General features: G+C 41.2%; 2 protein-coding genes across 12 annotated transcripts; both read right to left on the minus strand.

The window, feature by feature from the left end:
• Positions 1 to 13,379: 13,379 nt before the first annotated feature.
• LOC310894974 (sodium channel protein type 5 subunit alpha-like) lies at positions 13,380 to 222,718 on the minus strand. 5 transcript variants are annotated; one of them, XM_083825712.1, is made up of 28 exons: positions 222,519 to 222,718; positions 182,435 to 182,753; positions 180,663 to 180,773; positions 174,985 to 175,082; positions 171,425 to 171,553; positions 167,543 to 167,634; positions 158,809 to 159,039; positions 143,143 to 143,206; positions 130,418 to 130,559; positions 128,599 to 128,796; positions 124,584 to 124,763; positions 121,757 to 122,158; positions 113,707 to 113,839; positions 111,777 to 112,015; positions 106,849 to 107,022; positions 105,073 to 105,429; positions 84,660 to 85,130; positions 70,479 to 70,622; positions 63,939 to 64,059; positions 54,558 to 54,712; positions 50,877 to 51,050; positions 35,598 to 35,720; positions 29,663 to 29,944; positions 23,222 to 23,275; positions 21,195 to 21,336; positions 20,476 to 20,576; positions 19,722 to 19,992; positions 13,380 to 18,248 (listed from the first exon to the last, which is right to left on the minus strand). In XM_083825712.1, the coding sequence occupies exons 2-28, from the start codon at positions 182,699 to 182,701 to the stop codon at positions 17,014 to 17,016; spliced, it is 6,090 nt and encodes a 2,029-aa protein (XP_083681838.1). In that variant the 5' UTR covers positions 182,702 to 182,753; positions 222,519 to 222,718; the 3' UTR covers positions 13,380 to 17,013. The 5 variants fall into 5 exon arrangements, with proteins under 5 accessions (XP_083681838.1, XP_083681842.1, XP_083681840.1 ...); XM_083825716.1 differs by lacking the exon at positions 121,757 to 122,158 and adding an exon at positions 207,387 to 207,480 and having other exon boundaries at positions 222,519 to 222,701; XM_083825714.1 differs by lacking the exon at positions 121,757 to 122,158 and adding an exon at positions 207,387 to 207,480 and having other exon boundaries at positions 70,479 to 70,625; positions 222,519 to 222,701.
• Positions 222,719 to 239,564: 16,846 nt separating this feature from the next.
• Positions 239,565 to 267,948, minus strand: LOC310894975 (sodium channel protein type 5 subunit alpha-like). Of its 7 annotated transcripts, none has more exons than XM_083825720.1 (22): positions 267,792 to 267,948; positions 267,168 to 267,225; positions 266,355 to 266,496; positions 265,668 to 265,865; positions 264,531 to 264,710; positions 263,609 to 264,010; positions 262,939 to 263,068; positions 260,756 to 260,994; positions 260,216 to 260,416; positions 258,837 to 259,190; positions 256,584 to 257,018; positions 255,362 to 255,508; positions 254,092 to 254,212; positions 251,506 to 251,660; positions 250,701 to 250,874; positions 250,371 to 250,478; positions 248,456 to 248,734; positions 247,717 to 247,770; positions 245,763 to 245,900; positions 245,032 to 245,136; positions 244,358 to 244,628; positions 239,565 to 242,672 (listed from the first exon to the last, which is right to left on the minus strand). In XM_083825720.1, the coding sequence occupies exons 3-22, from the start codon at positions 266,388 to 266,390 to the stop codon at positions 241,477 to 241,479; spliced, it is 4,923 nt and encodes a 1,640-aa protein (XP_083681846.1). In that variant the 5' UTR covers positions 266,391 to 266,496; positions 267,168 to 267,225; positions 267,792 to 267,948; the 3' UTR covers positions 239,565 to 241,476. The 7 variants fall into 7 exon arrangements, with proteins under 7 accessions (XP_083681846.1, XP_083681844.1, XP_083681849.1 ...); XM_083825718.1 differs by having other exon boundaries at positions 262,939 to 263,065; positions 267,764 to 267,948; XM_083825723.1 differs by having other exon boundaries at positions 239,565 to 242,042; positions 267,764 to 267,948.
• Between the last annotated feature and the right edge of the window lie 20,410 nt (positions 267,949 to 288,358).

The raw sequence follows: 288,358 nt of genomic DNA on the forward strand, positions 1-288,358 counted from the left end.
TGTGCACAAGCACACGTGTGCACCGCATGCACAGATTCTGCACGCACGAAATCTGTGCACACAGGCACACCCATGTGCTTGTGCAAACAATCTCTTAAAGCAAGTAAAAACCACTGCATTAGTATCACGGGGGGGCAGAGGCGTCCGACTGCACCTCTTGGTTTCCAGTGCCTAAAGCTGCTGTAGTGGCAGCTTATCCTAGCAGGTTTCTGTGGCATCCTCGATTTTAGCGTTGCATGTTTCTTCACTGGTTTCAGCCAAGTTAATCCCGGCTGTCACTTGAGTGCAGTTAATGATGTTCTCCTCAGAGATTTGCAATTGTGTGTAAGTGGGCTAAAGCCCTTCCCTGCTGTCTTTGCACTGCTTTCAGAGACCTTCCGTTGGGCACGCGGGAGTCACCGAGCATTTTGCAAAGGAGTGACTGAAAATGAATTCTGCGGTCCTAAATGAGCTGCTTTATAATCCTTCTATCTGCCTCAGACTGTTTCAGATTAATACTACTTGCCAGTCACTCCCCCCCTCTAAAGAGGGAACGTATTTTTAGCCTCTCTACAGATCTGACACAGTGGAGTTTCCTCTGCATGTAATCATACTGTCACCATTTCTAAGTATTAAAAAAATGAAACAAACAATAATAATAATAATAATAATAATAATAAAAACAAAAACAGAAAGAAAGAAGGAAGGAAGGAAGGAAGGAAGGATGGAAGAAAAAGAAAAGAAAGAAAGAAAGAAAGAAAGAAAGAAAGAAAGAAAGAAAGAAAGAAAGAAAGAAAGAAAGAAAGAAAGAAAGAAAAAGGAAACCAAACCAAAAAACAACCCTTCTTACTTCTCAATGTAGTTCAGGGCTTTGTATTTAAGATCGGTAGCGCCTGTGCATGGATGCATGTTTTGAATATTTGCAAAAAAAAAAAAAAAAAAGGAGAAGGAGGAGGAGAGGAGAGGAGAGGAGAGGAGAGGAGAGGAGAGGAGAGGAGAGGAGAGGAGAGGAGAGGAGAGGAAAATTGGAAAGAGGGAAGGGAAGGGAAGGGAAGGGAAGGGAAGGGAAGGGAAGGCAAGGCAAGGCAAGGCAAGGCAAGGCAAGGCAAGGCAAGGCAAGGCAAGGCAAGGCAAGGCAAGGAAAAGGAAAGGTTGGTATAGTCACAGACAGGCTCTTATTAAAGAACAGCTCCGCTCTGCCTCTCGTGCGGTGGAATCAATGGCTCTCTCCTGCCCAGGGTTTTAAAGGGCTCTGTGCAGGCCAATTGCGGTTATATAATACCGGCTCTGAAGCAGATGCTGCTGTGTTCGGGCTGGGAGATTATAGCTGGAATGCACAACTAATGGAAGCTTTCTGACAAATGCAGCCTTCCCTGCCAGGCGGGGGATGGCAGCGGCTCAGCAGCCCCTGCCCCGCGCTGCCGCATCCCGGGGCACCCGCACCCGGAGCTGGCTCAGGATCTTGGGACTGTTGCTCTTGGGCAGCCTTCACCCCCCCAAAAAAAAATAAATAAAAATCAGATGAAGAAAAATATCAGCAAAAAATACTCTCCCGGAGGTGTGCTGGAGGTTTATAACTGATGGACTGTAACAGTTGTCAGGCACGGGGCTGTTGTTCGGAGGAAGATGATATACTGCGTCCGGGCTGGTTAGTGTGTTCATGTGGCTGAATATCTGATCGAATATTTCTTCCTGCTCCTTTGTGATTCACCACATGTTTGGCGTATCGAGTGTCTCATTACCTTTTTCAGCGCCGTGACTTGGCCTTGAGGCATGCGCCGCGCAGTGCCACCACCAAAATGGAACGGGCCTTTATCGCGGGGAGCTGGGTACAGCCCCGAGACAGGGTTTAGCACCTCAGTATCAAAAGGCTATCTTAACCATCCCAAATCTGCTCTGACTCTGCTTCAGGCGATCTCACGTGTTGGTCCTGCCCAGGCACAGCATGGCAGCCTGACCGTGGGGCTGTGCTGCAGCACTTTGGTGGCACCAGCTTATGCGAGGCAGGTATGAGACGGGAGGGAAGGAGAAGCAAAATCCTGAGCTGTCACTTCCTACAGTCCTTGACTTTCTGTGTAGTCGATACCAATCCCTGATGTCCCCAAATGTCTTGCGGTTCGACAGACACAGCGCTGCAGCCGGCTGCCTCCCAGCACATCCCTCCAAAACCCTGGATGGCTGTTTCGTGTTAAAGTGGTGGACGGGGAAGAGCTGCTTCTACGGATTCAACCCACTCATTGCTGGTGCTTAAAGGTTGCTTCACATCTGAATCCCATTGCAAAACCTCTGGTGGCCTTTTACTACCTTTACAGAGGAACAAGCCATACTAGAGATAGGATCCAGCTGGATCCTTTCCTTCCTGGAACCAAAAAATATATATATATAACATATATATATATGTTATATATATATGATTATATATATATATAAAGTACAGAAAAGAAATCAGCTGGACACCTCATGCTCATCTTCATTTTGACAATTTCCAGCTTTACCTCTTCTGCTTTCTACCGTCTAGCAAAACAGTTTTTTTGCTATGTCTGCCTGCATCTGAGGCTTACACCTTGAGACATCCCGCCTGTCAATACAGAGCATTGGGGGGAACTCCCAACTCACTTCCTAAATCCCCACTGAAAAGGGATATTTCTGATTAAAAATAAACAACAAAGGGTTTGTGTATGTGTGTGTGTCTGAAAATCTTGTGGGTGCCTTAACAGATATTAACTTCTAATTAAGAAACTTTAGTTAATCCTTTGCTTTCTGTTACACCCCTCTATGCACAAACCCTCCATCCATCCATTTAGCAGAAGGCAGGTAAAGCAGGCAGGTACCTCAAGGGGTTAAGCCACAACGTAACCCTTTGGTTGCACTTCTTGGATCTTCTTGGGATACAGCCCAGTGATACCTGAGCTTGCTCTAAGCCTGCTGGCTGGCAGCAGTCTAGCTAAAACATCACAGAGGTCAGCATGGGCTGCATCATTTACCCAAGAAAGACGATAAATCAGTTTATCGAGGGCTCTGTGCTCATGTCTGTGGTTACATTGCCACCAGCACCTGAGCTGTGCAAAGTCCATTCTGCAAAGGCACATCTACATGATGCTGCAGCTTCCAGCAGTGGAGTTACCAGAAAAAAATCTCGAGCTCCCACCACTGCCCAAACCACAAAGCCGCCCTTTCCTCAGTGAACAGCAGCTGCTTCTCTTCCCAGAAGTGACCACATTTCAGCGTTTGCTGTTGCAATGTGAATGTTTTCTAGCCCACCAGAAACATATGGGCAGAGTGAGGGTTTATGTTTTTAAAGCAAGAGGGAGCCCTTTATCCCTGGGTTGGTTTGTTCACGGGGAGCACAAGACCAAAAAGTCACAGATTTGCTGTTTCAGAGCAATACTGTCAGCTGAATTCAGCTACAAATGGCTCAGTCGGTTATTTATGCAAGAATATTGGAAGTGTTGAACCACAGGGGGAAGAGCAGTGATCCTTTTCATGAACCTAACTGTAGCAGAAGAGTACCTGGCCCTCCATGCGTTCGGGTACAGACAGTGATGCTGGCACCGGGCACCCCACGGCAGCTCTTGTGCTTCATTTAGAAAGCAACACGAAATGGGACAGCAAGTCCTGATGGCGCAGGCTCTGACAGTCCCACAGCCAAAGCAATATGCAGAGAGGCAATATGTCACTGTATATTTGGAAGGAAGCTGTGGAGGAGATTATAACTGTGGCCACTTCCACCAAAATCCTCTAGGACTGTGGTCATTTGCTTTGGCTTCTCTGGGGAAAGCAAAGATGATAGAGAGGACAACAAATGTTAAGCAAAAAAATTTGAGCAAAACAGGCTTCAGATAACAAATTTACATTGCTGCTTCTCAACAGGGTACTTCTTATCCCCTTTTTCATTTTTGCATGTGGTTGGACATAGCTAAGTTGTTAATAGCAGAGACATATTTCCATTCATTTGAAAAGATACTGGATGATCTTGATTCTTTACAGCATCAGCCACCTAGGGCGAAAAATATCTTTGTTCATGGCCAGGTCTGGGTTTGATGTACGGAGCCTAGCTGAGGAGTGGGCTGGCTCTGGGCAGAGCTGGGGCAGCCACACCAGCACAGTGCCACGCTGCAGCAGCTCACAGCCACAGTCAGCCATGTGGGGATGTTCTCAGGTGCTACAAAAACTCTGATGGGCAAGGGAGATTTCACCTCCAGGATATGATGCATCTTCAGGCTGGAGTGGTGCTAGAGAAAAAAGAAATTCTTTGACGTGTAACACCAAGAGTGGGACCAGGGGCGTCTTACACCAACTGGATTTCCAAGTCCGACCAAGGATGGAGATGCTTTTAGGCTGAACCTTAATGAAACAGAAAGCAAAAAAGGAAACAGTGTATGCAGAGAGAGAACTGGCAGAGTTCAATATTTAAGCATGATATTTCTGCGTGATGTCTTCAGCCAAAGCTACCCCTAATAAATATACATATAGTTTTGATTCAGTCAAAATGTTTAAAATAATGTTGATCAAAATGTTTGAATTTGGGACTTCGCTTGGCTAGTGAAAGAAAAACATCTTCTGGCTGCATTTCCCCCCCTGAAAGTCAGGGAAAGTCCTGGCAGAGCTCACGACTAAGTAGCGATGAGCTGATTACCTCCATGCAGAGACCTGGGGGAGGGAAAAAGGAAAGGAGCAGCAGCATTTCCAGAAAGCACATGACTGCTAACGTCTGTGAGCGACACGGGACAGACTGCATCCACCCCGTGGCTAGGGGGCATCAGTTGTCTGCTCCTCGGAAGGCATCTGTCACAGAAAAGGGGAATCCTTGACTTATTTTCCCCTCCCAGAGACCTGGGTCTTGCCGAGCATGCAATCTGTACAAAGTCCAAGCGTCAGCAGAAAGCTAGCTCCTGGAGCTTGCCCACACTTTCTCACTGTGATTTGTGGCAGATTACATTTGCTCTACATAAAAGCCTTTGCCTGTGCACGGCTGAATGATTAACCATTTTTAATGTGCTATGACAAGGACGGCTGGGTCTTGAACCTTTTGGCCCTGCTGCAAGATCACTTTTAGCCTGCAGTGTGGTTTGAGATTTCCTGCTGAGTGTGGCAGGAGACATACCAAGATTTCTTAGATGCCTCTGTGCTCTGAAGAGAGGGACAGCTGCTGTTACGAGAGATGCCCAGAGCATCCTTTATGGATCAGCAGTAGTCATGCTGCATGTGGGGGTAGGAGGAAAGCGAATTTACTGCTGAGTCAGATGCATTTGTCTCACTCCGGCCTTGGGTCCTGTGACAACATTGCCATCACTGGTGAGATGAGTTGTCTCCACCACAAGGAGCCTCCTGTCTCCCTCTGTGACCCCCTGTAAACAAACAGGAAGAGATTTAGCAAGCAGGAAGCAAAGAGGACTGCAAACCACACTCACATCATAGGCTGCCAGCTGCCTGGGGCAGTCTCCAGCCCAGCAGGTTGTCTCCCCAGGAGTGGGGACAGCAGTACCCAGACCGTGCTTTGCATTCCTTGTGGTCATCTTCTTGCGAGCCAGCAGACATTCGAACTCCACCAACATTAGATTTTGTGGTGAGCTTGTAATGTAAGTGTAACTGAGCCCTTTTGTGGTTTTGGCTTCACTAACGTTGCACTCGTTTTCAGAGGGTAAAATAGCCTTCCTTCTCCATCCTCTAAAAATGAAGAGCTTGCTTTGGCTCCAACAAATGTCTTCAGGAGCTCAGAATGGAGAAGTAGAGTCCTCTCTGAGTAAATCTCTCTCCAAAAATCCTCCTGCAGCTGTGTATTTCCACATACACATACGCAGACTTGCCTTTGTGTTTTTATTTTTTACAAGCTGATGAGATTGGTCAGCCTTGTGAAAAAAACATCAGACATCCATTTTTCAAAGCCCTCAGTTCCTAGGAGCTTGCAGGGAATATTCTCAAACCAGAATATATCACACTTTTTGGTGATTCGGCAGATCAGAGAGGTGTTTCATCAGGACTGAACAGACAGAGGAACAGCCTGACTGGGGAGCTCCCTGGGTTACTCCCCTGGCATGTGAGCCCTTTGTCAATATGATTATTCCCATACCACTAAACAAGACATGGGCAGGCACAGACCTCAGTGGGGGCACACCATCGTCTGGACCCCATAGCTGTCATCTTGCTCCTTGGGCACTTTCTAGTAGTGGAAGCAGCTCTGCTTGGGGGTTTCCCCAGATTATCCCTTGCCACCCACATTTAATCCCCCTATCTCCTCATATCTCTTCCCTTTTCTCATTGCTTCTCTCCCATTATCAGCTGCTTGTCTTCTTTATTTTTCTCTTACCAGAAGCTGTTTTCCTTCTTGGGAGGTCTCGAAGCTTTGCTGGAGGCTGGTCTAGCAGTCAGCCCTGAAGTCTGAACTGTGAAAGATCTCCAAGACACTTCTGATCTGGTAAATTTGCAACTCCCAAACATTTTCTTCAGGGTTCAGTCTGGCCAAGGACTGTTCCAGCTAAGCAGGTTGGAAGGTGAGACCCTGTTCAGAGGGATCAGAGTTTAGTCCTGCCATGCTATGTAGTCTCTAAACAAATGAACCACCTATGTCTCATTTTGGTTACCAGCATGAAGGTAAACTGTATGAGCTGGAAATACAGCACAAAAAGTGGTCCATGCAAGTAAAAACCTGCCTGACTCACTGCTCCAAAGCTACTGAGGTCTGAGGTTGACACCGCATTTTTATTGCACTCACCAAATTCCTACAGCCAAAGTAAAGAAATAACAATCAGAAATTAATGAGGTTCTTTGCGAGTGTATCCCTACGAATAGGGAAATAAGCAGAAAACTAGCACTTGGAGACAGCGCAGAGAGTCTCAAGCATTTTGGAGGGGTAGGGGAGCAAAGCCTGTTTCATGCTGGGTGTGAGGCATTGCCTTGGGCAGTGTGGTTTAGCAAGTGCTGTAAGCTAAGGAACTTTGGAGTCGTACTCAAGAGCCCACCTTCTCACAGCTCTTCTCAGTGACATGACACCCTTAAGAAAATCTGTGTCCTGCAGGCAGACCTGTCTGAGCCCATTAGCTGGGGAGGGAGATGAGTGTTTGTAATGGGAGCTCTCCTCCTCACTCTTTCAAAGACCAATAAGACGAAGCAGCAAGGTGCAGACATCAGAGTGACTCACAGCAGGCTGAGCTGAAATAGAGATGATATCGAAGCATTAGAATCTGCATCTTTGCACCACGGCATTTAGAAAGTCAACTTTAATTATGGCAAAGCACAGCAGAAAGCAGAGTTAAAGGATAAAGAAGCTGGTTGTGAGTGGGCATCACTGGAAATCTTCCTTCTTCGATAAAGGGAATTATTTGCTGAGTAGGCGATAACATCAAACTGACACCCCTGGAAAGACAGCATCCCAATTTAGGATAACATCACGAGTATGTTTTGCTAGTCGCTATGAAGGTATTTACATGCATTTAATCCATGCAGTCAGCTGGTGTGAGAGTCAAAGCTCTCAAATTAGAGCTGGGTAAGGACCTTAAGCTTCAGGCTTCAGGGGTTTGGACACAGCTCTGAGACCAGAACTGTCATACTTGCAACCATCAGCTACCTACACCAGGAATGCAGAGGATTACAAAAACTCAGATCACCAATTACAAACATCACCAGATAAAAAGATTCCTACAAGATCAAGTTCTAATCTCTCTCTCTCCACTTTTTTTTTTTTTTTTTTTTACTCTAGAGAGCCCTCACCAATTTTATTTGGAGTTTCCTCCAAGACAAATCCCTAAGGAGGATGTACCCAGGTTGCTTTCATGGAAGTGACAATATGGTTTTGCTGCAAGTACCCTTTTGCTGCAAATTCCCAATCTGCGTTGTGACACTGAACTGACTTGAGAGGTGTAAACCAGAGTCATCCCCCACACCCCATGTCACGTATAACCTTATAAAGCCCTACTACCCTTGTTAGATTTGGACAGGGGCCACATTTACCGCCTTCTGGAGCCTGGGTAGCCCTTCACCTTCCCCTTGTCAATGCCCAGGAGTGTTTCTATGCCAAGCACTCCAAGAATGCAAAGGCTGACTAATCTTCAGGCCGATCTTCCCACAGAGGCTGAGGTGTGAGGAGATCACAGCTGCTGGGTAGCAGGTTCACGCTCTGGCCCCTGAAGCTGTTAAGTCCTTGAGACCCTACCCAAAAATAAGCTCTGCAACCGTGGTGGCTTATGGTTCCCAGCACATGCACACCATGTGTGAAATTCAGGACCTTCTGGTGGAGTGCAAGAGCATGGGTGAATGGTGGGTGACAGATGGGGGCTTTATCCTCAGTGGTCACACCTGACTCCTGCACACCCATTTGGCTTCTTCTTGCACCATGCGTGCCTATTTTTGCAGTGGACAACTTATCTTCAGATGCACTAAGGCTCGCAATAGGGTCAGAAGTCCAGTTTTATCCTTCTGGTCAACCAGTAAAAGCTTGCAGCAAAATGAAGACCTCCCTCAAGCCTAGCAAGCCTCAGTCCGAGAGGAGTTAGGTGGTTTCGCTGCTGGCCTCCATTCTCTTCTCAGTAAAGTGGGATCATTCATTTAGCCCTGCTCTATTTCCAGTACTTTTAAAAGGAGCTGCATTTTTGGCAGGCACACACTCCTGGATAAAGAAGTTTCACCATGGTTTCAACAGCAACAAATTTAAGCTTTTAAAAAAATAATAATTAAAAATCATGGTTTTTTTTTCTTACCTTATACCAACATCCATCTTTTCATTGTGCCCTGTTCTTTGGAAAGGAGAGAAACTATGTGGCTTAAAACTGTGAATAAGGATAGCAGCACTTTGGCTGAATATTACAGGGTTTCGGAGGGGCTTTCCTCTGATAATGAGCAGGAAGAGGACTTGAATCCAAGTCCCAAACTCAACCTTGACTTTTAGAATTCAAATAATTAAAGGGGATCTTATCTTCTTTGCCCATATTTTCTAGTGCCTCACTTTTCTCTTTTGACCTACTGTATCTCAGTGCTGTGTTACACTTTCTGGGAGGTGAATCCAATTGCAGGAGCACATCCAGACCGCTGCCCTCTGTGCCTCCCTGCTGCCTGGACCCAGCGGTGCCAGGTGAGGACAATCAGGACAGCCTTCTGGGCAGTGAAGCCCTGAGGCTGGAGAGCCCGCCCAGCTAAAGCCTGCAGCTTTTCTCAGGGGATGAATGAATATGGGAGCACCATCTGTGCAGATAAGCAGTTATCTGTGCTGCACACACATAGAGTGTCCATTGTGGCATTGCACACAACCCTGAGCTACATCACTGCTGAGTATTGAGTTAAACATCTCCTGTTCGAAGGGATTTGTCCCAATGTCATTACTGCTGAGATGCCTCTTGGCTTACCCTCTCACCCATTCACTGCTCAATAGCTTCTCATACCAAAGCAAATCAAAATACCCGTGTACTCCCATCCCACACCTTTCTCGTGTTTTCTCAGTTCCTAAAGTATTTGATGAGAAAGTTCCCTTCACAGAAGTGCAGCAAGGGAGAGAGGCACACAGGCTGATCTTACTCCTAAGATGCATCCTCCCATCTCCTCATCAAAATGTACAGTAGGTTCTGTCCTGAACATCCTCCCACTCCATAGTAAAGTCAATCCAAAGAAATCTTGAGGCACCAGAACTGACAACATCTGATTTCCCATGCTTCTCGCCACGGAGTTGACGGTTGCTGGTGGTTAAGCAAGTGCAGATTAATTATTCCCCCTTCAGCTGAGGCAATTTTAAGATTTGTCATCTCTATTAAAATGTTTTGTTTTCCCTTGAGACCTGAACTCCTCACAACTTTCCCTGCTCCCAGAAGCCCCACAGTGGGTATCACCCCAGATGCTTATTTTCACAAAACTTGTAGGAATTCACTTACCTTTGAGTCTCCTTTCCTCCTTGGACATCATCAAGACAAGCCATGCCCACAGTTTCTTCCTAGTAGGACCCAGGCGGTGCTCAAAATAAATAAATACATAAATAAAATTTCCTTTCGATGCAATAAAGATGCAATCCACGATGTGACCAAGTCCACCAAGGGCTGGATTGCCCTATGTCACATCGGGACCCGTGACTCAAGGTTTGTGTCCTCTGTATGAATCCTCCTCACTTGCACAGCTTGTCCCTGAGCTAAAAATGAAAATTATTTGCTTTATGCTTGGTCTGCAGGTTTGAGGAGATTAAAAATTAAGACTAATGTGAACAACTGGGACAGTCTGTTTGAAAGAAAAAAAAAAAAATGGGGTTGCAAACCTGGCTGCCCTAAGGGCAAGTGCTAAATTCCCTTAGGCTTTAGTATGACCGATTTCACAGATAACACAGACTTTTTAAAACACAGGTATGCGCTTCAAGTCACCTTGTGGCATGGGAAAGGATTTTAACTCCTTGCAGGGACACTTTGCATGATTTTATCATAACTTCCTCAGTCTTTGCTGCTTTTGTCTTAAATCCTCGTGTGTGTGTTTTTGTTTGTTTCTAATATAGTTAGTAAAAAATAAATAAAATCTTGAAAACATGAGCACAGAATCGCAGCCTGGTGAGGCTGGCAGCACCTCGGGGTCCGTCGGACCCAGCCCCTGCCCCAGCAGGGCCACCCAGAGCAGGGTGCCCAGGCCCATGGCCAGGCGGCTTTTGGAGCTCTCCAAGGAGGAGACCCCACAGCCTCTGGGCAGCCTGGGGGTCAGGGGAACCTCCTGGGCTCCAGGCTGGGCCCACTGCCTCCTATCCTGGCACTGGGCACCACTGAAAGGAGCCTGGCTCCGGCCTTATTACACCCTCTCTTCAGGTGTTTACAGATGTCGATAAGGCCTCACTGAGCCTCCTCCTCTCCAGGCTGCACAGTGCCAGCACGGCACTCAGTACAGCTAATTTCCAGGGCACAAAGCCCCCCTAAGGCCATGGGCTTGCACAGTCTCGCGGCCCACCACCAGGCAGGGTGACTGCTGGGATCTAACCCTGGAAGCTGTCTCCAAAACTTTGCCATGGCATGAGCACACAGCCCAGGAGCCGCTCAGAGGCTTGTCAGCTTGCTAAAATAGCTCGAGTGGAGGTGCTGACAAAACCGGGCCCACACTGCGGTCCAACACCTCCGGCCCTCACGGGGTTATCGGTGACGTTTGACTCTGAAGCATTTTTTGCTTGCTGCCAATAGTTATTCCCCTTGGCCTATTTGCTTTCACATGCTTTCCCTTTGACACGGGTGCTATTTCTTTGCAATATGTAAACACTCAGAAGGATTTCCATGTTTGTTCTTCACCCAGTGAGGCCCATCTTTCACAGCTAGCTGGCAGAACTGACATGCAGAAGCAGCCCTATTCATTTACAGTTTTGTGGGCATTTTTTTCTTTTTGTTTCTATTCTTTCTTTCTTTCTTTTTCTTTCTTTCTTTCTTTCTTTCTTTCTTTCTTTCTTTCTTTCTTTCTTTCTTTCTTTCTTTCTTTCTTTCTTTCTTTCTTTCTTTCTTTCTCTTTCTTTCTTCTTTCTTTCTTTCTTTCTTTCTTTCTTTCTTTCTTTCTTTCTTTCTTTCTTTCTTTCTTTTTCTTTCTCTTCCCTTCTTCCTTTTTTTTTTTTTTTTTTGACCATGGTGCTGTCTTTTTTTCTCTTGTGTTAAACCCAGTTCTGTTCTTGTCTCAGCACCCCAGCATATAGAAGAAAAATTCATCTCTGTTGTCAGAAACGCAACGCTTGCTGTCATCCCACATGGGTGTCCTTTAATACCAGAACCCAGCACAAGCTTCTCACGGCACCACATTTCTTTTTACTTCTGCTTCTCATACAGCAGATTTTGGTTACTATAAAAACTATGTCTAAATCTAAAGCAAGCTGCTAATATGTGTGTATATCTGTATATATATATATTTTAAGTGCTTGAGTTTGCTTGCACTGCTCTTATTGTCTATGCAAACACAGACTTATTTCCAAAATGATCCTGGTATTTATGAGCTGATTTGCATCAGAAGTAGAAAGGAACTGAAACCACTGCAAAATCACAGGGTGAATCTGGGTGAATCTGGGGACTGAAGGGCCTGACTCTAATCTCAGAGACTGCAGACAGGTTTGATTGACTAGGATTGAGGATTTGTAAATTCAACACAATTTGATTTCAAAAAGCAAGCAAACAAACAAAAAACCTTTGTAAAAACTGGCATTAACTGAGAAGCCAGTCCTCTTGGTTCCCTCCTAGGGCTGGAAAAAAAAAAGAAATCCTTTTGAAAAAAATAGTCAATATATTTATGAAATTTCATCCTGAAATGGGAAATATCTAAACCTTTTAGAAATTTCCCCAAGTTCTGCATGAAAAGGAAGAGAGGCCCATAACCCAAAACAGCCCCAGCACAGTGATGGTAGCACACACATAGGAGTTAGGCAATTCTGGTAAAAATCTAGGCATAGAAGTCTTCACAGTAGGGATTATGACTAAATTTCCTTCCCATGGGAATTTTGCTGACAAATTCTAACAAAGAACATCCTTATTTAACCTGACATATCTCTGTAGAGAATTTTTTATTTCAATAAATGGCTCCTTCCAATCAAAAATACATTGCTGAAAAAATTTCAGCCAGATTTATTCCATATACATGAATACTCAGAAGTCATATGATTACAAGACACATTTTAGTAAATGCTTATTAAATATATATATATAAAAAAAAAAAGTCAGACTGCCCCAGGTTAATGTAAAAGTGATAATAATAATAAACTTATTTTATTAAACTAACTCGAAAGACTGATTGGACTCTTTGACTGTAGTTTAAACTGGCTCCGTTTTCTTCTGTTTTAATGTGATTAGAAACCTTTCCCTGTTTAACTAGAAATCAGAGCACTGAAAAAGAGTAACTAAATTGGTGCAAGCCTATGTGGAGATAAGGCTAATTCAGTCAATGCCGAGAAGAGTTAAGGGAAGAGCTCCAAGTGTGGTCATCCATCTCCATCCAGGATTATGGCATGGATGATTGTTTAGTGAGAATTTTAGCATATAATGAAAAAATAATAACAACCAAAAGGCAAATCTATGTAATTACACTTGAAAGTGTAAGAAAATATATTACGTTTCAGTTCTCTTAGTGGGATCTCGTATCTTCGGTAAAACTCCTACTCCTCCAACTAATTCTACCAGGCAGGATGGGTTGAAATAACAATGCAAGGCTCGTCCTATAAATTACTGTCTTTGAAGAAAAGCTTTTGAGTCTGCTTCAAATCCGGCTGAAGTACCCAGAAATTCTCCATCAATTTCAACAAGCTTTGGCTCAAGCCTTTAATGCCCAGTAGTTAGCCTTACAATGCAAGATGAACTGGAGGGGATTTCATTGACTGGCCTTCTAACAAAAGTCACTCAAACAAAGGTGGTGAACAAAGCCAGAGAAATCACATAAATGTTGGTAAAATAACAAATAATAATAATAATAATAATAATTGGCACAGGAAATATTTGTTATCCTTATTTATTTAATAAAGAAACATAATAAACTTGATTTTTTTTTTCCAGGTACAAACAGCTTAATATGTCCTATGATATCGGCTGATATTTTCCTTGCTTTTTTTTGTAGCTTGAGTGATTCATGTAGTAGCTTTTATTGAACAAATCAACAATAAAAATGGTAGCACTCACCATGCTTATAGACAGTGTGGGCCAACTATTGAGTCAGTATCTTTAACTAAATCACTACTGCACCGGGAGGTCATATCGTTGCTGGATTTGGATCAGCATCTCCATTAATAAAGATCTGCAACTGAGGATAGTTGAAGTTTTTGAGGGGAGTTCTGCATACCATACAAAGATACCATACTTTCTTTGGATCTAAAGAAATGTTCAACAAAATTGAAAACCCAATGGAAAACCAACCTTCCAATTACAAAGCCTTTGAAAGTAATTTACAATTCATTTTTTAGATAGTTGCACTGGAAACATCTATAGTTAAGATCCTCTTTCAGATTTTTTTTTTTGAATTAACATTTTTTTAACAGGTTTTGGGTAGAAAACACAATCAGTTGTATTGCATTAGTACTACAGGATCTCACAGCAAGGACAATAAAACCTTTAACGCAAGGGTGAAATGACCAGAGAAAGAGCTCTTCTCTAATATAATCATTGACCAGCTAATCTTCCCATTACATCCTATTCATCATTGGCCTCACTTTTATTAAGAATATCAGTTGAATATATTAAGAAGGCAAGTTCTAATATAAGTGGTAAATAATTAAAATATTTGTAAAACAGAGTGATCAACACAGCACAGCTGTGTGAAGGTTGTTATTTATTTTTTTAATATTTTTTTTTTGAACAGTTTATATTTTATGATAAAAATCAGATAAGAAATGCTTCTTTTTCTAAGTATTTTTCCTTTTTTTTTTTTCCTGAAGCTTTAAAAGGAAAATAATTTTACCAGTCATCAGCCAATAAATGCTTGTTCAGCAAGTAATTCATGTACTATTTCCTAATTAAACAGTTTCATTATAGGCAGCAGCTTGTTTCTAACGATCAATAAATCCCATTGAGAACAAAACATTTTAATCAGTAAGTTGTGTCCTCTGAGTGTCAGCCACTCTATAAACTCACAAGATACTTATATATGTATAGGTATATGTATGTGTGTATATATATATATATATGCATATAAATATAAAAATTGCATTCTCTTTCTGGGTGATATGTACAGTCAGAATAAGATTACAGCATAAATACACAGGGAATCTGTATAAAGTTTCTCTAATTTGAGAAGCCTTGAGCGATTTTCTTTTTTGGGGGAGGGGGGTGGGGACTGGGGGGAGGGTAGTGAGGAGGGAGGAAAGAATAAAGAGTGTTTTCACTTTAAGGAACAAAGAGTAGTTCCCTTAGGTTAGAATCTAATTACATACAAGATTTAAAGGCAACAAAATCTCCAGAGGAACAGCCCTATGTTATACACCATAGACATGGGGTTAAAAGGGCAAGAGAGCATGATTATAATAATACTTATATAGTACATTTCATTCCCTTATAGCACTTTGCAACCAGAAAGTCTTACAACACCCCTGTGAGGTAGGTAAGTATTATTATCCCCATTTTACAGATGGGTAAACTGAGGCACAGATAGGTTCAATTATTTGCCTAAAAATCATGTAGTAAGAATCAGGAATAGACCCCAGGAATCCTGATGGCAAATCCTCTGAATTAACCAATAGACCACTCTCAAGTGAATGCCTGAGACACCTCTCAATGAATGGAGAGAATATATTAGCCCATATTTACACAGATACATAGTCATCCTTTTGACATGTTGTCTTTACATATTTTGACTTGTTTAGAGGACAGATAACAATGGCCATAGACAAACTTCACTGTAACATGTTGCTTTAATTCTTGTTGCCAACCAACCCCATGTGGATTTTGACACCTTTACAACCTGGGATGTAACTAAATGTCAATCACAATACACCTTAAATACATTCTTGATATCTTTGCTTCTCCAAGGCGAAAAGCACAGTTACTCTTCCTTAAAGTGCAATGGCTCATTACAGAAATCTCAAGATTTTTCATCAAGTCCAACCAAACCCAAGTACAATCAGTCTGAAGGTGAAAAAGAAAGAACTTGTCTGCAATGACAGATTTCTCTCTACGTTCCATAAAGACTTTCTCACATTCTATCAAGGCTGAAAGTTTAATAATAAATAATAATCTATGTTAGCATGTAAAACCTCTAATACTTTTCTACAGCCACACATCCACCTTCCACTGTGTCGTCATTTCTTTGGCCTGAAGCTGATGGATACATCAGCTGTAAATATTCCTTTGCCTGCAGGAATGAGGATATTTGTATTTTTTAGGAGATTGTTATTATTGGTTCCTCTATTTCTTGTCTTTCCTCAGTACTCTGACTGTACTGTCTGATAAAATGAAGGATGGACACTGAGAAGACAGGTTTCTAAACATCAGAAGTTACATACAGATCCAGGGGCAATTCCCCTCCCACCTTCTTGATCACACTGTTGCAGGTGTTCCTCGTGACCCAATTGATGTTGTTATTATTAATAGTACTATTTTTTGGAGTAATGTCGATGCTCAGAGTTTCCAATAAGGCTGCTTAGCTCAGTGTTCTTGGGAAAATGTAACCTATCCCACGCCCTTAACAGAAATTTTGCCAGCATAGATGGTGCCTTGGAGCACTACACACAACGTGATGCACTACTTCTACGGTGAGTTTGATTGCAGTATTCAAAGCAGATTCTTGAAACATACTAAAAAAAGAGTGCTTTTATTAACAGTTTTACAAACAGAATCCATTACTGTCTAGTTTCCTGAAGGATAGAACAAGCCATTTCTCCTATTATTTTGACATCATTTCCTTCTCTGTTGTTGTTTTTGTTTGTTTGTTTTTGTTTGTTTTTTATTCCTGCTGATTAGCAGTTGCAAGTCCCAACGGGGAGGGCTTAATGTAATAAACAGTTAAATGTCGCTAATTTGATAGTTTACTTTGCAACAACTTTCCTCTTCAAACGATGGGGATCCCACAAGTTCCTATTACCTTGACTCAGAGTTCATCATGAAGAGTGTAAGGATCATTAATCTCCATGGAAAAAGAGACTTTTTTTTTAAGTAAAAAAATATCAAATATAATAAATTTATGAAAGACCATTCACAACATATACAGTAAGTGTTACATCTTGCTACAGCAGCTGTGATATATTTTTTTTTCTTTTTAGAATGCAAGGTCATACATCGCCATAAGTAAACACACTATTATGAGTAAGACCTTAAATGAATGTATACAGCCAGGCTTTATCTGTGGATAGATATACATTGTGTTTACTGTTTTACAGTTTAGCATATTTGTATTCACACCATTGATATAACAGCTATGACCCTGCCAAGATTCTTCCTGTGCATATATAAATATAAATATTGAGCCAAGTCAAAAAGAGCAGGGTCAAAGGTTATATGACTTATTAGACTCCTGTAGTTAAGGGTAAAAACTCCATTCTTTCTTTTGCAACTAATGTTTAATAAGAAGGCTGCTTCAGTCGTGGTGTAGTTACAGCATTACATTCTGTAAACAATATTTTAAAGCATTCTAAACAAACATTTAAACAATTGATTCTTTATCCCTGTCCGGCGAGAGCAGACAATCTATAGCCTCGTCGCTTTTGCTCGAGTCTGTCAGCTTCAGCTGGAGATTATCGCTTGTCCCTCTGGTGACGCTGTCGTAGGATGGAGGGAAGGACGTGGAGGACAGTGTTTCTGATTTGTCTATTGGCCTGCCGTAGTTTTCATTCATCATGAATGCAATGAGACCCTCCTTCTCGGGTGCATCGTCCTCAAGGATGCTGCCGTCACAAGTTCTGTGCCGGTACAAGTAAGACGCCTGCTTCATGGAGCGCCGAAACAAATGTCTCCTGTAGGCCCGCTGGATGACAATGGCGGAGACCTCTTCTTGTTTCCGTCTGAGAGTTGTTGTTATTGGTTCGTACGAGATCTTAGACGGATTCGCTGCCATGAACTTTTCTTCCATTTGTATTTTAAGGGCATCCATTTCTCCAGATTCTCCTAGCACCCTTTTTGTAAAAGCAAACAAAATATCCAGGCAATGGATCCTATCTCCACTGACCATGGGCAGGTCCATTGCTATGAGTTTGATTTTGTTTGGTTTCGCTATGCGCAAAGGTTCTGACAGTGCATCTGCAAAGTCTGAAAGTGCAGAATACTCAATAAACTGAGTGGCTTCAGGGTCAAACTTCTCCCAGATTTCATAAAACATATCAAAATCATCCTCACTTAGAGGCTCTGTACTTTCCTCAGTGGCTACACTGAAGTTCTCTAAAATAATGGCTATATACATGTTTACAACAATGAGAAATGATATAATGATATAAGTAACAAAGAATAAAATCCCTACGGCAGGACTTCCGCAGTCTCCCTTTGAACCATTTGCATTTGGAAGGTTTGGGTCACAATACGGTGGTCCGGTGTTCAAAATAGGATTGAGAAGACCATCCCAACCAGCTGACGTTGTGATTTGGAAGAGACAGAGCATACTGTTAGCAAAGGTTTGGAAGTTGAACATGTCATCAATCCCATATTCCTTCTTAACATAGGCAAAATTAGCCATTCCAAAAATGGCATAAATGAACATGACCAGAAACAGCAAGAGGCCAATGTTGAACAGAGCAGGTAAGGACATCATTAAGGCAAAAAGGAGAGTTCGAATTCCTTTGGCTCCCCGGATGAGTCTCAGGATCCGGCCAATCCGAGCCAAGCGAATGACTCTGAAGAGTGTAGGAGAGAAAAAATACTTCTGAATGATGTCAGAAAGTACGGTGCCTTGAAAAGAAAAGACAAACAGTGAGTTAGTACCTTGGAAATAACCCCTGATTCCCTTTAGAGAAATCAGTGAGGATTATGGACAAAATCAATGAAAAGTTCCACAAACTGGAAGACCCAAGATAAAGGGAATGGCATTCTCATTAGCATTTTCATGCCCATTTAATCCATGCAAATTTTGTTGAGACTATGAGCAAAGGTGTTGATGGTAGGGACAGTTTATTAAGGGAAAACTCAATTATTGGGAATGAGAAACCAGGATCAGTTCAGACAGGACACAGATATTTGCAGTTCTTGGTCATGACCCCCCTGAGCCATTTATCTGGAGTGCTGCTGGTCAGAATTTTTATGATTTGAAAATGTTTTTCTTTGCAAAATGTCAGCATTGTGTGCTGGGTCTGTTTTTATGAACTATCACCAAAATGGTGCAAATTCCTACTGGAAATCTGATTGGTTGCTTGCTTATTAATTTTTCCACTTTTCTAGATGGGTGCTAAGCTTGCATCCCTGTGGCTAAACTCTCTTCCCTGCAGAAATAGAGCAGTTTTGTCCAATGCCAACAGTCTCCAGACACAAGGAGCAATACCCAGCCCATGTCTCCCCACTCCCATGCTGGCAGGGGCTCTGTTGGATAGCCCAAGTCCCCCCTGTATCTGAAATCACCTGTTTGATGTGGGACAGTGCTATGGCCAATGTGACGGCTCTGGTTAACTGGCTGCTATGGACAGGTCCACAGCATCCAGCATCAAGGCTCTGATGACAGCTGTATGCCCGTGATGTTCCCTGGTGACCCAAATCTCTGAAATCTGTGTGGGCTTGGCTGATTCAGTGCCCCCAAAATGCAGGCTGATCTCTGGGCAGCAGGGATCTCCTGCATTGAGACTTTGCAGGTTTCCTGGTCCACCAGAGGGTTTAGAGCAACAGGAGCATCAGTCAATGAGGAGATAGTTCTGTTTTCCTAACAGGTCACCCTACATTCACCTATACGGGCTGACAGCAGCGAGACTCACTGCACCTGCCCACAGCTGACCTGAAGGACTTTTTCATGCTGTTGACCGAAAAAATAAATAACAAAACAATAGCAATTCACATGTGCTCTTTTCACGTGGCTTTTTCACTTCTCTGTCTTAGGCTGTTATCCAGAACACAGGTTAAGTGTATGGAGCCAAACCACATTTTATGGTCATGTACATTGGAAGCAGTACTAGGGTGTGATAGGATGATATTTGTTATCTTCATCACTACCATCAGAGTTTTGGCACTGAACAGATTTGGTTGTCTAATACATCCCATCATATCCATGATTAACACAAATTAGGCAGTGTTACATTGTATTATTTAAATATTAGGATCCAGTTCTCTAAGTGCACTTTATTCCACGAAGCCTTCAACTCTGTCTAATTAAGTTTATGTCGGTCTTTTTAACTTTGGAGTTTGGGTGAAAATGCTTCCCTGCCACTCAGATTCACCTACCTACAATAGACAGAATCACGACGACAAAGTCAAAGATGTTCCAGCCATTGGTGAAGTAGTAGTGTCGCAGAGCCAGCATTTTGATGATGCACTCCCCGGTGAAAATGGCAACAAAAAGCATGTTGATTTTGTGGAGGATGTTCACTTTTTCTTGACTTTGATCATCCGTTTCCACCATCATGGTAACCATGTTAAGGCAGATGAGAATCATGATGGAGACATCAAAGGCTTGTTTTGAGACAACGTCAAAAATAAAACCTTGGTATTTGTTCTGGAGGAAAGGAGAGGGTTGTTAGGAAATTTGAACTGTGTCAAAATGATGACATGATTGTCTCCTGATTCATCAGGAAGTAGAGGAAAATAAACTACATATGGTTTCTGATTAAAATTTCAGAAACAAGAAGATGATGACGGATAGTTGGATGATAGGGTTTTAAAACTCATTTACTCATTACAAACTACTGGAAAAAGACATTGGACTGGGGCCATGAATTCATTCAATGCAGACACATGGCCACTGGCATGGCTGCGTATGTAAATTGGACTGTTAATCAATACGGCAGAACAGTGGGAATTTTATACTACACTGTTCAGTAGGCTTGCAAATACTGGCCAAAATCAAAATATGTAAATTCAGAGTGGTTTTCGTCTGGGAACTATCACCTTTTCTACGCTGGGAAATTGAATTACATTTATTCTATTAAATAAACCTCCATCTATTATACATCGTTCAATTGAATTACGTCATTCTTACCAGTGGCCTTGGGATTGGCTTCTGAGGTTTCTTAGATCCCAGCTTTTTCATTGCGTTATAATACTTTTTCTGTTCTTCTGTCATAAAGATGTCTTGGCCACCTAAGTATAGGGTGAGAACAAAGTTGTTACTTTCGATGAAAAGAACTGTCTCCATCCAAAGTCCAGCGCTGCTGGATTTCTCTTTTCTTGTTTCTCTTTTCATGCAGCTTTCATCAAATATCTAACAAGGGTCTGAGAAGATGAAATGCTGGGAGCTGCTTATTGCATGGAAGCGAAGGGCAGGAGACAGAGCAGTGCAGACCACCGGGGGGAGCGAGGCTAGGCATCAGGTCCTGTCTGCACTGGAGATAAGTGTAGGGCCAGAGGGAAAACATAAGAACTTCAGCCCTCTGTTTAAAGCCTACAAAGCAGTCAGAAACACAGCTCTTGGGTCAGCCTGCTGTATGCCTGAGCATGCAGGATTTGCACCAGACCTCCCATCTGCCTGGAGATGCTTCACTGCTTTCCGCAAGAAGTATAATTGCCGTCAGTATTTTCAGGACACTTGTTCTATGGGGAGATTAAGGGCTGCTACAACTGTGCTTTTGTAAAAGTCCCGCAGGATAGTTGTGTTATTGTTAATCTCAAGGCTAACGTGGCAAAGCTGCTGCTTATAAATCTGTCCCTTGCCCTGGTCTCTGCAGTGCCTGCAAGGTGATATGCAGCATATGCAACTACTTATCTTTTTCTTCTGTTGGTTAAAATTGTCAATGATGACACCAATGAAGAGGTTCAGTGTGAAGAAAGATCCAAAGATGATGAAAATCACAAAGTACAGGTACATGTACAAATTACATTCCCATTCAGGCTGCTCCTCACACTGCAAAGGGAAAAGGGAAAACATGAAAATGACACAAGATCTGCACAGATCAAAACACTAATGCAGTTCAAAGAAAGCTGTCCATCAGCAACAAAGATTATCAAAGAAGAAAAACAGTGTAACTGCCACTAGCAGAGTCAGCACTCCACGGTCTCTGCTGAAGTTTACTACTGGTATCTGAAATGCCACGGTCAATTCAGCTACATTTCATAATACTGTCACAGCGATCACACTGCTTCAAAAAGTGCAACTTCAGAATAAATCCTATTAAATGTTCTCAGCCTGAACCCAGAAGGGGAAAAGAATCAGTCTTCTGCTTATCCCTAATTTTATACAAAGTGATAGTACTTTGAAAAAAACAAAAGTATGATCGCAGTATGATTAAATGTTACTGAAAAATCTCTGCACTGAGAATAAAGGTATTTAGAAGTACAATCCTTCTTTTATGATGAGTAGAAATGAACCGTCAGATGGCTGCTGTAGAATCGTAAGTGCCTTCTTAATAGAGACCTCAGTATGCAAAGCATTTTGATAGCAATATCCGCATCAGAAAGAACTTTTCTAAGGAGGAAATGGTATCCAAAAAACCTATGGCACAAACCTGGAGTCACAAATCTCTGGAGTCCTGGGCTTTCAACAGCTTATCTAGCTCAGAGAAAGGAACAAATCAGCCTCTTTCAAAAAGCCTGGTTGCACCAGGGGTGTCTCTGCCTTCCCAGATTCTCATCTGCTGCTTGTGTGGGCACATGCTTTTTTGGGGGGGTGCAAGAGCTGCAATGCCAGTGTTTGACTCTTACTGCTATCATTTTTTGCTCCCACAGTGTCAATATCTTTGAAAACTTGCACTAGGTAATGTCTTCAACCAGCAGCAAAGCTACCAGAGATCTCGCTGAAGTGCCGAGTGATGTGTTCTGATAACCTTAAACCACATTTACAGCAAAAATACTCAGGTTTGCCTTACCAGCTCCAGGTATCTGACCAAGATGCTTGTACTAGAAGCTCACTTTTCCCTAAGTGCCATATTTTCTCATGTGTAACCCTTGCGCTTCATTCAGCAGCAAGGAGGAGGTACATATACATCTGGAAGAAGACTAAATCAACACCACGACTATGCTGTAATAGAATCATAGAACACAGAATCATAGAATCACAGAGAGGTTTGGGTTGGAAAGGACCTTAAAGGTCTTCTAGTTCCACCCCCCTGACATGGGCAGGGACACCTCCCACCAGACCAGCTACTTCTCTGTCTTGTTGATGGCACGAGGATTTTCCACCATTTGTCCTTCCATTCAGGGCTCAACTCCCTGTTACTCAATTCACACTGTCAAAATCCCATTCATTCCCAGTAGCTACCTCAAAAATTAACAGTAAGAGTAATCTTGTGCCTTTAAAATTATTAAAAAAGAAAAAGGAGACATCTCCTTCTATTCAAGAAAACCAAACAAAAACCAAACAAAAAATAAACAAAATACAATAAAACACGCGCGCGCGCACACACACACAAAAACTTTTAAATAAGTTCCAGTAATCAGAAATTAGATCCATGAAAAATATGGTTATCAGTGGTAAGAGCAGGGGAAACACAGAAGACAATTTAGGTTTTTGGTAGACTCAGTCTCACTCTGGAGGTGTCATTCTGAGCTGGGAGTTTTGCAGTACAAATAGATAATAAATTGGTTGTATAGAACTGAGGGCTGCACTTGATTTAATCTCAGGGTCATGAGAATTCAGCACCAGCTGCAAAAAAATGAAGGTCTGCAATGGTCTCAAGCAAAGTAGGACAGGGACTGGCAACCTGCATGTATTTTTGTTGTTGTTGCTAAACATTGTGAATGCTGGAAAAGTCAATGGAAAAGGAAAAATTCCTTTCCTTGCAGTGACCTACCTCTCGTGAATCCACAGCTGCATACATAATATCCATCCAGCCTTTAAACGTGGCCTGAAAAGAAACCACATAATACATAATTAAGCATATTAAATAAGCCTATCTTGAAATGATATCATCACTGCGATGACTTTCCAAAACACAGTGTAGAGCATGTTCTTCACAACTAATCAATTGTTTCTCCTTTAAAGCAACATGTACCCATGGGTTTATGTTCATTTAGTCATTTAAAATTGTTCCATAATGGTTTTCTCCTGGAGACTTTTATGTTGTTCTCTGATTTTCCGCAATTGCAGGGATACAACAGAAGCTTTTAATAGAAATTGAAAACATGGCAATTAAATCTTGTGAAGTTTGAGTAGGAACTTCTTTTGACCAGGGGAGATGGAGCCCATCCGTAATGCTCGTTCAGACTGACAGCACTGGGTATGTTTTAGGGTTGCACAGAAGCTTGTATCCTGACCTCCTCTAAAACAGGATAAATCAAGGCAATGTCAAAGCTGGGGAGCTGCACAGATCATAGCTGACTTAAAAGGAGCAAAGACAAACAGCACCTGCTGTGAGACTGGCCAAGGAAACTCAGCCTGCTTCACTATTCAGATTTGCCTCTTTTTTTTTTTCTTTTTTTTCTTTAAATCAGGGTTTCTAATTATTTTTTTAAGTGTTTAAAAAAGGAGAGACTCCACAGAAATCGGTATCTATTACTGGAGCCTGCAAAGAAGAAAATGAAGAAAGGACAGTGCTATCAGCTCCTAGAGGAAACACAAAGAAGTGATTTTTGCTATTCCGTAGCAAAAGCCTGACTCTGCTCTCAATATATGCCTCTCATTAGACATGGTCTGGTACCAAACATACATGGCATTAGGTCCTGCTCTTGCCTAAGCCACATTACCTTCATAATAGTCTGCTGGTGATGTTTCTCATTTGACTTCTGACCCACTTAATCTTACCCTGGATTTAAAATCGGTGAGTAGATAATGAGGCATTTTTAGATGCATTGATTTAATCGGATTTGCACTAGCATGCATGAAAGACCCATGCCCAGTATTTTTTTTTTAATCCTACTGACAACTAGGTTGAATTTTCTCTGTGGTCTGTAGGCATGCAAGTCCAGATAATGCTAATGGGAATTTGGCCAGAGGTTCCCAGGAGAAAACCAGGCATTTGTGTTGAGCTGGGTACATCCAGTGGTTTTAGAAATGCTCCATTATATACTTTCTGTTATTAAATTAGCCCTGAAGGTAATGCAGCCGTTCGGTTTTCCTCTGAACACTACTGAGCCAAAGGAAAATGTTGTACCAGAGGTCAACCATATTTATTTCTCATGAATGTATATAAAAATAGTGTTTGAAAGGGTATATTTCTTAATCTACTGAGTAAAAGAGATTAACCCCCCATATCAGAACCCTCTGGAAAATCTATGCCATGGTACAGTGTATTAGAAAACACTTCAGATATAAAGTGTGTACAAAAATGATCAGCAGTTTTATTGAAACAACTAATTATTTAAACCTGTCACACCAAACCTCCTTAGCTCTTCTAATATTTTATTTTTTTGCTATTCTCTTTCTAATCTGCTGAAAGATTTACTGGTGTCATCACAGCCACTTGCAGCTCCCAGCTCAAACTGCTGTTCAGGAAGGTTGGACAGGATGAAACAAGAAACCCTTCTGCCTGTGTCACACAATGATATGATCTTAGCCTGTACTTTTCTCCCACTTGGGAGGAAATCTTTCCTCTGGAGTAGCTATTTTACCTCTCAGTGTGTACCACAGAAGCAAGAGACTCTACTGCAAGACAGTGGTTTGTAGTGATAACAGATGATGAAGTGTTCTGATGAAAATAAATACTAAGAGAATGAAGAACTGTGATTTTCTGCTTTTCCCAGTTGTCCAGAAGGAGGGGAATTAAAAATCCACCAGGCTTCTGGAAAGCTTCCCTAGACACTTCATCTGCAGAGAGTAAGAGATACTGAGAATGAAAGAAATATAACACTGGGGAAAGAAATTATTTATCTGGAATTAGTAACCACTTACACTCTGGATAAGGAAGTGACAAAATCTTCATGGGAGTGTTTGTGATATTATCCTGCCTGGAAGCTATCCAGAGAAACACCATTTTCTACTGAAACTGTCATGTGATGAGATTATCTACTGATAAAATCCTGGGATGGGATTACGTGCTGTTATTTGACTGGTGGTTAGAGCTGCAGTGCAGCAAATTAGTGGGGAGGATCGGTGGGCCAGCACTACATGCCCTCAAGCCATTTATTGTATAACCAAATGGTACCTTAAAATAAAACAAGCCTCTACATCTGCCTGAGGGAACTTTTTTTTTCTAGAAAAGGATTGCGATATTGACATAAAAATGACTGCTGTTGAAGACAGTAGTATTGGTCCCCACGTTTCTGAAATGCTTCTTCAAGCTTTGCTACTGTTGACAGAAATTTCTGAAAGCTAAGACAGAGTTGCCAACAGTACAGCCAAATTACTCATATTTAAGACGGCTGTCCTAACACCACTATCTGCTGGCTTTTCCGTTGATTTTTCCAGTTTGTTCAATTTCATTGTATTATCAATTTTATACCAAATATTCTTTTAATGATTATTTTGCTGGGGAGGGCATCACCGAGCACTGGACACACCAGAGCACCCCAGGTGCCTGCATAGCCACTGGGCTATGTGGGCTCCAAGGGCACTGCCTCCTGAACCACTGCTTGCTCCTGATCTTTGCACATACAGAGAAATAAGCTCTGGTGTACCAAAATATGGTTTGTTCAGAAACGTATTGATTTTCTGAACATTTTGCATCCATGGTGAAAGTAAAATGCAGTATATTGTTTAGTGGAGTGCAAGAGATCATGTCACTCAGTAACTTTAGACACACGCCACTGTCTCATGACCATTTTGTAGCTGATTTATGAGCTCAGTCGTGACTTCGCATCTGGCCTGAGGGGCTGATTTAACTCTACAGCTCCTGGTTGCTGCACTGGTCTAGGAGGGCTCCCGTTGTCTTTCCATTCCCTGTCTGGAGACCCAGAGTGACAAAGAGTTGTAGGATCGAATTGCTGTAAGTCTCTTCCCTGCTAAGGAGCTCTTTTCCAAGCAAACCAGATGCTGGGTGAGAAACGACTTGTTCTCTTGGTATTCTTCAATAGATTGCTGAAATTACAAGCAAAAAAATATGTGGAGGTGTTCATAATATGAAGGCAAGGATCCTGCATTGGAAATGAAGAATTCCTACTGGAAATTTAAGATATGTCTGTTGAGATCTGCAAAGCAATTCTGGGAATATAGAACAAGCATTACTGAAGCACTGGGTTGTAGTAATAATTTTTCCTAATAGATTAGGATGTTAAGGGATTAAATCCCCAGCAGAGTGAATCATCCTTCTTGTAAATTAGAAAGTCATGATAATAAAGATCTTCTCCTCTCCATGAATAAGGTATTCCCCTTGCTTGTAGAATGAGCGGAGTCTGCACCCTATTTTAGTAACCTGTTGTGAGACAGTCTTCTTGCGAGCCCGAGAAGCTTAAATCTGGAATCACCACTTCATAGGGACGTTTTCACAGACTCATTAATTCAAAGAGGTAGTAGCTAAGGCATCTTCAGAACAACATCACTGATCCTAAACGACGTAGAAAAAAAGCAAAGGCTATTTGGGAAAAGTTTCATGAGGTTTTCAGCTACGTTGTCAGAAAGTCTGCATCTGGATAGCTGTAAGCTTTAAAGGTGCTGTAGTAGCAACTTTTCATTTCTTTCAAAGACACTGTAGAAGTGAAGACAGAACATTAGGCAGACGGATTTGCTTTACACATTTCCATTTGGATTTTCAGATATATATCCCAGCATCTAAAGGTAATTCAGAGTCATTTAAAGAAGCTGAAAATGTCAACACTCAAAAGACAAGTCCCACTTAAAAGCTCATATTTTGCATCCCTGCGGGTTGTAACCAAAATGCTTATCTCATCATTGCTACATGCTGTCTCGGCATGCACAAAGATGCAGCAATGTGTCTGTCCTCTTAGGCGAGCTGAGCTGTTAACTGATCCCCTGCAATTCCTAAAGCAGCTTGCTCATGAAATGCGAGCCCATATGGAGCATATTTGGCAAGAAGTACCTGTAACCGACACTCCTCGGCTGGAGTCTGGCAAAAGAGATCCAGATGTTTGGGCTCCTTTTCTGTGGGTGTCATCTTTACATTTTATTGCCTAAGCCTGTTGTTAGCAGCAGACAGAAGAGCTCCAGGTGCAGGATGAAAGTCGAAATCAATCCCCTAATGGCATCTGGCTCCTGCTCTTCCTCCTGGAGGAAGGAGCCGGCACCTGCCCTAGAAGCTGAGCAAGGTTTTAGGACTCCTTCATTTCCAGTTATTTCCAGACCAGCTATGTTTTTGCTGCCATCACTGATCCCAAAATAAGGCAGTCCCACATGCTGAATGCAACCAGTATCACCAGTGCCAAGTGCCCAGCAACTGGTACTGCAGGCCAGCAGAAGAGAACACCTCAGGTTACTCCCTTGTCAGTGCTAATTTAGGGAAAATTGCAGAATTTCAGAAAGCTGGAGTTTGGGTTTTGTAAAAGAAATGGTGAAGGAATAACTCTACCCTTTCCATCAGCAGGACCCACAAACTCAGGCCTGTCTCCTTCCTTTTTAGATGATAAAGAGATCTCAGAAATGAAAACAACATAGGAATTCATTATCTGGAATTTCAGTGGCCATCTGGAAGAAGGCTGCTCAGGTCTGGGTTCGTAATATTTACTTAACTCAGAGGCAGGTCTCCATAACTTGACTAGAAGAGAAATTCTGATACCTTCCTAATTCCTGTGTTCTTTAGAAAAGCTTTGCTTGGTATACCCTCTGATGCATTTTTTGACCAAACAAATGAGGCATCTGGCATGCAGTCATGGAGGAGATAGAAGCTTCAGGTGAGGCGCAGTACTTTAAACCTGGAAAATTTTGCTCAGCTAGATTGGATGTTTAAGTAAAAGACAAAGAAAGCACTATATAGAATGGAAAATCTAATTAAAGCTGTTCAAAGTGAGTTAATCTACCCTTCATGGGTGAGCTGAATATCATAATTACATGCAAAAGATGAAAGCTCCTACTCTCAGTTCAGCTTTTTGACATGAAAAGAACCAAAAGGGGTTTTGCACATTCTAACCCTTCTGCTTTCCAGAGGCTATGAAAGCAAAGACTCCATGGACAGTATTCAAAAAAACCTCGAACTCCAATGTATATGTACCAAGACCAGAGTATAGAAGGCTAAAGGAGAGCTACTTCACAAAGATGGCTCATGTGCCTGTGAAAGATTAAAAATACATCTGGTGGAAAGCAAATTTGCATCAGGGGAAGCAGTAGGTGTGGAAGAGAGGATGGGGGACCTATGAGAGGCCCACGTCTGCTTGGAAGGACAGGTGGGGGCATGAGGCATTGCAAAGGGTACTGGATGCCTATGTACGACAACTGAACCAAGCACCCAGCACGCAAGATTTTATCTAAGTGATGATGCCATCACAGGCACTTCAAGACAGCAACCTCTCTGTCCAAGGATGTACCGAAGGATTTGTTTCACTCTGCCTACATAAAATCCAGCACAACCAACATTCCTAGCATGTGTCCATCCCTTGCCATCACCAGGCTTCAGAGCAAATTAGGAACAACAGAAAAAAGTATCACTGCTACCATTTTATATGAGGGCCCCATGGAACTGAAACACAAAGCAATTTGCCTTAAACCACTCTGCAGGCCAATGGCAGAGTCTGGACAGAGGATGGAGTCTTCTGTGGCTGTACCCATTAGGCTGTGCTGTCTTCCAGCACCTTCAATCTCTGTGTATACAACCCGTTTATCCATGTTTTACATTTCCTACTGAAAAAGGCCATAAAAGTGCCTCAATTCTGTCTTTATAGATCAAACACAGCAAAGGACTGTAAATCAAGATTCCTCCACAACTCCAGCTTTATACAATAACTTAGCTGAGCAGTTGAAGGTACTGTAACTTCATTTTTTTTTTTCCTGGCAGGGAACAATGATGTCCCAGTTGATTCAGGCAGGCCAGTGCACTCTGCACAAAAAGTCCTCCCCCTGCACCAGGACTTTTTGTTTCTGGATCTGAACTTCTCTTTGGATTACAACATTGAAAAAATAGTCTTAATTCACCTCAGTAGCTCAATCACCTCTAAGAAGACTACATTAGTGATGCACCGGAAGCTCAGAATAAAACCAGAAGCTGCCATAAATACCTCTAGGCCAAATGAATATGCCATATATGAGTCATTTTCACTTGAGGAAAGGCATTCCCCTAATGAGTATGGCTCAAAACAAAACAAAACAAAACAGAAAACTATAGAGGTTAACTCAATCCTATGATTCTGATCCATTTCAATGGGAATAAGCAACACTTGCCCATTAGAGTATACTTTCAGGTGGTCGCACTTACCACTTGTAGCAGAGCCAGGTACCCAGCCCCAACATTATCAAAGTTAACTTTAACTTTTGTCCAGTAAAATGTGCCAGAAACATTATAGAGTATGCAGTCACTCATGTTGTTAATTATTTTAGAGTCTAAAGGCATATCTCCTTCTGTCTTATTAATGCACTTCCCAAACTTCCCAGCAAACAGGTTCACTCCCATGATGCTAAAGATGAGCCAGAAGATGAGGCAGACAAGCAGAACATTCATGATGGAAGGGATGGCTCCCACGAGGGCATTGACCACCACCTTAGGTGAAAAGGGAGAGAGAAAAAAAAAAACCAGAATTATTAATGTTTTTTCCAGAGGGAAGATTTTTTTTTTTTCCAGAGGAATCTTTTAATTTAGGAGCGATCTGCAAAGTCATCATGACCTCCCAGCTCCTACTGGATAATACACTTCAGTCAGACAATCTCGAATAATCATGCAATTAATTGGAAATTACTGGGGCGCACCACTATCTCAAAATAGGCCAGAAAAGGTTTCTGAAATCTTTTACTGAATTCAAGCCTCCATAACGCTTAGGATGTGAACTCTAGCTGTGATTAATTCGGTTTGTTTAAATACTAATTTATTGAGATATACCATACTAAACCAAGTTCCTCTCCATGGTCAGTGCGCATGATTAAATCAGTGAAACCATTATAATTTAACAGAAACAAACAAGCAGATAACAAAAACAATAACAAAACACCCTTTAAGTTTTCCCATGACATGCTGTGAAGTTCCACCACACCAACCCAGGCAGGGCTGTAAACCCCTGTGTAAAACCATATATCAAAATGAAGTTCAGAAGGAGTTTTTAAGGTGTTGGCATGACAGCACGGCTAATGGACACCATTCTGAAGCCAGATGAAAGGCATAAAGGTCAGAACATCTACCGATGCTCTACAGCTGCCAGTTTTGAACACAGCTTTAAAATACCAGGGGATCAACCAGTCAGCATGCACTTTATTTAATGTCTCAAGTATTAAGAAGTTATGCGTGCCAGACGTCATGCTAAAGATGATTTCTGAGAGAAGAGCCCTATCTCAAAATGTAGTTCTTCCCCTTCCTCTGACCATAGTTTATAAGGTTTCTCCATACTCATAGCTTTTGGAGATCCTGCCATTGCACGGTCCAGGCAAAGCTGCCTGATAGCACTGCTGAAGACACCAGCCCCTCTGCATGGATTTGTCTCCATCTCTGTCTCATGCTTTAGAGATTTAAAATCTGGTAGGCAGACACTGAGCACTTCCCCTTCTATGTTTCTGAAAGCGAGACAAGGTGATATTGATCCATAAAAATTAAATTTTATTCAGTTGTGAATCTGATTATGGGAAATGTCAGCTCTTGTTTTCTCTTGTGTTACTGTCCAATTTTCTGACAAGCCAATAATGTAAAATTTGTTTCCCTGTCATTTTTTTTCAGTGTTGAGGAAGAAGAAAAACCGGAAGAGTAAAATGTGCATGTATAGCGGCAGCTTCATCTACAATATACAATACAAAATTATGTAAATCTTTCAAAACCCAGATTTGTATTTTGTGCATTTATGAATGAAGATAATTTTCACACAAGAAAAGCTGCTTGACCTTTTTTGTTGTTGTTGTTGTACAAGCTCATTCCTAATGACTTTTCATTTTTTCCCCCTAATTTTTTCTTTCAGTTTTGGATGTTTTTCAATTCCTAACCTAATTGTTTTAAGACTGAGTTTACTGTGATAATAAAAATGTGAAATAATTCCCAAATCAAGGGTTTTTTTGAAGACACTCTCACCCCTTGTCAAAATAGCTTTAATTTGCTTCTGTGTGTGGCAATGTTTTTGTTCAACTTTAATTGGTGCCAGCACAAAGCCACTGCACTTATGTCACATCTGCACCCACCTCCCATCCGTAACCCTGCCACAGGACACAGACATCCAGGTTTCAGCAGGGTGAGCCACGGCCGTGCCTGCATCCTGCTTTTTTCCGTCTGCCAAATTATGCTCAATAGCTCGTAGATAATGAAACATGACATGAAACTGGAGCAAATCCTACAACACCTCTCCAAATGAATTATTAACAGAGGATTTGATTCTTCTCTCCCTGCTGCTGCTCTTACACCAGCCTGATGCCATCTGGCCTCCTGGAAGCGCTCCTGAATTGCACTGGGACAAGCAAGAGGTCTTAAAAGACCTGGATATGTGAGGGCAAGTTATTATCATAAATTCACATTAAAAGTTTAGCTGCTAAACTTGCCATGGGAAGGGCTGAATTTCTGCTGCATCTTGAAACAGTGTCATATATAAGTACTTTTAAGAAAAGGTTTCATACCTCTTGGTTTCCATCAGTGCTTTTATAGGTGGAACCACCTTCCCAGTGACTTCTTGAGGGATAGCCTAGAAACCGAGCCACCCCATGCCCTAATTTTCAGTGGTCCAAATCTCTATCTTGTGTACTGAAGGACTGTAATAGTCACCTCGTTTGTCAGACCTGCCCAAAGGCCTGTGTCCTGCTGACCAGCAGTCCCAATCCCTAAGTCCCTCTTAGCTGCTGTTTTCCAAGAAATGTCCCCAGAGCGACCTACTTTCCTGCTCCCGCCGTGTATGATGTGTGTGGTTTTATTAAAATGCATGTTGCACAACTGATCTGGTTTTCGCTGTGATCCAGATCAGTCAGTATAATTCCCTTATCTGTAATATCACTTACTACCCCACTCACTTTGTGTCCTGTCAGCAAAGATTTTACATTTTCTTCTAGATGCTAAAGTCCAGATTAAGGACAGTTCTTACTGTGAAGAATCCCTCACCCTGGGACACTCATCACTGAATTTACAATGTCATCACTATTTACAATTAAAATTTTGAGATCCACCATCCATTTTAAGTTAATTTAAAGTATGTTTACTTGGCTTGGTACAAAGCTCATGCTTTTTATCACAACATCCCGTGGTATCAGATCCCTCTCTGAAATCTAAGGATATTATATCAGCACAGTTACCATCATCAGCATGATTTGTAATCAAATCAAAGGACCATATCAGTTTCACAAGGACTATTCCCATGAAATCATGCTAACTAGCATTAATTATGCTATTTCTTTCCTGCATGTATCTTGTAGCAGCCTCACCATGACTTTGCCTAGGATCAGTTTCACATTAAACAGTCTATCATCCACCCATTTATCTTTTGAAATACTGCAATAACCTTCCTTGCTGGGAAGAGCCTTGCAGAGAAGTGGAACCTCTGGAAATAATTCCCTGATGGGCAAGAGATGGGGAGACATGGAGACTCCATGACCTGGGGCAGGCAGACCTAAGCTAATTTACTGTGGGCATGGTTTGGAAAAAAGTGGTGGCTGATGGACAGTGGCGGCAAATGCACAACATGACTGGTCCTAAGGTATCTTTATATACCGAGTGTATTCACTAAAGTGTTGTTTCGGGGGGACAGAGGGGCAGGATGGCCTTCTGCCTTATTCTGCAGACCTCTCTGATGGGATGAGGGGTGCCAACACACACTTACTTCCAACACACAGGCCACTGGCCATCCATCAAAGTGCTACTCTGTGCCTTAGCCTCAGGACCAGTTGTTTCCAAAATTTAGGTACATGAACTAAGTCTTTTACTGCAGTAACAACTTTCTTGCTCCTGCTCTTGCCATGCAGAAATCCTTGAGTTATTCAAGAAACAGACTTTATACTAGAGCAAACTATTATTATTTCCTTACTGTCGGTGTTTGCTTCTCAACATTATCATGATTTAATCCATCACTGCGCTGGCAATTTTCCTGTGCATTCTGGAGCATATGAACTCCTAATAATAAAAGGTCTAACTGTCCCTAGTTGTGTTAAGTGTGGTTAGACACACCAAAAATAAAGTGGTTTGATTTTCCAATAGCACGTATTCTCAATTACACTTTATCATAGTTTACAAGCTAATTCACTACCTCTGGTAGCTAAGAAAGACTGAATACATTTCAGCTGCAGCAATGGTACAGGAAGGAAAAGTGACGTTGAGTCAGGCACCGGGGGGAGTGACAACTATGGATGTGTTTGTAAGGAAACTTGCTGGGCTGATGCAGCACCACGTGTCTACGCCATGTCGGATCTCCACCAAGCCAACCTCTTGCTGTTCTCAGAGAGCCTCTCAGAGATGCGCGCATTTTCACACTAGTTCTTTCCTATTTCAGTTTCTCACTCTTCCAATGCTTTGCTCTAGTCTGCCCACTGCTTTTAAGTTTGAATCCAATTTAATTAAGCTGACACAAAGTCACCAGAGAGCATTCTTATGTCAGCTTAGAGTATCTTAAAGGGGTTTCACTTGAGCTTGCAAATCCACCAGTAGAAGCTAAGCCTTCATAAGCCAAGTATAAATTGATTTGAGAGAGTCCATGCCCAAATCACTCTGGTAGTTAAACTACTACAGCTTTTGCAGAACCAACTTTTGTTCAACCATGTATGTTTCGTAAAGATGGAGTGAGGTCATCAGATGGCCTAAGACTGAGACCCTTATTAACGTCAGTAGTGCAACATCACTTTGTACCAGCTGAGGAACTGCAGTTTGCTTTTGTTCTGTTTTATGAAAAACCTTTACAATATTGCCTGTGTTTGTTGGAAGGGGTGTGGTGAACAAACAATGCAGGTCTGAGTGCCCAGATGAATAGATCCTTTTGAATCTTTTTGTTTTAATACTAACACAGATGAGAATGGTCTGTGGTTACATTTTTCCAATCTTCATCCACACAAATTATGTGATTTAGAGAATCACAAGTTCTGTGGAACAAAACCATAGATCCTTAACATTGGCTATCGACAGAACAGGCAAACTATGGATAACAGATTCTCACACATTGCCCTATTACCAGGTTTCCTGGGTTGTCTCACAGGTTAGGCTCTCCTAGCCTTCTGTCTGTCTTACTGCAATGGTATTGCAATGAGAACATTGAATTGCAAGGAATTCCACGCATGAACTACATGAACTACATTTAGTTACTGATGATTCAGACCAAAATTTTTGCCTATGCAAAATTTTGCCCTGAATTTTGCCTACGCAAAATTTTACCCTGAATATACCTCAGTATAAGAACTGAGGTTTCTTTGACCTAGTAGGGAGATGTGAGCTCTCCAGAGAGAATGTGTGTTGTCTTACGTGGAATTTTGTCACAGGTTGGCTTTATCTTGCTATGCAATCTGCAAGTAGCAATTAGCAGTAACCTCAGCTCGTACAGAAGATAGTTCTCATCTTTTGCAAGTTATGCATGGTGCAAAGAATTAAATAAACAAAGCACCCATCTAGACTGTGACTGATTAGTGCAGCAGGCTTACAAACAGAGAGGTATGCTATGCTGATACACCCATGCTGGCAAAGGAGGGAGAAAGGGAGAGAGATGGATCCCCAAGACAGAAAAACAAACACAAGATACACGGTTTTAATGTTAGTCCTGATATCACACATTAAAACTCTTATCTGTTCAAAGGAAAAACTTTGTGTATTTATTCATTTGCTTTCCATATCTTTGGCATTTTTAATTTTTGCTCTAATTATCAGTGAAAAAGTCCTTAAGAACTTTCCCAGTCAGTCTTATTTTAATACACGTCAAAAGCAGGGAGCAAACTTGTAGCTTGGTTATTCCCCTGGTATGCCTTATAATTGAGAGGTAATTGTTAGCCAGATGCTTCCTCAGCCAAAAAGCTGTTTTTTGAAGTGAAATGTGACAAGTTAGGCAGCAGGATTAGTTTATCATGAAATCCACCAGAGAATAAAGCTGTAACGATACAATTGTAATCAAGACAAAGGAGGGATTTCTGATTTTGTTGTTTTGATGCAGCATTATCCGTCATTTCCTTTGGTAGACAAAATGAAGACAAAACCAAGTGCAACAGGGCCCCGTTCCATGCTTGTTGTCATGCATCTCAGCTTTGATCGGTGCTTTATGTACTCTTACCCTCATCCCTTCAAATCGTGACAATGCTCTTAGTGGTCTCAGAGCTCGGAGGGTCCTGAGGGATTTGATGGGGCCCATCTCAGAGTATCCAAGCGTGTTGGCTATGAGGCTTATTAAGGAAACCTGAATGGAGACACAAAGCAAGAATCCAATCTATTAGTACGCTTCTGCCATTTTCTTTCTCTTCTGCATTTCCTTCCCGAAAAGAAACAGATGGTTAGTGAACAGTGGGAAAAAAAAAAACTTAAGTGGAAGCCATTAGATTAGATAAATATGCAAAAAAAAGGATGTTTTTACATCCATGCATATGAAGAACTCTTACCAACTCACCAAACCTTTGTTTCCAGTTTAACACAAACTTTATAGAAAGACATTTTCAAAGATGTCAGTTTTCTTTTAACTAAGCACACAGAAATCCTCTTAACATCAGCTTGCACGAAGTAGATGAGAAAAGAGATCACCATTACAAAACCAGCACTCTGTGACACCCATGCTGTAGTTTCCTGTATGCTTCCCAAGGTGTGTGTGCATCTCCCACTATTAAAGATATGATGAGTCATGTAAGTGCTATAATTTAGGGCTTTCCAGATGAAAGCACCTGTAAGATCTAACCATTTCCAGCAGTGATAAAAGATTTTAGCTTTACCATTCAATTATCCATCTTACACTTACTGATTAGAAAACAAGCCTGCTAGATTGCTGATAGATTTGATTTAATACCACAGGCTCTAAAAGAATTCTGTTCATGACTTTGATTCTGCACTTTTTCACTTTACTCTGGTTCCTGTGCAGCCTCTAAAGGAGAAGGAAACTCAACAGGTGCTCAGCATTAAGGTTCACTCCTCTCAAATACTATTTCTTTGAAATAAACTTTGAAATATTTCCAAATCTGGAGGAAGCACGGAAGGGTTTCAATGCTTTTCATGTTCTCAGAATTTCTTTCATAGTGTCCATCTGGTCAGATGTGGATGGTATCAGGCACGGGACTGGAGCCTGGATGAACCAAATGGTAGTTGAGATTATGAGTCAGATGAGCAGATACAGGGAGGAGCTGGGGTTTGTGTGTTCAAATCAGTGTTCACTGCCTGAATCCTTACCGAGCAGGGAGTGAGAAACAAACAGCTTTCCAACACCATCGGTGTTTTGCCAAATTTTATGTATTAGGAAAGGAACCAAAACAAATCCCCACATCTTATATTAAGTTCTTTTCCTAGAAGAAAGAGACCTATGCACACTGCTCATCACAGTTCCCTTACACCCATCTTATTTCAGCTATTTGCTCAGCCCTATCATGGTATCTGAGCATCTCACATTCAATAATGTGAGTGTGCAAGGCTTACCTGGAAGAAATGTGTTTTATCGCCATTTTAAAGATAGAAGCTAAGTCTAAGTCTGGGATACTTCTACCCTATATGAAAAATAGGTGCTTAATGTAACAAAAAAATCGGGGCTCCCTCTTGAATATGGCCAGTTCTGATGGGAAATCATCATATCTGTTTTAGGATGGGATTAATTTTTCTCTGAATCCCATGATGTTTGTGATAAGGCCAAAAGGTTTGTGATGTGTCCCATATGGAGCAGGCTTTCTCCTTAACACATATTCATTTATGTACAAGTGCTGTCTGCATAGCTAAGCATTTCTGTAAAATTGCTCAGTTTGTTATTTACCTATTGATGGCTTTATTGTGGCATGCGAGCAGCAAGCTTAAGGACAGAAGGTCTCAGAGACATCATGCCAGGGCTGGGTGCAACAGGCTGGATATCTGTTGGGACAAGACAGCCCAGTGCTGCGGAGGACGAAGAGGCACAGAGGCTGACTGTCACACTTCAGCATGTCCCCCTTTAACAAGGTGCGACACAAACTCACCTCCCGTGTACAGACCCAGCAGCTGATGCAGAAGGAAGGTCTTAATAGAACATTTTTGCATTTTAGGGGTGCATTTTAGTGCTGTAACACCACAGAAGACAGGCAGGCTGGATTCAAGGTCTGATTTTGTAAGACCCTTATACACTGGGGAGGTAATGTCACCAGTAAAGTCACAAAGTATCCTTTGCTTCCATGTCTCAGGAAGCAGACCTGAACCCATGATATGATGATGCCTAAGAAGTTATTTTACAGTAAGTTACATTATATTTTTCACATATTCATTAGTAATGCTTTAATTTCTCCTGAATCCTTCTCAGCCAACACTCACAGATAAATATGAAAATCTGAGTTTGACTTCACAAACCATTTCAAACACACCAACACTTCCAAACTGAGGCAGCACCCATATTCTGTCTTCTCTATTTCTTACCAGCCTTGATTACATCCAGTACTCCAAAGCTGCATTAATATACAGCCCAAAGCCTACTCCTTTTATTTACTCTCCCCATTGAGTTTAATGAGAACATTGCCTAAATAAGGAGAAAGGGCTGAAGGAGTTCTCTAATAGCAGTAAGCAAATGTTCAACACGCGTATAAACTAGAGCTGTTCAACTAAGGCCTCTTAAAATTGTAATATAATTGGTAGGATTGAGATATCATGCTAAGGGGGCAACTCAGTGACACATATGTCTGTCCTCGGTGGAGAGCTGAGTGCAGAAAATGGCTTTAACCCCACAAAACCCTGGAGCTCCTTATTCAGAAAGGGTAGAGGTAGAAGAAAAAAATGTTATGATCAGTGACAGAGCCAAGATCTGTACATTCATACATTACAAGGCGAGCTCATTCACTTTAAAAAGAATGTACAGATTTAAAATAAAATGAATCACTACAGAGCACTCAACACCCCTCTTTTTTTGCTAGCTTTACCCAGTGATTGAAAGTAGATCTTTTCAAGGTTTTCGAACTGCCCTGGTGTGTGAATCTGCACACCTCCTCCTTCCTCCCAGATTTATGTCCTGCAAATCTCCTTTTTCTCAAGAGGATTCCTGTTCAAATCCTGCAGGACCAGCCTTCAGGTCTGAGCAGGCTACCATTTTCTCTGGAGTGCCATAAATGTCACCCTGAAACACATCACAGGTGCTGTAGCCCTCCTGACACAGATTTACACAGCATTAGATATCTGTTCAGAGGATTACGCCATGAAGCTGTGTGATATTTGGCAAAGACTTACAAGGCTGGAGTCAGAACTGAGTTTGAGACAACTTGTTTAAATGCTCGTCTGTTTGTTTTGAAGGTATCCCTGTCAAATATTATTTATAGGAGAATCACTAGCACAGAGGCTTGCCCATTTGGACTTGATTAAAAGTGACCCAGAAGGCTATTTTTAGGGAAAAAAAAATCAAGCAGTTTTCAAAATTGGTGCTGACTGTCCCACATAATCATAGCAAAAGGTGCAGTCAGCGGTTTCTGTAACTTTTTTTTCTCCTGCTACAGGGCTGTGCAGCCCAGAGCTACTCTAAGTTTCTGCATTTGTCCTCTGCTCAGTATTAGAATGCTTCAGGCACCCAGAAAACACCTGCAGGGTCAACGTTACCTTCAGATTCATAATTCTGCATGTATTTCTAACGCTTCCAGTATCTGTTTGCAAGTGGGTTTGTATTTTTTTCAGGAAAAAATACCTCTGAAGACAGGTCAGCACAGTAACGTTATGGAACACAGGGGAATCCAAAGGAATTGTATTGCCTAGAAGTGTTTCCCATAAAACGCACAACCTGCTGTTGGGCTTGAACCTTCATCTTGCGTGGCACATATGTTAACAGGTAAGCTACAGAGTGTCTCACCCTCCTAAGTACCTCTTCTGACCTGAGATGTTTTATTATTGTTCTTATTTGCAGATGCTCTGCTTCTAGCATCTCCCTTGAGGGGTTTTCCCGATTGTGTTAGATTTTGCTAAGAAGCTTTCACCGTTTTCTCCCTAAACCTTCCTTCCCTTAACTTAATAGAGTAATAACACCCTCCGCTTCAGCTCTAGGCTGTTCCATATCCCTTTACTTGCTGTTTATTTGGTTCCTCTGAAATCCCCAAGATGATCCTTTCATTGGAATTTGCTACCCACTGTGAGCCCCTGTGCACAGCCTGGCCAGCAATGAGGGTCTGTAAGGCAGGGAAACGGCCCTCCTAAATCACTGTACGGGATCCTGCCTCTACAGACATTAATGGCATGGGTCCCATCAGTTCCATGGGCTGGGACCTCAGTCCCATGGCAGCTCTTCCCTTTTGTTTTCCTCAGGTCATCTCAGCACAGCCCAACAAGAACTCAGCTTCAATGCTCTAAGCACACTCCTAAAGATTATTCCACCCTCAAAGAGGGAAAGCCCTGAAAGAGGCAGTGCTTACCACCCAGCTCAATGGCACAGTTGAATTTCCCAGCAAATCCCAGGCTCCAGGCAAAGCACGGGTTGATGCTACCTACCCACCTTGGCTTCTTCTTGCCACTGTAGTAGGTGGTGTTTGAGTTCTCTCTTATCCTAACATGTAGGGAAATTTGTCAGCTCTCTTTCTCACTTTTTTCCCCCCATATATCGTTTCAATTATATATATATAAATATATCTAAAAACTAATCTATCTATATGCAATTTATTTAGATAGATTTCCTTTGCTGGGGAAAATGACAGACTTTGAAGGAGTTTGCATGGCAGCCTCCTGGAGCTGAGTAAAGGGAGAGATGAATGAACACCACATCTTTCATTTTTGCCATTTTCTGTGTTATGCTCAAGAAAATATGAGAGCTTTTAAATCTTGTGACCGCACTGAACACCAGAAACGACAGCCATGGGGATTACCAGGCCCGTGCATGGTGTTTTGAAAGCAAACCTGCTGTCATCTCTGTGGTTTAGCAGCATGGGCCTGGAGTACCCATTGTATGGCATTCACAGGTGTTTCCAGAGCAAAATCGAGAAGAATCAATGAATTTAGACCACTAGAATACAAGCAATGATCTCTAGAGAGATCTCAAGAGACTAGCCTCACTGGTAACTCTTCAAAGTTATTGCTAACATGCATCTAATGAGAATAATGCCTGAATTTCTTAGTCAGTTTGACAATGCACTACTAGATTGTATTTGACCAAAACAACGCCTTGTCCAGGAATCAGGGCATTTTTAAAGTAATGGTCACTCTTTCAGGTTTACCATTTTAATGAGATATTGTCATTCTTGAGATGAGAAACAAGACTCATCTGTTTGGAGCCAGGTGTGGCACATTTAGTGCTAGGCTCCCACTGTGCTCAGTGTTGTCCCCACAAACTGGCCAGGGTGTGCCCTGTGTCCCTCTGAGAGAAGCAAAGTGGTGGAGACAGCAGTGAGCTCTTCGGAAAATGCATCAGCTTCTTCCCAAGAGCTGGCTTTATGGTGTGCTTCTTTTAGCTATCAAATGTTTCAAGCTCCTTGAAGAACTCTACAGGGAGCACACTGGTGTTCACATAATTCATGAGTTAACATATATGCAGCATTTCTTGGACTATTGAAGTTACAAACACAGACGTAAAATTATTGAATAGGTATATATGTCTTCACTATCTGACGGTGACTTCAGAATTGTAACTCATGCAAACCCCAGTAAAGCTGTCAAAAGAGGATTTTAAGGTTAAAAAAAAAAAATCACAGAGTAGGAAGTGCCATAATGCAGCCTCCCTTCAGCAGACACAGGGGAAAGGGTCTTTAATCAAGGAGACAGACTCTTTTACCCACGGAGCTATTGCATTTATAACAGTCATGAGATTACTTCCCATACATGTAGACCTTAATAGCACATTAGGAGCATGCACACCCTACCCAGGCAATCTTGCTGGTGCCAGAGGGCACAGTCTTTGGGAGGAGCATTTCACCTGAGCCTGACAGAGTTTCCTATAGCAAGGAGGTGGGTTTGAGCTGCAGTAGGAGCCAGCCCTTTCCTTTTGGTGCTCCTTCTCACCAGCCTAAAAGCACATCCTTACAGATAACCAGTGAGCATCCCCTGCACCAAGATGGAAGGGGACCTAAGCAGTGCAATGCTGCCCAGCCATAGACTGCATCTTTGTATTGAGTCACATCACCCCCAAGATGAATTAATAGAAGAGACCAAGGAACAAATTGTTCTGTCTGGGCAGCAGTAAAAATACTCTTTGGCTGGTAATTTAAAGCCTAAAACCTATAACAACAAGAAGAACCCCTGATAACTACATGCCCTGTAAGCTGCTGTCTGGGAGAGGAGCACAGACCCCCATCCTGGTTAGGACCACAGCACAAGCTTTATGCAGCCTGGGGTTTCATCAAATTAACCTGCTTGCTCAAATGAGAGGGGAGGAAGCAGGAGGGAGAAGAGAAAAATAAAATAAAATAAAAAAAGGCTATCCAAAAGGGAACACAGCAGCTGAGCTGAAAGCTCTGGCCACTTATTTAAATAAGCAGTTTCAGCTAATGCAGGCCCCCAGTGCTTTCAAATAGCTCTTTACATGCCCCAGGAACACCTCTCTCTCTCTAATTGTGCTTAAAAAAAAAAAAAAAAAAAGCAAGATAGAAGAAAGAGAGCTTGGATTACTTCAGGTGCCTCTTCTTTTCCTCTTTTCCACCCAGGCTAGCTTCTCCTGCCTGTTGCTGCAAGGAATGCCCACAGAGCAGATCTTCAGATCCTCCCAGGTCAAGTGGCAGCTCAGTGTCTTTAAAGGCCAGGCCCATGGTTCCTAGCTGGCCCTTTTCGTGTGAAAAGGAACAAAGCAAAGTCTATACCCCAAATGCATACTGAGAGAGAAAACCACAGGGAAAGGGGAATTTGCAAAAACAGGTGAAATATCTGGGGCTTCTATTGCCTCTCTGAAATACCCTTGGGTGAAAACAGCTTGTAATGAAGTTGGTGTTCCCCCTACCACGTACCATTTCTGAGCAGAGGTTTATCATCCTCTTAATCTTTTCCCATATCTGTTTACCCTTTTGCTTGGGCATTGCATTTTCCGCCTCACAGCTGCTTAGCTGCATGACTGCACCTGTAGATCCAGGAACTGCATGGTATTAACGAAGGGCAAAAAGGTAAGGATCTTTAATTTAGGAGGCTAGAGAGACTAAGGTGCTCTGCACCAAATCCCCACCTCTGCTGCCTGCTTTCTTGAATCTTTGCTGCTTTTCTGAACCCTTGTGTTCAGGTGAGGACCATGGACTCCTGAGGGCAGCTCTGGAGCTGGTCCATGGCACAGAGATGAATGTGTCTGCAAATGAATTATCAGAGGGCTGCCCTCACCGGCAGCAGGCAGGTTACTGCTCTGGAGTGCTCTCACGTACGGTAATATGATGGGACACATGAGTGCTTAGGTTAATTATAAACAAGAAATTATCTCCTGGAAAGCCAGACACTACTTCTTATAACTCAGGTTAAAAGAGGCTTTCACATCATCCACTCAGGCTTTTTTTTTCTTTTTTTTTTTTTTTTCTACAAGGCATTTCCTCTTTTTAAAAAAAATGCTTTTCCCCATCTAAAGCTCAAACTAAGGCTGTGAAAGTCTATTAATATTCCATCTTCTCAGCTTGTTTCCTGCTCCTTGTGTCCGCGCTTTCTGAGGCAATGTTTCCCTTGCAGAGGGCAGCCTCGTTGCAAACAGCATGTGCCGCTCCTGTTGGCATAAATGCTTTTAAATAAATCATTCCTGCATCCTAATTGCTTCCTGGTGGTTTCCAGAAGAACCTCTTTATGTCTCGCTGTTCTCTTAATCTGTCACCTCCTTTACACCTGCTCAGGCTTTTCTAACAGCTCCCGTGAATTCCCAAGGCATATGGCTGCGAATCAAGAATTAAACCTCAGCTAATTTCCAAGGGTGAGCCAAACAACCCGCTGCTGTGTTCTTGCATCCAGCGAGATAGCAAAGGGCTTGGCTGCCCTTTGGGATTCGCAGTTTTCCCACCCCGGCCACTTGGAATGGGGTTTCAGGCTTTCTCAGTCCACCTTGACATTGCACCTTCGCCAGACTCCTGGGTCCCATTTACCAGCACTGGTAGGGCTAGCAGAAGAATTGCTGTGACTTTTGGGGACCGCAGGATGCCCCTCGATCGATCAGACCTTGTCCTGGAATCAAAACCTTCCTCCCTTTTACCGCAGCGGTGGCTGCGTGTGTGCAGCTGCTTGGGAAAGGCTGGCATTTCTACCGGGATTTGCAACAAAAGAATTTCTTCATTGTCAACTCCATTCTGCTTCTCATCCAGGCGCCGTGCAGAGACAGCCTTGATTTAGGGCAGCTGAGCAGGAATGATATTCTCCCCTTCAAAAGATCTGTGAAAACACCGCACGATGCATCCCTGGGTACCCTCTTGATGCTGACTGCTGTTGCCAGGTTGTGGACGGGGATGCGCTTGATTATTGTTTGCTATTTGAAGATAGCATTGTAATGCCAGGGGTGTGCATGGTGATTGCTGAGAGAACATTTCCCTGGGGTTCAGCCCCAACGGATGTGCTCCACTGCCATCGCAGCCGGTAGGAGCTGAGGTGCTGAGCTGAAGGGATGCTTATTTCTGGGCAGGATTAGGCTCAACCTTACTCAAATATGACACAACGCATAAGGAAAAGAGAAAAAAATCTGGGTGGGTTGGTTTCACAAGGTGCAATTCTGTATTTCCTTGTTTCCCTAAAGCATTTATTTAATCAGATGGTCCAAATCAATAGGGAAAATACCAAAACTGATGTGGCAAATACAACTTGAAAAACATCTCTGCATAGTTGAATTCTTGAACCTGACTTGGTCCTGATATTGTATTGACTAGGCTAGGATGGAGAGTGACCCTGACAAATTATAGAATCTCCAATTTCTGCCAAAAAGGACCCATTACAATGGTGCCATAGCACAAGTCAGAATCTTCATCTTCACCCTCCTCAGCGCAAAGCACCCCAAAGCCAGTTTCACAGCCATGCCACGGTGGGAGGCCAACCCAAAATCTCTACACCACTGGTGCACAACTTCCAAGTTTCCTCTGAATCCCTTTGATACCCCTCTGACTGCCACCAGCCTCTTTGGCAGCCCCTTCACCTCTAGCCTGGATGGAGCCTCAAGGGTGGTGATGGTCAGCAGCTGTTGGGGTTCTAAAGGTGCTGGTCACCGGGGAGGAGAACCATAGGACAAAGCTCCTCCAACCCTGTTGGACTGCTACATAAGGTCCAGGTTTCCCTCCCAGCACTGATCCTCCACCCAAGGGAGGAAATATATTCCTCTACAAGGAATTTGGCTGCTGTGCTCACAGCCATGGAAAGGGCCAGGCAGGCTGCACGCAAGGGCTCAAGGCTAAAATATCCATTATTTTATTTTTAAGGATGCTCCTCTGAAAAGGAACATTGAAATGTGTTCCATCTTTAAATAAATTCAAGAAGTAAAAATGGTTGGTAAATCTAGTTCAGCAAAATCTGAGCTGAGTTGGGCTTTTTACACCCCTTTCAAAAGCTGAAATTCTCCCTTAATAATGAATTCTTCATATTTTAACCATTTTGTAACAAGTAGGCAGGCAGTAAGCTAGGTTTGTTGCTGGACTTTTCTCCTCACCTTTGTTGACCGTCCCTTTTCCTGTGGCTGAAGCATTTTTTGCTGTGCTTTGCCTTGCCTGAAATCCAGCTTGCACTTCCACTTGGCAAAGCCGGGCTGCTCTCCTTTTAGCATCTATGTGGTAACTAACATGAGGTGCAAACCAAGATAAGAAAAGACATTTGGATGTTTTCACATGTGTTACGTTGAGATAAAGCGTGGGGAGGCAGAAGGGAGATTTACAGTGTCCGCTGACCTGCTAACACACATTAAAACCGCTTATCTCATCTTCATGTGGATTTTTTTTCACTTACCCTGAATTAGGCAACATGTAGTAAAACAGTTTTTTTTTTTCTTTTTTTTTTTTTTTTTCTTTCTTTGAAACAAGGCTCCCTGGCTTCTGGAGAGGGATTCTCTTTTCTCTTTAGTTAGCTGGGAGGTTTACGTCATTGGCAGAAGCCCAGAAGAATGTGCACTGAGACATCTTCAAAAATCCCACAAGAGCATTTGCTTTGAAGAACTGAAGAACTGGAAGGAAACCAGTCAAAAACCTGCTCTGAGGTAATAATGCTCCGCTGTAACCTGTGGATTTTCAACAGCTCATAGAGAGCACTAATAAATTCACTCATAAACTGGTTCTCCAAGTGACAGGCTGTATTATTTTTACTCTACCTTGGCTGTATTTTTGTCATTCTGTTCCTGTGTGCTTTTCCAAACAGAAACTAGATGAAATCCACATGCTTTTAAGATACTTTCCAAAGAATACAAATTGGATTTCAGTGCTGTTTGGGAGCAATTCATTACAGCAGATTGTGTAATTACTGGTAAGGCAAACAGAAATCACCTTGCTAATCAACAGGGAATACAGATGGAAAAAACAATTAAAGTAATCATAAGCCATCAATATTTACTTCACACAGCAAGTTTTTAATTGTCACTTAAAGACAATCCAACACAAGGGCATAATTTAATTCAATTCAATTTTCAGCTAGGGATAGAGACTGCTAAAATTGTTTGTCTCAAACCCAAAGATTATTAGCTGTTTTTTAACTCGTCTGGCAGTGAAGTATTCTAAGTAGAAATCTTAGAGCAAGTGCTTTCCAGGAAACTATCTTGGAAAACATAATGTCTGTATTTTTTAACCATTCAAAATGTGCGTTTAATGACTGAACATCCATGAGCAGTTCTCAAGCATGCAGACAGGAAATTTGGCAGCAAACGGGAAATTTGGAAAGGCGCTCAATGGGGAACACAGATCTCTTAAGTAAAACTCTGCAGTGCCAGGAAAAGACCAGAGACCTGTTCTGTTATAACCATTCACCAAAAGGGGCAACAAAACCCTACATCTTATTTTACTATCATAAAAGCGTCGACAAATCCTTTCCTCCTGGGCTTGCTGTATAACTCACTTGAGATGCCTGGCCTCAAAATCCACTGCTGAGCCTTGCTTGAATTATTTTGCAGACAGAAATGCTGCTTACAGCTGTTGTGACCTCAGCCTCCATGGCAATGGAGCAGGCTCATGGGGAAATGGGCTGAAAGGAGCAATCTCTCTGTGGTGGCTCAGCTGGAGAAAGAACTTGGTGAGGCATCAGGGCAGAGATTGGGACCTAGACAGCATCTTCCCCTCCCTGCTACAGGATGGAGCTCTACAGACCATCGCTGAAGAGGACTGGAAGGCAAGGAGGCTTTAAAAATCACCTTAGGAAATACCCTTTCAAATCTTGCAAGGTGTTATAATCTTATAAAGAACTTGTGGAGAAACTCTCACCTCCCCTCATTTCTGAAATCAGTAAACAACAATCAGTTGTGGGTTTTTTTAAGCCTCGATTAGGACTAACTTTTGGTCAATTAAATGGAACGCAAAAGCTGCAATGGAGACGATGGATTTGCGATAATGGACTTTTGTAGAGAAATGACATCGGTGCCCGCTTAAGAGGATTTTTCTGTGTATGCCACAGGCCATGAAACCTGCCTGTGATTTTTTTCCAAGCACTGTTGCTAATGAGTTAGGGCCCTTACATCCCCTTCCCGAGAGCTTTCCCATGACTGCTGCAGGGTAGCGGTCTCTCCCCTCTGCCTCCAGTGCATGATCAGCAAGCGAAGAAGCTGCTGACTGCAACACCTCCACCCTTTGAATGATGCTGAGCTCCAGACCGATGCCTTCCCTGAACTGACCACTGCAAAGGAATAATCTGCCTGCTGTCGGCAGAGGCTGGGGCATCGCTCAGAATTAATTGGCTGAAGCTCAAACTAGATAAGCTTGAGATAATATTTATAGGTCAGAGGAAACAATTGAAAGCAACATCAAACGTGATACCAGCAGGCACGACCGGAGGAGTTTATCTGCTCCCTGTTTTAAAACCCAACTGTCTCTGCCTGTCGCGGGACGCGCCTGGTTGAGAGCGGTTTTCATAAACATTTGTTCTGAATGCCATGCGCCTTCGTCTCTGGCCAAGTTTGTACTTCTTGTTTAATCTGCTGAGTACAAACAGGTTTTGATTGCACGAATGCTTGGGAAATATCAATTCTTTGTGAAAATATTTGCCTGTGCAGCCTAGCAAAGAGGCTTCTGCGTAAACACCATTCCTGATGGTGACGGTGATGCTGATGTCTGTCTACAGTTTGGATACGCTACAGACTCTGCTTTTTTCTCATTTTAAAATAGCTGTGACTTGCAGTCCCCATCACACAGTTTGTGTGCATAGCAAAACTACATTTACAGTGTAGAAGTGGGTTAATTATAAGAACATACATGTTATTTGCAGGGAGGTAATGTATGATTGATGCATTAATGCTTTTTGTTCAGTATATCCAAAATGTCTGCAGAAGTTTAAGGCATCTCTCCCAAGTGCCCTAGGTTGAAACAAGCCTCAGTTTTGTGGTTTGATTACTCCTTTCTCCCTTCCTCCCAAAGAAATCCATTGCAAAACTTTATTGTATTGCAATGTATTTAAAAGCACTCTCTTTTTGTTTAGCTACACTTGCACATTTCTTTGAGATGCAGAGGCCCATTATCAGAGATCATCCTTTAGGGATTCCACATCCAGCAAAAATAGCCCTCAGTTTGTGGATTACCGTGTATTTTGATGTTCAGGCTGTGCAAGACAGAACTTCTGTTAGTAATCCACAATCACGAGACAGAGCCTTTGCTGCTCCACAGGCCCAAATCAGTGTCAAAGGTCTTTCACTGAGCAGAGTAAGTATGGGGAAAAATAATAATTCTTCAGCAATGTGCTTATAACCCCTCTGGGTTCACTTCCCATTTAGAAATAGTGAATACTTGCAAATTTTAAGATGGTTTTATGAATTATTCACAGCAGAGAAAGAGTTCTAAGTTGCATTTGTACAATAAGAAAACACAGATGATAGATGGTTTCCCATGTCCAATGAAAAATCAACCATCGCAGCTTGAATTTTGAATACCAATACCAAACTGCTAATGAATAATTTGCAGATCAGGAATTTTTAAGTGAATAATTTTAAACAAATAAATTTGAGAAAATCAGACAAGTGGTTCATCTGCTTCTTTTCGAGCAGCTAATTCACCCATTCACTCCCTTCTGCGGCTCAGTTGCAGTGATTTGGTTCTCAAAGGACCAAAAGAAAATGTAAATTGAAGTAAAAAGTGTGCTGGAAAAATGACAGCATGTTACTCTGCCAATTCAGAGTGGCAGGGTGTGTGAGCAATAGGCTAGGAGAAGAGCATCTGTTAAACATGCTAAAAATATAGTACCGGTTCTCATAATCCGTGTTGGCAAATGACTGTGAAGGAAATAATCGGGCATGGGGAAAAGCTTTATTAATTGGGAACACAAAAGGACAATTTCCTAGAGTCAGTTAAGTAACCAAAACAACTCAAGGGTGGGACATCTTTTTGGCTAGCTTGGGGATCCTGCAAAAACAACATTTACATGTGGGTTCAGAAAATAAAGAAGTCTAGGCCAGTGGGTTTGCTAGGGACAGGGGCAGTCCTGGGGGGCTGTGGTCTGCCTGCCCCCATAGCACTGGTTAATGCCCTGAGTGCGCTGGAAGTGGCAAGGATGTGCAGCTCCTTTCCCCATCCCACCCAAGGCTCTCTCCGCTATCTGACGTTACATTCACAAACCCCATCATGAAAAGGCAAACATGAACCTTAAATTTTTGGGCTACGTACTGACTTTGCATTCTTGTATAGCTCCTATTTCAAGTGGGATTTTTGCATGGAGGACAGAATTTTGCTCCATTGCTGGTTTACTCTCTTTGGTATTAATTAAATAACATGCTTTATGTATACTTCTAATAAGGACAGAACTCATTGCAAACTGTTGGTACTACAGCAGAGCACCAAACTGCCTCAGTGAATTCACCATGCAAACTCTCGTCCCTGTCAGGAAGACCCCTACTTATAGTTGTGACAATATTCAGCTCTCATCTAGCTCTTCCAGAAGTTCATTATGAAGATTAGCTCCAACAACAAATTCCTGGAAACCCATATAATACTTTATCTGAGTCCTACTAGTCCCATTTTACAGATGGAGGAACCAAGGAAGAAAAGCTATGCCACTTGACCTAAACCGCAGTAAGCACAGTTTTCAGGTTTGGGCTGTAACTTAGGAGCTGGTGGTTTCCAATTTTGTGGTTAGATAATTAAACCAGGCCTTCCTTTTCTATTGAAACTAATCTGTGAAAAATAAGTGCCTTCCCTTTAAGAGGTTTCCAAGCATGTATGTGAAGAGGAATTTATGACCTACAATTTATGTAAAGAACTTCCTTTTCATAAATCAATTTATTAAAGCTCTGGAGAAGCTTCCAAAGGCTCTGATCCAGCAGGGCACTTAAACGTGTCCATAACTTCAAACAAGTAAATCGCCCCATTGAAGTGCTTTTCTGGGCTGGGGCCAAAGAAAGTGCAGCTCTCCCCCGAGTCAAGGTTCAGACGTAAAATGGGGGAAAAAAATAATTTATCAGAAGTTTAATAAGTTACAATCACGGCAGAACTCTGCTAGCCTGCCACATTAATACCCTGAGCTAATAAGAAATGGCCTCGGGGAGATAATTGCCTCCTTATTGATATGCTGTGATGAAACGTTAAACCTCATCTGGAGGATGCAGTGCTTCTGGCCTTTCTGGAATTCATCAGATCCCACATCCAGATATTGTGAAACTTTGGGTTTTATGTGCTCATACCTGCTGATCTTCTGCATGGGGGTCAGAAACAACTCTGGAGAGGGCATGGCTGGTTCTAGCAACACTCTTGGGGAACGAACTCCCTTTTATTTAACTATTTCTTGGTTTTAAATATTGTTCTCTCAGGAGAACTAAGCGCAGAGACATTTCAAGGATTTAGAGTATTTTGTATGGTTTTGTAGTAGTGAAATCACTTTAGGTAGGGCTATTCACACCTTCTTCTGGACTCCTCCACTTGTGAATACTTGGGAGACTGAGCATCCTGCGAGGTGCTGCTGGCAGCCTCACGGGGAAGCTCTGCCAAGGACGGCTTCTCTAATCTGCTGAGACTTGTGTGTCGAGGTCATGTACGGAGCACTCGGAGGTAACCGGACCTTGTGCTAGGCGGGAGTGTGGGACGAGACGTTAAATGCTAAGAGAAAGAGCGAGTTCCTGGAGACTAGAGGGGAACGTGACTCACATTAGCAGGGTAACACCTCTGCACAGCGACAGGGAGCCGTTTTCTCCACCCTGGCACGCTGTGTGCTGGGGATGCACAGTCGCAAAACGGCGTCTGGCAACCTCCTTCGAGGTTCACCAAAGGTTGTTACTCGGAGTCAGAGCGACAGCTGTCATTTTGCAGACGCAAAGCTGCCAGACTTAACAGCCTCTCCTTATGCACACCATAAAATCACAACACAAGCAGCATCGTAGCTCCCAAATGGTACTTACATCTACAATGAGGAAGTCAAGCCAGCACCAGGCGTTGGTGAAATACTTCTTGAAGCCATAAGCCACCCATTTCAAAAGCATTTCCAAGACAAAGATGTAAGTGAATATTTTGTCAGCGTATTCCAGCATGGTTTTTATGTTTTTTCGATCTTCAAGATAAATATCTTCAAAAGCCTGGAAGTGCAAAATATTGATTAAAAGCTTCTGGTGAACTATGTTGGAAAGCATCAGTGCTGCACGCAGTCTCATTTGACGGGACATCATGTACTGGCAGTGATTTCTGATATATTTTAATGTTACCATCAGAACGAGTGCACAGTCATAGATAGGACTGATCCTAACCTAATAGACAGAATCCGACCCTTACATCTAGTCAGACACGTCTTACTGCTAATGATGACAAATTGGGTTATTAACATGCTTACGCCCGTGTTACAGAGCACAGAGTTCCCTGGCTTCTGTTCAGCCATCACATTTCAGGTAGCTACAACTATCTGCCTCAAGAAATGCTCATTATTATTAACTTAACAGAGCAATTATGTTTTAAAGGTCAAGGTATCTATCTACCCATCTCATCTGTCTCCCTAACTAAGCTTGTGCAGGGCACCATCAAAAGACATTCAGCATCTGCATCAAGTACAAGCAACTTAATAACCCTTTTAAAATATTTACGATATAAAACAATGTGCCTACTAAAATAAAACATGTAAAGCTGTCCCATAATTTAGCTTTCACTTTATAATGCACGTCAAATAAAAATGCAGGATCCCGGTGTCAGGGCAGCAGATATATGGCTCGGCTGGGAGCTGCTAAGTCGAGCAGTGGCTTCAGCCTGCTTCCCAGCTGATCGTTATCCAGTCTGCCTCCGTGTCCCTCCCACTCGGAGGACCCAGGCTTTGATATATTTCTCTTGTCCCACTGCATGACCCAGAGCGCTTGGCAGCAAGAAAGCACGACGTTATTCGAGGGGGTCTGTGCTAATCGTCTTAATTATCTACATTTGAGTATTTCGAGATCTCTCGCTACTTTCTGAGGAACTTCCAAAAGTTAGAAAGCACCCAGTGCCTGCAGATATCAGAAGCGTGCTGCCTGTCACTCAGGCAGTCACACTGGTCTTTTGCCTGCCAGGAAACAGTAATTAAACTGACAAGACAGCTCTGCAGCCCGAGCCAAAGCTTGTCCATTTGTCCCCACACTTCAGGGTGACGTTTTCGCTGCGACCCAGTCTCCTATCTTGCCTTCAAAAATGATATTTCAAGGGTGTGAAAGAGCTGTTGGAGAAAGCCACAGAAAACAATACACAGACAGACTGGAGTTTATCGCTTCTGGTAGGGGCTCGCTCACTTTGTCAGATGACTTGCTGTACTTTGCAATTACTGCAAAAATAACAGCAAACTATTTAAAGTGGTTTCCTCCTCTCCCGCTGCCGTCGCTCTCCTTGTTTGCTACTAACTTGTCAGAAAGCACATTGTGTTTGCCCTACCAAGAGCAGACCGTGAGCCAGGAAGCAGCTTAACAAGGGGTGAAAAATGTGCTACCCGAATGCCCCAGGTGCACCGTGCTTCTGAGCAACCTATGGACATTACCCAAAAGATTAAACTAAATATTAAGGTTATTTCTTCTTAAAAAAAAAAAAAAAAGGAAAAAAAAAAAAAAAGGAATTAAACAGGATACCTGCAGCGTTATCCACATTTACTATTAAAACACAGACTTCCAGTTTGGGTGTTTGTGGCTTAAATGCACAAGAAAGGTTTTCAGACCTTTTGCAGTAAGCTGTAGACATACCATGATGGTTTAACCACCACATACGAATATAAATAGCTTTTTTAACTCCCTTAAAAACTTAGCACGTTGCAGGGGCATGGCCAAATGAGCTCAGTTTTTGGAAAAGCTCACTCCAGAATAACAGAGGGAAAAAAAAAGTGTGTGTTGCCTCCCACATGTCCAATCCCTATCCTGAAGAGCAGAGCCGATATGTTGAAGCACAGTGCGGGTACATGAGAAAGTGCAGCGAAATTTGCCCTTATACAGAATTGTACTGAGTAAACTGAAAATAAATTTTTAAAAAGGCAAATGAATGTATTCAATGAAAACTAAATGAGATTTATATCACAGTCTTCAGTATCTAAGGCACTTTTAATTACATATGTGAGGAAGTGCATTTGTCTAAAGTGTATTATAGCAAATGACATGCCCCCTTTAAAATGTGTTAAAAAATTAACATGCTGATCCCCAAGCTGGTGCAAAAACTGTCAGACTCCATTGATTTCAGCAAAGCTATGACAATTGTCAGCAGCCTACTATCTGTACAAGTTTTTCGGCCTTTTTCTTCTCATAATAAAAGAAAATCCCCTGGGCAAAATTCCAGTCCATCCCTAGTGGTCCTGGAGAATTGTCCATTCTGTTCATTTTGCAACAACATTTACGCATTGCCATCTTCTTGCCTCCCTGCAGAGACTTTCTTTAAACTACATAAGCCTAGTACTTCTGTGTTTTCCCCTTATTTTTTAGGCCACTGACAATGTGCATTGCCCTCTTCTGGAGTTTCTTCAATTAGCCCACGTCTTTCCCAAAGTGCAGTGCCCAGAGCTGAAGCCTTGTGCTCCAGCTGAGGCCTCCTTGATGCCAACTGGAGTGGAAGAACATGCTTATTTATACAGCCTAGTGGGGTGTTCGGCTTTTCTGCAGTGCTGTGATGTAGTTTCTTCTGTTCTGTTTGTTGCCTGTTCTCTCTCCAGCTCTTTTTAGTAAATCTGCTACCTTACCAGTCAGCCTGCATTTTGTCTTTTTGCCCTTGATTATCCCTGGTGAGGTGAAGCAGGCACCTTTCTAAGGTGACTTTCATTTAAATACTGAAGGCAGATTCATCCGCTAGGTAAAGTTAATCCTGAACTTCAGAAAAACACTGCTAACCTGTCCAAAGATGGTATTGCCTGTGAATTTAGTAGGTATATTTCTTAACCCCATCACTGAGGAGAAAATCAGTGATCACCAGACCAAAGTCCAGAGAACTTCCAATATGTCTCTTTGCCCTATGGCCAACTAAAACCCTGGGAGAAATCACATCAATTTCAGGGACATTCTTAACCATGTAAATGACCCATGCAAATGTATGTTCACTGGGAGCTTCAAGCAACAGCCTTAAACAGAGGTGCTTAAGTTTTCTAAGTGACCCTGGAGGAGACAGGAGGAGGGACAGAAAAGGCAAAGTTGAACAGCTAGAGCAGCAATCCTTGCTAAAAGCAGGCTGGATTTGGAGTAGAGTGAGCAAGCCAGCTTGCCAGCCCAAATTCTAGAAACTGCATGCTGGTTGCCACTGCCACAAAGAGCCCAGGGCTGGTAATACAGAGTGGATAATCCCAGCACCCTGTGGGATATCAGATGATCCCTTATCAGAGTCATGGGCAATGACCAATTGGCCTTCTTGTGTGTGCATTTACTCGGCTCCAAGCAGGAGGTATCTGAGCACAGAAAGGTATGTTGGGTTAAGCTAAGGTGCATTCAGAACATGATACTCATCCACCAGCTCCATTGGTAGCTCTCTGATTCACTGCTCACTGTGCTTTGCTTTGAGGAATGAACAATGAGGGTTCATAAAATCTTGGATGCACCTAACCTCAGGCCACCTTCTCTTAGATCCACATCTACTTACAAACAACGAGAAAACCCTGTCACACTTACCAGGGCTCCACTGCTCAGCAAGATCATGAATATGATGAAAGTTTCAAACCAGTTGTGTTCGACAATTCTGTAGCACGTTTTCCGGAGCCTCCACCAAATTTTGCCTGGAAATTTTGAGATGTCCACTGAACAGCATGGGAAGAATCGCACACAAACTGAAAAGGAGAAAAAAAAAACACAAAACAATTGTTAAAAAAAAGCCTGATTATTTCATAAATCTGCAACAAGTGCCTGCTAAACAAGGTTAATTCCAGCAGTAAGCTACTGAATGGAGTGTTTCCTACCTATCCTCCCTCGTTCTTCTCATCATCTCTTCTGCTTTGCCTTCTATTTCTCCATCTCACTCCTCTATTCAAAAATATTCAAAATCACTTTAAACCTGCCCCAGTGGTCTCTCCCAGTGATTTTTGTGGTACAGAATATTTTGGTCGTGAGTCACCAGTGCCCCAGGTTGATCACATTGTGTTAGCTAAGCTCAGGCAGCCCTGCTGATCCAGTCTAATGACTCCAGCAGGATATTACCAATAGTTTGCACATCCTTCTGAATGTAGGAAGGATATTTTCTTGGTATTATGGTACCATTCGAATTACTGATTAAAAGTGGCAACCTGATGAAAGGGAGACGAGGGGAGGTGGTGCAGCAATGCAGATGGGACCAATGTGCTGAAGAGACTCAGACAGGAAAAGCAGATTTTGATTTCTTGGTCTCTCATGAGCTTAAACAAGGCATCAGGTCAACTTTGCAAAGGTACTTTGGTGGATAAATCCCTTTTGACATCAGCAGAAATTCAGATATCCAGCCTCTGTCCACAGCAAGTTCCCTGCTGTCACTTACAGCACTTTCTGACCTTAGCGAGGTGTTGCAATGACAAATATGATAGCAAAATGCCATGGTGGTAATGGGGACCACAGAAGGATCTCTGCTGGCAAAACCTTGGCATTTTTAGTCTTCTTAGCAACATTAAATTGCTATAGCAAAAGAGTATTGTTGTTAGTAACAGATAGATTGGTCTTTCCCATTTAAAAAGCACCACGTCCATTACCTTGTGTTGGGTAGGAACCTAAAACTATGATGAGAGGACAACCTGGTAGCCAGGAGTTATTCTTTTCCAGGCTGGCCATTCAGCCTTACGTCAGATACTTCAACTCAAGTGTCAAAACATTTGCTGATGAGAATAACCCTTAGAAACTACTTTATTTCCAAAAAGCAAGCTTTTTACCCTGCATTTAATCCGTGTGTTGTATAGAAAGAGACATTGCTGTGGAGTTTTATAGTCCCATCATAAGATGATAAATCACAGGCCGGCTGCTTCCTTAGCTGAAAGGTGGCTGAGGTCACGGACACGTCTCGAAGCACACAACAACTGCTCAGAAGTGACAAGGGAGGAGATCTCACTCTGGTGATGTAATGCAATGCTATTGCAAGTAGAAATAATATTTAGGCAAGGCATGTGGGGAAGGAAAGAGGGTGAGTGCCAAGGTTACGCAGACAGCAGATCCTGTTAATTCAAGGTGGCATAACTGAGGCACTCAAGCTACATGTGATTTGCAAGGAGATCAAGTGCAAGTCCCAGGATGCCGGGATTCCCATGTAGCTGGAAGTGGGGATGTGCTGGCAGCTGGCTCTGCCAGGAGGGAGCAAGCTGCTAAGTCTGCCGTGCTCTTCCCGGCATTTTCTGTAAGTTTATATTAGCCCACATCCCTGCTACGGAGCAGCAGAGCTGTAGGGAGCTGTAGGTTGTCACTGTCATCGTTCATATATGAACCACTCCCAGAGCTGCCTTTTCTCCCCCATCTCTGAGATGTTTGGAAGGTGTAGGTTCTTGGCTGTATGAGGTTTTGGTATGGGACTAGCAGGACAGGAAACCCTTAATGCAAATGTAATGTGACAGTAATGCAAGTAACTATGTGTCGTCTAAATACTTCCATCACACAGACCTGTACTCCCACTGTATTCTGGAATTCAGAGAAATTCTGGGCTGAGCTGAAATACATTAAATCAATTGAATTGCTTGAGAAGAGCATAATGCTAGGAGAAGATGCGACTGTAAGGACCGGCTCTCTACCTCTTTGTGGGTCAGGTACTGCTCCAGCAAAGGAAAGTTTTATCCCTCTAAGCACTTTAATCCAAAAAAACAGAAAATTGTGGCAAAGGATATAAAGTTATCATGTTAGTCAGAACTTTTTCCTAAAAACAGTACAGAGATAGTAATGTGTGTGAGTTGGGTATTTTTTAGGAAGTAGCTCCACGGAACAGAGTTCGGGTACCAGATCTGTGGTGCCAGGATCCCTGAGCCCAACGTCCTCCCCTGGCAGCTCTGCTTGGAAATGCCCATGCAATATATTCCCACCAGCAGGACAGGACACTGGGGGCTATCAGCTGCATCTCTTAGCAGTGCTGCCAGAAACCTCTTACACCATTTCTCACCCCACAACCCATGTGGTCACTGCCACCTTGCAGACGTCTGGTCCACACTCCGTGCTGTTATGCAGGCTACCTCATGCTCAACTCAACTTGGCATCAGGTGGACCCAAGACTTGGACTCAGATCCCTCATTTATCAATTGAACAGCCTAATGAGCAGGGTGTTCACAACTTAAGTGTGGATTTCTCATGTTAAGCAGAAATCCCCCTTTGTACTAGAGATAACCACTGCTTCTAGCAAAAGAAACTTTCCACAAGACTACCTTGTTCTCATACATACTTCAGAATATTTTGAAAAATCTGGATTTTTCTGACTTAAGACTTTTGTCTAAAAACTCTTCTCTCTTTTCTCCTAAATTACTTCCAAGATTCATACTTGGTGTTTTAGACACTTAGGTAAAGGCCTCCGCTCAGCTAGCCATAGACTTCACAAGCAGGACTGGAATAGGTTAATGTCTTCCAGCAAGTGGTTCTTCCCCCCCGTAAGACAGTTGGATAAAACATTCCTGGGAGAAGTCTGCTTCTGTTCTTCAAGTACACAGTGAGCTAACATGATTACCTGAGCCCAGGCATAGCTAAAATCAGGGAATCATCTTCAAATGAAATACTAATGAGCAGGGCAGCATAAGACCTTAAGTTATTTCATTTGTGATGGAAAATAGTTTTTAAATGGTAAAAACAGGCTATTGCTGATATAGTCAGCTTTCATCTGATAATCTACAGGTACAGAGAGGTATATTTAAAGACAGAAAGGCAGCTAGGACCACTAATCTTTTTTTTTTTTTTTTTTAAATGCTCTTTGATGGCAATTTCATGCAATCCTGCTCTGAAAAAAGAAAAAAAAAAGTCCTAGTTACTGACAGTAATACCTTGAAAAATCCAAAATAGCCTCTCAGATGAGTCAGCCCAAAATCACAGCGCTATTAAATCCCATGCTTTTGATTGGGCCCAATTCAGAAATGTTTAGACCAGATTCTGATACAATTACTAATGTCAAGTAGCACTTCCGTGAATAATCATGCTGGTTGCAATTCAGATGAAATGCTATTTTTAACTACTCATAAATCAAACAGAAGAAAAGAAATCTGAAAGAAAAAGAAAACTGACCATAAATAGGTTTTTAATGAACAAAGTTCTATTTCCATTTTGAATTTTATATTTTCCCTCAGTGACTGCTCTTTAATACCTGTGCTTTCCTGGACTGTCTAGTAATGCTGGTAGCCTACTGTTCGGTGACCTTGACCCAAGCTTAAATGATGAATTGGAAGCTTTACATAACACGACAAAAAAGTTTACTTGGCCTTAGTCCATGTTCCAAGAGTTGTTGATGGTGGATTTCTGTTTGTTTGTTTGTTTGTTTTCACATTTCCATGAAATCAAAATATTAGAAACATTCCAGTGTGTTCTAGGCATGATCTGGTGAGGGTCTGAGCAATCATAACTCCAGCTGACTTCTACAAGGCAGGTGGTCAACAGACTCCAGCTCTGGGTCTAGAAAGCTATTTACTTGATCCATATGAAGAAGACTATTCATTAACACCTTTTAACACAGCAAGTGTCAAGACATGAATAAACCCTTTGGCATTTCTTATAACAGCATTACTCATGCTGCCTAGTCTAATAGATCTGTGCTATCCCCCTGAAATCAATGCTATTAGGGAACTATATAGGGTTGCACAGAAGAAGCTGAATACCTCATGATTTGGTCAGGACTTAGTTTTGCCGCCCTAATTCATAGTGGGCTACATGTTTTTGGAGAGCAAAATGATTCATTTCCATTACAGCATTTTGGATAGTATATGTCTGCTCAAGAGAAACACAGAACAGCAGAAAAAGTCCCCCTCAAAAGGTCAAGCTATTTGCTGGCAAATCAGTGAAACTGTACTGAGCTCCATTAGTGGTCACTTTGCCCAAGAACAGTGGTTGTTTTCAATTCTCATTTCAACATTACGTACCATTTCTCATGAAAAAGAGACCCATTTACCAAGAAACCTTTCTAAATGCATTGGTTACCATGATATTATTTATTTTTTGTTTGCTTCTCAAAACAAGGGAATTGTTCCCTTCGGTCAGTGGGGTGTCCTATGGCATGACCACAAACTGCAGATTAAAATGGGTCCTATACTGCATCTTCCACTGCAGGTGTGACAGAGAAAGCTCTTACGTAAGCATCTGTCACAACAATGACAAATTAAAAAAAAAAAAATTAATTTACGGTGTATTCTGTGTAAATATTCCTTTAGCTCTACACTCACATTTTCTAGCCTGCTGCATTATAATCATGGAGCTGTTAGACCTGATTGCATTACCTTGGTGCATTAGGAGAAAAATCTCCCTGTAAATGTGGGAGCTATGCTGCAATAACTTTCTCCTGCATGCACAATAGCCAGACTACTTATTTCAAGTTTATGAGCAAAGCCTCTACAAATCCACTGCTTGTTCATAAAGATATATACATTTAAATTTGCATTAAATTGTTAGATATGTTTTGGCTGGATTGGGCTCCATATTCTCTTCAGTAAACCTGGAAGACCAATTAATTTCTTGCACAGTGTGGAGCAGTAAGTCTGGTACCTTGTGTTTAAACTACAATAATTTCATAGCTACTGTTTCAGAGAAGATCCCAATTATTAGGGTATCCATTTTTAGAACAAAACAATATTTTGCTTAGCTTTGAATGTTGGTTATGATATTGCTTGGTTTGACACAAAGAAAATACAGCTTCCTTAGCATAAATTCAAGCAAGGAAGTACTCATAACTCAGTTTTAAGACACATATCTGTCAAGCTGGGTTTCTAATGACCAGCCTGACTAGCTGTGCATTGCTCAAGCAAGAAGGCAAGTCTGGCTTGGAGGGCACACGTATCTGCTGGCCCTCCTATCTGCTCCCTTTCTCATCCTCTGGCCCCACCAATCCTCTGGTGTGCATGTCTGGGTTTTATGCTGTGCAGCTCTAGGGCTAACACAAAAGAGATTTGCTATCACTGTCTCCAGCATTCGGGTGCCTGAGATACACGTGGAGATTTATGTCTTTCCTTGTGTACTACAACTGGGAGCTGCAACGACACAGCTTCTGACAAAACCACAGTCTGCCAGGTGTTTTCACTCTTCCAAAGTCTTTACAAGGATATGATTCTTGTTTATCCACTGCTACTCTCCTCAAAACATACCCTCCTGGAGGTCACTGCAACTAACAGTGTGATGCCTTGAAGCAAAGGCAGTGGGCAGCCTGGTCCACCAGTGCTGTGAGCCCTGCTCTGAGCAGCGGGTTGGACGAGTTGAATCTGGAGGTCCTGTCCACCCCGACTTACTCTTTTTCTGCACAAGTGATGGGACGATAAGTGTTTTCTGAGGTCTGAGAACTCTTTACAACAAAATACTAGCATGCCCTTCCTGACTGAAAAATACCCTGGATCTCAGGTATTACGGCTAGAGAAAAGAGACTTTCGAACTTAGGTTTGTTCCATATATATATATATATATATATATTTTTTTTTTCTAGGATGACACTTAACACGTTTTGCTGGGCTTTGTTTGGTTTTACTCAGCTTTCAAACCTCATCTGGTGGCACAGCCCACAGCTCAGTCTAGATGTGTTCAGTTTAGCGGTCTGTTGGAGCTCCTCTTGGCTTTTGCATTTCTGTACGGCTGCTAAGAGCTGCTGGGGAGGGCATGACGCAGACCCCACCATTAACCAGAATAACTTCAGCGCTTTCCAGCTGCGATAAATGCTCCTACACGGTCACATGAAAACCTGGTTGTGGGCGTCCTGGGCGTCACGAGTTGCGATCAACCGCGTGTTGATCAAGGTAGCTAATTCTCGCACAACCATCTGACCATATCCCTTTGCCAGCGGGCCGTGCCCGGGGAATTACGCTTGAGGGCTTCGTGAAAACTTTCTCCTATTAGGGTCTGGGAGAGAGGTGTATGCTGCGGCCAGGGGCTCTCTTTGGATGACCTTCTGCGGGACACAGAAGATAATGTCCAAACAGACAACAATTTTTGGTGCGGAATGCATACCAATGGAGGTAACAGCACTGGAGTGTTGCAAGGCATCTGGAGGGAAAAATACCCAAATAGCTGGCATTGCCTAGATGTTGCTTTCCCATCAACTGGCAACAAGAATGATCTCTCCATTTCTATCAGGTTTTTCCCAGCAATACTTGACCTTGAGCTGTGACCCTACCTTGACTCCACATTTCCTGACCCAACAATATTCCCAGTTCAGCCTAATCAAAGCTATTTTGAGATGATAACGAATTAACAAGTCTCCCCAAGAAAAACGACCTATGGCTAATCTGGGTCACCCAACTCCGGGAAAACTCTGACCTCAGCAAACTTTCAGCAACTATTTCCAGAACGTGTATTATCTTTGTGCCTTTGTTATCTGAAAAAGGGGGCTGAATCTGGAACATATTTGTCCAGGACACAGCCTATGCTGAATGTGTTTAGAAATGTTATAGTTTGCATTTAGATAGCTGGTGAGCTAACAAGGTAAGAACTTAACTCTCCCTCTCACCTCTCTTCATTTTACCTAATATTCTTTCACAAATATTAGCTGGCCATTCTTCCGAATATTCCAAATATTGTATCTCTTTATTAGAAGATGGCAAAGGCAACACTAGATAAAATAGCCCAGTGCTTGCCCTTCAATAATTCCATTTTAGTACTTTTATAACCTTGTCATGTCTTAGCTAAATAGACTGGTTTTGTTTTGCTTTGCTTCATTTTGTTTTTAACCAGACTGAAGTGATAGCTGCATTAGGCTTAATTGCGATGCTAACTTTGAGGGAAAATATTGGAAGGCATTTAATAAACAAAGATTATGGGAAAATACTGTGGTTTTCTCCATAAATACAAACGAGTCCTAATGTCATTGCAATAAAAGTAATTTGGACTTTCAGTTTATGTCCCTCTGACTTGAAGTTCAATGAGGGAACACTCACGTGCCAAGTTTACGCATTTTTGCCAAATCCATGAGCAATACAATCACATTTAGCCTACACAGTAGCCTCTGAAAAATCCGCATGGACGCATTTTGCGTGGAAAGCAGAGTAGATGTACTGGGGATGCCATTGCCTGCAACAGCTTCCCCAGTGCCCCCAGCCACCATGCACAGGATCAAGGGCTGGGAGCAGCTTCTGCTTCAGTTCCCCTTTTAGTGCCCAAGGCTCAGCTGGCCGTAGCCTGGGAGAAGAAGAGGACACCCTGATTTCAGCAGAGGCTGGTGAGGAACTAGGAGAGGAGAGGAATAAAAGGCAGCAGCAGCCGTGTTGTGCTCAGGGGGAAGGGATCAGGAGCCAGAAGGATGGATGTGATCAAGGGTAAGCCTGGGGTTCATCCCAAAGCTCAATTTCTACATTTCTCTGTGGTCAGGATGACAGGTGGGCTTCAAAACTAGGTTAATGCTTCCAATGATCCACCTCTTGCCACTGCTACCCCACGTCCCATTGACATTGGCTTCCAGAAAAATGTCTGGGTATTGGCGTGGGTCTGCACGATGGAGATTCGGGCAGTTCTGGTTATTTCAAGAAAGAGAAAATTACAGAATGCAGCTGTGATGGGAATGACCCAGGGCTGTGCACTGAATGAAGTGATGGGCTGAACGATCCAAGCCTTATTTGTTTTAAAAAATGGAAGGTGATCCTGGCCAACCACGGTTTCATCATTTGTAAACTGTCTGGCATGTGACTGGCACTGGTCTTATAATACTGGCTTGTTTGTGCAATTATATAACATAATTTCTCACTTTGCAGTGCACAACATAGATTGCTGCTCACTGGTCTCATTAAGAAATATATTATGAAAGAATGAAAACACCAGATCTAATCTCTAAATATTATTGTCTCGGCCAGAACAGTTACAGCACAGTACCATGCCTTCTTCAGTCAACTGCATTAATTTTTGGCTACTGCGTTTAAGCAAAGCTGCCAAAAAAATGTTTAGATCCTAGGGACATTTGTAAGCCCTGCAGGGCTCCCTTACCTCATTCAATCATCTTTCTCACACATATAGAGCTGCACATTTTTGCTGACTTCAGGGGCATTCGTACACCCAGTAAATCATTTCTGTCTGATCCCATCTGAGCAGCTCTGTTTTTATTTATAATAACCCTTGAATTTTCAAGGGAATATGCTAACATTCAGCTAACCCTATTTTTCCTAACCCAGATTTAAAGGAAAATGAGGAATCTTACTGAGATAATATTTTGAATCACTCAGAAGAAAAAAACTTACAATGTTATTTTCCTTTCAAACGTAGCTAAAATAGATCTTTTTGTGCAGCTGGGTTTCAAATCCGTTTTGGGGTAGCATGGTGTCAAAATTTAATAAAATACTGGCTTATTGGGTTATTAAAATAGTTATCTAAATATGAGTTGTTATCTGAAATAATTAAATAAAATGCCCCATGCATAGTACATCCCAGGTCAAATAAATGTTACTGGACATGATTATCTTCATGCCTTTTAAAATAAATGGAATAGAGTCCCTGGGACTCGTGAGCACTGCAGACAGTTTATATTAACTGCCTATATACACCTAAGCTATAGAAACATCCCGAACTCATTAGTTCTCTACCAAGTCTGACTATGCACATATTTTGGAAGACAAAAATTGTCATTGGCCAAATCAGAAATATCAACCTTATTATTATTATTATTATTATTATCATTATCATTATAAAACTCAATAGCACAAATTGTGATGAAAATAAGCCTAACATGTTAGAAGCTACACAGGAATTTTGAGCATGCATCTGTCTTATCTTGCCTTGGAAATCCAAAGACTAATGTTAACAAGTGATTCTGGACCATTACTGTATCTAAGAAATGGAGTGCATCCAGTGAAATACTATTGCAAGCGGCCAGAGCAACTTAGAGTGAACGTGGAGGCATGTTTGATAAGAGGACAGGAGGTTTCTCGCCTCAGCATTGCAGTGAAATATGCAGGCCCTTACCTTCGGGGAAGCAATCTTCAGGCTCCATCAGCTCCTCAGCAAACTCAGGGATCTGCTCCAGCAGTTCTGCGGGATTTGTCAAATCCACTGTGCTGCCTTCAGAAAGACTGATTTCATCAAGCTTGTTGTCAACAAGAGCAAAGATGAGGAAAACAAATTGATCAATTGCCCCGAAGGAAGTAGCTGAGTTTTTATTCCACTAACCAATATCCCAGCCAAAGCAGACATGACAGCAAGATTTCCATGCACTTCACACGGTGCCCACTCCTCAAGTGACAGCTCTGCCTATGCCGTGGTGAACTAATGGTTGACCCACCACCAACAAAAAAAGTAACAAACAATTCTTTCTTTAAAAAAAAAATAATAAAAAGGAACAACCTAAGAAATACAGTGAACAGCCACTGAATATTAATGGTAGGTGGAAGCTTGGAACAACTGAGCCACTCATTTTTTTTTATTTTTTTTTTTTAAGATTTCAAGGTTTGTATGTCCTACCCTCATATATGATGAAATCAAACAGGGGGACCAGAAGTGGAACCTAGCTCCTGAAATGCTGGAGGATGAAGGACCTGTGTTGGGTTCCTGTCTCTGGAACCTCATTCCCGAGGCTCCCCACCCACAGCTGGTGCATAAAAACTGCACCTTGTTGGTTAGGTCCATGTCCTGTTCCCTGCTGCCCCAGCTTCTCCTCTGAGATGAGCAGAAGTCCTTCTCTCACCATTGCATAAGCCACCCAAATATGAAATAGAAATTTCATAACATGTCTAGGCTTTCTTTTGACATAAAACATTTTCTTTAGAAGAAAACAAGATTTGTCTTCAAAATTTTATATAAGTAGCCAAAATAAAACATTTATTTTGTGTGAATCCAAAACTATATTTTTCTTGATTATTTAGTTTGGCCATTATAGTGGAAGGTATAATATTTACACAGCCCTGCATTTGTTTCTGACTGTGTAGGAGAGATATCTGGCACAAGCAGGCGACATCAAAGGTAGGATCTCCTATGGATCATGTCAATACAAAATGGCCTGACAAGAGTCAGGACAAGTAGCTTATTTGCAAACTCTCTTATTCTCTTTCCTGAGCACCTACTGAAACCTTTTTGTGCTTTATCTTGCAATACTATTCTCTCCATTTAAAAAATGAGGACAGTAATACTTACCCATGCTTTTAAACAACCTGTGTGATAGTTATACGAAAGATGGCATGTACACATAAATTATTATTTTCATGAAGATGGAGTTAGAGAATAGGTACAGCTTTATATATATTATTAATGTGAAAATGGACCCCTTGTTTTCCAGCATACAAAGGCAATGCAAAATTTATAGCTGAATTCAGAGAAATGCTGAACCTGGGGTAAAATGGGCAAGACTGAACATTCCAGCAATGCTTGTAAGAGGGGATGGAAGCTACTTCTTTGCAATTAGCTGCAGCATCCCAAAGGTCATAGTCTTGGCTAGGGTTTTTAATGCTCTACTCAGAAGGACTGCAAACAATTGAGAAGAGACCATTTAAAAAGAGAGTCAGAACAGAAAGCACAGGCCAATGGCATGGATAAAGCTTCTAAAAAATCCATATTCAGAATGCAGCTGTCATACAGAGAATAGCCTATTTTCTACAGCCTACAAACGGTATATGATGGTGGCAAAGATGTTGTACCAAGTTTTTTGCACAATCAGAACTTTCTGATACTGTTCATTAGGGAATGCATTTAGTCATTATTTGTTCTGTTATGAAGACGTCAAAACACACATCACTGAAATAATCCTAAATCATATACAGCTGCAGGATGTAGAAAATAGGAGTTCCAATGAAAAAAGAAGCCTCGTTGGATATAATTCTTACCAACAGAGAGAAATCAAAGAAAACTGTGAGAACAACGTCAGCTTGATAGCATTGTCAATGAGAGTGCTGTATTTAGCAGAGACAGGTTACGAAATTCAGAGAACACAATTGCAGAACACAGTGCAATTATATTAGACCACAGGGAAAACATCTTAAAGAATCAAGAATGCTCAAGAGTTATTTATCAGGAGGAGTTTTCAAAAAATATTAGAATCCATCAGTGTCAAAGGGAGATAGGGAACATGCAAGGCAAAACAGACAGGATTTCTTTTGAAAAGCCTTCAAGGAAGAAGAGGGAGTGAACATGGATTCAGAAAACACTAGACAAAGCTTTGAGGGTATGAATACGGACTAGAAAAAGAATGAACCACACATATGACAGAGGAGGGAAAGATTAGTAAAAGCTTGTAGGAAAAGAAGCAAAGGTTACTCTTTGCCATAAAGGTTAAAAGGATTAACGTTTTCATGAACTCGGTAATGGAAAGAAAAGAGCAAGAGACGTAATAGCAATTGATGAGGGAGATGTGACTAATCAAAATTCAGTTGCCTCAGAAAATAAACCCTTTTTAAAAGAATCCAACAAGGCGATCAATAAAAAGGGAGTGAGAGCTTGTTAGAACTAGAGGAAATGTAAGCAGAGAAATATCTAGAAAACCTGAAACAAACGCAAATCAGCAGATCCAGCCAACGCACATTGTAGGGCATACAGGGATCTGAAACACTAAGGTAACACACCATTAGCAATCAATACTTAATGATCATGGAAAACTGGAAAGAGCCCAGGAGAGCAGCAATAAGTAAACACAACACCGAGTTTAGAGAAGAGCAAAAGGGAATAATCATGGGAACCACAGATCACTAAACTCTTGCTGTAGTTTGTGATTAAAGTGAATTAAACAAACTCAGTGGAGAAAAGGCGAGTACTTTCTTGGAGGCCAGCTGAGCGAAAAGGCATGGAGCCATAAAGACACCGAGGCAGCTCTCCTGTCTGCCACGGGTGCCGTGCACAAACAGGGAACAAGGAGGCCAAAAGACAAAAAGGACGAATACAGAATGTACTCTTTCTTTCTTGGAATAAGTGAGTGGAGGAGATATGCCAGGCAGAGACAACATCAGGAGCCTCTTTGGGAGACCTCCCACTTGAGCGCAAATTCATGCTGCAGAGGGTAGTTTTTAATGTGTTTCTGAGTGGTCTGCTCTGTCTTAAGTAGCTGGACAGGGCTTTTGTCTCTTGTGTCAGACACCACTTGTGTCTCTAATAGTGGCAAATTGATCTGAATGCTCTTTTTTTTTTTTTTTTTTTTTCAAGAAGCCTGCAGCAGTGAGAAGCTGAAATCTCATTGAAAGTTGATGTTTGCTAAAGGTTTAACTCTCTTATCTTTCTCCCTCTCTCCCTTCCCTTTGAAGATCACAGCCTTAATCTACCAAACTGACAGACGATACATAAATCTTAATAAAATACCTATATTTCTATTATAGAAAAGCCTACTTTTGAAATAAAGTGTAATTGGCTCTGATTCACCCATTGCTGTATGGAGAAAAGCCATCCTAAGGACCCAAATGTAACAAAAACTTTGTCTTCAGAGGAAGATACATGTAAGGATTAGAGTCAGCATTATCTTCAATAAAGATACAGAAGAGATACTGACCAATATAATTCTTATATTGGCAGATAACATTAAATTGAAGAGAGTATTGAAACCAAGGAGAAAGGAAGTGAGAAGTGAAACATGGAGAGAATATAGCAAAATGAGAATTGACTCAAAACACTACAAAAGAAATAGTTCAGGAAAAAATTCAATGGAAATCGTGGAAACTTGCAACGACAAATCACCTGGGGTAATATTAAAAAAAATAGACATGATTTTGTCGTGGAATATAAAGATGCAGAAATCCTATATGAAAGTATTGTGTCTATATGCTGAGATAGTACTTCTCTTTATAGTTCTGTGGAAATTTCATTTGGAGTACTGTGTTTAGTTCTTGGTAAAACAATTCCAAAGAGGAAAAAATGAGGGAGTTGAAAAAAAAAAAAAAAAGGTAAAAGGAGGAACAATGGCATGTGACTTTAGGGAGTTAACGAAATGCAAAAGGAAGCTAATAACAGTCTATTAAATCAAGTGACATTAATTCATAAAAACAGAATGACAGATAAAATCAGTAAAAGAAAGTAATAAAATTGTATTTTAAAAGGAAAAGAAAATAGGCTGATTATTAAGGCAATACACCCAGCCATGAGATTTTTTTTTTCTAGCTGAGCAAACTGTTCCCTTTGATAAATGAAGAAGTCTAAGTTGCCTGATACGTTTAAAAGTAGATTCCACAAGGCTGTACAAAATATTTTATGGGGCAATGTTTTGGCAAAGAAATTAACTGGTATGTTCTCTGAGGTCTTATCCACCTGCGACACCAACAATTTTATTTCTATGGTGTCTTTCTGTTGATTTATATGGGATGAATTTTTAATCATATAATGTATCCTTTACTGCCATCAACAGTGTTTTATTCAGAACACATTCAGTGCTTCCTGTGAGCGACTGAATAACTCAAAGCCCTGTCTCTTGGGCATACCAAATCCGTTAAGTTACTTCCTTGCAGTTGCTGGCTTTATTTGGCTACTCCCGGGTTCTTGGGCATTCATCAAAAAGATTACCATGTCCTTTTGTGTCGGCAGAAAGATTACTTCTGAACAGAAGGACTGTAAGTATGTAATGTCCACACAAGATTTACCCTTCAAAAATAGCATCCTTTGGGCTTTGCTCTTTCATGTTGGTATTCATAGCCTCATGTGAACTTCCGTTTGATTTCAAGTCATCCCTGGATTATTGCCATATTCCTCCACCTCTCTTTAAGAAGCCACAAATAGAATCAATTATAGTCTGCTATAGAAAGGTGACATTTGTGTTCCAGGACCTTTTGAAAGTTGAGGGAGGAAATGGGGATTATTTCTTTATCACGATGTTGCTGAATATATCAGAGCTAGAATGTTCCCTTCTTATCATGACATTTCATTACAGCACTAAGAAAGGACATAGTTCTCAGGCCTTCATGCTAATATAACCGGATTTTTATATCTTACTAATATGGTTAAACATGAAGGATACCAAATCCCCTGTGAGAAAAAATTCCTGAGATGGTCTTCTAATCCCTACTTGTTGTAATTCATCTCATTATTTTAAAATCTAATGTTTCTTTTGGGTAAGTATATATATATATATGTATACATTTTTTTCCCCTGAGATTGGGAGATTGGGATATCAGATGCTTGAAGTCTCCTTCCTCTAAAGTACAGGACCTTTTCTTTCTGAAGATGAAGTTCAATATGCCAAGAAGTATTCTGGTGAGGATTGCCCCTGACAGAACCACTTCATGGCTAGAGAATTTCAGGTGAATATCAGTGGAGTTTAGGTCACCTAAGTGTAGATCTCCACAGCTCAGCTAGTTACCCTGGGCTCCCTTTATAGTCACTGGATAGAAACAGGTACTTTAAAATATGATTCATCTGACCTAATTTAAATGTTGATTTCAGGAGGAGATGAGACACTTTTACCTAACTATATTGGCTCCTGATCTTTGTTGACTATAAAAGGGGCCTCAGATGACACGTCTAGATGCAGATGTCTACAGTTAGTTCAGTAAATTCCACCCCATGTGACACTAAGAATCAGCAGGCCTGGATAAGGTGAGGTCTGGCTCTGCAGCAGCCCTGTTTCCATTGACCTGTCAAGATTTCTGCATGGGATTGCTCCTGCTGGGCACGAGTTCGTCAGCAGTTTTACAGTAGAACTGGGAAAGGAGTGATGATAATATTAAGTCATTCTTTCCCTTTCATTAATTCAAACTCCCCAGACTACCACTGGTTCCAGTCTCAAGCTGCTATGGACTTCCCCAAACTCCCAGGACATGGCTCAAAACCTCCAGTTTCTGATTTCAAAGATCACTCTCCAATAATAAATGCAACATTCTATCAATAAAAAACTAAATCCAAATGGGGAAAAAAATCTCAACAAGTCATCAAGTGGGATACAGGGAATTTAAAACCTGCAGTCACTCAGCGTAAAATACAAAATGATGCATTTTTGGTATTCATGTTTTTAAAGACAACATAATCCTAGAAATTGAAAATAAAAGTCAACGTAGTCTACATATTGAGAAACAAAGAGCGATCCACACTTTGGCCAACAATAACCGAATGATACCAAGGCTTGCCATATAATTAGTAATTTCATGTCAGCTACTTAAATTCTTGCACCTCTCTTGGGTCTACGGTGCTAACAGGAAAAGAAATGGTAATCTGCTACAGAGAACAGGTGCCCTCCAGTGAACTCCAGGTACAGATCTGCCAAGTCAGCAGACGCCATTCTTGGAGCTACTTTTCAAGGGCTAAGCACACGCACATTTTCTCCTAAAATAAGACAGTAACATTACAGATTTTTTTTTTCCAAAGCCTCATAAAATCCCATCTTAATTTGTAATGCACATTTTCCAAGCTTTCCAATTATTTTTATAACAACAAAATCCTTTCTCCTTTAATAAAACTGTAATACCTACTGTGTGCTTCTGCTTCCGTGCCAGTTGACAAACACATATTTTTCCAAGCCCCAACCCCCCACAAAAATTGGTGGCATGCACTATGGAGCTCGTGTGATGAATTGCATGCAGTATCAGGTAGGAAATTGGTTTCTGTTACCTCTTTTTGCCCTACTGGAGGTGGTGGCTCAGCCTTCAACTGCTTATCCATGTGCAACTCACTTAACTCTTCACAAATCTCAGAGTTCTGACTCCGGGCGCCTGGGCTTTGACATCGCTGCCCCCTCAGCTGCAGCTGCTTTTCCTGCTGGAAATAATCCTAGATGGGTTTATTTTCTTTTTCTTTGATAGCATGCTTATTTCTTATGGAGAACTCCCCAGCTAGAAGAGAAAATAGCCTGAACTATACTTGTCAGGGGATGACATCTTAAGGAAAAATGGCAAGCAACATGATTACACAAGCTTATGCTGTAATTTTTCAGGTTTAGCAACTGGATATGTCAAGATAACTGTCTGTAAAACCGGAAATTACAGATAGACCAGATTATTATTTTTGAGCTGTTGTTGTGGGAGGGTGGGAGGAAATTTCCTTGTGTTCTCCACTTTCCATCCAGTTTGGCGACACAGGTTCTTCCAGAGACCAGGGGCACAGAAGAGGGCTTGCAGTTCAGACAACGGGTTGTGCTTTGTTTTTGGTTTTGTGCAACTTGAGGGGTGTGCTCTGAAGCCAGGTGACTGGGCGATATTCAGCATCACAGATGGGAGAAAGGCACCAGTGCAACACCCAGCACCCTGCCATGGGGCTGCTCCAAACGGTGTAGAAAAAACTCACCCTAAGAAGACAAGCTACACGTGGAAGGGAAGGAAAATGCCAAGTTTGTAGGAAGAGATAAAAGGTATCTAAAAGTAGATGCGAAAAAAACCTGCAGGTAAACATGGAAACGCGTGCGGCGCCTATTCAGCAAAGCACTGCAGACTACTTTGCACCCACTGATATCAGCGGGACTTAACCGCAGGTTGAAAGGAGAGCACGTCCTTAAGTACTGCACTAAAGAGGGATGCGCTGCGGAATCAGAGCAATATTTTTTCCTGCAAACACGTCTGACTAGCTCCAGTGCCTGCCAGTACAAGCGGTGCCATTAAATCCAGCCACGCCGTCCTGGGGCGATGCTTATTGCCTCTGAGCTCTCCAGAAGGGCTGCCAGGACTAATGGCAGAGGAGAGCGTGTTTGCACGGTTGGCCCCTGCATCTGGAGCCCAGGTTCGCTGCTGGTGTAAATCAGTTCGGTTTTATTGATTCACCTGCAAGAGGGGTTGCTCTGAAAACTCCACAGCTCATCACAGCACTACCATCGTTCATGCCATTACTAATGCTGCTACTAAAATATTAATAAAACTCAAGCTGATTTCAAAGGGTTGTGCTGAATTGCTTAGAGAAGGACTTCCATGCTGAGAAAAAAATTACAAGCATAACAGGATTTCAACAGTAATTATTTAAACCTATTTATCTTTCACTTGTCCACCTTTTTTTTTTTCCCTCGGCTTGAGTGACATTCAACATTATTCAAGTATTAAGTGAGTTTCCCTTCCCCAGGGAGCCGCAGCCTACCTGCCTCAGTTCTAAAGCCACATCACCACAGGAAGTCCCTCAAGAGGTACCAGCAGCAGAAAAACACTTTATTCCAAATATAACTATCTGAGAGAACAGATGACACAAAGGAAGCAGTTGGTTAAGCAAATTGCTCTCTCTGTATAAATACTTTCGGACTGTCAGGTTTGTACCAATCCTTTCAAATGTTGTTCTGCGTTTCTAGCAAATTAATTCAAAATCAAATTACTTGTTTCCTGCTTCAGAGGGCATGTGGTCTAAAATATAATCTAGCTTTAATAAATTAAAGTATGCATGTGCAAGCCTGTACCCTCTGCATGAGAATGTATTACATGCAATTTCTAGGCACAGTTTAGCACCGATCTTCACAAGCTGGAGAGTATTCCGTAATCACTGAGCCCCTGCCAAAAAGTAGCACTTTTTAAAGAGCATCTTTGGAAATACTGTAATACTCAGGAGAGACGCTAGCATGGAAAGCACAGTACACTCAAATAAGGTGCTCAGCCATACAAAATTTGTGTTTTTTCTTCCTTTATGCAATGTGCATACAACTTAGTACCAAGTAATCTTAATGGCAGGGTATCAGTTATAGCACTAAAACAACAAGAACAATCGTGTCACGTTAAAAGTGCAAGGCAATCTGGGGTGACATCTCGAGCTCACTTATGCAGAAGGGTTGTGCACTCAGATTCATTAGAAACAAAGCTGCGTACGAGAACAGACTGTGTAACTCAGTTGATCTGACGAATATTCAAGTTGTTAAGCAAATTATTGCACTGAATAATTAAGCTAGCGTCAAATGCAAAGCTTACACCGTTTCTCTACTGACTAAACCTTCTGCGTGGCACCAAGATTTTAGGAACAATTTCCTAGAGACTAAACTCCAGGAAACATGGCCCCAGCTACTTCCCAGAAATCACACTTGCACCAAGCATCCAACTAGTTAATATTAATTAATACTGATGGAATATATCCTGGCAAATTATCCAGTAGGGTTAGGGAATTAACTGGGATTTTAAAAATGACTGATGCCAGCCCTGGCAAGCCAATGCCATGGGATGGAAGGGTCTCAGTTCCAGGACACAGAGCCCAAGGGTCAGCAGGAACCTGCCTGGGGCAGGGTGCATTCACTGGGGTTTGTTCAACTTTGGGCTGTTTGCTTTTGCTCTGCTTCCAGATGATTTGTTCTTCTGGCGGCAATGGCAGCAAGTTTATCTCCTGTAAAGCTCCCCACCGTGGGTGGTTTATATAATTTGTTTTTAATTTTTGTATCAAGTGCCATGTTGCCAAGGCAATACACATTATGGTAATATTTATTGATTGACTTGTTTTCACCGTTTATAAAGTAAAACTGTTCAGCAGTACGAAAACTTCGTGCCTGTAAATGGCCGGTTGGGAGCCTGGGACAGGGGGTTAGCTCCTTTAGAGGATAAACTACAAGTTTGCTCACCCCTGCTCGGCTCTGGAGCCTCCGTAGGAGGGCTTATTGCATGTAGGAGGATGGACCAAGCGTTGTCCCCTTGCACGCTGCAGGTCAGCTGCAGCACCACGAAAACAGCAACTGGATTGAAAACAGAGCACAATCTGGGTGACATCCCAAGCGTGCGTGTGCACGGACCCACATACTTGTTGGCTGGCACAAGTAAATACAAAGGCTCCACACCACGTCCTGCCTCTGAAAAGCACGGATCAGCTAATTGTTTCGGGCTCAGATGGGGATTAGTGCAAATGCCGCTCCTTTGGAAAGAAGACTTGCTGCTGGCAAAACAAGACAAATACCTGTCATCGGCGCGGATTCGCTTTATTCCTTCCCCATGGAAATATCACTTTTTTCCATCCTGTGCAAACAAATTTAGAAAGATGATCCCCGGGCCTGCCTCTCACATGGGGATCAGCTCGGATGGGCTCTCCTGACACTTCACTCACTACCTAGATCGTGACCCCGGCTTGGAGCATTTGTTCCCTGATTCCCTGGGCACGGCTGTCGTGGGAAAGAAGACGTGCAAAGCCTTTGATAGCAGGAAGCTTCCTCTCCCTGCGAGGAGGGGAGGTAAGGACTGGGCACTGGGATGGAGCCCTCCCCACTTGCAAATGTCACTGCTGATCCAGTGGGCACAGATGAAGGAGGTGCAGGATGAAGTTAATTCAACTTATTTTATGAGGTGGGCAGGGTAATCCCCTAAGGCTGCTGGGACAGAGCAAATACAAACTGCCCTTTACCCAGTCCATGGTGCAATGGGAAATATCCATCTTATGCATTTTCCCTGCTCCCCACCAGGCTCATGCATCCCTTTGGCACCCTGAAGGTGAGTTTTGGACATTGCCCATTGCGGGAAGCACCACCAGCAGTCAAGGATTCTGGGAACAGAGGCATCGCTGCCTTAGCCATTTGGAGATGACCGACACTATGACACCGAGCCTGCTCAAGAGATGCCACTCAATACAGCAACAATTAGTCCTTTAATAGCCAGAAACATATTTTAACCTGCAAACCTTCCTACGGCCAGTTTTGGGATATATAAAAAAAAATAATAGGAGCCTGAGGAGCTTTTCATGTAGAGCAAACCCAGCTCAGTGGCGTAACACGTGTAGTTACGAGAGGACTGTTTACTCTGGGAAGTAACTGTTGATGTTTATGTTCCTCCTTGCAGACAGCTATGGATTTCACAAAATTGCCGGGCCTGGTAGCTATTGGCATCCTTTCTGGGCAACAGTTTGCATCGAGTAACTGGCACCCTTCCTGCGTGGAGAAGCCAAGGAGTAAACGATTGTGAAAACCGAACTGTTTGCATCCTACCTCTGCACAAGGGGAGAAGCAAGCAGATTGCAGTGCTGCTGAAAAGCAGAGAGCTTGCCTTACTGCCAGGGCAGCACCTGTTTCGTGTGTAGAGTCAACAGGAGGCTACAGTCAGCAGAGCTGTCAAGCTGACAGCTCTCAGATATGCTGAATTCACTCTGCCTGAAAAGCCTTCAACAGTCTGGGCTAAAACGGGAGGGAAATAAATAGCCTCGATCCAGGGAAACAAATGGTGGGGTTTGCTACCATCATTTATGATCCTGGTTCTCCTCCCATGAATAAATGTAAATCCTTGTAGCACCAATAAAATCAGTGGATTTATCTTTCTGCACGTTCAGCATGCAAAGAAAAACCACCAAATACATCAGGAAAATCCCCTTGCTTCCTTAATACGAGATGGGGAAGATTAATATCACTTACTCTGCTAGGAAGAAAGGAGGGCTGGCACGCAGCTGCCTATTTTAAGCGTGTATGTTCAGGAATCTCTCTACCCCCATTTGAGGAATTACTTCTGCAAAGCAGGGTAGCTACTGCTCGGTTTAATGAGAAATCAGAGGAAAACCAGGATCAATATCAGAGCACAGCACTAGGGACAGGACTCATGTGGCACTTTAAAAGCACGTTTCATTAGCAGACACCAGCATTTGTGATGCTGATGTGAAGTGCCTGAAGTCCTACCTTGAGTTTGCAGCACAGGAAGCGTGTACAAAATTTAGGGGCTACAAATTCATCAGCAGGGGTGGATGGGTATGAAAGCAGGAAAGAGAACGTGTAAACCTGGTGATATGAGGGGGCATCCTTACTCCATCTTACACCACCAGCTCCATCACTCCAACAGCAACAACTACACATCAGACTAACTTAGCCTCTGATTTTTGCCCAGTTTTGCAGTCCTTATCTCCCCCTCCCAGTCTTTCCTCTCACCATTCACCTGTGCAAAAGCCAGTCACAATCTGATGCAAACTCAGTCATAAAATATCATCAGAATGAGAAAGTCCTGCTCATATTTCCCATGTAACTCCATCTATGTTTTTTGTTTGTTTTTGTTTTGTTTTTTTCTTCTTCTTGATGACACAGCTTTTACAGGAACCTCATTTATTAAAACCAAAACCACTACCAGAAGCGTGCAGAAGAACAATGCAGACAAAACAGGTTAGATACAGCAGTCTGAGAGATCAGAAATAACGCAAGCCTGTTGCCCAGCTCCCGGTGAATGTAACGGTAGATGAAATTATGCCCTTAATTTGGATGTTCACAGCTCCCAAGGGAATTTTCAATTGTGTTGTCATCTCTCAGAGTGAATGCCATTGTAGTTTGAACTTACATCTATGTAGCTAAACACAGGACTCCTGGAGGACCAGCAGCTTTATTCCCTGAAATTTGTAGGGTATTTGGAAGCAAAGATGAGAGCTTGTTTAGAAAAAAAAAAAAAAAGTATCTATGAATATGCAGCTGGATAAAAATACCAGAATCTGGGCCTTAAAATTGAGAGTGGCTAAGGCTGGCCAGAAACCACAGCTGCTGAGCAGAGAGTGTTAACAGCAAAAACTCCTCTGGTACCAACCCATCTTGGCATCTTGGCGTGTATATATATATATATATATATATATATATGTACACACACAGTCCAATATAATGCGTTTATATATATAATGTATGTGTATATATATATATGTATATATATATACACACACACACACATTGCCAGCCCCTCCTGGATTTTTTTTTTTTTAAATTTTGAATAAATGTGAACTTTTTCCCCTGACAAACATCGTGCAGCTACCAACTGCTGCTCTCTGCACCAACCCTGGGTGCTTTGCCAAATGCCTTCCCCTGAAGAAGAAAAGGGCACTTTCGCAGTGGTCCTTCTCAGATTGATCCAGAACATTTTAAGTGTTTTAACTCTGGCCCTGGAGGAGCAGGGCACGTTATTTCTAATGGTGTGGTCCTTGCTGCCTGAGATCTTTTCCCACACTGGGCAACACACTGCCCATAATAAAGCATTGATTCATTATTCCAAGGGTTCAGTCTTAAAATTGGTTTAAGTGGGAGAACTTGGCAAAAAGATGGACTGCCAAAGTTAATTTAGCTTGTTATCAATTCAATAGGCTTAAATAGGCAGTGAAAGTGTTTCATAAGTGTTCATTGTTCAGAGTTCAAGCTAATACCTTCTGCTAAATTGCATTTTGAAGTTTAATCACACTCTACTTTATGTTTCTTTTGGTAATTGGGATCTCTCCACAGTATAATACGAAGAACTCAAACTAATGGGCTCCTCTGATTGAAGCTTAAATTTTGGAAGTTTGCCTCAAAGTACAGCGTGCTTTGAGAGACTGCCTGAAATACTACAGGTCCTCTCACCCAAACAAGGCGGTAATGTTTTGATCATTAAGGAAGACTTATTTTAATACAGGCAATAGCAACAGAATAATTGTCAGACTTTTAGATGCCATTATTTTAAATGTTGTTATTTTGGACCATCATTGAGGGGAGTAATGTCAAGCCCTCACGCCCCTTGAACACGCACACCCTCTGTCTCCCCTTGTCACAGGAGCTGTTCGAGAACTGGCTGCTGTTCATTTTGTCCGAAATGTTAGATGTTGGCATTTTCCTTACCAAAGGCAGAAACAGCAAGAAATGCTCATTTCTGGGCAGCATTGTGCTCCGGGGAGGGACGTGGATCCTGGGAAATGGCACCCGGTAGGCTGTGACTGACGCATGGTCCCCGGTCTGGGCTCTTGTCCAAATGCGTGTTGACAAGTCCGCTACGCCTGATATCGGCTCGCTCAATGCCAGGCTTTTCTTTTCTTTTTATTTTTTTCCTCTTTCTCCTATCATCTCCCTGTGTTTCCCGGACCTTAGGCACTATGCTGCAGACAAACATATTTCCTGGGCACCGTGTCTACTGGATAAGCACCCTAAAACCTTTATACGCGGTGTGACTGCTACGATCACGTCAGCGGAGAGATCTGACACTGAGTCTTGTGCTGCCCTATTGTACTGAAATGAAATAAATACAAATGCCATTCTACGTGTAAAAGCAAAGACAAAGATAGAGGTGCTTTAAATCTGCTGCTATGATTTACAGTCCTTTTTTTTTTTTTTCTTTCTGTTTTTTTCTAATGGCCTTGCTGCTATTCTTCCTAAGGTGATTAATACAGATATGTTCTATTTTATTGCTAAAAATAAGATAAAAGCAAATAATTGAGTTCTACGCAGTTTTTCAAGAAATGCAGACCAAAACATACACTTTCAAAAAGACAGAAAATCAGGCAAAATATGTATCTAATGAGAACAACAACAAAAAACAACACTTGCTGACTTACTTAATGATCAGAAAAATATTGGCCCAAATAAAGCTGACACGCAGACTGCTGCAAGATTTACTGCACATTGTGCATGTGTACACGTGGGCTCACTCTCCTACCAGTATAAACTGGGGAGTCATCAACTGACTTCAAAGGTATTTCATCCAGTTGTACTAAAAGAAAATTTGTCCCTAGGACTGTAACGGAAAACAGCAGGAATATAAATATTGCTTGAAAAGGCATTACATTTCCTGACAATAAACGATATTTCCTGCAATAAAAGGCTGAAATTAATGTACCTTGTCAAATAAACATATGACTTCATGGTATCTCTGATTTGTCGATGTTAGAATTATCAGGAGAGTAAGGTATCGTCACAAACAATTTATACCAAAATCTTTATGCAATGGCATTTTTAGGGCAATTATCAGTAATTTCAGCTCCACTAATGTCAACGTGGAATAATTCTACTGACTTTTACAGAATTCATATCAGTTTAGGAACAGGTCTGTACTGTACAGAAATTGTACAGTTAAGTATCCAATGATTGCAAAGGAACAGATGTGGGTCCAGATGTGCATGGTGAAGTCTCTGTTACCTGAGACATTTAATTCCCTCCTCTATCTCACAAATGATGTATCACAGTGAAAATAAACTTACAGGCTCTGTGTAGAAATTATTGCTTGAAGTCCTTGACTCTGTGCTATGAGAAAGCTAAAACTTGATGATCCCAATGGTCCTCTCTGCACTCAAAACTATTAATCTCTTACTGGTAGAAACATGAAAAAAAAAAAAAAAAAAGCCATCCGAAACAGTTTCACCTTGTCAAGTGAAATCAAATTAAGTCAGTAATACTGAAAAAATGGTGAAAAAGAGAAGAAAAGCTTGGGGATTTGATCCAGTTCAGGGCAATATAGGAGCTGTATCACTGAACAAAGACTGTGGTCACGGCCAGCTCTGTCGTTGGCATGTATGGAGGAGGCACTTATCTAAAGCCTGGAAAACTGATTTTCCTGGGAGATGCATTTGACAGATCCCAAGCTGACATATACAAGAGAGAAGACCTGCTAATCAAAAAAAAAAAAAAAAGAAAAAAAAGTGCTTTTGATTGAGAAAGTGATTTTTGTGGAGCAACAAATGTTTGTTGGGTGTGCAAAATCCAGGCAATGTGCATCCCTCCCTGAGAAAAAGCAGGTGAGAAACCAGGAAACCCTGAGGGGTGATGGAAAAAAACATCCCCTTCCCACAGGCAAAATTCCCCGCCAGGACATGGGAAGGTAAGCCCCAGCAGGCAATAACTCCCTGCCGTTTAAGGATTTCCACATCCAGGGGAAAGCCTCGGGCAGTGGGTAGGGGCAGCTCTCGAGCATCTTTGCAGACTCAGATGGCACAAATCAGCCACGGTGGGAGCTGGGACCTGGCCGCTGTGAACCTCAGCGCGTCCGCCTGGTGTCGAGGAACGGGGAAGGAGCTGCAAAGCGCTTCTTCATCCCAGCAGCAGGCAGCGAGCACTTTCCATATGACCCAATTAGCCACTCCATCGGAACAAATCAATAATGGCATTTTCTGGAGACAAGCAGGCAAGTGCTGCTGGCTTGGCACTGCACCGCATGGGGAAATGCAGAGGTGTTATCTCTGCAGAAAGCAGCGTCCATGCCTGGTTCTGTCACAGCAGAAGGGGCAAATGTGGCCACGAGCCACTAGCTACTGCAGCATCATAGATTTTCTTCTTGGTAGCATGCCATAGATAGATCGAGGGCAGTAGTCAGAGTAAGGCAACACATGCTGCAGTTAAATTTAAGAAAGGGCAGAAGGCAATAACAGCCCTACTGGGCTGACTCAAACAACAAGCAATGTTTAGAGACGTTTTCTGACATTGTGCTAATGACATTTGCTGACTGGAGGACCTCGTCAATGCAGAAAATGATCCAAATACCTTGCAGAAACACATGGATGTCCTTGAGGCTTGGGGTAATAGAAACAAGACGGAGTTCCATGGTGTAAGTGCAGGACACCGTACTTTGGGGACTGATTCAGGATGTCAGCCTGGCATTTCTCATCTGGAACCTCCTTTTAGTCTGTCATGGTGTGTTGTTTTTTTTTTTTTTCTGAACCACAAAGTGATGTTGCTGTGGTAAAGGCACACACCGTTTTGGGCTAGAGCTGTGGGCACTTTGCAGGATAAGCAATGATAAAGTAGGAAGTTTGAAGACTTATTTATCTAATGTAAAGGGTTCAAAGCCCTCTGATGTCTGAAACTTTCAACGCAGTTAAACTGCAGGTAAGTTCTGGTAGGATCTGCTGTGTCAGGTGGATTGCACACTGAATTGTCCCATCACATTACTGTCCCACAAAGTGGTCCTTACTCCTTACTCCTTTAGGAGCCTGAAGTTTGACGTCACCTACGAAAAGATGGCCTTCATAAGCAATTACAGGAATGCTATGAAAACAGAAGAAAACAATTTCCAAATTTTAATTACTTAGGAAGCCAAAGTGAGAACCCAAAAGAACCTTGAGAAGATGCAAACTGTTGCTGTGGTTGCTGCTGAGCTTTTTGGAGTTGTTTCCCTGCTAGGACAACCCATATTTAAAATTGTACATCTCAAAGAAAGTGGAAAAATGGAAGACAGTTTCCCCTCTGTCTCACTCTCTTCTGCCAGCTTCTCACACCTGCGCTGACTTTTATTGCTCACCTTTTCTTTCTGACCCTTTCACCATATGTGTGGGCTATAGGTACGTGTCTCTTGGCTCTCCGAGCTGGCAGAGCATCTCACTTACATCTCAGGAATCAAAGGAAGCCACCAGGTGGGCTCTCTCCTCCGGAACCCTCTCGATGACAGTGCCAAAAATGGGTAGCTTTGGGAAATACGGCTGCTGCCAGTAAGATTTTATGATAGAAATGGAAGCTGAAATTTAAATGTAGAGATTTCTAAGGGTTTCTCATCACCTGAAATTTCAAACTGCTATATCTAACACTGTGGGGGTAATTTGTCTTAGCTAAGATGCCTTATGTTAGAGTAATTTTATGACTTCCCCAGAGAGACAAGCACTGGTACAGGAGATGTAAACTGAACTGATCCTCACCCTAAAATCTCATTGGGATCAACACTTTTGTGGTTCTGCTAGAGACCGACCTCCCTTCCTTTTTAGCCTCAGAATACGGCCCAGGATGTTCAGCTGACACAGCAAATGGGAAGGACATGTAAGGACTGTGTAGGTTCACCTGGCCACACACTTGAGAGGCATGTAATGAATATATTCCCTTTTCATACTGTTCTTTTTGTCTCTTTCCCCATGAAACTGCACCAAAATCTACATGCACGAGGAGGAAGGCAGGTTCTGGCAATATTGCCAAAGGGCTGCCAAATTCCAGGTCAGCCCACAACTTTAAAGTGAAGCAGGGTACATTTTCTTCTCCCCAGCAGTAAATCTACATGCACATTCTCTTTGTACATGCTAAAATATTTAAATATGTAAAAATATGGATTATAATTAGGGGAAAGTTAGAATAGATTTGAATGTTTAACGTACCCTTGGTAGTTCTTGTTTAATTTCTGTATGATGCCCTCTACACAAAAAGATACCTCACCGCAGTTGTGCCCTTTCAGTGCAATCATGTAAATTTTGCTTTTGTTCACATTCTTCCTTTGCGAGCTCTCTGTGTTTATCGTGACCATCCTGGAGGAAGGAGGTAAGAACCACAGCAGAGATGGGCTCACAGGATCAAGTATTCTGATAGAGAGCAGGGAATTTTAACCCTCTGTGCCCTTGAAACAAAAGCTTGCACGTTGTAATAGCCACAATGCTGCATTCAAGGAACTGGGATTTAATATTGACCTCCAGCTGCAATAAATGCTTTTGCAGTAACCTATGTGTTGATTAAGGGATTTATTTTTTTGGGTGGGTGCAGAGATCATATGTCTTTGGAATATGCACCACTAAAAATGACAGGTCTTTGAATCATTCAGAGTATGTTTTCCCATGGCTCTTCTCCTTATTGAGACATTTACAGCTGTGCAAATTTATTAGGGTTTTGCAGGAAAACAAATGCAAAGATCGTCCTGCAATTATCCTTTCTGCTGTTGAGCTTCTTCCTATTTTTTATTTATTTATTATGCCAACACGTTTCTAATCTTTGAACTGGAGCCCTCTCACGTGCACATATTTTCCTCTCTAGACATTTGACAAAAGTGAATGCTGGACAAGTGAACTGGCTTCTTGTTGGGACCCTTCCAGCAGCAGTCCCCTAAGCTCTGCAGACAAAGGTTGAACACCATTGATCGGGGCTACGCACCAGGGAACAGCAGTGACCTGCAGCAGCTGCTTATCAAAGCCTGGAAAACACTGATGACAAAGCTAATGAATATATTTCTCAACCCCTTTCCTTCTACTTCATGCACATGCTAGCAGTGAACTACATTGCTTCACTAAAATCTAAACATTTCATGGCAATGCGACAATGCTAACCTAATGTTTATTGAACATTTCTCAAAACGATGCAGTGTGCAAACTTAGCACTTTGGTTTGTTTCTCCTATTTGGTTTGTTTCTTTCCATTTTGTTTCACTTTGAATCCTCAGTGTTTATGTTACGTATGATAACATTTTCGTATTATTGAAACAATTTGAAGAAGTTTTCTTAATATTTTCAGATCCATTTTTATTCATAATGATCTATTTCATTAAAATGTCTGTTTTTCTACATCAATTTTTTCTATATCAATTTGTTCCTTCACGACTCTAACAGATCTCACTAAAGCTGTAATTCCACACGCACATGGACACACTGTGTAGCTAAACAGAAGTCCACATTTCTATATTTTTAAGGTACTATAAGCTGTAAATTTCCCAAACCCTCCATACTCCATGCTACAGTTTAGCTTGCAATTGTGACCACTTATTTACCTTGAGGAAGGTGGGGTGCAGTGACACACCATACACACGTGTGCAGATGCACACACTCATGCTTCCAGCCCTCATGGACACTTACGTGCAAAGTTGCAACAAATTTTTCTCTGCATTGTAAAGGAAAAGGGTGAGAAATTTTACAGTTGTGACCTTCTGTCAGACATAGTAGAAATGTGTGGATAAAAAAAAAGTCAAACAGAAAAAAAAAATCCTGATTTAAACACATTTACACACTATGATACATATTTATACCAGTCGGTATTGGTGGATTGGCTAATTCTAAGAAAGCCATCTACTGTGTATTTCACTTTTCAAGTGTACTCCTCTTGTAGGTTTAACTAATACAAGCCAGGGGATAGGAAAAGAAAAAAACAGATATTATCCCTAGAAGTCAGCCTACTCATGCCCCAAATGGTTTTAGGAATTCCTGCTTTATGTTCAGTGAGAAAAGGGAAGCAATGGACAGGACCTCACTGGAGCTCTGTCACTAAGCATACAATTACCCCACAAACCCCCCCAAAGACATAACCACAGTCAGCTTTGTGTTTTCTTTTTCCTGTGCCACCAACACTGATCCACGGATTATTTCCATACATGTATTCCTTAAAAAAAAAAAGAAAAAGATACAAAATAGTCCCTAAAAGTGTTTGCCAAAATTTTCACACTTCTTTTTTTCTCTCTGGGAGTCTGTTCAGACAGTGGGGCTTGCTGATAGAGTTTTCCGACCCCTTGCCCTCCCGCTCCCCAAGGTCTGCTCAATGCCTAAGACCTGCTGGTGGGCAGATGCACTAGCACCAAAGAGATTTCCACACTGATGTAGCAGAAATTAACATTTAACAGCCAATTTGCGCCTGCCTCCCTGGCACAGAATCCTTCCTCAGGGCTTTTTTTTTAGCACATCCCTTCTCTAAGGACTCCTTTGCTTCAGATCTTTCTTCCCTTCAACCAAGAGATGGGGGATCCCTCCTGACAACTCAATCTGAAATGAGAGCTTTGATCCAGAGCCTGCTGAACTCCACACATCTCCACTGGCACCACAGGAGTGAGGGATCCACGTTAACTGTATATGTTAAGGGGGGAGGACAGAAGGAAAACCATTCCCATGAAGATTTTTCTTCTCCATTTTACACCAACATTTAAAACCACACACAAGTTTTCAGCCATTACTACTGAGAGCTTTTGGGAATAATAAAATCTGAAAAGTCACACCAAAGAACAGGCAAATGACTATTTTTCCTGCCTGAATACATGTGATTCCATAGCTTCTCACTTTCTCTGGCACACTGTCTCATCAGCATCTGCCTAGATTTATTTAACAGAAATACCTGGCCCTGGATTCCTGTTACCCGAATCAAACCAAGCCATTCCCCAGTACTGTACACCAAGAAAATCCCCTGTTAGAGGAACCTAAGATTTGTTCTGTGCCATTCCCATGATTCAGCTGAAAGAAAAACAGGCTCCTGTGTGAGAAAGGGTTTAATTGCTCTTGTTAGAAGAATTAATCTCGACAAGCACAAATAATGCAAAGGAAGGGAATGCCTCTTGTTGGAGACTGAATTTTGCTCTTGGATATGCAGGTGTAACTTCCTCTAAAGTTAGCAACATATCAAGGGCAGGATTAGGCCATAGCACATTTGCATCATGAGCCATGGATCCAGAGCAAGGGTGGGAACAAAGGCCATCTTAATAAGATGCAGCTAACAAACATTTTCATTGCCTACCTGCTCCATTTCCGTAAACGTGCTCTGCTCCTCATCTTCCTCCTCAATATCAGACTCTCCCACAGCAATAGGAACACAAATGGACAGGTCAGGATTGGTCATGAAATCATCATTATCTGTAATTCCCAGGTGTTTCTCCCCATTTTTATTCATCCCATCCTCAGCGTGGTTCTCTTTGTGATTCTCCATGTCTTTGCCAAGCTCAGCAGTTGTGTGACTGTTCACGCAGTTGTTCAGGGCACCTGTATTCTGGGCAGCAAGCTTCATCATTGCCTTCTTTTCAGCTGTGGTCTTGGGATGCCGGAGGACATTGCAGCAAAAATCCCACGTCGTGCGTTTCACATACTGAAGACCCCTGTTGATCCGAGCAAAAGCAAGCTGCAGGTTGTTCATCTCCCCATCATCATCTGGTGCCGAAAGGTTGTCAGCACTGAAAGAGCTCAGCAGCAAGGCAAGGAACAGGTTGAGCACCTGAAACAAATAAAGTTAAAAGGAAATTAATGACCCTTGAATGTGGAGGGCAAATTTTGGTCTTGGAAGTGTGAGGATCTGAGTCTTGTCTCATCTGTGCTGCACTAACATCACCAGCATTTGTGGGATTGCCTCTAATTATGGGTGGTTTCACTGGGAATGGAGGTCTGAAGACTTTTCCAAAAACATTAATTTCAGGTACAGAAGTTCAGCATGGACAAGTACCCACACTGATATTCCCTTTCTCCCTCCAGCATCCCAAAACACAAAAAAAAGAAAAGGAAAAGCTGAGAAACAGAACAAGGGATAAAATTCTCATTCGAAGCTCTGTAGTGTAAATATTCTTGTAAGCTGATATGAATGAATAATGAATTTCCTGTCATTGCTAGTATTTCATCTGGGTGAAAATCACTAATTGCAACAATTACTGACATCCAGAAGTGTACTGCTTACATGTGCAAAAAAATAAATAAATATATATATATATGTATATAGGAAGATTTTTCTCAGTGTGAATATTGTTACTTACATTTCATAGTACATTATGATATACATACGCATGGCATTTCACCCTAATAGTATATTTGGAAACTTTTCTAAATATTTGTATATATTTTCACGAGAACTCTTGATTTAAATAGCCTCTTGGCCTTGAAGAAAACTTACTGAGACAGTGAATAAATACCTAAGAGAACATATAGTTTCAAAACATTTGCCCTGTAGGAAAAAGGAACCATCACACCCTCAATTAATATGGCTAAAACTGAACAGGGCTCACCCCCTAAGCAGGCTTGGTCCTGGAAATGCTGCTACTAATAAGGAAAAAAATATATTTGAATATATTCACAGGTTTATGTGAGATCCAGACTGAACCAGAGACTACAAGTTGGTTTCCTCTTACTTCTGTAACTTCAGAACTGCCTACCTGGGCTTGCAGAGAACTTCAAGATTAGATACAACTACACATTTCAGTAACATATCTGATATTTTAAGCTACTTTTTTCCCATCTGGTATGTTGATTTTTCCCCCCAATAAATATAATTATATCCAAGAAATAAAACCAGTTTCTTCTTAAAGGCCATTCCCAGTAGCACATCTTGCAGGTGATTATCAGCTGCTGCATATGTGATGTTGTACCTGTTTGTGGTCTAAGAAGGACTGAAGTACGGCTTGCATGCCAGACTGACAAGGACAAGAAGCTCACACCAGAGGGAGATGCTTGGGATGATGGGAATGGTGCAGAGGTGACTCAAACCAATATCAGCTAAAATATACTCACCCAAAATAACCTAGGACCAAACTGCCTGCTATCAACTCAGCTGCTGCCTGAACAAGGCTGATGGATGCCAGCAATGCAAGGGAGAGTTCAGTGTTGCAGCACTTCAGCAATAAAAGAGATTTTGTGAAGATATTGTCTCTGTTATCTCTTAATGCTACAAGAAGTACTTGCAAGTCCCCTGGCTTCTGCCTTTCTCATTATATTTTAAATTGATAAAGTCTGCTAGCCTACAATAAAAAGTATAAAAAGTATTTACATTTAACGGAGCCTTACCAAACAGGCAGAAATTTTGCTGTGTCGTGTCGTTCCCCTCCTCCGCCCCGCTCACCAGCTCTTTCGTTCAAATATTCAGAACACATGAGCTGGAATTTTGCAAACTACCCTGGTCTTAATCACTCTGGTGACATTTTATTTCAAGTGTCCTGTCAGTCCTGTTTCATAACGTACTCGTTGCAATCACCGTGATTATAAACGAAAGCAGTCAGTAGCACTGCAGATGCCCGTGTCCATTATGAACTACTGAATACAGCAATGTTTTACTGAGCACAGCCCTGCTCAAAAATAAAGTGAGATTAAAGCTAATTGTTTCTTAGCTGGTCCATCATATTGGAGTGTCGCTGAGAGCTTGCACAGATCTTCTCATGATCATTGTGGTTGTCTGGTGAAATCAGTCGTTCATCTCATATCCCATTCGGAGGTATTGCAAGTGATGTTCTCCGATAGCTGGTTGAGAATTCAGGCACAAGATCTATTGCAAGGCAGGTGGGAGACCATCTACAAACAAGTTTCTGGCAGAATCGCGTTAGCCATTTGCAAGCAAATTTGATAGAGGGATGAGGTCTCAGAGATATCCCGATTGATACACGCATCCTGAAAATAAGCACCTGTGCAGAATGAGACACTGCCCAGGCCATCAGTGTAGGCAGAGGTTGGAATGTGTCTCCTTCCTAGTCTAGGGACATGTGAAGGAGCAGAAGGATGGAAGGAGATAGAGAAATGCAGAACAAAAGTCTTCTGGACTGTATAGTTTTAATTCAGTTACTTTAGAGGTGTCTGTTGATGCTTGAGGCTGTGACATCAGCACCATACCTACAGGAGATGTGTGTGTCCCTAAATCTGCAGCTAACATCCAAGCAGGGCATGACAGGGCATCACAGCAGGCACCGGACTGATGGTATTTAGGGAACTGACACCTGCTTCAAGGACGGCAGCTGCCTCCAGCCACAACCACCAAAGCTTGGCACTCAAATGGGCATCTAAGCCCCGTTTCACCCAGAAGAGGTTCACAGGACAGTCAACAGAGCCTGAGAAAATACAGGTGACCCCGTTAGGGGCTGTGTGCAGTTGCCAGTAGGTAGCCATAAAGCGCCAACTGACCCCGGCACGGGCAGGAGGTAACTTGTGCTGATGCTACATACTCCTAATGGGAGAACTGCATCTAGTTGGAGGCCAGGATGGACACCCTACAGCATCCCCAGTGGCACTAGACAAAACTTGAGTCAAGTTCCAGATCTCCAGACTGCACCCCCTCCCTGTACATAAACACCTCCACGTAGGCATCCAAATTTTGCTATTTGAAGCTGAATTTCCTCCTATACTTAGTTCTGATGTGAGAAAAATTATTTGTTTGAAATGCCTTGTTTTACTTTTTCATATTTATTTCAGATGTCAAACTACAGTTACAGAAGTCTATCCAGATACACTTACAGGTGTGTATGATTGGTGGTAACGTACTTACTGTTGTTATTTACCACGGCTTATCAAGGCAATGTTGTTTGCTTCCCAGAAATGCAGCTGACATTTTGCACAAAGAGCTATTTGCACTTCATGCTTTTAGCCAAAAATAAGTCTCAAATATCATTCCCCCTTTCCTTTATGAGCGGGTAACCTCAGAGGTGTATTGCTGGGTGTTCAAATAGAGTGAACTGCTGAATAAGCACTTTATATTTACTTATTCCCCCCATTTCACTGTACACTGCATTTTCTAGAAAAAAAATATATGCTCAACCCATGACACACCATGTTTCCTGTAAAAGGTTACTAATAATATCCAGTCCTCCTGGTTGCCAACGCAATGCTTTCAGCTTAAGTAAAAGCAAACTAAAGACTAATTCAGTCTTCAAAAGCAATGGTAGATTTGCATGTCCATCTGTCCCTTGAAAAGGGATCTGCTTTCCAGTGACACCGACCATCCCATCTCTGAAAGCAGGTCGCTTTTTCAGTCTTTGAGGTTAGGAATCAAATGACAGATGCACTCAAAGAAACCCCAAATCCTTTAGCATAATGATGTTAAGCATTTACCCTAATGACAGTACATCATGCTTTCACAGGCTTTCTCACTTTTAATGCCTTCCCAAAGCCACCAACTCTGGCTATGCCATTATAAGGCACCAAGGATCAGATTCATCCAGCCTAATGTCAGGTGCCTCCCTGAGGTGCTTAAGCTGGAGTTTTCCTAGGATGTCTGTAGAGGGTAGAGCCAGTCTGGCAGCCGACGAGATGCTGAAGAGCTGAACCACCTCTGGAGATGCCTAATGAAGTCTAGGCTAGCTTGACCACTTAATTAGTTTGAAGCTAGGGCACTAACGGGTGCAGACCAAATAACTAACACCACTTGCCAAACCCAGCCATCACAGGACGCAACCAGACAGCTAAATTTTACATGACACCTTTTGCTCAAACCTCCTTGAAAAACAGCTGTCTTCAAACTCTGATGCTGAAGTTAAAATACTTTAGGAGCAAAAGCCTGTGACTACTGCCTCATTTCCTTTCCATTCCTGTATTTATCTTGATTTGGCAAAAATGGAATGTTATAAATCTTTATGTATTTAGCCTTTCATCTATTATTCAGTTAAACAATGTGCAGCCCTTGCAATCCTCTGCTGTTCCTGTACATTGAGCCAGCAATGTGTTCTCTACCCTGTGCTCTCATTGGGATCACTGAGGCAGAGGGCATTTGGCACCTTGCTCAGCACTGCACTGAACATAGGCTGAAATCTCTCTTAAGTGTAAGGCCATTTCCCAGCAGATTTAAAATAATTCTGTATTTTGATCAGTTAGGATGAAAAACAGTGTTGCACCTGCACCAATTCAATGGCAGGGTAAAACCATCTCCAAGGCAAGGTTTTCAGCTGATGGTATTGTCTGGTTACAGAGGATCTGATACGAGCTCACTTTTGTGGCTTCTCCTGTTGCAGGATCTGTCCTGATAGCACACTGCCAACAAAACAAGACAGCTTGATTTCCAAACCCCCAGTCTTTTTCTATCCATGAGGTTTGAACAAGCTTTCACACTGAGCAGCAACTAAGGCTAGGTGTTCCCATCTGCACCATACTGGACAAATCCTAGCAGGCTGGAGTCAGAAGGGAACTTTGCAGGGGGGGATGTTCACAAAATACAGCAGTCTGCTCAAGAGCACTTCTTTTGCCCGCAGGACCCTTCAAACAACTGAAAATATTCAGACTGAAGATGTATATTGTCATCTCCACTGCAAGAGATGGAGGATAGGAAGGACAGCTGAGGGCAGCTATGAAGACCTACATCACCTGAGGGTGCTTTCACATGGAAGAGGATTCTCCCAGGAGCCAGTTAAGCAATTTTTTTCTGTGACAACAGGGTCCAGAGCAGAAAACATGCTGAATCAATGAGTTCTGTCATGAGAAATAAAAAATAAAAATGATAAAATAAACGAAAGAAAACAAAACAACAACAACAAAACATTTAAAACAAATGGTATCCCTGTGTCAGTACATTGTCACTGCTGTCACTCAGCTGCACACAAAAGTCAGGGCAGAGCAGCACAGTGGGGTACCTGACGGGATCGTGACTACTCATCTGGTACTTTTTTTTTGTGGATAAAACAGTACCTGTAAACTTCAGCCTATTCAATACCACCTCTCCAGCAGTGTCTGTTAGCACAGACCAGCATGAAGATCCCTGACCAATATAAAAATCTGCTTTTCTTCCTTCCTGTTTGTTTTCTGATGGCAGCGGACATCTGCACTGCTCTTTGGCCATCACAGGTGGGAAAGATGCAGTTTTCTCTTAAGTGAGACCTTCTAGCAAGCCTAACACAATACGCATCAATTATTTAATTTTTGTTTGATGTAGCAAAATCCAAGAAGCTACAAAGAACAACTGCTCATAAAGGGGCTTTCACTGCACCAAGGAAGTATGAGTTCTAAGCTTCAGCCAGAGACCTGCAGGAACAGGCCATCTAGTCCATCTCTCTGCAAGTGGAGGATTATTTCTTTCCTTCGAAGTGCATTTTCCAATCTTTTGTACTTTTTCATCCTAGGGCAAAGTTTACCGAGAGAGTACTTCTGCAGAAAGCAATTTACATGAACAGTTATTTTCTATATTCCCCTTTCTATTATTTCAGCTATTTGTGCTGGATAAGAGGCTTATATCCTCCCAGCCCAGTTTCTCTTTATCCTGTGTTCAATTCATAATCCCAGGCTTGTGATATCTTGGTTTCTTGCTGTCAAAATGATTGTGATACCACAAGAACAACACGAGGTTCTTCTGGCTCGGTGCAGGCAGCAGACAAGGACAAATCTTCCGTTTCTTGCCCAAGATCAGCACGGAAAACATGTGGAAATGAGGATAGGAATTTCCTGCCTTGCAGCCATGCAGCTTCCTTAGTGGACTGTGTTTGGTCCCACAAGGCAGGCTAGCAGTTGTAGATGAGATATTTGTGGAGCACCACAATACCAGTTTGTTGCAATAGGATATTTTTCTGATCAACTCCATGTTAACCTGTTTGGTGAATAAAAGGTTTGCCTGCTTAAATACAAGAAAATAAAAATTTAATGAAAACAATGCAGCAAAATCAGCTTCTTTCTCATGTACGTTCACTAAACTACTTCATGATGTAAGCAGATGTTCTGCATGGGAAAGAAGAATGGAAGCAGTATGATAGCAGAATTCACCCGCAATTCAAAGTAGCTATAACTTCAATCATATCATGTGAATTATTTCCATTTTCCCCCAGGAAGAAGAGAAGGCCTGAATTTTCCCCCAGCCTCACAGCTACCCGTGTACCTTCTTCCTGCCTGCACAAAAGAATTGTCACAGGCAGCACGCTTGAAAAGCGCAGTGCTGGGGTACGCCTGATGGTCACACACGCCTGTCAAAGGTACCTGGGATTCCCTTTACAGGCAGGCTACTCCCAGCCCGAATAATTAGACAAGCCTGGGCCCAAGGTGTCTCATCCTAAAACTGACGGCTGCACAGGTGAGATGAAACGAAGGAGTAAAAGTGCTTTTGTTCTCCGGCTACCAGTAAGAATAGGAAGGGTGGCTGATACAGGTGTAGCCATCGGCGTGGTTGACTTCAGAAACCAGGTGAGACGAATGGCTTTCCCCAGCCTATCACCATTTTTGTGCTATTCACCATAAAGCTAAGAGTTTTGCTGATTGTCTTCCACTTCGGGTATTGACATGACGTTTCCCTGCAGTTTCAGTGGGCTCTCGTGTGCCCGATTGCCTTCGTGTGGTACAAGGCAGGGCAGTGGTGCTAGGGGGCAGCTGGGCTCGCCCATGTCCGATGGTGTTTGAACGGCCACCCTATTCCTCTTGGGGCTTGAAGGGGTATGTATAATTAATGGGTCAGACTCCTCGGTGCTGTTCTCAACACTTTACACAGGGAATAAATCTGCTTGAGTAATGGAAGGGTAGATTAGGCCCATTAATTACACTCCACAGCACCTTTGTGTCACAGAGGGGTTTTCTGAGGTCACTTTAAGCTGCCATTCATCTCTGCCTGATTTCAGCAGAGATATAAAGCCAGGCAAGTACAGGGATCTGCCAGACCTGCCATGGGCACATCCTTCTGAGAGCAGGCAGCAGGCAAAGGCCACCATGTAAAATTGCTCCTGCTGCCAGCCTGAGAGGCTGACCCTCAAGGTGGAAATGTTTTTTTGGGGTGGGAGGCTGAGTGGGAAGGTGAGGCTGGTGCTTCCCCAGCTCCCATCCCACAGGGACCAGCCCCTAATTTCTGCCTCTCCTCACCTCCAGCCTCTGCAACACCTTGCCTCCATCCTCTTCATGCTGGCACACAGATTTGGAGCAACCCATGGCACTGCTTGCCCAACCTGGAGGATCTCCCATGGTACCACATCCTTTTGATCTGTTATCCACCTATGCAGGTATAAACCTATACACACACTGTACTGTGTCCAAGTGCTGGTCAAGTTTACTGAAATAAATTTAGATGCCTTCTTCACTGACGGACTTCCAGTGTTTTTTGAAGGTAAGCCCCTTAGAAAACTCAGAAGGCAAGCCTATGGAAACCAAGCACTCTCTGATCTGAAAATCTTAGTCTCCAAGTCTGAATGTGGAGAGGAGGGTGGGATGGTGAGCAGAGAGATATCTTCTTCCCACTGCTCAAGCCACAGCATAAAACTAAACATGTTCCCACAGGTTTTTCATTAGATATCACAACAACACTAATTCGCCAGCATAGCAAGAGCTCCACCAGGGCTGCTGAGGACTTCTCAAACCAGTCTAGACGTACAAAAAGTGCTATCAGACAAGCCCAGTTGCAAACCTCTCCCAAAAAGACAACGGTGTCCAAGATGTTAAAGGCTCAACAGACCCCAAAGGCCTTATGGAAGTTACAGAAAGTTTACTGATTATAAACCAAGAGCTAAATGAAGAGAATTGTTTACCTGCCATGGTGACGAGGATGTGAAGACAACTGGAAAGGAAGACTGACTGCACTGGCTTGGACTGACGGTACATTTTTAAGAGCTTTTGCTATTGCTGCTCCCAGCAAGGAGTGATCCAGCGAGGAACACCCATATTATCCTTGGAATATTTTCACTGCTCATATGCAAATTCCACCTCATCAACTGTTGTACCAACTACCACAAAATGACCAGGCACAAGAAAGAAACTCATTGTAGAAAGGCAGTCCTGACCCTGCAAAACTGCGCACATGAAGAGGACATTGCATGGTCACAGCAGAGTGGGATCCAGCCTGTGCAGCCCTGACCACAGCAGCAGCTCTGGACATTGAAACAGAGAAGTGCAGGGGCACACGCTATCAGCACTCCAGCTCTTTGCCCCATCCCTCCTTCCTGGAGTCTTCCCTTTACAACACAGATCCTACACCTGAGGTGGAGACACCCAGCCTTGATCAAAGACTGCATTATGATTTCCATTCAGTTTTCTACAGGTCATTGTGTCCCTTGGGCAGTCAGGGCTGGAGATCAACAGAAAGAGGTGATTCCCATTGTCACATGGCGGAAAACATCTGGGGAAAGGTAAGCTGCAGAGAACCAAAAGGAGAAAACGAAAAAAAGGCAGCAGAATAACAGAGAGAAACCCAGTGATAATGGCTACGGTAACGAATGACTTCCCTGAAGCCAATATATTGCAGCAAAGCAAAATCAATATGAGTGTAGGCCCAGACACTAGAAAATTAAATCACAGACCCAAGAAATAATTAACATTAGCATTTTAAATTATTAACAGGGAAGGGAACATTTTTAAAAGTTACTTTCTAGGCTGTTTCCCAGGTTTGATATTATAATTGTGAAATCACACTTTACCATTAAACGAAGTGCGAAAAGGAATGCCCAATTAGTGAATTTGTGGGTCTAAGGAGGTTCAGATTTTGCATTTTGCATGTGTAGATTCCTGGAAGGGCAAAACAGAGTGACAAAGACAGAAGGGCCTTTCTTAGGAGAGTTACAGAAGAGATTTTTACTAATTATTTTGCAGAGTCTGGAATCTCCTGTCTTCAGAGCACGCAGCTGGGCTTGCAGCTTTGACACACCTGGGCTGGAGAAGACAGCTGGCCCAAACGTGGGACAAAATCATACCGTGCATTAAAGATAAAAGGCCAGAGAGTTTGGTGGTCCTGGTTACATCCCAAAAATGAGAGCCATCTTATATTTGCCAACAGAAGGGAGGGCAGAGAGGTGCTGACGGGCATGCCTTGTTGCTGTCCTAAAATGTGGTCCATTTCCTTTGCCATCTTCTGCCAGTGGTGGCCCCAGACAGCAACCTGACCCCTCTGGATTTGCCATGGCTACTTCTAGGAAGGGCGGAGAATGCATGTCCTTTCTTCCCGTAGTGGATCTTGGCAGGATAAAGCTGGCTTTAAGCTGTGCTTTGAAGAAAAGCATTCCCCAAAAATGTAAGAAAAGCACTTTGTGGAGGACTGGCTACCAGCAGCCTTCAAATCAAGTCTGTGCTCTACCACTTGATCAAAGCAAACTGCTCTTTCCAGACATGACGACCTCATCTTCGACAGCCTTCTTATGTCAGGAAATACAAAAGGTGCTTTGCTGATGCAGAAATTTGAAAGTGATTTTATTTATTAATTGTATTCTGTGTGCCTGGCTGAAATCCCAGCAACTGGGGCCACTCAAAATCTTTTTTTTTTTTTTTGTTCTTTTTTTTTTTTCTCAAGATGGACATAAAATCAGGGAAGCAAAGGAGAAAGTCAGTGGTGTGAGCTATCCATAAGAGCATTTTTATGAGTTTGTGCTCACTGCCAGTCTTCTAGAGAGAAAAAAGGAACAGAGAGCCAGACAGCTAGTCGGTTGGGTGAGCTAAAAATTACAGCTGCGGTAGTAAATAAAGGCAAGCCAAGACCTGTTCCCCAGCCCTGAGGGTAGGCAGCTGACCTCCCGGCCCCACTCTGCCCCCAGGCAGAACTGCTCCCTGGCTGCAGCCCACCCTGGGTTGTCCCCTGAATGCCCAGGCACCCGCTGGGACAGGGTTGCCAAGGAATGTGCCAACCAAGACGGAGGAGAGACACTCGTAATGTTGGAGTTCATGCCCTGGCCAGTTTATAGATGTAGCCACCTGCCCGTGTTTTCAAAGGCAAGGCATTTTGCACTTGCTGAAGCTCCCAGAAATGGGATGGCATCACAGCTAAATGTGGGACACGAGGTTACAGGAGAGGAGAAGGGACATGGATGTCCTTCTGGAAGAAACACCCGTATGAAGAAGTTGGTAGCACAAGGAGCACAACGACGACTTTAGTTGATCAGATACAACAAAAGATCATAGCTCCATACCTAAAGACAAATATAAATGCCTTTTGCATCTCCACAAAAATTCAGCATGGAAAATATCAACATTTTTAACAATATCCTTCAGTTCAAACCCTAAAATCAATTAGCATGTACCCACTTCCTGAGAAAATATGACAGTGATCCACTGGCCTTACAAGTGCTAGGTGGAGAAACGCAGATAGGAACATGTACTGCACATGGAAAAGATCAATTCTAGTCTCTTTTAAACACCATACACTTCCTACGAAGGTTAAGCCTGTCATGACTACCTGATCGTTCCACATATCACTTTTAACAGGCTATTTCTAGAGGCAACTGCTAGAATGAACCACTCACTGGTGCAGTTTTGGTGGGGAGAAATAATATTTTTAACTGACTGTTTTAAATACAAGCATAAGATGTTATGAGTAATTAATAATGTACTAAATTTGTACCACCTGGTCTATTTTAACATTAAAACCTTGTCCTTGCCTCAGTGCATGCAAGGTCGAACTCTGTTGTCATTACCCTTTCAGTGACATCCAGACAACTTGCACGGTGACATTAATATAAAGAGACACATTGAGTTGTACCTACGTTTGCACACTCTTGTCCAAGTAAATTTCACTCAGTGTCTTCTAGATTTTTAATAACTACCCTGCTATTAGCAAGAACTTAACCACTGACAAAATCCTACTTACACAATTACCCAAGCATAGAGATAATACAAAAATAGGCAGTGTTTTATCATACTGCTGCCTACTATACTAACAAGGTAACCATTTTTATTTTTATTTTTTATTATTTGGAAACTCAGCTCCACTTCAATCCCTGGACTAATCCAAATCTCAACAGAAAATTCACTCGTATCAGCCTCACAAATTATACACATATATAGTGGATCCTATTAAAAATATTGTCTTCTCAGTGTTTCATATAAGGGAGTCAATATATTTGATTTGGAAATACAAGTAGTACAAAGAGCATAAAGATGTTTTCCAAGGGGCAGGTTTATTGAACTAACATATTAGCAGTTTTCTTCCTCCACATTTCTAATGTCTCCCATCCATGAAGGTGAATGGGAGATAGTCTCATATTCCCTTACATACATACCTACAAAAGAGGATAGCATTAAGGGACTTTATTTCTCTGTGATACATCCTAGATCATTTATAGATCCAGAAGAGATACCTTAAAATTCTACTGATAAAAATCTGTACCCAAGGCCAAAACCTGTCACAGGAAACCAATGAATCTGGTTTGGATTGTTGCTCTGGGAGATTTCTTATTTCATAGATGAAAAAAGAGCCCTGGTCCAGTTTTTGTTTTCAGTCTCCTTTGAGCTTTATCAGAAGTAAAAACTGACTCTTCTTCTGTACAACCACTTTTGTTAGGATTTTAGCCATTTATACTTTAAAATATCTACCTTTCTATGAATGGATGTTTCAAGGAAAAAGTTAGCAGATTTTATACCTATTCAACATGGACATTAAATAGTACCTTGAAAATAGGAACTGAACACACTCGTCCCCTAGTACAAGACGCTTGCTCAGATTTAGTCACCAAGTGCCAAGAGTCAACTCTTCAGAAAAAACAACTGAGCCTGTAGCAGGATGCACAAACTCATAAATCTGTAGTGACATTAGGAAACAGATTACTTTTTAGGAGAACATTTGGAAAGTAGTTTCTCCTCCCATCTGTTCCCAGGTGTATTTTCCTTATCTCTCTTGGGAAAGCAGTCTTACACTTCCCAGCCTGGAATGCTCTCTACTTATTCTGCCATACAATGGTATTTTTGAAACCCAGCCTTTTAGGCTGGTTTATCAAAAATATCCTGAGTTTGATTTCCCCAGACTTTTTAGCACCATCCTCTAGTGTTCAGCATGAGAGTGGGATATATCTGCCCAATAACATAAACAATAATTGTTTATGTGGGCACCGAATTTTAAAAGCCTGGAGTCTTAGGCAAAAGGTTTTTCTTTTGCAGGGTTTCCATCTCTGCTAGGAGTCATCAGACACAACTGGACTGATTGATGCTGGTGTCAGGATTCATCTTTTTAATTCATCACATGATGCCATCTGTTTCTGCTGGGCCTTTCATTCCTCTTATGGGTGTTTAATACTTGAGTAGATATGGCCAGATGTTTGCTTAGTAGCATCAGCTACCTGAGTGCTCTGCTTCCTGGACAGTGTTCAAGCAAGGATGGATAATGGGACATAAAAAGAGCAAAAATTGCTCTGGGACACAAGGACTGTGGTGGTAGCTGGCATGAAAAATACAAAGGGAGAAGCTGGGGAAAGTGTTGTGGTTTGGCTACGTTCCTCTGAGGTTTGGATTCTCTGGTATCGCACTAAATGTACCTGCTGCCAGCCATAAGGATACATCAGTGGAAGCAAAAAGGATGGTAATATGCTGACAGTTGTTTCAACTCTATTTCACTCGTGTCCTGAAATGTGCTTATTCATGTATTCTGGGCTGCTTCTCTGCAAAGCTGCATGTTACTCGAGGAGGAAAAGTCGCCTCACTTAAATAGGTGTCCAAGTTGACAAGACAGACTCGAATGACACTTACACTTCTTGTTAATGTTTCATTGGGCTCCCCAGCTCCTTCTGGACCCTCTCTAACTCTCCAGCCCCCATCTCCAGTATCCCCCCAGCTCTATCAAGGCTCCTGCAGCTTTCTGACACGTTCCCCTCTGCTGTGGTGTCCTGCACGCACCCCGCTCACTCGCTGCTTTGCAGATTTTGCCTGTCCTGATGCTGACCGTTCCTGACATGCCTATTCTCGCTTGTTTGTCTAGTGGCCTTCTCAGCGGATGTCACCGAAACATAAATGCACGTTTCCAGAATGTTGTGAGCTGCCAAAAGAGCAGATAAGGTGAGCAGTGGCATTCAGGACACAAACACGGGGGAGTGTAGGGGCCAGCAGAGCTCCTGTAAGACTTGAGACAATTCTTCCCCAGTTTTATACAGCTGTATCTTATCCCCTCCTCTTTCCATTTTGTAGGAAGAGGAACTGATGGGCTAAACATTGCCTCAATGAGAGCACGTGCTTGATGGTTGAAGCTTACAAAGCTTCAGAGTGCAGAACCCTAAGATGGTTTAAAAACTGGAAAAAAAAAAAAAAAGACTAAAATGTTGTAACTTGGGCTTGTAACGTCCTTCCCAAACTTGCTTTAATTTCCAGCAAGCGGATGTAACCTAGTATTTGCAGTTAGAAGGCACACAATATTTTAAGATTCCAGTTCGTTTATATTAATCATCAGCTGTACAACTGCAATATAAAAACTACATTTCCCTCTAAGGAGATTAACCTTTATTCACAGAGTAGAACTCTTCAGTGCCCCCATGAATAAGAGCATGTTTGTCATTAAATACAAAAATAATTACTTGATTCAGGACAGCAAGAGTGTTTGCAACTTTTGAGTTGTACATTTCTCTAGGGATAGACAATAAAATCATTGAAAATGGGGCTTCAGTAGTTTTAGATTTGTGTATAATTTGGAAAGAAAATAAGCAGACAGCTGGAAATGCGCTATCGTAAGTCATCAGTGTTCCATTTTCATTCATTTATTGGCACAAGAAATATTAATGAATGAGGTCTTATTCCTTCGGGGCAAAGCAATCTTTAATCACCCTATAAAAAGCTTCATGGTCTCGTAACACCCTTGGGTAATGCTTCATGTCTCCTAAAAAGGCCAGAGTCTTGATGTAGATTCCCTCGGTGATGGTCCCTTCATTTCAGGCAGAAATACAAGTCTCATCTGAAGGCCTTCTTTTACTATCCTAATACACTTCTTCTGTCTGAGCTCTTGAAATGTAAAATTTCAATCCACTTTTACCTAGGTCTGCTAGATGCCTAGCTATTTTGCTATTACTTGTGATTTTACCACAAGCGACAGTGATAGTTCCCTGTATCCATTTCATTTAAAGAGAAAACCTGATACATTACCATAAACCTCTTTCAAGCTCAGCTGTGATCTGCTGAGAAATCTGCAGTGATGGAAATATATCAGTATTGGGTGAGACAGGACTTTATGGCTACTCCCACGCTAATAAATTAAATGTGCCCAGAAACATTTTCTTATGCTGAGGACAATTGAAGACAATCATCTTGCTGCGTGTTATTAAACTTCTTCATACTCTGTGCTGACCACAACCTCCCAGGTGGGGCAATCCCTTGCCTGTGAACCTCCTGGTACATCTGCGTGGTTGGCCAGCTGGAGGAATCCTGCCGGGCAGGCTTCTACACTGCGAGAGTGTTCGTCAGTTAGAGAACATGGTGCACAAATGGTAATACTCTGCAACTGACTCTAGGAAACAGTTTTATATAGAAACAAAGCCCCCATACTGAAGACCACACAATGCAACTAGCAGCCCTGTCTTACACATTTATATACTACACATCACAGCTACCTCTCTTCTTTTTTTTTCATGTTTTTCTTATGTTTGCTTGACTGCATACACCAAACTAAAGGCAACAATGCTAACAAAGCAAAGATGCAGCAAGGAAAGCTAATCAGAATTAAATATTTATCACATGCTTTTGCTTCATTCTTAACATTTCAAAAATATACAGGAATGAAAACAATTAATGGGGATAGATGTAAACTTGCAAGCACATACAAAGTGATTTTGCCTAACTGTGGGATTACAGCCATAACTATTAATTGTTAGATAGATACATGGCACCCAATGGCTCCTTGTGGTGCTTAGGGTCTGTCACTTAGGAGGGTGATTTGGGCCAGGAAATTACCATGAAATTATTCTCACAGACTAAGCATCACATATCCTTGTACTCGCTTCTCTTCCCAGCTCAAACCATCCCCATCTCAAACCCCTCTCTTGCACATCTGTCAGGCCAGAATGCATGCTAACTGGCCTTTCATCCATCTCACTCTTCTTCTCAGGTATTTGTTCACATCCAGGTTGCATTGGTGGTGCTCAGGACAATCTCTCAGTAGCAGGAAGACAGACTGTTGTGGAAGGACATGCAGAATTGGAAATAGTAAGAAATTACAATTTGCTTACGTTCCCTGTAGCTAGATTTCTTTCTCTCTTGCCTTGCTGCAGACACCTGACACTGCGGAGACCTGACTGACAGAACTGCTTCGGTGATATGCCATTTTACCAGCAAACCTTGGTTGTTAAATATTGAAATGGTGGTAAAAGAGACCTACTCATTTTTTTGGGCATCTTCTCGGTTTGGGAATCCACAGATTTTAACCAGACGGAAATTTAGCGGCACTTTCTCAGAACACCTCTTCAAGGAACCATCCTACACTGACTTGTAGTAAAAGAATGCACGGAAGGAAAAACTGCTATTTTCCAAGAATGTGACATTTCCAGGTTTCTATGTATCACAGTCATGGGCCATGTTAAAACAGAAGAAATATCCATTAAGGCTTCCAAAGATGTGGGAGTGGTATAAAAGGACAGGCTCCAGGGCATCCAAATTTTTTAGAGACAAGATTCTATTGAGTTTAACTAAAGCAGGCCACTTCAAATCTCATCCAAATCATGCTGAGTAGCTCCGCTGGCAGGCACTCGAATTATCATGGGGAAACAGGACTGCAAGGTCCTCTTGGGTCATCAAGTCAACCCCCCTGCTGACAGGCTACTTGTTGTTTCCTTCAGAAACAAGCTCCATCTCACAGGCTGCTGGGAAGTCCTGCCAGATAACATCATCTCCTTTTCTGCAAGCACCTATGAGTGATTTATCCTTCTCTGTTTTGGGATGAGCTATGTCCTGTAACTAAAATCACTCTCAGCCCTGCTTAGTTCTGCATTTCCCTCATCAACTTAATATTCCTGTGCTTTTCCCAGTTTGACTTAATCTGTCTTGAGTATCAGTCATTAACGGAATACATTGCATGCCCAGTGCTGCAGAGCACTGCAAAACAGCACTGATACTCTCCTTTTTCCTCTGTAATTACCGTTCCTGACACATATTAGAATTGCATTTACCTCTCTAAGGGGTGCGCTATGTTGTTGGCTCAGTCAACCAGAATGGTAAGTACATGTGGGTGTCTACAGCTGAGTTAGCTTCCCAAGATTTCAGGGACTGAAATAGGTACTTTTAGGGTCTATTTAATCTGATGTATTTTAGATGTCTTTTTGGTTAAGATAATTTATGACTTCATGGACTCCATTGACCAGGTCCGACTACAAAGGCAGTCCACGCAGTTATCTCAGATACGTATATTTTTATTATCCCCTCAAACATTTCCTGTTGATAAGCTACTTGGTCGTAACATAAATTCTTAAATAGGGCTGAGTGCATGACCTTCCACTTTGTTTTTCATAATTTCATGCATCATACATTAATTCAATGCTAGCAGTTATGTAATCCTTCCTGTAGGATAGCTGGGTACACTAGAAACTGGTGATGCTTTCTAACTGTGTGTTCTAAGAAAATGTCATCAATATTTTTCTGGGTGAATAGCATCATTATTGGACAAAAAAAAAAAGCCTAAGGCTGATCCTAAAAGGGCACTTTAAGTCTTCTGTTTCAACTTTAATTCTAGTAAAACCCTGAAGATCTTCCCTTGTTATGGACTGCACGTCCTGGCATGCTTATGACCCCAGGCAGATGGGCACAGATTTACGTGGTGGCATGCGGGTAGGAGCTGGTAGAACTGGCTTCATCCAGGCAGCAGGGAGAAGAATGAAAGGGTGGTTTGGCCATTGTACGTCAGGAGCATGCAGAGAGGTTGGAAGGTTGTTCTTTCTGTGATTGGAGTGTCAGTTTTATACATGCACGTCATTAGTGCAGTAGTAGTCCCCAGCCATTGCATGCAGCTGTCCCCTGAGAAGTGGCTGGTGTCACATCGGCTGACCCTGCAGAGCGAGGGCAGCAAGGGCTGTCTCACTACCCAAACGCTCCTACATCTTCTTAATAATTCTTGTCTCAGTTATTTTCCTTATTAACCTCAGTAACATAAACGTACACAGGAAATATGTTTAGTCTTTACAAAACTTAACAGTAAGCATAATTATTCAGTTAGCAATTTCAAAAGCTCTTATACACGAGAGAGAGACTATTTTATCATTCCCCTGGTTTGACTTTACCTTCCAAAGCCGCTTCAATGACTCTAAAAATGCCATCTGATGATAGCAGCAGTATTATTGTGCTAGCTAGTTACACAGCACGTAATTTTCCAACTATTCTGTAAAGTTCAGTTCTTTGAGGATAATTCAAATATCAGCTGACCATCAGCATACATTGTTGCATGTGGCACTGCCATGGTCCAAGACATTTTTGGGATATATGAATTCCAACCAAAGACTTAAGACTTACTAAAATTCCTTTCAGCAGCTCGACTGCTCTGTAACATGAAGTTGCCCAGGGCACTTACTAATTTTCCATGCTTTTCTTCCACCATTCCTTTGAATTTCTGTTAGTGAGGCTCGATAAGATCTGCAGACCAAATCACTGAGCTTATCACAGAATCACAATGCTTGTAACTCTTCCCATCCCAATTTTCAGGAAAAAAAAAAAAATAAAAATACAGAGCTTGAAAGATCTTGGAGAAGTTAAAAAAACAGGTCTGAAATGCATAGATTTGCATTGGACAAAGTATCCACAGATACTACCAGAAGTAGTAGTATATGTGACAGGTAAATGTATTCAATTGATATGAGCGTGCACATATGCTACACAGGGGAAAATGATGTAGGATTTCCTCCATGCCTGCAGAGACCAAGAAAGAGTTAGCGGTCCAAATGAGATACAACCTCAGGATAATAGTGTTCATCTCCAAACTGACTCTTCAAACTCAGGGGAGGAACAAAGAACTCAGCAGGTTAAAAGAGAAAGCCTGGCACAGAACACACCAGAGTTATATGTAAAAATTTAGATCTCAAGTCTTCTTATGTTAGAGAGCTGGTAGTGCTTTTTGGCTACTGAACTTTTGTCTGATGCTCTTCAGCAAATAAGTGAGTTTGTGAATTCAGTCCACTCTCACTGAAGAAACCAAGACTTGATGGTGTCAGGGGAGACCTTCTTTCTACCTGCTAATTAGCATCATGAAATCTCCATGTAATGTGGTTGGCACTCGATGAGTCTCCTGATTCAGAATCTGTTGTTCTTTTCCTATTTGCCCAGTCCTATCAGACCTATGGATCTTTTTATTTTGTTTTGTTTTCCACCCTGAGAGCTTTACTCTTATTCCTATAATCACTCCTATTCACCAGCCTTTGCTGCATGCTTACAGAACTGCTGGCTGAAAAGTATAAAGCTAGCATTTTTGCTTTCAGCTGACCAGTAACTTCAGATTATCCATGCTGACAGAGTTTTTCAGTATCTGGTTTTACATCTCAGACTGTCTTTTTTGAGCATGGGAGTTTAAATATATGCAGATGTTAGTGCAATCTCCTCTGAATCAGATTTCATATTTAACAATCCCTATGCAATTGATGAATTTTAATTTCTAAGGGAATCAGATGTTGCAAGTTCACTGAGTAATCCACTAATATTTCAAATGATAACATTTTCTCCAGAATTTCCCAGAATTATTTTCAGGTTTCATTATCATATACAGAATCCATTGACTAATAGTAGGGGGAGATTAAATATCTGAATTTAGGCTAAATTCCACCAAAAGTGCAGAAAGTCATAATTGGCTCCAAATCTTCTAGTTACACATGAAAAACACACAGAAAGATGAAGTTAGGGAAAAAATATTCTGCCACTTTCTGAGTAATCATAACTTAATCTTTTGACTTATATATATTAAAAAAACAACACTAGAAACTGTAGTTTCCCCTTGCAAATAGTATTTTCAGTGAAAAACTAATTGTTAAAATTTAATATAATCACAAAATTATGTTCTTTGTTTTTTAAATAAACCCCTTCAGGAACTTTTCTATCCCAGGAGCTGAGAACCAAAACACTGGGTACTTAAAAGCAAAATAACCACTAAAAGCAATCGGCAGCAAAACCCAACATTTTTATAGCAGCATCTACTATTAAACAACTCACTACATAAACAGTAAGCCCATTAGAGCCACAATGTCAAAGATGCTCTGTAAGCTGAACGGGCGAAACATTTCCACAATGACTGCAAGCCAGCAAAGCGCTCCATAAGATGTCAACAGGGAAATACAATTCAGCCTTAATAGGTTCAGAGCTTATGTAAGCCATGCTTATGGGATACTCTATTAAAAAAGCAAGCGAGCAAGTGACTTTACTGTAAACATAACCTGCAGCTTCCTAGAACATGCAGGCTAAACACATTTGAAACTCCACTCAAAGACACCATGCTAGCTGTTCTGGACCAAAAATGAATAGAAATAAAAATATCTTCTGATGTGGTGACAGTTAAGGTGATATTCACTCCTGAAAAGAGATCTGGAATCTCTTAAGTCCCATGAATGCCTTAAGGAATTAAATCATTATAACAAGCCTATGTGCCTTTTTTCTACTAACACATTACCTGTTCTTCTGCAACAACATAAGCCTCCATTCCTAATTAGCAATGCAATGCTACCAATTTTGTACTTGGGATGTAAACAGGTGTCTCTGGGTGAGACCCCGATTCAGCAAATTAAAGCCTCAGAACAACATGAGCTTTGCAGTTTCTGGATAAAAAGGTGTCCATTTGCCCACACCCAACAGGAAAGGGAGAAGCAACCATCTAGACAACTCACCACGAGGTTTCCTATCACCATGACCAACAAGAAGACGAGAAGGCACAGGGGCTGCCCAGCCACTTCCATGCAGTCCCACATGGTCTCGATCCACTCCCCGCACAGGATTCGGAAGATAATGAGGAACGAATGGAAGAAATCATTCATGTGCCACCGTGGCAAATTGCCGGTAGTGCTTATCTTCTTGACATTGTCCATGTAACTTTTCCCAAAAAGCTGCATTCCTACCACGGCAAAAATAAAGACGATGATTGCCAGCACGAGGGTGAGGTTCCCAAGGGCACCCACTGAATTCCCGATGATTTTAATGAGCGTATTTAAGGTCGGCCAGGACTTTGCCAATTTGAAGACTCGCAGCTGTGAACAAAACATAAACAACAGTGTCAGTTCACAGAAGCAACAGACACTTCAGCTGATGAATTATTAAAGTGGTTAAAACACGTGAAACACGTTAAATGCCACAGTACAAGGGGATTTTAGCCACACTTCCCGTTAGCCTCACTATGTCTATCAATAAAATATCAGTTGTGCTTCTTGGATGAGAATTAAGCATTCAAGGGCTGTGCTCTTGCCTTGTTAGGCAGATGTGCTTTTAGAGGCTCAGCTCCCTGATATTATGGTGTGGAGGGGATGGAAGGAGGAAGTCTCAGGTATCAATATTTTGTTTTATGTTGCTTTTCCACCTCAAATTAAACAGCCTGACAGACGTCTGGGGGAAGGGGGCTAGGGTTTGGTCCTGCAAAGGGAGAAGCAATTCCTCCGTGTTTCAGAGCAAGCTTCAGCCCAATGCTGTTAGCTCCCAGGGTGAAAATCACCTCTGTGCCGAGGATCCCACAGTCTGGGCACAACCCACATCCCACTTAAGACCTATTTTAAGGATGTAAATGGTTCCTACTCCTTGCGCTGTGTTTTCAACTGAAGGTTTAATTTCAACACCATTGAAGAGGCATTGCTCATAAAATGACAGGAGACTCTCAGGACCCAGCAGCAGCAGCAGCAAAAAATTTGCATTTTTGAGCAGCGCAGAGAATTTTGGAAAGGAAAAAGAAAAGTCTTCCACTAAATGTAGCCATAAGGGCTTATTTTCCTGGTCTTTCAAGTTATGAAGCCATATCATGGCCAGAATGATTAGCATGGACATCCTGGTACATGAAGTGCAACACAAATGTCAGGCTGGCAAGGAAACTACTTTTCTGTTCCAATATGCCGACAGTCTCTCATTAATCGAATGCCACTATCCCCTGCATAACAAAGGAGCTGACAGCAAAGGAGTTCCATGAAAGACAGATGCTGTGTTATGCTGATCAGTTCTAGAAAAAAAAAATCACTCTGTGAATAATTCAAAGACATTTTCTTTTGACAACATTTAAAAGAATGGTGGCATGTTTATAATATAATTTTGGAATAACAACTTCCAAAACGACATGTTACTAGCTCTTGCATTTCGTGGGCTATCAATTATCTGCTGATTGTGCTAACAGGTGTACAGGTATAAAATGGCAGATTTTTATTACAAATTGGATCTCAAACATTTTAAGTGTGCTACAAGTACCTGGCACAGCTAGAAGGAATCAAATTATGTTCTCATTTACCCTGATGTAAATCTGGAACAATTCCATTTATCCCGCAGTCTATAATTAGTGTCACGTACTGTTCACTGGTTTGCAGCAATTAAAGTCTTTATCGGTGGATGCATTTTTAAGAAAATATGTTGTGTTCATGTCAGAGTTTATACTTAATGCACGGAGAGGGGTAAAAGCAGAATAAGACCATTACCAGTCGAAAGGAGCGTAAAACAGACAGGTTTCCCATGCTGGATAAACCCAGTTCCATCAGGCTCAGTATAACAATTATGCTGTCAAAGATGTTCCAGCCCTGCTGAAAATAGTAGTAGGGGTCAAGGGCAATTACTTTGAAGATCATTTCTGCTGTAAAAATCCCAGTGAAGACCTGCAGAAAGAAAATACGAAGTGAAAACAGCCTTCTAAGCATCCCTCCTTTCTTGCAGACTCTCCACAGATACAGGTGAACACAGCAGAAAGCCAAAAACATTTTACAAGCAAATACTTCATTTTTCACAGCTGATTTTTTATCACTGTTACAGCACTGGCTTTGTCTGGTCTTTTCACCACGATGCTTGATAGCGCTGTAAGCACACAGACATCTGGGTTCAAGCTCTTGACAGGGATGGACGTTTCCATCGCCTTCTGTCGTCTGCAGAGTCTCAGTGGTAAAAAAGAAAGCGTAAAGGTGCCTTTTATAAAGGTTAAATCTATTTATTTCAGTGGAGAAACCTGAATGAATGGAGTGGGAGTGTTAAAGGGGTATTTGGGCTGCCATGTACTGGCTGTATTATCTCTTTTTATGTTGTTATTATTAATACCAGGACAGCAAGAGCATCCAGCCATTCTGAGGTTACTGCTGGCAGTGAAAGCGATTAGAAACCCTAATGTGAGCCCTAGTATTTTTTATTTATTTTTGTACAAATAGTCACAGCAGTTTTCTTTTCACAACATCTTGAGAACACATTGCTTATTTATGACCCGGTTCAAATGTCATATGGTAGAGCTTTTAATTGGAACATTTTTCTTTAAAACAACGTATAAATATTACCTATGAGGCAGAGAGAGTGGAGAAGGGAAGGCTGCTGACAGTAAATTAAGTTTTGGATGCTTTGCAGAAATCTGTTAAGAGAACCAGATCTTGTCCTCTCATATGCCCTCCTTAAGCACCCATTTAAACACCCAACAGTCAGCTTAAAATGAGAAAATGTGGGCATCAAGTTGTACACATACTGTTTTATTTCCATTCCCAGTCCCAGCACAAGGTACACAGAGCTTTGTGTTCTGAAAAGTTCCACTTATATATCAAGGCACATGGTTTTCCATGAAACAGCCAATATCAATGCACTGTGTAGGTCAGAAAAAGGGGGGAACCCAGAGCTGACATATCAGTAATCTACACTCAAGGAGAAATGTTTTCTACCCTATAAGCTGAGTGTCTGAAGAGCTGTCCCAACACAAGCGATCAGCTCTATGCAACAAGACTAAGAAACTCAACATGGTGTGGAAGGGAAAAGTTAAGGATATATAATTAAGGTATTAGGGAAAAAAAAATAAAGGATCATAGCCTGCATTTGAAGGTTTGACTTTTACTCTGCAATGCTTCAGGACTGAATAGATGAGTTCTTCCAAGCAGCTATTTCACACAACTCCTTAAGCAAAATACCTTCTCCTTATCAGGAAAATAATACCTTGGACTGTCATCCTGTCAATGCCGCACACCAAGAACCCAGCGAAACAGCCTGTCTCTGACTTCTAACCAACCAACAATTTCTGAGTCACAGTGGCTAGAGATACCAGAGATTCCCACCAGAACACCCCAGTTTCCCTAAGGACAGCGAACAAGCCCAAACTGGACAGCTATGAAGTTGTATCCAGGGGACTGCCTCGAAACCCACGACACCATGCTGCCTACATTATGCAACCGTCTTGCTGGGAAATGACTCAGGAGGATCACTTTCTTTGCCTGAACCATTTTAATCAATAGCCTTCTGAGCGGGAAATGTCACAGTAAGATAGGAAAACGTCTGAGCCTTCCTAAAGGCATCGGGAGTCGCGTACGTGCACCAGCGACGAATTTCAAATGGTGGTCATCAAATTGTCAGCACCTGGTAACCAGCTATTGTGCTCGTACGAGAGGCTGGATGCTGAGTGCGATAAAGGCTGGGAAGAAAAAGAGCAACTCAACATCCCACTGGCTATGGTTATAAATATGCCACTGCCGATTTGGAGGATGTTGTCTTTAAGAAAACAACCTCTTTTAACTATCATTTCAGCCACTCGGGTTCTAATATTGGATAATGGCATCTCAGTTTCTAAAGGAAAACAAAAATTGGGAAAATCTCACTCTTTCTTCAGCAGTGGCACTGCACAGGAAGCTGAAACGTGAAGATGTGCATGTGCTTTTGAGGCCTTGTGATGGGATTTTAAAATGTTGGCTCCTGTCAGGGATGAGCTAAAGGAGCTTGAAGGCAGCAGGTGCCACACAACCGCACGATGGAGATGGTGCCATCAAAGCAGGTCTCCAGCTCCTAGCAGCCAGACGAAGAATTACTCTCGGAGACAGCAAATTCCTATTCCACTCTCATTTCTTCCAGAAACACTTATTTTGAGGAAAAAATGCCAAAGATCTGCCCTTTTTAATATCTTCACCCACCTAATGCTCGTGTAATTGCTCAGCGAGGGGTGGATGGGATGGCAGGAGCGCAGCCGCTCGGCACTAGGGCAGGGGAAGCTCTGGCAGTCGGTGGCTGAGGGGAAGCAGGCACCTGGCAGCCTGCCCTGGAGCCGGGGCTGCCCTCCCTTTCATGGGGAATTGCAAAAAATCGCTCAATTCTCATTACAAATGACTTTGCGAAATCCTCCGCAAAGGTTTAGTAAAATCTGCTGGGGGGGAGCCTCCCACCGACACATCCTGGCATCTCAGGGGATGGGTAGCCTGGGGCCAACTGCCTACTATGAAAAAAAGTAGCAGGCTGTTTTGCTTATTTTACACATAAAAAAAAAATGTTGATTTGTGTTAAGGTAACACAAATCAAAATTAGCTCTAAGTGGAGCTGAGAAACTCAGGGGGAGACACGTGTTTGGGGGGCAATACTTCACGAAATTTCCTTTGCAATTTTCTCCTGCCCTCTGCTCATCATCTCCATTTCCACCAGCCTTGCTGGCAGCTGGCGCAGCCCCACTCAGGTCTGCCGGAGCCATGTGGGCAGGAGGGATGCCAGGGGCTGGGGTTTCACTGCCCATGGTCTGGCAAAGAGAGAAGCTGATCTGCCAAAAGCGGAGCAAGGAGCGTGCACATTGACAAGCCAGAGGGGGATACAGCAGCATTGCCACCTGCTCTGAGGGATGATGCGGGGTCCAAAGGTGCTTTTTTCGTCATCTGAAAAGGCCACAAATTGTTGAGCAACATCCCCACATAAGGGCTGGCTGCAAAGAGGAGCTGGGTGCAGTCCTGAGGGGTGATTTTCCAAGCTACCCTTATTTACGGCTTATCACCGAGGGAAAGAATGTGGGTTTGGAGCAAGGAAAGGAGATCCATGTTTTTGCCTAGCATAACAACAGAGGGAGATTTACCAGGACACAGCAGCTGAAAAACTAGAGACAGGTCCCACAGCCTAGGAGAACGTCAACTTGCTTGAGGAGGCCTAGAGCTAAGAATAATGACCAGTGAAAAAGAAAAAAACAACAACAACAAAAAAACACAAAAGAAACCCACCACTAACGGGTGCTATACCACATATGCTAGGTAAGGCTGATACAGAAAGTCTGATTATTGCTACTACCCACCTAAACCTGCCAGTATAGGATGCATCTCAATGCAGACATGACATCTGCAGTGTCTCTGCATACTCCCACTATAGTCGATGGCCACTGCAGTCGGTGGCCTCCAGGGCACAGTTCACCTTATCCGAAAGTAAATGTCTTAAAAACATCAGGTTAATTGTGCCTTAAAATTGTCCATTTCCCTCCATTGACTTTAAAGGCAACCAGCTCAGACAGACACTCCTACGCTCAAATATCCCAGGTTAGGCAAAGTGAATCCCACCTTGGGGGAACAAAGTTTTTTTTTTTCCTTTTTTTTTTTTTTAAATAGAAATAAAGGGTTTTTCTCATCTCCACTGTGAGCTTCTTGAATTCAAATTTAGCAGGGTCCACCTTCCCAGGTATTCCAGACTTTCTTTTGGTCCTAGAGTAAATCTCAGCTTCTATCACCAGATATTAGGGGCAGTTCAACCAAATCATAGCTAAATAGCCTGTGCCTTTTCCAGTACTAATTCTTCTAAAATTAAAAGGATTTTTAAACACTAAGTTTTAAAGCAATAAAACAGAGTACCTTTTAAACATAAACTCAGAGAAAGACAAAGAAAAAGCTTTGGTTTTGTAGCGATTGCAAGATTTCAGCGGCCCCCGTGGGTTAACAAATTGTACCGCATTGCCCCTGGAAAGGCTTTTCTGCTGTCCCTGCAGCTTGGCTGGGGATCTGTCACTCTGCTTTTCCTTGGAGAAGAGCAGTCTCTGCTTACCTTGCAGCTCTCCCCAGCTGCTCCAGCCTGCATGTTAGGAGCTTCCCCTCGGAGCACTGCTCACAGAGCTTTGCTGTGTGTCCCCTCTGCCCTGGGCTCTGCACAGCTCCTATTGCACACAGCTGCACAAAAGCAGTGGGACACAGCAGATATACCATAGGCACCTTCCTACATTGATATCTACCCAAACTACTTTTCATTCCATGATCTTGCCTTGTTTTTCTACAGCATTTTTAACTTAAAATTGACTATTAGACATCAAGAGCTGCTTCCCTAGCATTGCTTTTACAGAAATCACAAATAAACCTCATTAACCTTTCCCTCATCTCATATCCCTAAACTGATACAGACAAGAAACCTACTGGAAACAGCCCAGAAACATGGCTTTTGTGGTTACCAATAACATTACAATGTAGTAGTTTAATGAAAATAGGTTCTTGGCCTTCCTTTGATCCTCCTCACCCCGAGGAGACATGACTGTGTGTGCCCTTGATATGACATAAGCAAAGCGATGCTGACAGCATTTTAAAAGCAGGTCTTCCCAAGGCCTAAGCCAAAACTTTAAAAAGCAGCAAACACACTCCTCAGACGGTATTTCACCTTTGCATTCACTTACCAAATTGCCTATGTAAAGCATGTGGTCAAACTCCTTCGTCATCTTATAGTGCTCCAAGGCCATGAAGAGTGTGTTCAGCACAATGCAGAGAGTGATGGTGAGGTCGGTAAATGGGTCCATTACCACAAACTTGACAAATTTCTTGATTAAAAGCCAAAACGGGCAGCAATCCCAAATGAGAAATTTAACAGCAAAGTGGTTCCAGCACGGAGGACATTTCTGGTGTGATTCCTCAAGCTCTAAGTCACAAGCAGTAAAATAACAGTCAGTGCACACTGAGTTATATGACAAGGGAACACTTAAAATGACTCACAACTTAGAGGAAGACCCTTGAATTACCCCCATTTTTTTTTCTTTTTTTTCTTTTTCTCTTTTTTTTCCCCTTTTTAGGATAAAAATATTTATGTCCTAACAGGCTGGCAGATTACACATTTTGTTGGTTTTTTTTTGCCAGTTGATAGCACTTAGCAGACAGTGGCCTATTCTGAAAGTAGGGACCTTTCAAAAGTGTCCCAAGAGAAAAGGAAGACTCACTCCAAACATGCAAAACCAAGTATTACACACAGGCTCAGATTTGTACTCTGTGTTCCTGGTTGGCAAGTGCAAGTGGTTAAGAATTCATTTCCAGTTCTCATTTTACAAGTATCTTAAGTAATACCTTTTAAAGAGTTTAAGAGATAAAAGAGTTTCAATCCAATATTTAGAGCTGATTTAAGGTCTTAAGAGCTGGTGTATCATTGGTTATCAATAGGATTTCTGTTCTTAGTGTCTAATCCAAAAAGGCATTAAGCATCTGATTTCTTCTAAAATCAGGGGAGTGCATAACTCAGTTTGAAAATGGTACTACAGCTCCAATGTGATTTTTAAAGGTGCTGTTAAAGTATTAGTTAAAATAGAACATTTATGTGTTCATTTTATTTGAGCACAAAAGAAGAGAAATGGCTTTGTAAGTATAATTTGTGTTAAACGGTGAAAAAGAAAAGCCAAACAAGACAGTTAATGTCTGAATGATCATGATTAGTGGAATTGCCTAATGCATTCCTTTTCTGATTCCTTTATGGGCATGGAATGCTGTATAACGGTTTTAGTCTATATAATTAGAACCTGAGCTAATAACAGGAAAACTTCAGCCAACCCTATTATTTCAATCAGTTTATAAGCAATCTCCTCTCTTAAGCCAGAATGCATTCTCTGCATTTTCACTCATTGGACAGCAGAGCTGCAGTGTTAGGTGCCTTCTAGCAAACCTTCAAAATAATGGTTGATACCCTACATGCACACCTGCACTGCTGTGAGATCTCTGGGAGGCTGAATTGTGCCCAAGAGGTAGATCTCTCTTTCCAGCCTCCAAACACAGGGTATATTTAGATTAGACATTAGGAAGAAATCCTTCACTCAGAGGGCAGTGAGGCCCTGGCGCAGGCTGCCCAGAGGAGCTGTGGCTGCCCCATCCCTGGCAGTGCCCAAGGCCAGGCTGGATGGGGCTGGGGGCAGCCTGGGCTGGTGGGAGGGGGCCCTGCCCATGGCAGGGGGGTTAGAACTGGATGGGCTTTAAGGTCCCACCCAACACAAACCACTCTGTGATAAATGTATACACAGTCTGGTGCTCCACTACCCGTCAGCCCTCTGTACCTCAAAGTCCATAGGGGCACAAAAAACTACCAGACCCAACTTTGATAGTACAGCCAGCGCTATGTCAGGATTTTTACAAGTCTATGGGTAAGACAGTGCTTATATTGCCTTCTGTTAAGGAATTGCCTGTATTATAAAGGTCATAATAACCCTGTAATATTGTCTTACAAAACAAAAGAGTGCGAAACAAAAAATACTGTCTTGCAAAACAAAAACATTAGGGGTTTTCATGCTACTTTCTTCCTGCCAATCAATGTTCTCTTGGCCTTCAGGCAGGAAACTAGAAGACACGTCTTACCTTCCAGAGCACTAGTGATAATGCTGACAGCGCTCACTGCCCTCTGCCTCTGAAAGGGTTCATCTGAGTGGTCCACCGACGGGCGGTGGGGCATTAAAAGCTGCTTCTTGCTCGCTTCGTCTGAGGGAGAGGTCTGTTGAAATGAACACATTGGGTCAGCTGAGTAAAAACAGGGGAAAAAATGCAAGGCGAATATGGGGTAGCATTTTTCAAAATTATCTAAGCATTATTTTTTTTCTAAGAAGTCTAAAGCTTACCAATTTCCCAATTAGACATGTGCTGCTGGGGTACTGCTTTTGAAAATGGTACCTAGAGCAATTTTAAAAACTTTACCCTGCTTTTTGCCTTTGTGTAAACAGGTGAAAGACGCAGGTGAAAATAAAGGGGCACTTCTGACATCAGAGAAACAGCAGTGCTGCTTTACCACACCCTTTGCTAATGAAAGAAGCCCTGCTTAATTACATTAATTATACCATTATTTCTGAAATGTGTTAACTGTTAAATTATACTGCTAGAAGAGGAAAAAGGAGCATTGGTAACAGCTCCATTACAGGCCTCTGATATCATACCAAGCCAAATTACTCCTCAACCCATGTTTTTTCTTGCTCTGAAACACTGCCAAATCTGAGGAACATATTGGCATTCTGGTGATCTTTGGTGTCACAGATTCTGAAGCTCCATAATTACAGGAGAATCTCAGTTTCCTTTTTCTTTTTTGGAGGGGAAACAGAAAAAAAACACAAACAAGCAAACAAAATAAACTCTCTTGGTCTCCTGTTTTCAAGGAGAAGCTAAGAAAAATAAAGAAAAACTCGAATACCAGAAGAGAAATAGAACTCCCAAGCTTTCTTTATTTAACATTTCATTTTACATTAGCCGTATGCTTTTTGAAGACTTGGGTTCCTGAAGTCAACCAGAAACACGGCGTAACTGCAGACACACTGTATTTAATACTTTATATTGTCAGCTCACAGCAGCAAGATGTTAAGACTTTTATTATTACGATCCCCCACATCATACAGAGACAAATCCTGCTTGCTTTACTCCTTCAGCTCTCCCAGAGGAAGAAGGAAAGATGGTGTTTGTACTGTAAGGATCTGGGAAAGCCATGTTCAGCTCTATTCTCCCCCACAGACCTCCAAGTAAGGATAGTTCCCAGAATAAATGTTTTAACAGCCTTGTCCTGCTCCTCTAAGGAGCTGTAAGACACTGTGTAGACACTGTGTAGGCAAAAGAGATGTGCTGAGATAGAAAGGTCCCAATGGCTCCCAAAATATAGCTCAAGGAAATGTGAAAGGAGAAATCCCTAAGAGGATGAGAACCCCTGGTTAATACAGATGTTGGAGAACTGCCCGTAGCCAAATGAGCAACAGGAATCTGATTCAATCTTCTGGATCTTCTCAGATCCCTTGGATTGTAAATGGCCCCAACTGCCCCCGAGCAGTGCCCATGATGCCAACCGAGACATCTCTGCTGCCTGTGGCTGGGACACACACCCAGAGGGTCTCGGGATCCATCCTCTGGGCCACTCCTTTATCAAAACTGCTCTTCAAGATGGGCAATGTTGTGACAATGGGGATGAAGAAGCGCTGAAGCTCTATGAGCTGTCTTTCTGGAGTGTGACCTCTTCAGGGCAGGGGAGATCCCTTTGTCAGGTGGCTGCAAAGGACAAGGCTACTTGGCCACTGGTTGATGCTAAAAGTAATCGTCGGGACACTGGTCCCAACTCACTTTGAAGTACTGCAGATAAAAATACCAATGATTGCAAGACCAGAGAAGAGTAAGGACTTAAAGCAATCACTTAAAACATTAGCTAAGTTAGAAAAGCACTAATGCTTCAAAACCACTTTTTTTTTTTTCTCCTCTAAAATGTTCTCTTTTGTTGGATCATTGGATCATTGTCCATTGAATTACTGATGCAGTTGTATCAAAAGGAGATGGGTAATCAGAGCCTATTCAAAAATACTTTCACTTGTGTGGTGCAGAACAAGAAATCACTCTATGCTTGGCTTAGGAGCTGGAGAAACCAGGAATGATGTTTCAGATGCATTAGTTCACTTGATTCCCTTCACCTCAGAAATGTCCAATAACAAACAAAGAAGCAACAAATGTTTTATTAATGAAGACAGCATTTACCAAATTGCATAATCTTTCACGCCCGCTTGGAGTACAGAGCAAATACATAGGAGTGAAATGAAATACCAAGAAAAGGAAAAAGAAAAGGCTTCAAGGGAAACGTATTTTTAAGTAGAGTAATAATCATAATCATAATCATAATCATAATAATCATAATAAGTCAAAACTAAGAAAAGCAACAAAAAAAGGTCAAATGAAAAAGCAACTCTTCTGCCATTTCCCTCTGTCTATAGAAGGAAGCATAAGAAATTCTCAAATTCCTCTGGATGATCTCTTTTTTTTAAACTGTATCATCTTCCCATCCCATCTGACCCAGAGCTTCACACATATCAATAGAATTTCTTTATACAACCTCGTCCCCAGAAGTGCTGTTTTTCTGTCTGTCAAAAAAGATATTATATTCCTATTGATGCATGCAGAAGTGCTTTTGCAAAAGTTATGGGATGGTGGCCTTTACCTGAAGGCCACCTTTTATTCACAAATGCAAAGAGGATTCACTATGGAAGTAAAATGTTTAAGGGAAAGCATTAAAATTCCTTCTTCCTATTGCAGGATTCAGCTAAAACAGGTTAAGTGAAGAGCCTAGGTTGAACCTCACCCAGCTTCAGAGCCCGCTGCTCCCTGCCCGCAGGACGCAGTGCCTGGGCAGGCGATGCTGGGGTGCAGGAATGCTCCTGAGGTCCTCCAGAAGGATGTGGTCTCTTTCACAATATAGCTGTAAATCTATCACGTGGGTGGCTTGTGATTTAGCATAAAGTATTTTTTCCAGAGAAGAAAGATTCCAGATGAATTCCTTAAAATTACTGAAGTACCTTGGGGAAGTTTACAAGCTTGTGTCCTTTGCAATGAATAGATCCACGAGGGGCTTTTATTATTTATTTTAGAAGAGAGATAGACAATAGTCACACAAGGAACTGGCAGTTTTTGCAGTCTGAGATAGAAAGCAGTTCCTGGAACTGGACAAGCACTGCAGCATAAAAGCTATCATCATCACACAGAGACTATACTCAAGCACAATGGTTCATTGTACTTATATGTCTATAAAAATTAAGCAAAAATAACAACAGTCTCTAGAGTTATGCAGGAAGCCTCCACGGCATCCAGATGAGAAACCACAATGGAGTTAAATACAGGCACCTCCAGCAAGATGAGATTATTCGTGTTGCTCCTTGATTGACTGGAAATGTTTCTCCTTTGGATTAGCTAAATTCTATAGGGACAAATATACAATTCAGTAATTTACATGTAAATGAGGATGCATAACACTGCAGAAATATTTTATTCTGAGTGCCCACTGTACTGAGCTGTGTCAAAACTGCTACGTGAAGATGGGCTTATATGTGGCAGCATTTTAAAGACCACATTTGGGAACTGGGACAGCTTTAATTTTCCTTGTACAGTAAAAATCTTTTCAAGCATAAAAAGAGGTGGACAGGGCACACCATGAACAATGGACCCAGAAAGGCACTAGCAGAAATATTTAATGAGATTGAAGGTGACCATAATAGCGCACAGCCTTAAAAAGAAGGCATTTAATTTTGAGGATACTCGATTATTTCAAGAGATGCACTGTAAAATGGAGCAGCTTGCAGTATCTGTGTCAAATCTGAATGATTTACTGCAGGTATGGCCTGGTTTGGGACGTGATAAAGAAAAATTTGAAGTGAACAGAAACTTGAGCCACGATGACAGCTCTCTGTGCGGCCACAGCAGAGGGCTAGCTAGCTTCCACCCATATGACTTCTTGGTGGCAATGTTTACATGACTTGTTATGTCGACCTTTGTCTGAACACAAAACTGCTAACACTTTGCCTTTTCACCAGTCCTGTAGCAAAGCAAGGAGAGGAAAAAAGAAATTTTACCTTGGGGCAGCTGTAAGGTCAAACAAAAAACCTTAAAATGATGTGGTCAGCAAACCAGTTTTCTGCTTAGAGAGAACAAAAAACAAGGTCTCTTCTTTTTGTATAAAAAAGACGAAAAATTCTGTCTAAAGATAAGCTCCTAAACCCTTAGTTTGGCATCTCAATAAACAGCCTTGCCTTTCTAAGGGCTCACACCCCAGTAGTTTCTCCTGTCAAGCAAGAGATACCTGGTAATTCTATTTTCCCAAAGGAGAAGAAAAAGTGTGATTAAGCGGAAATTCAGGAAAGGCTGGGAGATCCCAGGTAGCCCCAACCTTCCCTTGCTGCCCATTCCAGAGCCACATCACAGGCGGCCCTGCTCTGCTTCTGGATTGAGGGGTGAGGATGTGACCCAGAGGGAGAGAAGCACTGGGGACCACTGCTGACATCCAGCTGTCCTCTTCCAGCTGCCTCTTCTAGTCCTGTGTCCATTTCTCTGTCCCTTTGAATCTCCAAAAGAATTGGAAAGTCGGGCTAAATTAAAAGCCATGTGATTTCCCTGCAAAGCTATTAAAATGGCTCCACTTGGCTTTAGGAGGCAAGAGGGGATGGAGTCGTGTATTTTTTAACCTTCAAAAAAACCTTCAGAACCACAGGTGCTTTACTCATTCTCATCAGATCCCATGGATAAACCGAGCTCTAGATGACAGCTCATTAACTTAATCCAATTCTGTTCAAAAGGATCAGTATCTTGTGAAGGGAGATGTTATTCTAATCTACTAAATAGCTGAGAAACACCAAGACACAACAGAGCAATACATGACTGCAAATAAATACTATATGGACACACGGAAACTTTAGCTTGCGCCCTGAAGTTGCTTACATAATGATGGATTTTGTCTAAGAATGAGGAAAGTCCAAACCCCCAGCCCAGCAATCATTATGAGTAGTAAAGAAGGAATCATTTCCAAACCTCTCCGTCTCAGAGCAAGCAAAAAAAATTTTAGGACTCTAAATGGAGTCACCAGGTCCAGCTTGCAGCCTGTTTACACTGGGTTAAGTCTGCTGAAATCAACAGCTGCACTGTTTGAAGAAAGCTGGTGGGAAAACAGAAGCAGCCCTCAGTCCTCTGAGGGGTAGGGATGCACGGAGATCTCCAGGAGAGTGACTTGGACTTGGCGTGGGTTTCCTGGGACCCTGAACACCTCTGGATTGAGCATCTGTTTCTCTTCATAACCAGGCAAAGATTGCCTGGCCCAGAGCTCTTTGGAGGGTGTCTGCAGATCACACTTTGATATCACACTTCTTTTCTCTTCATATAACCTCAGCAGGCTTTCTAGCTTGAAAATTGCAGTGTAACCCTTGGTGCCAGCAAGAGACGCTCCCCAAAAACTCTGTTGCTCCTTCTTTAGCCTCACAGGTGCTCTCATGTGTCATGGAAATATCACCAGCTGCAGAGACAGTGTGCAGAGACACAAGGGTTCCCTGCAGGGAAAAAAAACATCCGTCCCTCCTCTTGAGGGACACTTCTTGTGCATTGAAGTCCCTGGTGACTTGGTACAGCTTTGGTGCAGAAGGTGGCCTGGATGGATGCCATTCTGCACAGACCATGTCCAACACAAGCAGCAAATTGCTCACCACTCAGACTACCCCAGCTAACATGAGTGATGTGCCTAAGCACCAAACGCTGAGATTATTTAAATTCTCTTCTGTTTCACTAGCTGTATTTAGGGACTACAGGGAGGAGATGCTTTTTCAAGGAAAGGACTGGTTCTTTGTGTTTTGTTCAGGGAAGACGGAGCAGATACAGCACAGGTGAGTCCTTTTTCACCGTGGGCTTACACTTACATAAAACAAATAACAGAGGTTGATGGGGTTAATAAGGTAACTTCAACTTCACCCTGTAACATCTTTCTTCTGCCTCCCCCAAGGGAATATAAAAAGAAGCCAAAACTGCTAAGAAAGAACAAATTTAACTTCAAAAGTTTAACAACAACAAAAAAAAAAAACAGAAAAATAATCCAACACAGAGCCCCAGACAGTGTTCATTTATCTCTGAACACGCTGAGGTTTTGGATTTGCTCTTTCCTTCTGCCTGCGCCCCACAGACAGAGCTGCACGTTTGTGCGCAGCGCTTACGGCTCCTGTAGCAAATGCATCTGTACAGCAATGGGCTTCTTGCCAATTAGCTTTTAAGTCCAGCTCACATTTTCTGGCTAGATTAGATACCAGACCTCTTTTGCAGGAGACACAACATCCTTCACATTGCATCACTGAGGGAGCATCTGTTACTATAGCGCCTGGGTGCTATTTCCTAGACGACCAGGGAACTGCCAAGCGAGCTCACCCACCCAGGCCATTTCATTTTCAACATCCATTTTCAAAAGGCAGAAAACTGGCAAAGGAAAAGAAACGCCAGCAGAGCTCAAAGCCTCCCTGTCACCTCAGGGCCCGATCCTGTAAAATACCAATATTTGCCATAAAAGGTTGAGTCATGGTTTGTTAAGCTGTCTGACAGCCAGGAGAGCCTCAGCAGCCCACAGAGCGGATTCCCTTACAGAGGGGAAACCCACTGCTCATCTACTGAAGCCTTTCTACTTTGGTTCATTTTTTATTTTTTTTTTTAAATAGATGCACAAACTCCTTCTTCCATGGTTTCTTTAACCTGCAGCTTATTATGCACCAAGCTGTGTTCAGCCGAAGTCCAGCATCTGTTTCTGTTGCTCTGCAGTCTAGAGACTGGCCTTCCTTGTCTGTGGAGAGTGCAAATGGGAATACCAAAGTCCTAAATGAGTGTATGTGTGAACTTCTGAAAAAGCAGCAAGGGCCTCAAAATCATCAACCAAGCAGGTAATTCTCACCCCACCCAGCTTCCCATGCTGGCCTCTCCTCCCATTTGCAGTGTGAGAGCCTATTTGCAGGGCCACAGGGAGCGCCTGGATAGGTGAGGAAAAAAAAAATCAGACCAGTGCTGGAAAGGGAAGAAGCTGCCTGGCTCTAGAGAAAAAGCTACTTCTCAATTTACTGATAATCTGACACCACGGCTGGGATCCGTCTCAATTGCCTTTCTTTTCAGGAAATACCTTGCCTAATACATGTTAAAATATCATCTGCTTTTCACCCTCTCAGTTTAACCCATTTTTGGCACATGGTTACTCCGGGTGGATTTCATCTCACCTAACTTAAGGCCTATGTGATATAGAGTTGTTTTTGCAGTCAAAAAAAAACAAAAAAAAAGGTACTTTCAGGGACAAAGATTATTCTGACACATTTTAGATCTCTGAGATGAAATAAATCTTGTCTCCACTGATGGCAGTGACTAGACTTACATTGCTTTAAAAACTATAGAGAGTGATGAGCTCCAATGTAGATATCCACACCAAATGAGATAAATTCCCACCACATCAGTCATATTTCAACCTGTCCACTTTGACCTGCCTGTGAAGAAGCTATTTTCAAAATAGCATCCCATGTTTTTCCATGTGCTTAGGAATTTGTGCTTAGGTCTTAATGCTATCTGTATTAATAGTTTAATTCCAGCCTTATGAAGTATTTTGTAACAGTGGTTCTTCGCAACAAAGATCCTGTAAATCTGCAAAAGGCTTGAAGTCTGCTGATGATCTGCTTGTCTGTCCCCTGCATTACTGGAACTGAATGCTTAGTTAGCCCTTCTGGGAACTACCCCTGGACTGTACGAACAGCCCTCCACAAGCAGCTATACAAAAGACCACAGGTTAGATGCAAATAGAAAGAAACCAGATATTCAATTGGCAAAAGGAACCAACTTTAAAAATGTCCCTACAAGAAAAGAAAATTCATATTAAACCCAAGATTTAGGTATTTGCCTCCAGCCGGTTCTGAAGAACAAGTCTCACCAGAAGCTGTGAACTTATGCTGCAGTGGACGCACGTCGGTATGGGAGCTAGCCCGTTGTCTTCCCACCCTGCCTAAGACGGTGGGTCTGGGTTTCTCACTGCAGACTGCATACGGCGTAAATAAATTACAGCAAACTCCAACAACATTCAGAAGGAAACAAGAGTGTGAATCACATACAAAAGTTATAAAGTACTCACCAGATCGCCTGTCCCAGGTTTTTCCATAATAACTGGGGGAAGCAGTAACCCTGCAGGAGAAGTAGGGTCTGGGTTGAGTGCCCCGGTGCCTCCTCCTATCAGGGAAACCACACCATTGCAATCCACTGAGCTGTTCCTTTTGCCCGTCTGGGTGTAGTTGGGAGTAGTAGGGTGAGAACTATGGCTCACTTGACTTTGCACGCTCGGACGCCTCCCAGATCTTGGAATTAAGAGAGAGCCCCGGTGGCTTTCATTTTCCCCAGCAGTGCTGATCTCATCATCGGCAAAATCTGTTTCGGAGCCAGTGTCTCTGCCACGGAGTCGGAAACTGAATATGCTTCCGTGGCTGGTTCTGCGCTTCACCAAGTTTGCACTGGGACCATAACTAATGCCAAGGAGAGTCTAGAAACCCCCGGAAAGGAAAAAGGGGAAAGAGAAATAACATTTTGCAACATGTTTTCAGGAGCGAGGAAGGTCTGGGAAGAGCACTAAGTTCCATTTAAAATCAAGTCCTTCAGAGAAAGATTTAATTACATGTATTCAACCTTAGCAAAGTTAAGAGGCTGAATAATCATTCCTAGCCTTTAGGTATTTGTCTAATACTCGACAGTTAAAGATGTACTGAAATAGGAAGGGTCAAGGTGGCATTCGCCCGGTAGCGTGATACTTCCTTTGCTTCTACTCCCTCCCCATCTGATAAGCGCCAAAGGACCTGGGAAGGCAGCACAAGGAGTGGAAGACAGGAGCAGGGAAGGGGATCCAGCTCCAGTTTACTGCATTATCACGCATCTTCGTAACAGCTGGGGAAGGAACGTTGCGGTGGGAGAACAAGAGATAAAGAAACAGGGCAGGAAATGAACTGCAGGGAAAAATGAGAAGAAGAGGGAAGAAGAAGCAGAATACGACGGAAGAAGGTGATAAAGGAAAAATAAAAATAAAAAAAAAAAGAAGAGCAAGAAGAGGGATATGGTTTATTAGTTTGTAGAATGATTATTCCAATGCACATAACTGCTTTGAGGGGTAGGTAACCTAGAGTACCGAAGTTTCCTTAACACCTAAATATCACCCTTGATGATCCACTTTGACGTCTACTAGTGAGAATGCAACTCTGGCAGAGCATCAGCAAGACGTAGCCAAGCACTAAACACACCTAAACCCTCACAGAGTGAAAAGGATGTTCAGAAAATGCATAAGGAATTCAAGTCTATCCCCTTCCCTCATATCTGTGAAGAGGAAATTAATGGAGTAAGAGCATTTAGGCAGAACATACTTTTGATTTTATGACCTACACAGAATTTTCAGCTTCTTCAGAACTTTTTCATGAACCAAGTATGTACGAAGAGAGGTCAGGTTTCCACGCTATCCACTAACCAGCCAACCCAAATGAACCTGATTTCATTTTGCACTGTAGCTCACATCACTGAATTATGTAACAATGCTATTTTCTGACATCGGTACAAGTAAGCATAAAAAAACCAGGCCCCTTCTAACTAAAAACAACCCATTTGGATTGCTACCAAACTTTAACTGGTAAAAAAAAAAAAAAAAAAAAAAAAATCCATGCCTGGGTTTCCATGACACAGTCATTGAGACTGATTTCTGATGGCAACACACTTCCAGCTGCTCAGATTGCATCTGAATGATGACTCAGCCGTACTCCCTCTAACCATGCCAGACACTGCCTTGCAGTGAAGATTTACTATAAGCTTTGAAATGTGTCTCCCATGTTTCTCATGCATATGACATCCAGGGGCGAAAAGTGAAAACAAGAAATATTAATTTAAGGAACACACTGGCAATACACAGCTCCAGACCATGATCATTTTAGAATGTGGTGTCTTGAAACCCATCCAGAATGCAGCTAGAGAGCAATTCTAGCTTTAACAAAGGTATAATTTCTGACATGACCCACTCAACCAATGAGATGAAAACAAAAACTATAAGATAAGAAAGAGGCATGTCATTTACAGAAATCCAGCTCTGTGTAAATTTTGTGAGCTAGGGAGTCATTAATTGGTCACATTTACTTAAATCACGCGTTTTCTATCAGCATTTTATGGTTGCCAAGTATGCCTAAATTCACTGACACCAAAATACAAAAAGACTTAGCCCATTACATGGCTATTAAAAAACAACAACAACAAAACTGATTTTAACTGTGCCCATAGTTAAGCACAGACAAATTATCTGAAGCTATTTACCATCATTTGATACATAAAGCATGTGCAGATTCATATTCATGCATGTCAGTAACATTTATATAAAAAGTCCTACTTAACAACTGTCTCACTCTATTTTTGTTCCTGCAATATACAATAGAAGCAAGTGCCACAAAGTTTTGACTTGAAGGCAACTAGCAAAGGAATAGAAAAATGTTAATATTGTCTTTATATATCATTAAAAATACCCTCAGAGACAAGTTTCCTCCTTTTCTTCTCCTCTCTTTTCTTTTTAAGCTTTGCAGGTTTCTTCTAAGAATATTCTAGCTCTAGTAGGTATAGGATAGATATAATCAGATGAATGAAATTAGAGTAAGAAAATAAATCAGACTGTGGGTAATCTTGAAGCAAAAAAAAAAAAAAGTAAAAAAATTGAAACAAAATAGGTTCATAAGAATGCTTAATGAGCATCTTTAATTCATTTTGAAAATAAAGCACTAATATGTTTCCTTCCACAGTTCTAATACAAACTATCTGCAGGTCAGTCGCGACATTAAATATTGATTCTTCTTTCCGGCTGGAAGTTTCAGGTTTAAATGCATATTCAGAGCTTGGTCTATCCAATGAAGTGCAGTGAGAAATAAGTGATGTTTCAGAGCATGGCTTACCATTCTCCTCTGACCATCATCGTATTCACACTTGGGATTCCTCTGGTCTTCCCCATATTCTTCCCCCGAAGATTTCTTTTTCTTTCGCCTATTTCTTCTTTCCTTGGCATTTTTGGATGCTAAAGGTGACATTTCCAATGAGCTAAGTGACATTGAGTCAATCCCTTTAGCAGCTAGTGCCTAAAAGAGAAGATGGTAGAAAGTGCAAAGTCCATTATTTGAGTTTAGGATCCCAGTGAGAACTAATAATTAACCTGTTCAGCAGTTATTTTTCATTGTAAGTTTTAAGGTTCTAGAGGAGATACATGAAAAATTCCAAGTGGTCATTAATCATAAAACTATCTCCCGTGGCTGGAACTGGTCTTAATCTAACATCCCTACTTAGCCATGAGAAAAATAAATAACAAGTGAATCAGGTTCCTAGTACAAATGCACACATGCAGATCTTCCATCCAGATCCTGTGATGAAGCATTAGGAATGGCTGCATAAAATAATCTGATTTATGGAGAGCTCATGAGCAATATTTCACAAGAGAACCAGTTTGTGGGCACATGCCTGCAGATGTGCACTGCGCATGCTCCCTCTGGAGTAATGCTTCTGGTGGTGGTCAGAAAGATCTCAGGCTGGGGCACCATAAGAAAAGCCTCTCCTGGGACTTCAGCCCCTCAAACCAGGAGGGCTGAACGGGTGTGGGGGGGGGGGGGAGCCAAGCTGGCTGCTGGGTTTTCCTCCCCAGTCGCAGAGGGATGCTAGGAGCAGCAGGCAATTCAGTTGACATGTCTTTGTGAACACTTATGCCAAGCAGCAGCGCAGGCAGCTACGATCAGAGATCCAAAGAGAAAGCCATGGGCTTAACTGGAGATAAGGTGGACTTTGCTACGCCGTGTGCTTCAGTGCTGTGCTGCCTATCTGGTGGGATCACTGCAGGAGCTGACTGATAACAGACCAACCACTAGAAACCCAGCAGAAGCCGAATGCAAAAGCCTGAGCACACAAAGCAAGAGCTTTGAAAGCAAATGAGCAGCAGGAGGAAGAATCAATATATTCAGAGAGGAAGCTGCAGCCCACGCCAGCACACCGGCTCCCCATCCCCAGTGCAGGCAGGAGGAGCGAGGGGGCTCCTCTGCGGAGCCGGCTCTGAGCACAAAGCACGAGGTCAGGTTTGGAGATGCTGATGTACCAGCAGGAGCCACATCAATGACCCGGAGACAGACCCATTTGCAAAGCCTCCAGCTGGAGTACATAAAATGAATGAATTACGAAAAAAAAAAAAAAAAACGAAAAAAAAAAAAAACAACCACACAACAACAACCTCTCCAGGTTCCCAAGAACGGGAGGAATGGATGAATCCTCAGTGCTATTGTATGCAAGCCACTAGAATCAAACAGGCAATCAGCTCTCTGCAGCAAAATACTCCCTTCCTCCCACAGGCATCAGTCCAAGGAAAGTGAAGGCACTTAACAGTCGTGTAAAGAATCAATCATGTATTTCAAGGAGTAGCGGTTGCTCTATCAAGCTGAGAGCACAACAAAACTTAATTCCTATGGGAAATATCTTTCATGAGCAAGCTGCTTATAGCAGAGAGAAGGAGGGCTCAGACACCAGTCTAAGCTGTTTTTCTTTTTTTTCTTTTTTTTTTTTTTGAGTCAATTAATTTAATTGCTATGCTGAAGTGCTTTCCCTTCATAACGATTCAGCAAGTCTTTTGGTGTTAAGTTCAGGTTTAGGAATGTGTTAGACCAATTGCGTAAATTGACTGATGGTCCCCAAGCAGGTCTATCAATTATATTTGTGTTCTCTTTGTACTGCACAATGTCAAAGCTGGTCTAAGGAGTTTTAGTTTTCCTTTCTCAATGCTGTCATATTCTAGTGATCTAGAAAATATAGAAAATGTAGGTTATGTTGTTAGGCTTGCTGTACTCTTACTGGAAATAAGCTAATATTCAGTTACCTAGCATTTTCTTACTTATTGCTTGGGTTGCAACGTTTCAGCACTACAAACCACAGTTAACTCACAAGGCAGGGAAGGAGATTGGGACCAGGCGTGTCTGGCAAGGGTGTGCGGTAGCTGAAGTACAGGAGTAAAGCTTAGCTCACATGCACCGTAAAAAGGGGGTTATGCACGAGATGGGATGTAAGGCAAGAGCTTAGTGGTATGGTGAGAATGTCAAAACCAAGAACCCAAAGGCTTGAAGAGTGAGATTAAAACTGAGTAGCTCTTGCTGGGGCAAAGGACATCTGAAAGCTACATGGTATAGCAAACCACTCAGATAACTTTCCTGAGAATCTTCCTCAGGATGTCTAATTTGAGATTTTGGGGACTGATATGCAGAACGACCAAACTTCACATGAAGTCATGGACAACTTCATCTTGCAGATACAAAGTGGGGGTGATAGCTCCTGGGCGTTTAGGCAGCCTAAGCTAATGAACACATTGGATCCCAGACTCTGTTTTCCTAAACTCCTTCTCAATAAAACTGGGATAATTCTACAGGAGTACTGCAAATACAAACGAGTAGTTCTGAAGCACACAGAGTGTGAGCAGTGACAGGAAGCACTGAAAAACCTCTGAGGACATTAGTCATTTTGTTTGTGAAGCAGGCTTTGAATGCTCGAATCTGGAAGTCTGCTTGAGCTGGCCTAAGGCTACAGAGCAAATGAGGAGAAAGTGAAGAGCTGCTCTTGAATCATGCACTGTCCACCCTTTGTACTGACCAAGGCACAGGAAAAATGAGATGTGGTTGGCTAAAGAAAAGACTATGTTATAAAGCGTACAGACAAAGGAGAAAAATTTAAGTTTGCACAAGCAACCTTCATTTTGACACATATTGGCTTTCAGGACTTACTGTTCCTTTTTTTGTATGCATACATACATATGGGTTTAACTGAAATCAAAGTCTTCAAAAGGAAATTCTTAAATATCTTTAATTATAGCTGGGGTTACCAAAGTTGACTGTTATTAGGAAGAGCTCAGCTGGAGTCAAAACACATGAAAATTTGTATAAAATAGGGACAAGTTGGAGTTCGGCTTGCTCCCTATGGTTATGGCAGAAAGTTACCCTGTTCATATATGGAATAAATTGCATTTACCTATTACTTAAACCACCAAAGTAGATCTTTAAAAGGACATAAACAATGCATAAGCCTCTGCTAGTACTTTGTCAAGAATGAATTGCATTTTCTATTTTCTTTCCAAGGATTTAAATGGGCTTTGGATTAGGCCCTGAAGCCATACGTATCCTAACGAAAATTATGTATATTAGTTTATATTGTGTATCAAGGATTTATTTCTCTGAACTACAGTGCTGCGTGTTATTTCAGAGTAATTTTCTTATTGTCTTCCTGCTCACAGCACTGAACACGCTTTCTTCAGCTGTTTAATAAATGCTTTCTGCCCCATACAAATCACAGTCAAATTAATCAGTGCTATTAAGGCTACATTGGCTATTAAGGCTTCCACACCTAGGCCTCCCTGTTTTGCTCAAACTACAACATAACATTAAACACATATCCTTTATATAATATGCAAAGCTTAACCTCAAGATCTGCCTGTTCACTTGTTCAGGTACTAAGTTATGTGTGCTTGGATATTCATGGCAGTACGGATGAAACAGTGTAGAAATGAACATGAGCTAAAGAAGGGGTGGTTCAGCTGGGGCTATGGCTGAATGACCAAAATAGATGTTCTGTGTTTGAATGCAGATGTAGTAATATCATCATGAAAATGTCTTATATGTCAACTAATATAAATTCCTCTGCTGGCATACGCTGGTACAGTTAAACCAATACAGCTCTGGATGCGTAAACCCTAAATGGCCCTAGTCCTAGCAGAAAGAGCCATCGCTTTTCTTTCAGAATGGACTGTAATAACTCTACCCAGGACAATAAACATTAAGCTGCTTTCAAGCAGAACCTTATTTCCGTTATCACATAAATATGAAATAAAGAGAATGTGAATCTCAAGGGACCATCTTAAAGTAATCCAAGGCTAATCACATCATGCAGTTTACTCACCTCCTGCTCTTTCTTTAACATCTCCATGGCTTCCCGAAACTTTCTTTCCTTCTCTTCTGTTTCAGCAATAGTGGCTTGGTTCTGCTCTTCATACGCCATGGCCACCACAGCCAGAATCAAGTTGACCAGATAAAATGAGCCCAGAAAGATGACCAGCATGAAAAAGAGCATGTAGATCTTCCCAGCAGATCTGAGAGTCTGTAAATACAAAAGTAAATTCACTAGCAATTGTTTACAGGTTTTTTTGCCAGGAAAAAAAAAAAAAAGGTTGCTGTTTTTTTTTTAAAAAAAACAGAATCCCTTTCATGACAAATGATGATGTTATTCATGGAAATAACCTTCTCCACAATAAACTTTTTTACCTTAGTCAAAAATTGTGTGCCTTGCACTACTATTCATTTTTAAAATAAGAATGTTTTCCTCTTTTACCAAATACTTCTGCTTGTTTTCTTTGACTAGACATAACCTTACATCAGCTGCAGTGAGAGGTTTCTTCACACAGACCAATCTATTTTTGTGCAGTACACAGAGACTTCCCATGCAGGATTCATTGTTTCCCTTTAACTGTCTACAGTATAGGTCCCGTTTACAGTCAGTGGGGAGAAAAAGTTACTTTTATGATGTAATTCACCCAAGCATTATTTAGACATCTGCCTCAGAATAAGAAAAACTAAACCCTGCCTGCTGTTGACTGTACTTCCCGATTCCTTTCCAGATTTACAGGCCTAACTAGAGTTTAGCACAACAGGTTGAACTTACATTATAAATATGCCTCACAGTCAAGGATTTGACTCTAGTGATAGAAACCACTGTGTGCTATTATAGGGTCAAATAATGAGAGGAGTGATGTTCACCCTTATTTGCCCTGACAGTTTCAGCCTTCCAGAATTGTACATGTAGCTCTGTGCCAAATAAGTGAATGCAGTTGTTCAAAGAATCTTTGATTGCCTTCTTTTACATTTTCCTGACATGAAATTGTATAATTGTCTACATGTGAAGCAGAAATCCCTGGTACCTTCAAAGATGTTTACCTCAGTACCTTCAGAGAAGCACCTTTCTGCACTAACTCTCTTGATTTCCTTGGCTATGCACTAGTTTTGGCAATTTTGAGATGCAGAACTAAGTGTTCAATGGTTTCATGGACAGAGCGTGTAATTTAGTACCAAACTATCATATGCAGTTCTTCAGAGTGTGCATACTTTGGGGAAAATGCACACTAAAATGAGCATTTACTAGCAGACCATTTTGCATGCATGACTGTAAGTTAACTCCATTTGTGCCCCTGTCTCTTAGGTCTCGGTGATGAGATGTTTACAGTAGGGAGAGCTGGGAGGTACTAGGTAGACTTGCTGGCCAGTGAATTTGTGTTCATTGACATGGTTTGCAAAAACTGGTATGCCAAATACATAGGTGCTTTTCGTTTTGTTGGTTGGTTGGTGGTGGGTTTTTGTATTTTTGTTGTTCTGAGCTGGACTCAAAAGATTAGTTTATGTTACATCAGTCACTAAACAATCCTTAAGCAGTCTGGGTGACCTTTATTAAGTGGTGAACTTTATTCAGATTCAGGTAATTTCAGAGCATCCTTCTCTCAACACCAATTTTACCCCCTCCCCCAAATACCCAGTCTTATGCCTCCTGGTATGATCGACACCTCTGAGAAAAGAAAATAATTGTAACAACTGATGATACTTGTCCAGAACACACAAAGAGCAATTTAACTAATAACTGGGAATTCCTTCTTGTCTTTAATTATTGGATATTTAACTCTAATAAGATGATGTGTTTATTTCGTATTTCAAGTAACAAAACACTCTTATACCTGTTGATAGAGACGCTCCCAATAATCCTGAGTCATAAGACGGAACAAAGAGAGAAAGGCCCAGCCAAAAGTATCAAAGCTTGTGTAACCATGGTCCGGATTTTCCCCAGCCTTCAGACATATGTATCCCTCGGGGCATGTGCTGCAAAACATGAGAGACGGTACATGAAATATGGCATAGATGGCCGCAGTGTGGAAAAAGAGATTTCAAAGGGACCATGTTGAATGCTCTTGGTTAAAAGCACAGACGCTCCAAGGTAAATTCTTCCATTGAGTGAAAACACAGACATATATGCTAACTTCACAACACCAAAGATCTTTGTAATCTTGTTTTTCCTTTGAAAGGGTAAGCTGGGAAATGGTAATCATTTACAGTTACAGTTCTGGGTAGTACTCTAATGGTGAACCTTCTCTCATTAAACTTTGAGACTCTTCACAAATAATTTTCTAGACCCATATGCCAGAAGAGAAAAAGAATGCTTTCTGCTTTAGAGCCAACAGTGGTACTAAGTACCAAATCACATCATCAAATGAAATAGCACCAGGTGGCAGAGATCCCAGGTCAGTGAGCCTCCCACTTTCCCAGCAATGGTGCAATAAACAATTAGCCAAAAGACCTAATACACCTGCACACTACAAGTTACTTTCCAAGCATAAGAAATGACCTATCAGAAACTGAAGACATTGAGCAAAGCGCAAAGATTTTGCTCCTGGATATATCAGGGAAAGAGAATATGAGATCAAGGAAATTGCCAGTGTCCTAAGGCCCTACAGTATTTGGGAGTTTGTTAGGTGAGAACGATCTAAGTATCTGGAGAAGCAGATCTCAGCGGAAATTTGCAGAAATGTACACAACTTTTACTTTTGTTTGTTTGTTTGTTTTTTCTCCCAGTAACATCCCATCAGATATTTCAACCACTGCTATTTTTCGCCAAAGCAGAATATTGCTGCACATCAAAATGCAAAGCAGTAAAATAAATAATGAAAAATAATTTTTAAATGCCACCAAAAAAAAAGAAAAAAGAATAAAGTGGACTCCTGAGAAAACAGACTGTGCATCAGCATGAAAATCAAGGGTTTTACCTATATATATGTGTATATTTATAGTATTGCTTGTTGAGATGAGACTATATTACTATAGGTTTTGAAGGTATACAAATCTATGGTGTCAGCCACCAACATTACATATTTAAGAATATTTTAAGAAACTTAATTTAACATTGTTAGTCAAGCACAAATTTTTAAGTAAGTCTGCTTTGAACACTGAAAAAAGGAGTGCTGAAGCATTGCAAAATGTCTGCATAACCATATTTGCAGTGGTCTTTAGAGAAAGCAATAAAAATGAAAAAGAACAGTTGATGTTTAGTGAATTAAATGTAATACAGAAGTGAATATTATAAGTGATTCCATCTTATTAGGTAGAGACAAGTTAGTTTATATCAGCTGAGAATTTAGTGTATTGGGTTTATGTGGCAAGGCTTTGGTAGCAAGGGGCTGCAGTGGTGGCCTCTGTGAGAAGAATCCAGCAGCTGCCCCATGTTAGATAAGGGCCAGTTTCAACCGGCTCCAAAGGGACCCACTGCTAGCCAGAGCTGAGCCAGTAAGTGATGTTGTTTGTGCCTCTGGGAAAGCAGAAAGGGGAAAAAAAACCTGCTGCTGAACAGCAGCTGGGAGAGAGAGGAGTGAGAAGCAGCCCTGCAGCCCCCAAGGCGAGTGCAGCAGGAGGGCAGGAGGTGCTCCAGGCACACAGCACAATTCCCCTGCGGCCTGTGGAGAGGCCCCTGGTGGAGCAGGCTGTCCCCCTGCAGCCCACGGGTCCCACACGGAGCAGATCTCCACGCTGCAGCCCGTGGAGGAGCCCCCGGTGGAGCAGGTGGCTGTGGCCTGGAGGAGGCTGCGGCCCATGGAGAGCCCCCGCAGGAGCAGGCCCCGGGCCGGAGCTGCAGCCCGTGGAGAGGAGCCCCCGCAGGAGCAGGGGGTCTGGGGGGAGCTGCCGCCCGTGGGGGACCCGTGCTGGAGCAGTTTGCTCCTGGGGGACGGACCCCGTGGTACGGAGCCGTGTGGGAGCAGGTCTTGAAGAGCTGCTGCCTGTGGGCAGCCCCCGCAGGCTCAGTTGGGGAAGGACGGCATCCCGTGGGAGGGACCCGCGTGGAGCAGGGGCAGAGAGGGACCGTGAGGGAGCGACAGGGACGAAGCCTCACGGACTGACCACAGCCCCCAGTCCCTGTTCCCCTGTGCTGCTCGGGGGGAAGATATAGAAGAGGGTGGATGGGGAGAAGGTGTTTTAAGTTTGCTTTTTTTGTTCTCACTTCTCTAGCTTGTTAGTAATAGGTAATAAATTTGATTAATCTCCCTACACTGAATCTGTTTTGCCCATGATTATAATTGCTGAGTGATCTCCCTGTCCTTATCTCAACCCTTGAGCCCCTTCCATTGTATGTTCTCCCCCTTTCCTTTTGAGGAAGGGGAGTGAGAGAGCAGTTGTGGTGGAGTCCAGCTGCCCAGCAAGGTAAAACCACCACAGACAGTAATAACTATGTCTCACAAAGAAAGAAAAAAGGAGATTTGTCTATTTTTTTCCCCTACCTAGAAGTGCGTCCTTCTAGAGCTTTCTTACTTTAACATCCTATTGTTTCCTGATCGGAGACACACTTGAATAAAAAAGTAACGTAACATTACTGAGTTAGAAAAGAAGAATATGCTGATTTTTTTTTCCTTTTTTTTTCCCTTGAAATATGCATAGGCATACTGAATGTCTCTTGTATAACCATGTTCTTTATTGAGGCAACATTTTCATTATATCTCCTCTGTCCTAGAGGCAGCATCTGCTGTCACTCTCTGCCATAGAGACATGAGATTTCTGCCTCAGATCTACTATTGCAGACAACCTACAGTGCCCGTGACATGCTGCTGATACCATTCAAGAGAAACGGATCCTCTGGGTTCTTTAGAAGGAAACCCTTTCTGTGCACTTGTGTTAAGACAGCATGCCCAGGCAGGACATGAAAATTCTTGTTAAGGCTCTTTCCTTTTGCCATGGAAATGACTGCATTAACAGTGTATTTGGATGGAAACTGAGTTATCATTTACAGAGATGGACAAACTTTCCTTAGTCCTTCATGAAAGACAGATCCCAAGAAGCTCTACTGAGCTGGTGTAACTGCTCATATTTTAACGTTATTACTAATAGCCAAAACATCTGAGCATAGCTGTGAGAAACTCAGTGGTGATAGCTTTACTGGTGGACTTAAACCTAGGTTGGGTAGTAGGTTGGAAATAAACTTTCAACTAGAATAAGCTGGCCACATCTTAGACAAAACAGAAATGCTGCCATTCATTTCACGAGAGATTTTCATCTTAATTTCTTTGGAGTTTCCTAAGCCATCATTTCAAATAAGAGAGAGCTGTGCCTTAAAGAAAGGCAGTATTGGGAGTATTGAACTTGGATGTATTTTCACGCATCACCACGAGATCAGAGGTTTCAAAGTCACTCTTAGGTTCACTGCCAATGTTTCTGACTGGGGAAAAGTCCATTTTGAAGCAAAAAGGCAAAGCAGTTTGCTGCAATTGCTTGGAAAGCCCTAGGAAATGGAGATGCAACTCCTCTGACTTTGAAAGTGAACAATGGTTCCTCAGACTAATATTTTCTGTTTATAATACAGTTGCTATTTTTTTCATGATTTGTTCTGCCTTTGTGTGTCTCTAAAACCTTTTCCACTTAGCAATAGATTGCTGCAGTGAAAAGATCTGTCTGGCTCCATAGTGAGTGTACACGGTACTCTAATATTATGTGCAGGTGTACGAGCATTCAAATGAGGTGTCTACAGCACAAAAAACATGAACTCCAGCTCGAAGAATGCTATTAACATTAGCTCACATCCCTCTTAATGGAGACTAGATGCTTGAGACAAAAGTCTCTTATTTTTCAGCTTCTTACACTTCCTTACCCTCTTTTGTAGCCTGCAGAGGCAATAACCCACGGGTTGTAGGTATGCTGAAAAACACTGAGAGGAAAAGGCAATGCTGCTTCCCAGAAAAATACTCTACAGAAACTTAGGAGGAAGGCTCTCACATGAGAATATTATTCTGCAACTGACACCATTTCCTCTGAGGATTTTTTCAAGGAGTGTCAAGATTTTGCTGAAGTGTCTTAGATGTATAATAAAGTCTTCCCCCTCAGATTTTTTTTTTTCCAAAATCTTTCGCTTGTGTTACCTTGGGGAAACATTACAGAGGACTGCACTCTCCTCTGATGCACAGGGATGGGCAACAACAACAAACTACATAAATACAACATCCTGCACAGGAGCCTCACAGGATGCTGTTCAATTAATCACAATAAAATTAGTGTCATTGATTGGGAAAAGTTAAAAGCATCAGTCTACCTACCTATCCATCAGGCTGTAATCACCACTGTAAGCTGGCACTGGTACAGGAAATTAAAGAACATAAGAAACAGCTTTGTTTCAAATAACACAGATTGGGAATGCCAGAGAGTTGGAGCCGAGGGGCATAATTACAAAATGCTCTGGCTCAGGAGTTTAATCTCAGCAAGCCAAGGAACCTGCTGATCCAGACTGCAGTGGCCAATAAGGCTGTGCAATAAAAGAAGATTTGTAAAACAGCCATGTGCTGGGTTGTAACATTCAGACCCCGTACACACAGGGAGCGTTATCCATGTGCTACGAGGATTTAGTAACAAACCGCTGCTCAAGTCAGGTATGACAGCTGTAAAGTCAAGTCTACACCTTTATCTGGTGTAGGCTGCAAAAGCTCACTACGGCCTGCCACTCCAGATTGCTTATAAAAGAAGCAACAATGGGAGATAAAGTGCATCCCACAGACACACGCCAAAAATAATTAAATAAAGCCTTAAAAACAAACACACAATAAACATATCATGGTAAGGGCTCCTAGGTATCCCTGTTTTGGTCACATTTTAAGCCTAAGAATGCAGAAAACAAGCTGGAATGTTTACAGCTGATGTTTTTGATATGTGGCTAATTCCAGAGGATTGCCTGGTGGGCATGATGGGGTTTCAAAGCCTCATAGTAAGAGCTGGAAGGAGAAATGGTGCCTGTGGCCTCCTAGGCTTGGCGATGCACATGGCAAAGAACTTCTCAACCTGCCTTTTCATGTTGAAGTCCTCAAGCCACAAAGCAAAGGCCTGGATCTCCTTTAGATCACACATGCTAGTGCTTTCCTCTGCACTTCCCACGTTTTCTCACTTCTCTTGGCTTTGAGGGAAGAAACCAGCAGCCAAAAAAGGAGTGCCTACCAAGCAATGATTGTGGGGGAACAAATAAAGATCCTTAACCTAACATTTGCTCCAGCCTGAAAAGATGAAACTAACCATCTGAAACAGGGCAATATGTTTTATAGTATTTACAAAATGAACATTGTACGGGTGATTGGGCACGTAGGAGAAGGGGGCTGAAAGTCAGCAGCATCCCAGCCAAGGCCAGGAGTTGCTAACAGTATGGGCTTGGTCTGCCTAAAAGTCACAGGCTGCTCTCCTTCTCTTACTCTTTTTTTTTTTTCCTTTTTTTTGTGATATTAAAGACTAACCATGGTTAGAGGGTCTGACTTATAATTCCCCATTATTCACCATCTAAGAACCAACACCTGACTCGCAGAGGCACGCTTCATTTTGGATAAGTCTGACTGCAAGCAAGGAATGCCAGAAGTCTGAAAGGAAGTGCGAGCAGATCCAAACAAACACACAGAAAATAAATAAATAAATAAATAAATGAAAGGAGCTCAGAATAAAGAGCAATGTCAGCCAGGTGCTGAAACTAGAGAAGCAAAGGGAAGGAGGCACAAGTCAGCAGGCTTGCTCACAGGCTCAGAGCACCCACTGGCCTCCGCATGCCACATACTTGTACCCACAGACTGTTTCAGCCTCTCCACTGGCTACTTGTTCAGACAGATGGAAAACCACTGGTTTCAGGCTATGTCAGACCCTTCATGCAGGCACGCAAGCAAGAGGAAGAACTCCCTCTGTTCCAAGATGACTTTTTTATACTTCATGTTCCAACAAGGAAGGCAAACTATCATTTATTCTCAATCAATCCAGTGGCCAGACACTGGATCTTCTGCCTAACCCATCAATCAAAATGTAAAGCAATTTATCATCATAAACACAGTGACAGATTACAGTTTAATGAAGACAGGAGCCCACAGTCAGTCTGCTTCTCTCATGTGGTTGATGAGCTTATTACAACTTTGACTAAGAGATAGTATTACCCATCCTTAAGAACTGAGTGGATTTAGATTTAATCCCACTGCTGTTCTTTAACCACAGACATGACCTTCCAAATACACAACTGATCCCCAGAAGTGGAGACTTCCACTGCTGACCTGAAGGCTGTACAGTACATAAAGTTATCCCCGATGGCCTCTGCAGCATCCTTCAAGTGATATACCTGTCTTGTGGTGTTTCTTATACTCAAGTGAGAGGCTTTCTCACCAGGAGCAAGCCATCCTCATTCTGATGTCACTGTAACCAACGCGGAGTAAATGAAAAAGTCTACGTGATTTACATCAGAATCTAGTTAAATTCATGCAAGGCATGCTGTACAGCCTGAAGGTTTGTAATAAGGTCATTGATATTGCTTACTAAACTGGGGTGTAATTAGGTTATCAGCTTTGGCAGCCTAAACAACAGACTTCATTCTTTACAAAACATCATCACTTCTGGAAGGAGTCACATTTGGGAACTGTATCCCCTTCCTCACTCCACCAGTTTTTCCAGCCTTTCCCACCTGTCAGCCAGCTACACCCCATCAGACTGAACGTGGTGAGCATTATGAGGACACCAGTCCCATAGACACACTCCAAAGCTCGCCAGGAGCCCATTTGCTGTGATGGGTCCATTCACATAACAAGTTAAACACAGGCTGCCAGACTGCACCTGCCTGGCAAAGCTGATTATCCAGAGATCACCTTGACTAGCTGTTCCTTGTGACATTCCCATTTTTTGTCCCTCCCCAGGAGAACGTACACGAAGTGAAGACACCTGAGCACTATCTTCACCCCGACTTTTTCATGCTGGTGCCTCTGAAATACAAACCCTTCAGGAGAAGGGGGCTCTTCTTACTGTATTTGTCCAGCAGCCAACAAAACAATGCCTGAATCTGGGGCCTTCAGATCTTAAGACAGCAAGTAATTATAACAATAGCAATAATAACAACACAGGCTTACTTAAATTCATGCAACTTAGTGCTGCAGCGGACCTAATTGCCAGCAGCAGAGTAAAAGAACCAAGTGGGTACATTATTCTCTGCTGCACTTCCTCAATTTTCAGCGCAGCTGGGGTTGTGTTACTGGCCACGTTTGCTTGTAGTTGGGGGACTGAGAGCTGTGGGAGACCACACTGTTGGAGATATTATTCTGGTGGACATATATATGTGGTTCTAGGCTCTCTGCCTGCCAAGGGCTGAGCAAAAGCTGCAGCACTGGGCTGTGCAAGACAAGATAGAGTTGGTGGAAGCACGGGAAGCATCTGATTGTCACAGTGCTCCTTGATATGGTGCATGTTTCTTCTCCACCCTAAAGGGGTGTGATAAGCCCTTGCAAGGGACTTTAAATCACCCCATGGAGGATGCATAAAGGCAAAGGAATGTTATTACAGCTCAGAGATCAAAGTGCTACATCACTGTACATGCTGTAATGAGTATGCTGACAGCATGTTGGCTTGGAGAACCTACCGTAGAAGCGTGGCTTTCAGTATTCATGGTGGCTGTGAAAACAGGTATCTGATGCAATTTTATGTGTTGGCATTAATTACCTTAGTAAAATGCCATAACACAACAGGAAACAGTTTTATTCTGATGATACTTTAGAAACTGTTAGGACTTGCAAAAAACTTTGAGGAGTATTACACTACATGGTCCTTCCTGCATCTCGTATATGCAATCAGCTCAGTGACAGACGAATTTACCAAACCACGTAGAATCTTGACCCACTCTGTACATTATTTTAATGTAACCTGTTAAGAAAAATCAAGGTCATAGTGAGGATAAAGGTAGGTAAAGTTTCTATAGCAACAGTTACTAGGATGCAGTTGCCAAAGGTGCTTTCTTGTTACATCCTGAAGTAGCTTTACTGGCTGCTTTTCCTTCCTGTTCACTAGCCTTTTTGGTAATATCAGTACAGACACGATGCAAATGTACTTTCATTGTCTGTATGATCTCGTAGACTGTTCCTACCCACAAGCCGAGTATATAGGACATATCATGTGAAAGGACAAAAAAATAAAAATAAAAAATAGAACAAACAGTCTGGCCTTGAGACCCAGAGGGGACACAATTGACTTAAAACATACGCGTTTGTCTGAAAAAACATCTCCCTATAGTAGCTGCAAGTGAAAAAGTGAAAAGAACAACGATAAGTTTCTCTTTTTCTGCTTGTTTACTTTGTACATTGATAGCATCTTGTCCATTTCTCTTTTCCCTAATGGACAAATTTCTTTGCTGCTTCTATTACTCTTCCAAACCTTCAGGCAGAGAAGGAAGACAAAACAGCAGTCTAAGATAGAAAAATGTCCCTGTGAAATTACAACAGCATAAAAGCGGAACTGCTTTGGAGCTGAAATGTATCCTCCTTTTTCATGGACTGATAATCCCAAGCTGCGGCAGCCCCCATAAATCTTTGCCCTGTGGGAAACACAGGGCTCCACAGTATTGGGCATCTCATTAAAATGAATGGTTAATAACCATTGAGAAGGAACACGCTGTAATTGCATGGATGGCACGAGGCAGGATGGTGCAGCATGACATATGCTTCCCACAGCTCATTCACTGGGAGATTTGGTCTGGTGATCACAGCACAACGATGCCTGGTAGAGGTTCTGCTGATGTGCTCAGGCAGGATGCCACACTGGAGCTGAACATGGAATCAGGACTTCCCAAAACAACCCTTTTGCCCTGTGTTGACCATGTGCCATCACCTGGGGCCAGGCACAAAGTGTACCACGTACTGTGGGTCCCTCAGCACACTCTAAAACTTGAGTCCACCAATGGGTTTTGCCATCGGTACTATCACTGTACCCATCCATGCATATGTGCACATTTGACCTCAGGGGCCACTCTTACAATGTGAGATAGATGCCTCCAAAAGGCCCATGATGCGTGTGCTGGCAGTGTATGTTGCTGCGTAACGCCCCATAAGGCAGCTCAGTCACCTACTCTTCTGCAGCCCTTGCAAACCATAGTCCACTTGACGCTAAGGCTGGATTTCATGAAGGCTGGAGCAGCTTTCACATTCTGATCCTAGCCAAGATCTTCCAGCTATTTCATCCTTGTACCGGATCTTTACTGGATCTTCCTCAGGGCTTAAAATAAGGTGTTCAAAATTGGATGAGATGCTAGTCTGGGAATTAAATTGAAAGGCAGATTTATAGAAGAATTTGTAATCCCTTTGAAAATAAAAGTAGTTGAGCTTTCTCCATTTATTTTAACCAAATCAAATAAAAGAAGCTGAAATTGCAAGGAGAACCAACTTGGATAAATCCCAGTGCAGCCACATCTAAAAGTACGAAATTAACCCCGAAACACATCTTAAAAAATAAATAATTCTGCAAATACACTACACTTTTTTTTTCATTAAAAGAACCTTACTGCTATAGCACCACTTCCAGTGCCTGACCAATCTGTGACACATCTCAGAGCAGAGGATTTTTCCATTAATGTCGTGCTCTGAATGTGCTTGTTGTGAAACACCGAGCACGCGTCACAAACGTTCACTCTGAGCCAAAGAACATCTTTGATCACAATCATTTGATTTTCTCTCTACTCCAAACATTACTTTTTGTTTCCACTGGACTCTTTATTCCTCTTAAATACAAATAAAACTCTAGCAGCACATCATGGGGAAAAAATGCAGTTGGATAAACAATACAAACATGACACAATTTCTATTTGATTAAGTGAATAAAAATAAAATTTCAGACATCCTGGGTAAAGTTTCTGAGGCATCACATGGGAAACCTGACAGACAGGTTAGTCCTTGTCCAACCAAGAAATATGCCTTCTCCCCAACATTGCTACCACATCTATGCAATGTGATTTTTAACATAACTCCTCAAGGTTGCTTGAACATACCTTAAAACATAAACCAATATTTTTTCTTCCATCTGCCAGGTATTGTACTGGAGACATGTTTGCTGCTTCTGAGTGACATCCATTTATTCAAATCCCTTCTGAATCAGAATCAATATTAGCTAGATCCATTACCTCCTGCTTTATTGGCAGTTTGGGTGCTTGTTCAGAAAACAGTCCCTCCTAGTAATGTAATAAAGCCCCCACCTTAGAGATAATTAGGTTGTCTGTGATACAGCATCCACTGATGATCATTTCCCTGCTGATTTTGGCCTGCTGCTCCAGCTCAGGTTGCAGTCTCCATCACTAAACTCTCTTACATCAGACCATCTGAGTCTCATCACCTAATAATTGCCATAGTAGATTTATTTAGGTTTTTTTTTTTTACTCTTCTATAATAACAGCAACCAGCCAAACCTCAGAGTGTCATTAACATGCTTTTAAAATGCACTAAAATGGTTTTGTCAATTACCTTGAGATTTAATATCCCAGCCACAGCACAGATATCCCTCACCGTAACAACAAATCCCTCCAGGAGCGCACACATGGCACCACCCTTCCCTGCATTTCCTCTGGGTCCTCAGCATACCCCGGAGGCTAATAAATTCAAGCTATGTCAGAGTAAGGGCAGAAACAAGCTCCAAAAATGCTATGAACATTCAGACACAGTATTGCCAACTGTTTTCCCCTATTCTCCCTCTTGCCAGGTTCCCGACTTAGGCCCTTGTCATTAATTTCATTGCTGATAGAGAGGAGGACCATGATCTGAGGCATCCACTCACTTTTCACTCACTTCCCCTGATTCTGTGGTGCAGACTATCCCAAAGTGTCTCGCTTATTCAGATCTGCAATTTTACTGTTGAATCTACTCACTCTTGGCTTTGACCATTGAAGGATTAAGGAAAAGGAGTCCTGCTCTGTTGGGTACGTCGGCCTGCGAATGATGGTCTTTGTCCTAACAGGTGGGAATACAAAACTTTGCAGGTCCTTTGAGGCCTTAGGATCATGCCTAATTATCTCCATGTCTTTAAATAATGGGAGTGAATGACTGACAGGAACTCTGTGCGAGGTATAGGAGAGACACAATATTGCTATCGTGCAGAACATTTCCTGCTCAATATTATTGTCTGTTGCTTACAAAAGGCTGAAGTACACCAGTGTAGATAGATTGCCAAATCCTGGGATCCCCAGGAAATATCCCAATAGTCTTGGAGTCCAGCCTGAGCCTGAATAAATGCAATGTATTACAATCAACAAAGCACTTAATTAATGAATGCTGACATTGTACCTTCCTTGGAACAAACAAAGAGGAAAGCATGGCCCTGTGCCCAAAGAGTTTACAGTCTAAATTAGACTGGCAATACAGATCAGACATACAAAACATGCAGAGGGAAGGCTGACACTTCAGCTTTCCCTTTGTTTTTTGTAAATGCAGACATAATATAGTGGCAGCAGAAAATAAAGAATCTCTCTCCAGGACCCCATGGCTTTTCTCACCTTCCTGTCCACAAGCAAGTTTAGATTATATCTTCCTTTCATCTTCTTGCTGTCCCCCCGTACATGCATGCGTCTTTTCACAATAAGCTCTTCCTAATTTAACACCCCCTCCTTTTTTTTTTCTTTTTTTTTTTTTTAAGTCTTCCACAATTACTTCTACCAGCTCAGAATATCCTCCTCCAAAAGTACATCACCTCAGCTCCTCTCCTCACTTGATCTAGGTCATCCACCTCCTTGGTTCAAATACTCCCTCATATTTAGATCAAAGGCTAATCCATCCCACCACACTAAGGTCTCTATTCTTCTTTGTCATACAACTTCAAACACCCTACAGTCTCTGCATGGTTTTTAATGTCCCCTGCCCACACTAGATCCATCTCTCTCCATCCCAGATCAACTCTTCCATTTCCATTAAGATCACAAGAACCTATCAAATAAAATCACACCCCCAGACAATGCACTTACACCCTGAGGACTGGATGCAGAAGGAATCATTAGCGTCTACAGGTGGTAGGGCTATGAACGAAGTCCTTTATGCAGACTAGTAAATTAGTATAACACAGGAATTATTTGTGATTTCCTTGCTGTCTACATTGTAAGAACATGAAGTATTTGCAGTCTCTAAGCATATCACGTACAAATGTACATCACAACTTAAAACTGAGTACCCTCCCACCTCCAAAGCATGTTATTTTGGCAACTACCATTTGTGGGTTTGTTTATCTCCCTTTGCCAAAAGCCAAGAATTTGTCATCAGTCTAGATCTCTCTAGCTTTTCTATTTCCATTCATCTTTCATTTCCCTTAAAATATTCTCCACTCAGTCGAAGTGTTACTTAGCTTTCACTATTTTTTACAGAGAAAGTTAAACATATTGAAAAAGAACTGTAATAAGGCCCCTAACGATTTTAGACCTAAATAAGTGACACACACACAAACATCTCCTCCCTGCAGGTCAGAAAATAGTATTACCATGCACAATATTGTCAATATCCTCTCTCCTACTACTACTGACACAAGGAATTTGAAATATCTACTTTGTGCTGGTGAAAAGTGAAGGAACTGAAAGAACTGAAGGAAATGTAAAAACAAAAACACAAACAGAAGGGAAGCCATTTAAATTACTTACCCAGCATCAGTGCTATTGCCACACAGTAATACATCTTCTGTACCATTTTTTATGAAGTAGTTAACTGCAACAGAATTAGAGAAACAGCTTTTTAACAAGTACATTCTGGGAGTGATAACGTTCACAAATATTATTCACCAACTAACACATTCAACTGGCACAGTAATTGAGAAAAGAATGGCATATTTTGCTTTGTTTTGATAATTTTAACTTTTATGAATTGTAAAAACAAAGATATTTTTTCAAAGCTCTTTAAGCATTTGGTGCTTATATTCCAAACCTGACCAGTGCAATAGGGTGGCAGTAGGGCTGTGAGCAAAGTTCGAAGGAAACATCATCTAGCCACGTGGCTGCTGTACGTACGAACGATGTTACTGGATTCAGTATAGCAATGCCTAATGAAACTAATCCATAAGTTTGCCCATTTGGACTCTGCGTTGATGAGATATATATTAATTAAAGTTTGTGATAACAAATCCTGACTCGTAGGTTAAAATGCAACTTTGATATGAGTCAAAATGTAATAACACTGACACAGCAGCCCATTCCGCCAGTCTGGTGAATTTTGTTCAGGAGAGAAAATACACACTATAAAGCAAAAGAAATTGAAAAATGCGCATCGTTAAAGATCAGACAAACAAGGAAGTATTCATAAAGACAAATATTTATCAATGCAGTCATCTGTAATGCCAATGGAGAGAGACAGACACTTCTCGAGGGAGACTCAGGAGCATGCTAAATTTAAGTGCTCTGCATCATTCCCTTGTTGACTATCAATGAGACTTAAGGAAATTAGCATCCCCAGGCTAATGAGAGCCTTACTGTACACACTCCCTCTCCTATCCCCAGTCAACAAATAGTCTAAAATTCAGAGAAACAGAACAGGAGGCCAACATCTCAAAAGGATAAGCAAAATCAGTTTTCGAGAGAGAGCCTGAAAAGAAGAGATGTTCTAAGGAGAATCTCTAAAACCTGACTGGCAGCATAGAAGAAAGGATAAAAGCATTGGTCATGCATCATAAATGCAAAACAGAGGCCAGCAGCTGACTGAGGGAGGGTGGGTATACTGGTGTGTTTTGTTGCAGCAGCGAGGATGGATTCCCTGTTGACACAAGACATGATGGTGGCAGCCTTACACAACATCTGTTTGTGAGCAAAGGGGCCTCTGCAGATGATGCTCTGAAGAGGTTCTTCATTATAGGTTAACCTAACCCCCTTTGTGAAATGCTTTAAAAATCAAGAGTGACAGCTTATCGAGTCAGGCCATGCAAAGAATGCTCAATGGCTCAAGCCACTGAACAGATGTGCTGTGGCTTTCTCAGTAAGCTGCGAGCAGGGGAAAAGCCCTGCCCTGCTGCATGCCAAGAGGGAATTACTGTCCATGAGCTTTGTGGTTATGAGGGCACGTGATGGTGTTCACAAGTTATCAGAGCATATATCCTGCTCAGACTATATGCTTTTTGGCTTTGTCGTACATTTGGGCTTTCGACAGAAACATCTTGACTGACGGCAACACCACAGTGATCAACATGGTTAAGGAGCTGTGAAAAAATCACCAGAAAAGCAGGAAGGATGCGGGTTCATACATCTCTTTTCACCCTCCACTTCTGCTGGTGAAACACCTACTGTTCTCAGGATAGATGGTATCTTATTTGTTACATATACAGTTAGTGACACAAACCCTCTGTGATATGGAGGAAACACAGCACATCCATGAAATAAGAGACAGACAAACAACTACAGAGGTTCTGCACCTTACTGGTAAGTGGTATTGCTACACAGGATACCTTGAACTTTGCAAACATGCACAGCTCCCTAGGAATTGCAACCTTTCATACCGCAAATGCTAGGACCAGAAGGACCACAGAACTGTCTCTATACGTTGACCAGTTTCTTCAAGGTATGACTGAAGCCCTGAAGACCAAAGCAACACCTCCTGCTCAGCTGAACCAGAAGATGAGAACAGAGTCAGAGCACAGAAATAAGGAGCAAAGAGAGAGCGTGTGCAAACAAGATGTTTAAAACCTCAGGAAGACACAAAATTCTGTTGTGACTTAAACATTTACATTTCTAAAACAAGCAATACAGTCGGTGCCAAAGAGCGATATGAAATGCATGCTGAGCAATCAGTGTGTAGACGCGGCTAGGAGTGGTATCTTCACCACGGGATCTGCAACTGTGCAATGGAGCATCACCACTACTGTGCCAAACTTCCTGAAGAAGAGCTGAATTACTGATTCCCTACTGATAAATGAAGGGGGGATTAGAGTATTATGCCCGAGGAGACAAATTGCTGTATTATCAAACAGGCACACAACAATCAATTTGTCATTCAAAGCAAGTTGGTTTGGATTTCGATCAAACATGCCATGCAATCAGAGGTCTTTAAGAAGCAAGCAGTCATCTCTCTTGCTCTTAAGAACAAACCACCCTGGTATCGTATTAGCCTGCGGCCGCAGCTTTCTATCACTTAACTCTAACATGACCAAAAAAACCAAAAAAAAACCTTTTTCATTTGCAGTAGATGTTTATCTCTGAAAGGCAGACTGCTTGAACTGATAAACACCTTACAAAAGCATGACTTTTTCATTGTCTTGGAAGATTCAAACTAACCTTTGTTTTGTTTTGTCAGCTTTATCATGGAAAAGTTTCTACCTATCAATGGGGAACACCATAGGAAAATAAAGCTGACAACCTCCATACTATATACATACATATTCAGTTTAAAGTCAAATCAAGCCAAAACAATAACATTTTCACACTTGCTTGTGTGTAAATAAAGTATATCCAACATGCCATTTTCTCCAAAGGATCTTTCTCTTTTTTTTTCCCCTTCCAGCTTTACTAAAATATTGATGTTAGAGTTATAGTGTGTATTATGTTTTTTAGGAAGTTTCCTACAGGAATTTCCAGAACTACTTGGTTATTTTAAAATAATAAAATAAATTATCAGAATAACACTCGCTTAGTATCTGTTTCTTCTTGGCCGCACATTATTTACTCCATTGGTGCCAGATAAACATCTATTTTTAAATAATACAGAACATTTCCTGTCAGCACTTAGCAGTCAAAAATTCAATAGAAACATGTTTTCCAACAACCAGATGCTATTTTCTCCAAAACATACGCACATTTGTATCAACTCTAAGCCTTATAAAAACATACTAAGACCCCGTAATTCCCATTGCTCCTAACATAGTATTACTTGTGCTACGCTGCTTCTGCTGCCAATAAATAGGTGCACTATGAACCCCTGTGTTGGTGTTGTCTTCCTTGGCTTGCATTTTAGAGGTGCTGAGTTCAACAAATCAAACCTGTAAAAGTGAGTGCTCACAAGCAGCTTATTACCTTCTTATAGAGTTTTGTCTGCCTGCAAGGGAAAATGTGATACTGGCAACTGCTTCAGCCAAGGTGGCTCAAGCACCATGAATTGCTGTGTACTGGGGTGATGAAGCTCGTGCTGCCACAACCTCACTGCAACTGGTACTAAAGACAGTTAGAGAGAGTAGAGGTTTACCTCCATCTACTATGGATAGCATCTCTTGGCATAGGCTTTATCAAACATCAACACAAATGTTGTACCAAAGAGTTCCTCTAGTCTATTCCCCTAACTGTTCTGAGGAAAGGGTTGATAACAAATATTACACAGCTGCTGTATGTTACATTATTATTTGGTAGACTACTGATGGTTGTCTTTAGATCTGACACTGAGCCCATTGAACAGAGCATCGTGACTATGGAGTGGGGTAATGTCCGCCTTTCTCCACCACCAGCAAAGGTGATGACCCTAGTTTTAGAGTTACAGCTGTATGCAGACAGTGAGCAAATACACAAAATCCTCTAGATTTTTGCAGTGCCTTCCTTCTAAAATAAATTCCTCTAACTTCTCATATTTTCTGCTGTTTTATTCTACGCTTTCTCCAATTTACCAATCTTTCAGGTTTCCACATTGCTCTCTTCCACACCAGGCAGTTCTAATAGAGCAAATATTCACAATGGCTCCACCTGTCAGGCAAACAAAAGAAAAAGAAAAAAAAGCCAAACTTCCCATAAAATTCCTCAACAAGACAATTAATTCTAATTAAAATTATGCTCCATCTTATACCTTCCACACCTATGTCACACCACTTAGCAGAAAGCTGCCGTGTAGAAAGCCCTCTGCAATTCTGTGTAGAAGGATGGGAAAAGTTTCCAGATGGAAAAAAATTAATGAGGTTAGAGTCAGCTTAGAAAACATGCTTCCCAAGCCCACCTTCTGTTCCTTATTTGAAGATCCAGCTAAAATGATATTTTGATTTACCGCAAAGTCATTGGGATTTGAAAAAAATATATATGTTATCACACTTGCGTAAAGAGCAGCATTCAAATATCATTAGTCACTGCCCAGAGTAGAGTCCTCTGGCTGACTTTCTAACAAAAACTTGAGAGAGGTGTCTGTTATCTTGGACTATTTATTGCAGCCACACGGGTACACGCTGGTTGGAGACTTTCTCCTTTCGCTACGGCTGGCATGGAGCACTGACAGCCAACAAATGTCCAGATCCAAATTTAAAATGCAATTCAGAAAGCCCCATCACCTTACAGTTGTGATACGTGACACAGAAACAAAATAGATAACACCCCCTCCTCGCCCTTTCGCCCACCGGCACAAACACACTGTACCTCCTGGCAATACATAATAATTAAAATGAATCCTTGCTGCACTTGCTGTGTGCACACTGTGTCACACACGGTGAAGTCTCTAATAAATGAAATTGAGTTTGAAGATGAAAAACATGCCTCTCACAAAAGCGATGGAACAAGCCGTATTAAGGGTATTATTAGGGAAGAATGCTTTGGAATAAATGGCACTGCCAGACAGTTCTTCCCTGCTAAAAGGGGTTGCAAATAATTATAATAATGAGGTACTCTCCTGTCGCTCACCCCATGACAGGGGATCTGATTTTCTTCCTCTCTCCCCTGGCATTTGCTGCTGTCGGTCCTTCTGTTAGGCTTTGCAAGCTCGCAGATGCTCTCCTCTCCCTTCTTGCTTCCCACCCTTCCCATCCTCTTGTCTTGTGCACCTGCTTCTGGTCCATCTCTCTCCTTTCACTTCACCCCTCATCATCTTTAAGGACATTTTCAAAATTTCAGTTAGAAAAGGAACAGGAGGAGCTAATTGTGAGGATGTTAGAGGGGGCAGAGTCTAAGCAGCCAACTTTTTTTGAGGGTCTTATATACAGCACTGGCTTACATATGAGTTTAGGGTAACTAGAGCCCTGAACAGCCCGGACTCCAGGGGCTTCTCTGGGTATGAATCATCCTGCAGGAGATATGGAGGGGCTGGGACAAGGTTGTAGAAAACCATAAAACAAGGTGCTGGGAGAATAGTGGACCCCTTAAGCTCGAGAGTCACTGGTAAGCTCCTATCATCAGTGCTTCCCCCCAGTGCTTGACACAAGCCAAAAAAGCAATTTCCCAGCCAGGGCTCCACCATCTCTATAAGGTAAAAAATAATTCATCCAATTTTGATAGAGCAGCTTTTACTCTCTTTGAGAAAAAGCCACTAAAGATATCAATCAAGCCCTCTACTAAATGGCTCCTGTGCACTACTAAGAGGCTCTGAAAACCTCAAAGATCCACAGCGCTGCACGGTCCAAGAGAAGGAAAAGCAAACCAGGAGCATTTGGAGCTGCGGGCCAGAAGGGAGCGGAGAATTTACACATTCCACCAAGGCTGTCAAATTGGCTTGGGGACCATGCCAAGCCCACGAGCATTTTGAGCAAGGTGAGACAGGAGACAACGACCAGCAATAAATATGTGTGCTGGCTATAATGATCTTCAGATCACCTCCTTCCGTGCCTCTGTGTCTGGTCAGCCACGCAGACCCAACGCTTGGAGTTGTAGGCTGCACAGTACACAACTAAAAGCATATTTAATGCCACTTGTTTAAACAAGCGCTTCACATGAACAGGCAGCAAAACGCTGAAGTGTGGTTTCTGGAAGTTTTGCAGAGGGTTGTTTTGTTGTGTTTTATATATACATATATATATATATTTCACACAAAAGAATTCAAATCAAAAGCTGCTACAAGGGCTGAATGCATTTGTGATTACAGACAGATGCAAGAAAAAAAAAAAAAGAAGAAAATACTCCCGCTTGTACTGTGATAAAGAAAACATGAATTGTCTCAAGAACTGACTAAGAGACAGGAAACAAAGATTAAAGATGAAAAGTCAAGGTGCAGAATCTCTGAAGGCTAATAGAGGGCTGTGTCTGCACTGGTTTACTACATTTGTAAGTACTGTGAAAAAAGGGTGAGCAGAGCTGAGGAAATCTACTGACAGCACAGTATTTTCCAGGTAACTCTAGTCCAAGCCAGGACTGAATGAGGAACACTATAGAGGCCAGTCTTGCTAGCAAAATGAGTGAAAAAAAGCAAAGTCAGATATTGTGTTATCAGAATGTGATGTAAAGCAAAGGAGAAAATCTCACCCATTCATAACATTGTCAAGTTTTAAATTCCCTAATTCCCTGTATCAGCTCCGGTAAGAGATACGGATTATTTATTTATTTATTTATTAGGAACCCTTAGCCAACATTTTTATCTAATTTGAAGCTGGGATCAAAGAAAAATGTGGTAGTGAGATGCAGGAGGAAAGGGATGCAGTGCCATACAAGAAAAAATATGCCAATTTATTAACCAGTGTCTTCTGTCATCCAGAAGTCAGAGCACAGCATTGCTTTCAGTAGGGCAACTGCTGAACTGCAGGGTATTGAGAAGTGGGTAAAAGTAACAAGAATGACTGGGAAAACTTCAATAAGATGAGCTATTGAAAAAAATTGAGGTCTTTTATCTTAGAAAGGGGGGTGACAATCAGAGTCAAATATAGCACGCGTTTTGTAAAATAAGAACAGGGATCTTTGTGTACTCCTGGACACAGAATGTGATAATAATGTTTTGTTTTTTTTGCCCTAAGAAAATGGGGGAAGAATCAAAAGCAAAGATAAAGGATTTTTTTTTTTTCACCGCACTTGTCATTTCAACTGCTAAAGTTACTGCCACAAGCTGTCCCTGTAGCCAAAACACTCAAAGACAGATTAGTTGCTTACATAGATAAGGATATCCGGAATTATAATAGTTATTACAAAATTAGAAAAATGTCTATACTCTGGACTGTACTAATTTCTTCTGGAACATGTGGGGCTGCTCTGTGCCACAGACAGGTGCTGCACCAGGTAAACCAAGGTCAGATTGAGCCTGGCAATTCCCTTATTCCATCTCTACCTCACTTGGCTGAATTCAGTGTTGATGGAAAGCACAGGAGAAAATATTTCCTGATGCTTAAAACCAGTGTGATAAGGGAAGGCAGTACTGCAAGCCATTCTCTGGTGGTGAGTTCATGCTGCACCTGGGCTGACTGCTCAGAGTTAAAAGCAGGAGCTACCTCTTGCCCTTGCAAGGCTCATTATTGCTGAACCTGCAGCAAGCAGAAGTCCACGGAGAGGCTCCGAAGGGCAGGGCACAGACGAGGTCCTTTTGAACAGCGCTCTGTGAGTCAAGTGTATATCGCTTCGGTAGTTCATGAACAATTTGAAGGTGCAGGAAAACTCTCAAAATATTTAGGTTTAATCTTCTGTGGCAGATCTTTCCCCTAGCAGATCTCTCTGTAAGCGGTAATAATGCAGCGATGAGAGCAAAAGAAATGTATTTGGGGGGCAAATCCTCATGTTTAAAATTTGTTCTGAGACCAAGAACTTGCTCTTTCGCCACAAGGTCAAAAAATAATGCTACTGAATTTTCAGGAAGAGGCTGTATTGGGTACAACAGTACCAGCTCCTATGTTTCTCTGATCCTTGTACTTCTTCCACTGGGCTTTTCTTTTTCTATGTAGCTTAAAATGTTAAAGTGCACAGGTACAATACCCATGTTCATAACACATCACTGCATTAATGTTTGAGCATTTAAGCTATTTATCAAAAGATCCGCAGCACCTGAACAAAGCCGCAATATTTACAGTTAACGGCAGAGTAACGCAAGTAGCTTCCACACTGACAAGCACAGCCTGAAAGCCCAGAGAGGTTCTTTGTCTTAATCATTGGTTCACACACAATCATACATAATAAAACACCTCTTTCCAGTCTCAACCTGATTTATTGCTTCCCTCTTTTCTCCCACCTCCATAATTACTCATCCAACACTCACTGTCTTCTATTACCACCTCAGACAACACCTCAAACATTTCAGCTCTCCCCAAACTTGCTACATCTATTATCTGGCTTGGACATCATTATTTTCTATACTCGTCACACAGTTTCAGAATATCTTTTCATACAGCTCCATTTCAGTCGTTCTGAGAGCAAAAATGAAGCAACTCATCAGGCAGAGCTAATAACTAGGCACAGAAGTTGGATAAAACATGTATGTAGACACACATCTATATACACATCTTTTTTTTTATTATTATTCACATGTATACGCCTAAATATCCATGCCCATTTATTTAATAGTGTATTTAATAGCGCACTTATGAGTGCACCTCGTTCAGATTACTTACTGGATGCAATTGGGAGATGCAAAGACAAAAGACCTAAACTTAATATATTTATGTATCTTTCTAAATACAGAACCCAAAGCAACCGTGACTTTTCCGGGTATAACTGGAGGTGATGGATATTGTATTAAACTTTATCTGGATTATTATTATTACTATTATTAAAGATTTCTTTTTTCCTCAAACTTTCATTAACTACACAGCTTGACTTCAGAAGAAGAGAAAAAACACTGCCATGAAATGAATGCGAGAAAGTAGTCTGGAAGAAAAAAGCACCATCCCTAAAAAGTTGATTTTTAAGCTATAAAAATGGCAGTTGACTCCTCCCACCAGAAGTTTAATAAATCTTTATCAAACCTTTTTATTATTATTATTTCAACATCCTGGGCAGAATTACCTAAATGAAATGTGTTGTTTTTACATATTTATTTATTATTTTATTTTACAAGATACTGATTTTGAGGGAAAACATAGCACATTTTGAAAACAAGATCCTTTCAAAGCCTCTTTGGCTTTGAAAAAAAGTGGGGTACTTAGTTTAAAGAAAAAGAACACACTGGATTTTGAGACAAGCACTTCAAGAGTGATTTAATAACATTTTTGCTACATTTTAAGGTTTTCTTTCTTAAGTGTTTTTTCTTGTATTCAGTACTCAAACAGCCCTGCTCTACAAAAGAACACTCTATTTAAACTCAGGTTTCAAGTTACTACTCACTGATTAGTCAATAATCCATTTTACTAATGGCATACATAAATTACATTAAAGTTCCTACACTCATCAGCAATGTGAATCAACTACATTCAGTCCATTGGCACATCTTTTACTCTGCCTAAGCCAGTGACACATCAGACTTCATATAACCTTCAATGCAGTCATGGATTCATAAAGCTTCTCTTCATAAAATACATCTTTAATTTTAATACCACAACCTAAGGCTTTTGAGCATGCTATTTGCAACTACTTTCCTAGAAATCTTTACAAGCATTGGAATTAACATGGTAGGTTTTCAGTCACCTGCTATTTCTAAACCGTTACCTCTCCTAAAGATAACTGACAGCACAATAATTTTAGTATTGATACATTGATCACATCTTTTTCATATCGCCGTGGATGTAAACTATCGCTATTTTGTACTTTTTTATCTATTTAATTTTTATACATGACCACTGCTGCATCTACAACTTCAGATTCTCATGTTTATTATTATTAATGTCTACAAATAATCCTATCTGGGCTTATTGATTGCAGTCCCTTACCAAATCTTGAAATGCAAGTATGAAAAATAAAATTACATACTAATAGCCAGTGTTCTCCGAGATAATCTAGCTGTCTCCATTTTAATTTTGAGCAGAATTTATCTTCGGAATTTGACATCAAGATTTTTTAGCCTAATTCTATCTGTGCTCAACTGTCCCTCATCCCATACTGCTCTCATACAAAAAAAAATAGTCCTATGGAGGAGGCTGGGAGTCCTGATGAATTACTTCAGCCTTATTCTTCCTTTTTCTTTCTAGCTTTGGAAGAGTAAGCATCACTTATTGGAGGCAAAATCAGACTGGAATAACTTCTCTGATAAGAAAGGTCAGAAGAAGCCTTCTTCTTAGAGGTTGTTGCATAAATTGTGAAGACCTAGAGTCATTTCAATTTGAAAGAATGGGAGAATCCTCCTGTTTATCATGAAACAGACATGCGCATTGAAAGGCAGATTTTGAACCTGCATTTTCACTGTGAGGAAAGGAGAGACTAATCAGTTATCTCACCCTACTATGACCACTGTGCCCAGTAGCTAAGCTGAGAAACCAGCTGTACCTGCAGTAATTTAGGTGAAGTTTCCCTCATAGAATTAAGCTTATAATGACAATGATCAAGAAAGTTCCCTTCTTGATAGTCAGACCCGAAATAGTCAGTTGTATCCTAGATCTTAGTAATTGGTGAACGTTGAACCTTAGAATTGGTGAAAGAAAACTCTCTGTGAATTTTCCCAGATAATCCCAATGCATAAGGGCTCTGTCTCTTGCTTTCCTAAGTTGCCTGGCTTCTCCTTCAGTTGCAGTAGCCACTGAAATGATGGAATTAACAAGCAAAGTGTTGGATGGAAAGGCAGGAAATCCTTAATCCTTATGGGATTTAGTTTACAAGATCCTTTCATGGCAGATGCACAATAACAGGAAAGAGCCCAGCAGCTCTCAGTGATGTTAGCAACCTTGCACATGAAAGAACAGCAGGGCTCAGCCATCCCTGGGTTGCAGCCAAGGATGGAGAATAGAAGCAGTGTAGGATCAACAAGCTCATCCAAGAAAGGTTAAGTAACAGGAAAAGGGCCAAAAGGGGAGGTGGAGGGGACTGACTTGTTATGGATCTATTAAGCACAAAAACAGACCAATTTATTTATTTATTTATTGGTTCAAATTTAGGGGGGAAAAAAAAAACAAAAACATTTTTCTTCTGCCACCACAGTTCCTGCCACAACCAATAGTGGTGCTGGTTTGCTGCCTTTACTGGTGGTGGAGGCAGAAACAGGGGTAGCAGAGGTGCAGAGCAGCATCTGCACCATCAGCCAAGATGGTCATGGTGACCACAACAACGTAGCAGGAAAGAACACAGTCTTGACTGTATAGCTCAGGGCTGGAGTCCCTTTATCAGGAGTACAAAGTGGATACATCCACAAGGATCAAACAAAAATTAGGCATTACCATGTAAATGTGGTTAAGCCAATGATGATCCAAACAAAGTTATTTTTATAAATTAACTTATTTCCCCATTTATTGGAAAAAAAAAAAAAAGTGTTGCAAAGACAGACGAGAGAATATTCCCTGCCTGGGGGTTGAGAGCAGCTAAGGGTAGAGGATACAATTCAGTCCACATACAAAATCAGTTTGGAATAAAAAGGGCAGAGCTAAATCTATCCCAGGCCTTCTACAAAACCAAAATATCTTCTGCACCAAGTGCCTATGCCTATTAACTAACCACAGTTAAGCTAAAATGGTCTCGGAAAGACTGAAAACTGAGTTCTTATATTTCTTTTCTAAAGATAAAGTCTAAATGACTAACTATTTTAGCTATTTCCTCTGCAACACCAGACAATTGCTAACTGTATCGCCCTTTCAAGGGGATCCACTCACTTTGTTTTTCCATTCATGCAAAAAAGGATCATAAGGCACAAGAAGAGGCTGATGCTATTTCAGTGGTTTCCCATTGTCCTCTGAAACATTAAAACCTCTCTCAAAGAACCCAGAGCAAACTTTTGCTCTCCAAGAGAAGAGCTCTCATACCATCCCTTTTGATTCTTCATTTTGGTGTCCTGATGAACGAATTAACAATCCACTTTTCCATTTATGAGTGTTTTTAATTGCTGCATTTGTTTACATACTTCTTTTTTTAAAAGAAGTATTATCATGAATCTCTTCAGGCTTCTGCTTTCCGTGTTTTTAGATTACTATTCCTGATTCAAACTAAGTGACTCAGCTGCATTGGTTTTAAAGTCTCCAATGAGCCTTTGTAATTGTTTTTGCTCCCTTTGAATGAACTTTACTATCTCAACATGTTGGCCAATTTTCTTCTCTAATTCTTCCCCAAAATAAACACTGACACTACTCTGTTTCTTAATGTATTCTTCTTTTTATTTAATTTGGTCTGCCTACACTCTAATTTAACCGTATGTATTGCTTAATTCCATAAAGTACTTGAAATTCGGACTGTTATTAAATTGTGGTCAGTACTACTCTGTTAAACAGTCACTTCATTTCACCATAATACTTACGCAAAATGGAATATAAAGCAATATCCCTTCTAGTTACAAAATGAGCCAGTCCTTCAATGTTGGAATTGCTTTGGCATAATTATCAACATTAAATGAAAATCCTACTTAATATTGTTCTTCTTAGTCTTATTGCTGAGCCACCTTCTCCAGCTTCTCGAGGAATTTTTATTCTGAGGTTAGTACGTTCTTCCTATAAATCTACTTTTCTTCCAGTTCTTCAGTGGCCCTTGGCACTGACTCAGCATTTCAACTATTTAAATATGTCTTGTCCATCCATCTTAACTGACAGTTGTTTGCCATAGTTCACTGTCTTTATTTTCCTATATTATGAAAACATTAAAACATTCATTTATATTATTATTGCTTACTATTAATACTGCATGGTCAAACTTTATTTCACTTTAATCCTTTATCTCACCAAGTCAATTAACCTTGTAATAGGTCAATCTACTTCAGTGATCATAAGTATAGTTTCCTGACCATATTACCCATTGCTGGATTTACCAAATGGATTTACATGAGTGTCTCTCCCCTTCCCCATATCAGACCCACACAAATAAACTTGCCCATGGCATGCTGCAGCAGCTGTGCAATTCCTTCCATTTAAAGCAATGCTGCAGCTGGCCTTGACAGTAACTATATTTTTTATAGAGACTACCAGTGGTGCATTTACCCTACTTCCACTCCCAAAGAACCATAGTATCTTCACAGTTCCAATGTCATCCCTTCACCTTTATTACAGGGTTTTAAAATTCCAGCCATCAACTCTTTTGTCTCTTGAGACCTTTATGAGAGAGGGAGAGAATCACCTCACACAGATGCCAGTTACCTGTGGGTGTAGGACCCATGAGGTGCCTTAATACACCAGAGTCGCAGAGAATCATCGAATGGTTTGGGTTGGGAGGAACCTTAAAGCCCACCTAATCCCAACCCCCTGCCATGGGCAGGGACCCCTCCCACCAGCCCAGGCTGCCCCCAGCCCCATCCAGCCTGGCCTTGGGCACTGCCAGGGATGGGGCAGCCACAGCTCCTCTGGGCAGCCTGGGACAGGGCCTCACCGCCCTCTGAGTGAAGAATTTCTTCCTCATATCTAATCAAAACACACCCTCTTCTAGTTTAAAGCCATTTCCCCTTGTCCTATCCCTACACCCCTGACCAAGAGTCCCTCCCCAGCTCTCCTGCAGCCCCCTTTAGGCCCTGGCAGGCCGCTGTGAGGTCTCCCCGGAGCCTTCTCTTCTCCAGGCTGAACAACCCCAGCTCCCTCAGACTGTCTCTGTAGAAGGGGTGCTCTGGACCCAGCCCAGATGCAGGACCTTGCACTTGGCCTTGTTGAACCTCATGATGTTCGCACAGGCCCACCTCTCAGGCCTGTCCAGGTCCCTCTGGCCAGCACCCCTTCCCTCCAGCGTGACAACCGCACCACACAGCTTGGCGTCATCAGCGAACTGGCTGAGAGTGCACTCAATTTCACTATACATGTCACCAACAAAGATGTTAAATAGTGCTGGTCCCAGTACTGACCCCTGAGGAACATCACTTTTTACTGATCTCTACCTGGACATTATGCTGTTGACTGCAACTCTTTCAGTGTAACCATCCAGCCAGTTCCTTATGCACCGAGGGCTCCATCCATCAAATAAACGTCTCTCCAATTTAGAGACAAGGATATCATGGGGAACAGCGTCAAATGCTTTGCACAAGTCTAGATGGATCATGTTAGTCACTCTTCCCCTCTCCACCAATGCTATAACCCCATTGTAGAAGGCCACCAGATTTGTCAGGCATGATCTACCCTTAATGAAGCCATGTTGGCTGCCACCGACCACCTCCGTATCTTTCTCATGCCACAAGCTGGAAGCGTGGAGAGCATGGGTGGGAAAACATGTCAGCAGACTCATTACCAGCCAGCATAGGTCCAGTGTGGTTTAGTAGCTCTGGCACACAGCTCTTTCTCCTTTCAGCTGCTGGAAGGGACATTGAGGGGACACAACCTGACAACCAAGGTCAGCCCTGAAGATGGCCCTCATTTAGCCAGAGCATTGCATATGCCCTTCCTTAATGCTTTATTAAGCACATTATGCATTAACAATACCAATAGCTTTTTATTCTTTGAATTAAAGCTTACTAACACCACTCCTTCCAAGGCTGCTTAGAATGCAGGGAAAGGAACTGAGCAGAAAGGCCAGAAGTCACCCATGTGGAATGACAGGACTGCCCTTGGCTCAGTCCCTGAACCACATAACATAGTTGAAGAGCCATACAATTCTGAGAAGCAAGGCTGGGTTGGAGACAACCTTGTGCCAGTTCAACAGAGCCCTGGATCAAGCCAGACAACTGCCCTGAACCTGACTTAGGGGTGAGAAATGATGACTGTAGAGCCCGTACGGCCAGAGCAGAGGGACCCCATGACTCCGTGTTACTTCCTGCCAACCACATTTCTAGTTAGCAAGTTGACTATGTGTTTCAGTCTTCTCAAAATAAATAAAATACCAAAGGTCACTGCTCACAAGCTCCTTGCAAGGCATATTTGTCTGTTTGCTTCCTTCTCTCAGAAGCATCACCGAATTTTCTCAGATGTGAGCCAATGTCCACTGCAGTCACTGGGGACTCGCTGGTGTCTCAGAGGGTCTTGGTGCAGGCCCAGCTAATAGCTGGGCTCCTTGTTTACATTCTGAAGTTTATTTACATGAAACACCTTTTTTTAAAATGTTAATAAATGAGTTCAGTGAACCTATTTCATTGTAATTCAAAGTCTAGCAGACTGTAGAGTATTAAAAATTGCTTTGGCCTAGAAAACAAGCCTTTTGATAATAAACATCAGAGCACCAGATACTGCAGGATGGTCCAAACCATATAATGAGTTCAGGCCCTAATAGCATGAGATTTCCGTAAAATAATGCTCCTGGGATTTTTCAGTGTAATAAATACTGAATTGCTCTGCTTTGCTTTTTGATTTTTAAGACTTTTAGTTCAAATTTTCAAGTTTTGCCAGAAAATGTTAGTGCTATAAATTGTCTTAAAGGAACAGCATGTAAAATAGACCCCCCCACACACAGCTGAAATTTCCACTTGATCACCTGATTCCAGAAAGGAAGCTTTAAGAAAAAAGTCATGAGACACCCTAAAACTGTGAAAATCACCAGTGATGTGACCAAGCATTTAGTCTGCATCAGGAAAGCACTAAAAAACTTTCAGCATGAATTGTGAATATACAACAGAAAATTCTACCTAGATCTTTCCAAACCACGTCAACTTTGTGAAGAGGCAGTAGACACATGACACTGCATTTGCAGTATGAATTCACATATCATTTTTGATCAATATGATAATAAATAAATAAAACGGATAACAGAGTAAAGAAAAGTATTTACCTGGATCATTAAGAAATTCCTCTGAGCTGTTCCACGTCCTACCATCCAAGTACAATGTGCCATTGGTGAAGTTAAACATGGTGTAGTCCCTGACACACTTGTGTCGCAAGTTGCCCATAAAGAGCTGGAGGCCTATGAGGGCAAAGACACTCAAGCAGAAAACGGTCAGGATCATCACATCAGCAAGTTTCTTAACAGACTGGATAAGTGCACCTACAATGGTCTTCAGTCCTAGGGAGATAAAAGCCAAGAGTTTATAGGTTGAGAGGCTGAAACACATGTGCAGATAGCTATGTTTTATGATGAAAATCTGCATGGAAGGGAAAATTGGAAGTGTTTCTACTACATGTTTGTAATTTGACGGCAGAAACAGGAGACAAGTGATCACTATGAACATTTAGTTTGGCCTACTTTTATCTGGACAAAACTCTTGGTGTTAATGTTACAAAAACACTCATTCAAAAATAGAAGGAAATAACTGGATGAAGGAACAGTGAGAAACAAAAACAAAAACTAGTCATGGATAAAAGAAAATACAGAAAGTCTTTTACATTTTCATGGAGCTGCAGTAAAGGCTGTAAAGCCTAAATCCCATTGACTTTTGAGAATGTGAATTGATTTTAAATCACTCAGGTGATTGATAACTTTATCCCTCACATAAACAGATGAAGAGCTATGAAAATGTTATATATTGCCTGATTATTTTACATTTTTAGTGCCAAATTCTGCTCACTGTCCTCATGTGAATAATTCCTCTGCCTTCAATTCATATGCTTAAAACAAGCAGAATTTGGGATTAGAAGTAAACCAAATAATATGGGCAATCACATAAACCCAATGGAAACTATTTGAGTAAAACAACCCAAGGCTCCAACAATACCTGGGTAAAGTTAATCATTTTATAATATATTGCCAATGTAGATAAATCATCTTATTATAAACACCAAAGGCCTGGGTAACGCAAACTGGCTCTTGTGTTATTTCACCCCATAACACTAGATTCAGATTATTATTCTGTAAGTATATAGATATAAATAATTATACTGTTTTCCCAAAAGATACCGCTTGCTTTTGAAGTGTTCTTGAAGGGTTTAGCAATATTTGAGCTAGTTGAACATTACATGAATATGACATAACCCACTCTTTTTTAAATAGACTGTTCTTCTAAATCTTGTATCTTTTAGTTGGACATTAATATCAACTGCACAATGGTAGCAATTTTGTTGTTTCTTCACTGCTTATATGTAATATTCAATAAGTATTAATCAGTGTTTCTGATAATCAGTGTCACCAGTATGGCAACAGTAAGAGAAATTGAGTTAAATGGAAAAATAGAAAATGCAAAAAGGAAACAGGAGGAATTCTCCTGGGAAATACTCAGAAGCATGCTGATTTGCTCACTGAATATGAACATACACATTAAATCTCAGCTCCCTGGAATTCCACCCCAAGAGTTTGGCAGCATCGAAGGTTGAGTTAGTGCTTTATAATTTAAAATAATGTAAAAAATGTACTTGAGGATGTGTAGGAAGGCAAAATAGGCTTTTGGTCTTGCTTAAAATTCTGTAGATAAAGTAAGGGGGAAATCATAGCTCCTTAAAGGAGGATGAGCTGCTAGAATAGCACCAAGGTCCTAGCAGACTAAAACTTTCAGTGCTGTATAGCAGTATTGCCATTAGGTTAACCTGTGAATTATATTAATTATGATAAAATGGCCTTCCAACCAAATGATACTGAACCCTCAGGTGGAGTAGCCCTCTTTCTTCACTAAATATTCTGTTTGCCTCTTCAAAGCTATTTTTTTGGCACAGTAAAAAGGAAGAGGCCATAAATTTTCCTCTTATACACAAGAATAAGCCAAAAAAATATTGTAGTACAAACATAACATAAAAGCTGGATAGTCTTGGGATCTGCGTTCCTCATCAGAAACAGATTTTGAAAATGAGGTGACTTCTATTCAGGTATCTAGATAAAGCTTAGCTTTGAACTTTTTCAGTTTGCTAATAGATTTGATTACCAATTTTGATGCCTAAATGAAAAGCATAGCTTTTCTGATAATCTAGTCTTGGGTAAACTTTATACCTGAAGTGAAATTGGTTTTAGTTGTAGCCCTATTCTGAAGGACTTCCTCAGGTCCTGTAAAGCCTGGTCTTAAAAAAGTAATGGGGTAGGGAAAGAGGAATGTGATTTATAAATACAATAGTTTGTTTTTTTTTTTATTCTTCATCTAATATTCTGATTTTTTCTCAGTCATACTTATCATAGGCTGCCTTTTGAATGCACAGATGTTTCTTCCCTGAAGCCAGGGAAACTTGGGAAATCCAAATGCAAACCGAATTTTAAAGAAGGGAAAACAGCCAAACCACAAATTATTTTACTTCAGTACCCCCTGTGAAATCACTGCAGCACATTCATTTGTTTGTTTGACACAAATACAAGCTTGGAGACTGCATTTGTATTGCTTACATACACTAATTAATCTTACTCACATGAGCAAGGACAATGGGATTCCTAATGTAAACAGGGATAACATTAGGAAGCATGACCAACAAAATCCTAGTCACCAGAAAAGACTACCTGTTTTCAAATTCAGGCCCCAGTACTGTTAATTCCAAGGTCATTTCATGAAATGTGTTTTTCTCAGTTTACCTACTGGGGTTTTAAATAGAAGAGTAACTCTATGCTGTTAGATTTATAAGTTCATTCCTTGCAAGTATCAAATAATTTCTTTATGAGAGGGCTTTCTGCTTTACCTTCTTTTTTTCTTTTTTTTTTTTTTTTGATAGAATATAGACTTCTGAACAGTCTAAGAAAATAATGCTTTATTAATACAATTACTGTAATTAAAGACCACTTAAAAATAACTTGTACTCTGCCTTCTGGAACTTTGTTGCAGCTGTCCAGGAAAATCATTTCAGGAGTTGTATACTTACAATCTAACTATGTTATTTTCTTACCCTTTAAAAAGAAAATTTGCCCAGAAAGTTAAGTAGCATCCATTGAGTGGCTTGGCACAATTCACTGCTAAGCAAAGTGTTTAAATCACCATTCATTTAAACTTTCTGTGCCTGGTAAATGGAAGGGCTAAGGGGAAGTAAGGACACCCAGAACCTCTTGCAGGTGCTCTGCATTTCTCTGAATCAATCCCCGTGTTTTGTAAAAGCAATGCTAGATGTATTCAAATTAGAGCACTGTTAAATCTTCTAGATAAATAATCCTCCTTTGAAATAGTGCCAATGAGAGCATTGCAATATAGCTTAATAGAAGATTCTATTTATGGGGCATTAAAGGCATTTATTTAATTCTTGCAAGTCAAACACCAACAGGCAGCATGCAGCAGAAACTGAGGAGCTGATCCAAAGCTGAGTAACGTCTACACCTGTTAATGAGTATGGCGCTGTGGATTACTCTTTATGGAATAATCGGTACAGTGGTCTCCTGAATCACTGAATTCTTTCCACACTTCTGGGCCAAATCCTGCTTGCGTGACATGAGTAACACCAGAGCATCCAAAATCAGTGGAATGAGGGCTGTACAGGCAGCCTGAAATCTGCAGAAAGCAAGAAGGATTTGGCCCAAACATTCCTGTTAATACTGGTAGAAATTAACACATTCAGAGGTTAATCAAATAATCAGTTTTCAAATGCAAATCAGAAACCATAGAAAATGCAAGCAACACCAAACAATGAGAAATGGCAAGATCCCACAGCACCATCCATTCCTCCTTTGAGATGTGAGAGTATTAGCATAATTCAGTATGACATCCATACCAGATGTTGGCAATCACCTACAGAACATCAGACACTTCCATGCACAGTTTGGAAACCAGTAGGGAAAAAAGGCAAAAACGGAACCAGAGAGTGTGACTTGCACCAGGAGATGTGTATGTACCTTGACCATGTCTGCATGAGTCATGTGCATGTAGGGAGAGGAGATTTCACTCTCTATGAACATATTTTGTCGCAAGTCATGATGAACATATTTTGTCATTAGCCATTGACAGCAGCAAAGACTTTAATACCACGTTGGCAAACCTGAATGGTTGTCAGCATTTCTGTAGACCATCTTTGCACGAAAATGTGACTGTCAGGCCAGTCTGCAAGGAACGTGCAAATTTTTCAACTCTGAGATACCTACTTCTTGAGTGAAGTGATTTACCCATCATAAGGATGAAATTTGTCCTTCTGCAGGGGGACTTCAGCGAGATTCAAGCAGTGAACAACAGTCTCCTCCACACAGCCTTAATTCTTGCACTCCAAGCTTTGTTCTGGCTATCAGTAAAGTACTGGATAACATTCACGGCACTATTTATAGCCTTTAGACTCACACTAACTTAAACGGGAGCTGGATCAGGCCCCGAAGTGCCTTGGCCCAATTTTCTATGAGGTCACCTTTCGCCTGTATCCTGTCATTTGATGTGAAATGTTCGTGATGTGCACGCTTGTTCTAGAAAGAGCAGCAGAGCTTCTCTGGATACGGGTACTTCACAAAATCCTGAAGATGACCATGGCCTGCATTTTGCAAGCTCTTGATGCTGGGGCATAGAAGGGTGTACCTGAAGGCTTTAAATTACCTCATTTCTTAGTTATTACAAAAACATTGGTGATTTCCTTGCAGATAAATTATAATTAGAGTCCTCTGTAGTCACAGGAAAGGTTCCTGTTGAGTACTCTGGGATTTGGGTACACCGGTGACGGGAGACAAATGAGTAACATCAGTGGGTTGTCCTACAAGCTGATCAAGGTTCCTATCTAGGATGAAAACGAATGAATCCAGTTGCCATGGCAATGTGCAAGATGCTAATTAATAAATAAAATCACTGAGAGTTAAAGGTTTTATGCTCCCATGCAGCGAATGTTCACTATTTCTAAGAACCTGAACATAAGGGATGTATGAAGAAATTAAAAAACATTTTCCTTAATGAGTCTAGATAAACAGATACCCAGCTACTGTAGGAAGCTTGTTTTCCCTGATATCTTGGGAAACTGGAAAACAAAACGAAATGTGTGTGCTTAGTGCAGGAAAGGGGAAATTGAGGGGATCCATGAAGGTCTTCGGGCATGTTAAAGGCTTTTACAGGCACTGACCCGACGTCTTACACAATGGCTGTAGGGTTAAAAATGATGAGCTGATAATGTACCAAGAGAGGAGGAGGCTGGAAGTGGGTCTGGATTCAGAGACAGGACCCACAGCAGGTGCCAGCATGACAGCAAGCCCCAGAGATGTAGCCCCAGAACTCCACCGAGCAGGAAGCACACAGCTTTACTGCTAGATGCTAACATTGGGGTTGCTGAATCTGGATCTGAAACCCTCCTCCCAGAGCAAACGTAAAGGTAGTGAGGTGCTAGACTTTTCGGGAAGATCATGAGTTGCATAAACACAGGCTAGGGCAAGGGAACGGACTCCAAGAGTTCGGGAGATCTTTTTGAGTCCTATGAGTCCACATCCCCTAAACGTCCCTGTGCCTGCTTGCGCATTTAGAGCAAAGCATTAGAGGTAGGTGAGATTTTTAAAAGCACTAATTGTTAGTTTTACTGACTCCCTCTGGAGTCAATAGTGAAACTCATTGATTTCAAGTGAAGTGGAATGCCTTTGAAAACCAGCCTCTAAGTGCTTTGCTGGACAGAAGCCTTACACCGTGGAGGACTTGGCCTGTTACTTTCAGTAAGCAATTTCACCGAGCATGCTGAGCCCAAGTACGTTTGTACAAACATAACTACTTGATAGAGAAGCGTGATCAATTTTATTGAGGAAAGGCTTAGATATTTGCAAAGGAGAGCACATTACAGTGCTCTTTTCCTAAGATATAAAAGATAGAAAAAAAATAACCTTTTTTCTGTTCTCTCTAGAGGTTGAACCCCAAAATCTCATGGAAAATATTAGTGTTCATCATCTCTTCCTTGTTAAGCCTGTTGTAGAACAATATTTCATCCCAGCATGAGCCTATGTTATCATTAAAAACTCAGATTGATCTCCAAGTAAACACAGCGCCATAGAATAGTTTGGGTTGGAAGGGACCTTAAGGACCATCTGGTACCACACCCCTGCCATGGGCAGGGACCCCTCCCACTAAATCAGATTGCTCAAAGCCCCATCCAGCCTGGCCTTGAACACTTCTAGGGATGGAGCATCCACAACTTCTCTGGGCAACCTGTGCCAGTGTTTCACCACCCTCATTGGAAAGAATTTACTCCTTACATGTAATCTAAACCCACCCTCTTTTAGTTTAAAGCCATTCCCCCCTGTCCTGTCACTACACCTGTCACTACTGACCAAGAGTCCCTCCCCAGCTCTCCTGCAGCCCCCTCTAGGCCCTGGCAGGCCGCTGTGAGGTCTCCCCGAGGCCTTCTCCTCTCCAGGCTGAACAACCCCAACTCCCTCAGCCTGGCTCCACAGCAGAGGTGCTCCAGCCCCTTGATCATCTTTGTGTCTGTCCTCTGGACTCGTTCTAATAGGTCTAGTCCTGGGGCTCCAGATCCCCAGCTCTCATGGAGGCTCGTATCATGCCCAATGTTTCTTTTTAAATATATGCCTAATGGAAATAAATGAACTGATTCCTCTGAAATTATCTATTAAATTAAAAAACAAACAAACAAAAAAGTACAGCTGCATTTTACAGACAGCTAAGTCATCATTAGCAATTTGTAGCTCCCTGCATCTGGAGTTAAAACATTCTCAGGGCACAGGTAATCTTGACAATAAAATTTGAGGGCCAGATATTTTATTTGCATATCTTAATGCAGTTATGTCAGCAAATAATTCAGTTACTAGTATCTAAAAATGCAGTTATCAAAAGACTAATCAAATAGGCAGAAAGAAAAAATAAAAGGGAATGTGAGTTACTATGTACCACTCTAATAAATAATACTCCTCATCTTTTTTATTTTTTTTTCTTTAACCAACAAATGGAACAACTTAGTACTCAGTATCACTGAAGTGCTTGGTGAATTTCAAAATAAACTTTTTTGAATCTCTACACTCCTCTTTTTTTCACCGAAAAACAGACACAATTTATCACTCTATGTAAAACAAAATACAGAACAACAGAAAATCACTATATATATAACTCAGCAAAATTGGCAGGCCTTAATCTGAAAAAGCACAAGATCAAGACACAATGAAAAATGAAAAGTGTCCCCTGGAGATGTCTGTCCCTCCAAGTTACCCTTCAAATCACTAGCAAAGGAAGCTAGGAAACTCTCCTTTTCTTTCTGATTAGCCACTACCATTCCACATGATCTGTAAAACTGCTCAACTTGCTGTTCAGCTAAAGCTTTCCTAAGCAAAAACACTTTCACAGTGGAAATCCAGTTAAAGAAACTTTACAAAACCTCTCTGCTAATTTTTTCCTTTTAAAATTACAGACAAGAATTAAGACAGGAATCAATTTCAGGAAACACTAGACCTAATAATTAAGTATTTAAGACCTAATATATTCATTCTTTAAAGCTATATTTTGACTTTCATGCACTTTCAATGAAAAGTAGCTTGATTTTTCAATAATTTCACTGATTTCAATATTTTAACGTTGGAATGATGGAGTAAACCCTGGACTCTTATATATGTTTCCTTAATCTCTTAATTCCAGAATTTCCATTTACAGTTTATACCTCCTGTGAATGTTGGTAATTAGTTGTAATACAAGCCCCTAAAAGTTTATGCCGTGGCATTCGTTTAGATTTATGTTTTAATGCAGATGTGAATACTATGGTGGATGGCAAAACCTTTCTAACTTTAAAGAGCTGTACGTGAGAATCTGAGCAATTTTCTCAATGTTATGAATATTTTTGACATGTAATTGCCAACATCTGTTCAGGATTATCACCAATAGGATCTACCATGCACGGTTTTTGCTATCTTCTCTACCTTGCCATGCAGGTTGGAGATGTTAAACACTGAGGCTGAATGAGACCTGTCCATAGATAATGCTTGGCAAGAATTTATTGTCATACAGTTAGTCCTAAGTGGACTCATATCTGCATAAATTACTAAACAAAAAGAATTACTTATTATTTTAAGAAACAGAAATAAAACAGATCACAAGCTGTGAAAAAAAGCTTCTTTCACTACCTGACCTGTACGAAAACACTCTTATTTCTTCTTCAGCAAGGAGTGGGGGGTTGGAATCATAGTCTTTAAAACGTAAGAAAATGTGATTTGGTGAAAAGCTGAATCTGCCAAAATCAATGATGGATTTTTTTCTGATCTATTCAAGGTCTGAAATTTAAACACCGTTTCTATCACATGCAAATGGATAAACAACAGAACAAATTGGGCTATCTGTGCTTGCAGTCTTGAAACCTCAGCTCATAGCACAGATTTAGATTCCTCTATCGATGTGCTCTTAAACACAAATACGCATCTTGAGGTCATTAACCTTCCATTTTTAAAATCAATATCTGAACACTTTAAAAGAGTTTTGTTGTCATTCTCATATGGTTCATGAATGAGCACTTTGTGTCTGTGATTCACGAGCCACTGCATACAGCAGTTCTTACAGCAGCACTCGTTTTAGTGAGGTCTGTACTTTTGGAAGCACTCTAATTCTTCCTGCCCACAAAAATGGTATTGGGAAGTACATCAGACAAAGGTATTCTATTGACAGGTCACATTCCCTACATTCCTCCATTTCCTGATCAGTATCTATGGTTAAGTCACTCGTATTTACTGCGTTTACTACTGGAAATGGCATGTAGGCTTTAACTGCAGCCGGAGTGTTTAACCTGGTTTTCACCTGAAATGACTGAGATTGTTTTCAGCGCCCGCAGTACTCTGAACGTTCGCAAGGCTGAGACATTGCCCAGGTCCACAAATTCAGTTATGTATCTGTAATAAGGGAAAGTCACACACAGACAATGACAAAACACCAGCAGAAAACAACAGTCAAGGGGACAAAGAGAGACAGAGAAAGAATCACTTGTAGCTGAGAGCCAAAATGTAAGGATCAGGGCTTCTTACCTGGGATTACTGAAATAGTTTTTAAAGCTCTCAATACCCTGAAAGTCCGAAGAGGTGAAACACTGCCTACATTCACAAATTCTCCTACATACCTGTAGAATTAAGTCACAGTTATTTGGAATTATACAATAGAGTATGAGACTTGTCTCAATGAAGAATGCATTCATACATAGCAGGAGCTAACGCATCCGAATGAGAGGTGCATCCACTTTTCAGGCTGCTCTTTGATGCCATATGTCCTGGGTTTTTCATAGTATACATTATTGCAAATGTTTCTTGAACTATTAAGCTTATCTAATAGGCATCAATTCTTTAAAACTACCGGATGAACTTTGTTATCGTGCTGTTCAGCAACAAATAATACAAAGATTTTTCCATCATGTATTTTAACAAACATTCTTTACATTATAGAAAACATTAAGAATTGTTTTGCTGCTCTTAAAAATAAAAATAAAAGCTTCAAATACCCAAGTAATTTCATATAATAGCGTCTGCAAGCTACATATAGGACAACACGGGAAAGTATCAGTGCAAATATTTCCACTGGGTCATTTATTGTACAATGTACCATGTGGTAAAGCAGATGTTGGTTTCAAGAGACGCTTAAAACTTTATTTTGTTTTATACATCAAATCCATGCCCTTTGGCTGCTGGAAGATGGCTTTTGAATGAATATAATTGCAATCCTACTAAAATCTATTTATGATTAAAATAGCAATCCCAGCTATTCACTGACGTGTCTATTTTGGTCATCATGGAGACCTGTGGAACAGCCAAGCAAAATGCTCCCAGGAGGGCCAGTTACAGCATGAGCTTGGGTTTATCATTGTTTTGCAAAATTATTTCCCCCCAGACAGTATGCAATAAAATCAAAATCACCATTGTATCTCTCAACCAAACAGCTCTTGGACCCTTTTGTATTAATATTTACATTTACATATTCTACTTTTTCGAGGCATTTGTTTTCACTTGTTAAGGATAAAACTCACCTGGCTATTTTACAAAGCCTGCTTAAGTGGGCTTTGTGCAAAAGCCTCTGGGGGAGGACAAAGCATCCTCTTCATAACTGCTAACCCAGGTTATGGCCTGGAAGAGAAATATTGCTTCTCCTCTGTATAATCTTACGGGGGAGTCTGGCATTTACCTGTCTGGTAATTCCTCACCAGGTTTACCCAGTGCTTCTCTCCCAAACTCTTCTGCAGCATGCAAGGGTGGAAAAAATAATTTGGGGAGAAGCAACAGGATGGGAATATGATTTTTCTGACCAAAGATTCGTACAAACAAAATAATACTATATGCACAAACATATTAAACAAATACTACTGCTGCTTGTTCACAATAGTCAATTAGTATTTATTTTGTCCATTTCTTGGATGGAATTGCAGCAGTTCAGTACCTCTGTAATGGGAAGTGAGAAGCAGCTGGAGTTCCCACTCCATTTTCTGTTTAGCAAGGAAATTGCTTATTGTCTTTAAAATTTTGGCAGGGCATTTTCCAACACAGTTAGAGCAGCTTCTCCCTCCTCATTCTGGAAAGTACTCGCTTGTTTAGGAAACAGTGATCTAAACAGGGCAGTTTCATAAATTCCCCTGAAGCCATCCATGGTCCCACAGAGGGTAACAAGCCATGGCTCTCCACTAACACAGGGTGGGAGAAAAGCCCTGGAGACCTGTGGCACCACTTAATCTCTAGCATGCTATTAAAAGCTACTCTCTGTGACCCAATCTGTGCCATTTCTGCCCCAAAGAGGAGGTAGGAAGTAATTCTGTAATAACTCTACAGTAACTGATGGTCGTTCCACTGTAACATCCGCCAGTGAAACAATCACATTTTCAGTTAGCTCAAAACCCTCGGTCCATCTAAATCTCATGGCCCCTTATCAGGCTGTCCATCGCATGCTGTTTTTGTTTCCAGATACAGAAATACCACTAGCTACAAGCAAAAACAACATCGCAGTTACCTGTATAATCAATCTTACTTTAAATTACTTGCAAATTGAATTTATATGAAGGATAAATCATATCAGAATAGTCCATTATCCAATGCTTTGTGCTATCTGCTGGTTGCATACTTGGGAAGCAGGTTTCATTGTACATATGACGATCATATTACAGTCACTTTTAACTCTTTCCCTGCTCCTTATGGACTCATGAAAATGCTTGCAACTAGATATAAGTATAAATTCCTTCTTTTCTGTTCCAGAATTCAAATTCTTTTTTTTTCTATTATAAAATTGTTAATATAATATGCCTTAAAGTAAGAAAAAACAGGATCAGTTGCCATTTCTGAAGTTGCAACCATTGCAATAATTTGACGTTGAGCTTTATTTTTCTCAGGCCGCCCTGTTATAGGGACCTTCTAATTAAGATAGGGAATATCATTTAGACAGAAAATTGAAATTTAGCTTGGAAACAAAAAAACGAGGTCAAAAAAGTCTCAGGGAAATTTTCATGATTCCTAGTGCCGGAGACCTGACTGGCCATTCACGTTGAGAAGAATCAGAAAAGAAAAAAGAGGTGTAATCTCATAACGTCCGGGCACTAAATCTTCGTTCCTCCCTGCAGGGGTGAATTGGGCAATAGTGCACCTCAAGGTCTGTGCATTTCTTAATCCAGCTCTGTAAGCGCCAACCCTCCAGAGGTAATCAGGGCATAATTTGAGGGATATCCAGACCTTGTCTGCACTGACTGCTCAGGCTTGGATTTCAGTGACAGCGACTGAGATTCTCCCAGAGGAGTTCTGCAGAGCTGGGGGGTGACACCCAACCTCTACCTGAGCTGAGAAGATGAGGTAGAGCAGATGCACTGTCAAGGACGCAAGTTGCTGCTTTTTTATCCTTTTTTCTCTGCTCATTTCTACCTTACTGTCAAAAGCCTCCTTCTTTCTAGAATACAGGGAAACCATGCACTGAAGCTCTCCAGGTCATGAAGAATTCAGAGCCCTGGAGATCAACTCCCTGCATCAACTATAGCATCCAATGTACAGGACAGTGGGCTGGCGACACTGGTTGTTCTGTCCTGCCTCTAAATGTGGCAAAAGAATCACACTGCTTGAGGAAAGGTTTAGCTGAGAAAAATACCTAACATGCTGACTGCCAAAAGCTCCTCCCCACCTGCCTTGCATTTTTTGAAATGCTTATCACAATGGCCAGATGCCAGTTCAGCCAAATCCACAGGAAGGTAGTAACAGATCTGGCCTTGGGCTGACCTGCTAAAATAAATGCGAGTCTTCCCAATGAAGTCCATGTAGGTTTTACATGTCTTTGTGTTGTTCTTGCGCTAAATATTACTAAGAATGTTAGTCCTGATCCCTGCACCCCACCACTGACTTCTGTGGCCCTTACTGCTGTTTGAACTAAGTTTGGGTTGAGCATTTTTTCCCAGTTTTGTTTCCATTGAAATATCATGGGCCCAGGAGTTCAGATCAAATGTAAATAATTTCTCCAAAACAGTCTAGTGAATTGATAGAACAGAACAGAGGATTCCTCTGACTTCTTGCTCTGAAACCACTCAGGAAAACAAAGTCCATCCTAATATATTCAGCATTTTCTCATTTTTAGTACAATTTGAGTGAAAAAAAAAAGGACAGCTAGATGATTTTTTTAGAAAATATCTACTGCATACCACTGTCTCAAGAAATACAAGGGAGTGCTACTTACGCCATAACAATAACACTGAAATCCAGCCAGTTCCATGGATCTCGAAGGAAGGTGAATTCTGTCATGCAAAATCCTCTCGCCAATATTTTTATCAATGACTCAAAAGTGTAAATGCCAGTGAAAGTGTACCTGGGGAATAAAGTGTCCAAGATAAGCAAGAGCATTAGCAAGCAGTTGAGGGAGAGAATGGCAGAGGCACACGCAGCCCAGTCCTACTCATATGAGACCCTTCTGCCCACCTTGTTGGGCTTGCTCGTGTGGGTCATGGCTGTGGCACTGGGGCTGGGTGTGAGCAATGTCACATGTGGACCAAGGTACATGTAAGAAATGGGAAAGCGCTCATGACAGCCACAGGATGAAGATAAGTTTCACCACAGGGCACACCCTGATGAATTCTCACCCATTAAGTCAAGCATGAACGCTACGCTGCTAAGCTGTGCTTTTGAAGCTCTGCCTGCAGTCGCCAATGAAAGAGGAATGGATTATGCAGCGTTCCTTGTTGTTTCTCATATTTGAAGGACAATGGTTGGTCCATTCATACCTCTCACCTCTTCCTGCCCAGGCCATTTTGAAGGACAGCGGTTAAAAAATAATGCCACTTAGCTTTCTTAGCTGAAAGGGTACCCCCCTGCACATTCCCCATTTCACTATCTGTGGTGAATCACTTAACCCTCAGAATCAACAGCAGAATGTCCTCACTGGAAAAGAGCAAATCAACCCCTGCCCCAATACTAAATGCTGCAATTTTGACCTGCTTGACAGTAAGAGACAGGAGAGTCTTTTTTCCCATGCTACTGTTAGTTGTTTATTACCAACAGTCTCTTCACTGTAATGATATTGGATAGAGCATACATCTTACCTTTCACAATAAAGATAATACTTGTAATAACATTTAGCAAATTCTCTGTGGAGGACAGCAACGTATCTGATTTATAACACTCAGATTGGTATCAATCTGGGGCTCTAACTACCAACAGAGACATACTTCAGGGCATACAACACCTCTTTTTTAATATGTTTCTACCTGAGACATCTAGCCCAATGGGACTTCTAGGTCCTATCTTAATAAAAATAATAAATGCTTAATATCCACCACTAGTGTTCCCTACAACTTTTTCCCCAGATGAAGATACAGATTATACTAAAGCAGAGTTCTCATTCTCATGAGTCTGACATATATATATATATATATATACATTACATAAAACATAAATTTCATAAGCCATAATGTTAGGGCTTGCACTAGAAACACTAGCTTGAGTTTTCTGTTCAGTTCCTAAACATCTGTAACTACAACATCATCATAAACAAAACAACGACCCTAGAACAGTTGGCATTCCTGTTTGGTGGAGAGTGGAAAAAAAAAAAAGTGTAAGCAATTAAAGGTGGTAATATATGGAAGAACTGCAATATTCATAAAAGGAAATGAGGAAATATTTTCTCTTAGTTGTATTCCCCTGATCTGCAACTGGGCACATTTACAAGCAGTGGCAAATCTCATGCCCTCCTGTCATCCTGTCACACAGTAGAGCTAGTTACACATACTATAAATCCTCAGTGTGCTTCAGCTTAAAATGGAGATAAGCAGGACTGTTTTTGTGCAGCAGTGCATGTAAAATGTTTCTAACATCTCCTTTTTGACCACACACCTAAGCATTATCTTGTATCCAACTCTTCACGGCTCCTATTTAGTTTTGTTCTGATATTACAAATATAGGTCACCCATGTGAAGCTCTTTAAAGCATGTGTATTCAGTAATACATGCAGAAAACACATGCAAAGAACTAAAAAAAAATAGTTAACAGTACATAAGCTCATTAAAATGATAAAGCACTTGTATTTATTCAGCATGTCAGATGGTTTAATTGATTGTATAATCATCATCAAATTCTAAATGCATTGGGCAAAGTCCTCCAGCAACTGAACAGCTTCTTTAACAATAGAAGTCAGGATTTTTCAAAGTTTTTAGTGGTGGTAAATTGAATTGAATTCTTTTTTTTTTTCTTTTTTTCCAAAATGATAAGTATTTATTCTGTTTTAAAGGAGGAAACTAGGACAAATATTTGCACAATGTTGCTCTTGCGCTTGTGCATCCCTTGTGAACAGCAGAAAAAAATGAGTTAAATGTATCTGTTCCAAATCCAATAATAATCAATTTGAATTAAAGTTTATTGGGTTAAATTTGAGGAGAAAAAGCTGAGAGGTATGAGGGGACACAGTACAGGGGGAAACATGGAAGGGAAAGGTTTTACTCCATGCTGCATGATTCCATTTGCGTTTGCCCTACACTTCTTGCATGCCCTGCTCAATGTACTGATAACATCATCCACATTCTTCTGCCTAAGGAAGACCCAACAAGCACTGATATTTTCCTTCAGAAAGTTCAAATTCCCAGCCATAGACCCACTGACCAAGTTCTGACTCACGTGGATGAGATGTCCATGTTTCAGCTGCATACACCATGGGCATGGTACTGTGTGACAGTTTTCAACGAGGAAAGGACAACATCAGGGGAAAAGGAAAGTCACAGACATACTTGAGGGTAGTACAGTGCACAGAAATACATGAAACATCCTGGGATTAGGATGTTATTGTGATCGGATGAAATATTTGGTTCAGTGCTGCCTATAATTAGTAATTTATGGCCTAGAAGATGTGCCCTGCATGATTTTATGAAACCTAAAATAAGGGCATTTACTGCCTTTCCTCACAGCCCTGAGTAGACCAACCACCAGGCTATAGAACAGCAGATGGTTGTGTTTATCATATGTCAGTCAAAAATAAAAAGTGTGTTCTGATTGGTTCAATGAGCCAAAATAATTGTTTAATGCACTGTAGGTTGATTAGCTTGTGCATCTGGTATCTCTTTCTAAAAGGAGTATTTTAAAGCAACTTAAAGAAATGAAATGGGCTTTCTGAAGCCCGTTAGCCCCTTTTAAAATTCATTTTAGAAACAACTAGAAAGAACTTCTAGTGACACTTTTGCTATTTTTTTTTCTGAGGACTTGACAAGCTAAAAAGACAGGAATGCTGATAAAAGTGTTCCCAAATAATTTTATGCTTGCTTGTAAAATAAGCCTACCAATGATTACTGGGGAACACTTCTCATGATGTACTCGGTCTGAAAGAAACTTTTGTTTCCAATTCCAGTTTCAGGACAGAACTAACTACATCCTGGGAGTATTTTCTGAAATAATTTAACTTAAATTCCATCAGCCTATTTTAATGTGTCCAGCAATTGAATCTCTTGCATGGGAACTGTGGAAGGCCGGCCAGTTTCAAATGGAGTTCTCATCATATGTGATCTCATTCCGATGTAGCATAGCAGGTGCATTTAGCAGTAAGTATGAGCTTGGAAGACTGAAAAATGTTAGTTTACTTACTAAGGGAGTTTTCACAGGCAACAAACACCTGGCAAAACATTTTGTCAGGACAGATACTACGGTCAGTATTACTGGAAAGAAATTAGGTGACAGCAAACAAAATGAAAACGATGTAACAAATGGAAGAGGAAGGACAAGATAAGGATGGGGCAGCTGTGAAGCAGCCAGGATACTTACTCAACGTATTTATTCCATGATGGAGTCTCTGATTGTGCCATGAACACGCAATTAGTTAAAATAGTGCACATAATAAACATACTGAACAATGTAAATAGCTGAATTAAGGAAAACAATGCATATGTTATAAATTTTTATCATTTCATACAAGATGTGACAGCTCACTTATAATTTCCAAGATGTTTAAAAACCACTGTAGACATTTGTTTGCAATTGCATAAGGGAAAATATAATTATAGAAACAGAAAAAACAGGGGACTCTTTCCTGTTTTTTTCCATTGCTTACATTTTTTATGCATACTTCATACAGTAAACAAACACTGACTCTGCAGTCTTCTGAAAACACAATACCCCAAATTTACAGCCGTGTTGGTCAAATGACACTGTGCATAGGTGCACAACTTTGCATGAAAAGAGGGATTAGTCTCATGTAAGTACATACTGAAAAACCTGTCTCTGCAAATTCTGATTTCATTTTGCATCCTGAAACTTTTCTCAGGCAGTAGGGAAAGTTATATATCCAGTCTCTCTAATCTCTCTAATGAGCTTGAGGTCTTGCATTCCGTACACAGTTTCACCAAAAGCTAGCACGAGTTTCAGAGCATTAATTTCAAGTCTTGGTCTGCAAACCAGGCTGGCAAATACACGGACTTGTGCTGCAGAGCTGACTGCCTCTGCTGATGCACCAGCTTCCCTAACAGAAGGCTAAAATGAAGCTCTCAAGTGTATAGTCCATGCACTTAGCTGCTAAGCTGAGACCATAAAAATAAAATAAAATAAATTAAAAAAAAAAAAAAAAACAAATAAAATTCCTGAAATTCAAAACATAGTTCACTGAGCTGCTCTCCTAAAAGCACATGCCATTTTCTGTTAAAAAAAAAAAAAAAAGACGAAGCATGATGGGAATTTCTTCCATAAATAATATATCCCGTGCTCCTGGAGAAATTGAGAAAATTTAAAGAATGAGTTTAAATGAACAGAAGTAAAACAGCCTATAATTCAGTCAATGGGCTGGGACACTTCTTGGAGAAGGACGGTAGCATCCATATGTAAATTTCTACTGCCTTCTTTAGGAAAAAAAAAAAAAGTTTTCTGGTTTTATCCCTTTACCAGTCCCATGGGTGGCAATATACAAGAATAGTGATCAAAGGATATCATTTAAAAGGTATGTCCTGAAATGTTTGCATAAAATCTGTCCTTTCACAGATCCAAAATCTCTGCTGAGTACAGAGTGGAATGTTTTCTGATGGGCCTCATAAGCCACTGCAAGGTTAGATTGGTAGTAACCAACTCACATACTCCCCTGTGCCATTGCAGAGAGCAGTAATTGAACTCAAAGGGACTGCTCATCTCACAAACATTTTCCACTTACGGGGCCGACACCTCCTGCTGAAGTACGGGGAAGGATATCTGATTTCTAGACTCATTTTCTTAAGTCAGCCTGAGATATGTCCCTGAAAGTAGTGTCTATCTGGTTAACAAAATTTAGGTTGTAAACTGCAGCTAGTGTAGGAAACAGTGGATTACTTTTTCAACAGCAGTGAAATGCTGTGAAAGTAATAGTAATATATCAGAGTGGTATCTTCAGGTCATGCCAAACAACAGCTATCCGTCAGTACAATTACAAGCAGGGAAATTCCTCTATAAAAAGAACATTTTAGGTTCACCAGTCAGATATATACATCGCTGTTTCCTAGTGGTGTAAGCTGAATCTAACAGCTTTCCCAAAGCTCACTTATAGGCAGGTGTCATCACCTTCTTATTTGGACACCAAAGAGAATATACAGGATGACACAGGTTGAAAATGGAAGAGGTCAGCTTTGCGGCATCAAATGCACTATCAATTCAAACTGAGTTTCATGACCATGCTCAAAACTTCAAAGAACAGAAAAGAAAGAATTACTCTAGTTGGTTGTACACTGAAGTCAGAGGTCTGTGCAAGAAGCAAGAGAAAACAGAAATTCCTACAGAATGAAAATTAGTATTCCTATCTGAAATCTAAGGCAATTGTTCACATTAGAAAAAGTCAGTGATCATTATCTATTCAGAAAAGACAGAGTAAGTAAAGGAGATGAAATTGATACAATCTGTATTACCACCATTGTCTGTTCCTATCTTAGAACTGTTATTAATTCCAGTTTTTTGAAAGAACTGCTATTAATTCCGGTTTTTGAAAGCCTACTGATCCATGAGTTGACGTGAATCACACACATGGCTAATGCACTCCAAAAGGGAGAATGGGTTACACACTCTGTTACGAACCACAAATCCAATATACTAAGCTACTCACCAGGATCCCTTCTGCAATAAATTGAACCTGACATTTATTTCCAATATGAAGTTATAGAATGATATTATGCAGCCTGTATAAAGAATTCCTAAAAGTTATAAATTTTATCTTGTAGCACAAAGATAATGAGTCAAACACAGCATACTTCTATTCTAGACTTCATTATGATGGATAATGGTTAATTAGCAGACCGAATACTAGTGGCTCTTTAAGTGATCATTGCCAAATTACATATAATATGGACAAGCAAAGGTTAGGTCCAATCAATAGTACATATAATTGGTACTTCACAGGGCCTCATTTTCCTTTACCAAGGAAAGTGTATAAAATCAGATGGGAGAGAAGTTGTAAGCAGAAAATATGAACACAAATTGTGAATTCTTAAGGAAGATTTTTATTTATTTTTATTTTTTTAGATGGGACAGAATCCATAATTCTAGCATCAAAGAAGATAATTTTGGCCAAAAACCTATTCTGGATCAGTAGCAAATTGAGAGCACTTATCTATACCTATACATAGAAAAAAAAAGAAAAAAAAAAGGAACTAGCAATTGCCATGGATTTTATACAGGACAGCAAACTGCTTGGAGAAACCAGGGATAGCACAGAACAGTTTTTAGCTTGCAGGCGAGAAAAACTAAGAAGAGCCTTTTAAGCACACAGCATAAATGAAATGCTAGCAGTGGTTTAATCTTATTAATAGGATGAGATAGTAAATAAAGATGTTAATGGCCAATAATGATGAAGAAGGCAAAAAGTGCTCATCTATTCCTTCTGTTCTGCATTCGATATAGACCAAAGGGATGCAGACCTACAGTCCCCATGTCCTCTGTGACAGAAATGGGCCAGGGCCTTGTTCTGGCAGCCATCTGGACTGTGGTCCTTTCACGAGGCCTCCTAGACTCTGAAGAGGAAGAGAGATACCTAGAAGAGGCTTAGGGGTATGTTGTTAATTGAATTCATTTACATCACTAGGAGGCTGCCAGCCTGTGGATACCTTCCCCTGGAAGGGTGTATTTCTGAATGACTAGACTAACCATGCTTGGTTGGATGAGCTGTGAGCATACAGGATCTATCTTGCCTGAAGTCTCAGAAGGACAACTCCATACAAAGGTACTTAACCAAGCAATGTCACCCCCACTGCTTCTGTACAGGATGATTTTACTCTGTCCTCTCTCTTCTGTTCTACTGTTGGCCTTCGAGCTACATTTGGTGCCTAGAAATGGAAATATGGCATCTGCAAAAGATGTTGCTTCAGACACTTACGTGACAGGGTACCATTTGTTAATGCTCTTTTTTGACTTTTGCCCCAGGGAAAATAAAGCTTGCTTGATTACCCTCACGCAAGACAACAGATCCGGTTCCCAGATTCATGTCTGTGATATTATCTGCTTGAGTACTTGCAGATTCAGGCTCCTTTCTGCCTGGGATATTGACTTCCTGCTCAGCCAATTGCCCTTTGTGTTTCAGGATGATGCGAAAGGCCTTTATTGACAGAAAACAACACCGTGCCTAATGCAGGGACTTCACTGCTGTTTCACTGGGACCAGAGCTGCGGCCTCCTGCCTGTGCTGGCTGAAGGCTGAGCTGTTGGATTGTCTGACATTATCAACAAAAGGTGATAACTTGGCTCTTTCTGGAACCAAAATACTGTTAGCATTGCAGCCTTCCACTCCTGAAACTTTACACTCCTTATCTGACTGTATTTCTGCTCCTGTCATGTCTTTGAAATTCACTCCTCCGTGCTCTTTATCCTTGGGAGTAATGTGATAAGGATTGCTTGCATAGTTATCTTTTAGTTGACTGCGTGTAGTTCCTGTGCGTTACACATATCTGGGACCCCTTGGCTTCCCAGCCTGCGTGAAAGAAAGTGAGAAGACAGAACAGGCCTCCAAAGCTGGAGCCAATATTTACACATACACACTTTTTCTAAGAAGCTCAATTTCGAAATTCTTCTCTTAGCCATAGCTGTGCAAATCCACTGACCTCAATTAACCTCAGCAAGGCGGTGCTGATGTAACTGTACCTAATAAACACTGTTGGGCTCTGGGTATACAGCAACATGGGCTGCACTGCTTGCAGGTATAACCTGATCCATGAGCCAGTGCCTCTGGAAAATCCTATGCATTTTCTTCATAACATCTTGGATGATATCGCATACTCATTTTTTTTTTCATATAATTATTGTTACTAGAAGCTTTACGTATTTTTCTTCTCGTTAGAACATCTATATTCTCACATCTTTTTCTTTTTTTTTTTTCTTACTGCATGGTTCACTGGGAATCTGGTTTCTTTCCTTGTTTTTCCCCTCGAAATTTGATAATAAACCAATGATTCTAAGATGCTATCTGCTTAGTATTGTTTCTCTCTGGTGTACAGGGGCATTGCAGCAGAGGGATTCCCATTAATAAAACGTCACGCAATCAGTACGTGAAGTCTTTGAATTATCATTGCTAGGTGCCCCATGTGCACTGTAGAAAAAGAAGGAAACTCATAAAAAAGGGTGTGTTTTTAGTAATGTTCACACAAAGCATGCAAGCTGAGCATTCAGCTCAGTCTGGTCTTCCAAGAGATGTGACTATATCAGAATATAATGTTTCTGTGGCTGTGCTAAATAAATAAATAAAATAAATAAAATAAAATAAATAAAATAAAATAAAATAAAATAAAATAAAATAAAATAAAATAAAATAAAATAAAAAATAACAAAAAATAACAAAAAAAAACCTGTGCAGTCATCTTGCATGACCCCATATCTAGAGCTAGGGGAAATTAGCCATCACCCTTCCATTGAAAGCTCCAGCAGGCCAGCCTCTGCTTTCATTACTAGCTGGGTAGTAAGTTGCAATAACCAAACTGACAAAACAACAAAACAAGTTTTAAAATGTTGTCTTTCAGGACAAAAATAAATAAATAATTCTGAGGCAGTTCAAAATTAAATTGTGTCTGTATATGGTATCACAGAGTCTCATGGGAAAGGCTGCTTAAGTGCATAGTGGCAAAACTCTCTTTCAGCATACATTTTCCTGGGCAAGCTCCAGCTTCCTTGTTCCTTTCCTTTCCGAGGTACTGTAGCCAGTATGACTCCTTCATAGTCATTGGAAGGCCTTTCTTGCCTTTTGAACCCAAGCAATTTCATCAAACTCTCCAGTACAGTTCACATTGTCTGCCAGTAGCATTATATAATCATATTCATAGCTCACATACCAATATAAAATAAAACAGACCAAAAATCCAAGTGCGATTCTGCTTGTGCAAGCAAATCCGAACACAAGTTTTAAAACAGCTTAATGAAATCAAACATTTTCTGGGTTCCACACATCTGTGTTTAAAAATAATATCATATAACACACCAGGAGGGAAATCACCAGAAAGGATATGAATGTACCAAAATTTTAATTGCTGCTCTTCTGATTGGATGGAAAGGACTAAGTATATACAAGGCAGGAGTGGCACTAAATCGAAAGATTGTCTTCCCTTTGTTCAGTACTACAAATGTCTGGAAAACAAAATAGAGAATAAGAACATTCATCACTTGCACCTATGCCCAGCTTGTCCCAGCTCACATCCCATCAGGAAATTCCTGCCAATATCCCAGATTCCTTCCTCACTCCCTCCCAAGATCCCAAATTCCTTTTCACTCATGGAAGCTTCTTCCAAGTCCCTCCTAGTAGAACCCTTGCCTGTCTTCTTGCAATATCCCAATTTTATTCCTTCACTGCTTACAGGATCCTGTGCCATCACTCCATCTTGGGGCTGCAAAGAGATATTTTAAAACGAAAGATGACCTGGAGACTAAAAGGCAGTGGAGAGACTTTCATGATACTCTTCTGCTATGTTGTTACTCCATCTTCCCTACCTTGCACACCTTGTTGCTCCCAGACAATGTTTCTCGTCTCATCTTTCAAGTGAGAAGCTACGTGAGGCACAGCTCCACAGCACGATCTAAGCCAGGCAATGAGGCACTGTCACTCTATTCACATTAATATGGGTGGAGGAAACCAGGCATGTGAATTACCATGAATCCAAAGCAAAGGTGAAATGGATGCTGGCCCAATTTCAGAGCTCTGAAGATGCCCAACCATATATAGAGGGACTAGTACTCAGAGACAGGATCAGGCCACTCAGTAGATGAACTCTTAAGCAACATACCCACCTTGAATCTAAGACCTTCATGATCCTATCACTGCAAATCTATATCCTGCTGCTTGCGCCTGGTGGTAGCAGGAACAACACAGCCATAAACACCTGTAAGTTAATTCTGGCCCTTCCAGGTAAGTAATCTATTTCTCTTTGTCTATTTAACTTTTATTCTGTAGTTGTTTCTACACCACTTTAATAGAAGTAGCATCGCGGTCATATTAATCCACTGTTTACAGGAAATAGCATAGCCCCAAAGCAAGAACATCAACACCTGAAAGACGTGGAAGCTGCCTAAAATTACACTGTGCTTCCAAGCCTTATTTTGTCCTCTTTGTTGCAAAATGTTTGGAAAGGGGAACGAACTGTAGTAAGCAGCCAGCCCAGCTCTGCTGTCAACAGCCTTTTGACAGATGCTGTTTGCACTATTGTGGCTTTGGTCCAGCCTACACGTGATTCTTCATCAGGTGATTCTCCCTTTGGGATGAAGCATACTGTTCTTCAAAGTGCCAGCACTGCCTACACATCCCTTCAGCTCTGTTTTGGTCATCTTAAATGGAGTTGACCGATTCCTCAGCAGGAAAGGAACCACTGCCTTCCAGAACAGCCTGCCTATCGTGTGAAGAGTGCTAGCACAAGGCTTAAGTCACACAGAAACCCTTAACATTAGTGGGCCTAAGTGGTAAACTTAGTGTGAAGAGTTGAGTCTCATGAAGATGTCAAGATGTGGTAGATAAAAACCTCCGGGTTCATTTAACGCAGCTACTGCTCTACTTTTTTCAGTCTCTGTAGATTCATAGTCATTGTCATCTGAAAACACCCAATTTCTGATTCTTTTGTGTCCCTCTTTGTGCTGCTGCTTAGATGTTTTCTGGGAGTCCTACTCGACGAAACTTTGACCCTTAAATCTGGAAAAAATATTTTTACTGACTGTAGAAAGATGAAAACCAGAGCCCTCAAAACAGAATGTTTTTATGGTTTAGCATAAGCTAAGAAGCAGAACATCTTGCTGATGCTCACCTTGCGATCATTGTAGAAGGGGTCAAGATCCTCCAATGGCTCCCCAATGAGCTCTGGAGGAACAGTCCCATAGATATCGGGCAGCTTCTTGCAAGCTTGCAAATCAAACTGAGGCTGAGGTTTTTCTTCTTCACCCAGCTGCTCTCTGTACTCCTGCTTCGCATTCCTTGCAAGCTTCTCTGCAATTCGTTTCTCAATAGCAGCCAAGGATTCAGGTGTGAACCGGTGGAAGCTGTTAGTACCCGGTGGTAACAAGAAGTCAGCCATCTTTTCATCCTGCTTTGTCTATACTGGTCTTTACTCCTAGTAGTGGAAAGAGCTGAAATGAGAAGGACCAAAGATTACTGACAGCAGCAAAGCAAGAAGAGCAAAGCCATCAGAATGAAAAACAAACACACAAACCAAACAATAACTTGTAGGTTATTGATTACCAGGAAACTCTTCATCTATTTTTATGTGGTCAGTAGAACGTCAAGGAAACCAGAAATGATTGAAAGTGTTATTGCAATTAGCAATCACTCTGTGATCAAAGCTAAAAAGACTTTGTAGATACACTGTGGCCTATTCATAAGTTTTTAAGTCACTTGGGAGCTTCAGTCACATCTAAGGACTAATTTAGATTCATACAAGCTTAAGTTTCACTGAAAGTCACAGGGATTGGATTCCTAACTCATTTCTGAAAATGCAGCTCTGGGAGTGGATGAACAATGTGCCTAAGATGACTGCAGGGCAGATTTAAATCCACCGATCTCAGACCACATGATGCGAACTCTAAAAATGCCCCAGCTGTTCTATTCCAAATTTAAAAAGAGAAGGGTCAAGTTCAGATTCTTAAATCCCACCAAAATTCTTCATAATCTCTGTCTTAGGCTTCTGCAATGTATTTTTTCAGCATTTATTTTCCTTTGGGTATAGAAAATACCATCTTCAAGATATATGGCAGGACTTCTGAGTATTTTCTGCCCCTCCACACCCTACAATCCAAAGGATGCTAGAAGCCCAAATGTGCCTGGCAAAGCCCTGGAACCTTCATGAGAGCACTCCAAACTTCTGAGATGCTGAAAAACCCCTTTCATGTCATCCGAAAATCACGCTGCTTGTATCCAACACCAGTTTGAACATCTAACCCAGAACCGTGAGGTTTAACCATCTTGGGTTAAGGGTGCTTCAGTGTTAACACTTCCAATCCACGACAGAGTAAAAATGAGTGAGAAGTGTCACAACTCTTCAGCTTACATGAAAAAAGTGCAAGTGTGAAAATCACAGCAGAACAAAAAGTCCTCTTGTATCTGCACTAAACAACATGCATAGCTGTGAAAATTAATGTAAAACTACTGTTTGAAAAGGGATGAAGCTTATCCCCTTTCTAGTAGCCTGCACAAATCCATTCAAGCTCACTGAAGCTGTATTTTGCAATTTAATAGTGACTTAAATGGCATTTTTTTCTAGCAAGAAAAACCCTTACTATGTAACAATTAGAACACTGTTCATAGAAGAAACACGACTTCTTTCCTTTTTTTTTTTTTTTTTTTTGAATACCACCAGAGCATTCATACTGCATCAGAATCATCAGAATACATGCAACTGACAAAAAAAATTGTAGATTTTGAGGTGGGCTACCCTACTGCATTCATCAGTGTGTGCAGGCTACAATTCTTTGTTCAGCTGCAATTGTTGTCTTCTGCTTTCAGACAGTATTTGTCTATTTATAGTGGATAGTTCCAGATAGTTTGCTTCTATTAGGTTCTGTGATGACAGCACTTTTGTTAGCAAACAAGACTTTAACTGGACTCTGCATGACAAATAGCATATTTATTGACTCAATTTATTTGAGTAAAGTACTCTTTCAAACAACTACTGTTTTTCCTATTCTGACTTCATTTAAAAATGAATTCATTAAATTGTCATTGATCACAGACTATCATACAGGAATGATTTACGGGAGTTTGTACATTATACTCTGCATTACTACTTGCTTCAACAAGTAAGTCTAAAATAAATTAGCCTTTCCTGTATTTTGGGTATTCTGACATTCTTCTTTATTTAGCTATTCTCTTTACTCCTTTCCCCTCTACCCCCACATCATTTTTTTATCCCCTTCTTCCTGAAAAACAGGAAATTAGAAGCTTTCCCACAAATTGGGTTTTCTTATGCGCACGGCTTTGTGACTCAGCACCAGTGTAAGCAAATAGAATTTCACTTTCTATAAATGACATCAGTACAGGTGGCCAGAGGACTCTCAGGTATTTTGTCCTTTTGATTTTTGTTTCTTGACTTGTCTCACTGCTGAAGGGGACAACAAAGATCATTGGCCGATCGGTACTTCTGGGAAGGAACAGACCAGGCCTCTAAACCAGACAGAAGATTACTGAGGGCTGCCAGGCGAGTCCAGATCATCATTGGAGCTGTCAAGATGGTGAGTACTGAATGACCGTTCCCTTTTTCTCGTAATACAAGGATGGAGAAATGTTGAATGAATTTGCAGAGCAGCAGGTTTGAAGCAAACAAGGGAGCCACATGAAACTTGTTTACACCGGCTGATGTAAATGTCAAAAACAAACAAACAAAAACAACAAAAACAAGCCAAAAAAAAAAAAAGGATTCACAAAGCCACAAGACAAATCCATGAGCAAAAGTTCCATTAATGGTTTTAAACACAAAGACACTGCCTCTTACTGAGAAAAACCCTTAGCTGCAGAACCTGGCTACGTGCAAGGAAGACTACATACGCTTTCCCTATTTTTACTCTATCCCTAGGCTACTGCCCTGGAGGAACCCATGATCTGATCTTGTGCACGTCTCTCTTTACGTAGCACTCATGTCAATACAAGATAGCCTACAATGCCCTGGGCATGAGCTCAACCTGCCCCTCGACTTTGTGGCTGCCCTGAGCTTGTACAGCCTTGTAACCACATGGCAAACCAAAGCTAATTCCCCCATACACCTGCAGGTGCTTGACCATCTACCTGCTTCTAGTGCTTTGGATCACGGGCCAGACGACATCCTCCAACATTTAGATATACAATGGTTACTGGAAACCTAGTGGTAGCTTTATATGTACTCTTCTTTACATAGAAATTATCAGAGCAGGAGGTTATTAAGTCACTGGAGTATCTTGAGTCTTTGTACGGAGGTGTTAATAGTCTAAGACTGGAGGAAGTGGAGAATTAACCCCAACAGCCCTCTTCTGACAAGGAGCTGTGCTATTCTGGAGGAAAGGAATGAAAATCACACTAGTGGTGAACTTGTGCATGGCCCTGCTCATGCTTCATGAGCTGCGTCATGCTGGGGTGTTTCTGCTAGCCTGCCTCAGCCCAGCCCCTTCTGCAGCCCCTTCTCCATACAGCAGAGGTGGAGGCATGGTCATATAGCATGAGGAACACTGAGTGCTTATTGAGATAATAAGAGAATGTGTGGAACGCCTCTGATAAGTGCCGCTGTTTTCATGGGTGTTGCTTAATCGCAAAAAAAAAAAAGATTATTCACCAGAATATTCAGCATCCTTCCCAGCGCTCCCTAAAGACTTCCTACAAGAAACTATTCTGGCAATAAAACTTGTCAAAAATAATTTTAAAAATAATAAAAAAATAGGATAGGGAATTGCGAGGGAGATAAAATTGCCCAAAACCATATCAAAAACAGAAGTTTTAATTACTGTTTTAAAAAAAAAAAAAATCTTTCTGTTCAGAGCTCTCTCATTAAAATATAAAACTAAAAAAAAAAAAAAAAACCACCTTCAAACTACTTGAAACCAGATCTTTTGAATATTAAATGCAAATTCCAGAAAGTTAGCTTGTTGGGAAAAAAGTAGAAAATGCTCCACAAACTTTGTGAAAGCTTTTGCTACACTTCTGTTTATTTTTACTATAAAGAAAATAAGTTACATCATTTAGCATGCTTACAACCTAAAAATCGTCATATTTGTCTTCATATTGTACGTAAGTCAAAGTATCTACATTTTAACATATATATTTAGTATAATTCTTTTTTCAATTTCATATGCTTTCAGGAAATGGACAAGATGATTTCATAGGTCCTTTCTATGTCTAATTTCTTTGAATCTATGAATTGCGAACACAAATAGCCAGGGTTAGTGCAGATGTTTCTTAAAAGGGTAAGAAAGCACCACTACTTAAAAAAGAAATCATTAATGACTGAATCAAAGAGCTGGAATGCCACTTCTTAATAGATAATAGCTGTTGTGACTCACATTTTTACAATATGAGCCTGGATTTTTCCATTCCTCTCAGGCATATTTTTGAAGTACAAGGCTTCAAAACACATTGTTTCTGTGATATCACCATGCACAGAATGAACATTTCCTTCTTGCTTTGTCTTTGTTAAATTCAGTTAACATCGGTTCGTGCTGATAAAAATGTACTGCTTATGTAAACAAAATGTGCATAAGAAAATAAAGCCCCAAGATGCATATTTTCTATGACATGGCAAGAAGTGGGAACAGTACAAAGATATTGTTAGCATCTGTATTTACTCAGTAAGATAAATGCCAGTTTCCACAATAGCTTTAGCCTTACTCTTGTCGGCTTTAGTCATCCCAGCTCAGAAGACCTTCCACGTTCTCCAAAGAAGACATACATGCCCTACAAGCTTTACCTTGGCTCCCTACGGATGGTTGACCAGCACCCAAAAAGCCACTTGGGCAACGGGATACAAGGAAAGTGGTCCTGCTCACCTCCAGCTGCCTGCCCTCCTGTTCTCGCGTGGGGTCTGCAGACTCAGATCACCACCCGAGTGCCTGACAATCACTTCCCATGGCTTGAGACACCGACACAAACTGGTAGCAAGGTCCCCCGTGCACTGGGGGAAGCAGACACTGAGGTCCTTGCCGTCCACTACACCTGGAAGAATACTGACTTCAAAGACCTGTCTTGCTTTCACCTCAAATGTGCATGATGGCTCTGGATTGCTTGCCTGGCACACAGGCTATAAAGGACGTACACATGTGTATTTCACACGCTTGGGAGCCATAATAATAAAGGAGCCAAACTTGAAGACCAACAGAGTGAAAGTGACATTCACAGAATGAAGACTGGATGCCATCAGACATGCTCATCTCAAGTAGGCTTTTATTCATACAACCCTTCTGAATTCAGTGATGATAACCAAAAAGCTACTACTGGCTGTGGAGAAGGATGATAGCACATGGGGGCAAGTATGTCTCCACCGTGATTCTGCCAGACATAAATCTTACACAATAACAAACAAGACTTCAAAATTCTCCTTTGTTTACAAAATGTTTGTGACTAAATGTAGACTTTGTGTTCTCAACTGCTGTGGTAACAAAAACAATCACGAGGATGGTTTCCCTTCAAGTGTTTGAGGCTGCATACAGCGCTGACATCTTTTTTTTTTTTTAACCTCTTCTCCATATAATCTGTTTGGCATTTTTCTTTGACCTACAGAGCACTACAAAACATGAGAATAATAGGCTAGGGAAATAAGGAACGATGCAATGACACATCTAATATAATGTCACTGGCCTAGATTCACAGATTCTTATGCATAAATTTACACGCATGCACACACAAACATTACCGTATCTAAGACTGCAAGGTGATATGGGACCACATGAAAATTTTATTCCAACCATGAAGCATGTAATGGCTTCATGGAGAATTCTTGTTTCTAATTAAGATCAAATAAAGAACTTCTACATAAAGATTAAGAGCCTACAGGAGCCTAGGCGACTTCGTAATTTTACTGACCGTCAACAGACAACCTTAGGAGACTTACTTTGCTTATATTTATACCTCACTTCATGCACCTCAGCTAGGAGGTGTCACAGGAAATTCTTTTTACTGAAATTTTTACTGAAACATTTCAGCCGCTGCTCATACACATTCTGAAGGCCTGTGTGCTCACAACAAAACAAGGGGGAACTGAATAAGACAGCCCTTGAACTTTTGCACAGCGCACTCATTACTTCTGCTTAAACTGATATTTGGTTTATTTTTTTTTTCCAACAGGCATAATTTTGTCAAGACCGTACACAACGGTTTCTTGCGGTACACGTTCCTAACGTATATAAAGAGCCTCATCTCCAGCTGGTGTAAATGAGCACAGCTCAACCCATCCCTGGGAAGTCACAGCAGCTAAGGAAACAATCTACTAGGACCAGGAATATTTGGATAGATATGCTGTCTTTAAAGAGAGCACTGCTCAGAAACATCCCGTTGGGTGAACTTGGAGCCAAAGGTGAGAAAGGGGATGCTGCCAAACGTAGAAGAGAGTCTGGGGACATCAACACCTGCCGAAGACCAGGCAGGCTCCCATGGCTGGCCTGCAACAGAAAGGTTTGACATTCCACAACAATCTGACGGAAACGGCTGCTGTGTTCTTAGCACTGGAAGGAGATCTCCCAGGAAAAGCCGAGCACTGAGACGAGCCCCAGAGTGACGCAGGAGGAGCTGTGAGACAGAGTTCCTCCTGCTGCCCGCGTCACGAAGCAAGCCTGCAGGTTGATATGACATCGCATAACGCACACATTTCCTAAAACGAGCCTTGTTTGTTCACCAAGCGTGCAGACCGAGGGCAGAAATAAACACAAAATGTCCGAAGTGAAATCTCAGAGTTACCGACCCACACGCCATTTGTCACAACCAGCTCTGCCTGTGCTGTATCTACTTTTAAATCCAGTTTAATGAGTTTTGCTGGCATCTCACTCATCAGAATCATGACATTCTGACATTACCAATGACTTATTGATAAGATAAAGTCTTCAGCAAGCTAACATGTGCTAAAAGGAAATTAATTCAGAAGATTTCATCCCGATGTTGTATTTGGGGATGACAAATGTTATGCCAAGAATTAAGTGCTGGCACTAAGTCTTCTCTTATGATAAAATACATATTTTTAGTGAGCTAAAAATATTCTGCTTTCTTTGCAGGTGTTTTTGTTTTAAATTATGCTGCGACTGAATGACAGAAATAAACAAGAGGGAAACAGCATAAGATAGTTATCAGTGCACATCTCTATATTTTGCAGAAAATTGTAATTCTCTGCACCCAACAGGTTTTCATACCTATTTTAATTAACTAGAGATTGCCCTCAGAGTTATTTTACTAGAAACTAGTCAGTCTTCAGATCCAGGAGAAGATTTCTCCTTTGCTACTCTGAACCAACAGAGCTTGCAGAAGAGCTACCAAGCAAGCCAAATGTTTTCAGCTAAGGATACAGTCAGTAACTTTTGAACAAGAAATAAGAAATCTACCGGAGAGCTCCATGTTATGCCAAATATAATATACACTACTCACACCATTAGGTGCTTTGAATGCTCCCATGAATAAAATATATCAAATCAGGTCCATTTTATTCACAGAGTGTTTTGTAAAGACGTTCTAACGGATATAGGAAGTTGTAAAACAGCTATTAAAATATATTCTGAAGCCATTATGGGGTAGTTATACTGCTTTAAGAAGGCAGGCTTTAGGCTGGCCACCAAAAGCTTTTCTGTATGCTTTTAGAAGAGGGGGAGCCACAGCTGAAGAGCTGGGCTATCTGATGTATTAACACAAGCTTATAAGGCATCACTGATTCACTCCCTTCTAAGTTATGGAGAGACACTCATCAGCAGGAAAAACCAACAGACTTACAGAAACCATCACCAGAATCGGCATGTCTACATTAAAAAAGATGGATAAAACTGCAAGCAAAGCCAGGGCCTCTTGCAGTTTTAGCACTGAACTGAGACAAACATGATACAATAACTGAACTTAAAACCCATTTTTAAGAGTAAATGGTGCAATATATGTTTTCCTTCTTTCAGGTGAGAGGAACAAAAAGAGGATGAGATGAAGGGTCAAGAAAACACTAGATGTGAAAGGCTAGTAGAGACAGACCCAAAGCACACAAAGTTAAGCTACGGGAGGTGGCAAGTCCCTTTCTCACATCCAGCAGAGAAGAGGTCGGACAGCAGGTCCTGCGAAGTACTCCTCCATCTGCAGCATCAGCAGCACTTTGCTCCGTGACCGCTAACCTTTACCAGACTCCATCCACACACATACCTACGGTACACCCAGCTTCCCATCTTTCTCCACCTCATTCCCTTTCTTATTCATCAGCCAAGAAAACGAACTCACCCCCCCACCTACTTTATCCCAAACCAACATAACCCTTCCACAAACCTCTCCCTGTCCACAGCACTTAGAAATAACCCTCAAGTGACATTTGCACCAACCCTGAGTGATTTTGGCACAGCTATCTTATTCTCCTTAATCTCCTGCAATGCGTTTCTGTCTGTTCTAGTAGGTTCCCTTGGACAAGGGTGCAGGGTACCTATGTCCCTATGGGTTTGGATGGTGTTGGGTGCTAATGGTGCCCCAACAACAGGCAGGCCTTTTCAGTGCATTTTGCAACAAGACAGAGAATAGAAAAATCGAAAGGCGCAGATGTAGAAGTGCACTGGCAATATTATCTTTTTCAGCAATGGAAATAGAGACCCATGAAATTGAACTGGAACACCATCAGGGAGAGGCTATTTGCTGCTTACTGGGGTATATTGAAGATTTGATTCATTATTTAGTACCCTATAAATTTGACAGTACTGTTTGGATAAAGCCAGTGGATCTTCAAATGTGATGGAAGGGAAGAGATTTCCCCCACCAAGAGACAGAAAGAGAATTACTGCTGTCTAAAGAGGAGGGATATTCTGCTTGTTTGCCATTGAAAACTGCCTGTGTTTGGTTGCCAAGTTTAGGAATCATAGTTAAGAGCTTACCCTGGTGCTGAGGGTGCAATCCTTGCCTCACATCAGCCAAAGGGAATATTTTGTTTGACTGCAATAGGTGGTGGGTCAGATCCCTGGCGTCTGAGAGACAGAATTATTTCATTTCTGTCATTCCTTTCAGATACGGTTACTTCAGCGACTCAGTGCAGCTTCGTGGAAAAGATGCAATGGAAGCTGGTGCCTACTGACAGCTATTTGATTTGAATTACATAATGCTCTAAACCATTATGTAAATGAGGTGGACAAAGCAAGGATGCCGAGAAGCCAGGGATTTTTCATTGTTTCTGTTTTAATACCTTGTAGCCTTTAACACTAGCACCAAGATTGCCGCCTTCTAGCTACTATATTTTCCTGGCAGGTTAGCTGAATTAAACTTTATTTCTCCTGACACTAACCAAAACCTAAAGTGCATCTGAGCAAATGAAGGAGGGCATCTAACAAGTGGCGAACACAGATGATTTTAGAGGTATATGAGTGAGTCACATTACCAGGAGTGATTTTGGCTATGTCCCACTAATGTCAATGAGACTCACACTACTGAGAACCCCATGACTCTCTTGAATATCCCACTTTCCCCTTCTCCTCTGTATAATTTCCTCATCTTTTTTACATAGAATAATTTTACAGAGTAAATAACACATTGCACAAACAATTATTTTCCAAAAGTCATGACATTTTCTGTTAATTAGCAATAATATAATCATCCAAATAAAACTGCTGGGGACATTGCATTTACTAACAAGCTACATCCAAATATGCATTTATGTGTCAACGATGCATGCTTGAGTGGTTGGTAATACTCAGTTGGGCCTGAGGCACAATGCACTGGAAGCATACAATAGTGGCCTAGTATTGCAACCCCCTGTTGTGGCTTCTTGCTTAATTTAGCTTATAAGACCAAACAGTCAATGAGTAAAACAGAAAATAAGACATCAAGTGGCCTGTGAAAGAGTAACATCTGATGATGGTATGGCAGGACATTTTCTAAATGGAAAATGCACTAGCTCCATAATTTGGGACCTTGTTTGCACTTTCTAAAAGAAAAAGAAAACAACACTATTTAAAAAAAATAATATTCATAACATCAGTTATAAATGCACCAAGTGATCAGCCAATATCTTGATTCTAATCCCCTCCTATGTGCAGGTCAGCTTCCGTGCCAGAGCCCTACCTTACTATATGAATGCTGGCAATGTAGGAGCCCTCAAGGGACATTATTGCTATTAGGTATAATAGCACCTGCTCTGATGCGATCCTGCAGTGATACAGAAGTGATTTCATGGCTTGAACATTCAGATTCATTTATTTTTCCTTTCTTGAGATGATGTTTACTAAAAATAAAAAATTGACAAGAAAATGGCTGATTTTGTCTGGCTCTTAGTTTTTATTTGGCCATGTAAGAGCCTAGTAATTTAAGTACAGCCTACTCCTCTATACATTCATCTCTATCTTCATCCATCCTGCAGTACAGTTTCTCAGCTTGGACAGGACAAATAATGTATTACAGAAGTTTTTGGCTGTAAATATATGCGCTGGACATGTAACTCATATGAAATAGCCTCATACATAGAACAGAATGAATCTATCTTCTCTGATGCAATGGAATTGACTGGCCAAACCAAAGAAATGCAGGATGTCAGACATTCAGGGAGAAGTAGACACTGTCAGGACATGAGTCATCTCTCCTGTTTTACATGTCTACTTTAGTGAGATAAACCAGACTAGACCGCAGCGAAGATACCGATGATTCAATTTGTTGATTAGGACACCTAAATTTAGGTATTGACATATAGATAGGTACCTGTGAACTCAGTGTCTATGCTGGCAATCTGCTTTTCTCTGACAGAGCAAGGGCATCTGGACGGAAATCCATCTCCCCCAAATTCTGACCACTATGGAATACGATTCAAGGTGTGTGTTGTGTGTTAGATTTTCTTCTGCTTGACTCTTCTTGGAAAAAAGGGACCAGCAACTTCTACTTGCATGGTGAAAAAGGAGCAGAGCATGGGGCTGTTCCACTCCTGCAGATGGCAAACTCCAACACGTCTACCTCAGTTTTCACTTCTACAACAGTTTTTCAATGCCCACTATTATTTTACCACATTCAGTATAGATATTCAGCTCCAACAAACTGCCTACACTTAATTAGCCAATGACAAACATGCTGTTCCCAGAAACGTTCACTCAGCTGAGCGCAATTCTCCCAGACACACCATTTGACTCGGGCATCTGGAAAAGATAGTCCACCTTGTATTTTACTTCTGCAGACTAAAGGGGTGGTGGAGACCTGGATTGTGCATCTCTGTGGACAAAAGTTGTTTTGAACTAATATTTCTTAAAGTAGAATGACATACCTACTAGTGGCATCCAGGACTCCTAGAGGCCGTGAAGAAACAACCCAAAACAGTTGAAAAGTGTTTCCCAGTTTCCAGACAATCTCCTGTGCCACTCTTGGGCTTGTCTTACAGATTATGCCAAAGCATATAGTGATTTTAAAAGCAGAACAAGCATTACAGCACAGATCCTCTTTCCACATAACTGTGTTTAGCCTGGCTCCAAAATATGCTTCCCTGACTCTATTTCCATTCCAAAAATATTGACTAAACTTGTAGTGCTAATGTTGTGGTTTAACCCGGCTGGCAGCTAAACACCACACAGCCGTTCGCTCACCCTCCCCCCTCCCTCTCTGGGATGGGGGAGAGAAACGGGAAAGTGAAGCCTGTGAGTTGAGATAAAGACAGTTTATTAAGACAGGAAAATAATAATAACAATAATAATAATAATAGTGATAATGGTAATAGTATTAACAATAATAATGTGTAAGAAAACAAGTGATGCACAATGCAATTGCTCACCACCCGCTGACCGATGCCCAGCCTATTCCCGAGCAGCCGGCCCCCCCACCCCGGCCAGCCACCCCTATATATTGTTTAGCATGACGTCAGATGGTATGGAATACCCCTTTGGCCAGTTTGGGTCAGCTGTCCTGGGTCTGTCCCCTCCCAGCTCCTGCTGCACCCCCAGCCTGCTCGCTGGCAGGACAGAGCGAGAAGCCGAAAAGTCCTTGGCCTGGTGTAAACACTGCTCTGCAACAATTAAAACATCAGCATGTTATCAGCGCTCTTCTCATCCTAATCCAAAACATAGCACCCTACCAGCTACTATGAGCTACTTAACTCTGTCCTAACTGGAACCAGGACAGCTAACTACTGAAAAGCTGTCTTGGATTGTCATTCTCTCCAGCCCATCTCTACTGCTGGCCAGAGAAGAGAGAAATTTAAGTGGGGAAATAAAAAATACAAATTTGGATGGTGGTTCAGATGGCCCTTGTTCATTTCTTCAGGATTCTCACACTGTCTAGAGACCTCAAACTAGTAACCATCATTTATGGAAATCATTCTTCTCACTTGATCTCCAAGTCAATGAGTTGCGAAGAAGATAAAGAAGACATCCTGGAAAAAATGGTCCTAGCAGACCAGACTGCAGCTCTGAACTGCAGCTTGGGCTACAACATGACTTCTCCTACCTCCCTTTTCCATCCCAAAACGATGGAGCTAGCTAAGAGAACCTCAAAAAATGCTGTCACAAAACACAAGAAAATCTCTAAGCCAATCCTTACAAACAAGCAAGAACATTCAGTTTGAAAAATCAGACCATTAAAAGCATTACTGATCCTCTCAATTTTTACAATTTATAATATTCCCAGGTGAACCTAAATTCAATTGAAGATTCACTTTAAGAAAGTAATGGGAAATCCCACTTCACATACTTAACATTTACTCTTACAGTGGCTAACAAGAATTAGATCGTCCAGGACAGAGTTCTGCTGCTTATCTTAACTTATTTCTCCTTACAGATTTGAGGCAGAAGCACATCTCCATGTGGTCAACACAGCTAATCTACTTCTACACGTTATTTCAGTATGGTCTGATAGCACAAACCTAGAGCTCCTGACACTGCCTCCATTTGCCCCAATACACACTGCAATAAGCCCAAGAACTGACGGTCTAAATTTGCTTTGTGCTGGCTAGTACAGGTTGGTAGCAGAGATATATGCTCAGGTCTTCCAGTCTTTCTGATATGGCCATGCCACCAGCAGCTCTGGCCATCTCGTGGCTCTCTAACTGCCTCCTCCCTGCCTGCAATCTGTGACCATCCCCTTCCCAAAATTGCCTCCAAGCCCAGCGCCAGGACTGCTTGCCACACTGACCCTTGCTGCTCTTGCACGTTCCCACATCTCCCTCTTCGTTTGGAGGCTCCAAGTTAAACTAACATTACTATAAACCGAATGGAAATGGTTTACTGCGCATGTCTAAAAATAGAATTGCAATCATCTATGCTTCCGTTGCTTTAAAACTAAATTTATCAGGAGATTATTCTTCCGTGAGGTTTAGCACATGAGAAGTCTTATGTTTTAAAGTTCAATCATTTCACAGTTATTTATGAGCAGAAAATCTTGTGGATTAATTTTATAAAGAAGCACAATCAGCTTGAGGATCAGGCCTTCTTGCAGTATAAATGGTCAGAATAAGTCCATCAAGAGAGTTTTTGGCTTTTCTGTTTTTTTAATATTGTTTGGTATGTTCACAGATAATGTGTAGCTGAGCACCAATTAGACAAAGTATAAGGGTTACAATTCTGTTTCAGAAAAATCTTGCATGTAACAGCTAAGACTCATATAACTGAATAAGGAGGGAGAATAGACATATATTTCTCTGTTCTTTTTTTTTTAATTAGTTTAGTTTCTACATTACACAGTTCTTTGAGAGCAATTGATTTTATAGTTTCCTCTGTAGTTTCCAATTAATCATCATCCCTCTTTGTGAGGATGTTTAATACAAAAACAGGAGTCAGGAAAACGTGCTTATAAAACCACAACACTGGCATGGCTATGCAGAAGTGCAGGCTCTGTACGAAAGCACCCTTTTGAGAGGAAGGGGGAGCAGTGTTGCCTGCTGTATGTAACAGCTGACTGCAAATTTCCTATTGAAGTTCTATTTCTATAGAAAAATGCCTTTCCAATAAGAGCAGCATTTTAGTAAAGAGCATCTACTTTGAGATACAAATTTCTTTGTATAACAAAGAAGCCTCCAAAATGAAAAGGGAGCAGATTTCTCATAGAAAATCACATTTTTCCATGAGGAAATAAAAAACACTTTCTCTCCAAGAATGATGGAAACAGGCCAGAAATCAGCCTAATCACATCCCATTGCTGGTTCACCCACTGACTTGACATCGCTCTGATTGTGTTTGCAAAGTATATATAAAAAAAAAATGTGGGAACTTAACGTAGTCGTTTTGATCCTAATACAAAAATGTATTTTAAAATTACTTGGTTTTGACCTTACAAGAGACATTTCTTTAAATCAGAAAGCAACAAATGGGACAATATCTACTCAAACAAAGGAAAACATGCTTTTCTTTTTAAAAGTCACCTTTAGGCTACCATCCAAGCATAAAACTTTTAAGTGAGGACAAGGATCTTTTGGAGGTTTGAATAAGGAACAATGGGAGTATTACAAAAATAAATAAAAGATGAGCAAGCTGCCACTTAAGCTATGGATTTCCCACTGCAACAGCTTCAAAACTTTCTTGAAACACAACAAATTAAAAAAAAAATAGGAGGCAGACGATAAGGCTCTAACTGATCACATGAAAACATCAAGCACTTTGATTCAGATTAATAAATAATGATGGCGTGTTATCCAGGAAACAGTGCAATGCCAAGTCTTTTTGATCTCAGACCAACTGTTGGGTAAAAGTATTCTGAAACACTCTCTTGGGCAAACAAGCCAGTTGCATCTCATCGCCAGGACTTTGATTATTTAAATGGGGCTTTTATTAAAAGAAGGAATTTCATCCTAGAAGAAATTTTATACCGTATGACTATCCTAAGGGCAAACCCCAGCCCTGCTTGGATCATTCAGGGTGACGGGGTCATAGGAGTGGGGAAGCTTGGAGCACCCTCTGTTACTTCCCTCGTACCTCCTAAACTGAGATGGAAGGAACGGGAAAGGAAGAAAATAGGGAGCCCAACCCTTTGCATGTACAGGCTGTCCCAGGAAAGCCAGGAAAATCATTTTCCCTGCAGCCCCCATGGCCCATACCAAGAGCTGAGAACCTCTGGGATTATCCCTTCTCCTTTGGCTGGGCACAGCAAGAAACATTGCCCTCTTTTTATGGTTGGCAGCACACGCCTGCTTGGGTGCCCAGGGATGCTGAACTGTGCCACCATGCCACAACACAGACAGCAAGACTGGTGGTGGAGGTACACACACGGCACCTCTAAAGCCTTCTGCTAAGGTCCACATGGCTGAGACAGCATGTGCTTTGCCCAGCTAGAAGCTCTGCCCTGGCTCTAGATGCTGTATAATGCCTGTCCTCCATTGCAAGCTGTGGCTCCAAGCCTCAGTCCAGCCCCTAAATGACATCCCAAGGCTGACAGCTGAGTTCATTGCTGTCCATTTTCAGAAGGCTGAAAGTGCTGCCTGCTGCCAGGTCAGTCTGCCACAACCCTCCTCCCCTCCAAGGGAGAGTCCATCATCTCATAGGTACCATTTCTGTTTCACACCAAACTCTAAAGAGAGAGTTGTTCTCTATCCTCAAAACTCCTTAAAAAAATCTAAATTTACAAACATGCATTGTCCAGGAAGGTGCTTCTGGACTTGTTCTCCTTTTTTTTTTTTTCAGCACAGTCATTCCTCCACAAAACATTCCACTGGACACATGGCTCTTTCCCTGCCAAAGAGGGCTTCGGCAGCCCGAGAGCTCAGCAAAAAAAAAAAAAAAACTCCCAAGCACTAATGCAGGAAGTGTAAAGAGATCTGATAAATGCTCCAAAGCTTCAGCTTCCTATAAACATATGAACTATAGCAACTGCCAAGAATTATGACTGCATGACATTACATCCAGCTCCTTGCTCTTACTAAAAAGTAAGCATGGGTATCCGATGTGCAGATGGGCAGAACCACACAATCTGCTCTGCTCCACAATCTGTGCTTTAATGGATGCTCATAGGTTGTCACAGAGCAAAAGTTTTCATCTTAAGGAAATACCTGGACCGTGCAAACAGCTGCTTTTATGTTTCCTTGGTAGTAAATGGACAGAAGTGAGTGATTCTGGACTTTTGGTTAGTTTTTTGCATGCTCTGAAACAAGATGTCCTCCAATCTGTTTCCTACTACAAAAATATACTACAGTCTATGAGTTTTAAATGAAGGAAGGTAATTTGCACATTTTGTGTAAGTGAAAGTTAGTATTTTTGGAAAATGCTAGATTGGTGAGCCTCCCTTTGCCTACAGACAGTGAGTACTGACAAGGTGAAAACCTTGGAAAAGTGACAAGATCTCTGACATACTCCATGCTGGTCTGAGAGATCAGTCCTAGCAAAATGAGGATTGTTGTACATTCCCAAACCTTGATCATATAAAGTATTAATTTGCTGTATTGTCTACAGGGATATTGAGGTCTTTGTGTGATCACACTAGTCTCAGCCTCACGCTCATAGGTAATAACAGAGAGATGATGTTTGGGACACTGTGAACATTAAAATTATTTTGGTCCACCACAAACTTCTGGCATTATTATCCTGAGATGTAAGAAAAACATTAAGTGCCTTTTTGCAATACTCCTGATCTATTTATCCTCAAATTCCCGAAACTATACATGATCCAAGGTGGGATAAATGGCCAAAGAGGTCTGCAGAAGGAGATGTAGGCAAGGAAAGTTTGAATTTGGGATCCTCCAAAAACAACACCATCCTCACTGTGCTGTGGGGTCCACAACACAGAACCACTGCCAGCCTCAAATTTGCATTCCTCAAATTTCACTTCTGGAAATGCACTTCAGTCATGTTCACTCTCGCTCTGGGTAGCAGCACTATGATTCATTGTTAAGACTGCTCAGATTTTCCCCTTGCTTTTACAGATGTTGCTCCTTGGTGTACTTCTTAACAGAAATAGGGCAGCATAATTTATTGGAAGTGATGGTATTTTGATCTGTGACCATCAATAAGTCTATGGCCTTCAGACCAAACAGTATTATCAAGACATCCGTTGAACTGGAAACAGCATTAGAGAAGAGACAGCTAACTCAGCGTTAATCAAGACTTTCTTGTTCCTTCAGTATCTGAATATTGCCATCAGGCTTTCTGATAATACCAAACCTCTAGCAATTCCAGGCGGTCACACGCTGATTTATTAAGGTGGTCACGTAGACAGGTGACTTGTGATACTGCACTGCAAGGATAATGTACCAGATTGACAGCTAACATAATCATTTCTAGGGCCATGCACAGGGGCTTATGTTCACATCAGATTTTTCACGTCAAGACGCAGGAAACTGAGAATCTGTAAGACCACCTAGGAACAAATTTGTCTCACCCTACCAGCAACGAAAATTAGACAAGGAACAGGATACAATTAGAGACCAGATCAGTCTCCTGACGAAGCCCTAACTAAGTCCAGTGAAAATCACCAGTATAACCAGCATATTTGCTTCTCTGCCTCGCTGGCACAAGATGTACAACTCCAGTCCCAGCCAGAACTTGAGCCTAACTTGCATCTACAGGCTTTTTAGTCAGGAGCCCAGACTGCAGTTGCGTTGGTCAGCTCTAAAAGCAGCATCTCCACCGCCGTTCTGCACACAGAAATTGCAACTCTGGCTCTTTCCACCTTTCTTAATATTTATGCATCCAGTCTGTCAGCATCCATCACTGAGGGGAGCCTTAGCAGTAGGTGCCTCAGAGGGATGAAATAATGGCAATTGCAAACGAGACACAAGACAAACGGGAATGGGGAGGATGGGAGGGAGCTGCTATCAGGAGTCTTCCCAAGCTGGGTTATATGAGGCTATACCTCTTGCAGCACAGAAAAGAAAAAAAGCACTACCGCAAATTAGCAGCAAAAGAAACCAAAGAGCCTGGGTTGGTTTCAGCAGGTGGCTGGGTGGGGGAAGCATTTGGTAGAAACAGATACAGAGAATATAAACTGCTCAGAGATCGAGGCCTGGGTAGAGGCATAAAAAAAGCATCTTGCAGCCTCTAGACCCAGACTGTGACCCACTCCTGGGCAGCACCAGTGCACACCCACATCTCCCATAAACCTACGCCGACAAAAGCAGGGGCAGAAGCCATCTACTCTCAACCTCTTCCAGAGAGCAAACTGCTAAAAGGCAGCAGCTCCGCAGATCCCGGGAGGAAAGGAGAGGGCAGACTTCAGCAGGAAAACTGCTTTCTGACAGCGAGCCATTTTCCGAGATTTCCTCTGGCTGCTGCAGGGGTTTCCTCCCAGCTGCACACCTGATGCCATCAGGGTAAATGCGGCTTGGTCCTTTCCGGACGGCAGGCTGGCAGCGCGCAGATAATGACCCTTCTGAGCGCAGTGCTTCATTACGCACACCAGATTAATGACCTCCTCCCAGACTTCTCCAAGAAGCGAACTTGGCTGACTTTTTGCTGCATAGCCAGGGGCTTTAGATTAACACAAACAACAAAGCAAATTACTAATCCTGAGGACTAGGCATGGTACCAAGTGTTCCCTCATAATGTTAAACACCCAGCTGAGAAGGAAGGGCAGGGAGGGATTTTCAAGAGCGTACAAACTTTTTGAGCTTCTGAACGGAAGCCCAGCCCCAGAAATTCCTGTTGCTATTTTTTATTCTTTGACAGCAGCACCCAGAGGCACGAAATGCAATTACTTTGCTGCTTACCATTGGACAAACACAGCATGAACTGAATGAACGGCAGAATGGTCTGAAGTTATTTGCCTCTTCCACCAGCAGGAGGAAGGGATCCCAGCTCTCCCAGGCTTTGCCCAGCAGCTCATCCTCTGCTTTCCCATGCAAGAAGTGCAAGTAGGTAGCTGCACCATGAGCTGTGTCAAGACATACTCAGAAGGTCTGAAAGCCCAAGCTAGCACCAGACAGAATCTTTTCACCTTCAGGTATGAATTTCACCTGATGTCCATCACCTCTGACAACCATGTTGTCTACCAGCTCATCTGAAAAAGCTCAAAGCACCAATTTTGAGTCATAAAACCTCTTTTTCCTGATGATGCTCAGGAGCTACCAGAATCCCAGCACTACAGCTTCTGGAAGCCAAGGTGGTCTCTCCAGACCATTTTCTGGAGTTCATTCCCAACCCTGCCCGGGAAATCTGCCTCGTGGACTTCAGCAATGTCTCAGTCATGTCATGACGGCTGAGCCAACAGTCAGAGAAGCAGGAAGGGAGGGAGGAGTGCTGGCACCCAGCTGGCTCACTGGCTATGTATGTGGGCGGCAGGTTCATGACCAGCTATTCCTTTTATTTCTGGATTTGTGTGTCTGCTTGAAAATTTACCGGCTTTGCAATATAAACGGTAACACAGAATCTGGGCTGGAAACACCAAGAAAAGGCAGAACCCCAAACCTTATCCACATACCTTTCCTTTACATTTAAAAATTCACCTCCCAGAATATGCCTTTATGTAGCCTGAAATTAAATACCAAGTCTTAACACCTTCGCAGGCTTTAACTATTTTTTTTCTTGCAGCTGTGGCTGCCTTTCCTTCCAGCATCCTTCTCTCTGATGAAAAGCTCCATTAAATCCAGACCCTTTACCTCACTTCTCCTGGACGGTGGGCTCACGACTAACAGCGCTTGCTCTGAAATGTACATGGGGATCAAAGCTCCATTGGCTTTGCTGTACAGGCAAAGTGGCAGCTGCTTATCTAGAGACCAAACACAATACCTCATGGACTTCCCCACCTCCCAGTCTGCAAACCTTGATTTATGAACTGGCAGCTTCTAGACAGCAAAATGATGCCGACTATGAAAGATGATCGTCAAGTGTATATTTGGGACTGAGCTGGACACAGCCTCACACCCGTGATCAACTAAAACATGTCCATGTTCACACCTAGACCGAGAAGAAGCAAAGTCCTCATCAGCTGCTCTGGGATACAGAATGACCGACCTGCTGGCGTGTCTTACAGCCCCTCAGTGAATAGGGACAGGGACACGAGGCTTGTCTCCTGGCCACTAAATCCTGTTTGGGCAAGGGGGTGTTCGGATGCAGTTAACCTGGAGCCACTCCTTATGCATGCACAACAGATTTTGGCTCCCGAGACAGAGGATTGATGCCACGTCAGTGGGATAACCACATTCTGTGTTCTAGGTGTAATGTAAACAGAGCAAAGGAGAGCAGCGCTTCAGTACGTGCTGCATCACTCATTTGTAAATACTCAGAGCTTGCAGTATTAACTACAGTGGATGCTGAAAAAAACAGGATGTACAGAGGACATCACAGGAGTCCTTGCACTAGATTTTTTTTTTCCCTTTTTAGCCTAGTTTTCTGAGGAAACAGGCTTATCTGATCATGCTGTCTGTCTTTTAATCCCCTCTAATAACTTTTGAATCCATTGGCCAATTTCAACCATACTTGAGACGGAAGTAGACGTTTTAGATATACTAAATGCCCACTCATCCTATTGAAATGAAGAGCTATGCAAAATAAATCAACCTTAGTGCCCCCACGGCAGCGTAACTCCAACCCCTATCCTGTTCTGAGAGATGGCAGCCAGTATATCAATCAGTTTAGGGACGTAAATAAATCCTCAGTAGGACATACAGCCCTAAGCCATTGCACATATTGCCACTTAGCCCCACAAGTTGTCAGGAAGAGCCTATGGCCTTGGGAGGGCAAGTTAAAGTCACAAGAGCTAGGAAACAAAGCTGAATTAGTTTTGCTAGTCACAAGGCAATGAGTTTTATTTACCTTATTTTAGGGTAATAACCTTAGAAAAGCAGAATACGTTTTGCTGTTCAGAGATTAATGCTTTGGCTCCCCTCTTATTCTCTTCCACATTTCAATGGTAAAGTCTAAAACTTAGTTCCCAAAGCAAGAGGAGGAAACCAAGAGTGACATGAATCAATCCCTTAAAGCAGCGCCATACAGAATAGTGAGGCCATGAAAACCATTCAGCCCTCCCTGGTGGTATTCAGTCCTCGTTTGAGTTCAGGAGTAGCAACTTCACACAAAGCCTCTGACTAGAGCAGCAGAGAGGCAGTGCGAGTCTCCCACAGGAGCCTGATTACTGGGCTGAAATCCTACTCTTCCCGAGAGCAGCATATGGTACACGAGAGCTGAAAGAGCAGGCTCTGAATTTACACACACTTTTAGCTTTATTTCCCTGGCTACATGCACCACGTTGTATATCTGCACGTAGAAACAGGACATTGGGACCCTTCTCAAGAGGTCTAGGGCATGCATGCACGATGTTGTGCTGAAAGCACATTTTAAGCCGTGAGCAGGAATATGCTCCCAAACTTGTGTGCCCTTGCTACAAATGAGCACTGGACTAACAGGACATTTTCCTACATGGCAAGTTCAACATGTTTCAAAGCTTCCACACCAAAATAAATAAATAAATAAATAAACAAACAAATAAATAAATAAATCAACTTAGTTCAGCTGCTAAATATCACGAGAAACGGCTGATGTGCACTGGCAGACTGCCTGGCTACCAGCTGTGATCCGCCTTCTATCCCTGCTAAAAACTGAGGTCTGCCAGTGAGTGGACACAGTGCCACAATAACTGCAGAAGACAAAACTCTGTCAAACACCTACCATGGCCGATGAGACACATGAAACTTTGTTGGCAGCAATTTAGGCAGCTGGGTTCCCTTCGCTGTGGCTACTACCGAAAACACAGTGTCCTGAAAGTCAATAGGAGAACTCAACCCCAGCTTCTGCCTGGAGGGCAAGGAGTTCAAAGGACTCCAGACTGGCCTGTGGCCAGACAGAGAGGAGTGTTTAACTGGGTGCCTGTAAGAGGCATTTCAGATATTCCCATAAAAATGCCATTTCCATGTAAGTCCTACACAGGCAGGCTTGCTCCGCTCCTCTCCCAGTCAAGGAATGTAGCGATTATGCCCACAATGGGAGGTCATCTTCCTGCTCAACAGCCACGATGCTCCCCCATCAGTCAAACTCTGCTCCTGGGGGCAGCTCTCACCTCAAAACCAGCACCCGACAGACAAAGCAGCGCTGCTGGCTTTGAAAATATGGAAATACAAGATGCAATGTAGGTGGCCGAACTGGTGCTTGTGGAATTGCTTTTTGAGGGTTGGTCAGTGTAGGTCTGAAAGATCAGTGTCCACAGCCTGTCTAGGCACCCTGTGCTCTGTCCCTGTCCCTCTCTCGTGCTCATGTGAGCACTTCCAAGGCAGCCTGTAGACACTCTTGTGATATATTAGTCCACAATTATTAACAAGCCTGTGGTTTTCAAGCCCACATCTGCTCTATCTCTGGGATTCGTGTTCTTATCTTACAGGCAGCTGCAAGGCTGCCATCAGAAGGCAAGGCGGTACCATCTCTTCCCACAGGTTGGCTCATCCAGCTGCTCCTTCCCCATGACCCTTGTCTCTGCATTCCTTTATCTTGTGAACAGCTCTGTTGAGGTAAAGATGCTGAGAGAAATCTGGGCTGCAAAGTCATTTACACCTTGCTTATACAGTTCCACCATGAAAGCCAAGGACAACCTCGCAAGCCTTTTCTAAAAGGTGCAGCTCATTTGTTTCTCTGGTCATCCAGTCCCTGGAACAGACAGGAACCTTGATGAAAGCCAGGTGATTTTACCACAAATAAGATTGAGCTGTGATGTCCAGCAGCGAACTACCTTCAAATACGTATAACAAGAATAATGTGGGCTTTCTTCTTCCTCATCTCTCTGCAATGTGTCCTCTGGGTCATTTGCAACCTCTTTGTTTGTTTTTCTGGCTGCATCATATAAGGCTGCCTATGTTAAGATACAAACCATCCCTCTACTCATTCACAGCTGAATACAGGATTCTCCTTAGCGGAATCTCTCAGCTGCCATTTGGGATCTGAAGTCAGCTGCTGCTGTGCTCTGCCAGGTCCTAGAATAAAGATTGGTCCTATCATAACCAAAGTGCAGTGAGCCTCAGCTGTAGGGTGATAGGTGTCTTCTGAGTACTCCTAGCAAAACAGTAGATAATGCTATCACTGGGGGCTTGACTTAACACTTGGGCTTGATCAACACACAGTTCAGAGGAGGTAGGAAACAAAGTGTGCCCTTGGTGCCATTTCATGTCTTCACCAGTTCTCCTCCTTGCTAAATAGTAGTATATCTGTGCCAGCGGTAACTGGTGCCTAGCCTATGTGCCAACGTGAGCTGCAGCTCCCAATGTTCACTGGTTTATTGCTAACGCAACAAATAGCCTTGGGTGAGCAGTATTTGTTGTGACAAGCTGGAAGAAGTCCACGCATCAGACGATGAAGTTGTTCTTGTTACCAGCAGGTACAATTGTCTTTTGCCCTGAACTAGCAGTGCACTTTCTCCTTCTTTTGCTCTCAACTTTTTCGCCTTTTTGATTACTTTTAAAAATATTTTACAGGCATTTTGCTCTGATGGCTAAGCTCTCCAATGTATTTTCAGCAGCTTCATTGAGTCTGCATTTTCAGAGGCTATATGGGGCTAGGGTCAGGGTTAGAGCCACTCATGCTGAAATACTTTGAATGCTCTCTTATCCCTAACAGCACAACTTCAATATGCATGACAAAGTCCATGCAGAGCAAAATCTAGGCAGGTCCCCAGCAGAGGTCCATTTTGAGGACTGGAGGGCAGCATAGACCTTGGCTGAACAACTCAGCCTCCGTGAAGACAACAGCTTTTTTGTGTTTGATCACCAAAGCACCACATTTAACCATCTTACCTAGCAAAGCACATGGTGAGAGTGCAGCTGCTCTAGGTGAATATGTCATCCATGCAGAGACAGAGGCACATCCAAGCAATGTCTCAGGTCACACAAGAGCAAAATTCCCCTTCTCTCTATCCCTGATTAACTGTGTAAGGCATGCATATGCTCCTCTCCTGTTAGCTAAAAGCCTTAATCCAGTGCTGTTTCTTTAGGAAGTTCTCCTGCTTGGAAGGAAGCAAAAGCAAAGTTTTGGAGGGGAAAAAAATGGCGGTGAATGACAGAAACTCTTGAGAGCTATGGGCAGAAAGACCCTTCATCAGCCCCCTGGGACTTGAGTAGAGTAGAGTAGTGTAGAGTAGAGTAGAATAGAATAGAATAGTTCAGTTGGAAGGGACCTAAAAAATCACTGAGTCCAACTGCCTGACCACTTCAGGGAGAACCAAAAATTAGCTTAAAGCTAAACATGTGCACCCATGCTCCCAGTGCAAAATCCCATTGTCATATAAAGCTTTTACGTCCATAACACAAAATTTTGCCACTTTCAGTATGAAGCTGCTACTTCTGGTAACAAGGAAGACCTCTTTAGACTTGCAAAACACCAACAAGGCCCCTATGGACTACTCAGGCATAAAAGTCACCATTTGACAAAGTAAGTTTTTTTAAATCGGTTTTTAAACATCTCAAGACAGCAACTGGCCTCACAACCAAGATGGTACTGCCTGGATCAGCATTTTAAGCATGGAAAAAATTGTAGAAAACTGCTGTTAATTATCAAGAAACCATGAAACGCACAATAAACAGCAAGCATTCACTTCAGCTATTTGAGGCTGTAAAATGGGATAGAAATTCAAAACTAGCAACACCAAAACATAGTAAATGCTGAAAGGACTGCAGATAATGCTAAGGTCCATTATTTTGGCCATGGGAACAACAGTAAGGCAGGGGTGGTCCTGGTGATGGGTCAGGATGAATGAGGCCTCTTTGCCTAACCAGGACTCACTGCATTTTCCTCCACCCTCCTCTGCCTCATCCCTCCTCTCCCCCATGGGTTTTCAACCCATCGGAGGGAGAAGAGGGCATGGAGCAGAGCAGCCGTGGCTGTGCAACTCCTGGGCTCAGCGGTGCGGGGGAAGGTGAGTCTGAGAAACCATCCCTTGTCCATTTCTAATCTGGGCTCTGTTGAGTTTTCTATTAGCAGCAGAGGGGGATGACTCATTGCACACCAGCGCTTGGACTGAAGCGCTCTGCACACACACACACACACTGAGTCCACAACAGAGCAAAAAGAAACCTACAGCCTCATGCAGTGATGGGGAACACAGAGACATCCCTCCCTCCTTCTCTCCCTCCCTCCACCCCTCTCTGTAGTCCCCCAGTACCCTGTAGGCTCTAGAGCACAGCATCTGCAAAGGTAAGCTGTGCTGCCAGGCTAATTCCCCAAGCCTCCCAGTTGCAGTGCAAAAAAAAACATCTTTCCCAGTGCAGGGGAGGAGTGTTACACTGGGCATACCTAGGTCATGCCGTGCAGAGCTCCGTTAGAGATCCCTGGGCCGGTTCCAAATGAATAAAAGCATCCACAGCACATAACAATAATAGGTCAGGTCCTAGAAGCAATAAAACCACATTAGCAGCCTGTAAAACTATGCTAAGTAGGCTCTCCGGTTGTGCCCTGAAAAAAAAATTGCCTCCTCTGGTAGCTCTTTACTGCAACCACTTACACGGGTACCTGCATTTTTTAGGTGCAGAGCAAAAGCTCTTGGGGCAGGGAACAGCCCTAGGGTGCAGTGGGATGGTGAGGGGTGATGTGGGCTCTTGCAGCAGAGTTTCCACCTATGTGGGGTTTGACCCCTTGTAAGGTGCCTAGCATTGGGTGCTTTGGGGTGCCGGATGGTTTGATGCCTCTTTAGGATTAGGGGCACTCCTTTGGCCAAGAGTATGGGAACCTGACTTCTGAACTGAAGAAGCAGACACTTAAATCCAAGAGTAATATTTGGCCAAAAACATTCAGAGATTCTCAAGACTAAAAATACTCTGCTCCCCCAGCGAAGCAAAGCTTTCTGACCAAGCTAAATTAACCATTATCATTCATATTTATAATTATTCTCAGAGTACATAAGAAAGGTGGGTGGTCCCTGCTCCAAGATCCCTGCAAGGATCCCAAAATGCTTTACACAGGAATTATGTTTCATCCCAGGGCCACCTGTAGCTGATGTTAGGATGATTGGGGAACCCAGCAGAGATTGACACTTTGTTAGACATTTTTCCAGATAATAACTGATTAAAGTTTGCATTCCAAGTACAGTTATGCTCTAGGCTTATGAAAATCTTCTCATTTGAAAGTCATTTTCCTCCGCTGCATCTGGGACAATCAGCAGCATGAAACAGAAAATAATAATAAATATGCATCAGCCCAGAGTTCACGTTCAGTCAGAGCCAGGAGGCCTTGGGTCTCCTGCTAAGGGACCCCAGTATCAGGAGGCTTGAAAGACTGAATTCTGGTACTTTCTGTAAATGAAAAAATCACTGGCTTGTAGAGACTGAATCATAATTTGGGAAGCTGCCTTTCTTCCTTACAATCCTTAGCACTCAGCTCATTCACCCAGTGTTTGTAGCTCACCTCCCAGCGTGGGATTTCCCACAGAGCAGAGGGCTTCTCCCAAAATCCTGGGTGTTTCAGCCCAGCAAGAGAGTGCTGAGGCCACTGACTGTCCCAAGGATGCTGTTCTGGTGCAGTCTCCAGTTTAGGATGCTGAGGTGTGACTTACTGCTTGGCTGCAGAAAGGAAGTGGCTGTAGGATGTCGACTGTTTTTGGCCCTGGTTTCATTTTCTGAAGTCCCAACTACTTGTTAGCAGAAACACAGAAGAAGGTGGCATGACAATGCAACCAGATTTTATGGGAGAAAAAGAGATTATTTGCAGCTGCCACCATATGATGGTGGTGTGATATGATAATGGTGTGGGGCTGTAGCCTCCTTAGCCTGTCCTGCATTAAAAGGGATGCATCAAGGTTTGGTGATGTGAAGCGGATCTGTTTTGTTGAGGCTGTCAACTCGGAAAGGATTCCACCCTTTATAAGATGTTGGGGACTTGAACTTCCTTCATTTCCCAGCTCTCTCCAAATACTTGCTGCATCGTCCTGCAAATCCCATGTTGGTCAGGCAGTGCAAAGAGAGAGAAAGGTCCAGCCACAGCATGACGAGGCAGTCATCTACCTGGGCACTGAAGGGCTTGGAAAAGTTTCTGCCTCCTCTCCTGTGTCAACCGAAATACCTTACATGGTGCAAAGAAATGCTGCACATGTGCCACTGCGCAAAGCTTATAAAAATAAATGAATAAAATAAATAAAATAAAATAAAATAAAATAAAATAAAATAAAATAAAATAAAATAAAATAAAATAAAATAAAATAAAATAAAATAAAATAAAATAAAATAAAATAAAATAAAAGGAAGACAAGAATGATAAAAGTGACTTAGGTTCCAACAATAAAGTAAAAAAGACACAGTGAGAAATCTGTGGCTAGAGACATCACTGGCCTTTTTGAAGACAAGAATGAACTTTTCAAACACAAGGACCAAAATGTATTGTGGAAGTACTGTCAGGTGCAATGCCATAGAAAAGGCAAAAATGTTCAATACAGATTTCTGTTTTGTATTCAGGGCAAAAAAATACAACAGAGGAATAACACGCCGAGAATGACATTTTTTCCATTTTACAAATAACAAAGAAATACTACATACAGAAGCTTTTATAGCTTGACTTTTTAAATCAACAAGTCAGGACAACTGTACCCAAAGGTTACTAGAGGCTTGGCCAGAATGCACTCTGAGTATCAATGTTGCTTTCCTAGGTCTTGGAACACTGCTGTAAAGCACTTGTGGCAGGATTTTATATGGATAAACAGAAAGATCTGAGTGACCGTCGGCCTCTCTGCTTTCTGGCCAAACGAGCAGAATAGCTGATGTAGGGCTTGGTTAATCAGCGCTGAGAAGGCACAAATATAATTTGAATGTTGCCCCCATACAGTGCTCAGTTTTAATGTCACCAACTCAAGGGTTATGGAGATGAATTAGAAAGGCTGAGGGAAGCATCACCAAGGACGTTTACAGGCTGGCAACCAGACTTATGGTAAATGATGCAAAGAGCTCCATCATACCAAAGAGAAAGGGAAAGGATGAATTCACCTCTGTACCAGTACCCTTGGACAAACACAGCCACGACAATACTGCTACTCTGCATATTACAGAGGGCTTTGCAGCCTGCCAGACAAAGATAGAAGAAATCCAGTGGCCAGGAACTGGAACAAAAGATATATAAATAAGGCACAATGTGCACACTTTTAACAAAATAATTTAACCAAATAATTTAACCGTGATTTTCCGAAGACTGCCAATTTACCAAAGACTGAAGGACGGAAAATCCACCTCCCTGAATTCATGTTTTCTAGGTAATATATGCTCTAGCTCCAACACTAATGAATTATGGGGACTCCTCTGCTATTATGGAAATGGAGGAAGTGATCACAGTCTCACTTTACAGTTTAATAATCTCTGATGGATGCAGTTGAGCCTAAATTCTATAACCTGTATTTATTTTTTTTTATCCCACTACAAAATCAAGTGAAAGGCACAAACAGAATTCCTGCACTTGGGCTTGAAAACACTGCACAGTACAGCATTTATGTAGCTCTGTTACAAAATGTGAGGGGAGGGATGAGAAAGCTATCCAGTTGGAAATAAACAGATGCAAAGGTGAAAAATTACTGCTGATCTAGACAGCCATGGGGTCCCTCCCTGCCTGCAGGAAGATGGCTCAAATCTCCGCTCCTCTCCTGCTCCAGGGGCTGTGTTGCAAACAGGCGAGCATCGCCCCGCGACACCACCTCGTTGGCACCCAGCATGACAGGGAGTGGGAGATAGTCAGCCTAAAAATAGGCTGTCCTCTGCTTTGGCTCTCCCCTCCCTCCGTCCCTGGGGCACAGGGCTGGCGGTCCAGTGAAAAACATCCAGAAAAGCAGCAGAGGGAGCGGGGCGGTATTTTTGGAGATGGAGGAAAGGGACACGGTGCGTGGGTCCCCACCTGACCTCACGCTTCTCGGAAAGAGCGTTTTCCACAATGTTTAGCACCGGAGCTGCAACCCGAGTCCGCCGTGAGCCCTGTGCGGGGACAGCACGGAGCCGTGCAGCCCGTCCCGGCTGTCCTCGGGGCGTCTGTCCCTGGCTGACCCACAGTCAAAGCGGCCATGGAGCAGCTGAGGCTGGCTCTCGTCGCGTGAAGAGCACAGATCCCACCACGGATCCCCCCATCGGAGGCTCTCCACGTTAACCACCCGTTGCCAAGCCTTTGCTTACGCAGTCCATGGATCACTGTGATTTCTGGTTTTAGGAACCAGCCTTTACAGGCAGCAAAGCCCCACAGGACAGTTTTAAAAGGAATTTCATTGACACTGAAGTTTCTTGCTGGACTTTGAAGAACACTTGAACTTCAGTCTGACATTTAAGTACCAAAAATTCTGTATGAAGCCCAAATCAAGAGATCTTACTTTTTGCTATTGATGCTTTTCCGCGTATGCAGCTCTACAAAGTCTCTGAACATCAGTAACACTCCAGAAAGCATCGGTTCTGCTTTTAACTGGGCACGACAAGTCAAAATCAATTAGAGATTGATCTCAATTATGGCTTTTTTTAATTTATTTTTAGCACGCAGTTCAGTAACCAAAGTGAAGAAATGCAATCGATGAAGCTAACTTGCTTTTTAGCAAAGCTATTGCCCAGATTATAACACGTTTTTGCAAAGTTTCTCAGGCTCATAAAGGCAACTGTGTAAATAATGTCACTTATCGAATTCTGCAGAGTGCTCTAACAGCAAGACTGATGGGTTGCCTAATACATTGTGTAGTTGCTATAAGCAATAATCTCCCATGCTAATCACAACTTTCACATTCATTAACATTATAGAAACCTACCTAAAGAAATAATGTACCAGGGAGCCATTCAAACATGCACAAAACTAGCTATGAATATAGAACTAGCTTTCAGGCTAGCATTAGGAAGAAAATTAGAACCAACATAGGGATATTTCAACTAAATGTGCAAGGTCCAGCATTTTGAGTTCTAGAATCCTAGAATCACAGAACGTCCTGATTTGGAGGGGACCCACAAGCATTACTGAGTCCTGGCTCCACACAGGACCACCCAAAACCCAGACCCTGTGTCCGAGAGCAGTGTCCAAACGCTCCTTGAACTCCTGCAGCTCAGTGCCGTGCCCACTGCCCTGGGCACCCTGTCCCAGTGCCCGACCACCTCTGGGTGCAGAACCTTTCCCTAACCCCCAGCCTGACCCTCCCCTGTCCCAGCTCCATGCCGTTCCCTCGGGCCCTGTCGCTGTCCCCAGAGAGCAGAGCTCAGCGCCTGCCCCTCCGCTCCCCTCGTGAGGGAGCTGCAGGCCGCCATGAGGCCTAGTTTGGGCCTTGCGGTGCTGCGAAGCACTTCGCTTGTTCAGCTGCCACAATTATCAGTGAGCATGAACTGATGGTGCTCTGCATTCAAGATGGGATCCTGGTCCACTGAAGTGAGAGAAGAAAATGTCCTTGCTAGAGCATTCCTCCAGGTTTCATTCAGGATCTGAGGAACCTGAAATCATTGGCATGATGAACACCACATGAGCTAGCAAACATGGAGCATGCTGGCATACCTGCCCTCTTGCACTTCCTAGCACGGTTTCTTCATCAAATGAACATCTGAATCTCTAAGTTGTGCTTGAACTGAGAAACCAGACTTCAAAGGAGCCACATGTTGCTGCTCAGTATGTTTTCTTGCTGAACAGGGTTGACATTGGGATGGGTAACTTGACAGACTCACAGAAGATAAGTGTTACTTAAAGACTGTAAGTGTTACTAAAGGCTATATCCCAGCTATTAGCTCAGAAAGCCCACTATGCCATTAGCATCCTATGCAATATATAGGGGAAAAAAAGCATTTTGGTCTGTAAGCGGTGGCAGAAGGCGGGTTTGACTGCTCAGGGAAGGCAAAGGCTGCAGCTAAGCGGGGTGAGGAGGAGGCGCTGAAAGGGGCCACCTCCGTGCTCCTTTGACCCCGGCCAGTCCCCGCTGTGGCTGTGTTAATCTTTGCTGGCCACGGGTGCCTCCTGGCAGGCTCGGTGTCAGCTGGGGATTACTTCTCCATTTTCCCTTCCTCGTACCATCTCGCAGCGATGGCCAGGGGAGAAGCAGCTGCGGCCTTGCTGCAAGGGTGCACATGCACAGGGGGGGTCCTCAGCACATCCCCTGCTGCATCCCAGCTCCGTTTGCACTAGTGTCATGCAATAGGCAGGCACACATTCTCCATCTGACACCACAGATGACAGATCCCAGCAAAATGGGGAGTGTGCAACTGGTGGAGCTAGAAATTGCATTCCAGCTGGTGCAGCTGAAAATTGCATTTTCAATAGCTCTGCTTTATTGCTGATTTTTTTTTTATAAATTTGTATGTATACACATGGTTAGTAATTTATACTTGATGTGGTGCCAGTACAGACAAACATCTCCCAGGCATGCACAGCGACCCAGCCTTAGCCATGTGTGGGGCAGGATTAGAGTAGAAGGACAGCCATGGCCCTCTGGGACAACATCTATGTCCCTCTTTCATCTCTTCTGGTCTTTATCAGGACCACAAATTCTTACAGCTGCACACACGAATCTTTATGATGGAGTCTTCAGATGTGATTTCAAAAAGGGCCAAAATCCCAGAGCTTTGTTCCCTAAATTTCCTTTAAAACTATGCAATTATCTCTACGTAGTCTACACCTGGCATTATGTGACCTCATGAACCTGGTTAATGTAGGTTAAGTGGACACCAGCCTGGCAGTGGGATACTAAAAATACAATACAATACAGTACAATACAATAAAAATTCTTCGAACAGTTCACTTTACTTAAAATAATCTGCTCCCCTATGGATCTCTGGAGGATTGGCTGTCGTGAAGTTATGTGGCTGAGTCACCCTACAGTCATCTTCTTTAGAATGATAGCATCATCTAGGTTGGAAAAGACCTTTCTCTGAGTCTCTCTACTTTCTATCCATGATCATCCTTTCTTTTGACAAAACTTGCACAGCCCAAATATCTTCTAGTCCTAAATCTCTGAGCCAAATTATCCAGCAGGTTCAAAAGCTACAGGACAGATAGGACAGATGCACAGTAAGGGCAATGGTAAAACCAGTTTTCTTTGGGAAAACAATAAACAAAAGATAGTTTTCTACAGCTTGTCCAATAAATAACTACATGGAAAATTAGAATTTGCTGTGCAACAGAATTATAATGTTATTTCCTTCTTATATTTAACCAATCCAGGCACTAAAGGGATACAAAAGGCATTACATCTGGCCTAATAGTTAATCAAAAACCACCTGAAAGACACCTTTAGAAAATTCTAGGAGCAGGAATGGTGTTTCAGAAATATAATGCTTCATCCAAAGAAATCAAAAGGAGCTTTACCTTTGGCTGCATTGGGGTCTGGATCAGGCCCTTAAAATAGTGCTGGAAATGTTCCAGAAAACTTATTTCAGCTACATTTAAAGCCTGTACTTTGCAGCTATTCAGTAATTTTCACTGTTAGTATTAAACTGTCCAGGGGATTTTTATGCTCGTAAACAAATCCCTCATCTCCCTTATGTTGCACTTACGTTAACGCTGCATCACTGACTTCAATAAACAGTCTCCTGATTCACAGTGCAAGGAGACAGCCAGCAGAATTAGGCACCAGAGATGTGCCTAAAAGCCTTGGTTTCAGATTCTGAATATCACTTTAGCTAATTAATAAAAGAAAACCACAGCCCAGAATCTTTCAATGTTTTCAGACCATAACCTCACATTCAGCCACTTCCTCTGTTCCCAGGAGTCTGGAGTCACCATGAGTATTTTATTATTATTATATTTTTAAGTTTGGGGATCTTTTTTGCCACCTCCATACCCAAAAAAGAAGCCATGTGTGACCCAGTGCAGTGTTTCTGGGGTGTTGACAGCTACAGGACAAAGCAGGTTGCCCGAGCCACCCCGGACAGCCAGGTGGACATCTGTAAACCTTGCAGCTGCTTGTTGGGACACTGTGTGAGAGAACTTTGGGAACTGTCAAGTTTAGGCAACTTCATAGGAAAGAAAACCCAATGCAAATCAAACAAGACTTCCACTAAGGGTAAAGGAACCCAAGAACTCATAGACTTTCCTAGGAAGGTTTCTACTCACATTTCATCCTCCTGTGAAGAATTCAGAGCCTTGATTCAAAACTCCCTGAACCCATCCAGAACAGGAGTGCAATGGAAATTTGTTGCAGATCTTAAGCATTATGTTCAGGAAAAAAATTACTTCTTTAGCTAAAGTTCAGAAGTGCCAAGAAAGGACATGACGGGAGCAAAAGGCACAGGAAGTGAGAGATGACTTGTTCTGTCTTTTTCCTCTGATATTCATATGATGATTCCTTTCTTTTTTTTTTTTTTTCTCCTTTAGCTATGACATGTCGTTTCATAACAACTATTCACTTTTCTCTCTTTATCTAACAGCTGTCTGCTGAGAAAGACTGGTAAAAAAATCTAAACGTTAAAAATGAGAGAAACTATTCATATGCAATGTATAATTGCATGCTATATTTAAATTCTCGTACATTATCTTTCAAATTATATTTAGTTTCAACAGTAAGGGAAAAAAAAATCCTGTACTTTCTAACATTAGCAACAGAATTTGTATATTGTTTTCAAATACAACAGCTCTTTCTGAGAAACTTTTGCCAAGGCATAACTAATGATTCAAGACAGGGAATCTGGCTAGATCAGATGTATTCTGACACTGGCACACTAACTGTCACCCAGAGCGAAACCGGGAGGTCCTCGGGGAAGCTGCTGCACAAATCTGGATTAGCTCCACCGAAGTCAGATGAGTCGATCTGGATTTATGGAGCTGAGAGCAGAATCCAGCCCTCTGCTTGACAAATGAACCGAAGGAAAAAGTGACAAGGACTTCAGCAAGCTACGGGTAACTTTGCCACACACCGCAGCTCTGACGGGGTTATTTCCTGAGCATGCCGGCAGCAGCGCCTGCTCTCCCATGAATGGGAATTACATGCATGTGTTGAGGGAGATTAGACTTTTCAACATGAAACACTGTTTAAAGATAAAGACAAAAAAAATCCTTAAGATACTTGCAGTGCTTCCCAGCCCCTCTTAGTACCTCCAGCCCCCTCCAGCAGCATGGGAGCCGCACATCACTTGATGTCAGGGCTTCAAACTCCAGTCGGGGAGGCAACAGAGATGATGTGCATGGCCCCAGGGAGGGCAAGGAGGTGGCTGCGTCATGCTGCCGTGCTTGCTGTGCTGTATCTGGGGAGCAGGGGTGGGTAGAAACCCTCGTCCAGACGCAAAGGACAACCCCTGTAACATAAGAGCAGGCATGGGCAGGTGAACCAGGATGAGGACACGAGCACTGGGGAGTTTTGGAGGGAGGAGGTCTTCTGACCAAGGGAATGGCACTGTTAGCTCCACCTGGCAAAGCATTTCAAGCTGCCAGGGAGGGGAATATGCGCTGGTGCAGGGGGTACCTTACCCGCAGCACCCAGCCCCATTAAAAGCAGCCCAATTGCCCTGTTGTAATCAGGCAGGTATTTTAAAGAGGCTTTGGCGTGATTTTATAATTGTGCATTATGTAACAGCTACTAACGTGTCAGACCTGGGACAATGCTAAATGCCTGTCTACAGGTCAGGCTGTAATGCTTTAATGATGCGTTTCCAAGCTGTGCAAGCTGGGCTGAAGCTCCCTCATCATTTCACGCTCCCCTTCCACCACCCGTGCTGTCCCGCGGTTTGTGCTGCATCTCCAGCAGCACAGGCACCTGCAGTGTTACCCACCACCATGCAAAGGCTCCCCCTAACATTTCTACCCCTTTTTGGTGGCTATATCATGGGGGAAAAAATTAAATTTTCATCACAGACTTGCTCAATTTTATGAGCTTTACACACCAGCGAGGATTTATTGGTTTATTTAATCGTCACCGGTATGATTTTTTGAAAAGTTCAAGTTTTTGGGGATTTCCCCAGGGCAATAGCTGCCCTCGTACAGCCCAGCAGCAGAAACGCTTCTCGGAGGACTGAAGTGGGCTGGCAGTGGGGCACAAAACCTGAGCTGGCTCTGACAGGGGTGGATTTTTCTCCCTGAAAATTGCCAGAAATGATCCCTCTGTGCTGCCCTGTTCTGATTACCCTGGGCCAAGTGGGCATCTGGCTCCTGCGACTTTTTGTCAGTATTCTGTAAGCCAGCCAGGGGGAATGGTGGCATATTGAGCCACTGAGACACAAACAACACTGCCTGTTTGTTTGCGTTAAGGGAACGTTTCATTACGATACGAAAAAGAATCTTTGAAAAATCACTTTATGAATAATAGAGTCATTGAGAATGGATTTTGGCCTCAAAAGTTAGTATCTAATTTATCTCCAGCTAATGGGTCTTGAAAGAATTTGTCCAAGGGCAAGTTTTCCTACACCTTCCTATTGCACAGATTCTTCAATTTCCTTTAAAGCATTTAGAAACAGAAAAAAAAAAAAAAAAAAGGAAAGAAGAAATAATAACAATAACAATAACAAAAAACCAACCAACACACTAAACAAACAACAACTGCATCCCACCAAGACAAGACAGCTCAAAAACCCTCAAACCTGGCTTATTGGTGAAAATCAGCCTATAAACTCCATGACTGAGAGACACTCCTTACTTCTAACACAGACACCTTACTCATGCCTACAGTCTGCTTTCAGTGTTATGCACTCAAATATTAACCGTCAGTATGACTTTTTAAATGTTCCATACTAACACTGGAGTTAGATTAAAATTAGTAAAGTATGATAACTTTCAAACGATGCAGAGCGGTTTTAGCATCTTAGGAATCCAGCAAGGTTTAAAAACAACCTGTAACCTGTTGGCAGGGCTTTCCAGCACTGCAGCAAAAAGCCTCTTTAGTGGATGCTTAGTGAGCCAGGGAAGTTGAATTCAAGCTGAAAGTTGAAATAATCTGATAAGGAACAGACTTATTTTCTATAGGGTAAATAAGAAATGTTCTCACTTTAAAATCAATTAAATTCAAAAAAAAAAAAAAGGAAGACTCTGTGCTGAACAGAATTTTAAAATTTTCAGCCTGTTTTGGTACAACTTTATTATTTGATGTGTGATATCTCTATATTTAAAAAAAGCTCTTGCAATATTATGATTAGAAAAAAAAAAGAGCCATTTTTGTCATGCAGAATTGTGATTAAAATGGCTTTGTTGGTTTCAAAGAGCAGGGAGGCATGTTTTTGCCATGAAAGATAAGGGGTCTTTTGACATGAATGAAAATTTTGCACACAAAGGGTTTACAAACCTCCTTGCAGGAGGCTGAGCCCCACCTCAAAGGTGGACGTATTAAAGGAGAGGGAAATTTTGTCGTTCAGTTGCCAACTTCCCTGGTAATATGCCCCAGTGAACTGTGACTGTAAAGAAGGGATACAAATCACAACCACGATAGCTGGCGCTACGTGTATTTAAGAAAACCACTGTGTCTCTTATTCTTATCTTGTCCCGCTCCTCTGTCCCCAGCCTGCTCAGGGACTAGGATGGGAACAACTCTTTGTCAGTCTCCTCGTTCTTCTCCCAGGCTGAAACCTGAGCAGCTCCACTGTGGGAGATCACCCACTGGGACCAGGCAGCCTGCAGCTGGCCCAGTAACACCATACTGGAACGAGTACGGAATAAAGAAGGAAACTGTTAATATAAGGAAAGGAAGGCATCTTTTTAAGAGTGACCACATCACCTGCAGCTCAACTTGAAGGAGGTCACTGTCTGACTGATGGAGCAAAAGGATCCTCCACAACAAACTTTCTGAACTACCAGTACCTCTTCTGTGACACAAAAACAGCAAGAAGGAGAGAGGGGTTAGGGACATACCAATTCTGGAAAAGTTTTCTTTTCCTCATTATTAGTAACTCTAATTACTTTGAAAGAAGAGCAGTGATATAAATCCTGCAGAGCCAGAAATGTGACCTGATTTCCTTCCTGATTTAGAAACTGTCACTTTGCAAGAGAAACCCAAAGAGACAGAGCCAGGTCAAAGTGGGCCCATCAGTTTGGTTTGCAAAATAAATAATAAAACAAGATCAATAGAAATATAGCAGGGGTTCTGTATTGGCCAGTGTTCATAAGGACGATGGTTATTTTAATGATAAACAAACAGATGCTTATCTGAACTGTTTGCAGAGATATATGATACCATGGAATAGATATCCACTGTAAGCACATACGAATATACCCGAGTGACTTTGTGTCTTTTCCTCCAGGTTAGAATCAAAGAAAGGCTCGGGCTGAAAGGGACCTTAAGTACCATCCGGTTCCACCCCCCTGCCATGGGCAGGGACACCTCCTGCCAGCACAGGCTGCCCAAAGCCCCATCCAGCCTTGTCTTGGGCACTTCCAGGCATCAACAACAACAGACAGTAAAAGGGAGAAGCAGTGACAGAATTTAAAATATAAATTCATACTTTGATTAAGGCTCTACCACAAGATAGCATGTAACACAAGCAGAAGTCAAGTATATACTTCAGAGAGACACTGCCTTTGTAAAAGATGAGTTTTATTTAACAGAAGTGAGAAATTACTTGTTGCCGCCTTTTAACTATCAGACCTATAATTTTCCAAAATAATTCTTGAAGACGATTGGAGACAACTTACAAGGTAGTAATTTTAAAGAAGAACTGAGCAACCACCCTATGAAAACAACAGGTCTCTTCTGTGTTTTTCAACTGAGCTTCCAAAAACAAAGACATCTGAGGGGGTGATAGATGATAAACTGTTCCTTCCAAAAAGCATGACCAGGATTTCCGAATAACCACTCAACACGCTTTAACAGGCAACCCAAAATGTTCTTTCCTCACATACATGTCCAGAGGATTCCTTTCAGATACTGAACTGAAAATAGTAAAGAAGAGATAAATACCTGTCTAATACCAAAAATAAGACTTTTAAAGAAGTTAAAACTAGCTATATTTCATAAATCTTCTATGCCTTTCAGAATGTCATTTTCTATCAATACAAATTTTAAATATAATTATGGCTATGCATTTAAATCAAGAACACAGTCATTACTCGGCCGTTTTCTGTACCTGTAAAAGTCTTAGGAGGTGTTAACTGGTCCCATGGGGGTTAGTCCCTCATAGCATGAACAGAGACTAGTTTCTGATTCAAGCCAAGAATACAATGCTTTCCTCTGCGTTGCAGTTTTAAACTCTATACCCATAAGCCTCATGATCTACATACACCCATCATGGTCAAGATATTTGGGCTACATACCCAATGATGCAACTGAGTTCCTCTGTGATCTCTAACAAGTGACAGAGACTATGAAACAATATCAGTTCTCAACCATACTGTACAGAGGTTTTGCATGCTTTAAATCTACAGGACTCCTCACAGCATAAACTACTTCTCCATGCAAACACAGTATCAAAATCTGATCCTCTGTGTCTGTAAAGCCCTTTGAGAGTCCTGAACAAAAAGTACAAATCTGCAAGATAAAAGTATTCAGAATTAATTTCAAGAACTGAGAAAAAAACACGTTACAACATGAAACTCCAAACACATACAAGTTAATAACATATTCCTCTATGCTTATTTCTGGCAATACTGTGATTTGTCTCATACCAAAGATTACATAAACCCCACTACTTAAAGCTGAGACCTTTTGGCACATTAATCTAAAAATATCACAACTTGCAGCGCAGGCTTCCATTGCCTAATTGTTGAGACACTTTTCCCCCAAAAGACACACTTTTTTTCTTAGGCACCCTCTATTTCTGAAGGTCTCCGTCAGCTGTGTTTGCCATTTGAAAAGGCTACACCAGAAAAACAAAAATATTACCGAAATCATTGGGCATCATTCCAATCCCATTTGCATCATTCCTATCGCATCCCAACAGAGGGTTCCCCGCAACGTTTTTGGAACAAGACAACATCTCATCGGAGGCAAGACACCCAAACCAGTAAGCAGCAACACTCTCAAAACCACCACTTTCTTAGTCCATTAGAATAAGGGGGTTTCACTCCTCGCTGCCTTACAGCTCTGACCTTTCCAGTTCTCTGCCACCAAAAGCTTATAGGATCTGCTGGATCCATCTGCGGCTCCACCTGGCCTGCTTTCCCACGCCAAAAGGACGGATCAAATATACGTGTCTGAAAACACATCCCTGCGTCCTCGTCATGCCACCCAGGGGGGACCCTCCAACTCAACCTGCACCGCCTTAACCCGAGAGGAAGCCTCCAAAAACCACTCCTGCAAAGCCCAGAAATCCTGGGAAATAGCAGCAAAATGAACTTCAGCACCCTGGACAGGACACGTGCAAGCAAAATCATGAAATCGGCACATCCGCCCTGAAAATGTTATGACTGGACATGACCCGTTAGGACACATCTGCGGGCCTGTTTATTTTTAGTATTGACAAATCCTCTTTGAATCGCCGCGGTTATTCCACCATACGCCCTGTATTTCGGGAATAGCTGCTCGTCGCCCCAGCTGTGGGAGAAATCGGGGCCACCAGTTCCGGATCCGCCGCCCGTCTGTGGGATCAGCAGCTGCCCCAGTTGCAACTGGAAAGGCTCAGCTCAAGCACCCACAAAGCTCAGCTCATCCTTTCCAGGCAAAACAAAACCTGTTGCCGTAGGTGCACGCAGCTCATGTATTTCTCCACTTTTTAGAAGCTCATCTCCACCTCCTCACCCAAATCTCCAGGAAAAAAAATATAATAAAGAAGTCTGACTTATTTCCATTGCAGCCACACTTTGGTTGCATAAGTTTTAGTTTAATTTAGCTTTCAATCTCTCTCGCGGTGCTCCCAGTATGTCACCGTTCCCCCCGGGGCTGCCTTGATAAAATCATGATCACCTTGCCGGAGTGCAGCACAGCTCTCCCTGTTTTCCTTTTACTTGCATAAGCCAAGTGGAGTTTTTAATGTATGCCGTTAAAAACTCCAAGTGTTTTAAGCACGGGTGTTCTACAAATGGCTTTGAGGTGAGTGGTGTTATTAAGATATATACTTAATATGTTATGACAGTTCTTACAAGTAATATCTGTAGCACTCTCATGATACAGGAGAATGATTAATTTTCCCTGCCACCGCGGAAATAACCATTCTAGCTCATTTCTTCCCTTCAAAACGTGCCACTAAATTTCCATTCAAAGACATCCGACACCACATGACATTACCGAACAATTTGCAGAGTATTTTCTGTGTTGTTATCTCTTTCCGGCACTTCTGGACGCGGAAGCGAGATGGAAACTACACATATTCCCAGCCAGAGTTCCCCTTCAACAGCAAACCCTACATCTCTACCTCCTCCACTTTTACACCCCGGCGCAAGCTCTGCTGAGCCAACTTCTCTCTCCTCCAGCCCGGCAGCCTCACCGTCACCCTGCCCGGACGGGACAGCGCTCCCACCTCGAGGGGAAAACTTTAGGGGAAGGCAAAATCCCAACAAGCCAAATTCCTCCAACATTTTCACAACCAGACATCTTTTGCTCTCCTTTTTATTACCAAGCAACCACAACAACAACAACAACTACAACAAAAAAGAGAAACTTACATCGGTTTATTTAATTTTTCCTGCTACCCCAAGAGTCCCAGAGCCACTTCATTGTATCCACAGAGTTTTTAGTCCCCCAGAGGAACGTCCCGAGGGAAGAGCCCGGCTGCGGGGCGCGCTGCCCGGCCGCCGCCGAGGGCGCATGGCTCGGAGCCGCCGCGCCGTGTGCGGCAGCCGTGGGAGCGCAGCCCCGGCCGGGCGGCGGGGGCGGGAGGGAGGGAGGGGGGGAAGGAGGGATGGAGGGAGGAGAGAGGGAGGGAGGGAGGCACATCCCGCCCTTCCCCGCCCCGTCGAGCCGGGCCGGGGCCGGGGCCGGCCCGCAGCGCCCTCTGGTGCGGTTGGGGAGAAGGGGGAGGAAAATTTTTTGGGGGGTGGGGGGTTAGGGGTGGGATGGATGGGGTGGGGAGGGGTGTTGGGTAGGGGGAGGGACGATGGGGAAGGGGGGGGAGAAGAGGAGGAGGGGGGAAATGGGTGGGGAGGGGGGAAAAGGATGGGGAGTGGGGAAAAAGGATGGGGAGCGTGGAAGAGGATGTGGAGGAAGGAAGGGGATGGGGAGGAAGGAAGGTTGGGGAGGGGGAAAGAGGATGGGGAGGAAGGAGAGATGGGGAGGTGGGAAGAGGATGGGGAGGAAGGAAGAAGATGGGGAGGAAGGAGGGATGGGGAGGAAGGGAGAGGATGGGGAGGAAGGAGGGATGGGGAGGGGGAAGAGAATGTGAAGGGGGGAAGAGGATGGGAAGGAAGGAGAGAAGGGAGGAAGGAGAGATGGGGAGGAAGGAGAAATGGGGAGAGGGAAGTCGATGGGGAGGAAGGAGAGATGGGGTGGGGGAAAAGGATGGGGAGGAAGGAGGGATGAGGAAGAAGGAAGAGGATGGGGAGTTGGGGAAAAGGATGAGGAGGAAGGAGGGTTGGGGAGAAAGGAAGAAGAGGGGGGAAAGAAAGGCAAGGGGGAAAGGTGGGCATGGAGAACAGATGGGAAAGGGAGAGGGGTAGGAGGAAGGATGGGATGAGGAGGGCTGGGGAAGAATGATGGGAGACAAGGGAGGAAGGGGGACAGAATAAAGAGGAAGAGCGAATGGAGAGGAAGGTAGGATGGGGAAAGGATAGTCAAGGGTGAGGGGTGGGGAGAGAAGGAAGGAAGGATAGAGAGAGAAGGAAGGATGGAGAGAAGGAAGGGTGGAGAGAGTAGAGAGAAAGAGGAACATAGGATGGAGAAGATAGGGAAGGATGGAGAAGCATATGCAGGGGTAAGGGATAGAAGATGGGAAAGGAAGAAGGATACAGAGGAAGGAAGGGAGAGAAAGGAGAGCTATGGAGCAAGGTGGGATGGGGAGGTCTGGGGAGGAAGGTGGGGTGGGGAAGCAGGTGGGATGGAGCTGCAGCAAAATAGGTTGGGGGAGAACAAGGGAGAAAAAAGGTGCTGAGGAGTGGGACATAGCAAGGAGACTCCAGCACCCGGGGAAGGCGGAAGGTGTGAGTAGTGCCAAAGCTGCCTTCTCTTCACCCCACGGACAACCAAACCCAACCCAACCAAACCCAAGAGCTCCTGCAGCTTTGTGCCGTGAGCACTTCAGGCCTTAAGGAACAGATGAGGCCAAGTCATGCTTACAGGGTAGCATGGAAGGGAGCAGAAACAGTTGCTTTTACCAAAAATAAGATGCCTGGTAATAAGCGGGAAGGTCATAGATGGATGCTCATAGGTGAAGAGAAGAGTGACCATTTGCCGGCAATATTGAAGTATTCGGGATGGTAAAACTGAAAGAAACTTCTGAAGAACTGCAAAAAGTCCTCACAACACTGAGCAAGGTAAAATATTGTATACAGGAGAAATGGGCATGGCTTTACTTGCTTGTGATGGGCTCCGAAGTGGCTGTTACTGCTCTGGAAAGAGTCTGGAGCTGCAATAAAAACTCCTGTGAAAGCAGCTCAGGTCTGGGTATCGAATCAACTATAGAAATGCTGGGAAAGGAGCAGATGAGGCAGGAAAGAACTGAAGAGGCTACAAAATGGTAAAAAAAAAAAAAAAAGTGGCCCCAGAAAGGTGGGTGATGAGGAGGTCTCAGTTCAAAAGGAAGCTCACATCCAAAGAAATTATCAAGTGAGGGATTCAAAATATGCATAGATGCTAGCTGGAAAAACAGGGAATGAAGGAGAAGTGTGTCATGGGAAAGAGTAGGAGGAGAGAGGGAGGGAGATGAGAAGAAGAGGTAGAGATCGGAAAAGTATTGGGACTAGAAAACGAAGAACAGAAATGAAAGGAGATGGAGGGGATTGAAGGCTACAAAAAGCAGAGGAGGATGGACGTGAGCAGGGAGGAAGATCCCTGATGGGAAAACAGCCCCTGAAAGCCTAGAGCAGTGCAGGAAGCTGTAGGAGGTAAGAGATAGAGGAAGACAAATCCTCAGGGAACAGCTCAACTTTTTAATCACTTGATGAGAAACTGAATAGTTGCTGTGCATAGGGAAGGACATTCTCATGAGGACCTAAAGCAGACAGAGGATGGGCATGTCTTCGACACCATAAAGTTAAACATGAAACTCCTGAATTTGCATTAAAGCTCCAGCAATGTCTGTGTAACATCAATCCGCAGAAGCAAACTCTGTTCTGTTAAAGCACAGGCAGGGATATAAGAAACTAAAAATGTCCTCAGATGCATACACATGTAAATCTTTGCTCCAAAAGCCTTGGCTGCTCAGTCCCTCCAGTCACACCCTGCTGCTGTGCCAGCACATTTCCACCCCAGAAGAGGAACAGCTCATTTTCTGCAGAGCTTATAGTAGTTTTTAACCCCATATTAAATTAATTGGAGAAAGGACCTCACACCAGAGCAAAAACAGATTTTGCTGGTGTCTCGAGCCCAACCCCAATGGAAACCCCTGCAGAGGGATGGTCACAGCATGGTCCTGCTGTGGAGGTGCCCTCAGCACCCAGAAACATCCCCAGATCTGGGGCAGTGGGACAAGCATCACCATGGGGGCCTCAGGTGGGAGTCTCTAACCCCAGAGCCATGCCCTAAGTTGCTTCTGAAAACAGTGTTTATTCCCCCAAATCACTAAAATATACTCTCAGGGTGTTCATGGGGGAGCTGGCTTTGCGCATAGAGAGGGCAAGTGAACCTATTGCTTCTTTCCATGGAGAAGTTAACTAATAGACAGCTTTGGCTGTGATGTACTGCTGTCTGCACTGATGACAGCTGAAGATTTATGTTTAGGAGCAAATATTTACATGTGTATATATTTGAGGGCATTTTTGTTTTCTTATATCGCTACCTGTGCTTTAGCAGAACAGAGATTGCTTCTGCGGATTGTATTCCAGACACTGCTGGAGCTTTCACTCAGATTCAGGAATCTCATGTAGAAGGGGATTGACTGCTGGAAATTAAAATATTTTAGTCTTTCTCATCCAATTCTTGCTCCACTCACAATCTCCACGTGAAGAATCTCATCTCTGCCTTTTCTCCTTCCTTAATAATCTCAGCAGTGACTGTGTCAGGGTTGATCCCAGAAATGAAGTGGCGTAGGCAGGGGGGAGCCACCAGCATCTCATTGTCACAGGTTTAGTGTCACAGCCAGGGAAAAGAGGAGAAAGCCCCTGAGCTTTCACTAAATATTCATCCACCAGTCTAACCACCTCATCTCTCTCTTTTGCAGTCAGTAATAAGTAAAGGTACTCCAAGTTTTCAACTCTACCGTTATTTTATGGAGGGAGAAAATGCACTGTATAATCTTCATTAAGCACCAGGAAAACCCATCTTCTTTTCATCTGTCTTTAGAAATGGAGAAATTATTCCTAACACTCAAATCCTAGTTCCTCAGCTCAGTCTGAGCCCAGCTTATATGAAACACAGAGCAGTATTTACAGAGGAAACAATGAGGATGAAGACAAGGTAGAAGGAAGGAGGGGAAAGGGAGAAGGCTAGGAAAGGAAAGCCATCTGTCAAATTTATTCCACGCCAGAAGCAGGACTGAGAGCATCCCCCATATTCTATCTCCTAGCTCAGCTCAGCCCAGAAAACCATTACTCGCCCCCAAGTTTTCAGATCAAATATGTACATTTTATTTAGGTTGTCGTATCTAAATTGCCTCCCTCTAAGCATCGCTTCAGGAGATATGGAAATGCTACCAAGGAGCATATGCTGAAGGGCAGCACTTTGGGGGTGGGATCTGGATCTGTGCGGCATCAAACCGGTGCAGGAAACATCCTTGGGACACGAACAACTCGTAATGGAAAAACTTATCATAAAGCGACCACGTTAACTGGAACCCTATAGGCAGATCGATCACAGAGATAAAATTGATTAAATGTGCTGCCTTGCCAAAATTTTCCCTTCTGCAAGAAACTCTCAGGTAATGTTGACTTACTGAACATCTGTGAAGAAGTTCAGATGAGTCAGCTGAAACCAAATAAATGTGCATGTCAGATGGAAGTAGGTACCAGCAGCAAAGTAAATGCTATGTGGGAGATCAGTTGATGTCACCTTTCTATTCACTTCTATTCTCCAAAAAAATGTACCTTTTTCTTATAAAGCAATCATTGCTTTCTTAAAGAGATTACAGGCAGCAATGCTGGTTGCAAAGAGCCATTTATTTTTCCAAGGTATTTATAAAACCTTTCTTTCATCCCAAGTCTCCACACGTTTGTTGCCATCTGCTTTAAGGAAACAAAGAAATTGAAAAACATGCAGTTATGGAAACTGAGAGAGTTTGGAGAAGAGTTTTAGTCTAAAACACAAACACTGTTCTTTGTCTTAAAATTAAAAAAAAAAAAAATACACTTCCTTAGAATCCCGCAAAACTTCACTTGCCAAAATATTTTTTTTTCTTCCAAACTTGAAAGGTTTCACTTTGCCCTCCCACCTTTGGTGTGAGTGCTTTTGATTGCCACAGACCACGGCTTTCTATAAAGCTTTTTACGAGCAGGGATAAGTGGTGTGAAAAGCTCCTTCAGCACCAGGTGCCATGAACTATTTAAAATATATATATATATATATATATATATATAAATATGCAATGCTCATTTTAGCCAATACTTCCCTCTACCGGGCAAGAAAAATATTGCTATTTGCAATAATTCTCTGATATAGAGGGAGACACCAGGACAAGAAAGGCTTTCCTGCCTAAAAACAATGGAGGATTCAAGGCACATGTGATGAAGAAAACGTACCTGATTCAGCACATCAGCAACACGTTGTTCATTTATTACCTGGGCAAAAGGGCTTTGGCCATCCCATATTGTCCCCGTTCCTGCTGGGACAATGAGGACTCCAGAGCACCACAAGGTCCCTTCCCAGCTGCTTCTCAGCCCCACTGGGAGCAAATGGAGCAAACCTGCAGGGCTGGATCCCCTCCACATCCACGCCTCCTCTGTGCTATGGGAAGCATCAGGTCAGGTCCCTATTTGCACCAGGTTTTGCTGGGTCACATCAGGGATGGTGATCAGGCATGACACAATCTAGGAGCTGGGTTTGTTCCTCCCTTGGCACTATGAGCCCTGACTTCTTCTCATTCCCTGCTTTGATTTTGATAAGCAAAGAGACCCTGACATAAACCCAGCTGCTGTGTCAGGATACATCTGGATCAGTCTTCAGCTTCCATCTTTTAATTAAGTGTATCATCCTGATGGAGCATCTCTCATCAAGCATCCATGGGGAAATCCTGTAACGCCTGGCTAAATTGCTACATTTGTTCAATCAGACTCAAAGATATAATCCTGAAATGAGTTAATCTAATTTAAGGGGAAAAAAAAATTACAGGCAGTCAGTGAATGTGTCCAAGTGTGAAGACAGCATTCAGTGCCCTGAGAGACGCATAACGGTTCGCATCATTAAAATAAAAGTAATTTATTTCCTTTTCCCAGCACCTCCCTGAAATGGCAACCCCCCGCACAATTAGGCCACTTGTGTCACACCAGAATATAGCTGCATTTTAATGTGGAAGGGTATGAAGGTTATGCTGTGCTGAATTATGCCCCATTATGCACTCTTGCTGCCTGCGGACAGCACAAACATTCGGTGATTAGGTGGTTTAGAGAGCGGAGGAGCGGCACATGCATTTACATCAGCTCTAGTGATTAGCAGTGTCAGGAAGACACTTCATTTTCCAGCAAAGCTTTCTTTCTATTTCTCCTTTGTCACCTGCATCGTAACGAAGGCCTTTTCCTCAGGCTGGATGAATTTCTGTCATTCAGAAGGTTGAAAAAACTTCTCCTCATATGAACTTTCCTATGCCAGCTCCCTCCAAGAAGTGATCCAAACCCCTCCTTTCCCAGGATCAATAAGCTTTCCTGCAGGTTGAGCCTTCACAAAGCAGCCAAAAATATAAACACATTCCTTCTTTTGGAGGTCAAAAAGATGAACTCAAGCTGCCTTACCCCTGCAATCTCTCTACTGCCTGTCTCTCCAGTGCCTTGAGGAGCAGCAAGGCTTAGCCCACGAAGGAACCTGAGACAGCTCACAGGCACAGCTGGAATTTGGATGCCCTAAGATGTTTAGGAAGATGAAACCTAAACTTTTTGCCAAGCTCCGTGGGAATTTTGGCTGTGATTCCCATAGGAGGGGACTTCAAGGCAGCCAAAAAACAGGTTAAAAGTTCCTAGAAAAAGAAAAAAAAAAAAAAGACTCTAAATCTTCTCAAAACATTGCTGTTTTATACATGCTGAAAAGTTGACCATACATGATGTAAGATCATATTTGCGACACCTTCAAACCTTCTATGCACTTTCCTCACCTTGTGCAGGCAGTCTGAGCAAATCTTTGCCTTCCTTGTGCTGCCAGAGCCACCCCTCGTGCACTGTCCAGAGGATCAACCACTACACGCAGGCCTGTGTTAGACACATGGCTTCAGGTGCATCGTGGAGACATAGCTAATGAGCAGCCCCCCCAAAGACTGGAGGCAAGATCCAAGTGATAAAGCCATTTTCTGCATTTAGCACCCCTATCCCTCTTCTTTCTTTTGTTGCAGTCCAGCATGCCCTCCTTTTCTCCATTTAACACTAATTAAAGTCAAGCTTCCTTCCAGTACACTTAGCATTTTATGTGAATCATCAGCCATTTCCTTTTTTTTTTATTATTTAATTTTATTTGAATCTTCTAATTAATTGTAATGCCTATTAGCTTGTATTCAGAAACTACCACTTCAGTTTCTGGGAAGTGCTTGGGGTAGAAAGACTCAGCGTAGCTAAGCATTAAAACCACAATGTCTTTCAGAATGAAAATAATCCTGTCGACTTCTTTAGGACTGCTCTAGCCCTATTGCTGCTTGCAAAGTATTTATTTACTTTTTTTTTTTTAAAAAAAAAAAACCTTCTTCAAGCTGAGCAGTTTAAGGAGGCCCAGAGGGATAAGGGGCCTGCCCTGAAGCTGTTCAGTCTAAAACTTTTATACTGGTATTGCACAGGCATGGGCAACTTGTCTGAGCCCCATTGCCCTCAGGAAGGGCTCACAGGCATGCTGGTACTCATCCTCTTGGCAGGACAAATGCTTACTCCGTCCAGTGTCCATGCTTACTCCACTTACAGGGCGTCCAGTGCACCCTCAGTAAGTTTGCAGATGACACCAAGTTAGGTGCCTGTGTCGATCTGCTCGAGGGCAGGAAGGCTCTGCAGGAGGATCTGGATAGGCTGGAGCGATGGGCTGAGGTCAACTGCATGAAGTTCAACAAGGCCAAGTGCCGGGTCCTGCACCTGGGGCGCAACAACCCCAAGCAGAGCTACAGGCTGGGAGATGAGTGGCTGGAAAGCTGCCTGGCAGAGAGGGACCTGGGAGTATTGGTTGATAGGCAGCTGAATATGAGCCAGCAGTGTGCCCAGGTGGCCAAGAAGGCCAACAGCATCCTGGCCTGTATAAGAAGCAGTGTGGCCAGCAGGTCTAAGGAGGTGATTGTCCCCCTGTACTCGGCTCTGGTGAGGCCGCACCTTGAGTACTGTGTTCAGTTTTGGGCCCCTCGCTACAGGAAGGACATGGACGTGCTCGAGCGAGTCCAGAGAAGGGCAACGAAGCTGGTGAGGGGTCTGGAGAACAAGTCTTACGAGGAGCGGCTGAGGGAGCTGGGCTTGTTCAGCCTGGAGAAGAGGAGGCTCAGGGGCGACCTCATCGCTCTCTATAGGTACCTTAAAGGAGGCTGTAGAGAGGTGGGGGTTGGTCTATTCTCCCACGTGCCTGGTGACAGGACGAGGGGGAATGGGCTAAAGTTGCGACAGGGGAGTTTTAGGTTGGATGTTAGGAAGTACTTCTTTACCGAAAGGGTTATTAAGCATTGGAACGGGCTGCCCAGGGAGGTGGTGGAGTCACCATCCCTGGAGGTCTTTAAAAGACGTTTAGATGTAGAGCTTAGCGATATGGTTTAGTGGAGTACTTAGTGTTAGGTCGGAGGTTGGACTCGATGATCTTGAGGTCTCTTCCAACCTAGAAATCTGTGTGATACTGTGATACTGTGATACTCCCGTTTCCAACTTGAGACTTCCATCAGGTCCCATCACAGCTTTGCCCCTCATCTTCCTTTTCCCAGCAAACAATTTTTTGACCAAAGCAGTTTCAAGACAAAGTTAGAGCCTCTGCAGAAGGACTCTCCAGCATGAATTACCTGTAACCCTAATATAATAAACCAGCCTGCTGCTCACAATGACAAGAAAGGGCAGGGGGAGGACAGCATTCAACCAGGATCTGGCTGCTAATGCAACAGGCACAATTACCTGCTGGGATAAACTATGGTAAAGTCACTGAGTCCTCCAAGCATCTGAAAATTTCCTCTGTTAAAAATCAAGGAATCCTTTGAGTCCCCCTGGTTTGCCTCTTTAGAGAAGACTTTAAACAAAACTATAATTGCTCACGGCTCTCAGCTTTTCATACTTCATCCTTAATGCAATATCCTACCTCTGACAAATGGAGCCTTTAAAAACCGTACTGCTCTTGACTGGAAATCTAGCATTAAAGCACATCAATGCGTGCACTGAACAACCGCATTTGCTTTCCAAGCTGACCCCTTCTGAGTGCAAGGTCAGACCCTTGCTGGATATTGAATGCTCTCCTCAGCATCAAGCAAAGTCCAACTTTTTTTTTTTTTACTTTTTTTTTTCCTCTTTTTTTTTTCCCCTGCAGAGTTTGAGTGCTCTCTTGAAGAGTTTTTATTATTATTATTATTATTTATTATTAGTATTTATTCCTTCATCCATTTTCAAGCATTGATTTGGGGGTGGCTTTAAGTGGGAGAGGACTGGGCTTCTGCCAGATATTTGGGAGGGAATTGCTATCCTCAACACAAACACAGCTACCCACAGACAATAACACAAAATCCTAACTGCTGACTTTGGTCTCCAGAAGAGTTGGATGGGGTCAAGAGTAGCCTATCTTCATGGGTACTCAAGTGTCCGATAGAAAGGATGGATACTGGAGAAGCACTTCCCGCTGCCTGGCACTTTTCATATTTTGCTTTTTCTAATGGATTTGCACTTCTGCTTTTTTTTTTTTTTTTTCCCCTTTCCCCTTGTAGTCATGTTGATATCAAAAGAGAAGAAGAAAAAAAAAACACTAAAGGAGATATCTTGAACTGAGCTGGTTTAAATGGATGGTCTGTAGTAAAGGAAAAGTGTCAGATAAGTATACGGAAGAAGCAAGTACCCACTCCTGATTTGAGTGAAAGCTTACCCCATTTTTCTTACTAATGCAGCCACCATTGTACTATTTTTCTGCATTACACCAGTAGCTCACTCATGTCAGTCCCTCCCCAAGGACATCCCACTGCTCTGCAGTCTCACTTCATGCCCCAAGTGTAGTGTATGACACAAAGACAAGCTCAGCTGTAAAACCCAGCATGTACAATGGACAAACACCATAGTTTATAAGCAAACAAAAAGAACATTTTATTCAAAACCAAAGAAACATCAAAGCTGGATGAGACCTCAAAGTCCACATACTCTGAACACCTAGCTCCAAAAATATCCCTAGCAAGCACTTCTCTGAGAAATACAACACAAATATATCTCAGCTCCATTACCTCATTAGGCAGAAAGGCCATGACAGTTTTAGGGCCATAACTTAGCACAAGAAACTTCCTCCTAAAATCAAGATAGTACTGCAACCCCATTAAAGATTGGTGCTTTACAACTGCGAGGTTTGCATGGTTCTTCCCATCTTGTGAGAGTTGTAGTGGGATTCGTCTGCTCTCATCTGGGTGTCTAAAAGGTAGGCAAGTCCAAACCTGAACGAACCATATCACGTCTCCCCTCCAAAAAGCCACTGGAGGGGTATGTGATTCCCCATCCCTACATGGATAAGATCAATTAACCTCTGGAGATGCCTTTTTCCCCTGCATTTACTCTCCAGCTGGAGTTATACCATCACTAGCAGATAAACTGCACTTCCAGCAGGGTTCTTCCTGACTGAACTGCCTGGTGAGCAGTAAGACGTAAAGGCACCCAGTCCCAGTCCTCCCACTTGCTTTCTGTACCTCGAAGAAAAGAAGTCAGCCAGAACTGCCAGTAGTGTTTTAATTGAAATGGGTTTTATTTTAGACAAATATACATATTTACTTCAACAAACTCTTTCACCAGCAATTTCTTCAACAGAGATACTAACCAGTTCTTCAGTTGGTATATTCTTGCCATAAACACAAGCAGAAGTCCCCCCTTATGAAATAGCCACCACCTGGACAGTGCCTACTTCCCACAGATCTTTCTGGTGTTTTGCTGTCTGTAAGAGACATCATACTTAAGATTTTTCTTAGCTTTAGAGAAAGATGGTGACCGTGTCCTCCTGAGGAAAGAGCAGTGCCTGAAGGTGCACTCTAGAAACAGATCACAGGCGCAGGGATGGTGACCTATAAATCACACCAGTAATCAGTTTATTTGTCTGAAGAGATGTTGTTTGGAAGAGATGTTGAGGCTGATGTCAGCTAATGGGCTGCTAAGGCTTGTGCAAATAAATGAAAAATGGATTTTTAAGGAAGTTTGCAGAATTTAAGTTATAGGGGATATGATAGGGTTTGCTAAAAGGCTTGGTAATGCACCCGAGACTGACTCAGAACAAGGTTTAATCTAAATGGGAAAAAGAAATTCTGGATTTTTTCTAATGTATAAATTTAATATGAGATTGTCTCATGACTTACCAAAAAAATACAAGCCCCCATAACCTTAGTTCAGTTCACAATAGTTTTAGCAGACAAGGCCCTCAGTAAAATGGGCTCAACACCATCAGCCAAGTGATAGCAGCTGAGGGCCTAGCTCAGGAACTGCATGAAGAAATAAAATGTGGGTAAAAGTTTCCCAGAACAGTTAAAAATGAGTTAACAGCTGGAACTGCTGGATGGTGGTGGGTATCACTTTCTTTTCCTTGCTATTGTGCCAGAGCCTCAGTGGAAGAGGGAATCTGCTAATAAATTGTGAACTAATTGTCAAATGAACCTGAAAACTCACCAGCTGCCTTTTCCTTGGAAAAGGTCACTTGGAAAGAAGCCATCAAATACAGCAGGGAAGAGCAGAAAAAAAAAAAAAAAAGAAAGAAAGAAGAAAAAAGATATATAATAATTCTGTGAATAAAGTATTCAAATTAAGATATTTGTCTCTGGATAAGCGAGGCAGAATGAATTCGAATTACATTTTATTCTTTCTACGTGTAATGCAGACAAGGATGGGCATCCAGAAGGGATATTTGTAGTGTCCCTCCATCCCACCTGCACGCCCCGAAGTAGCCTACTTGTCTAGGACTGCTTTACATCAAGCACCCTGCATAAAAAAATATGACAGATGTTCTTGCAGGAGATTTGCCTGTATGGAAAGCCAAGTGCGTCACACAGCACAGCCAAAGCTGGTGGGAAGAGCAGAGTGAAAGAAACACGCACGTCCTCACCCCTGCAAGCCCCCCCAGGCTGCTCACCATCGCCGCTTGGGATACATTTTGCAGCAGGATCCAAAAATGCTTTTCTGGTGATTTCTGCAGTCTTAGCCACCTTCCTAGTCTGTAGCAGGGCCACATCCTGTCCTGCACAGCGCTTTTACATGGGATTTGTTTTACCTGTGTAAGCGTCTTTAGCTCAGAAGTGGGACACACATTTTTCAAGGATGTAATAGCTGTCACTCTTGCCCATGATTGTCAAACACTGTTGCATGAAAAGGAGAGTTTCAGCATCCTCCACTTAAACATCTTCATCCTGCAATCTATGCCAACAAATACAGTGTGAAATATATCCTACCTGATCTGGTGAAACACTAAAACCTGTCAGTGGCTTATAGCATATGTAGGGGAAAACGTCCCTCAAGTTATTGTGGTATGCCTTGTTCATGTCATGGCAATAGCACAACTGGGGCTGAACAAGCTAACACTGATGAGGCTGGCCGACAGGTGGGCAAGGGATGGCAAAGCCATCACTGCACTACACAGGTCTTCACACCGTTTCCAGAATCCAGCCACCTGAGAGGTCACTTCCCTAGCATGCCATTAGAAGAGATATCGATGGACAGGATTGTTCCTGTGTTGCACCTCATGATGTAGTATCACGTCAGACACTCAGTTCTCATTTCGGAATAAAGCTGTGATTCATGCTGCTAAAAGAATCTTGAAAATATGACTTGAATGTCACTGAGGTAAGAGACCTGCCAAAAACATGAGCCTAAAATGTAAACAGCATCGTAGAAGTTAATGAGAGATGAACTCCAGGCCTTGCTGCCCCAGGGACTCTCACAGCCAGCAAATGGTTTTAGCAATTGAGAAGTGCCAAAACAGGAAAATGGAAGAGAGATTTTTGATAACTTCCCCATTTTGTGGGGGAAAAAAAATGAAATAAAATATTTTCTCATAAAACTCCTTTAAGACCACCAAGCAGAATGTTCTAAAACTTCACTAAAATAGTGCTCCTTGTGTCAGGAATCAGAGAATCATTAAAGTTGGAAGAGACCTTCAAGATCACCTGGTCCAACCATCACCCTACTACCAATATCACCCACTAAACCATGTCCCTTTCCTTTCAAGATTAAATGGTGATTTGAGGGGAGAAAACAGGAAGCAAGCCAAACTTTTCAGGTTACTGGTCTTATAAAGAGATATGGTGGCCCTGATTGAATTTTCTCCTTTCATGCATGTGAAAACGTACATCATTTCGATTCCCTTCAGGTTAAATAAGCATAGCCTAAAGCCACTGGTGGAGCAGCAAGCAAGCTCAGACTCATCCCGTCCCTTTCATGGCACTGAGTCCTCTGCTCCCACCAGGGAAGATGGATGCCAGGACAGAACACCAAGGTACTTTATAGCTTGCCAAGACAGATGGGTCACCTCCTTGAGATGCCCCCAGCCACAGAAGCTCACGCCTTTTCCAAGGTCATCCAGTCCTTTCGAGCCCATCCAGCCTCCAGCTGCTACTCTTCAATCACTTCTTCTCCCTCCAAAACAGTGCCCTGCTATCTCAAACCTTTTTTTTTTCTTTTTTCTTTTTTTCCTTTTTTTTTTTTTTCCCTGATCTTTTATATCTTGCACCTGACTGTTAATAGCAGAATGGGTTAACCTTTTCCCTGCCACATCCAGTAAAGCTCCTCATGGTCAATCCTCACTCTTCAGCTCCCAGGGGAGGGAAAATTGGCTTTATGCTAACAGAGCTATAATGATCACAACAGGCAGTGGTTATGAAATTACTGGGTCTCATATAGGAGCATCGCACATACATCATGTACCTGCAATTTTAAAAAGGATGTTGAAGAACTGAGGAAGACTCTGAAAAGAGCCAAAGGAATATTTGATTGCTGGGGAAAATGCCTGTATGAAATACTTTAAGAAGTCATTCCACTCACATTAAAATAATAAATAGAGTGCTGATAGTGAGTAAGTGCCTTCATTGAATGAAACTAGCAAGCAGTAAAGAACCTTTTAATGCAGCATTAAAGGTATATCAAGAACCAGTGGCTTGAAGCTGAAGTCAAGTTCATTTAAATGAGAAGGTAGGCTTGTGATTTTAAGTGTAGGTCTAATTAACTGTGAAACAAATTACCAGGGAGAAAAAGTTTTCTTTCATGTCTTCAGGTGAAGAACTGTAACCCCAGCAGGACAACAGAAGGGAGAATGAACTCACCACCAAAGCATTTGGCAGATTTTAAACCTGTGTTTCTTATTTCTTTCAGTGGAGAAATGACTTATTTATATCATAGGGACCTGCAGTAATGACCCAGGCCCCTTTCAGTTGGTTTGTGCTCATATCCCAAATGAGACCATCCACTGCATATCAGCTGGTTCAAATCTTAGTTCAGCACCAGTCCAAAAAGCCTTTGCATGTTTGCCTGCAAATATATTAATGCTTGTGTTGCACATGACTTGTGAACATGACAGTCTGCTCTTCTACACGTATACCCTCCTACTAAAGTTACTTTGCATTTGTTGCAGAAAGTCTCTTTCTACCTTCTGGTGTTGCTGTACTAACACATCAGAAGTCACAGGAACCATCTTGATTGACTGGATGGAATATGGCAAACACGTTTTGGATGACTGGATCTAGCTGTTCTGGAGCAGCTTGTTCTACTTGATCAATGTAATACAGATGACAAATTTTCTAGGTGCATTTTTCAGCTTTCTTCTGGGCCAGAGCGTTGGCCCATAGCCATGGGATCATGGGAAGATTCTTCTGCATGGAAAACTCACCACGGGGAAACTGCAGCCCACTTATAGACTTGGAAGGAAGGGTGGCTGATGCAGGCTGTATTCAAACTAAGCATTTCTGAATGCTCTAGTTTAACCCTCGCTTACATTTATTCCCCTGTCAGAAACAGTCACAGCTCTCCCCTTTAGTTTCATTTTGTGGGATTAAGCATACTAGGCTTCCAGGCTTCTTTCTAAGCCTTTCTAATCCCCTATCATAGAAGCCCTTTAATTCTTGTTTGCTTCATATGAATCTTTCCTGAGCATCATTTACTAATGCGTGCATGGGTGCAGATGAGACCTCATCCATGCTCTTCCATTGCGTTAACACTTCCTGGACTCCACTGTTCAGGTTATGGATAAAATATTGCTAAAACCAATTGATCTGTGCAAGAGATCTTTCACAAGGTAAACAGGGGCAGTTTTCCCTTTGCAAATAGCACAGCTCCAGTGTAAATGCAAAATTGCCACCATACTAACCACAGGTCCCCACCGGACACAGTTTTATCAGAATACCATTGAACAAAATCTGCCACTTTCTTCTTTCTCAGTAAACAGATTTCAAACCTATTTTATTTTTTTTCCACTTATCTCAAAGTCTTACATTATTTCCCCTTCAAAATGTGTTCCAACACCCTGGAATACACTCAGTTCAGATTAACAAGTCTCTGATTGCTTGAGTTGCTTTTTACCTCCTTTTCAAATATAAGTATTATATTTGGGTTTAGTTTTGTTTATTTATTCCTCCTGCTGCCTTTCCTGATTTGATACATTCCCACAAAATCCTTGCTGAGAGATCTGCAGTCCCTCGTGCCAGCTCTCAGCACTATTTCTGAATAGAGATTACTGGACCCCGACTCGATTGCTTTAATTCTCTCCTGTGTTCATCCACGGATGTACTCACATTTCCATTCAAACACTTCCTGTTAGACAAAGAAAAAGTAATCCCATGCTGAATATCGTCTTCATTAAAAAGTGAGAGAGAATATTTACCTGGTCTTTAACATAGAAAGAGAGAGATTATCTTTAACTAATGCTGTCCAAAAGCTCATCCATGCCCCACTCCAAGACAATCCCATATCTTCTTAATTTTTTGTTCATCTTCGTCATCATAGCTGATGAGTTATTTATTATTGCCTCAAATTTCTATTCACGGTTTAATTCTCTTTTACACTGGAAATTCTTACACATTTCATTTTCCGACCTTTAAGATGCAGCTTTCTCTTTAGACAACCCTTTCTCCCACACACTCTAACCTCTCTGTTTGTTGCTAACACTCTTTTTAAAACCTTTATTTTTTTTAGGTCTCAGTCTCCGTATTTGGGACAGAGCCCCCAACTTCTTTTGCACTTTGAATATGTCGTTTTGGTCTAAAACCACTAGGCGGAAGCATTCAACAAGTTGTGTGGTGCAGCTGTGGTGCAGTGTGGTGCAGATCCCAGTCTTAACTGGTAATTTTATGAAATTCCGATTGTTTTGAGTAGGAATCCACGGGCCTGCTGGGTCACACTTCCCTTGAAAATGTCATGGCACATAGTCCCTTGAAGAAATTTGCAACTATTCACCTTTCAGTCAGACTGGCTCCACTGCTTCTGATGCATCACTGTTTCACAACCTCATCCTCTGAATAACAGAAGACACTTCTAATTTCCAGGACCATTTTCTTCCAGGCTATTTTATTTGTATTTTAAATGCCTTTCTCCCTAGCATGTATTTTCCCACCTGCTTTATGCACTGAGAGTTCTGGTGTGTCCTCTCAGCTGTTATTTCTAAGCCGAACAAACCAAACTTGGATCTCTTTTCATAACACAAAGTGCTATCCATTCTTGTATTGCTTCTCTGCACTTAATCCAGTTTTAATTCATAGTCGTTGAATTGTGAAGGTCTCTGGCAAATGGAAGAAAAAAAGTTCTTTGCTTTAAAGTGCAATTTAGCTCCACGGATTTTCCCAAGTAGCTGAGAGACACTGAACTGCATGGTCAGTGTGGTGCCATTAATAATGATAAGTGATAAAGTCACTCTAGCTTAAAATACAGATCCTGATTTTTACTGAAGAAAACAGCTTTTTTTTAATGTTGTTGTTACTTCCACAGTCTTTTTTTTTTTTTTTCTCTCTAACTCTTCTGACCGGGGTGCAAGTATTCAATTCCATTCCAAGCGTTTCCATTACTTTTATTTCCTGTTAATTATGTTTGTCCTTTAGGTAGTGAGATCAAACCCACTACAGATAGGTGCAGTTCTTCTGCATTTAATTTTATTAATCACTTTTTACTTGTTTATTTTAATTTTAAGTGTGAAGGAAAAGAGTTCCCTTTGTATTATTCGCACAGAGCTGTTGACTTTTCTGGTATAAAGCAGATTCACAGTGCACTTACCTTCAAATTTGAGGGACCATTAGTCAAAACTTTTAAAGGTGTTACAATGTCAGGAGTAGCTAGGAGAAGCTAAAAGAATACCACAGAGAATATGAAAATTAAAAGGTATAAATATTTATTTGCAAGCAGTTTTCAGACAGTCTTAACTTGAAACAGAATCTCATTATTAAGTATTTATAGTAAAAGAGAATTTGTGTCCAAAGAGCCCACAATCTGAAGAGGTGAAAAACGTAGAAAAGGAAGGCAACACAGCACAGAACATAATGTTACCATTTAGAGAACGGGTGTTGAAGAGAGTGAGCAACTTGCTACGTGCCATAAGTGGAGTGTACAGCAGGTCCCACTCAGTTGCAAAACCCAGTTTCTTCTCTGGCTGGAGAAAAGCTCACCTGAATCTTGCCAGAACCTGACAAACCCAACAGTGACTGCATGACTACAACTATGTGACAAAGAGAAACAAAAACCTTCCTCTACTGACTTGCATATAACGTGTCTGAAATTTAAATAAATTAAAATGTCAAGGGTAATTTACGGCTATGCCTAGTGCATGACAAAGGATAACACGACAGTCATGAGACAGCAAAGTACATCAGCTAAAAGTATCTACAAAGTACATGTGCAAGGGACAAAAGACCGCGTATTGTTTGGACATAAGCTTTTCTGAGAAACCCAGGCTAGTAAGGAAATGAAGAAGGACAAAGACCTCTGTAAGGAAAATGTGGTGAAGATCATGAGAGACCATGTGCACATAGTTTCACGAGAAATATTTATGATTATATCCATAGTCTCATGTTAACCCCAGACTCAAATGCTTCAACCCGGATTTCCTAAATGTCCACATTACTTGTATTCTGGTTTCTTCTAACCTGTGCAGGGGTAAGGAAACTGTCCCTTCCATCAAAGAAGCAATAGCAGAAGGGGGAGAGGCTCCTACCACCGACACAACACATCTTCCTCAGGTGAAGGCTTCACACCATGGCCTTGGATGATGCTCACCACCATGACCAAGGGCAGCTCAGCTGGTGCCCACAGGGCACTCCCCATCTGCGTCTCTGCCTAAGGGGGTGGTTGAGGTGATGCTGTCAACTTCCCTTCTGTGGAAATGCTTATTTGTGCTTCTCTTCTCTACCTCATTGACAAGAAAGAACTTTAGCATGACATTTAACCATCCTGTCAAGTTTGAGGAAAGCATGTCACAAATGTAATTTGTTAGGGAGTGACTGATAGGAAGACACACAGCATGGCTGCCTCTGCCTTGCTTCCAGAAGAAAATATTAAAAAAACAGTCATCCTGGATAAAATGTAAAACAAGGTTTAACTCAGTTCAGTACAACTTCCGGAATATTAAGAATTGTATTTATTATTTCATTAAGCTGCAGTGACACAACTACAATAGCATACATGCCATGACATTCTGTAGACTGATCACATTGGAAGAAGTCCACTACACTGCGGTGTATCTGTGGATCATGCAGTGGCTATGTTCATGGTACATCAGTCCCCAAACATTAAAAAAATCAACAGCCTTTTACTTAACAGATCTGTAATGAAAGTATCAAATAGGGGGGTAGATTGATAAGTCTTAGCTCCTCTTCCTTATGTAATTTATATGAACAAAGATATTCTTTTCCTGTTCTCTGGTAGATCTTTTGCTGCTCGAGCATCTCTCTGCCCCTTGGGACAGGTCCCTAAAAGACAGCAGGTGTGATGTCAGACGTGACATGATCTGCCACTGCTGTGAACACACCACTGTGGGAGATGCTTTTCAAAGCATTTTTTTCTGCATATGTAAATACAGTACAAAGTTGAAAATAGCAAAATCAAAGGCTACAACTTTGCTGCTAGCATACTTAACCATGGCTAATTTATCATGATCATCTTTGTCAGTTCAAGTTTAGTGGGAAAGGCTGCCTCAGCTGATGTGCATTTACAATATCTGCTTCTGTGAATAGTTCTTCATAACATTGTCGCTGATGACCTATTTAATGTCTGGGGATTGTTGCTGACCTGTAAGTTCATTCTCAATCATCAGATTGCCACTACTGGCTCTTGTGACACTGTCGTATGATGGAGGAAAGGATGTTGAGGAAGAAGTTTCAGACTTTTCAAGATTCCTGCCATAGTTTTCACTCATCATAGATGCAATAAGTCCTTCTTTTTCTGGAGCAGCATCTCCAAGAGTGTCACCACTGTAAGTTCTGTGATGGTACAGGTAAGAAGCATGCTTTATGGAGCGCTGGAGCAAATGACTCCTGTAGGCACGCTGGATGACAGTGGCAGAAGCTTCCTCTTGTCTGTGTCTGAGTGTAGTAGAGATTGGCTCATAGGATTTTTTGGATGGATTAACAGACATGAACTTCTCCTCCATTTGTACTTTTAGCGTATCCATCTCCCCAGAATCTCCTAACACTCTTTTGGTAAAAGCAAACAAGATATCCAAGCAGTGAATCCTGTCTCCACTGACCATAGGCAGGTCCATTGCTATGAGTTCAATTTTGTTTGGTTTCGGTACACGTAAAGGTTCAGCCAGAGCATCTGCAAAGTCTGAAAGTGCAGAGAAAGTTATGAACTGAGTTGCTTCAGGGTCAAATTTCTCCCAGATTTCATAAAAGATGTCAAAGTCATCTTCCCCTAAAGGCTCTGTACTTTCCTCAGTAGCAGCATTGAAGTTCTCCAAAATAACAGCTATATACATGTTTACAACAATGAGAAATGATATAATGATGTAACTCACAAAATAAATAATTCCTATGGCAGGTTTACCACATTCACCTACTCTACCTCTCACATTTGGATCACAAAACGGTGGCCCGGTGTTTAAAAGAGGACTGAGAAGACCATCCCAGCCAGCCGATGTTGTGATTTGGAAGAGACAGAGCATGCTGTTAGCAAAAGTTTGGAAATTGAACATGTCATCAATGCCATCTTCCATCTTCACGTAAGCAAAGTTAGCCACGCCAAAAATAGCATAAATGAACATGACTAGAAAAAGCAAGAGGCCAATGTTAAATAGAGCAGGTAAGGACATCATTAAGGCGAAGAGCAGAGTTCGAATTCCTTTGGCAGCCCGTATGAGTCTCAGTATTCGTCCAATCCGAGCCAAGCGAATAACCCTGAAGAGTGTAGGTGGTAAGAAATGTTCAAGTGCTTTACCAATGCCAGAAAGCAGTAAAGCTAAAATAGAAAGGATAATAACTGGTTAGAATATCACATTTTTGCTTAACTAGTTATAGGATGAAATGATAATATCTATGCAGGTGGAAAATACATGATGTGTGTGCTAACAGCATAGCATAACAACCATTAATAGCAGTTAGAGCTGAAAAAAACAGCTGTAGAAATCAAGCATTATGAGCTACATTTTTCAGCCATGAGAAGACAGCATCTGTTGCACTAAGAATGGCAGGCACTTCTCTATGTACAACTTTAAAAATCCGTATCTGTCAACACTTGTTGATTGATGGTTTTCTTTGACACTGGTTGCATGAATTCTTCAGCAGGTGCAGGTTATGCGTTTACTTTCTGATTTGGATATCAAATACTGAAACTATAGAAAGGGTGGGTGTCAGTCTCTTTTGTCAGGTGACAAGTGACAAAACATGAAGAAATGGCCTAAAGTTGCACCAAGGGAGTTTTAGATTACACGCCATGAAGAATTTCTTTACAGAAAGAGTGGTTAGGCATTGGAACAGGCTGCCCAGGGAGGTGGTGGAGTTACCATCCCTGGTGGTATTTAAGAGACCTTTGGATGTGGTGCTTAGGGACATGGCTTCGTAGTGGACATGGCAGTGTTATGTGATGGTTGGACTTGATGATCTCATGGGTCTTTTCCAGCCAAAATGATTCCATGATTCTAGATAGCTAAACTAAGAAAACAATATATACAATGTCATGGCTATCATTTAGAAAACATAGCCAAGATACACACAAGCAAAACCAGTGAGGAGCATCGAAGTAGTGCTTAACACTGGCATGTAGTTCATTCAGGGACATAGATGGATGTTATTTTGTCATTAGTTTTCATGAAACCTGACAGACCTAGTAGCTCTAGAAGCAGAGGCTGGCTCTTCTAGGTTTAAATATTTTGGATACATTTTTCAGAATTTCCATTCCAGAAACTTCATTTTCTAAGGAAGAGCTATATTCTTACTGCCACAAAAACATAACTCATGATAATGAAACTAAATATTTTTCTTCCCTGAAATGCCTTCTGCTATTTTGGCAGTACTGAGCCTTGGAATAGTTAAATTCGCAGAAGAGATCTTTACACTATTCTTCCATTGCAATCCCTTCTAATTAAAGCTATTACATTTGGGTTGTTCTCTTCTATCCTGTTACACAGTTTGAGCCCTTAATTTCAGTCATCTATGCCTCAGTTTCTGGAAACTGAATTCCAGAGTCTATAATCTAACTCCGATCTTCATATTCTCTATATATTTCCATTCTCTGTTAAAACACAGGTAGCAAAAAGAAGCATTTTTTAACTGACCAAAGATTTCGTAGTTGGCACTAAAACTAACAATGCAAATCATCACGTAATAGAGTACTAGTATGCTAATTCTGTTTCTCATACTGAGAAACAACCTAAAGAACCATCGTGAAAGATTTTATATAACAGAGCCTTCATTTAAAAAAAAAATCCAAGAAAATAGTAGGAATTAAAAATATATAATTTCATGTTATTTGAATGTAATTATGGTGGTTTTTTTTTACGACCATGCAGTTCTTTTTACTCAACACTTTACAATATTCTGATTTCTATTTCAATATCCATTTGCAGTTGATACATTTTAAGTATTTTTTTCTGAAAAGAATCATGATTAATTTAGTAGAGAATTTGCCAATCCAGTTTTACTCACCAAGAAGTGACATGATCACAACAACTATATCAAATATGTTCCAGGCATTCGAGAAATAGTACTGCCTCAGAGCCACCAATTTCACTACGCATTCTGCAGTAAAGATTGCAACGAAGAGTATATTGATCTTGATAAGAATGTTAGTCTTCATTTCACTTTGGTCATAGGTTTCCACCATCATAGTGATCATATTAAGGCAGATGAGAATCATGATGATGACATCAAAGGCTTGACGTGTTACAATGTCAAAAAGGAACCCTTGGTATCTATTCTAGAGGAAAACAAATACACCCGGCATCAGTTATGAAAGTAGGGAGTACTCATCTGCACATGATTTCTAAATAGCACCAGTTTTTATATTGCTAAGTCTCTTAACTATGATAAAGATAGAGAAATTTAAGAAAGGCTGAAAACTCCTTCCCATCCTGAAGTTTAATCAGTTCCAAACTGAATATAAAACTCAATGATATTTATGCGGAGAACTTAATAAATATTTAACTTCTAAAATATTTCAGTACAACCTTTTGGTACAGACTTTGTTTTAAAGTACTGTCTGAATATCAATGTAAAGACTGTATATAAAATTTATATTCAATATATAAAATATGCACTTTTAACTGAATTAAATTAATTTCACAATGAGTTTTCCTTTTGGGGAATTCAGACATTCTTACCAGTGGTCTTGGAATGGGTTTTTGAGGTTTCTTGGATCCCAACTTTTTCATTGCATTGTAATATTTTTTCTGTTCTTCTGTCATAAAGATATCTTCCCCACCTAAGTATATAAAGAAATGTCACTGTTACTTGGTGAGAAAGCAGCACTATTGTAGTTATGATGTCCATATTACTGAAAACTAACATTTCTTTTTCACATCTTGCTGGTACTATTTCTCTTCATGATTTGTAACTGAATCGGAAAAAAAAAAAAAAAAGCAGAGTGGCATAAACATTACATTCACAGATCAGAAGTTCTGGGGTGAAGCCTAAGTAGCTCAGAAAACAAGAAAAGAAAGTTACTGAAAACCTGCGTGGTAACAACTGTTTCCCTGGATTCCCACACCCTGTTGTTATTGAACATCCAAAATACTTATTAGAGCATCTGTCCCAGACTACTTTCTTAGAAAAACGTCTGAGTGCCAAGACAAGGAGCAGTATTTTAAGTGGCTGAAGAGCAGATGTCATTGCCTTTGAAATGTTGGGAATGAGATGGGTGTTCAGGCTCTAGGGGAAAAGAAAAAAGGAAGAACCTCACCCTGTGTGCTACTTCTGCTAACTTCATGACTAATGTTCTAGTAAATGCAAACAAAAGTTATAGGTATTATGTAGAGCTATTATGACCTTGTTCTCTAAAAGCAGAACTGCTGGAGATATAGTAGGTGCCCGGGAGCACAACCAATATACTTATCTTTTTCTTTTGTTGGTTGAAATTGTCAATAATAACACCAACAAAGAGATTCAGGGTAAAGAAAGATCCAAAGATGATGAAGTTCACAAAGTAGAGATACATAAATAAACTGTGCTCCATTTGTGGCTGTTCATTTTTCTGCAGGAATGAAAAGCGACAAGAAACATGACCAATAACAACATAGGTCTAATTGAGAATAATCTTCATTCTGCAGATCCTCTCACAAATTGGTTCCAGGAGGAACTAAAGTTTACACTTTTAATGCTAGTTCTAACAAAAGTAATATAGCTTAAAACTATCAATACTGTGTACCGTGAAATATTGTATATATATGATACTGTTGGAAAGGGCATGAATAATGGAAGAAAGTAACATTTATACTGTGATTATTAGATGCTGCAAAATTCTAGGACTTTGTAGAAAATAATGGGATATTTTTGCTCATGTTGACTACTAGCCTTTTTGAAACTAAAAACAGTCCTTATGAAATTATATGCCAAGAGCAACGCTTGAGAGAAAATTAACAAGAAAATATGGCTTAAAATAATGGTACCACAAAGAGTTAATACTATAAGAGTTTGTTAATTTGATTTCTTTCACAATGTTTGTTTATATAGTTTCCAGCTAGATCATTGCAGACAAGGATAATTTAATTCTTTCTGATAGTGAATGTATTTGCATTTAAAACTTTTAGAACAAATCATATTCTTTGATTAATGGTGAATAAGGTTAGTTTTGTTTTACATTTCTTTTCACACAAAAGCTAATTTTTTTTTTCCTTTTCAAACATGACTTACAATCTTACCATTTGCACTTGATTAAGGCCCCACTAAAGTCAACAGAAACAGTTCCTGAATTGGACATGCTTGACATTATTTTTGCAAACATTTCAGAGGCATTAGTTCACCTTCTTGCAATAAGAACGGGAGCTGTAAAATGCTTAGTACTTGAAAAATCAGGTAAATCATTTAGAATTCTAGGCTCTTGGCATTAAAAATGTTGGGTTTTATTTCTTGGTTTAATGTGGTTTAAATGTGGTTTTTATTTCTTAGCAAAACAAACAAACAAACAAACAAACAAAAACCCCTTTTATGGCTATTATGGATAAAAATAAAGCCAAAACAAGGAAAACAGTTTTTCTGATCAAAACACACACACAAAAATATTATATATGGTTACTTCTAAAATTATTTGATTCCTATAAATTCATGATCAAATTGAGAGAGCCTCTTGATTTCAAATTCTTTGCCTCCAATGACTTACCACCTTGCTCTGTACAACATTGGATGATACTTCTGACAAGACAGCAAATGTTACTGGCAACATAAACAGTAGACAAAATGGTACTAGTGGTGATGCCTGACAATGTATATTAAACGATTGCTTATCCACAACAGCATGAGTCTTGATGAAATTTGGTTTTATATTTTAAACCATGTCACTGTAGAATATTCAAGTTTACTCCAAGCTCGAGTTTCATGACGGGTGATGTGAAAATTAGGTGCCTCCATGTGAGTGGGGACCTTGAGGTCCCCTGATGACTGACAGACATCCAGTTATCAGCAGGGTCAGTGCAGTCTAAAGAGGTGCTCAGCTGACCAGTACAGAGAGCCAGTGAGCTGAAATGCTCCCTAGATCTCTCTGAGCACACTGAGTAGATCTCCATTAAGCTCAGGGGGGACTTGGAGGTGAACTCACATGGAGACCTTACATTATAGATAACTGCATTTAGGTGTGTGAATCTGGAGTTGAATCCCTCTTCCCATTATAACAAATTAGCACTAAGCTACTATGAGTCATTCACAGATAAAATGTTTACATCAGCTGATAAAAGGAATTACTGGAAAGCTTTAGCACAGACAAACAGCAGGCCTCAAAGTGTAAAATCACCATGCTGTTGCAGAAACACATAGAGGTGCTTAACAGAAAATGAAGTTTGTAAGTGGCAACTGACCTCTCGTGAATCTACTGCCGCATACATGATGTCCATCCAACCTTTAAATGTTGCCTAGAATGAGAGATAAGAGCAAATGTGTTGAACTTTTAGGGTAAAAGTCTTCATACCATTTTCAATATCCAAATGACACCAACTGGGGAAAGAGACTCTGCTGCTGTCATAAACATATAACACCAAACTGACTTCAGGGAAACTTGCCACTGCTATATGTGACATCCTCAGCCCATACAGGATCAGAAAGCTTGTCAGGATGGAACAGACCATGCTGTTTTATGATCCTGTCAGGGCAAACCTTCACTACCATAGTTTACTAAAGGCCTGACAACCCTCATGGCTGAGCAAATCTGTACTGAGGCAGATTAAGTCAGTATTCACCCCAGACTTTCTACTGAAGTCGACTCCAGCTCTCAGGCTCACAGACCTGCTTTATTTTCCAAGGTTAAACTGGAGGCTGGAACTGTACTCATCCATCTCATGCTTACTTTATCACCTAGAAAAGCACTTTTACACTTTATCACCTAAAAAAGGTGGGGTCCAGTTTGTCCATATATAACAATACCTCCCCTTTTTCCATTTGCATGTGCTAACAGCACCGGTCTTTGAACAGCCAGCTATGAGGGAAGAGCAGGCTGTGTTAGATCTCTCCTTTCCATCATCCACCGAGATGAGTTAGGAGTTGGCAGGAGGTTAAGTTCATCTGACATGGCATTGGCAAGTGAAGGTAAGCAGCACTTACCACCTGAAGAAGAGCCAGGTAGCCAGAGCCAACATTATCGAAGTTGACTTTAACATTGACCCAGAATATTTTTCCTGTGTTATTATACATTCTGCAGTCTGATAAGTCATTGATTGAAGTATTCAATACTGAATTTTCTTCTGTCATATTGACACATTTCCCAAACTTCCCAGCAAACAGGTTCACCCCCATGATGCTAAAGATGAGCCAGAAGATGAGGCAGACAAGCAGAACATTCATGATGGAAGGGATGGCTCCCACGAGGGCATTGACCACCACCTTGGATGAAATGGCAGAGCAAGAATACATGTAGTTAAACAAAGATGTGAAAAAATGAGCAGTCAATTAGTAATCTCAGCAACCAGAAATCTAACATTTTCCATGTAAATACTGTTTGTAGATGACATGGGTACCTTGAACAAAGACTCACAGCTGCATAGTATCTCTTAGGCCTCAATGGAAGAGTTGAAATGATTTGGTTTGCTGCAAGCCACCACCAAATATGTATACTACAATGTGAGTCCATCCTCTTTTGATGACTTTTCTTTGTTTTTGGTGTGTTTTGTTTTTAACTTTTATAACATAAGATTTATGAAGGATTCTCCCATAAGCAGGAATGCAAAGGACTGTATTATTAAGACTGTGGAAGGTAGTTTGTTTACAAGGACCAGTAAAACTCTCCACTATTATTTTGTTAGATCTACCCTTTTTAGTGGGTTACCACTGTATTTGGGGTCCATAACCATGAGCTAAGGACCTGAGTTGTGGTAGGTGCTGTAGGAACACAGAAGATGTCCATGTAAGTTTTAAGTTCATACCAAGACATAACGAATTGCTTCATAAAACAGAGCAGTGTAAGGAAACAATGACCATGCATCTGAGTTTTCACAAGCAGTGAACTTAGTCAGGTAGCAAAGAACTTGATGAAGAAACAGAAAAATGAAAAAGCATTCTGAAGCTTTTTGGAAACTGTGTCACAAGCATTCTGCATAGCATGACAGAAAGTATGATGATACCTGGTTCAAAATTTACTTCAGACATGGAAATTTTGGTGCTAAATTACCAGAATGCATCAATTTCTTGACAATATTGCAATTGGCGAGCTTTCCATTTCACTTCCAAAAGATGTCCAAAGGCAATCTATATCTCAGCTGCGTTGAGGCTGCATTCCCATGTAAATGTGTGATAGTGATACCACAAGCACATACATCATCGGCGGTCACAGATCAGAGTATATTGCATAGACCAAACTCCTGCCCAAACACAGCAGTGGTTATCACTGCTGTTTCACATTACGGCGTGCAGAAGTTTTGCATATGACTGAGGGAGACTTTCTCTGCATTTGTGCAAGGTAAGGTTTCTAATCAAAGTCACATCCAACAGCTTCACATTGTTCCAGCTGCTCCTTTGACGGAAGAAGGCAGCAAATATTCTAAAGACAAACACTCTCACTTTTTGTAAGAGTAATTATATTTGGAACAATAATTTGGGCAGAGTATGTTTTAACAGTCTAAATCTTCTGTAAATCAGTCCAATAAAAACTTGCAGAATGGAAAGGATTCTTTCTTCTAAATTAGCTTTCCGTGACCATTTAAGAACGAAAACTGTGCTCACAGTTCTTATTCTCTTTTATTTTGGGTTGTCTCAGGAAGACGGGAATGACTAAGTGGCAAAGAAACAAAGTTCTGCCTAGCCTCATTTTAGTTTCAACAGCATTTGGGATTGATCACTCGAACAAAATCTGTAAGGAGCAGCCAGGTATAGAGGAGCACAGAAAAGGTGCCCTTTAAAAACTCATTTTTATAAACCCTAAACTTAACTTGGTGCAGACATATGAACCTCATAAATGCACAGTGTTATGATTCCATTACATGCTTATTAGTGCTGTCAGGCATTAATTTGTATTCAGTCTTACCCTCATCCCCTCAAATCTTGACAATGCTCTTAAGGGTCTCAGAGCTCGGAGAGTCCTAAGAGATTTCACAGCATCCAATGAGCTACCTAAGAGATTTATTAAAGAGACCTGAATGGAGAGATAAAATAAAGTATTAGCAACCTTTGGTGTCTGCTTTTTTTATTCCTTAAAAAAAAAAAAAAAATCAGTGCCCAGAGTGCAATATCCTGAAGCCATCATTACTCGAGGTGAAAGCATCATTCTTAATTTCACATCCAGAAAAAAAAACAGTGATTCTGCTGCTAAGTCCTGCATCAGGACCTGTGTAGAAATGCTGACGGCAGAACTCACATCTACTATAAGAAAGTCAAGCCAGCACCAGGCATTGGTGAAATACTTCTTGAAGCCATAAGCCACCCATTTCAGGAGCATCTCCAGAACAAAGATGAAAGTGAACATTTTGTCAAGAAATGACAACATAGCTTTAATGTGTTTTCTCTCATTTATATGGATGTCTTCAAATGCCTGAAATCAAAATATACAAATAAAATTTAAAAGTCAGAGACAAGCTTTAGAAAATGAAAGTCTACAATCAATAAGACCCCTTCATCATTCAATATTTAACATATGCAGATGTGAACCCCATCTTTTACTCAGAAGCATGTCTGATAAGCTTGTAATTCTTCCTGTCCCTTCTCTTTCTTTTTTCTCTATATTGTACACCTCTGTGGACACATACAGAACATGCACACTGGGATCCCAGGAAGAAAGTATATTTTTAGAAATTAATTTCAAGAACTTTATGCTTTCAGGAGAACTAAAGTACTAAATGTCATTTACTTATTTTAATGATATATAAAAAACTTTATATTTCACAACTGCAAAAGCCAGAAAAATCCAGTATACAACCAGAATGGGAACAGCTTCTGAGAGCTGCATATTTTTAGCATTGCTCTCTCTCTAATTTGTAATAGTATGAATAATAAATTTGCAATTACTACAATAGCGAATAAATGACTGCTCTGAGAAACCTCTTCCTTTCTCTCCTGATGAGTTCAAAGATATACCCCATGTTTTCTGCTGAAAGCAACTTGTCTGGGTGCAATTAAAGCTAAAAATGCTCCTAAAGAAATACATGAAATTGTGCTACACGAACCAAGGCTCCACTGCTCAGAAGAATCATGAATATGATAAAGGATTCAAACCAGGAATGTTCAACAATTTGGTAGCAGGTTTTTCTCAGATTCCACCATGTTTGTCCTCCAAAGTTTAGGGCACTACCCTTATAACAACGAAAGTATCGAACACAACCTGAAAGTGAGAGACAGCAATGAATGTACGTAATGAAAATGAATGCAGATGAAAGGCTGCTCAGGAAACTTCTGGGGCAAGGGAAAGTCCAGGGTCAACATAAACACACCACCTTAGGCTGCTTTTCACGTTTTGCCATGCAAAAAAAAGTAAGGAAACATAATTTTGTTTTCCTCTTAACTGCTATTTATTTCCGGTACACCAGAACAAAAAAGCTAAGAGACAAAGATGTACAGTTATCTTTAGTACTGCAGCATAATATCATCTTTCAAATACTGTTCATCTATTTGAATGTATAGAGCGACGTATTTTATATCATATAACCTGTGAGAATATGTCACCTTCTAGCTGGCATATAGGCTCCATAAAAAGAAATATTTCTTTTCAAGCTCACCAGATTACTTCTGTGATTTTTAATACTTCTTGCAGAAGGGAAGGTGTTAAATGCTGGATTTGGATGCTTATTCATTTTGCCAAGGATAGATTCACTTTAGCCAAAATTTTCATTGCTGTGTGCTCTAGAATAACTCATCTTTTCATTATTATGAAAAATGTTAGTGCTTCTGTCATTTCCAAGCATGAAAATCATGTACGTCTGTATCTCATATTTGTATCTTATACAGATATATATTATATAATAATATATAACTCATATATATGATAGTATATAAATTGTGAAGGAAAAACAAACAAACAAACAAAAAGATTTTATTTCCTTTAATAATCTCAGTTTCTCCAGTGATGTGGATCTGAGATTTGAGATTAGGCAAGGAATGGCACTTGCTCAAGATAGGGACCTTTCTGTGCAGAAATCTGTGTTAGGTACAGATTTGCTACACTTTCAGCTGAGGTCTCTTAACAGTTTTGCCACAGCAAACACACTCCAGCCTAGGACTACAGAGTATGAAACAAGATGTTTCACAGTTCTTCTTTGGAGCAGGGAAAAAAAAAATCTTCATTTCTTTTGTTCAAACAGCTGCATTGACAAATAATGCCATTTATAAAGTAGTTTTGAAAAAAAAAATCCCGAATATCAGAAATCTGACATTAGTTTTATTAAACCAATATGCAAACTGCAATGCGTATACAGTGAATCTCTCAGGATTTATCATGTATAGCATATAATAGTAATAATATATTTTAACTACACAGGGAGTGCTTAGCATTCAGGTGCAAAAACCTCTCTAACTTCAAATAGTTTCTACGTGCTTCACTTATCGATTCAATCCCAAAACTGTGCATTAGAAGTTTCATTGACCCAAAAAGGGCATAGGAAAAAAAAGAAAAAAAAAAAAAAAAGCCAGCTCTGCAGAACAGGTCAATGAGGGGATGGGAACAATTACAGCCAGATTTGATTTATCTGTATTCTCAGCAGATAAAATACCCAGGAAATAGCGCTTGAGTGGGAAGGTAGTGGCAAGAGGAAGGCTCTGCCTTTGGGAGCAGGGAAGAAAGCAAGGCCAGAGTGCAGTGGGAGCTGCTGCTAGGCTGCACATATGCAAGGCTGGAAAAGTCCCTCCTGATCATTTTGTGATATAAGGAAGCTTGAAAGGATGGAAAACAATTAAATCAAGGAGAATTTAGATGAATGGATGGAAATGGTGGTCAGACAGGCTGATTGGGCAAGCAAAGAGCAAAGCAGAAAGTTGAAGCGCTGGCAACAAATGAACCCACAGCTGACTTTTTAATTTATTTTTTTTAAGTTTATTCTCTCCCATCTAATACTGGAAGGACAGTGATTAACCCTGGCTGTCAGTAGTGATAGCTACTGAGAAAAATCTTGAGAGCCATTTCTTTTCTTCTTATGAAAACCACACGCTGTTGTTTCATCTTTGTACGGGAAGATTTCACAAAAGCAGTGAACGCAACCTGCAAGGACAGTTTGTACAGCTAGATGTTGTACAAAGATTTGATAAGGGATTCCCATGTTATTGTCCTATAGAAACTGACCTTCATCCTAACAGATTCTCTCTGCTTGTTGCACTCTTTTTTTTTTTGTTGTTATTTTTCATGAATCACTATTCAAGGAAGAAACATCTATCCAGTTGCAAGGCATTAACATATCTGTGTGCCAAATGCCTTATTCCAGTACCCATTGTCAGCTGAGATCTGATCCCCTAAAGTGACTTTGATTCTGTCCAGTAGGGTGGAATTTACCTTGCCTTACTATAATTATCTCCACTTTTGGGGTCTGGTCTTTGCCACTGCCCAGGTCCCAGTTAGAAGCATTCCCCTTGGTTTTTAAGGAGAGGGAGTTTATTTTTCAGGTGCCACAATCTCTCCATCCAATAGAGAGAACAATGATTAAGCCATTAGTTGACAACTAAAATTAAGTGAAATTAATCTCACCCTATCAGCTCAGCATTGCGAGAGAAACAGGTTTATTTTTGATATTTCTCACTTTCCAGCCATGTAACCAGGAGAGCCTTACCTTCTGGAAAACACTTTTCTGGAGTCTTCATGTCCTCAGCAAACTCTGGAATCTGCCTCAAAAGTTCTTCAGGATTTGTCAGATCCACTGTGCTGCCTTCAGAGGAGCTGGCACTGTCAAACTACCAAGCAAAATAAGATCAGGTGTTGATTCTTCCTACATTCAGTTCCAAATGAATAAATTCATCCATGAGCAAATAAAATTCAAAATCAAAACTTGAGTATGTGCTAATATTTCAAATAGGGTTAGTAACGGAATGGACTTTGTGACTTTAAAAGTATATGAGCTTTGAAGTAACAATAGGTGCATTTGACCAGGAGCCAAAGTCATATACTTACAGTATCTACATGCATGAACCAGCTTGAACTGTTTAATAAGCTCATAAATTAGAGATTTTAACTTGCTTATGAGTGCACATAGACCTCAAAGAGGGATAAGCTTTAGCCGGGTAAAACCCAGAAAAATAAGAAAATGCATTAAACAGGAAAAACAGATAAATATAACCTTCTGTCAGGAACTGAACACCCATGATAGTATTTATGAATTAAAAATCGGAAACGTATAGCATATTCTTCAGTTCCAAAGCTTTTCTCTGTCCCCTCACACAATATAAAATGAATGATGAGTCATCTGTTTGGTACCAACGACTTACTCTGTGCTTTTGTTTTTATTTTTTAATGTTTCTCTGTTGCTGGAGCAGACATTATTTTCTTGAACATTTACATTATTCAAAATTCATCTTAATTTATTTATGAATAACTACTGACTTCAATTTCATAATGAACAACTCATTTCAAGTATTACATTTCTTGAAATTGAGATATTTAGGACACAGAGCAACTTGCTGGAATTTCCTACTCTTACTTGGAAATATCTCTCTCCTTTTATGACACACACAACCTTTTATTTCTCCCCTCCCCCCCCCCTCCTTTTTTTTTTGTGGACTCCGATTTCAAGAAATGGGAAGCAGCAGAAAATGTTATAAAGTATTTATTTGAATCAAATTATTTTGTAGTTTTTCCATTTCTAAAATCTTTATCTTTCCTATACATACATTTTTCTTAAAATCAATTTGTAGAAACCCAGCATGGTTTCATTTTCATTCACAGAATTCTGGCTCCATCATTAACCAGCCAGACTGGCTACTGCAAGCTCAGTGCCACTGCCGCCACTGAAATCCACTCCAGCAAATCTTTGAGCAGAAATGTAGCCAAGCCTGACCAGTATTGGAAAGTCAATGTCATATAAAATCTCTCTATACATATGTTACCTCTTTTTGCTCTGGTGATGATGGTTCAGCCTTCCTATCTTTTCCTAGGTAAAGCACACTGAATTCTTCAGAGGAAAGTCCTGACCCCTTGCTCCAGCTTCCTGAATTTTTCCCTCTTTCTCCCCTTTGCCTCAGATGATTTTCCTCCTGAAAATAATCTGTGGGTTAGCAAGGTTTTCTTTTTCTTTTGGGGGAGTGGGTAAATTGGAAGGGAAAGAAAGATAAGATGTACACTTCAATTAAAGAGGATTTCTCTGGTCAAAAGTCATAAGATATGATCTTTTTGAGTTTCTGATTTTACCTAAGGATAGAGATGGGGAATTTTTTCCTAATGGCCATGCAGCAAACTAAGGAATTAATAATTCATAATTCAGTGAAGTAGTCAAAAGCTGGACCCAGAGACTATTGAAGTGAACGCATGGGGATTGAGATGGAAACTTCAGGCAGGAAACATTAACACAAGAAAGGGGATATTATATGGTTAAATCAGAACTGAAAAATAAAATCAGAAAAACAAACAAACAAAAAAATAGGATAGTATATGCTATCATGGAAGAAACATGACCTCAGTGGAGATAGCCCATACTTAATACTTCTACCTTGCTCTAATAATTACTATATAGTAATTATATAGTTATTAATAATTACTATATAGTTATATATTATATTACTTATATAGTTATATGTTATATATATATATTATAGTTACATATTATATATATATTACCATATAGACAGCAAGGATGAAAGATAAAGAATGGCACAGGGCTGTAAGTCTGAATATTATGAATCCATGATAGTGTCCTTTGTGTATTTTTGCTTTGTCATCCAGAAAATAGCAAAATAGTTTGCATTATTTATTTCACGTTTAACATACAAAATTCCAAGGACACAAAGGATTACCACAATTTCCCATGGACAACCCATGAATTCTGTAATTATCCATGCATAACACAGCATGTCAACCAGGAATTCCTGCAGCGAAGCCAGAAGTTTATGGTCTTTCTTTTAGGACCATAATTATTTATTTTAAAAGGCTCCAAGCGATCAAGTTACCCTCATTCAAAATATTCTTATTTGTTTCTAACTCAAAATCTGGTAACTCATTGGAAATGGATCAGTGTATGCCACCCTGTTCTGCTAGAGACAGTCTTCCACCATACATGCATCCTTCAATATATATGCACCTTAGTATGTCAACATAAACAAAGAAATGTATTACCTGCTTACTGTATTCTGTGTCTGTAAATGTGCTCAGTTTATCATCATCTTCAAAACCATCACTTGTATTCTCTGCCTCAGCAATAGGGACACAAACAAATACATTGGGATTGGTAATAAAATCTTCAAGCCCTGCACAGTTTTCCCATTTTTTTTCACCCCATTCATTATTGTAATTCTCTTTAGAATTTTTTCTTTCTTTTCCCAGACCAAGTGGGTTCTGGGCTGTCAATTTGTTTTTCTTTCTCTGTGCTTTCTTTAGATGCCTGAGCTTTCCACAACAGGTGTCCCACGTAACACTCTTCACAAAGTGAAATCCCTTGTTAATCCGAGCAAAGGCAATCCGAAGATTGTTCATCTCTCCATCGTCTTCTGCTGTCTGGAGACAGTCGGTACTGAAGGAATTCAGCAGCAATGCAATGAAAAGGTTGAGGACCTGAAAGTCATTGAAATAATGATAAAATAAAAAGCCTGGAGAGTAGCATTAAAGAAGTCTAAATTGTGATGTTGAAGAAGACAGATGCTATCAAAGCTCAGTCTTACTGAGCAAACCTAAAGAAAGCAAAAATGAAATGGCTATGACTGATCACATTACAATTGATTAAGTAAATTTCTCTTTCAGAAAGCTTAATATTCTCATGTCCCTCTTCCCCCAAAAGTTGTTTAAAATGGCACCTAATTATTTGGCCAAAACAACTTTTCAAAGGTTATAGTAGTAACAAAGACTACAGTCATGGCCAGTCGGTTTAATAATGATTACTTTTTCAAACTACAATTAAATCAGGTCTCTGTGAACACTTTTCTAAAATTAAATGTACACTCAGATTCAGGCTTAGCAATTCTGTTAAATGTACAACACTGTTGCAAAAATCAGAATCGAGAGTAAATCAAAGTGAGATTTTCTCCCTGTTTTTGAGAACATTTTAAAAGAAATAAATTCAAACACCTTTTTTCTTTTTTTCTTTTCATTTCTTTTTTTTTTTTTTTTAAGGAATGGGAGAATAAAACAGGCGTTTGTTTTTTTGTTGTGGTTGTTATCTTGGTTGATTAGTTGTCATGTGTGGGGTTTTTTTTTTGTTTTTTTGTTTTTTTTCAGAATTAGCCTTCTGATGCTATTTGGGATGAGACTTATGCTGCTCAATTTTTGTCATATCAGAAGTGGGCAAATAGCACCACCCTGAGTCATCCAGGAACCTCCACAGTCAGCAGAGAACATTAGACCTCCAGAGACCAATTCACTCCATCTGTCTTAGTTATTCACCTTAGGTTAGAATAAATTTCACTCTTCAATATCTCACTGTTATCTTTCATAATAAGAAAACATAAACAAGGAGCATAGGCTAAGTACTTAATTGTTTGACAGTTAACATTATGTTATATGAATATCACTCAGCATTTCATCACCAAAATGAATCATCAAGGCATAAAAGAGGCAGGACTTCAAACCTGGGGATTTGGGATTCAGCTACGGAACAGATATTTTCTATAAAGCACTACCTAAAGTTAATTATTTTCAGCAGTTTCTTAAATTAAAGGAAGATGGGTATATTAATAATAAGAAGAATGACATGAGAAACAAAGCTAAAAAAAACATTTTTATTATTTGGGCAGTAAGAATTGACTGAAGGGGACTGTGAAGGAAGCTTTCCCCCTAAACCCCTGCATGGGTTTATGAGGCTGTGCAGAGCATGGATCAAGAGCATGGATCCACAGCAGGATCTTCATGGAAGTGATTGGCATAAGCTGTAGCTCTTGCATGTAAATAGACATTCAGAGGACTCATTTATACAGATGAACAAAGAAAATCCTGATTTTATTGATAGCAGTGTAGATTCTGCTATTTGCTGATAAAGAATTCAATACACTTGTGAATCCTAGAAAAATAAAATTTTAAAACAAACAAACAAAAAAGCCACAAAAAAAAATTTAATTTACAGAGAGACTTAAGCATTTAGCTCTGTTAATTCATGCAGGTAAGTCATAATACTTGCTGATTTTTTACATCCAAATCCCAAGAAGAAAAGTTGTTTCCTGTTTCAAGTTGCACATGGAAAGGTCAAGTGATGTTATGTGCAGAAAAAATACTAAATATGAAAATATGGATAGCAACTCAATGCCAAAAGGTAGAAGAGGCTTTTAAAGACTATAGCAGACACAGGTAACTCTTCTACATGTGTTTGGGGGACTACTTTTTGTCAGTAAAGTTGATTCTACCATTGATGAGATAAAGAGAATAAAACATTGGAAAACTCACCACTAAATTTCCTATCACCATGACCAGCAGAAAGACAAGAAGGCACAGTGGTTTTTCAGCTACCACCATGCAGTCCCACATAGTTTCAATCCATTCTCCACACAGAATTCGGAAAATGACGAGGAACGAATGGAAAAAGTCCATCATGTGCCAGCGTGGCTTGCCATTTTTGTTTATTTTAAGTATGTTGTCTCTATAGTTTGACCCAAAAAGTTGCACTCCTACTATAGCAAAAATAAAAACTATGATTGCCAGGACAAGGGTCAGGTTACTCAGCGCGCCCAGAGAGTTACCAATGATTTTAATAAGAGTGTTTAAAGTTGGCCAGGACTTTGCCAGTTTGAAGACCCTCAGCTGTGTAAAAACATAAAAAGTTGTGTTAGACATCAGCAAAGATAACCCACCTTTGCATTGTTCAGGCCTGCAAAACTATTCTATAAATGTTCGGAGCTCCTCCATCAATATAATGTTTATGGCACTGTGACACTAACACTTCAAAAAAAAAAGCATTTATAGATTTTTATTTTTTTTAATCTGGGCAACATTACAGAGATAAACTGGCAACCTCCTTAAGGAACTGGGTAATCCAATTCCCTGATAAGGTCTTGGCCCACACAGGCAGTTTCTTACTTGATACAGATTATGTAATCTCCCTGATGAAGATTATGGTATCCAATTTACATGAAACAAAAATGACCAAAGCTAGGAGACCAGTTCCCATTTTACAATAAAAAGTGTCTTTCTTTCTGTAACGCAACCCAAATCAGTCCATACTTTCCCAGGGCAGTGGTCACAGCACCGAGCCTGCTGGAATTCAAGAAGCATTTGGACAATACTCTCAGACACAGGGTCTGATTTTTTGGGCGGTCTTTTGGGGACCCAGGAATTGGACTCAATGATCCTTGTGGGTCCCTTCCAGCTTGGGATATTCTATGATCTATGAATAATCTCTGCTTCAGTTGTGATGGAATGAGTTAAAGTAACTGGCATGATAAGCTCTCCCTATTTTTCTTCATAGTACATGATATGAATACCTTACCATCAGTTCATGTCTATTTTGAAGTATTTTTCTTTCTAAATTTGTACTCTGACACTTTTTCCTAAGACTACTTGTGCTAGTATTTCATTTTCAACTCCTGTTTTGCAACATCTCTACTCTGGAATATTTTTTCTCTGAATACTTCTTACTATATTGAAAGGAAATATAAATGTCATTAAACTTCAACTCTAATATCACAAGTTTGACAATATGTTTCTTATTGCCACTGCTTAGAAAATAAAATAAATCATTTCCTGCATCTTAACTGCAGACAACAGAAGTATTCTCTATTGTATTCACAACATAGTGCTTTATACAATGGAGTAAATGTAAGGCTTACCAGTCTGAAGGATCGTAAAACTGACAGGGTTCCTCCTTTTCTTCTCTCTTTCTTGCCTTTGTGTTTGGGTAAACTCAGTTCTATTAAACTCAATGTGACAATTATGCTGTCAAAAATATTCCAGGGCTGCTGAAAATAATAATAGGGATCTAGAGCAATGATTTTAAAGATCATTTCTGCAGTGAAGATTCCTGTAAAGACCTGTGACCAAGAAATAGTAGCATCAGCATAAAAGTTGCCATGAATTTATCTTATCTTTAGACTATGTGTCCACAAATATAGTAAACATTCATGGACAGGCCAAAAAAAACCCAACTATTTTTATGATCTTTTAATGGAATTTTTATTAAAATGGGGGGATTGTTTTCTGCTCTTTCAGGAGTGTGTTAGAAGGGCATCAATAAAATCTTGGAGTCAACTATATCAGAAATTTAGAGTTCCTTAATCTTTCATTTTTACAGCTACTTTTTGTGTCTCAAGTGAAAACAGTCATCAATCAATCCTTGGTATAAAAGGTCAGAGAGTTGAAAATTTGCTTACCAAGTTGCCTACATTAAGCATTGATTTAAAATTATTTGACATATTATTGTGTTCCAGTGCCATGAACAAAGTGTTCATCACAATGCAAAGAGTGATGGTGAGATCAATAAAAGGATCCTTTATGAAAGCAGCTACTTTTTTCTTGATTCTCAACCAAAGTGGACAACAGTCCCAAATTAGATACTTTAAAGCAAAATCTTTCAGGCATGGCGGGCATCTCCGTTGGGATTCTTCAAGTTCTAAAAACAAAAGAAAACCCCATTGTAGTTAAATCGTTGCTGAGGAAGGTGGTGAAATACTAACTTCAAGGAGTCAAAAGACCAGAGAAGAAAAAAGAACCTGAAAACCCATACAGAGACCCAAAGCTTCCCTGCACTTTCCACCGCTCATGTAAAACCTACACCAAATAAACACAAAGATAAAATTCAGAGAAAATTGGATTCAAAATTAATTGAAGGGAAGTTACTTTAAAAGCTGTTGGATCAAGCTTTAGGTACAGACTCATCCTAGGATCATCTGACCCAAATCAGATGTTTGGGATGTAGAGGCCACATCTCAGCCTCTCATCCTTGGAGCTCTTGATAGGCAATAGAGCAGCTAAGGCCCTTTTCATCTGATCCTTATGTAGACATCTAGGACACTGGCTGTATCACACACGACAACTGTCTCCATCGACTCTTAAAAGAGTTTAGAACAGCAGTGGTGGATGTTCACGTGAGGCAAACCCAAAAGACCGTGCCCAAAATTTCACCTTAGGCCACTTCTGTTGGAAAGTTCATGCCTATCGTTTTCCAGCTGATGCAAGCAGCAATATATCTCAATTTTCTATAAGCAAAACATGGAATAGAAGCTGTTCTGCTAGTGTCATTTAAAAGCTTTTGGTCAAATATAAACCTCATGGCTTTTCTTCCTTCAACATGAATATTAATGTGTGCTCAAAAACACTTTTATCCCTGTCAAAGTTCTGTGCAAATTCATTGACAAACTGGACCTCACTAATCATTCCCTTTCTGTTTGTATTTAGGGTTAAGTAAATAGTTTCTGTGGATGCCAAAATTTTTCAAATGTCTTATGAGCTGGATCTGACTTGTAACCTTTTCTTCTTTGTACATGTCCTTATTTCCCCTCCCAGTTCAGTCGCCATTTCTTCTCCTCTGGGCTCAAGTCTCCGATTCCACCCCACATTACTTATTCAAGCGTGATCACCCTGACTCAACCCCCCTCCAGATCTAGCTTTTGCTTTCTGTTCCTCCTGACCAGATGGCTTCTTTATTTACCCTGTGTGGATCTGGCAGAACCGGTGTTCAGATCCCAGCAAAGACAATCTCTGCTCCCTCTTCTGATACCTACTCTTAGTTTAATCCACATTCACTTAGAGCTATGGGGGAAAGCCTGGTTCCCAGGTCACAGCTGAATGTCTGCAGCACAGCCCAAATTATTGTTGAATTAAACTTGAAAGCAAGGCTGCATGGGATGTGTTTCCACGGAGATTTTCCCAAGAGTGATTTAGAGAAATTTAAGAAAAGGGAACATCCTGCCAAAATGCTACCCCCCTGCCAAATCCTACACTTGTTTTCCAAGAACTGTTGATAGAGATCCAACACAAAAACATAAATTTCTTCCTCATCCTGGTCCAGAAAACATCTGGACAATTCAGATTTATTTTTTTTTTTTAACCCCCAGAAAGTTCTGCAGTGAAACTATCAAGTAGCATAATAACAGTAAGTGATACAACCCTTACTACCCTCAAAAATTCACATGGAAAGGTATGTTAAGCACTCAAACCCCAGGAAATGCCACAATTAGTTTTGCTTGTGTAATCCTAACATGGGATTCTGCATGTGTACGTCTCTACCAGTGACACAACAGTAGTCACAGGGTCAGGAGGAGAAGCCACTGTCCCAGTCCTGCTCCTCACCCACTAGAGAAATTCCTTCCACCCACCATCACTCCAAGTCCCTCCTCTGTCTGTCTTAAGAAATGAGATCTTATGATAGGCAAAGGACGTGTTCCAGCACATAAAAACAGTGTGATAATGCTTTAAAAAAAATATATCCAAATTAATGATGAAATTCCTACACAGCTACAAATCTATGTTAATGTTTAAGAAACGTATTGACATTTTGGTCTTTTTCCCTAGCATTACCTTATGATTGAAATAAGCGTAACAAGGAGCCACTTACCCTCCAAGACACTGGTAATTATGCTGACTGCACTTGCTGCCCTTTGTCTCTGAAATGCCTCATTAAAGTACTCCACTGACAGATGAGGATGCAAATGCATCATGCTGCTCTCATCATTTACAGCTGGCTGCTTAAAGAAGTAAACACGATTAGGGAGATACCACAGGAATAAAATGAAGTAGGATGCAATGATGGGTAACTATGAAAGTTAATAGGAATGATGACAAGCAGCCAGATAAATGCACCGTTCTACAAGATGTAATAGGTGTTCAGAGCGAAGGTCCTACACTTCAGTAATAATGCTACAGTAAATGGATCCCCCAAGCATGTAATAGCAACAAGGCAAACACAAATCTTGGAAATAGGTGTAGGAGGGCAAACAGGCCCAGAATATATTCCAGGGACTAATGGAAAAGGAGAGAGATGAGGGGTAAAGTGGTAGAAAAGCATCTCTACCCACTTGGTAAACTTATAGGCAAAGCTTCTGTATGATGCTAGAGTTGCTGTGTAGGAGAAATAGGTATTGCTCAAGACGATCACCCTGGGTGGGGCATAGAATAAAAAAGCTCTCCCTGTTTGTTACAATGCCAGCATTAGAAACATACCTAAAAATCCTACCACTGATGGAGAAACCATAATATGAAGTACATACTTAACAACTTTTTCTTACCAGATCACCCTTCCCTGGGTCTTCCATTACTGGCGGAAGTGGAACCCCTTCAGTAGATGCTGGATCTAGACCGTGCACCTTGCCATTCCCTCCTCCCATCACTGAAATCATGCCATTGCAGTCATCCGTGTTGGTCCACTTGCCTCCCTGCCCGCAGCTGGGGGTAGCAGGATGGGAGCCATGGCTTGCTTGGCTCTGCACGCTGCAGCGTCTTCCCACCTGCGGCACCGACAGTGACCTCCCCTGGATTTCGTTCTCCCCTGCACTGCGGGTCTCCTCATCACCAAAATCCACTTTGGAGTCGACTTCTAAGGCAGGTATTTGGAAATTGAATACACTCCCGTGGCTCAGCCTGCGTTTCACCTGATTTGCATTGGGGCCGTACACCAAGCCAAGGAGAGCCTGAGAGCACAAAGAGAGAAATAAAAAGAGAATGGCATAATATCGTAGAGAAGGTTTGGGGAAGCGATAAAAGTTTAGAGTTTCATAACATTTTCTATCAACCATAGCACGTCCAAAACTCTTATTTAATTTAGATTATTCAGGAAGGATTTTGTTTAGGTTTTAAAAGGCAGATAATAAAATCTTGCCAGCTGTAGTAGCTTTTTTTTTATTTTTTTTTTAACAGACAAAGATGGAACGAAAGTTAAATTCTGATCTTTGTTCACATTTTCTATTTTTTTGAAGCTATAGAAAATGTATTTTAACTCTTATTGTAATTTCCTTTTATCCTTTGCTTATGGTATTTCCTTTTCAAATTAAATTTTACATATGATACCTCCATAGCCCATAAGGTTGTTTATTTTAAAGGTTAAAGAGTGATCAGCATTTGTAATAGGATTTGGTTTGTACTTTCAAACAGTTTATTTTAGTATTAAAATTAGAAAAGCTGTAAGGATCCCAGATTCAGACAATAGATTACCAACTTTCGTTGACTGTCTGTGGGCTGTAACTTGGGAAATTGTTGTTCTTCATAATCTTCTATCCCCAAGGACTTGTTTCTCTTTTTCCTATTGCTTCTTTCTTTGATTTCTTTGGTAGACAAAGGAGAGGCTTCGAAGGAGCTAATTGACAGGATATCAATCCCTTTAGCAGCCAATGACTAAAATTAAAACAAAAACATGGATGGCATTTTTGCTAGATACATAGAATACAAGCAGCAAGAAAACACTTCTGTGCTCCATAATATCTCATCTTAACAATCTGTATTTCACAAAAGTCAGTAAAAATCTTCCAATATGTGATAACAGTAAAAGAAAGAGGAGAGAATTTCTGCACCATATGGAGCACTGAACAATTTACTATTTGCAGTATGTTACATGATCACATGTACTGGGCTTGCCAGGGGCAAAATAATCATATTATAGCTCCTATTCCTCCATATGGCAGAATTGCTTACAATAAAAATACTCAGTTTTAAAATAAAGCTATACAATATAACTTTTTTTTCCAAACAAATGCTCAAGCACTATTAAAATTCAGTCTTGCTTTTGCATATCCTTAAGACTGTATTCACACTGTGGTTAGCTTGCCTTCCCATACTGAATTTAGAGCAATGTTTTCAAAATGCAGCAATATTTTGTTCCAGAAAATTCTAAACTATTTAAGTTACAAATGATTTTTTCACTCAACTACAATAGGCTTTGTTTCAGATGTTACTGCAGTTGATGTAAAGAATTACTGTATATTTCTGTGCTCAGCAATCCACAACAGTTAAATAGAACAGAAAGAAAAAGGCATCTACATGTTATTTTGGAAGCTGCTAGCTGATGGAATTTTACATTTTCCAGTTTTAAAATATTACTTTTCTTACACCAGACTTTGAAGATCATTATCCACAACAAAAAATCATGGTTGGAACAATATGGGAAAAATACTCAGCTGAACAAGGAAGTGCTCCTGTATCTCTACGAATCAGTGCATTCAATAACTTAACATTTGCTCCTGTTCCCACAAGTGACTGTATATCTGTATACTGTGTGGCTGTATACAAGGAGATACGCACTTTATGTGATTAATAACAGGGTGTTGAGACTTATTTTTGCAATAATTCACATACCTCCTGCTCTTTCTGCAATAATTCCATGGCTTCCCGAAATTTCCTTTCCTTTGCCTCTGTTTCAGCAATAGTGGCCTTGTTCTGGTCTTCGTATGCCATTGTTACTACAGCCAGAATCAAGTTGACTAGATAAAATGAGCCCAGAAAGATGACCAGCATGAAGAAGAGTATATACACCTTCCCAGAAGCTCTGAGGGTCTGTAAGCACAACACCCCAGAGATAAAAAATACTGTATTGAATATCAAATAGGCTTTCAATGTGTCTTTAAATTTTTCAGAAGCACGCAGCTTTCTAGACACAATGCTCTAGGAAGCTTAAATATATCTTCCTTGGCCCCTTTTCTCCACATCTTTTTCTCCCTCTTTCCATGCCATCACTTGTAAACCCATGAGGATGACTGAGGAGGCACTGTTGCATTTTTGAAGGACAGTATGAAATCTTTTAGTGTTTTTCTGAAGTCCCTAATACAACAGGTTAATAGGGATACTGCTGGGAAGCACTTCAGCATCCCTTCTCAATGAGTCAATTACGGACCACAGCTTGCTGGAAGGGAGAAGAGAGTACGCAGGCTTAATGATTCGCAGCTACTTCTTTTATTTGAGATTTCTTGTCCTCCCTAACCATTTTCTGCTTCGGATATTGTGCTACCTGGACAACCCATTCTGAACAATACACAAAGCTGGTACCTGCTGATACAGGCGCTCCCAGTAGTCCTGGGTCATCAGGCGGAATAAGGAAAGAAAAGCCCAGCCAAAGGTATCAAAACTGGTGAAACCGTAATCAGGATTGGGCCCAATTTTCAAGCATGTGTATTCTGGAGGACAGGTCCTAGAGGTAATAATAACTGCAGCTCATTCAATGTGGCAGATTCTGGAGAAAAACTTCAGTTTATGTGAGAGTTGGGATTATTATTCAGCTTTGCATTTTATTTTACTGCAAGCTAATTTTCTATGCTAGGCAGTATTTGGCTGGAAAGTGGGATGGGAAAAAGCAGCATCCACAATCCAGCAACAAAGAAAGACAGGCTAGAGAAGACCCCCAACCAAAGCCAACTCCCTCATCACCATTCCCATCTCCTGCCCCTCACCACAAAGCAACCACCTCTCCCTCCGTGCCCAAATCTGCCCTCCAAATCCATGTTTTGTTTCCCAGTTTAACAATCCCAAGCCTTCACAAAGAGAATCATGTCTGTCCTGTCCTGTAGGTGAGGCCCTTCATGTTCTCAACTCTCGTACATATGTGGGGAAGAGAAAGATAGCCCTTCTAGAAGGGCTTGAAGGAATTTAGACTTGAATAAGACAACTGCAGGTTCATGCTTCGTTCTTCACATGTATGAAATTATCTGATGATCCACCATATTTTATTGTTTGTGTTCCTGTTTCTGCAGTCAAGGAAAGCCAGGAATCACTCCTTTGTTTTCATCTCTTATGACTGAGCAAGCAGAGAACTGTTCAGACAGAGAAAACTTCTGAAGAAGAAATATTCTGAAGTGCACTTACCCAGCGCCGGGACCACATAGCAAGATGTCCGAGGAGCCTGGCTTCTGAGCAAAATGTTCTATTAAAAAAAAGGAAAAGAAAGGTAAAACCAAAGCACTTTCTAGTCTGTATCTTCTATCCTTGGAGTGGTGATGGTAACAGAGAGCTGTAAGTGTATATGCACACACATACAAATTGCTGTGTAGTAAATATGAAAAGAGCACTAAAAGAATAGAGGTTTCCAAATGCACAGCAACTACACCATGTTGCAAGATGTCCTGTCCTCATTTATACACATACTTCTGCGTATGTACAAATTTCAGACTGAAGGAAGCCCTTAAAATTGAAAGTTTTTGCAATATCACTTTGGCCCTATCTGCCAAAAGCATATCAAGAATAGAAGGGCGCAGGTTCAAGCACAGCCCAAGGTTTGGTTGTTGTTAGCACACTCTCTGGCACAGTTCTGGCAAATGACAATTAGCCCTCTCCAGGACAGAGTTTGGACAATTTTGGGGGTACCACAGATCATTTCCAACAAGCAATAAAAACAAATCACTGGTTTTAACAAAATGAAAGAGTATTTGGCTATACAGATATAAACCATGATGTGTAATTACTCTGCATAGCCGGAAAACAGGTCCTAACCCTGCTCAGCTGATAAACACAGATTTGTCCATTAGGATGCTGAAGCCATGCTCTTTTTGACCTCTTCCCCTCTTAGCATGAGTTACTCTGATGCCCGAGCTAGCAGCAGACTGAAAGTAATAGCTTCAATGCTAATAGCTAATTAGCACCATTAAGAGGTGGGTTTCATATCCCAGATGCAAGGCACATCTCATCTCTTCCTGGTGCTTCTCAAATCTCAGCTGTGCTTATCAGATAAGTCAGTGTGATTCAGAGCCAGCACAGGAATCCTTAATATCTGCTGTACTGTACCATGTAAATATACCATAAAGAAATGAGTCACTATCTGGGCTACTTTCCACCCAAATTTTGTTCACCTCTGCTCCTGCCAACCAACAAAATATAAGATTCCAGGACTGAGCTTCAGAAAACTGTAGCAACATGTAGGGTCCATGTTGCAGATGGGAACTTCACACTAAGTCAGCACCAAAACAGCCTGTGGAAAACACACCCAAAAAAATCACTTTAATTGAAAATTGGCCTTACAGGGCTGTAAGTCATAAGTCCTGTAGGAAAGACAGCCAGATTCCACTAAACTTGTCTGGCACTTCCTATTCCTTTTGCCATCATTGCATGCAAGATGGTTGGGATGGGAACAAGACAAAGCTTGAGAAGCAACACATCTTGAATTTCTTGAGCCCTACTATCTCCAGGCCATTGCCTTTATATTGCTGCAGTGTTCTGCATTTAATCAATAACAGGAAAAAAAGAGATATTTTTCTTGTTTCTTTAGCACAGAAAATTTTTATTTCTAGCTAAATTTTGTCACATCCACCTTCTCTTTTCTGTAGTATTCTAGTCTTTGGCTTTCTTTTGAAGTTTGCTTTCAGTTAAGACCTTTTCTAACATTCTGTGTATGGAAAATACATTGTTCTTATGTACTTTTTTCTTGGTAGGTACAAGAGGTTCCTGCAAAAACTATCCTCAAAAGTATTTATATAAAGACTTTCTCCCCCTGGACTATGAGGCTATTAAGAAATCTTGTCTGAACGGATCTTACACACCAAGTACATACAAACAGCACTACGGTAGGGCTTTTTTATGTATTTCAACATTTCCTCTACGAGTATATTTTTGTTGCTGTTCTGAATTCAGTGGTGATGAAGCTTTCTTCATATTTCTGGTGTATACACTGTCTATTTTACATTCGTTTTCTTCATGTACATTGAGGCTTTTCCTTCACCACAGGGCTTTTCATTTCTGAATAGCACCTTCCTGTTGCTGTTCCTCTGAGAAAGTTTTGGTGTCTTTTCAGATCTCTGCTCTACGCTTCCACCACCAGCTTCAGTCAAAATATAGGTGAAAGATGTTTATTATATATATCTTACAGATGAAATAAAATAATTATCACATATAAGATACACATGCTGTGAAGAAGAACGATTTTTACTTTTAAATAAATTCCTCAGTTCAAAGCTGAAGACTACTTAGCTAGGCAGCAGAATGAAGATGCTAGAACTCTTCAGCATAAAGTAGAAGCTGAACTTCAGGGAATTTCATCAGAGAATGAGCTAATACATATTTCAGTTATTGTCACATCATTCTGATGCTCTGGCAGTCTGAAGAGCATTATCAGGTAGTTGCTCATCCAAATATTCAGTCTCATATACAGCAGTGGTTACACACACATGCATAGGTGTCTAGAGTGCCATATAAAACAAGAATTAAAGAGAAAAATTACCTGTATAATTAGCAAACATTTCATAGGATTCCCATGTTTTGTTTTGTAAATACTCTTTGATACTGGGATCTGTATTATTCCTGATACACTTCTGTCTCAGATTGCCCTTGAAAAGCTGGAGGCCTATGAGGGCAAAGACACTCAGGCAGAAAACGGTCAGGATCATCACATTGGCAAGTTTCTTAACAGACTGGATAAGTGCCCCTACAATGATCTTGAGTCCTAGGGAGACAGTGTACAATGGAAAAGCAGGATGAAAAACCTAGAGTACTGAATATTAGAACAATATTTTCTCTTCATTTGACTGACCCTACAATTTCCAGATGTTCCTTCACTCCCTGTCAAGGATAAGGGACCAGGGATAGTCTAGTTATTTTTTATCCAGAAATTGATACACATAGTTCACATGAAACAACTGAGAATCAATGAAGAATCTAGAAACAATAATGAATATGATCAAAAATACCAGAAAGAGAACACAGGGGCAACCCAGTGGTTCTAAGTCTGTGTTTAGTCATTAGAAAGCAACCACTGACTTTATAACTGACGGAAAAGTTGGGGAAAAAATATTGTCCCAAAGATGATGTAAGATAATTCTGTTCAGTCACCAGAGGTGTTTCTGTTGAACCATAATACATAGACTAGCTAGAAGAACATTCTGTAAAACTGACATAATAAAGTGTTACTGAAATAATTTTAATATAATAAAATTAAATTGAACACAAGATTCTTTCTAATGATTGATTTATTCTGTTTAGTCCAGCTGGACTGTGATAGTATTTGTGTCCACAAATTCAGCTGCATCTGCAATCAGTGAAAGATACAGCAGGAGAAAGAAAAAGAGAGAGAGAAAGAGAAAGAGAGAAAGAGAGAGAGAGAAAGAAAGAAAAAGAAAGAAAGAAAGAAAGAAAGAAAGAAAGAAAGGAAGGAAGGAAGGAAGGAAGGAAGGAAGAAAGAAAGAAAGAAAGAAAGAAAGATCAGAATAAGCCAATATTTTGATTGGAGTAAAGAATTGGTTGTAAGTAACAGAAAATATTCAGCAAATAGATTTTCTTACCTGGGACTACTGAAATGGTTTTTAAGGCTCTCAGAACCCTGAAAGTCCGAAGGACTGATACACTCCCCAGGCTACTGAATGCTCCCACATACCTGTGAAATCAGGACACTCAAAATGGAGTAAGCAGGACACTTATTTTACAGTGTTCATTATTAATTCTTAATCCTCCTGAGTTTATTTTTGAGCATTAAGAAACTACTTACCAAGTATTTGTTTGAAGATTCATACAATAGAAAGCCATTTCTGGATTATTAGAATTGCTTTATAAAGTAGCTCTTGGTTTGTGCACAGTTGATTTTGTGTCAGCACCTTAAAATATTATGTACTCAAAATATAAAGAAAGATAACACTCAAAATTATTCATTTCAGGCTGAAACAGCCAGAACTCGTTTGATTCTCTCTTCCATCTGTAGCAGCCTCTAACCAGTATGAAAGCTGAAAACCAATTGCTCAGACCATGAATTTAGAGGGAAAGAGATCAAATTTAATCCACTGTCCTGGTGTCAATAGAAATCACTCTATTTTCAAATTTACACTTTCATTCACAGTATGAATTCACATTGGACATCCCAGCTATTACAAATGCATGTAAAAGGACATGTAAATTCACACAAAAATGCATGTAAAATGTATGTAAATTCACATAAAAGGACTCAAGAGTGATATGAGATGGGATTGAACAGTTAACTGTATCTTGCTCTGTACAGCTCCATTCCCTTCTTGAGCAACTAATGCATTGTTGTTATACAAACAGTGATAAAACAAGTACAAGAGTCAACATCCTAGACAGTTTCAGATACAGAGCAACAAAAACTTCAAATACAGAGAACATGTTCAAGTAGTCCGTATTTTATTTGTTCTCACTTACGCCATAACAATCACACTGAAATCCAACCAGTTCCAGGGATCTCGAAGGAAAGTGAATTCATTTAGGCAGAATCCTCTTGCCAATATTTTTATCAATGATTCAAAAGTGTAAATGCCAGTGAAAGTAAATCTAAGGAGGGGAGAAAAGTGCCAAAGTAAAACAGCAATGTTAGGAATTAATGGAAAAGGGTAAAAGACACAGTAAGACCATTTACTGTCTAGACCAGTGAACCAAGCCAACACTGCAGAGAAGTGATGGAAAGAATCCTATTGATTTCAGTTTCTTCTGTCGCTATCTGACTTGTATGTAGTTTGAAACAGTAGTTGACATGCCTGTTAACATGAATGCCTGTAATATTTTTTGGCATTCAGCAATTTTTTCAAACTCTTTTATGTGAGTCTCCAGAATTTGAGAAATACAAAAGTTCTAGCTAATTGCTAAAATAAGCATTAAAACTCACATCTTCCTCTGGTTTCAGGTGGACAAGTAAATGTATGATATTCTGTGTATTATTTACTTTGGGCACACTGCATCCATTTCTGTGCAGAATGTTTAAAACACTTGAAAAATACAACAGTACAGGATTTTCAATTTAAGATGGCAATTATTCTTATTAATGGAAAATTATCAGTAAAAGCTCTTCTGAACTTATTGAGTGCACTTATCATTTCAACAAGATAGCGATCTCCCTACAGAATTCAAAAGGCATTCACTTGGTAGCCAGCAAATGCACTAATAAATTATATGTATGTAGTGCTTCCCTCTTCATTTGGAAAGAAGTATTCTAAAATTATTATTAAAATGCATTTGAACAGTACTTCTGATGCCAACAGCAGATATAGCTCTTATCTAACCTTTAGTGCTCTCAAAAGTAGGGAAGTATCCCAGTGTCTTATGGAGATACATATATAAATACCTTACATCTTGCAGATTCTCATTCCTGCTTGCGTAAGGGTTTGCCACTCCCAATGATATCATGAAACATCATGATACTGATGTTTCAGTATCATGAATCATGAAACAGTCAGAAACAATTTAATGACAGTTTTTAAACCAAGTATTTTGGAATCTTTTCCTTTCTGTGTTAGAGGTATCAGAGTTCATATTCTAACATATTAATGCCAAACTGAGAACTTGAATAAATAAATAAATAAATAAATAAAATAAAATAAAATAAAATAAAATAAAATAATAGGATTACCCAGCTTAAGGGTGACTCCAAAGGCATGAATTTGTTGTGCTGTAATATTGCAAGGGTTGGCAGTGCTGAAGATAAGAGCTTTATTTTTTAACAGTGTCCCACAAGCCAGGAGTTTCTAACAGAATATTTTACTAAAGCAAATACTCAACATTTCAATATTATTAAATATAATTTTAAAATACAGCAGCTCTTGATGTTCTTTATCAGTGTTGGCAACAATAAGAAATCTGCCTGGATAAAAAGCAAATAATTACTAACTTCAGAAAGTGGGATAATGAACTGGAGTGGTAGGACAGACAGGACTTGAGTGGAATGTAATGTACACTCATGATCTCTTGTAACTCCATAATTATTGTAGTTATTGAGTTTAGAGACAAAAATACTCCATCAAAGCAAAAAAATAATGGTTATTAAACTCATAAACTACTGTGTGTGAAGGCTGCAAGATAGGCTAAGTAATTAATTAGAGGTACAGAGTTAAAATGCATACATACCCTCAGATACTTACTCAACATATTTGTTCGATGAAGAAGATGCAGAACTCTTAGACTCATTCTGAGCCATGAACACACAATTAGTTATAATAGTGCACATTATAAACCAAGTGAATAATGTAAGTCATGGGAGTGAAGGCAAAGAATATGACACTGATTTAGAAACATATTTACATACATATTCCACTGGTTATAAACTTAATGCTTTTTTTTTTTTTTTTGAGTTTAAAGCACATGTAAGATCTGCATGTACATGTAGATTACAATACACTGCTGCTGTTATTTATGTCATCTTAACTGCTGTACAGGCTAGAGATCTGCTGCTCTATGCATTGCAGACTTGGTAAAATGATCCCTAACCACTGAGACAGACAGAGAAATGATGCATTTTAAATTTAATTTTACAACAGGGGAATTTTTAAACAGAGACTGTCTGACTTGTTCAAGGTCTCAGGGAAAATTGGGATAGAGTTGAGAATTTAGGCTGATATCACCTAAGCTCCAGTCTTCCTTTCACAAGGAAGTTTGGTATGAGTTCATATGTCTAAAACATATTTCACTGTTCTCTTTCTACTTCTTGTTCTCCTCTTCACGACCTGTGAAATTTGTGGAATTTTATCTTCAAATAAACTGAGAAATTTTCACGTGCTGAGACCAAGGTTTTGTAGGTAACAAATTGAATGTCTTGATCACCACTGCAGTGTAAATGATAATAAAGTAGTCCTCATAAAACTCCAACGTAAGCGTATTTTTAAAAAATAAACTGAATATTTCACAAAAGTTAAATAGCACCAGAGGTCAAACACCTGAAGCCCAAAACTGACTAAACTGGAGACCTGTACTCTTCTGAAGGGACAGTGCAAAGTCTGCCATGATATTTGTGGGTGTCTCAAAGGACATTAGATGCTTCTGTTTAGACAACTCTTGGGGTTGTCCACGTGCTCTTTGGGACCCACTGACTATAACGTATGAATGGGAACTTGGGCATCTAGCTCACATGTTGATATTTGAGCTTAAGTGCCTGTCTCTGGAGCTGAATCTCATGTCTTGTGTCATACCACACTTCTGAGCAACCCAGGAGGTAGATGTTCACGGGAAAAACATCTACCCTTTCTGTCAACAATCTCTTCTGTCCTCCCTCAAATTTTCCTGCCTTTAATTGTAGGCATCGTCAAATACTGTCACAAACCCAAGAGCTGGACCACTAGTGTTGAAATGCCAGCATCAGCCAACTTGCTGCCCAGGGAAACCCTCAGAGGAGAGCCGTCACTCCTCTAGGGATGTCTGTACCCTGCTACGGCCACAGCTGCAGACTCATCCCAGTTAACCCAGTGCTGCTGAGAAGATGGCTGGAAACCTAACATGGTACACTGCAGACCGTGCTGGGCCTGATTCAGCCACGAGTGACAGCTTTTTTTGCCCTGGTCTCATTTCCAAGTACCAAAGTGGAGACCTATACTAGTGAGTCCCATCCCTTAAATGTATGACTTGGGATCTGTATTACCTTTTTATTTCAAAGACATCCTTCTTCCCTACAACAGCATCCCTGAAAATTTTCATTGTCATATACCAAAGATATATTTTTAAAATCTGATTTCCAAATGAAACAAAGTTTTCAAAATTGTTCTCTGTGTTTTCATATGTGTACCCATCTCACTGTGATCTGCTTTGGCATGGGGGTTGAATTTAATTCTCACGGTACGTATAAACAGAGTATGAGAGAAAGGATAGAGACCTTATTCATTTTCTCATTGAGAAAGGATTCAACATAAGATACTGATTAGACATAACATAATCAACATCAGAGAACAGTCTTAAAACACAAAATAGCTGGAAAATCAGGCTTCAAAACCCTCAGTACTCATGAAACTATTTATTACTAAATAGCACAAGAACATCAAACAGGAGTAATTTCTGAGGTAATCCATAATTAGAAGCTGTCTGGAGTGAAGAAAAACCTATTCATTCAGTGCTGCTAGGTATAACAGCACAGGATTACACAGGTCTTTGTAATTAAAAAAAGAGTGAATGAAGCCAAGAAAAGGATATGAATGTATTAAAATTTTAATTGCTGTTCTTCGGATTGGATGGAAAGGACTGAGGATCCATAAGGCACGTGTAGCAGTAAACCTGAAGATTGTTTTCTGTTTGTTTAGCACTATGAAAATCTTAAAAATAAAAATAAAGCAACATGAAATAAAACTTTCAGAAAATTGAGCAGAGAACACATTTTTGTATTATATCTAGTTCTATGAAGGATGCGCATGACTGATATTAACTTCAGTCTGCTTGTTTAAATGAGAAGACTCTTCATAATATTTTGCATTCCTTTTATCATAAATTGATATCCATTAACTATCAAAATGGAAAAAAATAAATGTCAGCGTGAACTTCCCTTTTTAACTTTGATCCTCGTAAAGAGTTTTGCACAAAACAAATTTTGCTTATGACTATTCTCTTTAAGTTGGACCTCTCATAGAATCTCACTATACAGAGGTAGAAGGAAGACTTGCAGCCTTTAACATTATTTGCTAGTATTGATAGTGATCTTCTACCTCTAAGACTGTAGAAATTAGCTCAAGGTATTAAGCAATACTCAAGCAATAAACTTAATTTCCAGTGGATTAGATGCCATTTCTCTGTCTGTTATTAAAAATCATATTCTTCTATCCTTCCTGACTAGAATATACAACTTGAATAATTAGGTTTTATGTATCCATCAGCAAATTTTTTTTAAAAAAATTTACACTTAGATGATCATTTATTGTAAATGTAAGCAGAAGACAACCACTGAGTCAGAAGACAGTTTCAAACTATAAAAATTATGAAAATTTGCAAAATAATTATCATTTCTTGTAGATCTGACTCAAAACTTCATTTTCTTCCTTTATCCATTTTATGTTTGATGTTTCAATTCTGATTTAAATGCTAATGAAGTTTATATCATTTAATTCCTATAATCCAAAATTAAGCTTTTTTTTTTGTCTTTTAGAAGATTACAGCATGTCGTTCAGCTGTGCTAGCTTTCTGCATTATTTCAACCTAGAAAGTGATGACAGTTTTTCCAAACAAATATAACCAAGACTGTTTAAGACATTGTTCACATAAACACTTCTTAGCAACATAACAAAACAAATTAAGATCTAAACATTTCGGTTGGCTCTAACCTTGCGATCTTTGTAGTACGGGTCAAGATCTTCCAGTGGTTCCCCAATGAGCTCTGGAGGAGGATTTCCATACAGAGCTGGTAATTTCTGGAAAGCTTTTAAGTCAAGTTGAGGACGTGGTTTCTCCTCAGGTTTCTGGTCTATGATATTTTTTTGACAATTCTTCTTGGCAGCAATTCTCTTTTCAATAGCAGCCAAAGATTCGTAAGTGAACTTACGGAAGTTGTTTGTACCAGAGAGTATGAACTCAGCCATTTTTCATTCTTTGCTTCCTGTCACTGATTCTGTTCAAACAGAAACAACTGAAAGAGAAATCAAAATTGGTAACTCCGGAACAGATGAGTTACGAAAATTAAACATTTTGCCCATGCATGTCCAAAAACATAAATTTCTGAGCCATCTTCTAAAAAGAAAAAAAAAAAAAAAAAGAGAATCAATACATTTTTCAATGAGATGGTTTTTTGGTTTTTTTTTTGTTGTTTTTTTTTTTTTAAATTATATGTATCTGATAGGATGTAGGCAGACCTCTGTAACTTTAAGAAGGTATTTACACCACCTTATTTAAGATACATGTTAGCACAAATGCTCTTGAGCTATTATTTGGACAAACCTGAGGTTCTGGTTTAGTCTTGGAACTGGGACAGTAAAACCCACTGAACTGCAGCACCATCAACTATGTGGAAGCTGCTTCTGAGAAAGACCAAAATTGAAAATGACTGTGTCAAAATAAATATTCAGATGGATAAGCCATGGACATGATGGTGCCATGGACATCAGCACAGGAACAAACAGTGTATAAGTGTCAGAAGAAAGGCCTGCTGGGTGAAACATCACTGGAGATGGCAATATACCCTTAGCTTTGTCTGGAAGATCTTTTGTTCTGTAAACCCATTCAACAATGGATGCTGTGTGGGAAGAGGAGAGGAGAGGAGAGGAGAGACAGAGAATAGGAAGAGGAGAGGGAGAGGAGACAAGACTAGGGGGTGGTTTGATTCTCTTAGGGATCAACTGAGAGCTGGAGGACATTGTGGAAAGCCTCAAAGCAAGCCCATGAAGTCCATATACGTTGACAGAGAAAAATTCGAAAATGGTACACACAGTAAGACGATCCAGATCTGCATGCTTGTGCTAGAAGCTCTGTAAGGATATTTCTTTGATGTTTTTTCTTTGACTATGGCCTCTAGGAAAACACTATTGATTCAGTACACAGTTATGGAGCACCTGAGCCAGGGCATTCCTACTCACAGACTTTGAAATGATCCTGTCTGTTCCAGGGCTGGATCACTGCTGAGTCTACATGAAAGAATTTCAAATTGGAAGCAGCCAGGTCTTTCCATCCAGAAGCTGCCACCACCACTTCAACACGGTCTTCAAAGTTGACTACATAACTAGGAGTCAGAGCTCATCTTGGAAAGTTTAGATAATGACCTGCTCTTGTACCCTTCCTTCCTACGCACTATATGGGCCATCCCAGGAAAACACCAAGTCTGAATCAAGAGGCTTTGTTATACCAGTAATAAGTAATTTTACAACTTGTGTGCTGACTCCCTGCATCTTTCCCTCCACACAACACAATTTCAGCTCTCCACAGATTTCAGTTGTCCTCATGCTGCTGAACTGTAGAGAACCAGTGAAAACAGCTGGAGGCCAGTGACAAACTAACTAGTGAAACATCTTAATGCTTGCAGGCTGCCTACCTCTCTCATTTAAATAAGCATACAAAATGATAAATATGAAAAGTAAAAACTGTTCCCAGCACAGAGTGGAAACATTTCTGGAAGTCAAAAAGGACATTCAGGGAAGAATACTTATTACTTTAAGATTTTCAAGACCAAACTGAATGTCTGGAATCTGCATAACATTTTAACAAAAATGAGAACTATACGATTCACTTCCAAATTTTCAAGACTGGAACTAGGCAAAGTGCTGTTTGTTTTGTTGATACTCAGAATAATTTAGATGCTGTGGTATTAGTCATGAGAGCTCTGAATGATGCATGAAATGACACAATTTCTGTGCAATACACGGAGGGAATACAATAATTGCTTTATTCTGCCTTGTGCCAAATCATCCACACATACCCATCCCTCCAAGCAGCACTTCCATAAAAGACTACCTGATTGCAAAAGTTCACCATTAAAATTCCGGGTTTGTTGCAAATTTATTTAAAAATTTCTCTCCTTTCTTCCATGAAATCACCTTTCAAATGCCTGAATAGAAACTGATTGTCACTCTGTTCTCCCCTAGGACTACAACAAAATCTAGGAAGCCAAGGTGCTGCTGATTAAAGCCCAGGACAGGGGCTAGGAGAAAGCAAGAGGACAGGCAGAGTCTGTGGGGCCTTGACTGGAGCTGGAAATCAGGCAAGGGAGCCCCTTCCTGATACAGGCGGTTTTATAAATTGCTCCACAGGTGAACAACCATTAAGGAAAGGAAATTAAGTCTTTTGCTTGCTGTTTCACACATCAGCAGTAAAATTTCTACTGATAGCAGCCACAAGCTGTGGAGAAGACTAAATTACACCTTTTGTTCACAGGCAATTATGAGCTACTCAGCCTACTACTGAATAAAAGCTAATCAATATTAAACATTGAGTGATCCCCCCAAAAGTGTTTCAGGTTCAGTCAAGATTCGTTAAAAATATACCCCAGATCCTTTCTGTTGCTTCTTGTCTCAGGGAGGATAGCATTCAAAGTATGGCTGAGGGTTTGTTTGTTTTCGTGATCAAAGCTTGATTTAGCAATTTCACCAAAAGAAGCAAAAGGTGGAAATGCAAAGCTATTTTTGCTCATGAAACAAGCACCATTTTTTTCTCAAGGCCTGTAACGTCTAAAAAATAGTGTAAACTTTAATATGTCTTTAAAATGAAGTTTTCTTATCCTTTGTCAGACTGAAGACGAGAGCATACTGAATGAAATCACAACAGCTGAAGAACAAGAATGAAACCAAAGAAATCATTGACAAATTTTTCTTTCAGCTTTCAAACATATTTTCTATGAAATATTTTTCAAATATCAAAATGTGTAGCTAGACAGCTTTCTGAAGTTAGACTGCTTTCTTCCAAGCATGTTTTCCACTTTAGGAATATTCATTTTGACAGGCCAGGAAACTAGGTTATTGTCAAAGACATTTTCTTTCCTTTTCTTGCAATTACAATCACCCCAGTTCAATCCTCAGTCAATGAATAATGAAGTTTTTTTTCTCGATTATTAGACTTCCTGGATTCATGAGCTATTACTGAAAGGTGTGAAAACACATTGGAATATCTTTCTTGGACTGAATAAGGAAAGATTTAACTAACAGCAGGTCAAAGCTTTTGTAGAACTGTTCCACATTTTCCTCAACAACAAAAAAAAATCTATATGTTATGAGGCAGATGATTTAATCAAACCAAACTGGCATTGGTTCAATGATCTTTAAAACATATATGAAAATAACTTTTGTTTATTAACACATAATTTTTTTATCATATAATGATTCAGGTTGGAAGGGACCTCAGAATGTCTCCAATCTAACATACTCTTCAAAGAAGTGTCAGTCATGAGGTCAGGGCTTTATCAAGGCAAATCTCCAAGGACAGAGACTGCACAAGCTCTTTGAGAAACCTGTTTCAATTCTTGGCTGTCATAATCCATTCAGACCACTTGTTCGTTCAATTTATACCCCTTATCTCTTGCTTTCCCCCATGCACCACTACAATAATAAAAATAATGAATGAAGAAATAAAATATTGCACGGATTTGAAAAGTAGAAGAAAACAACAAACCAACCAACCAACCAAAGACATCTCTATATATGGAAAACAAATACTATATCTACTTCAACCCATTTAGTTTACCTATTTATAACAGCCTACAAGAAGCAAGTGTGTGTCTGAGTTAACACCATCCATGTAGCTCCATTGAGGTTGCCAAGGGAGACAATAGACAGCATATTTCCTTGTTAATTTCCCACCTCTACATTATCATGCCTTACCTGAACCTGTGGCACCAGCCTCTGAATATTCCAGGTTCAGCCTCAATATTTTTTCCCCTCTGCAGACAACCTGGCTGAGAGCTCCAGCCTGCTGGGTCTCCCAGCATGGATGGCATCTGACTGAAAGGGGATGGCAGCAGCTGATCTAGCCATCCTATACCCTCTTTGTCATCACCAAAGCTGAAGGCACAGATCAGCTCATCATAAGTAAACATGTAAGTCAGATGAACAACACTGAAAAATGCTCCTGATTCTTTCTGTTGCCTATAAAATTAGTGTGAGATAAATCCCACTCTTTCAATCTGGAATGTACACTTTACAGTTCTCAGCACCGGGGAATGAAGGTAGCAACCAGCGTGGAGATCCACAGAACGATTTATAAAGACCCAATAAAGGCTGTTAGTGTCCACCCAGATTGCCCCTTTGGGTGAAATTTGTCCCACCTCACTGCAAACATCTCAGAGCTAGACTGCTACACCTCCACTAGGTCTCCAATTGCCTGCTGAGACACCTAATTTTCACGTTTATTTCAGGATGAAATGAATCACATCTCAGAGTGACGGTTGACTACCTGAGGTGTCTTGTGTGACATGAGGTAAATTCAACTTTTGCATCTGTTAGGCCTGCTCTTCTCGCTGCTTCAACTCATGGGCAACTGCTAAACTTCCAAAGATTAGTAATTATACAGTCATTGGTAGGACTGGGCAAACATCATTAGTCACCAGCAGACTGTGAACACATAAAATTTCCAGGATTGCCTTACATTACATTGTTTCCTTAATGACTACTTACAGGACCAGCCTTCCTAGCAATTGAAGCGTTAAGCCACATTTTCTTTTGCATATTAAGGTCGGACTAATTTTCAGCTACTTTGCTATCATAAATAATTTAAATCTGTGCAGAGATCACTTTTTGTAAGTGCTTGAGCTGTCAATTGACAAATTGTCAAACAGCCAGTTGCAAGCACTGAAGAAGCTAAGAAGCTGTGGCAGCCACAGGAAGCTTGAGAGAAAAGAGTTGAAATAATGCCTTCAATGACCATAGGCTTGTCCACTGTTGTAGGAGTTAGGATGAATTAGACCTGATTAGACCCTGCCCCAGCAGGGCCACCCCGAGCAGGGTGCCCAGGCCCATGGCCAGGCGGCTTCTGGAGCTCTCCAAGGAGGAGACCCCACAGCCTCTGGGCAGCCTGGGCCAGGGCTCCACCATCCGCCCAGCACAGCCTGGGGGTCAGGGGAACCTCCTGGGCTCCAGGCTGGGCCCACTGCCTCCTGTCCTGGCACTGGGCACCACTGAAAGGAGCCTGGATCCGTCCTCATTACACCCTCCCTTCAGGTGCTTACAGATGTAGATAAAGCCTCCCCCGAGCCTCCTCCTCTCCAGGCCAAACAGTGCCAGCTCTCATCCTCCCCTCAGCAGAGGTGCTCCAGGCCCTTGATCATCTTGGTGGCCCCTCACTGGACTCTTTCCACTATATACATCACTCTGTGTGGCTTCAGAAGAGAGAACACAAAACAACCGGTCACAAAATTACCCTCAAAATACTGGTAAGTAACTGGAAAATGTACATGGGCAATTTGTGAGGAGCTGGGGGTTGGCCTCTTCTCACAGGTAACTAGTGACAGGACTAGAGGGAATGGCCTCAAGTTGCACCGGGGGAGGTTCAGGTTGGAAATGAGGAGACATTTCTCCTCAGAAAGAGCAGTCAGGCATTGAGACGGGTTGCCCAGGGAGGTGGTGGTGTCACCGTCCCTGGGGGTGTTCAAGGAGAGGTTGGACCTGGTGCTTAGGGACATGGTTTAGTGGTGACATTGGTGGTATGGGGATGGTTGGAACAGATGATCTTGAAGGTCATCAAGTATATTTTCCAGGTATTATCTCTTTGAATTTAAGAAATAACCATATTATCTGTAGCTGTTATGATTTCACCAAATACAGACCATTTGAAATCATAAATCATCACAAACAGTGCATTACCAGATTTAGGGCCCTAAAGGCCATACTGTCAATGTGTCAGGGTTTATTTTGATTTGTTTGTTTGTTTGTTTTTGCCTAATGTAAGCAATGTTTCAGATTTGGTTAATGTGATTAACAGTTTTGTAAGCTTCTAGCTTGTATTAATATGACTTTATTACAACAAAGGAAAGGCATAGAAAATCAATGAAATACATAGACAAGATTTTGGATTGGTACCATTAACAAAAAGTACTAAATGCATTAAAAGTATCATGGATTTGCCATTTTGTATTTCTGAAGGTTGTTTTCATCATGTAAATTTAATATAGAAAGATCTCTTAGCAGCTCTATATATACTTGGAGGACAAAACTTTAGATGCAAAATAGGAGAAAATTTTCCCAAGATCATAGCAAAAGTAAAGTATTGCATGAAATAAAAAATAAAAAATAAATAAAACACAGTAAGAAAAATATTTAGCACATAAGTTTACAAGACAGTTTATGTCAAGCATATAATGTTTCAACTTTGATTGCCAGAAGTTTGGTGATTCCACAAGTTCTACGAAATTTTCAAATTACATCGTCTTTTGTCTGTCAGAGTTTTCTACCTAGAAACACTTTTCTAAATAAACTGAAATGTATCTAACCAGAAGTCAGTTCTGAACATCCTACTTGCACTAGGTATTGCATTTAATAAGCAGTTCCTCACTTTTCATTATTAACTTCACTATTTGGCCTTTTCATTCCACAGAAAGAAATCACGATTTCAAAGAAATTTTCTCAATTGATATGGAAAATAGTCTCAGGTTAAGTCAAATAATCACAAAGAAAATCAAAATGTAGTACTAAAGAATTATCAGAATTTAAAAACCACGGTGAGGGAGAAGTACCAGTACTGGTTCTGTTAGGTCTCTATACCAGTTATCTCCGGTTTATCACCCTTATCATCCTAATAAAACATCTTTGTATAAAATACAAATTTTATTCCACTTTAAGTCATTTCTGTTGCTGTTGCTTCTGTGGTAAGGTGAATGCATGTATGCCACTCCCAGCAGATAAAATATATTGCAGCTACTTCAAATGCAGACTTTAAACTTTTAATCTCTTCTGCTTCATAGAAGCAAAGAGACCAGTTTCTGACATTTCTGCAAGTTTCAGAAGGTTGTCTTCTCTTCTACTGCCAGTTCCCCAGCAAACAGCCCAGTATGCACTCTCCTACTCGGTTTCATTCTTTACTTCCCCAATAATAGTCACTTATTAGTGTATCTGCCCCACAGTTTGTTTTGATAAAAGCATTCACCAAATACAATCCAAAACATCCCAAAAATAAAAGGAAATTTGATTAAGCCTTCAATTATCAAAAAAAAAAAGTAAAATTAGATCCATTTTTATTGTCTCAAAAAATAAATGTTAGCCTGTAACAGAACAAGATTACCAAGTAGAATAAACATATGTAAAAGAAAGTACTGTTTTAAAACTTAAGGTTATTGATTTTTTTCTGTCTCTATTTTGAAACAAAAATTATAAGAATCTGAACTTTGAATATGAAAAGTATATCTGCCATTCTTATGTGCAGAATTAAAAGGGGTGTATATGCCTATTCTCTCTTCTTCATGTTATTTTTGACCCTAGTTAACACATTTCAACAAAATAACAGGTCACAAACATAGGGAAAACTCCTGTGCACACATATTGTACTGCAAGTAATAAACACTCACTTATTCTCACTTTCAATTTCTTTTACATACCACTCACATACAAAAAAAAAAAAAAAAAAGTTTCTGCTCAAGTTTCTTAATGTTTTTTTCAGGCAAATAAAAGGTCACTGAATTCTATAGAAGATCCTAGCACAAACCACCTCGTTTCTAAGACAAAATGCAGTAAACCACATGACTTACATTCTTTTCTATCCTCTCTAAGTGAAGGTTCGAGGAGTCACTTCTTTCTGTGAAACATATCTCAGCCCAGTTATCTCCCAAGAAAGTGTTGGAAAAACCTCCTCACTGCCTTTATCATCACTTCCCCTTTCAGCAAGCCCTCACCACTCTGGCAGTGCTTTTCCTTCAGGGTGTTATTTGTACGTGGGGGGTGCTGGGGGAGGGAAAGAAGGATGGGTCAGAGGCGTCTATTTAGCCATCAAAGCAACTGATGTGATTATACAAGGTCTCACGGGAAAGACTGCAACCTTAGTAAGCAAATCTGGGGAGGCTCCAAGCTGAGCATTTCTTTAAGATATTATTCCATCCCTGGATTTCTGAGTGTCTTTCAGAGGAAAGCAGGTCATCAGGAGTGAACAGAACAAAGTGGATGGGAAACATGGGGACTAATGCGTTTTTCAGCATCACAGTGAGAGCTATCTGCACTACAGCATTTTTTTTTGTAAAGCCATTGGCCTTTGTATTTTATTTGAATATTTCAGTTTCAGTTCCTCCTTTAGCAGTGATTAGGAAAATGGATAATGCAGAATATGCAAATTATGCTAACATGTTGTGATTGAAGCTGGGTAGAAGGCAGGAAAACTGACGACAGTTCCTCCTCTGTATATATGTGTATATACATATATGTGTTTGTGTGTATGCACATGCATATAAATAAATTGCCAGTGCTTATATATGAGTTAGATTAGCAATATCTATGATGATGTATCCATGGAGTAGGGGAGGAACACAGAACAGGTCACTCACTCCTGAAACCTGCAACTGCTCCATGGCTGCTCCAAGCCACTGCTGGATAAGACAGGAGACTTCATATCTGTGGCTCTCTGCACTACCAAAACGTGGGACAAGGTTTATTCTCTGTCCCTTACGCTAAATGGCACAATGCAACTTCTGTCCATCAAGCTAAATTTTCTCATCCTCCAAAAACAGGGAGGGAATCTGGAGTCCTCCTCTCCAAGGAGGAACCCAGGCAATTTTAGTGGGTCCTGCCTGTCCTGCAGAAGAACTCGTATTTCTGTTACTGAGTACTCATTTCTCCATACGGTTTTGCTTAGGGACAGAGGGTGTGATCTTGGTAATAATCTGATCCAAAGGATCCTGAGTGTTGTACTTCTAAATTAGCCAGACTGCTGGACTTTTTAAGGCAGAGGGGGACATCACTAAAGCAATAAGGCTGGTATATTAATTTTAGTTTATACTTCTCTTTCAAGATATCTAATATTTCATGTATTTAAAATGGGATAAATCAAAAGAAGGAAAGCAAACTGGCCCATGTGTGGAATACAAGATGGTGCCTCTACCTCTGAGAGTGCTTTTAAAATGTAAGCATTGTCTTGACTCAGAAGATCTAGGTGCCAGATCCTTCCCTATGTTAAATACAAGCAGTATCAATAAAACATTTTTTTGCCCAATCTGTGTTTTAGCCTTGGCAGCTTTGGTTGAGGTGGAAGAAAAACTCTCCAAGAACAGTCTTGTAGTATAGTGAGACAAATGCTATTTTATTTTCTATTTAGCATGAGTTGGTTGCTGATCTTCTTTCTTTAGAGTGACCTTCTTTCAAATTATGTAGGAATGGCAGAAATGGGAGGGAAAAGTCATGGTCAGAAACACCAGGTTTCTATACATGGAATAAATTCCAGATAGGAATTTTCATGGTAGATTGAAACAGGATTGACACAGATTTATTAACCCATCTGGCTTCACAAATGTCATCACTATCACACTTCAAAATAAGATAGCACGTTCAGCTCAGAATCTCAGACTTCATGACACAAATTCAGTTCATATTCTCTCGTTCCCTGCAACATATTTTTTTGTCATTGGTCTTTTACAGCTTTACAACCATCTGACGTTAATTTTATGAAGTATGAGATGTTTGAGTCTTGGCTTAGGTAGTTGTGAAGATGGGTGAAACTTGTCTCCTTTGTATAACCATCTGCACCTTGCACTCTCTTATGGAAGGAAAATTTTGTCCTAATGGCTGTTTGAGAAAGCAGGCACCTCACATCATCTGTGCTGTGGAGTGGCTTTCGGTCACAACTCGCTATGTAGCCTGCAAAAGAGGGAAAATGCAAGAAAAATGCATAAATGATGAATTGTAGTAGCTGAACAAAATGCTCATTTATTGGAAGAAGGAAGGAGCTGCTGTCTTGGCTCCATCATCCATGCCAGCTAGATATCCGCTGACTATATCTCCACTGGCTAGGATGAGAGTTTAAACCCCAAGCTGATATACAAGCACCTAAATGTGCCTATATGAAGACACCTAAATGTAAATGTCTTTGGGAACTGAGGGCCACCCCTGCACCTGCGCCTTCCATGCCAATGTCCCACCTCCTTTAAATGTGTGGGAACAATATAGAGAGTCCCTGCTGGACAGGTGTGAGTCACCTTCGGCAGCGACTTTTCCTTCCCCATCCAAAATTAAGTCCTCAATTCACCCACTGTGCTCACAGTATGGCAGTTTGAGTCCCTTTCCTTCAGCAGTGAGAGAAGTGAAGAGCCTCCAACCTCAGCAAATTCAAGCCAATAAGAGCAGCTGTAGGGGAATAAACCTCAAGCTAAAAAAATTTGCAAAAGGAAAAATGTAAATGCTGCTGTGACAAAATCTCAGCCTTTCTAGATGAAGAGCAAAAAAGCATTCCCCATTTGTAAATTTCTATCTGGCTATAAAATCAAGGTGCTTAGAAGGAAAATGTATAGAGGTATTAAAAGGCTGAGCAACATTTGCATATGCTTATAATACTGAAATAGCTTACTTAAATGGACACATATTTGATTGTTAATAGATATTTGAACTTAAGAAAAAATAATAAATTAATTTAACTTGCCTTTCAATAATAAACTTGTCTTTAACTAATAAAGACAAGGAAACATACTCATGTGATGCATGTTTGATAGTAGAAAAGAGGACTATTCATTAAACATATAGTAATTTAATCTACAATAAAGCTGAACAGTCAACTTAAAGTGAGATTGAAGTTTCTCTTCCATTTTACCCCCCATGCAATAACTTTGGAGTAAGGAGTGGTTACTTAGAAATAGTACAAAATAATTTCATTTCTTCATTTTCCTTAATATAACAACCAACTTCTTTCTGTATGTTTCCTGATGACCCTGTAATTAGCATGTGTGTACCTACATATCTGTTATGACAAATTATGCTATTTTATAGCAATTTAGGAAATAATGAATGGAAGGTAGATTGTGAAAAATTATACATCAGGTGCAGCAATCAGTCACTATCTATCCATTTTTTTTATGTAGCTTTCATTGCTATAGTAACAGGAACACAATAATAAATACAATGGCAGCTTTAATTGGGAGAAAGCAGATGACTTGCACAACTGTAAACATTTTTGCGTATGTTTCTGGAATTTCACAACATCACCAGGTTTAGCAAAGATTAATTTCTGTTCTTTTCTGAGAAGTGCGATGTGATTTGGAAATGTTAACTATAAATTCCTTTCACATTTCACTGTCATCTTCTTTTAAGGACAAGGCATCAGTTTTCATTTTGTTACTGATCATAGTTTATCATTTGATAAAGAGGCATCAATCAGGACTGCTTCAAACACACAATGTGGGAGAAAGGAGATGGAACCCAAATAGAAAGTGTTAATAACTACTGTGCAAAATAGACCAAATCCTTCATCTGGGACAAGAAAATATCCGTGTTATGATACTTTTCTTCACTGTTGCTAGCAATACTGTGTGTTAATTTTTTTTGACAGATTTCAGGTATTCAATGTGGAATTATATAGCCATTAATCAAGAGAAACCTTACATACTTTGAACTGCATACCTACAACTAAAATAATAAATAACTGGTCCTAGATTGCAAGTATTGTGATTTCTAATTCCAAGTAAGAAAAAAAAAGAATTCAATTTTGCAGCTTCTGTGGATTCACTACTTCAATACAATCATTTTAGCTATTTTCGAATTGTTTAACTGCAATGGTTTTACAGATAAATTAAGGACCAAATCACCCAACTTCTGCTTTCTTTCTCCTATAAAGAAACCACCATGATGAGATTTGTGTTATAAAATTTCCATTTTGGGGGAAGTGTTGTTGATTTTATTCTCTCAATATAATTCTGGTATGGAAAGTAGTGTCCAAACTGCATAAATGCTTATCAGTCCAGGAGCTATGTTCATCTGTGCAATGTTCTTGTGACTTCACACAACTAA

Source organism: Anser anser (assembly GCF_964211835.1).
Source record: "Anser anser genome assembly, chromosome: 2".
Lineage (NCBI taxonomy): Eukaryota > Metazoa > Chordata > Aves > Anseriformes > Anatidae > Anser > Anser anser.

Bases quoted from the DNA above. Each gene is read 5' to 3' on its own strand.
- LOC310894974 (XM_083825712.1), bottom strand. From the start codon at position 182,701: ATGGCTGACTTCTTGTTACCACCGGGTACTAACAGCTTCCACCGGTTC. The intron at 171,554-174,984 runs GTAAGTATCCTG...TTTATTCCCCAG, and splicing joins TCATGGAATAAATACGTTGA to GTACACTTTCACTGGCATTT. The intron at 107,023-111,776 runs GTAAGTGAATGC...TTCTTTCTGCAG, and splicing joins TGCTTTACATAGGCAATTTG to GTCTTCACTGGGATTTTTAC.
- LOC310894975 (XM_083825717.1), bottom strand. The intron at 265,866-266,354 runs GTACCAGCTTTG...TTGTGCTTACAG, and splicing joins GGGAGCGCCTGTATCAGCAG to ACCCTCAGAGCTTCTGGGAA. The intron at 260,417-260,755 runs GTAAGCAAATTT...TCTTGGTCACAG, and splicing joins TGCTTAATGTAGGCAACTTG to GTCTTTACAGGAATCTTCAC.